The following is a 288,358-nucleotide window of genomic DNA, read 5'->3' on the forward strand; positions in this document are numbered from 1 at the left end:
GAAAGATTGTGATAATTGAGAAACTGGGTTTGACTACTTGTCAAACGTAATATCTGGATTTGACGTCTCTGTCACATTTGTGTGGTTTTTGTTTAAATTTATCTTTGAGAGTTAATAGATGGAATCAATTTACAACCACAGTGATGGAGGAGAAGAAGAAAATGATGACACGCTACGATTATGATTTTTTTTTTTTTTTTTTTTTTTTTGGAAGGAAGGAAGGAAAAGATGCACCATGTGCCATCTTGTTGAACAAACCATCAGCAATCCCTCGTGCTGCTTCTTATTTTGATGCAGGCAAAGCAAATGAAACACTCACTAAAAAAAGGATTAAATGGAATTTTCACAGGGATTAATTTTCCTCAAAACAAGCCACAAATTTCATCCAATTGTCATAAAAGAGCAGATTTCAGGAAGGATTTTTTTTTTTTTTTTTTTTTTTTACCAATTTTGGCCACAATACTGAGCAGACTTAAAGACTCTACAGTGCACGTGCATTTTGTCGATGTGGTTTTCTGGGTTTTGACTTCAACCTGTTGCACACCGTCGTTTTTCTGCACAGAGCAGTAAAAGCCCATGAGGTAAAACCAAGACAGATGAGGGCAGTGGAGTGGTTTCTCTGTGCATTAGGAATCCCTGCGTTTGTGCTGCAAGCAGCGGGTGCGGCCTCCATCACCAGCTCCCAACCCCACCCACCTGTCTGGGGAATTGCCCGGCTGCTGTTGCCTAGCAACCCTCTGCCGTCTCCACGCCGACCCCTCACAATTCAGCCACAAACCTGTTTTGCCCAGCTGGTGATGGCACACTGTGCAAGCAAGCGAGCGCTGACGTTAAGAACACCACACAGGGGAGCAACACAAAAGCGGAATTAGAAAAGCAGATAAAACTCACTTTGCAGACGAGACCTTTTATAGCTGTTTCAGTTTCAGAACTTTTCATGTGATGCCACGATATTTGGGTCTGTTCAAATTTTAACTGCTTGATTGTTGACCAAGGTTCAATAACTCGTTTCCGTACATATGCAAACTGAGGGAAAAACAAACCCAGAATTTTGCAGTTGACTTCATCCTAAATGGTTTAGAGAGAAGGTTAGGGCTAGGGTTAGGGTTTGGGTTTTGGTGGTAGCAATCCCTAGATTATCTCATGATGGATTCCTGGACAGGATGGTGGATGTGTTGAAAATCTGCATCCAGGGTTGATCTCGAGACGCCTGTGCGTAGGCTTGTTTAAGGTGGGAATGTCATCACAAGGTCCTCGACAGATCCGTAGCCTGGTCTGATGACTTGGAAATCCCAGAAGATCAGGGTCCGAGAAGCCTTCATCCACCTTCACAGCAACTGGGTTACAAGCCATCACCTCCTCTGCCTGATCCACCGTTGAGGACCAGTGTTGCCACAGTTACTTTGTAAAAGTAACTTAGTTACTTTACTGATTACTCAATTATAAAAGTAACTAAGTTAGATTACTAGTTACTTTTTTAGTTACTTTTCCCAGCTGCCGACAACAACCCTCTGCCACCTCAACATGACAATGATACCTGTTTTGCCAAAACTCACTTTATAGTCACCCTTTCTTGACTTCAATGAAAATAAATACTTGTTTTATAAAAAGTAAAATAAAGACGTCTTTCTTGACCTCATATTTAACTGTTGACAGCACTGTAACAGTAAAACTTGCAATTTCGAGCCTACATTGTTTATAAAGGTAACTATTAAATTCTAACATTTTTCTAACATTTAAATTCTCTCTAAACATTTTACTTGTCGAAATTATTATTATTTTAAGCAATATTAGTTGTAGTAAAAAACGGCTTCAAAATTGCACCTTTAATCTAGGGGTGTTGTGAGGGGGGCACATCCTTGCCCCACGCCCCCATTCCATGTGGATTCGCCCCTGCTTTGGCGTTCGAGCAGAAAGAATGGATAACATTTATTTATGCAGAAAACAGGACCAGATTTACAGGTAAGAAAGTTTTATTGTGTTTTCACATCATGTGGTCCTCAGAAAGAGAGTTTAGGTGCATTTGAGCGCCTTGGGGCAACTGTTTGTTGTGATTTGGCGCTATACAAGAAAAAAGTTGATTGATTGATTGATTTGAGTGGAAAATAGTGTTAATTGTTGACGCGTCGCGGAGGATCAGCTGTTTTTAACGAGACGATACAGAGTGGCTCAGCTCAGAATTCTACATAAAGGAGGAAAAAAAGTATAAAAAAGTCTTTGTAAAGCTCAGTGCAGGTGTGCTGATCACCGTGCTTTAAGAGACGACAAGTCGAGCAGCTGCAAAAAACCGCGGATTAAAAGCTCACAGCTCGCTTAAAGTGGGCAGTTCAGTCGAACCCCGACCTCCTGCCCACGGACCAAGTTTAATGCTGCTATCGACCCACAATGAAAAATAATAGTAACGCACAGTGACATGGAGAAGTAACTTTAATCTGATTACTGATTTGGAAAGATTAACGCGTTAGATTACTCGTTACTAAAAAAAAAGTGGTCAGATTACCGGCATCACTGTTGAGGACTTATTGTGTCACCAGAGCTCCGTTAGCTGTCTCATGCTCAAGGTTCCTGTTGGGTCTTCTTGGTTACCATGGTGTCCACGGGGATCACAAGGTCCCCACCGTATTTCACCCCAACAGTCCTCTAGTTTAACCATTATCATAACGTGGAGGATGGATTGGATGTTGACCCCCAGTTAGGGTCTAACGATTTACTAAAATTCATACAAACTCTGGAAATTTGAACAACACTCCCGTTTCCAGATTGCAAGTCACCGGACTTATGCAAATCTTGTGTAGTTGCAGAATTCCAGCATGGTCCAAGGTTCAGTTCTGGAATGTTTCCAAGTTACACCCTTAAGTTTAAGCTTTAAAGGTCATTCAAGGTCAAGCTTCTAAAGTTAAGAACCTAAGTATATAACACTAAAGGATACAATGAAAATATAATTTAACAACAACAAAATAAGATTCACAGGTGCGGTGCTTCTGGACAACAAACTACATGTTAAAAAACTGGGTTGTGGAAAACTGAACACTAAACAAGAGTCCTTGATGAGTTCATTGAAAACAGGTGGGGAGTGAGGAGGGAGTGATGTGTTCAGGAACAGTGTGAAAGATCAAGCTTCAACGGGGAGTCCTGACAAAGGTTGAGATTAGTAGAATAATTGATTAGTTTAGTAAAATGATCCAGCGCCCGACTTATTTTTTTAATCTGTTTGTGAAGCCACCAGACCATTAATTCAATGTGGATTATTTGTTTTGTTAAAAACAGGTAGATGATACTTCTTTTGGATTCAGCACATCGCCATTATCAAAAGCAAAAAAGACAAAAAGACATTTCTCATTGGGTGACCATCCTTTAAAATTACTCTCAAACTCAACTGGACGCTGACTAAAGGTGCGCAATATTGTTATTGATTGAATTTTGTTATTGATCTGATACCAAGTCAATACAGGCCCAGTATCGCCGATATCGATACCGATACTTTTTCATATTTAAGCTTCATAGATCCAAAGGATCCAAAAGACTTAGGATAAAAGTTCGCCAAACATTGTACGTGACAACAAAATACTTTATCACAATCAACATTTTTGTTTAAAAAATATCACTCAACACAACTTAAAATCTCCTGACGTAGAGGGCTGACAAACCACAGTACAAGGGTGCCCTGCTCCGTGTTGTGTGACACAGCGCAGCACTGCTCTTACAGACAGAGAGTAGACTTTGATGAATCTGCGTGTGCAGCAGTCAGTGTGTGCAGGAGAGAAAAAAAGCTTGAGTATTGATCTTTTTACACGAGGATCGTTCAATATCAATACCAGCGTTGGTATCGATATTATCGATATTAGGATCGATCAGCCCACCTCTAACGCTGACCCAGCAAATCACGAGGACCGGGCTACATACAGTATGTCATTATTGTGAGAATTTGGTGAATAAAAGGATATTGAGCATAATTTTAGTCCAGGGGCCCTAGAACGAGAAATAAAGCAGCACAAAATTACAACGTTAATGTTCTAAAAAATATATGTGATGCAAAGTAATTATTCTTAAAATCAAATGAGATGGCTTCCATATTTGAAATGCAGACTTTGAGCATTATTTTGACTAAAAGTAATGCATGTTTAACTTTTTACTAATTTTACCTTCCTTGCAGCAAGAGTTGCATTTCAAATGAGCCTTTATATTCAAAGAAAATGTTATATTTGAAAAAAATTTTAAAGCTTGGATCTATGTTAGGGCCAACAAGGACATTGGATAAGATGGAAGACTGGTAGAAACAGAGAGCAGTGAAAAGAAACACAAAGAGAATAATGGTCAAATGCACAGAGATCACAACAGGACTAACTGCAGGCGAAGACAAATCAGGAGACAGGTGTGTGATTACAAATTGAATGCAGGTGTGCAAATAGAGCAGAGAAGAAAGTGCAACTCTGAAGGGAGGCTGAAATAAGAGCAATCAGATTAACCACACCCTGCCACAACCAAAACAAACAAACAAACAAAAAACAAACAAAAAAACACACACTAAAACAATAAGTACTAAAAACTGATACAGACATGGGGTGTGTTAAAAATGTATCATTTGTACACTTCCGATTACCATATTCTCCAGAGTATAATTTTCACATGTTAAAAAAATATCTCTTGAAGAAAAACTCATATATAAGTTGTACTGCAATATGTTGCACCTTTTTTTTCTGTATTATCAGCTCATTAATTTTGAATTTTGAACTTTTGTGTATTGTTGAAGTGTACTTCTTTATGTATTCTTTTACCATTGAAGTTTATTTTGTTGAGTGCTTTGATTTCCATGAAAGTCCAACATAAATAGTTTCTATAATTATTATTATGAATAACCAACGGAATTTCTCAGTATGTAAGTTGTACCGGAGTATAAGTCGCAGGGCCTTCCAAACTAGTAATAAATAAATAAATAAAATGTGACTTTATGCTTCGGAAAATACCGGAAGTGATCTTGCTACGACGGCGTTTTAGGGCCACATTGAATTTTTTTATTTTTTAGACTTCGAGAATAAAGTCGTAATTTTAAGACTTTGAGAATAAAGTCGTAATTGTATGAGAATAAAGTCGTAATTGTACAAGAATAAAGTCATAATTTTATGAGAATAAATTTGTAATTTTACCAGGATAAAGTCATAATATAATATTTCGACTTTTTTCTCGTAATATTATGACTTTTTTCTTGTAATATTACGACTTTATTCTCAAAGTCCAAAAAAAAAAAAAAAAAGAAATTCAATGTGGCCCTAAAACTCTGTCGTAATTCGCAATTATCTTGGGGCTACTAGGCTAAACATTAAAAATTACATTACATCGACCCAAAGAAAGCATGTCAGAAATGGCGCTTAACCTTTTCACATACAGTTTTGAGTTAAAGGGGTCAAAATTACACCATTTACTTTAACCACTATAAGTCCTCAGGTGTCTTAAAATCATAAATTAATGCTTGTAGCAAAAAAGTTTTTCATGGCCTCTATGAAATAATTCATTATTGTGCCAAGTCCCCTCACCAGTCAGAGAAGAGCCATCTGACACAGAATGGGTGGATCACAGAGTAACCAGGAGTCTAAAGATGGACACCTGTGACATATGTCACAGAATTCAAAATGAAGCACAATTTGGAGTGGCTGTTTCCAGCAACTGTTTGGAAATAGACCGACTATAGTGACTATTAAAAATTAATGTGAAGTCATACATCACCTTTCCATCTGTCACATGATCTTGGACATTGGATGACCCTGAAAGGTCAAACTCAAGGTGATAACTTTAAGTCAAAGAGTTTGGATGCTATATTGATTACTGTTATGTTTTTAAATTAATGTGTATACTTATTCTCATTTGTCAAGATCGAGTGGAACCACTTTCAGTTCTGAGATGAGACAGAGTAAGTGAAAAGGTCACTGCACTCGAGTACTACAACACTAAACCACGTCAACCAAACAGGCAGGCAGACATGACCTTGGCCCTGATGGTTGACCTTCGGTAAATTTGACCTTGCTGGGTAATTCTGGAAGTCACCTTCATGTGTGTGCCAAGCTTGGTGCAAATCTGAGTGAAAACTTAAATTTGGCGCTATGACCCCAGTGACCTTTGCCAAAACAAACCCTTTAAGGGCAGTTCTGGGACTGATATGCCAGAATTGATTGAAACATTTGCCCAATTTCTGGATATCATCTCTTGCCATTGTTCACATTAAATTATGCTTTCAGACAGAATGTGTAAATGTTGGTTATTGTCGTCATGTTTTCTGGCTTGTGGAGAAAATGCATCATAAGCATGGCCCGTAAAGATAAACACAAAAGCCAATGTCGCATCCTTTTACATCTTATAAGGCAAACAAAGTGATGTGACACTGCTGATCCGTTACCAACGGCAGAAAATTCAACAAGGCGTGTTCACGCAAAAACAAACAAACAAACAAACAAACAAACAAAAAAAAACCTGCATTCCATTCCCTCAACAGACTACAAAGAACAATTCATTTATTATTTCTTCCGGGCGAGTGCGTTACCCTGGAAACAAATTGTTTCCAAGTTTAAAGTTTGATCATCATCTCTCCCACACAGTCGTTTTCTTCTTCTTCTTCTTCTTCTTGGCAAAGTCAGCGGGACGTGCGTTTCATTGCCTCCCAAACTGACACTGATGCATTCTTCAGTGTCACATCCGGCTGTTACGCGGAATAATAGGACACAGAAGATAGAAAATCCATTGTTAAGGCGATCTGATGATGAGGATTTAAGTGGATACAGCTAATCTGAGGTCAGTTCGCCCTCTGATCGTCAACAGTAATGGCGTGCAAGGCTTTTGTAGCCCACCGCAACAACAACAACAAAAAGAAGCCACATGTGTTTTCTTGGCGATGGTCGGCGTGGCTGGGGATTGTTGTCTCTGCGATAGAGAAGTGATTGTGATATGATGTCTCACTTGGGACAGGGACACTCTCCGTCCCCTCTGTGCGCTGACTGATCACATTACGATTAGTGAAAGCTGTTCTGTCAGGAGGAGAACTTGCGGCCTGAGGGTGAAGCGGGCGTGCGGTGACGAGAACTTGGCTTCAGGGTGGGGGCCGAAGAGATTGGACATGATGGATCTTGGCTGTCTTGTTCCATTTCTTTTTGCTTTAGGAAATGTCGCTCTTCTTCATACAGGATGGACTCTGTAACGCTCAACCCGCCACAACTGCAGGGGGACGGTCGCCATGTTTGCTGTCCGCCTGTCCACACACTTACCCAAAACAGTTGTGCTGCTCAGCTCAAAATGTCATTGCGGAATTAGAAAGTCAAAGGTCAAGGTTACTGGAAACATTTTTTTTAAGTGTTTTAAACCAAAAATTATTTGAGGAGGTTATAACCTCTGCTATACCTGGTTGGTACCACATGACAACAGCATACTCGATTAATACAATACTGTACGTTAGGTACCATGTCTCCAACAATTCCATTGACTTTTTGGGTCAGAAGATTAATTGTGAACATACCTGATTATTAACAAACTTGCTGTATATGTTGATTAACCCAACTCCAACAACTGGGTCAATGCAATGTAACAGCAACAACAACAAAATGGTTAGAACTCATACATACGGTACTTCTGCTGTGGATTCCACATTTTATTGTCATGAAAATTTTCTGAAAAAGACTAGAGTTCTGAGTTTGGAGCGAACAACTTTTAAAGCTGGGCATTGTTCTCTGTTAAAGAAAACATGAACCACAGCTGACTATGTGTTAGTGCTATCTGTGGTTAGCATCGATGCTATTAGTTAGTAATATCAACTGTGTGTGGCATCAACTACACTTACAGTTAGTGCAGTGTTTCATTATCTGGTTTATATACTGATTTCCTTCAAACCTGAAATTACTGTAATTTCCATAAGATTTTCATAACTTCTGCTAACAAAGTTGCTATTAATGTTACATAGTTTGAGTGTTGTAACCCTACTGATTTAGTATTCAGAAAGTCAGAGAGAGTTTTTAAATAATTAAAATAGGGCAAACAGCTATTTATGTTGGAGGTTGAAACACTGAAATAGTATGTTTGTTGACGGGCTTCATTAAACAAAACACAAGCTACAGTTGTCTGTAACAGTTAGTGTCATATGTGATTAGCATAGATGCTAATAGCAACCTGATTAGCATCACCCATAGCTAGAATTAAGTGTGTTCTTTCAAATGTGACACTTCAGTCCAGCAATGTCCAACTTAAATACCTATTTGTTCACTTTCTTCAACTGTTAACCTTACTATGAACATTTCGTAGCCTGACTCGCACAGCCATGTTGAGTTAGTGGTCAAAGTTCAAGGTAGCAGAAATGGCTCCGTAAGCATTACCGTCATTTAAAATGGGTCGAGGAGCAGTTTTGAAGAGCTGAAGAAGTCAGCTGGATTCGTGGTAAAACATCTTGAAGACCAAGATGTCCAGTTGCTGTAAAGTTTAAGATGCTGAAACATGGCCTTTGCTTTAAGCACATGAACAATAGTACCAGATGACATCCTCTCGACCTAGATGATTGACCGCTTTATTTATTGACAGGCTGTCTTGCACATTTAATGCATGTTCATGTTCCTGGACTCGGGGTTCATATAATATAATGACTTTGATGTTAGTCATTGCTTAGTGACAGTGCATCCTTTCCTTTGGAGCCAACATCTGGACTTTTCCACTTCGGAGGATAAAGAACACACTTAGCTCAGCAGGAAAGCGCTCTGGCCATTAAATCAAAGTCCAGATGGTTTCTGTGTTCCTGGTCTGTATCAAACAGGTCTCTGTAATTCTATCACATGTGATGGTTTTGCATTACCATTTGAGATCAGTTTTATAATCCTGTTGGATCTAGGTTGACTCAGACCAAGCATGTCCAAATGCAATATTTACAATGTTACTAAAAGTAACATGTTGGCTATGTTCAAACTGCTGTCTGAAGTGATCTGAATCTGTTTTTTTTTTTTCTTTTTTCTTGCTCTCCTGCGAGAAGGATGATGCTACAAAGTCCTTGCATGACTTCTTGAAGAATGACAGCACAGTGCAAAAGCCAAACATCTTAGCATTTCTGTATGAATGTGTTTCTGAAGGTTTTCTTTATTAGCATATCATTACTAGCAACAGTGGCCTTGGTAGCCACTAGACAGAGGCTTTGGAAATTAAAGAAACTGACAAGCAATCTCATTTCAAGCTATATGTTACTTCTAGCACACCTGCTCTTTCCATCATGCACGTGATGACAAGCTTACTCCCTGCAACATGCCGAGGCATGTCCAGCAGGTAGTAGACAGACATTCAATATAGCATATAAGCCAAACAAAGTTGCTTTTTGTGTTGATCTGATGCATCAAGGTTAATCAACATTTAATCAGTTTAATCTCATTATATGCCCTTTTAATGTGAAAATTTATAGCACCATGTCATTTATTGTTTTTGAGTTACTATGCTTTTACAGGATATATGTCTGTCTAAGTTCTACAAAACTACTACAAAGCCTAGGGAGGAAGCAAATTCTAAAATTCCAAATGTCAATTTAGAAAAAAAAAAATCAACTCACAGACCTTTTCAGATTATGTAATGTGTAGCATGCTTTATTTTAAATTATTTGATATTTAGAAGCTTGCCATTATTTTTGCTTCATCTTTATGAACTCTTTTCCCATTTGTCTTTGATTTTGTACAATACTGGACATTTGAAAGTGTATTTCTGTTCATCTTTATGTAATTCTGTCAACCCACAACCAGGGGGATCGCAAGGAAAACAACAGCATGTCGAAAGGAAACAAATGTTTGATTCAGGCCACTTCAGCCAGTAATGCAAACGTAGCCAAAGTACATCATACTTCCAACATAATTGCTTCAAGTGCTGACATCTGCTTTTTGAGGATCAGCTCAGGGTTTTTATTTATTTGTTTTTTGGTGGGTGCACGACCCCCATCTGAACTTGGATAAGAGCATGGATCCGAAGACACCGCATAACGCGGTCTGGACAAAAGTAATTTTGATTAGCCAAGCTTTTCAGTGAGTCACAGCGGTGAGGTGATGGTAGCAGTGTGATATCGAGCCTCAGTCTGACGCAGGGAGCCTGTTTGAAGGAAAACGAGGGGAACAAACGTAGCATTAGTTCTGAGGGCTCTAAAAGAGCTCCCAGAAAGCGAGAGGAGGAGAACAGACGCCACGATTAGGAATATGAAAGAGGCTGCAGGAACAAAAGATAGGATCATGTAGATCAGAGGGAGATTTCCTTTGATGGAACAGTGTGTTTTTCAAAATGATTCACATTAAGTCAAACAAATTACATACAAAAACACTTCAGACACCCACACACAGACCTGCAGAGTAGAACTGGAAGTAAGGATATGATAAGAAGAATGTCATCTCCTAAATAAGAAACTACCATGATCCTTAACTATGCCTCCTCCAGTTGACAAACTCATCAGGTTCATCTAGTTAACGTACTACCAAGGTTTTACACTCTGGTTCTTCTAGGTGAGAAATGTTTAGGTTCTCAAAGAAACTATCAGCACACTTACAGTAGTGTTCAGAATAATAGTAGTGCTATGTGACTAAAAAGATTAATCCAGGTTTTGAGTATATTTCTTATTGTTACATGGGAAACAAGGTACCAGTAGATTCAGTAGATTCTCACAAATCCAACAAGACCAAGCATTCATGATATGCACACTCTTAAGGCTATGAAACTGGGCTATTAGTAAAACAAAAGTAGAAAAGGAGGTGTTCACAATAATAGTAGCATCTGCTGTTGACGCTACAAACTCAAAACTATTATGTTCAAAAAGCTTTTTTAGCAATCCTGTGAATCACTAAACTAGTATTTAGTTGTATAACCACAGTTTTTCATGATTTCTTCACATCTGTGAGGCATTAATTTTGTTGGTTTGGAACCAAGATTTTGTTTGTTTACTAGTGTGCTTGGGGTCATTGTCTTGTTGAAACACCCATTTCAAGGGCATGTCCTCTTCAACATAAGGCAACATGACCTCTTCAAGTATTCTAACATATCCAAACTGATCCATGATACCTGGTATGCGATATATAGGCCCAACACCATAGTAGGAGAAACATGCCCATATCATGATGCTTGCATCACCATGCTTCACTGTCTTCACTGTGAACTGTGGCTTGAATTCAGAGTTTGGGGGTCGTCTCACAAACTGTCTGCAGCCCTTGGACCCAAAAAGAACAATTTTACTCTCATCAGTCCACAAAATATTCCTCCATTTCTCTTTAGGCCAGTTGATGTGTTCTTTGGTAAATTGTAACCTCTTCTGCACGTCTTTTATTTAACAGAGGGACTTTGCGGGGGATTCTTGCAAATAAATTAGCTTCACACAGGCGTCTTCTAACTGTCACAGCACTTACAGGTAACTCCAGACTGTCTTTGATCATCCTGGAGCTGATCAGTGGGTGAGCCTTTGCCATTCTGGTTATTCTTCTATCCATTTTGATGGTTTTCCATTTTCTTCCACGCGTCTGTTTTTCTGTCCATTTTAAAACATTGGAGATCATTGTAGATGAACAGCCTATAATTTTTTGCACCTGCGTATAAGTTTTCCCCTCTCCAATCAACCTTTTAATCAAACTATGCTGTTCTTCTGAACAATATCTTGAACATCCCATTTTCCTCAGGCTTTCAAAGAGAAAAGCATGTTCAACAGGTGCTGGCTTCATCTTTAAATAGGGGACACCTGATTCACACCTGTTTGTTCCACAAAATTGACAAACTCACTGACTGAATGCCACACTATTATTGTGAACACCCCCTTTTCTACTTTTTTTTACTAATAGCCCAATTTCATAGTCTTAAGAGTGTGCATATCATGAATGCTTGGTCTTGTTGGATTTGTAAGAATCTACTGAATCTACTGGTACCTTGTTTCCCATGTAACAATAAGAAATATACTCAAAACCTGGATTAATCTTTTTAGTCACATAGCACTACTATTATTCTGAACACTACTGTAAGTGTGCTGGTAGTTTCTTTGAGAACCTAAACATTTCTCACCTAGAAGAACCAGAGTGTAAAACCTTGGTAGTACGTTAACTAGATGAACCTGAACTATTATTCTGAACACTACTGTATGATAATCTTTATTTATGACAGTAAACTTGGACTCAAAACAAAGTTGGAAGTCGTTATGAGTCTTATTTGACATGGCATCAAAATTGCTGGCAAATGATTCAAATTAAGAAAGCAAAGCAGGGAATGTAAGATATTTTACCATCAAACTGATTAGGCTCTCAAGCCCAGTGTAATGTGAGTCTGAATATTTAAGTATAGCTTGATGTCAAAGTGCTTCAGCAATGTTCTATATTTAAAGTGTTTTAGCTATTTAACAGTGCGGTGGAAATGAGTGGTGCAGCCCGATGGAGATCTCAGTGCCTTTTACGGCGCAGCCAACAGGTGTCTCCAGCTATAATTACAACACATCATCAACAGTGATGAAGAGACTTGGGATTAGTCATCATCAGGTCTCAGAAAACAGATTAGCGTTTGTTGATCATGTTTAAAATCCGACACGCGATGACAACACTTCATACTAACCACGCTGCCGTGGAGATCCTGCGCTGTAACACTCGTCTCAAATGAGGTACCTGTTAACATCAGCACTTTGAGTGAAGCTGCTTATTACTTTTGTAGCATTTACGTCATTTTTCAATATGAAAATATCATATAAAGTTAACACAAAAAGATTAGTAGTGCTTTCATTATAATAAACATTTATGCTATTATCACAATCCTTATAAAGAAATGGAACATTTATGTGAAAATTCAAAGATCCTTCACAAGTAAGAAATGCAAAATAAAACAAACTATTGGCTTTGGAAAACGAATGTTTGGCTCCCTCTACTGGTAGCACTATGCAAATGCTCAGTCTCCTTTCGGCAGACAAGCTGCGGAGGCATTGGTGGACATCAGACCGTTGCAGCAGCCTTACTGGCCATCAGACCTTTGCAGCTGCCTCAGTGGTCATCAGACCGTTGCAGCTTGGTGGCCATCAGACCTGTGCAGCGGCCTTACTGGCCATCAGACTTTTGCAGCGACCTTTCTGGCCATCAGACTTTTGCAGTGACCTTTCTGGCCATCAGACTTTTGCAGTGACCTTTCTGGCCATCAGACTTTTGCAGTGACCTTTCTGGCCATCAGACCTTTGCAGTGGCCTCAGTGGCCATCAGGCCTCTGCAGCGCCCTTACTGGCCATCAGACTTTTGCAGCTACCTCAGTGGTCATCAGACCGTTGCAGCGACCTCTGTGGTCATCAGACCTTTGCAGCGGCCTCTGTGGTCATCAGGCCTCTGCAGCGCCCTTACTGGCCATCAGACTTTTGCAGCTACCTCTGTGGTCATCAGACCGTTGCAGCGACCTCTGTGGTCATCAGACCTTTGCAGCGGCCTTACTGGCCATCAGACTTTTGCAGCTACCTCAGTGGTCATCAGACCGTTGCAGCGACCTCTGTGGTCATCAGACCTTTGCAGCGGCCTCTGTGGTCATCAGGCCTCTGCAGCGCCCTTACTGGCCATCAGACTTTTGCAGCTACCTCTGTGGTCATCAGACCGTTGCAGCGGCCTCTGTGGTCATCAGACCTCTGCAGCAGCCTTACTGGCCATCAGACTTTTGCAGCTGCCTTTCTTGCCATCAGACCTTTGCAGTGGCCTTGGTGGCCATCAGGCCTCTGCAGCGGCCTTACTGGCCATCAGACTTTTGCAGCTGCCTCATTGGTTATCAGACTGTTGCAGTGGCCTCTGTGTTAATCAGACTGTTGCAGCTTGGTGGACATGAGATCTTTGCAGTGGCCTCTGTGGTCATCAGACCGTTGCAGCGGCCTTGGTGGACATCAGACCTTTGCAGCTGTCTTGGTGGCCATCAGATCTTTGTAGTGGCCTCGGTGGACATCAGATCTTTGCAGTGGCCTCAGTGGTCATCAAACCATTGCTGCGGCCTTGCTGGCCATCAGACCTTTGCAGCTGCCTCAGTGGCCATGTGACGTCTGCAGTGGACACAGTGGCACAGCATTCCCCTTCCGCAATTAAAAACATAAACCACTTCTCTTCCTACTGTCATGGTCTGATTCAGCTAAAACATGCACACAATGCTCTACCAGCAGTCTTTTAAAATAGTACTCAGGGTCATGATCAAGGTCAAAGGTTAAACGCTACGACTACGTAATGAATTTCACAAAAATTGCTGCAGTATGTATTATCGTCTAATGCAAATCAAACTTAGTGTTCCCCAGGTGGCGCTACATAAAAGTTGTGCTAAGGTCAAAGGTAAGATTGTACAGTCAAAGGATTTTGTGACATTTGCGGCTGCAGTTATAGGCTGATCTGTAGCTATGAGTTAATCAGGTTTGGTATCTCTCTGCTTTTGATTGGTTACACACACTGGGTCCAGGTAGCTCAACAGGAAACACCGCCATCTGTTGGTTGTTTTGTGTTACTGTGTGAAGCTGACTTGGGGAAACTGCACAGAAAGTAGATCTTTTTTCTCTTATTTTTAAACTCATATTTAATATTTAGACATAGGGCAACAGCCATTTTTACAGCACAATTTGCATAATTTATCAATACCTCCTGTATACAATCACAAAACCATTACAGTAGATTTTTTTCCTGTTTACTTACAAGTGAAAAACCAGACAGGTTTTACAAGCATAATCTTTGTACAGCCAGCATACATCATGAATAATTTTAATAACTTCCCCATCTGCAACATTTGGTTCTATATCTTTCTCTACCACTTATTATTATTTTTTTTTATAATATCTGGACACAAAAATAGTATGAACCACCAACAAAACATGCAACATCCAGTGTGAGCACATTTAGATTCTCCTGCAACTACTTGAGTTGAAACGACAGACTTCGGTGTACTTCAGACCCGCGGTGGTCCTTTAGTGCTGGTTGCAAAGGTTCGGGTCTAACCGCTGCGTACCCAATGAGAAAAAACAATTTCCAGTTACTTCTATGAGCGCACACCTCCTACTGCACCCAAACCCACGCATATATATATATATATATATATATATATATATATATATATATATAAACAAAACAATGTATTTACATGTCTGGAGACAGAGATGACATCAGTGTGTGAGCGCACGTGAGAGCGCACATGTTGACTGTGTGTTAAGAGAGACACTAAAAGGAACCAATGACATGCATTAATTTTTTTAAAGAATATGTTACAGAAAAGTCACATGGATATAACTTAAAGCTACAGTGTGCAGGATTTAGTGACCTCCAGTGGTGAGGCCGCAGATTGCATTATGTCATTGCGAATCATAATTTTGCTTCCATTAAAATCTTCACTTCTTTGGCTACAAGGAGTCATGCTCCTTTGCCCTCTCCTTAGATCAGCAGCATGTATGATGTTGAGTTGCAAAAATGGAAAAGATGGAGTAAGGGTGTCCTTTATGGGTTGCTGTGTCAACAAACGGCGGCCTCCAAAGATTGGGCCCACTCCTGTGTAGATATAAGGGGCTCATTCTAAACTCATAAAAATGCATTAATTTGCTGCTGCATGTAATTATACATGGATGAACCAGAATGTTATGAATGCTAGATTCCATTTTTGACAATGCCCCTAAATCCTACACACAGCTGCTTTAAAGAAAAACCCATTACAGGAATGTAAAAATCCTGTTTCTTGGGGGAGTGCAATCAAATGTGGGAATTTTGTCTTTAATTCCAAGATAATGTAGAATTCTGCTGTAAATTTTTAAAGTTTTGCATTGGTGCACAAGTGCAATAATATTGTTTTGCTGAGTTTCTGGCCCTCTAAACAATGTAAACAAGCACTACGTAGTGCATTAAAAAAAATTTAAACTACATATGTGCACCTTTAAACAAATAAAATGTATGTAGACATCTCAGACAATCAACAAACATTCATATAACAATACAAAATAACAATGAATAAAAAAAAACACACACCCAGAAAGATTTTAAAAAATTGCTAAATAATTAATAAACATACAAAACTGACGTAATGCTCCTTCTTCACATGTTGCAGTAAATCATTTCTGGATGGTTAATATGCAGCTGCCACCTTTAAATATTTTTGCATAGGAAAATCACTGATAATGTCTTTTAGAAATTTTAATGAATGATATAAAGGGGGTGTGGCTTCAGTATATGGATGAAGACAACATGAACCGAACATGAACGCTGTAAAAGCACTGTCATATTTTCTGGAGTTTTTAAATTTAAAGGGGTCATATTTTCGCAATTTTCATCAGGATAATAAAAAGCCTTTACATATTTGAGAAACAGTTATTAAAGTTTGTAACCACAACCAATCAGGTAATGCAGCCTTAAAATTTAAAAAAGAAAAAAAAAAGGGGGGGGGGGGGGCTAGAACAGATAGCAGATAGTGTGTTTTCTTGGACTAGTTGGATTTAAAGCTGCGTTCAGGTGACAGGCTTCAACCACAACAAAATAATGCAGAAGACTCAAAGTGGTTCCGTCGTATTGTGGATGTGGCGACACGCGGTGCCAGTGTGTACTCCCAGATGTTAAATCCAAGTAGATGCCATGAATAATAATACTAATAATACACTATTATTGTCCTTGGAGCAATAACATGCACTGCTATGCTAGGCTAGGCTACGTAACAGTTTTCCCTCTAGCATCAACCATTTTCTGGTACTGGAGTAGCCATAGCACTGCTTCCCAGTGACAATGTAAACGCGAACAGCCACACTGACAATGTTGATGTGCAGCAGCACAGACGTCAAAATCAGAATTTACATCGCAAGCACGACCGCTATCCAAAGTCTGCCACTTTTTGTAAATCTTGGGACTTTGAAGTTGTAAAACAAGTTGACCCCTTTAAACAAAGTACCAGAAACAAAAGTCACATAAAGTGTCTCTTAATGTTGTGTTTCCTATTTTGGATATACACCAACCAGGCTAGCTCATTTTTTTTAGCAGGATTACAACATCAATTTCACATTCAGAGCAGGAAAGTGCAAATTACCACAAACGTGTGCACTGGTGATAACTCTTCTCTTAAATCTCACATTCTCAGATTGATTTTCCAAGAATTACCAATTTTCTGGATGTGGAGCATATATCGCTATTTAAACTAGATGCTGTGACTCAGCACGGCGCGTTTGACTACTGTGTTTAGCATTAGCATATGTTGTCATGCTAATCATAGTTGATAATGTTAAAATATAGTTAGTTTCAACTGCTCATCATTAACTGCGGTGAGCATCAAGTGCTAACCACGAGCTAACCACACACTAACTGCAGTTAGCGGGGGCCACATAAGATAACTGTGGTTAGCATCTTTCTGTTGATATCTGCTGCTATAAACTATATGTCCCACTTCTAGAAATGTGGTAAGTCCTAGAAAACCTTCATCTCCACCATTGTAAGGGGCACCACTGACAAATAAAACTTTATATTTCCATATATGTTTCAATTCATTTCCACTTATGACACTTCTCTATGTACAAAGTGGACTTTAGAGGTGACAGTTGATTGTGAAAAACATGTGACATAACATACCAGACAGACTCATGTGCACAATATATAGTGTCCAATTTGATCTAGTGAGCTCTTATCAAACAATAATCCATTATTTGATCGAACTGGGTTTGCACTTCGGAGATAAAACATGCGCAAACGATGAGGCGTTTGTGTTGATAACCCCCCCACCAAAACGTGCTTAATGAAGGATTTTTGTCAAATATTTTAAACATTAATGTGAAGTAGCATGGTAGAAAATATAATTAGTTTAGATAGATTTCATTTTTAGCACTTAAATAATTGAGAAGACAAATGATAGAACTCTATATGCTAATGTACAAAAATAATTAAAAGTCTGCCATATCTTATTAACAAAATCAAATCAATAAACCTCTGCGGACCAAAACAAAGCAATGAGAAGAGTCCAGTGTGGATAAAACATCTAAATAAATGAATTAATCAGTTTCTACAAGTGCATCTATTGTCTGGATCTATTAAAATTAAATTTTGTCATGTGTGTGTGTTTTAAAATGTAGAATACCTGGTTGATATCATGGTTCCTGTCTGATTTCAGGACCGTCGTTTTTCTTGTCATATGTCATGTAAACATGTCGTTATTTCTTGTAAACGTGTAACTGCCGTCTTCAAAAAAAAAAAACATCATTTATGTTTTCTGCCACAACTTAAAGAGTTTATTTCTCCCTCTGCTTCCAACTCGGTCTTTGCCCCTCACTTGAAGAGTGTATCCTGTTGAACCTAAGCCGCGATGTGCCGCGTCATGCGCTGTCTCCTTTTACGAGTGGATCTGGGCTGTGCTAGCAAGCAGCTTGTGCCAGCTAACCACTCGCTTTCGGAGGTCCACTTTATCCAGCCACACGTAGGCCTCTCCGATCAGCGTCTTCTTCATGAACTTGCCCCCATTGGACACTAGGAACAGCTTTGAAAGGAAAAGACCAGAAACCACAATGTGTCAGAAGTTTGAATTTTTTAAATCCCTCACAGAAAGCATTCTGGGAATTCCCAGATTTCTGGATGTGAAGTGTATCACTGGACAATGCTTTGCTATCAAAGCGTGTATAACTATTGAGGGGCCGTATTCAAGAAAAAGGTAGCTACGACTGGTGTTAGCATATGCAGTCAAGCCTAACAGGTTAGCATTAGCATAAACTGTCACACTAACTAGTAGTTAGCAGCAATGGCTGATGGTGAACAGCTGACTGTTAGTTTGTGTTATCTTTTATGTTAATGCTAACTGCTCACGGCTAACTGCATATGTTAATGCTAGCCATGGTTAGCATTTTCTTCAATATGGTCTGTCAACAATCAAGCACACCATGTTAAAGTAATGTGGCCAGCAGGTGGAGCGTGCAGTGAGTGAACCTCACTCCCTGATACCAAAGTCCGGTCTAGCAAGTGACGCTATAGCGTCACGGTTAGAACACCTGCCTTCCATGCCGCTGACTGTGAGTTTGAGTCCAGTGAGGGACGCAACGCAATGCAGGCTCCAGTAATGTAAGAACATGTGGTGTAAATAGAAATTTCTCCCAAATTACTGAGCAGGTGTTTTCTGGCGTTTCATTTTCTTCATCGGAAATTCCGAGTTCTTATTTCTCTCAAATGCACAACGAGTGTGTGTGTGGGGTTTTTGTTTGTTTGTTTGTTTATTTATTTTTTGCAACCGTGTAGAATCACCTGCAGGGCGTGTCCAGTGGGGTTCATACAGAAGCGGAAGGTTTCATTAAAAGATGGTTCGCGGTCATGACGACACACTCTGGTCTTCTTCTTGATGATCCTTTTCTGGGTGGCGATGTTTACCACGTAGAGCTTCACATATAGGTCTGTAGACACACGTACAGGTTTCCATCAAAGTTTTCCAAGGACCCCCCCCCCCGCCCAATGCAAACACTTTTAAATCACAACAAGCTTTATTTAAAGGAAATTTTAACCAATTTTCTCAAACAACCTTGGAACCTATTCTCCTTTGGTGCCTGTCGAGATTACAGATGTGAACTGCAGATCTTTTATTTATTCATTTTACATATCAAGAACTTAACCAAAGTCATGTCCATGAAAGATGCAGAAGAAAAAGAAAACCCCGATCAAACAGACTTAATGTAGAAATGGTCTGGCCACGTTAGCCACATGAGTCATCGATAAACACTCTGTGCCGTACAGCAGCTACATGCTGACGGGAATGAAGACGCTTTGTGTGCAGATCCCATCTGGATGGAAATGCTAATCAAATAAGTGGCAGGCAGCTCGGGTATTAGGAGGTAAATATGTAGACAGAAGGTGAGTAAGACAACAGGCAGCGTGTTATAAGCACAGCTAAACGTCACATTTCTAAGTGCAGACTTCAGACACTTGTTTAAGCTTTGGGTTCATACAGAATGCATCTAAAATCTGCCATATATCTACATTTTATTAAATATATATCATCACATAATGAGGTAAGTATGAGAGACGGAGGATACGCAAGAAGACCAGAGGTTGTTAGCTGGTCAATGGTGAAGCGTGAGTCACAACTCCAACTTGTGTGCATGACACAAACCTCTATATGCTACGTTCATTTCCGCACGTGTGGCGTGGAAATACAGATGGTGCCTAATGGAGCAACTGATTAAGTAGTCATCGACTTGATCCATTTTCTATTCTTTTTCTTTATTCATGCTTTGATCTTGACGAGTCAAAGCCTTGGATAGGGCACTGGTAGAGTCAAAGCCTTGGCCTTGGGGTGGGGTGGGGAGGTGCATCAAAGCCTTGGCCTTGAGAGGTCAAAGCCTTGGCATGGGCATTGGTGGAGTCAAAACCTTGGTCTGGGCCTTGGCCTTGAGGGTCATGTCTTGACTAAACCATGGTACCTTACCTTCATTAGTCCTAGTGATATAGCACGATCATTAAAAGTGTTGTCTTGCCCTAGGTGAACTGGTAGATGGTCAATTTGGCACTTTGTGTGGATTAAAACCCAAATGGGATTGTTTGTATTTGAGGAACGCCCCAACCTCCATATTATTTTTTTAGGTATATTAATTTCAACTTGAAGGCCAACCTTTTCAACATCTTCAGGGAAGACTGCTTGCACTTTTCCGGATAATCTGGCATAACCTCACTGGCCAAAGCAAAAGTTAATAAATTCAGAACCTGCTGTGCTTCAGTGAGCCGGCATGCCCTGCTCGGTATGCGGAAATGGTTTGTGTGTGTGTATTTGCCGTCATGTTCATACCAGGCAGGTGGTCTGGAGTCTTGAACTTGTAAGTGATGTTGCGACACTGAAGAATCTCAAGGACCAGGTGCTCACCCTCTGTCTTCATGTCCTTCTTCAGCGCTATCTTTATTTCCCCCATCACCTGGGATTTACCTTCACACACAAACCAACAACAAGCTGCATGTGTGAGTGATTGAAATTGACGCCTACTGCTTCCAGTCTTCCGAATGACATGACTGCCCTCTGCTGGGGGTTTAAAAAAATGCATTTTTATCATCTGTGATATCAACAGGATTTATTTGTTTGACAAGGATGGAAAACTGCTACAGAAAGCTCTGCCTGGGCTTCAGTTACCTTGGTAACTGAAAGGAAGTGAGAGTTTTGTCAGATGTGTCTGCACTGACCACCGCGGATGGAACACAAACAAAACAGTGGGCAAGGTGAGAATGAATATGAATGAATTAATTCTCATGTAGATCAACTTTGATGTCGGCGTCTTAACGGCTGTCGCCTTTTGTCAGAGCATCCTGACTCACAGCTTCACAGGCGGAATAAAAGAGTGAAGAAACTCAGCAACGCCATCGTGATGGAAATGACCTCGAAAGTGAAAACAGGTGGACAGAAGATGTGGTGACTCATGCAAACATTTGCACTATTAGATTAGAGAAAGTCAAACACTGTACAGTACGCATATGCTAACAAGACGCTATGACGGCTTCAAAAAGAATAGGAAAGTACACCTACTCAGCCTTGAAGAAGTTCTACTGTGGGCATCTCATACTATGTTAGTAAAAATGGAATTAATCACTTATTTTTTTGTGAATGTCTGCCTGGTGTGTGCAGTAGTTTGAAAGCAGGAGTGACACCATCAGTGCCAACAGCTTTGTGATTTATCCTCAGAATATTAAAGAGACAGAATATGAAAAGATAACAAGAATGTTTTGAGAGTAGGACAACAATTTTGAGCATTAACACCCCGACTTATTACTGCATTTTCCAGATTGTAAGCCACACGTAAAAAAGAAGCCTTTTTAAGAAGAAAAAGCCATATATACAGTGGCTTGCAAAAGTATTCAGCCCCTTGGTATTTCATGCATTTTAATTTGTTTATGGCGTTTCAAATACATAAAGTAAATCAGGCTTCTCAATATAAAAATTTCTAAAATTATCTTCCTTAGACTCAAACTGAAAACAAATCTCTACAACTTGATATAAATTAATTAAAAATCTAAAAGCCAAGATGATGGGTTGCATATGTAATCAGCCCCTTTGGTATACCTGTAAATAATTTAATTGCCAGTTTTCTTCAGACACGTCAGGGGATGGATACATTAACTTTTCAAGTCACTGAATATGTCTTGAACTTTATTTACATCAGTTATGAAGAAATACCCTAACCCTAACATTCAGAGGCTTGCTGATTTTCACAGATCCGGCAACTTGCTTCTGACGGATTGTTTGTTGCTGTGACGCCACTCTGAACTTCACACGGCTGTATACGCTTCTTTTATTTCTGCTTAGCACTCTTCTGGTTATTAATTGTATTTGCTCTGAACGTTATTTAACAACAGTCCTGTTGTGAATCGCTAGCAGTTAGCATTCGCTAGCGGTTAGCTTTCGCTAGCTAGGTCGACCCCTCCCCTCTCCGTTGTTACTTTTTATAGCTGTTTCTTTTCTACCCGTTTAATACTTCTGTTCGTTTTTCAGTTGAACTTCTGTGAATTTTAAGTAATTATTTTACTCCTGTGTAAAATCTTAGGAGCAGCTAGCTTTTTCGCTAGCGGTTAGCTTGCGTTAGCTATTTCGGACCCCCGTCATCATTTTTTCATTTCATTTTTTTACACTCCTGTTAGTTAATTAACTGTTTATTGTATTTTATAGCTGCTGCTTTTTTTTTACCTGTTTAATACTTATGTTAGTTTTTCAGTGTAACTGCTGTGAATTTTAATAAATTTATTTGCATCTGTGTGAGCCTTAGGAGTAGTTAGCTTATCCATTATTAGCGCGTGTTTGCTTGGCTACATTCTTGAATTTCTTAGTGCACAAAGTACACTACTAATTCTACTTTACACTGTCCGTAAATCCTGCGTGATGTTGGAAGATAGGGTGGCTCTCTTAGAGAGTCGTGTCCATAAGTTAGAGCAGCTTCTTAGTGCAGTGGAGTTAGATGTTACGGGCACTCCAGATGAGGTTAGTGTTGGGCCGGCTAGTGAGCCCATTAGCATCAGCTTAGAAACGCTGGCTGTGGAGGACGGCTTTCCGACTGTGGCTAGGCAGAGGAAGCCCTGTAGGGCTTGGTGCCTGGTTGTGGCACCCCGATCACACTTGCCAGTGCGAACTGTGAATCGGTTCTCCCCCTTGGATTTGCCAGATGTGAATTCTCTGAGCCCACAAGTGACTTCCACGCCTGTCTCCAGGCCGAAACACCGGACTTTAGTGATAGGGGATTGTATCACCCGCAAATTCAGGTTACAGACGCCGGCTGACATTAAATGTATTCCTGGGGCCAGAGCTCCCGACACTGCATCTCATCTTAGGGTGCTGACGCTGCAGAAGGGAAGACAGACGAAGGAACATGACATGAGATATAGTCACATAGTCAATGATATCAGGATGAACCACTCAGAGGTCACAAAAATGGACATAGAGAGGATTTGTGACCTTGCCAGAAAGCTGTGTCGGCATCAATTAATAGTCTCTGGTTCCCTCCCCTCCCGGGGTACTGATGAGGTGTTTAGCAGGCTGACATCATTAAATGGGTGGCTGTCGCAGTTTTGTAGACAGCAAGGCTTTAGCTTTATTGATAACTGGCCTTCGTTCTGGGGCCGCCGTGGCTTGCTGATGCCGGACGGCCTCCACCCTACTGGGGAAGGCGCCGCCATCTTGTCTGTGAACATAGATAGAGCTCTACAGGGAGGGTAACATTAGGAATCTACAGCAGGCCACGGAGCAGGTGATTAGAGACCCTGCAAGGCTTATGACAAATGTGGGTGTGGAATCCATTAGCTTAGTGGGGAATTTAGTGCAGAAAATCCGCTATGGTGATAGTGCAGTTTATTTGTCAGGGAGGGAATTTCAACAAGTTGAGGCTGCAGCCTGCTTCCATAGTTGTGTCCATAAAAATCATAGAGGGATATGCTTTCCAAACTTAATACCCATTACTATATTGGATGATGATGAAATTGAGGATGGCCCAGTGGTTGTTCCAGCAATAGCAAAGATTTCGTGTCTGCTACCTACAACATGCGTGGAATGTTTTAAACCTAAACCTACTTCTAGGCATCTTATATATGCTACTCTGGAACCGCCCCTAAACCCATATGGCTAGCATACTGGTGCAGTTTTGTATGCACCAGTATGCGGCCTCAACTTTACCTAAATTCTTGGTCTTTTAGTGAAGTTTAGGGCTAGTGGCCGGCGATCAACTTAGTATTTCTCTTTTTCTTGTTGTTTAATGCTGGCAAATGATACAGTTTTGTCTTTCTGATGCCTGATTCTGTTTTTTCTCTCTTTAAGGGGCAGCTCCATGCAGAGATGGGAGTTGTATTTGTGTTGGCGATCCTCCTGTCCTGTGTGCCAATAGCATTTCTTGTATATTCGTCCGTGAATTGTTCCGTGAATTGTTCTGTAATTTATGTTTGTAGCATGGCCCAAGAAGAGGGTCACCCCTTTGAGTCTGGTCTGCTTGAGGTTTCCTCCTCAGAGGGAGTTTTTCCTTACCACTGTTGCTCTGGGGGTTGGTAAGGTTAGACCTTACCTGTGTGAAGCGCTTTGAGGCAACTCTGTTGTAGATTGGCGCTATATAAATGAAAATAAATTGAAATTGAAAATACAAACAATATGGCACTCTATGGTAAATCTTTGTTGAGTAGACGGTTCTCAAAACTGAGTGACTGTGCAAGAAGGAGAACATTGAGGAAAGGCATCAAGACACCCCGACACCCCAGAAAAAGTTTTAGGCTTCTGTGGCTGTGATTGAAGAAATTGTGTACAGTACAAATTCTGCACTTTGTATCTCCAGTTATACAACTGACAATAAAACTAATTATTTTCAGGTATTATACCAAAGGGGCCCATTACTTATGCAACCCATCATCTTGGCTTTTATCTTTTTAATTAATTTATATCAAGTTATAGAGATTTACTTTCAGTTTGAGTTTAAGGAAGATAATTTTAGAAATTTTTATATTGAGAAGCCTGGTTTACTTGTTGTAATTGAAATGTCATAAACAAATTAAAATGTGTGAAATACCAAGGGGCTGAATACTTTTGCAAGCCACTGTAAGTTGCACCTTTTTTCTGTGGTCTGAACTCTTTAATTTGGCATTTTTGTGCTTTGTTGCAGTGTAATTTTTATTATTGCCATTCATTCCTCTATTATTGAAGTTTATTTTGTTTAGTGCTTTGATTCCTGGGAAAGTTCCATATAAATGGTTATTATATTTACTATTAATAATAAACTTGGCATTGAACAGCACTATTTGATTGTAATACTCTGTATTGACAATACAATGTGACAGAAGCCTCCAGTAAAATGTCAGACCACATGGTCAATAACTAACTAAAAAAAAACAAAAAAAACTAATGTACATACAGATACCGGCATGGTGGCTTAGTGGTTAGCACTGTTGTCTCACAGCGTGTTTGCATGCGTTCCCTCCAGGTACTCCAGCTTCCTCCCACTTCCAAAGACATGCATGTTAGGTGAATTGGTGAATCTAAATTGACCGTAGGTGTAAATTAGTTTGTCTGTCTATATGTGACCCTGCCATAGACTGGGGTTCTGTCCAGGGTGTACCCCACCTTGTGCCCTATGACTGCTAGCTTAGGCTCCACTCCCTGTGACTCTTGATTAGAGTAAGTACAGAAAATGAAAAAAAAATGAATGTACATACAGATGACTACTCACCCTCAGTGTCATTGAGTCCCATTGATGATTTTGTCACATCTGTGCCGTTTGGGATCTTTCCACTGAAAAGACACACCATGTGAGAAATTACCAAAGTGCACAACAGTTTAATGTGATGTGAATCTTCTACTTTGACTTTGGAGATGGTCCTGGATGAAGTTCAGAGCAATGTTTTTACTCCACTCAAACAGGACTGTTCAGTTCAACAAAAGGACATGATTTTAATGTTGCCCTGGAAAGTTCAGGTCAAGTCACCACCAACAAGGTCACTGACAGCACTCCTTAATGTGCCTTGGGATGGGTTGAAAGGAAACCATCTATCCTCTTCACCCAAAATATCCAAAGCACCGCCCCTTCTCATTTGGGGCTAGCTGCTGAGGATTTACACAAGGTATTTCTCCTTCCAAAGAGGTCTAAGCACTTACTGTGTATCTTATTTTGTGATTCTCTGGAGGACACCGGGTTTCTCCAAACGTACCAACAAAATAAGATGGGTACACGTCCAACACAAACATTAAACACTAAGAATAGCAGTGTTATTAATGTTGTCCATTGCAGTGAGGAGGACTTGGCTCCTCAAGGACTTATGGACCCTCTTGGTGGAGAGTTGACCTGAATGGTTCTCCAGGACAACAATAAATCATTATTGAAGTCAACAAGTTTATAAATGGCAAATGGTAAATGGACTGCATTTATATAGCACTTTTCCATCTGCATCAGACGCTCAAAGCCCTTTACAATAATGCCTCACATTCACCTCAATGTCACGGCTGCCATACAAGGCGCTCACTACACACCGGGAGCAACTAGGGGATTAAGGACCTTACCCAAGGGCCCTCAGTGATTTTCTGGTCAGGCTGGGATTTGAACCGAGGATCCTCTGGTCTCAAGCCCAACGCTTAACCACTAGACCATCACCTCCCCCCTATAATTCTGAAGTGAGCCTCCCAAGTAAATTACTTTAGACCACTCAGATGAATGGCAAACATCTCAAACACAAACAAGAGGCTCACTAGCTTTCAAATAACCGTCTAGAAAAATTGTTTTTCGTCAAAGAAATTAAAAGGAAAAAAAAAAACAAGCTGACTCACAATCGGGGCACCTGGAAGATGGCACTGTCCACCTCGTTTGTCTCCCCTTCTTCATCCAATAAGCTGTACGCGCTGCCACTCAACCCGCTGTCCAACGAGGCTGCTGTCACCGGGGCGTCGCTGGATCTGTAGCTCGACCGAGCTACACAGAGAGATGACCGTCCCATCACAACAACCAGACACAAAAAACTGCACCGCCACAAGACCCGAGACGCTACGTCCAAGAAGATTTGGCTTATACAAAAAATCCAATTAAATTAACTGTTGTTATGGTCGAAAGCACAGACAACTGGCTTGGAATGAATAGCACACGAACGCTGCAGCATGTGGACAAACGGTGTTACATTCTATCTCAGACAAAGACTCACATAAAGCACCGACACAAAACAGACAAATTCAGAGAAATATCACATTTACATAAAAGCAAGACCAAACAAGAGGCACGTAGACCTGATTGGCATTGTTAGTCGTGTGTTTGAAAGAATTTCCAGCAATCTACCATCTGTAGTTTATTTTTACTTAAAATTTACTTTCATGTGGGAAAGAATGGGGAAAAAAAATACTCGTGAGGCATATAATTATTTGTTTTTTTTAAAGAAATGTCTTTTTAAGTGCTTGACATTTGTTCAAAAGAAAATGATGCCATTGCTTGAAATTGCTGTTCAGCAATAAAAAGCACTGATAAAAATGGACAAATAAGAAATATTGCATGTATGTTTGTGTAAAAGTAAGATCACAACCTCAGCATGTTGTCCATAACGACAATGTTAGTCATATTTGAAATGATTTCCAGCAATCTACCATTTTTATTTTAGTTTAGTTTATGTTTGATATAGTTTCATTCCTGCATGGGTTTATTACATTTTAAATGTAAAAAAAAAACTAATCATAAACTACAAATTGTTTGATCATTTTACATAAATGCATATTTGTGTTCAAAAGTTAAACATTTCTCAAAAAAAAATTACACCATTGCTTGAAATGACTGATTTAGCAATATTAAGCAGTGGCACAAAACAGATAAATAAATACAGAGAAATATCACTTCATGTATGTTTATGTAAAAGTAGGACTACAAAAGTGGCATGTAGACTTTAATGATGTTGTTTGTCACATTTGAAATGATTTCCATTTGCATTTTAGTTGAGTTTAAATTTAATGTCATTCATGGACAGGTTTGTGCATTTTTAAATACTCAATTTATTCATAGGGCACAAACGCTTTATGTCAATTTTAGGGCAAATTTGTGTTCAAAAGTTTAAAAATTTTTTGAAAAAAATTACGCAATTGCTTGACATTCCTGCTCAGTATGGTTAAAATCCCATATAAAAGTCACACTGGAGTATAAATCGTACCTTTTTTCTATATTAACTCTTTAAAAAAAAATTTTTTGGTGCATTATAGTGTATTTCTTTATTATTGGCATTTATTCTTTTATTATTAGAGTTTATGTTTATTCCTTTGATTCTTTGTTGTTTATTGTTTTGATTCTAATTATTATTAACGAATGTGTGATTTGTCGATACATACGGTGCACTGGAGTATAAGTCGTAGAGCCTCCAAAGCCCGCAAAAAAAAAAAAAAAAGCTGCGGCTTATACTCCAAAAAAAAAAAAAAACGGTATACATTTGTATAAAAGACCAAAAAAATACGGAATGTAGACCCTGATGACATTCTTAGTCATGTGTTTGAAAGTGCATATTTAAAGCCTCTACCCTCTGCATTTTACATTAGTTTAACCAAGGATTAGTTTAAATTTTGCTTAGTTCACGCCAGGAGGGGCTGCTGCGCTTTAAAATGCTAAAATAATTCTATTTATAAGGTGCACAATTTGGATAATCTTGGAAAGAAAGTGTTTGAATGTGGTGCAAAAACAGGATCCATGCCACACCTTTTTTCTCTCGTGCCACTCAATACAACTAAACGATGGCTCACGCTCACGCTCACTAACGCCTGTTTGACCAATCAGTGCCGAAGCGGAAGCTGTACAGTGTTAGCACGGCGGATGATGATCTAGTTTTTCCCGTACGAGTGGCTGGTGTTTGTGGCCGTTCGAGGTGCATGGATCTGTGGTGAATGCAGCTTTCTTTTCCTGTCTTCCTAATGTAGCTGTGTGGGACTCCTCTCACTGTTCCTGCAGGTGTGCGTTAGTAGTACTGCATCCTCTCTTTCTCTCACTCTCTCTTTCTCTCCTTCCTCCATCCGTGCTTCAGTCACACGGCAGAGAGGAGCCTCGTGGGTGAACGCTCACCTCCGGTGGTCTGCGGCTTCTCCTCTGACACAGCTTTCCTGAGGGTCAGGTGTCTGCTGTCTGCTCGGTTCCCTTTGGCCGACGTGAGCGGTGGCAGGGCAGGCAGCCAATCGGACTGGGCCCTCTGAATGGTGAGCACGCCTACTACGCTGTGCCTCTGGTGCCTCAGTGACAGACGGCCTCTGTGGCCTGGAGGCGTGCGTTTTTTGCAGGTTGCAGGTCGGATGTCCGGGCAGGTGGGTGGTTCGGGGAGGGGGGTCAAGTCAGGAAACATGGGGTCGAGGTTCGAGACGGAAGGAGGGAGGGGCACGATGGAGATTCAGAAAGCGGCATATCCTCACCATTGTAACCAGGTTGACAGTCACATGCAGCCACAGTGTGCACGGCACATGTGGCGCTCCTGCATGTCACTAAAAGGGCGGCGTGTGCAGCGTCTTCTGAGGTGCATTATGGGTCCAGTAGTTGTGACAACAAAAAGTGGGATACTGGACGGCATGCACAGCCATCTGAGTGGATGGGCTTCAGAAAGGCTGGTTGTTGTCGATTAACAAAATGGAAATAAAACAAAAAACAGTAAAAAAATAAAAAAGAGAAGGTAACAAAAATTTGGGGAGGGGAGGGAGGGAGAACGACTTTCTTCTGTTTCATGACTTTATTCGATTATTCGGAAATGTTTAGCCGGTGGGACAGAAAACCTTAATCTGAGAAACTCGTATTCTGGCACGACGTTATGAGAGGTGGCGACCTCAGGAAGCGCCGGCAACAATCTGCAGTTGCCTGCAGGTTCATCTTCTCAATTCCTACCAGACGAGCACTCAGAGTGCACACACCTCAGGCCGAGCAATTCTGGAACTTTGGATTCGAATTGCAAAAGCAGTAACATCCAAATCGGACAATACAAAGATTAGAATTCACCTCTCCAGCCGCCTGTGCGTGGTTTCATCTATGTTACGCCATATCTCAGGAGCTTCACGTTGTACAATCTTAATTTTGGTGTCAACTTAATTGCAAAATAGCAGTTGTAGGTTTTGCTAAAAATAAAAAGTTCCCTTCCTGCTCAGACCCCAAATCAATTCACTGTATCCCACTTATCGTTGAGTCTAGAGAGCAGAATCTTTTGGTCTAAATTATTCATGGACCTCATGTTTATCTGTGATCCAATTAAATCCAATGAAGCATTTTTTTCCCCCCTGATAATGGTCAGAAATTACTGTTTTCATCTTTGATGTGATTAAAAGGAAAAAAAACCCTGAACACACCTGGAATCACCTGTTTTTATCCCAATTAAATCACCATCTCCTCCACTGGTGAGCGTATAGTAGAAGGTTTTTATTATTTATTTATTGACTTTGGTACTCCAATTTTCCTGAAAATGGCCAAAAATTCATGTTTGGGCCTCTAACCTCAATCAAATCACTGTATCTCATTAATCACTGAGCGTAGATTGCAGGGTTTTGTTTTTTTTTTTAAATACACTAACATTATTTTTTCATGAAAACAGCCACAAAGTTTGACCTTTGATCCACATTAAATGACTTGCTGCTATATTTCGATAACAGATCAGCATTCTTCTGCTGCTGAAGACATAAAAACAAAAAAAAAAAATAAATCTGTTGAAAACCAGTCTTTTATCTTATGGTGACGCACCAAAGAAAGGAACTGGTTGTTCTCTATTCAGAAGAAATTGACACCAAAATCAAGACGTTGCAACTAAAACAATGTGCTTGTGCAGCTTGATTTATTGTGCAAATAACTTGTTTAACTTGTTTAATGGCCAGAGTTGCATTTATTTTGTTTTAAAGTGGGTGTAGCTTGCCTTTAATTAGAAGTGCAACCATTATACCTCTGAGATCTTTTGACGGCGGGTCAAAGACAATGCGCTACAGTACAGGTGATGCGCCGGCTCTACACATACAGAACAGAAGTAGTGAGGCGTTGGGGAGAAGCCCGGAGGACGTAAGGCTGAGGGGAAAAAATCCAACCACACAAAGGAAATTAAAGGAACAAAAGCAATAACTGAACAGAAGGTTGAAGATGAGTGTGGGGAGGCCATGCTGCGTGGGCTTTATTTGCGTCTTGGTTTACTTGGCTGGAGGCATGGCGGCGGTGGCTGTGGGGCGTCGCCCGTTGCTATGGCAGCGCCTCCGCCACTTGCGGAGCTGCTGTCCTGGTGCTGCTGATGGTGTGACCGTGCGGTGCATTTGCTGGTGCGTGAGGCGCCATGTGAACGTGAGTGTCCATGGCTGTGGCCCTCGGACGAGGAAGGCTCCGCTGTGCCGGGGCTACTGTGAGATTTCTCGATAGTGGACACCTGCGTTTCTAAAACAACCAGATTTACCAAATTACCATAACAAGCTGTCATTGGGTGAACTCAGAGGAAGTCAGTGCTGTGCAAACATGAACAGCCGCCTGGAAAGATACTTCATCCAGCCGGCAAAGCAGTAACTGCTTCGTTACGAACTTTTAGCATAGTTTGACAAATTTCATTTTTAATTCAGGGAACCGTTTAAAGCCTTCCACAGCCATGTTGCCCTCTGTGTTAGGAGAAAGACAGTGGGAGGCTAAAGCTAGGATTTAGCGCTCGGTGGCATCATGGCAACCAAGAAAAACAGAGCATGAGAAAGCAAAAAGCATGAAGCTGAAGCTGCAATGGATATGCAAAAGAGGGCAGATGGAAGATCTTGTAAGCCGGGACTACAGGAAAACAGGTGGACAGAGGGAGACACCGAGATAGTTGCAAAAATAGAAAATTGAAGTAGTGTGAGGAGGAAATAAAAACAAAACAAAAAGACAGGAGAGAAAGAAATGCTCGAAAAGCAGTAGAGCACACGAGGTTGTTAAGGATGCTGGTGGTGAGTCAAGCAGGAGAGGAAATTTCATCGTGTCCTACCCTTGGCCGGATCGGGAAAGATCCCGTGGCTTCGGCTCTTGCTGACGGATGATTTGGGGGATTCTTGATTGTCATGGGAGGTGCCGGAGGTTTTAGGGGAGGAGTGTTGTGAGGAGGGCTTGGAGGAGCTGTGTCGGCCCTGTCCTGAGTGCGAGCGGCGGTGGTGGTCCTCGCTCTGCTCCTTTAGGGGAAGCCATCGTGGGATATTGTCCAGCTGCGTGGTATTGGACAGGTCAATAAGGACCTGGGGACAAAACATGGTATTTTAGCATAAAACCATTCTTTTAAGTGGAAAACCATTAGCTCCATTTAAGGACCTATCTGTAGAACCAATGTGAAGAAAGAAAGAAAAAGAAAGAAAGATAGATAGATTGATTTTATTATCATTGTCATGACAACAACGAGATGTCCGCACACACATTCCACATACAAACAGCAACTGATCTACAATTATTACTTGTTTACCGTAATAATGGCACACATCAGAATTAGGACAACACATATATACGTTTGACATTGTTTATGTGCACTAAACTTGAAACAGTCCGTTTCCCAATTGAGGCGATGTGAGTGTGTTTGTAGCCGCTGCAACTGTCAAGTCGCGCCGCCAGGCCAGCTTGAGAGGACAAGGCCTGCTGCAGGGAGGGAGGGGCAGGAAGAGTGATAAGAGGAGAGGCTGGAGCATGCTTCGGTCCATGTGTAAGTCTGTCAGTTTATTGTCCTTGTGGGTTGAGATAAGAATGGAGCCAAATAATCTGACCAGAGCCTCGATAAATTCCTCTGGAGGAAAAACAGTGGGCAATTGACCTTGATGCCTGTAGTGTTGCAGCCGAGCAGTGAAAATTTTTTACAGTTCCACTCACTCAGCCAAATCCCAATTATGAATTAAGAATATTCCTAATTTTGAACTGAGAATATTCACCGGCCTCCGAAACCTTCAGCTTCAACTGCAAGGCATGCATCAGCTCCAAGGTGTCATCCAATTTGCGTCTGAGTTCAAGAGTCAACGCAGTCTGAGAATGCGTGATGGACAAGGGAGGGCCCGTGGTTCTTGATGCCGCCGTCTTGCCAATTTTCCGGTAGATCAGGGCAGCACATAAGCCAAAAAGTACCAGCCCTGCTACCATAAGACCAAAAATAAATAGGTCCTCGACGTCCTCCACAGAGAAAGGTGCCAAGCATGCCACATGTCAGGAACTCCAGGAGTCGAGGACATAGCCCGCAGGATATGTTCCATCTGGGCAGGCAGGATCCCCCGGTCCTGACCTTCTTGTAGAAAAAATAGTGTCAATAGCATTCAGAGACCAGCTGATCAATTCCATGGTTAATCCAATAGTAGTCCAATAGATCCAGAATCCAATATAGTTTTGAGGAATTCACAAGTCTGGTCAAGTCTAGGGACTTGAAAGTTAAAAGCAGAGAGATAAGGGAGAGTGGAGAAGATGCGACCGATCTCCATAGGTCCAGCTCATCCTTAGGAGGCATCTGTAAAAGACTCCATGTTTTCCTGTATAATATATTATACAAAACATTTAAGAAGCTTGGGACCACACCCACTTTACATAATTAAGGAGGGAGACCCTAATGACCACTCAGGAATTAAACAACTTTTGTCCTAAAGGTCCAACAGAACCTCAGGATCAGACCAAAGGAATTGATGAAGGATTTGGAGGCATTACACAAAGATGTGACATCATCTACGTTGCACTTGCTATTGACCCAAGGGGATGCCATTACTCAAGATTTTACATAAAAACATTTACAGTTGTTTACCAGGACAGTGTCAATTTTGGATTAATGTCTTCTTCTGTAGTCAACTACCTTTTAGGTCTCAGTGATGGAGTGGATAATGTCACATTTCTCTCTGCTACAGTCCCTCCCACTTTTGCATCAATACCTTAGGTATGATCCTGGGATTCTGTTGGACCTTTGGAACAAAAGTCTGTTCATTCAAAGTCTATTAATTTAGGCAACCTTCTGCATCATTCCAAGATTCTTCTGAGTTTATATAACTAGGGCTCTTGATGAAATTCTATTGTACCTGCGTTAACTGTTCACCAGGTGGAGATACAGCTCCATTTTAAGAACCTTGGGGCACAACAAATCTGTTGCTTATAGGATTAGACAGACTGTTACCGCAAATCTTTTTGAGATGGCCGCTAAGGAGGAACTGCACTTCTAGAGATCCAAAATTGTGTTCCAGAAACATTGGTTTAATTCCTTGGATTTTTGTTTTCCTGCTCTTAAACACTATAAGACACTGGTTGTTAAGGTAAGACATTAAATACTTTCACGGGTTCCGTAATAACCTCGTTTTTCCAGATCGTCATTGAGAATATTTTACAAGTAATTTGATTTCTGGAATCTTCCATGAAGTTTGCAGAGGCATTCATCTTGGTTAGGGTAAACCACTAACCCACTGAAAATCTTACTTTTCAATAAAGTTATCTGACAATCAAGTATACAATTTTAACTTACATAGTACACATATTGTTAATTTGAAATATGTACGGGCAGGGAAAGGTGCATGTATATTAATGTCTACAACTACACCAAAGTAAAGCCAGTAAGGAGCTTACCTCTCCTAAGAAGTCATTAGACGAGCACTTGTCATAGTCCCACACGCTGACCTCTAAAGTCTTCTTCCTCAGCTGAAACAAACCAGAAAGAGCTCAAGTATCCTCCTTTGGAAAAATGGTCAATCAACTTCTGACCATTGAGGGAAAGTACACGTTCAGACAGGGATAAAAAACCAAAAAGAAAAACTGCCAAATCCACAAATATGCTGTGACTGATTTGGGCCCAGAGACTCTAAAATAGGATGTAAAATCCTACAAATACGTAAATCCCTATTGCCATCTGTTCTGCTAAACTCAGTGGCCACAGTGTTCATCCTTTAAATATAAAAAAAACAGCATTTATGACTTATGTACCAATTCATTCCAATATGTAAATTCAGGCACAGGGTTTCTCCCTCCATATGCTGACTTTAAGGAGTCAGAACAAATAATGTGAGACTTGTTCTACTTAATTTTGTAAACTTAGTGTGTTGACCATGTTTTTGCAGATGGTATGTGTTATATCCTAACGGCATAGCTTTTAAAACATATTCTTCTATCTTTATGGGTTTTTTTTAAATACATTTTTTTTATTTTAGACAAGTAGTTTTCATTTCCTATAACACATATTGACCCCTCGTAGGTGTATATTACAATAAAGTTAAGTATTTTGTATGAATTGGTGTTAACCCGTTTATGCCCAGATTTTTTTTATAAGTGGAAAAAGTTGCATTAGTACCTTTGAGATTTTTTTATTGTGAGTAGAAAATGACAGTGACACATTTCGGCAACAATTGTTACCAGTGGGTCAAACCGGGTTAAACATAAGATTCGACACCCGCACACGTGTCTGAGTGCGTGGTTGAGCACATACCTGCTCCAGGTGGATGTTCTTATAGATGACAGTCTGGTTCCACTCTGGGTTCAGACTCTTGCCTGCGTGTTTTGACCTCCTCTTGTTTTCAGCGCTGATGGGGAAAATATGACAAAATAAAGCACACAAAGGTCACAGACCTGCAACAGCAACGCAGATCAGCGGACCACGGCAACGTAGCGAGCACAACACCCTCAGCACGGGCACGGTATGACTGAAGAGGGTCGAGTATGATGCAGAATGTGATGGGAACAATGTGTGAGCGCCTGTGCAGAGACCACACGGGACGATGATGGAAGTGTGCTGCAAAAAAGTCCACTTCATCTCCAGCAAGTCTCACAGGATTAACTCTCCTTTTTGTTTTGTTTTATTTTTTCCCCTCAATAAAGTTCTTCATTTTCAGGAAAATGTTAAAATCCGTTTTACATCACATCAGACTTGCTGGACTTCAGTTTGTGAAGATGGACATTTTTTGCAGTGTATGTAAGATCACACTGAGCCAACTGTGAGAATTAGATTGAGTCTTGTATTTGAAAATAAAGGAAATTAAAAAGTTTAGGGATTATGAGGGGCATCGAAGCTACAGTGCAACGCTGGGGCACGATAATAAGGGATTAAACTCACAATAACAGGGTTTAGTCAACGTTAACAACAGCAAAAATTAAAATAAAATAAATTGGAAAATACAACAATTATCTGGGAGAAAAAACATGAATGAATAAATTGGTAAATGTTAATATTCTGGGATTTTTTTTTCTCCAAAATGCAATGTAAGGACACTCGGGCTAAAGGTGTGGAACATCATGAGAATATAGGGAGCAAGGACAATGCACAGTCTATCCAGAGTTAGTGTGGGGGGGGGGGGGGGGGGGGGGGGGGGTCAACCAATCCGTCAATGAACACTGGTTTTGTAAAAGCACAACTAATTTTTAACCAAAGGAGAAAAAAAAAAAAAAGAGAATCAAAGTGTCATAATCAGAGTGGGCAAATCACATACCTGGCGTTCTGGACAACCATGACCTGACTGAGGGGGGTCCAGCATGCATTAAATATAGAGAACATACAGAAAGAATAGTCAGAGGGAGGGAGCGGGGGTTTAAACAGTGTCTGTGAGGAAAAGGGCCGATTATTCCTGCAGGGTGCGAAGTGCTTGTCGCACAAGGGGTGGGCTGGCATCGAGGGTGGAGTGAGTTTTTTGAGGTTTTGCTATTTAGCGTGTCATGAATCGCATGTATGCAATGTGCTAAGAGGGCTTTCAGGCATCCTTTGGCAATCTTAGTGGAGGTCTGTCACTCATGGGTAGTACTGTCAAAATGTATTCATCATAAAGTACTGTGCACATGTTTTGGACACAATTAAAGGTCATATTATGTCTTTAACCACAATGAGATAATATACTTAGATCAACAGGTGCCAAGTGCTATAAAAACACGGAGGTGAGGCATTCTGGGTATTTTTTTCATGCCTGTTGCTTTACATGCAAAAAAGAAACAAAAAAAAAACCTGCTGCTTGCACCCCTTTAGGGAGGGGGCGTGTCTCAGTGCACATGTATCAGGCTTAAAGTTTAGTGCAGCAAATATCTGAAACAATACTTCACATGGTGATACAAGCACCAAATCCAGCACAAATTCTCCTTAGACATTACTCTTTTGAAAAAACCGACGGGCCACTTGAATTTTCAAGAGGCCACATAGGGGTCAATTGAAGAATTACTCAGGGGTTAAAATATAAAAATGCTCCAATCATATTGAAAACTATACCACATTATTTGTCTGATCATAAAGATTCCGAAAAGGTATAGTTTGGACTACATATGACTGAATGTTATGGCGTTATGGGGTAAAAACCTTAAGAATGGTGACAAAGGTCAATTTCAGTTTGTACAGGGGTCAAAAGTTAAAGTTGCTCCAATTTTAGTAAAAGAAAAATGGTGCAAATTGCTGATTGAGCTACTTGGATTAATAAATGAAATAGTTTTGACTTTGTTGAATGTTTGGTCCAAGTAGCTCAATAAACAATTTGCACCATTTTTCTTTTACTAAAATTGGAGCAACTTTAACTTGGAAGTCAAATAATGTTGACGTCCATTGAATTCTATGATATGTGACATATGTTACCCCGTAACGTGATAACTAAGCGTGATACATGGTGCAAACTATTCTTTTTTGAAACCCAATTAACTCAACCAATAATTTGCATCACCTTTGAACAAAATTGGAGCAACTCTAACTTTTGACCCCTGTACAAACTGAAACTGAACTTTGTCACATTCTTGTTGTTTTTACCCCATAACTCTATAAAATTCAGTCATAGACAGTCCAAACTATACCTTGTTGGTATTTTTACATTCAAATACTGTGGTATAATTTTTATATTTTGATCCCTATGTAATTCTTCAACTGACTCCTACGTGGCCACCTATTGAAAATTCAAGTGGCCTGTCGGTTTTTTCAAAAGTTTGTTTTATTTTATTTTTTTCCCCCGATAAAGTTCTTCATTTTCAGAAAAATGTTAAAAAGGTGTACTTTTGCCAAATTTGGTGCTTGTATCACCATTTGAAGGATTCCTCTGTATTCTGTTATCTGCTGCACTAGATAGCTTATATTGGCGATTAACATTCTTCGGGCCACACAATTATAACTCAGGACCACACTATTAATTTATGATTAGGCAACAATAACTCATGGCTATGCATTCATAACCATGTCCATGAAACAACTGGTATCCACACATAACTTGTGGCCACGTGACACTAACTCATGGCCAGCATTCACTGCCATGCATTAATTTTTTTTTTTTTTTTTTTTCCAGAACTGTGCTATCATCCAGTGTCTTTTTATTGTAATGTATCAAAAAGGAAATCAACTTTTTTACTGGTTTGCTTTGAAAATGTGATTTGCAATGTCACAAATGATTTATTTTCTTGAAAAATTTTGAAAGAATGTATATTGGTTTTGCTTTTTGTTGAGATATGAACGGTCTTGGCCAAAATTCTAAAATATCAAATTTTTGTTGCTCTTTATCCACCTGTAGTTACACCAGGTGGGTGAAATATATGCCAAATCAAGATGCTGACATGGCGACCAAAAGAAGAGCCTGCACATTAGTAACTACCAAACTGACAGCATTTGGACTAGTAAATTTGAAAAATTAAAAGGATGAACAGAAAGCAGCTGACTGTGGCACTTTGAACTACAGCTTCCTGCATTAAAACAACCTCAAATTTGGATTTCAAGTTGACTTATCCAGCTTTGCATGTTCTACTTCGACACATGCAGCTTGACAGTACTTGCACTCATTGTATTTGCATTGACCCATTTCCTCACAGGGCCTCCATGTGTTTGCCAGGAGCTTTGCGATGCAGCTGAAAAGCCTCTGTAGGGATTGGAGCTGGTGCTCAGACAGCTGCAAAATCGGCCGTGTATATACACTCAAATAGCATATATACACGAGCATGTGCACACGTGCATATTTCTGTGACCACCTTGACGAGGTTAGCTGCAGTCTGGCATGTTACACCCTTTAACTTTACATAAACCAAGACATTTTGTATCTATGCTGTGCAGCGCCAAAGCCCAGAGTTGTATGTTATTGCCTTTATCTAAAATGATCCCAGAAAAAAAAACAAAAAAATAACAAAAAGGCGCTTTCTCAAGGGACTACATAGAGCAGAAGGTGGGAGACTCAACTGTATTAGAGTGCAATCACAGCGCGAGTGGAGTCCTGGACTTATGAAGGAGTGGTGGATTGTATTACGAGTAAATACAGGGGGTATCGATTTTGACTGCACTCACACTGACAGTACAGCTTCCATCAACAAGACCAGTACACGTACACCTCATCAACCTCAATAACATTTACATAACATATTGCTAAAGAGCTGATGAGTTCATATCAAATGATGCTAGAGTTGTAAAACATAGAGCATTAGATGGACCGGCATTGATGCTATGGACAGCAATGAAGAGCCATGTGGTGCACATTCAGAGACATCATGGGAAGGTAAATCTACTACAAATTGATTTTTATAATGCGTGAACATTAAGATTAAACTTAACAAAGCGTCTGTACTTGGAGCTGAAATGTTAATAAGAATGTCTGATCAGGTGGATCACTCAAATTCAACATCTGATAGGAAGACAGCTACTCTTTCATTGCAAGAACATACACTACTTTCAGTTTTATCACACTGCTTTTTAACTATAATCGCTTCTAAGTCAACAAAATGTATGTTGTAGTCTCAACTTTTTGTTTTCAGTGCAGTTCCTGTGCTGAAGTAGTTGGGCTTCCTTTGGAGTTTCCAAGCCCTTGACTCACCCTCTACCCGGTAAGAGATACACTTTAACAAATGGGTCGGAGTAGCCGTTGTTGTCCAGCGGAGAAAGGTTTCTAGCCTGCAGTACGTGGACGATCAAGTTGCCCAGCTGCTTGTCGTAGTGGATTTGAAGCTGCAGAATGAAACACAGCAAAATACAAAAGAATCATCATTTAGGAGGTTGCTTAAAAATATTCCAAAAATACAGAATTGTATTCAAATGTGTTGGCAAATTACATAATTGATTGTTTATTATGTAAAAAAATATCAGCTATGATCAATCTAAAAGTGATACATTTTTATAACATGATTGAAATTAAAAAAAAAATATATATAAGAATGTAATTGCACACACATACACTTTTAATATGACAGCTACCATATTTTCCAGAGTATAAGTCACAGTTTATTTACGATGGGAGGTCCTGCGACTTCAATTCTGTGTGACTTATATACTGCATTTCTCATTATTTATATAGGACTTTCCTAGGAATCTAAACACAAAATAAAATAAACTCTAATAAGAATAAATGCCAGTAATAAAGTACATGACAATATTGCACAAAAGTCCCAAATGAAAAAGAAAAAAGGTGCGACTTATACTCCAGTGAGTTATATATGGGTTTTTCGTCTTCTAGAGGCATTTTTTAACAGGTGCGACTTATACTCTAGAAATATCGCAAATCCTCACTTTTACAGCCACACTTCTAAGTCAGTGTAGTTCAGTGTTTTTATCTAGAATAGATCATGTTGTACAGATTTTATCTCTCCTTGGAATTTCTTAATTTTGTGTCATAGAAAATAATTTGCATACAACTGTAGATATAATTTGCATACAACTGTAGATAATTCACAGACCTGTATCTCTCCAGAAACTGGGTGGGACTGGGTCTTGGATGCCTCTCCAGTCTGTAAAAGATGAGAATAATCTCTATGCTGGAACTTGTGCCGTACTTATTTACTGCATGAAATCAGTGAAGGTTGATGTGGTTAATGACATAGTTCAAAGTGAGTGAGTTGTTGCCATTTTCTTGTTGGCACTGTAACAATTTTGAAATAATAACTATGTATTTTTATAATAGAAATAAACTATATTGTGATAAACGTGCAAATACACCAAAGAAAGTCAGACAGACACTATAACAGATGCACACAAAGTCTTCCTGTGGAATATGCACCAATATGCACATTGCCTAAATGCAGATAAATCTTCGCTGTTTTATGTTGATTAAACAAATGACCAAATAGAACCTGCCCAAAGTTTTGGCACATTGACATAGCTCTCAGCACTGTGAAAGGTGCACGAGGTTACATCCTGTTAAACCTGAGACGGCCCCTCCACAGCTGAACATGACGGACTCGCCTTGCTGCTGTGGCGTTTCTTGCTGACTGAAGGGGATCCCGGCTGAGCGGGACTTGAGGTCGCAGACGATGTAACGGGTAGGCTGGAAGAAGAGATAGCGGAGGTGGGCGGAGCCTGCTGTTGTGACACCTTCTGCAGCTCAGCCGCCAGCTGTTTGGGGTCAACACCTGGAGACCTTGGAGGTCTGTCTGTTACACGGGTCACATAACACAGCAATAGATACAAGTCAGAGTGGCAGCCTTGATAAGCATCGACACAAAAACTGAATATGTTGAGAAAACTTGAGCCAGATTCAGACTTTTTGATTTAATCCTCACAGTAGTTCAGCACAATGTATACAGGTGATTCCGACCCCAATACAGAAGGGTGCATACTGCTATTCATGATGGACAGCAACTACTGATGGGCCGTGTCAAAGAAAATGCTAACTCTAGCAATTGCATTCTCACAGGTTGTCATCCACAGTTATCTTAACCACCCATGCTTTGTTACAACGGTTAGCATGACAGCATATGCTAATGCTAACATTAACACATGACCACAAATACACAACGTGCTACTACCTCCGGACCCCATAGAGGTGGTGGGTGAGAGGAGGATGTTAGCTAAGATGACACCAATTATGGATAATCCGTGGAAGCCTTAAGCAGCTCCTTCAGTAATAGATTACTGCACCCTTGGTGCAAAACAGAACGCCACAGGTCATTTATTCCAACTCCAGTCCGACTGTATAATACCTCAAAATGTTTTTAGCCCCATAACCACCTGCTGATTTTGCACTATTAACTACGTCTACTGCCACTCTTTTTGTGCTTTGTTACATGCACAACTGTGCAATAAATTTTCACCATATCTATACACTTATACTCACTTATATTCTATTTCTCACATCAACCTTTCACATCAGTATTTATGCACCCTCCAGCAAACAATGCAATATACTTTAGTCACCTTTCTTTAATGTAAATATTTTTATTTTTATTTACTACTGTAGAACTCTTGCAGCTGCAACAAGTGATTTTACCCGCTGTGGGATCAATAAAGTTTATCTTATCTTAACATGTGACTCCCAAAACCATGGTTAGCAGTTTCTTGATTGCCCATCAGTAGTCAAATGCTTTATGTTAACATAACGATGTTCAGTATAAATTGCAGTGCATGCCACATTCTGTTAAAAATATGAGGTCTGTCCATAAAGTATCGTACCTTTTTATTTTTTTTTTTAAACTATATGGATTTGATTCATATGTTTTCACGTCAGACAAGCTTGAACCCTTGTGCGCATGCGTGAGTTTTTCCACGCCTGTCGGAGACGTCATTCGCCTGTGAGCACGCCTTTTGGAAGGAGTGGTCCCGCCCCATCGTCGGATTTTCAATGTCTGGAAATGGCGGAATGATTTGGGGTTTTTTTCCATCAGAATTTTTTCAGAAGCTGTTAGAGACTGGAACCTGGAAACCATTTGAAAAATTTATCTGGCTTTCGGTGAAAATTTTACGGGCTTCACAGAGAATAAGGTCTGTTAGTACAGCTTTATGGACCCCTTTAAGGACGCTCAGCGTGCCGCGCTCTGAGCTGCGACAACACGGCACAAGCCACCGGACCATTTCTGAGCTGATGGCTCTGTGGATACGAGACCATCGTGTGCTCTTTCTCTGGTTATCACAAGAGCTGGACATCAGCCATTTTCCGGCAGATTTCACTTTTAACAAGAGATTTTGTCATGGAAAGCTGCGCGGAGACTTCGCTTGTCACGACCGATTCGCTTTGGAAGCGAGACAAAGGAACACCTCCGTTTCGGCGTGTCAGAGGACAAGTTTGGACATGTCCAGCTCTCCACAGCTCTGAGCATCATTAAAGCCGTCCTTAAAGCTGTACTAACAGACCTTATTCTCTGTGAAGCCCGTAAAATTTTCACCGAAAGCCAGATAAATTTTTCGAATAGTTTCCAGGTGCCAGTCTCTAACAGCTTCTGAAAAAATTCTGATGGAAAAAACCCCCAAATCATTCCGCCATTTCGAGACAATGAAAATCCGATGACGGGGCGGGACCACTCCTTCCACAAGGCATGCTCACAGGCGAATAACGTCACCGACAGGCGTGGAAAAATTCACGCATGCGCACGAGGGCTCAAGCTTGTCTGACGTGAAAACATATGAATCAAATCCATATAGTTTAAAAAAAAATAAAAAGGTACGATACTTTATGGACAGACCTCGTAGATCAATAATTGGCTCAGTGGATTATTGGCTGAGTATTGGCAATGCCAGTTATCGGCATCGGTTGATTATTGGTCTATTCTTAGTTAGAAATAAACTTGTTTAAGTTGTGGAAACTCATCTTTGTAGACAAAAGTAAGAACCAACTCTGTAAATATTATAGGGGACAAAAGTTAAGAATGATAAAACACACGTGAGACAGCAATAAATTAGCGTTCAACAAACAGCTCACCTTTACTATGCTCTTGAAAACCGAGGTGCTGAGAACTGTCAGACTCTACCAGCATGTTAAGATCACTAAAACACAGAAAACAGATTCTTAACTTAATTCTAGAACTTAAAACTGAAATCAAAGTGTATAAAAATGAGAAAAGATGTAAAAACAAACCTGGAGGAATCAGAAAATATATACAGCAAACCAAATAAAAGAAATAATATTCAGCTAAAAGTGCCAAACAGCAAAATTAGCAATTATATTTAAAATAGTCAACATCAAGCAAAGTTTAAAGGGGTTATATTGTGTAAATATAGCTCTTACTGTTAAAAACAGCTGGGGTTTCATGTTTCAAATCCCAATAGTCTCACATTTCTATAACTTTGCATGTAGAAATTCTCCTGCTATAAGCAAGACTTAAGCTTGAAATGGTTCGTTTTCGAGATGTGCGACATATGTAATGGAAGCCTGTGTGGATTTGTGCTTTCTCTGGCAAACTTGCCGAAGGTCTGCCGGAAAGAGACAGAATGACGTCTCTTCTAACGGGGGTGAGGCTACAAGCAAATCCTTTTCATTTCAGGCATAGAAACAGATCATATCTCAAAGACCTGATCTTCCACCACCACCCTTTTTTTAAGGATGAATCACCTCCTTGTCTATTGCCATATTTAAAGGCAAAACTTTAAAACAGATAGTGACCTATATGAGTTTAAAGGAGAGGTGTCTCAGGTCATTCTTTCTGCTGTAAGACTGTACAATCTGCACTACTCCCAGTAAGTGTATGTATATATTTACCCATTTATATTCAAGGTCAACACACAAACTAAATCAGCTTCACTGTATGCACATTGGACTTACTCTATCGACTGTATATATCAATTATATACCGCTTACAATGTATATATTTCCCATTTTTTGTTTGTTTTACTCTGCCTTCTGTTTGCACAACTACTACTATCACTAATGATTTGACATTGCAAAGTTCCCCATGTGGGACTAATAAAGGAAAACCTTAACTTATGCATTGTTTTTGTGTTGAACTAATGGAGTTGATAACTAGAATTTGGGTCACTGTTTAGCACTTGCACAGTGGTCAAAGAATGGCTCTTTAAAGATTCATGTGTGCTGCACCTGAAACTCTACCTTTAGGAAATCATGGCAAAGAGAAAATGAACCTTGGTGACTGAGACTGGAAATGTAAAGGGAGCAAAGACCGGATTAAAAAGTGGAGGGGACGAGTGGAAGAAAAATTCAGATATGCCGAGGATCCACTCACAGTCTGAGACACACGTCTGCCTCGTTACACGGCTGTCCGACGAGCCCTTGTACCTCTTCATAGGTTTTACCCGTCAGAACAACACCATTCCACTCCACGACTTGCATTCCTGCAGATATACAAACATATAAATAACCGCCAATTCATCACTGCTCTAAATTACAGTAACACTGCGTCAGTTGCTCTTTGATGAAAGGACTGCGTTGACCAAGATGAGTCACCAGGTGAGGCTTTCATTACATTTCACACAGAGCAATCATCAAAATGCATTAAACTGCAAAAACTGGTGAGATGCATGCTGCTTCTACCCCAAATAGCAGCTGTGAGGGAAAGTAGATCACTCAGGAGCAGAAATACACGACTCAGAAATAGTTTTGTGTTATAGCAGATATTTGAGAATGATGCATAAAATGCTGGGAGAACATTAAGCGTCAGATATTTTGCTTGCAAAAACAGACCATTTTCCCGACACGTCAAACCCACTGCACTCTCCAAAGCACACCCAGCACCCCGGCAGGACTTACACAGATTGAAACAGCTCATCAGGAGGGTCCTCTGTTTGCGGCGGCAGTCCCGTCCTGTGTGTTTGAATCACAGGAAAGACACCGCAGTTTCACGCTTTTCTTTAATTCGGTCGGATGAGCTCGATGTTTGCATAAACAAGCTTGCATTTAAACAAGGAGACATTCACGGCGCTCTGCTTCTGTACCATCTGTGACAACATTTCCACATACTGAGACGCTGTGTTCCCACCAGTGGAGATGTTCTCCTCAGTGCTGATGTCAGGTTCAAGGGTATCAGCATCACCAGTTTATCAGCTAACACCACAGATGCATTTTGAGACATGGTTAGAAGCAGATCTGGATTATTATAGACTCACACTGGAATGCATAAATAACACTGGTCAATAACAACAAAAATGCATTTTCTTGCATGGACTTTGAGAACTGATTTTGTGTAATTTTGGAGCGTTGAATCCGAATCTGAGCTCAGATTTCCTCTATCACATCACTTTTTTGCAATCTGCACGTTCCTTATTGATAGATTATGCAAAAGTTGCTCATTCACTTATGAGTTTGACGGCACTAATCATACACAAAAGCAGCTTCAAAAGCATAGTTTTAAACCAGGTTCGCAAAATGTGAACAAGAGCTGTAATATCGTTTATGGTGTCGAAGAGGTGTGTGAGACTGCAAGTTTTGCGTCAATGTGTATGAGAAATCTGTTTTCATATCTCAAAAACGTGATGTGATTGATGAAAAACAACACCAGATTCAGATTCAGTGCCCGCAATTTACCCAAAATCCATTGAAAAACTCCATGCAAAAAAACACACAAAAAAACAACAATCGTGCTGACCAGTGTCGTCAAGCGGTCATAAGCTGCTTGTTTCACACAAGTGACCAGCACCTCTAGTTTAAAACTACATTAAAAACTTTAGTGGTCCATTGTGGCTAGCTAAAGGTAGAAAAAGAATTGATGCTAAATATCGAGAAAGGGCTCAGAGAAGTCAAAGAAAGTGAAGTGTGGCTATGTCAAAGAAAGCCATGTAGCAAGCAAAAGCCTGAAAAAGCTCAAATGAGCAACCAAATCTTGATTATGCTGAAGTTGTCTTACTAAAGTCAAAGAAAGCTAACCATTCTTTGGCAATGAAAGCTAATGAAAGTTAGCTAAAGTCAAAGAAAGTGAACTGCAATGAAGCTATGTCAAAGAAAGCTAATGTATGCTAGCTAAAAATAAATGAATGCATCATGCAGCAAGCTAAAGCCTGAAAAAGCTCAAATGAGCAACCAAACTTGATTATGCTAAAGTTGTCTCGCTGAAGTCAAAGAAAGCTAACCATTCTTAGGCAATGAAAGCTAATAAAAGTTAGCTAAAGTCAAAGAAAGTGAACTGCAATGAAGCTATGTCAAAGAAAGCTAACGTTTGCTAGCTAAAAATCAATGAATGCATCATGTAGCAAGCTAAAGCCTGAAATAGCTAAAGTGGGCAACCAAAAGTTGATAACACTAAAGTTGTCTCGCTGAAGTCAAAGAAAGCTAACCATTCTTTGGCAATGAAAGCTAATACAAGTTAGCTAAAGTCAAAGAAAGTGAACTGAAAAGAAGCTATGTCAAAGAAAGCTAAAAAAAAAAAAAAAAAGAAATCAATGAATGCATCATGTAGCAAGCTAAAGCCTGAAAAAGCTAAAATGAGCAACCAAACTTGATTATGCTGAAGTTGTCTTACTAAAGTCAAAGAAAGCTAACCATTCTTTGGCAATGAAAGCTAATACAAGTTAGCTAAAGTCAAAGAAAGTGAACTGAAAAGAAGCTATGTCAAAGAAAGCTAAAAAAAAAAATCAATGAATGCATCATGTAGCAAGCTAAAGCCTGAAAAAGCTAAAATGAGCAACCAAACTTGATTATGCTGAAGTTGTCTTACTAAAGTCAAAGAAAGCTAACCATTCTTTGGCAATGAAAGCTAATACAAGTTAGCTAAAGTCAAAGAAAGTGAACTGAAAAGAAGCTATGTCAAAGAAAGCTAAAAAAAAAAAATCAATGAATGCATCATGTAGCAAGCTAAAGCCTGAAAAAGCTAAAATGAGCAACCAAACTTGATTATGCTGAAGTTGTCTTACTAAAGTCAAAGAAAGCTAACCATTCTTTGGCAATGAAAGCTAATAAAAGTTAGCTAAAGTCAAAGAAAGTGAACTGAAAAGAAGCTATGTCAAAGAAAGCTAAAAAAAAAAAAAAAAATCAATGAATGCATCATGTAGCAAGCTAAAGCCTGAAATAGCTAAAGTGGGCAACCAAAAGTTGACAACACTAAAGTTGTCTCGCTGAAGTCAAAGAAAGCTAACCATTCTTTGGCAATGAAAGCTAATACAAGTTAGCTAAAGTCAAAGAAAGTGAACTGAAAAGAAGCTATGTCAAAGAAAGCTAAAAAAAAAAATCAATGAATGCATCATGTAGCAAGCTAAAGCCTGAAAAAGCTAAAATGAGCAACCAAACTTGATTATGCTAAAGTTGTCTTGCTGAAGTCAAAGAACGCTAACCATACTTTGGCAATGAAAGCTAATAAAAGTTAGCTAAAGTCAAAGAAAGTGAACTGAAATGAAGCTATGTCAAAGAAAGCTAATGTATGCTAGCTAAAAATCAATGAATGCATCATGTAGCAAGCTAAAGCCTGAAACAGCTAAACTGGGCAACCAAAAGTTGATAACACTAAAGTTGTCTCGCTGAAGTCAGAGAAAGCTAACCATTCTTAGGTAATGAAAGCTAAATAAAAGTTAGCTGAAGTCATGGAAAGGAAATAAACATGACCCAAAGTCAGAAAAAGGAAGAAAAGCTAGCTATAGTAATAAAACAACAAAAGGAGCTACAATCAGAAACTCAAGCTGAGAAAGAAAACTAAATGATCATGGGGAAAAAAAGATTTGTCGAGGAGTCATCCGGGAGCATATAGTTTCAGCTTGCCACATCAATGAATGGAACCACACTGCCATCTAGTGGATATCCAGTGTGCGTGTGTATTTGTGAATCAGTCGGCATTTGTTTGTGGAACTGTGTTCGCGAAAAGAATGTCTAAAAATGACGTCACAGAGGAAAGCGATGAATGCGTGTAATTGGTGATCCACAAATGCTGAAACTCAATTCACAAATAAAATTTCCAGTTTTACAAATGTAATTTATTTTTTACAAATTAAGTTTTATATTTGCAAATACAGCATTATTTGCAAAGACCAATTTACACATTACAAATACGAAATTTGCATTTGTGGATATCTGAACACATTTGCAAATCAATGATTATTTGTAGATCACCCTGTGTGCATTTACAAATATTAATGAGACAATTTTAACTCCATAATTCATGATTAATGTAACTGAAGTCCAAGACATATCAGTGACTTGCAAATGTTCATGATCCATTCTGTTTCGTAAAAAGCAAACCGACTTCTAAAAGTGTTCACTTAATCATTGTATTTTGAATTTGACCAGTCTGTCCAGTTGTTTATGGCCTCTGACAATGGAGTGACTGTTCAATGCAACATTTTTGTTAAATCCACTGATTCAAAGTTGAGATTTCATCTCCATTTTGATGGTGTACAGAAACAAATTGTCAAAACTGCGTTACTGTCCAAATACTTATGGTCCTGGCTGTATCTGTGTATCAGTGCATAATGGCAACTTCTTCCTTAAAATACACATCTGTAGCTAATTCAACACTTACCAAACAGCTAATTTTACTACACAATCAAGTGATCACTACAATACACGTTTACTTATACTTTCATCATTAGAACAAGTCATTATTGTAACTAACATATATAGTAGTGTTCAGAATAATAGTAGTGCTATGTGACTAAAAAGATTAATCCAGGTTTTGAGTATATTTCTTAATGTTACATGGGAAACAAGGTACCAGTAGATTCAGTAGATTCTCACAAATCCAACAAGACCAAGCATTCATGATATGCACACTCTTAAGGCTATGAAATTGGTCTATTAGAAAAAAGAAAAGTAGAAAAGGGGGTGTTCACAATAATAGTAGCATCTGCTGTTGACGCTACAAACTCAAAACTATTATGTTCAAACTGCTTTTTTAGCAATCCTGTGAATCACTAAACTAGTATTTAGTTGTATAACCACAGTTTTTCATGATTTCTTCACATCTGTGAGGCATTAATTTTGTTGGTTTGGAACCAAGATTTTGCTTGTTTACTAGTGTGCTTGGGGTCATTGTCTTGTTGAAACACCCATTTCAAGGGCATGTCCTCTTCAACATAAGGCAACATGACCTCTTCAAGTATTCTAACATATCCAAACTGATCCATGATACCTGGTATGCGATATATAGGCCCAACACCATAGTAGGAGAAACATGCCCATATCATGATGCTTGCACCACCATGCTTCACTGTCTTCACTGTGAACTGTGGCTTGAATTCAGAGTTTGGGGGTCGTCTCACAAACTGTCTGCGGCCATTGGACCCAAAAGGAACAATTTTACTCTCATCAGTCCACAAAATATTCCTCCATTTCTCTTTAGGCCAGTTGATGTGTTCTTGGGTAAATTGTAACCTCTTCTGCACATGTCTTTTATTTAACAGAGGGACTTTGCGGGGGATTCTTGCAAATAAATTAGCTTCACACAGGCATCTTCTAACTGTCACAGCACTTACAGGTAACTCCAGACTGTCTTTGATCATCCTGGAGCTGATCAGTGGGTGAGCCTTTGCCATTCTGGTTATTCTTCTATCCATTTTGATGGTTGTTTTCTGTTTTCTTCCATGCATCTCTGTTTTTTTTTTTGCCCATTTTAAAACATTGGAGATCATTGTAGATGAACAGCCTATAATTTTTTGCACCTGCGTATAAGTTTTCCCCTCTCCAATCAACTTTTTAATCAAACTACGCTGTTTTTCTGAACAATGTCTTGAACGTCCCATTTTCCTCAGGCTTTCAAAGAGAAAAGCATGTTCAACAGGTGCTGGCTTCATCCTTAAATAGGGGACACCTGATTCACACCTGTTTGTTCCACAAAATTGACGAACTCACTGACTGAATGCCACACTACTATTATTGTGAACACCCCCTTTTCTACTTTTTTTTTTTTTACTTATAGCCCAATTTCATAGCCGTAAGAGTGTGCATATCATGAATGCTTGGTCTTGTTGGATTTGTGAGAATCTACTGAATCTACTGGTACCTTGTTTCCCATGTAACAATAAGAAATATACTCAAAACCTGGATTAATCTTTTTAGTCACATAGCACTACTATTATTCTGAACACTACTGTAAATGTCTGTCTAAAATGGTCACTTCTGTGGCTAACACAACCCCGTTTTAAGAACTCTCTGCCTGTAATCTTCACTTCTGTTCTCAGTTGTCATGACCATGTGAGAGTCACAGCCTGTTGCCAGGAGGTGATAAAACCTAATGCAAATTAAGAACTATTTTTGTTGAAGCTCTTTCAGCATTACCAAATTCTCTCAGTATGTCAACTGTAAAGGACCCAGCGTGAAGTGGATGAGATGTGACGAAGCCAAAGGGTGCATTGTGGGTTTAAACCCCTCTTGAAATGTTCCACACATGGTGACAGCAAGAAAACTGCTTCATACAATGATTCAATGCTTTGAAGATTCTTGAAACAATAAACAACACAAGTGCTTCTGAAAGTGACTAACCATTTTGAAAATGCTTGAAACACTCAATAAATTAGTTGATTCAATCAATAATTTGTATAAATGAAACAGTTACTTCACAACATTACCAGTAAATTATCTCTAAAAATGATTCACTGCTTCAAAATACTCAAAACACTAAATGAACCATTTGCAAGGGATGCTCAAAGTTTTGCAGTGCTTGGGAGTAAAAAAAAAACTGCTTCACAAAATAATTCACCTTTCAAAACTACAAATACAGTAAATTAAACCATTGCTTAACATCAATTTACTGTTGCAAACAACTTGGAACAATATAAATGCAAGTCTGGGAAAATAATTGTTTGGAAACATCACGTGGAAGAACAGAAAAATGATTCACTCTTTCAAAACACATGAAATACTTAAGACAATTGCTTCAGATAATGAGTTACTGTTTTGGGGAAAAGTGTATTCAGACAACGAACAGTAGTTCAAAACAGAAAAATACAGAACACAATGCTAAAGTACCCTCGGCCGTATGAGCATGTAATCAATGAAGGAGTGTGTAGAAAGAATGTGACCTTTTGACCACTTAAAATAGGTCAAGAATAGCCACCTTTGAACTTGTCCAAGGTCTGTGCCCCAAGAATGTTCCCTGTGAATTTGAAGACCCTGGCAGTAATAGGACTGGAGTTATGCTGAGCACAGAAACACGGACGGACAGATGCAAAGCCTTCGCAATACCTGACGGCCATATTTTGGCCTTGGGTAATAAGACTATTACATCACACAACTACTCTTTTTATCAAAAGCTTTGGTAAAGTAAATAAAAAAACTGCTTCAAATGATTCACTATCAAGCAACACGAAATAAAACAATTGTTTCAGATATTATTTCTCAGCTTTGAAAAGTTCATAATATTAAATAAAACATGAAATTCCTTCAATGTTTCAAAATGCTTGAAGCTCTATGATCGTGACATCTTGTGAACAGGGGATCCCGACCCCAAAACAAATCCTGGCTACACCTTCGGGAAGCATTTATAGGTAGTAAAGTATACAGCAGTTAAAAATCATACTAAAATACAATTTTTTTTTATTTTTTTTTTTATCATTATATAAAATTTCTTGCACACATTTAAAATTAAATTGGGTAGACCAGCTTACCTTCAAGAACCTTTCCTGTTTGTTCTGCAGCTCCACCAGGGAGAACATTGGCGACGTAAGCTCCAATGTCTCCATTACTGCCAGGAACCTCTTTGCCTCCAACCACACGGATACCCAGACCATTTCCTGGTGAGAAATAAAGACATGGAATAAAATCACATCTGTCCGTCATCATCAATCACTCTCGTAATTAGTAATAATATATGAAAATAAACTCTCACACTGATACTAGCATACTGTACGTAGAGTCCACTTTACAGCTTATCCACCAATGATCGCACATGGAATTACTGCCAAATCAATTGATGGGTCGAGTACACGTCACAGAACGAGACAAATTATATTTACTGTATGTATTTGTTGTGTTTCTGATGCCTGATTCAGTTTTTTTTTTCTCTCTGTTTAAGGTGCAGCTCCATTCAGAGATAGGTGTGGTGTCTGTTTTCTGTTTCTGTACCCTCCTGTCCTGCGCACCGGCAACATTTCCTGCATTTTCGTTTTGGGAATTTTTCTGTAAATAAGTTAGCTGATACATTCAGCTAACTATTCAAGAAGTCGTTTTCTGAAATCTTGTAAAAATTGTCAGCTCTATTACCCTACAGTCGCATTTGCTACAAGCGACAGCGGCAAAGCGATGACTTGTCATTCATTTTCAATCAGAGTAGGCAAGGGATAACAGTTGCCCTGCCACCAGCTAGGTGGGGCCAAAATAGACCAGAAGTCTTTTATGCAAATGCTGAGTGATGCGACACGGCCACTGCCAATCTGAGTAAATAGGCAACGTGGCGCCAGCTGGTTGTTTGCTCAAATAAAACAATCCAAGATGGCGGAATATGCTACGAAACCACTGTATTTCTGTAAAAATTGGTTTCTCATATATTTTGTAAAAGCTAGTGAGAAATTATCACTTCTAAATCTAAAAATTGCTGTTCTTTTATAACCAGATAACACCTCTGAAATGATTTAGAAGACGTCTTTCGGAGATGTTAGCGTGCTCGCCCAGGGAACGCCTATCAAGCGACACAGCCAACTACTTGTCGCCATCATTTGTAGTCAATGTGACTGTAGGGTTATGTTTGCATTCACCTCAGTTTCATATTGTTATTACACGCCATTTTCTGCATGCAGAGCGCACGTGTATGGTGAACCCACTTATGTAAGGCGCATCTCAATACTGCACCCTTAAAATATCACAAATGCACAGCTAGGCTTTTAGGTGGTTTACAGTGCGAACATTCTTGGGATGTTTTACTGCAATGCAGCAGCTTTGTTCCTCATTTTTACATGACCACGCAAATACATTTGTTTGTTAAAGAAAATGCAGGCTGGGTGTGAAAATAACAACAGGTTGATACTGACGACACTCAACACACTGTGCATCGTTTTGCACATGAGCGCCCCTAGAGTCTAGTTGGTGTTACAGAGGAAAGTATATTTGATTTTGGTACTTTACCTGAGACACTGTGATCTTTGGCATCCCTCTGCAGTTTGATCCTGAGGTGAGGGAAGGGGTAGTATGGACCTTTTCCCTGTGGCCCATACACAACAGGGAGATGTTACAGACACACAAGTGAAGGAAAAATGAGACAACGTGGACACCCATGTGGCTCCTTGATTACCATGAGTGAACCTGATATCGATGTGAGCGAGTCTGCCTTCTTCTGGTTATTGACCGTTTCTACTGGGTGCAGAATTTTACAGGCAGTGTTTGTGTCTACAAAATGCTTGTGTTTTCACCTGTCGCTTCCCCTGTCCGTTCTCCGACCGTCCATCTCTAGGTTTGTCAAACCAGTCGGTCTCTTCTCGTCTAAGGTGGTAGGCTTCAGGAATTAAAACAAAACAGCTTCAGAAACAGTGGCCGGATGTTTTTTTAATCCTTATAGAGAACAGATTTCATCATGCCATTATGCAAAAATTAACAGGTGAAAAGTCGATATTAAAGCGCATCTTCACTTTTGTACTACCCTCGTCACCATTAGAAATGAAGATTCTGAGTTCTCGACTCACCTTTCAGGATTTCAGTGGACGCAATACAAACTTTCTGAACCTTAAACCTGCATAGAAGAGTTGTTCTTACATTTTATTCTTACCTACAACATATATTGCTGGTGATAAAATGAACTTTCTACTGATACTATTTACCTACCAAAGGTACTCGTACTGTGAATCTATCCTGAAGATTCAAAGTTGAGCTCCTAGAGATCGAAACGTAGTAGTAAAATGGGCACAGCTAGTAACTTTTAGGACTGGTATATTGCTATAAATCGCTCTAAAACAAATAAATAAACAAACAAGCACGAACCAGCCATATTTCTTTTGGAGGTTCTTGTACCACTTTTGTATGACTACAAAACAGACTGCTGTTTGCATTATTGCTTTGATATTTTGAGTGTAGGCTGGACTTTTGTAACTACCTGAATGGCTGCTTTGTTCACTCATTCATTCCTTTGTAAACTCTTTTTTTTTTTTTCAAAATGGAATTTTGCACATACAATGCAATCAATCATCAAAAGATGGGTAGAGCACTCAGAGACTTGATTGGCAACCATGTTTAAATAAGGTTGTACAAAAGTGACATATATTAAAATTCAAGAAAAAGCAACACATTTTAAAATAATCAGACAAAACTGTAAGTGGGAGTGAATAAAATCATTAATAGTATGTGTAGTAGTGTAATCTAAAACTATCAAATGGGGAAATTACACAAATGTAAATGTTGGGTGTGCATGTTTCTCCTATTTCTTGCAAAATAAATGATCACTTTGCCATTTAAAATGCAAAACTATTATTACAGCCAATTAAAAACAGTGCTTGAACATTAAATTCAAGTAGTTTTCTTTGTCATCTAATGCAAGTTGTAAACCTTCCCAACATTTAGCCATCATTTTATGGAAATGTGCATTTGACTTTAGGTGCATGTTAATATGTCGTAATAGAACTGAACTAATACTCTACCAGTGGTTGCATCGTCTCTGTTCAAAGCCATCAGGGAATCACTTAGAGCTGGAACCAAGGCAAATTAATTTACACTGCAAAAATACTGGCATCTATACTGTATAATGCCAAACAGCCAAATTAAAAACACCCCTCACATGGAATCTTTAAAATTTTTAACGAGGAAGAAAATTACACTTTTTAGAGCTGAAAACAACACTTTTTTTTCCTCAATTTAGAACATATTTGAGTTTTAATAAAACAATCTGAGTACTGTGTATTAAAAAAATAACATTCAATCTTCTACGAGTTATCACTGAAAATACTCACTGGCCATTTTATTAGGTACATGTGTTCAATTGCTTGTTAACACAAATAATCAGCCAATCACATGGTAGCAACTCAATACATTTTGGCTTCTAGACATGGTGAAGATGACTTGCTGAAGTTCAAACCGAGCATCAGAATGGGGAAGTGACTTTGAATGTGGAATGGTTGTTGGTGCCAGATGGGCGGGTTTACTTGGATTTTCACAGACAACCACCTCTAGGGTTTACAGAGAGAAAATGCCTTGTTGATGTCAGAGGTCAGAGGAGAATGGACAGACTGGTTGAATGGGCAAGTGCATGATTCCATCATGTCAATATGGAGAAACATCTCTGAGGAATGTTTCCAACACCTTGTTGAATCTATGCTACAAAGAATTAAGGCGGTTCTGAAGACAAAAGGGGGTCCAACCGGGTACTAGCAAGGTGTACCTAATAAAGAGGCCAGTGAGTGTAGGTTTTATGATTTCAGAGCATCATGCTGCTTATCAAACCATCCTAAAAATGAAACTACTATATAAATATAAATACACAGAAACAGAGGAGAAAAAAACAGGTCATACGAATGGAGGATTTATTTATTTTTTTTAGAAGTAATGGGAACATGAAGAAACAATGAGACAGAAATGTGTATCACATGCAGCACAAGGCATTATGAATATATTAAAACACAGTACTGTGCAAAAGTTTTACACACATTTAAAGAAAACTGCTATCAAACATCTAATATTCCTAAATACGTATAAACAAGTCAAATGCGTGACCACTTTTCACCTTTAAATATACATTATTTTAGGCAGTTGCTTGAAACTTGGAAGAAAATAGACAAATGCTCTCATTTGCAGGACACCAATATTTTTTTTTTTTACTTTAAAATAACGATGTAACTTGTTAATTGATGGAAGAGCAAAGTTTTGTTAATCCAACACTGCACTGGGTGTGGAACTACATTTTTATTTTTATCAAAAAGTACTTAAAACTTTTTACACAGTACCAGACACAAAGTACGAGGTCTCTTAGATAATAAAGCGACCCTTTTATTTTTTTTTTTAACTATATGGATTTGAATGACGTGCGATTACACCAATCATGCTTGAACCCTCGTGCGCATGCGTGAGTTTTTCGCGTGTCGGTGACGTCATTTCCCTGTGGGCAGGCCTTGAGTGAGATGTGGTCCAGCCCTCTCGGCTGAATTCCTTTGTTTCACACGCTGCTCGAGACGGCGCGCGTTGCTTTATCAAAATTTTTTCTGGACCTGTGAGGAATATCTGAGTGGATTAAGCTGGTTTTCGGTGAAAAGTTTAACGGCTGATGAGAGATTATGGGGTGTTTCTGTCGCTGTAAGGACTTCCCACGGAGCGGGACGTCGTGCAGCGCTTCCAGGCGCCGTCGTCGGCCTGTTTCGAGCTGAGAACATCCTAATTTAAGGCTTAATTCACCCAGGACGTTGTGAGAGAACAGAGAAGATTCAGAAGAAGCCGGCATGAGGACTTTATGCGGACATTCCACTGTTTAAGGACATTTTTTAATGAAAGACGTGCGCGCAAATTCGCCGAGTCGTTTCCGTGATGACTCGGCAAATCTGTGTGCGTCGCGACAGGAAAAACACCTCCGTGTTGAAAACCATTTGTAAAATTCAGGCGGCTTTTGATGGCTTTCAACAAGTGAGTAACTGAGAAATTGTTTAACAGCTGGGCATGTTCCAACTTGCCCGTTAAGGTTTCCAACGGAGGTGTTTTTCCTGTCGCGACCCCCCACGGTCGGGTCCGGCCCGACATGCGACTCTGCCCGCACGTTCTTTCATTACAAAATGTCCGTTAACAATGGAATGTCCGAATAAACTCCTCATGCCGACTTCTTCTGAAAGTTCTCTGTTCTCTGACAACTTACTGGGTCAACAGAGCCTGAAATGTGGAAGTTTTCAACTTGAAACGGCGAGACGCTGCCGCCTCGAAGTGCAGATCGCCATCAGGCACCGTGGGCCGTCCTTACGGCGACACTACCAGACCAAAATCTCTCATCAGCCGTTAAAATTTTTACCGAAAACCAGCTGAATTTATCGAATGGTGTCCACTCAGTTGTGCCTTACAGTTTTGAAAAAATTTTGATCAAACAAAGCAGCAGTCTCTGAGCCATTCCTAAACAATGAAAAAATCGACGAGAGGGTGGGCGACTCCTCACTCAAAGACTGCCCACAGGTGAATGACGTAACCGACAGGCATGAAAAAACTGTCGCATGCCCACGAGGGTTCAAGCATGTCTGATGTAATCACACGTGATTCAAATCCATATGGTTTTTGAAAAAAATAATAAGGTCGGATACTTTTCTAATAGACCTCGTACATGCAAGTATTCTTACCAAGACATGCAACTTTAGATTTGTATTTATGAAACGTATTAGTGTTGTTATCAAAAATCATGCATTTCATTGGACTGAATCCTACTTTATTCTCACCAAACTGCATTAATAGTGAATTGATACAACGTCAGTAACACAAAAAAACCCATTTATTTTAGCCCTACTAATATAATCAACAATCTAAAAAAAATTAAAAGATAAAAATTATACAATTCACTTATAATGCCCAATATCCAAATCTCAGATCATTTTCTACAGAAGCCTAAAATATATTGCAAGTATTACAGGCTAAAAAATTACGATATTCAGTGCATCCAGAAAGTATTCACAGCACTTCACTTTTTCCACATTTTGTTATTTTACAGCCTTATTCCAAAATGGGTGAAATTTATTTTTTTTCTTCAAAATTCTACACACACAATACCCCATAATGACTGTGAAATTTTTTTTTTATTTTTTTTCTAAGTTATTAAAAATACACTAAGAAATCACATGTACATAAGTATTCACAGCCTTTGCCATGAAGGTCAAAATTTAGCTCAGGTGCATCCTGTTTCTATTGATCATCCTTGAGATGTTTCTACAGCTTAATTGGAGTCCACCTGGGATAAATTCAGGTGACTGGATATGATTTGGAAAGACACACCTGTTTACATATAAGGTCTCACAGTTGACAGTCAAAGCACAAACCAAACATGAAGTCAAAGGAACTGTCTGTAGACCTCCGAGACAGGATTGTCCCGAGGCACAAATGTGGGGAAGGGTACAGAAACATTTCTGCTGCTTTAAAGGTCCCAATGAGCACAGTGACCTCCATCATCCATAAATGGAAGAAGCTCGGATCCACCAGGACTCTTCCTAGAGCTGGCCACCCGTCGAAACTGAGTGATTAGGGGAGAAGGCCCTTTGTCAGGGAAGTGACCAAGAAGCCGATGGTCACTCTGTCAGAGCTCCAGCATTCCTCTGTGGAGAGAGGGACAACCATCTCTGCAGCATTCCACCAATTAGGCCTGTATGGTAGAGTGGCCAGACGGAAGCCACTCCTTCGTAAAAGGCACATGGCAACCCACCTGGAGTTTACCAAAAGACACCTGAAGGACTCTCAGACCATGAGAAACAAAATTCTCTGGTCTAATGAGATAAAGACTGAACTCTTTGGTGTGAATGCCAGGTGTCATGTTTGGAGGAAACCAGGCACCATCCCTACACTGAAGCATGGTGGTGGCAGCATCATGCTGTGGAGATGTTTTTCAGTGACATGAACTGGGAGACTAGTCAGGAGTGAGGGAAAGATGAATGCAGCAATGTACAGAGACATCCTGGATGAAAACCTGCTCCAGAGCGCTCTTGACCTCAGACTGGGGAAAGAGCTCATCTTTCAGCAGGACAGTGACCCTAAACGCACAGCCAAGATATTAAAGGAGTGGCTTCAGGACAACTCTGTGAATGTCCTTGAGTGGCCCAGCCAGAGCCCAGATCTGAATCCAATTGAACATCTCTGGAGAGATCTGAAAATGGCTGTGCACCAATGCTCCCCATCCAACCTGATGGAGTTTGAGAGGTGCTGCAAAGAGGAATGGGCAAAACTGCCCAGATAGATGCACCAAGCTTGTGGCATCATTCAAGAAGAATGAGGCTGTAATTACTGCCAAAGCTATATCAACAAAGTATTGAGCAAAGGGTGTGAATACTTATGTACATGCGATTTCTTAGTTTTTATTTTCAATAGGTTTGCCAAAAAAAAAAAAAAGCACCAACATTTTTCATGTTGTCATTATGGGGTATTGTGTGTAGAATTTTGAGGGGAAAAATGAATTTACTCCATTTTGGAATAAGGCTGTGACATAAAATGTAGAAAAAGTGAAGCGCTGTGAGTACTTTCTGGATGCACAGTAGTGTCATTCTCTGGTTTATCTACAACAGTACCAGTTATGTAAATGTTAGAAGTGGAGGAGGAACTTCTTTGAACCATTATTTATGAGAAAGACATCTTTTCCAAATCTGACCTGAATTTTTAAATGAATATTTTGCTAATGTGGCTCTGGTCTCACGTGCTTAAAAAGCAATACTGGAAAAGACATGAAAATCTCTTCCGATTTAAAACACAAACATTAACATGACAGAACAGCTAAGAGTGACAAAATACTCTAAGAAAAATGTAAGCTGAGGAATTATTGTGTGAGGCAGGAAACCTCCCACACAATGTTGCTTTAACTCAGAGTTATAATATCATGCAGTGAAGTCATGCGAAAATGTTACACAATATTTGGAACACACATAGAAAGACTGCATCATGCACATAAATACACTCAACCACACCGAAAACAGAAAGATGTAGGCAATGCATGCACACCAGATACAAACAAAGTGACCAAATGCACTGACTGAGTAAACTATAAAAAGATTCATTCACAAAACTTAAGGGTGCATTAATATATGAAACATGAACACAAGTACATGCACATTTTTAATAAATATGCAACACATATATATTACAAAGATTAGTAATGGATACATGCAAGTTGTTCCAATGCCAAACACTCTCAAGGACAAAACATTAACTAGGAAGAACGTGACAATGTGCCAAGTCTGTTTTTTACCTTCGCTGTCCGACATGGTACCCTGAAGATCATCCAGTAGTGTATAACCCCTACCCCTGGTTGGCTCTTCCCTGATGTGTTGCTGTTGCTGGGAGTCTTGCAAGGACAAGCACGAGCCAAACTGGTCCCTAGAATCAGCTGAGATCGGTGGCAGAGGTCCGGCTGATGCCCTGGCCATGCCCATAGGTTGTCCGACAGGACTCAGTGGACTCTCTTCTTCTGAATTCTGGGCAACAATTGGGATCCGGCCACGCCCGCTTTGCACAATAGGCAGACTGGTAGGTTTGGTGCGGCCAGAAGGAGTTTGATAACTTGACCCTTCTCCAGATGCTTCACCGTCTCCCTTAAGTCTTAATGAAGAACTGGAAGGGTCTCTTTTGATAGACAGGTCCAGACCATAGCATGATGTAGGCCTGGATGATGGTCTTGAGCGACTACCACTAGGATAGGCAGAGTCCAAACCCAGGGTCTGGCCCAAATTTAGTGACCCGGCCAAATTGGCACCCAATGTAGATCCTAGGTATTTTTGTTGCTCTGCAATATTCTTACGAAGGCCAAATGTAATTTCATCCTGCATGAGTCTGCTAGATCTTGGGGACCCGCTGGTAGACCCCAGATAGCTTGTATACTCTGCCTCCAAACCCCTGCTATCTGCAACAGATGAATACTTGGAAGAGAGCTTAGGATCCAATAGCGGAGTCTTGTGTTTTTGGTACAACATGGGCGCTGGGAGTTGTTTCGCTGCCTGCTTCTCCAGAGTAAGCCGACTAATGCTGTACTTTTCTGATTTTGGATATTGTCTTTGGGAGTAGCTAGACATGCCAGAGTTAGGGCTATAGTAGTGCTGAGAGAGTCCTGCAAGTTGTTCTAGGTTGTCTGTCCCAGCCGCACTTCTCCTAAACTCTTGCTTGAGCTGCTGCTTCAATAGTTTTAGTTCATATGGCTCTTCCATTGAGTCCTCTTCATCGGGAGTCTTTCCAAAAGTATGTAGTCTGGAGGTGGATCCCAGATAATCAGACGACCCCAGATCTGCAGCACTCCGGCGCAGCAGCTTCTCTGCTTTGGCCAACTCCCTCTCAGCCAAACTATAAGACGAAGAAAGCCCAGTGGAACCTTTGGCTAATTCTGCAGCATCTTCTAGCAGCATGTAACTCCGAGGTGTGTGGTGATCTATATCTGTGTAATAAGAATCAGAAACTGCTGACATAGGGCTACCTGCTATACTTCCCACTTCCAAGGCCCTGAGGTCAAGGTGATTGCCATATTTGTCATATTTGACTCCCAAGTATGCTGCTGACGTGGGATCAGGTTGGCGGCTAATGACATCATATTTCGTTGCATCCAGTTCGGAAAGGAGAGCTGCTTGTCGAGCTGCTTTCTGCTGCAACAGGAGCATCTGGTGATAGCTTTGTTGCTGAGCGCTAGTGAGTGCAGGAACAGAAGAATATATGGAATGAGACTGGTAGGACTGGGGAGTCTGGTAGAGTGACTGCTGGTATTGGGTTTGAGGGTACTGGTACTGAGAGTACTTTCCATATTCCTGCTTGGTTTGAGGGGGTACAAATTCATCCAGTTCTGACTGAGGAGCAGTTCTGGGACGTTCAAGACCATGACTTTCAAGCTCTTCGTCTTCACCTCCTCCACAACTGCCTCTTGTCTCTCGGATGTTACTAACTTCACTGTCTGACATGTAGTCTCGGTCTTCAGCCACACTTTGTAAATAAGCCCTTTCTCTTTTCTCCCTCTCCTTCAGCAGGGCATCTTTCCTACGATTAATGCCCATCTCCAAGTACCTAAGTTTGGCATCAATCTCTTTCTCCTCTTCATCTAGCTCTGCCTGCCTTTTACGAAGCTTGGAGGACTCTCGTTCCACTAGATCTAGCTCTCGATCGATGTCTTGCAGGATCTTGGCACGTGCCATGTTAGAATTCCGGCACATTCTCCGGCGGGCAGAACCGGTGCTATATGCAGTCTGGCAACTGGCAGTTGTCTCTTCCTCTGAAGGTGGATTTGGAAGAGTCCTCTTCACCTTCTTCTGACTGCCAGTAGGAGTACCACCGGAGCCTTTCCCCTATGGGAAAATAAACACTAAGTGATTGGAACTGATAATGACAGCTTTTTGTAAATCCACACAATAAAGTTTTTGGCTTACATCATCTGCATGAAGTCATGACTGAAAATAATGACTAAGACGTGATTATGCTTATGGGAGGGGGGACAATTCTACCATCTACATTAAAGGTGTATTCTCCCTATTAATCTTACCCAATGCTCACGAATTTGCATTCTTCAAAACTGTTGATTCAGAAGAAGTAATTTATTCACATTAAACCTCTACGGGTCTGCGACAGCTCAAATTTTCCTGCATTCTCAGCTTATTTTCCATCCTTTTTACACATGTATGAGATTCTAAAGCATGAACCGTTCAGGCATAAAACTGACTTCAATACGTCATGATGGCCAGAAGCAAAATAGGAAGCCTAATTTGGTAGGAATAACCTCATCTGTTGTTTTATCTTCAAGTGTATCACCTGCATTAGAGCGTAAAATGAAAGCATCATTCTTCCCCTATTAGATACAATGTAATTTATATTATAGAACTTGGTTTGCAGATTGAAGCCTTTTCTACAGAAAATGAGATGTTTTGTCAGATCCTTCTATCTGAGGTCACACTGACATGGAGTTTCTCAGTGAAATAATTGAAAAAGATAAAAAAAAAAAGTAATAAAAGCTTGAGATAACAAAGCTGAAGCTTCCAGTCCAAGCATTACATTAACTAGCCAATGCTCATATTTGTGTGTAATCATCCATGCTAACTATTTAGGAAGAGCAGATATGGTAAATGGACTGCATTTATATAACACTTTTCCATCTGCATCAGACACGCAAAGCGCTTTACAATAATGCCTCACATTCACTCCAATGTCAGGGTGCTGCCATACAAGGCGCTCACTACACACCAGGAGCAACTAGGGGCAACTAGGGGATTAAGGACCTTGCCCAAGGGCCTTTAGGGATTTTCTGGTCAGGTTGGGATTTGAACCAAAGATCATCTGGTCTCAAGCCCAACGCTTAACCACTCAACCATCACCGCCCCCAGCCACAAGGCCATACCCATGGAATAAATCTTAAAATGCATTAGTCCAGGGCAATATTCTCTTAAAAAAGGTACACCCTACATACAAACCTAAGACTAATTTCTTTGTCATACTTAAAAAAGAGAGAGAAATTTTAAATATTTAAAATTTTAAATATACAAATGAAAGTAACAGGAAACAATAAGTCTACGTTATGCTTAACTTAGCTGGTTCAATGGTCTACAGTGCAGTTTATATGTGGAGGATGTTATTTCCACTCATCAAATGTCTATCAGTTTTGCTAGATTCTAATCACTGTACACGTTTTACACGTGAAGCCATCGAGTTCTAAAGGTCTTAATAGATCACATTTATTCTGATGACAAGTTAAACAAATACAATGTAAAACTACTGTAACGCCACCCTCATTGGAGATTGTATCAAGAAATGTGTTCAAGATGAAACAGTTTACCTTTGCCAAGGGTTTTTTTTGGTTTTGTGTTTTTTTTGTTTTTTTACTGTGACACACATTAAAATAACAGTACTCACTGTGTAACCATCACCACACTGAGTGCTGGATGTTTCCGTTTCTTCACCTGTTGGACTCATGGGCTTAGGGTCAGACATGGATCTTTGTATGGGTTTTGGGCCTCGAGGACTTCCAGGAGACCCTTTGGATTGTTCGGTGCTTCCTTTTAACGTTTGAGGGCTGGTATCACCCAATGATTTCTCATAAGATACAAACTCGAGGGATTTGCTGGGAGATATGCAAGGGGATATGGGGGAATAGAGCACTTTGGGAGATTTAGGATGGGCTTGAAGCGTGGAGGACTCAGTTTTGAGGTTAGAAGGCTGCCCTATTTCTAAGGGAGTGGGTCGTTTCTTTGGCGAGGTCCTTTCAGAATCAGAAAGTTCCATTCTAGTGTCCATCCTTATATTCCCCTCTGTGTCCGTTTGTATCGAGATCTCAGTGTGGGCTTGAAAAGAGATCTCTGACTGTCCACTCCTGTCTCCCCTGGAGGTGCGTGGTCGGCTTTGGCGGCTTCTGTTCTGAGATTCCCACTCATCTTGATCCTCGTCATCAGTCTGCACACAACTGTCAACACTCTTTTTCGTGCTTCTCCTTTTTCTCCCTGCTGTATAAGCATTGCTGACTGCTTCATCCTCTTCATCTGTTTGGCAACCACTATCTGTGATCTTTCGGGAAAGTACTGTCCCATCAGGACCTATGACAACTGCCTCTTGCAGGCCGTGGCCTGGCACATCTCCGCCTGGGTACATCTGTCGAAGTTTTTGCTCCTCCAATTGCAAGCGAAGCTGCTCTTGGAGTCTCTGGATCTGCTCAAGCTGCTGCTGTTGCTGAGCATAGGTTTCTTTTTGCATCATGAGGTGAGCCTGTCTTTCCTCTTCTTGTTGGGTCAAGATCTGCTGCTTCATTGCCTGCAGCTCTTCCAGTTCCTTTTGTACAAGGAGCTGCTCTTGCTCACGGAAACGTTGAATCTCCTGGCGCTCCCACTCTAATTCCTCAGCCAGGCGTTGTTGTTTGAGCTTCTCCATCTCCAGCCTCTCACGTTCAGCTTGATATTGGCCATTGACAGGAACCATGGGTGAGGACAGAGCCTCCAGTGAGGCAGCAATCGCCTCCAAGGATGCATCAGTGTAGCTGTCAAGGGACAGAGAAGTGGTTGCAGTGGTAGCAGCATCAGTAATCGCTGTACCTCCTCTACTCATCTCCAGATTGAGTGGTGCATCGCCTTGTTCTTCTGTGGCAGGAGTGGAGATAGTAGAGAGGAAACTATGGGACCGAGTAAGTGGCAAGTTCTGGAGGTTGGACAGGGATGGCATAGTGTCACTGGTATGCATACCTGAGGGTGTATTGTATGCGGTGCTGAAGATGGACCCAGGCTGGGTGGTAATAGCATATGTTGAAGGGATTGGTGCTGCAACCGAGGAATATACTACCCCATTTGAGGACCTTAAGACACTGCTTGTACCAAAGAGTGCATCACCAGTACTTGTGGTTCTGGCTTGGTTATATGGTGGAATTGTCATCCCAGCATATGTCGTTTTCTTGGAGAAGTCAACAGCTTCACCTGTCAAAAGTCAAGAAAGTATCAGTTGAGCCCATGTAATGCAGATGAAGTTAATGCTGAAGCAAGCCATGCCTCACACTTATGACAATGATGGCACAGTGGAGGAAAAAAACAAAAACAACAAATTCAACGTGGAGACGTCCAACAAGCCCACACAACATACACAGTAACAGCATGCAGGCACAACCATCATTACTGACGAACAAAGGAAAATAAATGCCCATGCAGCACAAAAAGTTTAAAAAATGCCATATTATCCATGAATAAGTGCAGGGTGTGGCAAGTAGCATTTAAGTGACAGGTCAGCAACGTCACTGAACTGACCTGCATCAGAAATCTTTGCAGAGGTTAGATCAACTGCACCATCAGTGGTGCCATTAAACATGTAGCTGTTCTTGCTCTTGTAAAAGAACAGGCCAGCCTCTGCAAGATTAGTGTCCGACATGGATGGTTTAATTCCTCCAAAGCCCCTCATACCATAAGGTGAGCGGTCAAACTGATAATGGTCATCGCGATATCCAAAACGGTCTTCGGGTAGAGGTGTGGCGGGCTGTTGAGTCGTGCAGCTTCCTGCAAATGGTAACTTGTATATAACATCACAACACACGGCTCGTTTTCCTGCGGTCAGATCCACTGGCTTGCCATCATCATCTGTGATTACCGCTGTAATAACATCTACAGAACCAGCATCCAATGAGGCCACTGTGTTGAATGGTTTTGTTGTGGTAAGGTCAACAGCTCCAGCCACTATATCAGTGCCTGTAGTTAGTCCATTAGCAACACAACCTGCAACAGCGGTAGGTCCAATAATAGCAGGACTGGGCTGGAAAGGTCCTACACCTGTACTTGATCCAACTGTAAGATTAATGGGGATTTCCGTGCTAGCGTTAGTAGAGGGCTGAGAGTCAAGAGGTCTATATATAATTTGGGAAATGGGCTCAAATGATTTGTTTTTTGTTAGCTGAAGTGGTGCTGAAGACGCTTGTAAGGTGTTTACACTGTCATATCGCTGGATAGTAGCAGCACAGGTCACAATGGTAATGCTGTCAGTCACTATGGAAACAGTGGAAGATTCTGCACTCAGGTTGACTACAGGTGACTGCACTGCACTGTTGTGGCGACTGATATCTCCTGTAAAGGTCTGACATCTTGAGTCTGGACCAGAAGACAGATCCATACCATTCTTCTCTGATTCTGGGTTTTCCTTCACTGTCCTAAGGTCTACCACCTCGCACAATTGGAAGGTCTGTCCATTCTGTATTGGCAGTTGGTGCTTAGATTTCGCCATTGAGATTGGGACACCATTTGCTCTCGGAGCTGGAACTGGGGGTGGTGTCCTTTCGTGGACAACAGAGACAGTGGTTCTTTGGACTTCTGTAGTGACCAGTTGAGAAATGAGGTTAGGTGTAACCACGGGTGGTTGTGCTGAAGCAGATACAGCCTCGATTATATGACAAGAACTAGACACATGTTTTTCAGGGCCACATATCTCTTGGCTTTCAATGGATTCTCTAAATCGAGTGTATGCGAGAGGCACCCTGGTTGTCTGTGGAGAGGATGGTTGTGGATGCTGCTGTGAAGAGACCTGAGATTGAGATTGTGGCTGGTGGTAACTTTGCAGCTGATGGTGCCATGAAGGTGATGCTGACCCAGGGCTAGAAGGAGCCTGGGATGAGATCATCTCAATTGGGGAACTGGGCTGAGATGGTAGGGTGATGACTACATAGGTGTCACGAAGATTACTGGCATATCTTGGGGAGAGAGGAGACTTTGGAGAGGGTTGAAATTGCTTGGTCTCACAAGATGGACTCAGATTTAGAGCTATGTCAGTGGGACATGTGGCAAGTATAGTAGGTCTTGAATGATGAGGGGTATGGGCAGGAGAAGATGGTTGAGAAGTGGGTTTTGGTGCAATTGGTGGTTTGGCACCATATCCTGTTCTGGGGGTATCTCCCATCATTGCAGGAATAGATGGTTTTGGAGGGATAGGAGGAGGAACATGAGGTTTGTATGTTGGTGTAACTGTTTGTTTGGTAGATCCACCTTGGGTTGTAGTCGTAATTGTCATTTCTGGCCTTGCTGGAGTTGCCTGAGGTGGAAGAGGAACTGGGGCTTTTCTGGGAAAAATCGTTGGTTTTGGTGGGGTTGGGGGAGGCAGAGGAGGTGCAACAGGTATTTCTGCTTTTTCCTGAGAATTAGTCCTACGCAGGATGCTTGGCTTTGGAGCCACAGGTGGGGCTGTCGACACTATGCTGGGTATACTGGGTGTGTATTGCGGAACTGTGGGCAAGGGTGACACACTTGACATCACAGTGGCTGACGTTCTTGGAAGTGGACTGGATAAATCTACAACATCAGACTGTGATGGTGCCATGGCACTATGAAGTGGCTGGTCTAATTTAGATGGTGGCTGAGCATCAGAATATAGTGTCGCAGGCTCAGTTTCAACAGATGATATTTCTACTTTTGTGTCTTCTTCAGGTGTTTTGTAATCTTCCTTTTTAATCGCACTCATCTCATCATCAGAAGACAACTCTCCCGAAGAGCACTGCGTCACCTTTAAGTCTGGAATTGAATGCAGTGTCCTTCGAGTTGCAGTCGTTTCCAATTCTGGCTCCTGCTGCGTTGGACTTGTTCCAGGAGTGAGCACTCGTTTCATTAGCTCTTCATATGCTGATTCGGCATCCAGCAATGGTTTTCCATCTTTGCCTAATGTTTCTGCACCACCTTTCGGGAAGGCGTTCTTAGCAGGCTGCAGAATAATTTCTGGAATAGGGCTTTCTTTTTTTGGCTGCATATTTTGATATTCCTGCTCCAGCTGCATGAATTCCTTCCTCTTCTTTATCATGTCTTCATATACTTCATCTGGTGATCTCAACTTTTTAGGTTGAGCAGGAACAAGGATTTTCTCAGGCTCCTCCAGATCGACTGTTGAGTTATCGATAAGAGTCTCATAAGCGTAGTCCTCAATGAGCATACCTCCATAAAGGGACTCTTTCACTGACCGAATCTCCGTTTTGTCAAGTGTTGGAGATTTAGCTCTCAACATTATCTCCTCGTAGGCCTCATCAGCAGATTTGAGAGGTTTGTTCTGTGTTTTGTTGGTCTTGTCATCAGTTGGTGAGTGAAGCGATACCGACGTAGGCAGTTGGTATGTTTTCTGCACCGCTGCAATCCTTGTGGCATGGCTCTCAAATCCCTCAGGATCTGATTCAATGCTGGGGGAGAAATCAGAGCAGGATGATCTTCTGATCTCCTCCATCTCAGCTTCTTGTCTCAATTCTTCAGTCGGCGAGGCATCTTCAATTGGAGAGAGGTTGCTCGGTGGTGTTTTTGCATGCTCCCGTCTCCTCTGGGATCTCACATCTTCTTTGTCTTTCTTGGATTTTTTCCCAGAGCCTTTCTGTTTCTCTTGCTCCCTGAGCAGCTCCTCTTCTTCTCGTAACTCTTCTTCCTCAGAAGAGTCTTCAATAGTTGGCAGCATTTGGCCAGGTTGCCTGTGTTTTGCTTTCCGGTGCTGTTTGCCCTCACCAGAGCGGATGTGGCTGGGACTGCTGTCACTGTCTTCATCCATTGAGGAAAGAGATGTTGGCGATGTCCCAGGAGTGAAACTGGAGGCATGTAAACTAGATGAACCCTCACCTTTAGACCGATCATCTGGTGAGTCTGTCAGGCTCTCAGGCTCTCCATCATCATTAGGCACACACATCGGGCTGCTTGTTGTGTTCAGCTCAATAGTTTGGAACTTTCGAACAGCAATGCCACTCTGAGGTGCCTCTTCTTGTTCCTTTTTCTTCTCTATATCACCTTCTTCCAAGGGCTGGACCAGGTTCTTATCTTCATCATCTGGGCTGATGGTGCTTTTCTTCATAAGTCGTCTGGTTTTTCCTGCTGTGCTCCTCTCTACAGCTTCTGTCCTCTTCTGCTTCTTCTCCTCCTGTGTGAGTTTTGGCCGAGTTAGCTTTTCTTCATCAGATGGAGAAGCATTTTCATTCTCACTCATTTCTATGATCTGTTTTTGAATAAAATCTTCATCGCCTGACACAGGACTTTCTTTTTCAAAGCTTTCACTGCTGTCATCCAACGAGTCTCCCTTAATGTCAGTGGGCACAAGGAGCTTTTTCATTTTGGTTCCTGTGGCATTGTCCTCGCAAGTATGTCTGTCCTCTTCTGAACTTGGTGAATCAGGTGAGAGAGGGAGCACCTCTAATTTACGCCTGGTTTTTAGCGTATCAGTGGGTTTCTCCTCATCATCCTTTGGTTGCGTGGTTGCCTGAGCCTCAAGAATAGGAAGGACTGTGTTTTCCAGCTTTGCCAAGTCTGAAGGGCTGGTGGGACTGGCCTCCTTGGCATCCGCTGGCTTCTCCCCAGGTTCTTTCAAGGTCTCCGTCATTTTTACCTATTGGGTTGAAATAAGACAGTAAGACATGTGACTTCTAGTGCTGTGATTGATCAATTAAACACATTCATTTGGATGTTTTAAGCAAGTTACATTTGCTTTCTGGAATTAAGAACTTTTAAAAACATGAGCGTGATTGTCGACAAAATATTCTAGATTACATAAGGAACGTTTCCACTGGCGGAACTTGACCTAGTTCACAGATGCAGCGAATGTTTACAGGAACGGCCGCGTAATTGGCTTTCTCGCCCGTTCTGTTGAAAACCTACCAGCCTCATGCACATTTTGCAGTCGTCTCCCCCATGATGAGTAACCGACCAGCCAGCATCAACCTCCGCCTAACAGTTTTTCACAACCACTCTGAAGTATCCATTAAGGAACAGGGACTTATCTTGCTCCCCAAAAAAAGCCCTGACAAATTATATTTCAAAAGGGTGGTTCCAGCTGTAGAAACAGGATTTTAGTAATTAGAATAATAATGGTTATAATGAATATTGTATCAGCCACTTACCGCTCTGGTGGCAGTTTAACAGATTTTAACAAGTTCAAGTCTAAAACAAACACCTATGACTTGATTTTTCACGTTTCCCAGCCCTTGGAAATATTTTTTTTTAAACAATGCAGCTCCAAACTACTTTTTGTGAGCACTCTTTTGCATATGAACACTTAAGTGTCCCTTAAATTCAGCAGTGATATAGTGCAGGATATAAGAAACTATATGGAATATCATCCACTCTTTGTGCTAAAAGTCACCTTAGCGTCTGCATCTTCTTCAACGCGCGTTCTCGAAGTCTGAACTTTGGTTTCTCTTTTCTCTTCAGTGAGAGTTTTCTTCTTCGGACCTTTGTCCTGCTCACTACCTACAGGGAACGGGCTGTCAGGTTCTCCTACAAGGACTGAAGCTACAGATTCAGACGTAACCTCGCTGTCAAAAGCAGGCTTTGATACATCACGCTTTGTTGAGACTACCTCGTCTCCTACATCAAACGCCGCGCCGCCTTCCTCCTCACAGTCTCCACTTGCTTCCGATACTGAAATAAGTTCCCAGTTGTTGCCACCAACAAGTTGTGACTCAACTTTTTTCCCTTTTCTGTCGAGCTTTGCTTCCTCCTCTGTGGTTGACACTTTTTGCTGAACAGCGTGCGCGAGCGGCGTCTCATTACTGCCTGTCAGAACGCTCACTCTCTTCGCATCTTGTTGATTTTCGGCAGCGCTGTTTGTCTTTTCTGATGCCGTTTCTGTCTCGTCCCGATTGAGTTTCTCGTCACGGGTTTCATCTCGCCCGTGTGTCTCATTAATTACAGATGAGGACGACAGCAGCTCCATGCTTTGCTCCTTGGCTTTGACATTTCCGTGCTCATTACTATGAGGAGCTGGAAGGAGAGAAGTAGCTTCACCTTTCTGAGACACATCATTTAATGTCAGTTCTGCTTCAACAGTTGCACCTACAGATGTCCTCCCTTCCTCTGGATGTACTACATTTTCAGCTGTGGCTTCAGTGTCAGACTTCTCTGGCAGTGAAGAGGTGCTAACCCAGCTGTGCTGAGCTGGGAACAATACGTGTTTTGTTTCTGCTACAACTTCATGCATCACCATCTCTTCTTTAGGGATTTCTACAGGGACAGTAAGCTCTAACTCCGGTGCCTGAGGCAGTGACCACAACCTTCCTGCTTCTCCTTCAATTTTATTTATTATAGCAAAAACATTTTTAGTTTCTGCAAAGGACATTGCTGAACTTCTTTTATCTTCTTCCTCGTTAAATTCATGGTCAGGATATTTCAACTTTACTGATTTCATGTCATCTACAGTTTCATCTAATCCTTCTTCACTAATGTTACTCATACAAAGTTTATTCTTCCCAGGTGGGTCAACATGCACTATATTTTCTACAGCCTCTACTATCATCAAATCTTGTTTAAGCTTTACAAATAAAGCAACATCATTCTTGACATCAACCGCCATGATTTTGGTCTGCAGTTCTGGAGTTCGTTCACGATGGTACTCATGAGAAGCTGTGTCTGATGTAATTGTTGGAGGAGCACCTTGAGGTTCAATAACTTGAGGTGTCTCAACTACCTTGCTTCCCTTTTCCTCAATCGCTGTTGTGTCATCTTCATTTATAATGGATGCTAATGGATCTGGCTCAGAATCAGGTTGAACGGTCATGTCCAATGTGACTGTCTTGGAGACTACGGCGAGCTTTGATTCACTTGAGTTTGTTGTCAAAGTTGGGTCTACTTTTCCACAACCTTGGAGAATTGAAGCCTCATTCCGAGAAACCTCTTTGTCTGACTCAACCTCTAACCCAACAAGGCCTGCTGTCTTACCTAAACCGAATTTCAGCAAAGGTTCTTGCATTTCACATTTCACAGCTGGGGGGTGTTCCTGTCTTGCGTTTTGTGTGTTACTCTGCAGTTGATCAATTACTGTGGTTTTACTCCCAGATGCCTCTGACACAACTTGAGAGGCCTTTGGGTGAAAATCATCTGCTGCTAAAACTCTCTCAATTGCGCCGTCTGAATTTGTAGCTTCTTTTTCAAAATGTTCAACATCTTTATCTCCTTTTGAGTGAGTCATTTCCTCAGAGGTATTAGCAGTCGGAGAGGTGCTATCAGAAGGAGGGGAGCCGTAATCAGGTGAAAATGGCACACTACCAGGTGCTAAAGAAGTTGTGAGCACTACCTTGGTCTCGGGAGGTGGTGGGGGTTGGTCTTCTGTCTCTACTACAGGTTTGCTATCTACAACAGCAGGTGTAGGGGTGGAGGAGGGAGCACGAGGTTGCTTTTTGGGGGAATCCATGGTTGGAGGTGGCACATCTCCCAGCTGGCCTGACATAGCTCTTTGGGTCTGGCAGTTGAGGCAAAGCCATTCTTTCTGTAAGGCAAAGGCAGGAGCAAAAACATTAGAACGGTAACTGTACTATATATTCAGAATATATTATTCTACTTTATTGTAAAAGCCATTAAAATGTAACCAATAGACTAACATCTATTTTAAGACACACTTTTACATTTATGGAAGTCAAGAATACAGATCATGCATAATATATGGTAATGGGACAAGCTTTACCCAGGCATGTCAGAAAGGGTTTCAGTGAGCAAACTAAACAGTCCAAGTTTGGCTGCATATGCATACTGTTAAAGCATAAATTGTTGTGTGTTTAAATGGATCTGACGTTTTGCACATATTCCAACCATTTAAGACCAAAACATCCTTTTGGACCACACAGTTGCAAGTAGTGAAGCAAAACTGTTTACAGTGTGATGCTCTACTGTTGGCGTAAAAACCACTTTAGCACCATTTTAAATTAATCTCCAATGTAAACAAACAGTGTTGTAGAACATCAACAAACAAAGTGGTAAAGGCTGTGGTAGGCCCAGGATTTTTGCTAATTTTGTCCTGTCATGGCTGCTGCTTATTAGTATTATTACTGTAGTAATGGTGGATTTTTGCAGGCTTGCAAATCCCGCGGAGTGGACACGAGTAGTATCATCCATTAGGCATCGCTAACGAAGCGACAACAATGACGATATATTGCAAGGGGCTCAATTAAACCAGTAGGTCCAGAGTAATGAAATTACTTTGAAGATTGAATCAAAAGACGTGTGTTTTAGAGGAAACAGAGACCAAAACAGCAACTGTTGCCCAGTTTCTCCATCACACTTAGATGAGTCAGGTCAAATCAACCAAGGCTATGAAGAAACAATAGCAACGTTCATAGTTGTATTCACTGAGTACTCATGGAGCTGGGACTTGGTCAGTGGTTGACCTCTTGGACATTAAACCAGAATGCTGTTGTTGCTCAGCAACAAACAGCTCAGAGTGAGTTGTATTGAGAATAAGAGTGTAATAACCCTGTAGTTGTTCCAAATCAGGTCATCACACTTTCATTTCCAAAAAGAGATTAAAGATTCAAGATTCAACAATTTTAATGATCCCTAAAAGGGCAATTCATATCACACCCAGTTACCTCAGACAAAAAAATACAGCAATTGATCCACAATTATTACTAACTGAAAGTAATAATGGCACACATCAGAATTACGAGTAAAACAGTCGCACATATATATTTGATTGTTTATGTACGCTAAACTTTGAAACAGTCCGTCATCCGAATTGAGGCAATGAGAGTATGGGCTGCAGCAGCTTCCTGCACAGCCAGGGATAGCAAGTCTTTCCTTGCAGTCTCATGGGATGATAACTATCTCCAAAATGGAAGCACAGATCCCACCTGAAGAAGTTCAGCCCTGATAGCATAGACAGTCCACGAGCCAGTCAACAATTTTGACCTAAGTACCACTTAAGGTGACGAAACGTCACTTAGAATCCAGCCTCAGTGTACCATGGCCGACATAAAAATGTATAGCAATCCCAGGGTGGCAACTGTAGTCAGGTAGTGGTCAATAAAGGATTACACAGGGATCAAAATTTAAAAATTCTCCAATTATGTTGAAAACTGCACTACTGTATTTGACTGATCATAAAGATTCCAAAAAGGTATAGTTTGGAGTATGTAATGGCCCAGTCACACGGCACTTAACAAAGGGTGCCGAAGCCCTGACGAAGGAAAAAAAAAATTCATCAGAAAATGCTGACAAATGAGCCGCCGAATTCCAATCACCGAATATCCAACGAATCATGAGCGCAAAACGAACGAAGGATAAACGAGACAAAATGTTAACGTTGACGCTTTGAACGACAGCTGAAACCGAAGCTTCGACGCTTTGAACGACAGCTAAAAACAGCGATCACTCACCAGCCCGGTAGGTGGCGGTAAATGGTACCGTCCGCCATTGAATACGAATGAAGAAGAAAAAGACCATCAGCAGCATCTATAAAAGCCACTGGCAGCCAATTTCTCATGCTGATCATTAATTCATCCTCGTATATTTTGGCCTGAAGAACAGCCATCTCGTACTCGTCCACAAGGCGGCCTGGCTCTTCTCCACGCTGGGGATCATCACCATCCATGGTGCTGGTCATGACGAACTGACTGTGTCTGGTCATGGGGAACTGTTCGTGTCCAACGAAGGCCATGCTCACACAAAGGCAAAACATTTGAAACGTCCGTACATAGTTGATGAAACGTTCTTAACGGTATATTTACTGTATGAAAACGTTTAGGTCGTCGAGGCGTCGTTACGTATTCGTTAATTACTCGTTCAGCTGTCGTCATGTTCGTTCAACCGAGGTGAACGAAGAGTGAACGAAAGGCTAACGTTACAAAAACTAACCAAATGATAACAAACCTGTTGTATGGCTGGGGGGCCTGGCTGCCTTTTTGTTTCTGTCTTTTGTTTTTCCTTCCAGGTGGCTTGCATTTGGGACTGAGTGGCTGTGTTGCTGAGGTTATCAGGACCTCACCCTGATCACCTGAGGCTGATCACCTGCGGCTCATCAGGACTCACAGCTGTGGTGCATCTGCATGGATTGGAACATGGTGGCATTTAAGACTGGAGTGCACAGTGTGTATTTGCCAGAGACTCGACCAGACGGGTGAGATCGTCGTCTCGGGAGCCATCTCATCATCAGTGGATGCAGAGAACGTCCAGGGTTTGATGCACGGTCTGTGAAAGAGGAGGGGGTGAGGTCTCACACTCGTCAGCACACTTCCTGAGGTACGTTAGATTTTGTGACTAACATTTATACAGTCAGTAAATGTGGTGTCCCTCACACCTTTTTATATTGAGCTGTATGTTAGTCATGTATCGGCTTCCACTGCAGTGGAGTTTTGTGAACTGGAAGTTCCATGCCTGCAGGTTGGGAAGCTGATTATTAATTAAGCCAGGAAGTGTTTGCTGTTTGTACACCTTTAAGTGTTCTCTCTGTGTGTAGAGTGTGGACTCACATAATGGTTCCTTCTTTCACAGACTCGGTTTGTTGCGGCCACCTGGGGGGTGTCGGCGGGGTCCTTGGGTCCGAACAGCTTCTGGCTCCGGACCGTTAGCGCTGCTGGGAGCGCACCACGCCAGACCGCACTTTCTTTTGTTGTTTTTTGTATCACTGTTATGTATTAAATTCAGTTAGCCTTTGTACCGTGCTCTGCTTATTTCATACTGGGTCCTTCAAACGCTGGTCGGTTCTCCGAGCTGCGTCCGACACATAACAAAACCGTCACAAACAATGGCGAAACAAAATACGGACGAATTGAGGTTTTCGGTGGTGTTCGTTGAAGATTTTCGACAGTTTAAAAATCCTGATGAAGTGACCGCTGCCATAACAAAGCTGACGAGGGTTAAACGATGCCAATGAAAGTCCAGATTTCTTGTTTCGTCAGGGCTTCGTCAGCCTCCATTCTGAAGCAAACGCCTCTTTTCTCATTCTCTGCAACTGCCGACGCCTTTGCTTGGCTCAACAGACGGGTTGATTTATGCAAATTCAGGCATCGGAGAAGCTCCCAGCCTGCATGTTAAGCCACGCAACACACAGGCCAATGCGCTTCTTGTGCTGAGACAGAATGTAGGAGACAGGAGGAGGATGGAAGAAAGAAGCAGTTGAGAGCAAGAGCAGGGCAGCCTGGAGAAATGTCGCAGCAGCAAACCCAGGGTAAATAAGGTATGAGCTGCAGCACCGTGCCACACCTAAGCCGCGCAAAACCGACACCATTTGAAGACAGACGCACGCATCTCGTCGGCAGAAAGTATTTGAACATGACAGGTGTTTTGGTGCCAGTGAAGGTGCAATATTGCATTTCCTGAAGAGCAATATGAGACTGCGACCTGCCAGCCGACCAATCAGTTCCCCACCTTCTGCCTCACACTACCTGATGGAAATACTGTGTTCTGTGTACTTCTCGGGTATAACTATTGAAGGACATCATTACTTTTGCAGTCAGTTTTGCCTGCGTTTATTTGATTTATTTATTCTTTTCTACCTTTTAGGGCCAACAGTTTGTGACAGCCTTAAAATAGCAAATACTTTGCGGTTTATCACCAGCTTTTGTGTATTTCCAAATCTCAGCAACAGGCCTGTGACCGCTGCAACTTCACTGAGATTTGGACGGTTACCTGCGTCAAGCAATTTTCAATTATTTGCAATTTATATACCCCAAGCTGTGAAAAGGCTCTTAAGGACAAATGCACAGAGGAGTGTTGGCAGATTAGAAAAGCAAGTACAGCTGGATCGGCCCGGACCCAAATTCGGACAAAACGAAAAATCCAACCTGTTTTACACACACAAATTAGGTTGTTTAGTGCAGCAGCTAAGAGAATATTTAGAGAAAAATCCTGCAAATGGTGATACAAGCATCAAATTCGGCACAAATACTCTGACTAGCCACTTGAAATTTCAATAGGCGGCCAGGTAGGGGTCAACTGAAGAATTACACAGGGGTCAAAATTAAAAATACTCCAATCAAACTGAAAACTACACTACATTATTTGTCTGATGATAACGATTCCAAAAAGGTATAGTTTGGACTATCTGTGGCTGAATGTTCAGGAGTTATGGGGTAAAAACAGCAAAAAATGGTGACAAAGGTCAGTTTCAGTTTGTTCAGGGGTCAAAAGTTAAAGTTGCTCCAATTTTGGTAAAAAATAGCTGAGTTAACAGAGTTTTAAAAAGGAATAGTTTGGACCATGTGTCATGTTTAGTTATCATGCTACGGGGTAACATATGTCACATGTCATAGAATCCAATGAACGTTGACCTTGTTTGACCTTTACTTTGGAGACCAAACATTCAACACAGTCAAAACTATTCCATTTATTAATCCTATTAGCTCAACCAAGAATTTGCATCACTTTTTACCAATATTGAAGGAACTTTAACTTTTGACCCCTGTACAAACTGAAACTGACCTTTGTCACCATTTTTGCTGTTTTGACCCCATAACTCCTGATCATTCAGTCATAGATAGTCCAAACTATACCTATATCATTATGATCAGACAAATAATGTAGTGTAGTTTCAATGTGATTGGAGCATTTTTAATTTTGACCCTTGTGTAATTCTTCAAATGACCCCTGGCCTCCTATTGAAAATTCAAATGGCTAGTTGGTTTTTGCAAAAGAGTAATGTCAAACCAAAAGTTTGATGTAACTCTGTATTGTTACAAATGTTTTTTATTAGTATGGCCTAAGCAGTGGGTCACCCCTTTGAGTCTGGATTGCTTGAGGTTTCTTCCTCAGAGGGAGTTTTTCCTTACCGCTGTCACCTGTGTGCTTACTGTGGGGGTTGGTAAGGTTAGAGCTTACTTGTGTGAAGCGCCTTAAGGCATCTTTGCTGTGATTTGGTGCTATAAAAATTAAATAAATGAGTTTAGATTAAATGTGGAAAAAAAAATTCGATAGTCGCCACAGCATGCTCTAAAAGGCTCAGTGCAAGAGAACAAACGAGGTCATACTACTGGAGCCCAAAGGAAACTACAGCGTGCAAAGAGGCCGGGACTCCTGTGTCAAAGTTCTGCTGATGTCAGTGGGTTACATTTCAAACTTGAGAGAAATCCAGTTAATCCGGGCTCGCAGTGATGGACACAGTACAGCTGTGGGTGTGCATGTGTGTATGTGTGTGTGTGAGATTCCCCCCCCATTGATGCCGGCTGGGAGGATTCAGGTTTCTCCAGCTTGACGGATCTATCAGTTGAACCAGAAAGCAGGCTGTGAAAGATGACCGCTGATAGGACACGTTGAAAACTCACTCAGACAGCCGGCGGCCACTTATCCCAGAGCCAGTTATCAACACATCACAGCAGGCGCACCTGCAGTCTTTACTGCCTTCTCACATACACGTGGCCAGATTGCCTGTAGAGTAACTTCTCAGCGCGGCTCTCGAGTTATTTTACAGACAGTCAAAGCTGCTGCAGACTAAACAATAATGTCACATGATCGATGTCTCCATGAAACAATCAGACACAAGGATGAACTCAGGGTGGATGCAAATTTAATTAAAGTATCTCCTAGTTTGTGAGAACTGGATGAAAGTCTCCAGCAGCAATTAACGCACAAACATTATACCATCTTTGCTCAGACCACAAAGATAGCAGTGAAATTAAAGTATATTTCGAAATCTATAAAATGTGATAAATATATCAGACTCTTCAGAGAGTGAATTGGAGTGAAAGTACACAATTAGTAGATTTAGACTGCATTTAAAAAGGTATTATGAATTATTATTATTATTATTTTTCACACCAGTGCCACTTTAAAGATGTGACCAAAGCTTCCCTCCTTAGTTACTCCATGTCAACAATCATATCTTAACTGTTCACTGATCCATTTTAGTACATTTCTGTACAGAAACGGTCTCTCTTGCTGGCAACCACATCTGCTCCCAATCCAGTAACCATCCAGCAGGTGGCAGACATGCCTAAAGGATAATACACAGGCAAATCAAAGTAGTTTTTGGCTTGATCTGTTCCATCCCAAGTCACCAAATTTTAAGGAGTTTGTCTTCATTATGTTTAGTTTTAATGAGCTGAATTATAAAAAGAAGGCACTTATTGTCTTTAAGTTCTATCTAGTTATCCACCCATCCACTCAGTGTATTATACAGGGTACAAAAATGGTATTGTTGTACTCTTGGATCGCGATCTAGCGTAAAAATGAATTATGATGTCCTCTGACGTACCCTCCTTGTGGAAGCATGGACATTAAAGTTGAACTATCTCTGGTGCCTTGCAGCAACAGGCCAAATAGCCATCATCAAGTCATGAAGTATCCATTTATATTTCAATAAGCTATATAAAGAAACTTTAGGACTCCTTGCAAAGTTCATAACAATCCTTAGAGTCTAAAAGGGGTTCTAATCATCTTCTCTTGGAGTTTTGTCTTTCAATTGGTACATTATTACATAAACATATCCTATTGCAGTTATAGAATATAAGCACCTGTGCCATTATTTCAGCAAACAGAAGCACAGATGATTCCTAAAAGTGGGAGAATCACTCACTGGCACGACCTCCGTACAGGAAGATTTCCGAGCAGCACATGCTGAAGAGAGCATGCTTACACCAACCAGTCCCAGCAGAAGACTGCCCCTCCCTGAGCCTGGTTCTGCTGGAGGTTTCTTCCTGTTAAAAGGGAGTTTTTCCTTCCCACTGTAGCCAAGTGCTTGCTCACAGGGGGTCGTTTTGACCGTTGGGGTTTTACGTAATTATTGTATGGCCTTGCCTTATAATATAAAGCGCCTTGGGGTAACTGTTGTGATTTGGCGCTATATAAATAAAATTGATTGATTGATTTACAGTGGGCCTCATGTATCAACGTTGCGTACGGCGATATTTGAGCGTATATGGGGTGTACACCAAAACGGCTGCTCTACTTGGCATTTATCAATGTGGTCGTTGGCGTACGCTGTGCTGAAAATATACACCAGGTCGAGAGGTGGCGTAAATTATACACCAAAATGAACCAGCGCTGGAATCCACATAAAAATGAAGATGATCAACATGATAAACAGTGCCATTATACAAATCAGTGCATATGTTAAATAAAAAACACTTTCCTGATTATACTACATAATAATCAATACAAATCCCGCTGTTACGGGATTGTTATGGAGCATGATCCGTGGCTACAGCGCTGCTCGCCTTTTTCTCCAGACTTCGAGCCTGGAGCCAGAGCAGCGCTGAGCTTAACTTTATGTGGTGTGATCGTTGTAGACTATGAAATTGATAATAACAACTGTAGTTTCGTCATTCCCTTAATTTGCCCGTGCTGCAACCAGGTTTCGTCGTCTCCATTCGGTTGTCACAATAAAATAAATACAGAAATACATTTAACAAATAAAGAAATCTGACAGATTAGGCGTGTCTTATTAATTGAGCGAGCAAATATCCACATGTCAAGAATTATTGACATGTGAAAAGAGAATACAGTGTTCCCTCGCTATAACGCCGTTCACCTGTCGTGGCCTCGGAGTCTCGTGGAGTTTTTAGTCCAATTTTGCATGCCTTTTTTTTTTTTTTTTGAGTGTTCTGTGTTCTGCGTATCTGTTTATACATGAGGCCCAATGAGCTTGTGATGATGACACATAACTTGGGTAAATGTCATGAAACACCTCCGAAGGAAACGGCAAATGATCGTACAGAAACCAGTCTCTCACAAACACCAACGTACCTGACTGAAAAACGCTGGATTCATTATGCCTTCCCAAATTTACAGCTTCTTCAAAACAAGACACACTGAAAATTATGGAGGGTAACTAAATATTGAGAGATTGGCTGTGGGTATATTTGGTTACAGTTCCCACATGGGTTGGTGCAGCTCTCGGATTAAGAACGGAGATCCCATGAAGGTTTTAAAAAATATGCCCAAAGAGACCGAAGGAAGACAAGAAGCGAAAGTAAAAAGAGCTTGATGGTGATTAGAGGTGACCCAACACCAGCTAATGCCAACAAGCATATCACCCTGTAAATCTGAAAATCAATTACTGGAAAAGGTTGAGACCAAGCCAAAATTCAAGATGTCTATCAAGAGTGACCTTCAGAGTTTAATTTAAAACAGCAATGAAAATTTATAGCATCACTTGTCCATGGCATGAGAAAGACAATCTGGTGTTTTTTCTGATCCATGTTGAAGCTTACTGTCAGTTGTACAGAATTTAGAAACAAGGATTAGGCTGTATAGGTGTAATGGCAAGGTTTCCATTCTCACTTCTGGATTTATTCTGATAGCACCCTTCCCTTGTCAGTTTTTCAGTTTCTTTTCTTCTGCTTTAGCACACACCAGTTTGTTATTTCCATGGTTAGTTCCCAAGCAAAAAAAAAACCCTCTCTCGTGTCCCTCTGTGCCAGTATATTTTACACCGTTTGCTAAGCCAACTTGAGTTCAGTTTCCTAGTAATCTGTCGTTGTCAGCCAGTGCTTTGTACCGGTGTTTCTTCATCGTCCTCGCCTAATCAGGTTGATTGGCCTTTCGTACGTTAAACTCTGCTGCCTGATGGATTATTCTACCGCCTAATCCTTCAAGGACACCTTTGCCTCACTGACGGATCTCCTGTGCTTTCTGAACCTTGGCTTGTTTAAACAACAGAACTCTAGAGTTGCCTCAGATTGTACGAGGGCTGTCAATAAAGTAACGGTCCTTTTTATTTTTTTCAAAAACTATATGGATTTCATTCATATGTTTTTATGTCAGACATGCTTGAACCCTCGTGCGCATGCGTGAGTTTTTCCACGCCTGTCGGTGACGTCATTCGCCTGTGAGCACTCCTTGTGGGAGGAGTCGTCCAGCCCCTCGTCGGAATTCCTTTGTCTGAGAAGTTGCTGAGAGACTGGCGCTTTGTTTGATCAAAATTTTTTCTAAACCTGTGAGACACATCGAAGTGGACACGGTTCGACAAAATTAAGCTGGTTTTCAGTGAAAATTTTAACGGCTGATGAGAGATTTTGAGGTGATTCTGTCGCTTTAAGGACTTCCCACGGTGCGAGACGTCGCTCAGCGCTCTCAGCCGCCGTCGTCATCCTGTTCAAGCTGAAAACCTCCACATTTCAGGTTCTATTGATCCAGGACGTCGTGAGAGAACAGAGAAGTTTCAGAAGAAGTCGGTTTCAGCATTTTATCCGGATATTCCACTGTTAAAGGAGATTTTTTTAATGAAAGACGTGCGGACGGGTCCGCGCGTCGGGACGCAGCCGCCGCGACGCTCCGCCACAGGAAAAACACCTCTGTTTGAAGCCTTAAGGACAAGTTGGAACATGTCCTGCCTGTTAAACAATTTCTCATATACTCACTCCACTGAAAGCCATCAAAAGCCGCCTGGATTTTACAAATGGTTATCAACACGGAGGTGTTTTTCCTGTGCCGCGCTGAAGAGGAGGTACTGCTGGCCCACCACCACCAGAGGGCGCCCTGCTTGGAGTGCGGGCTCCAAGCACGAGAGGGCGCCAGACCCAGAAGAAGTGACAGCTGTCACTCATCCTCTGCACCAGCTGTCACTCGTTCATCATCACCACCATAAAAGCCGGACTGCAACTCCACCTCCCCGCCGAGAAATCGACTACCATTACTAAGGTAATTTCTCTGTGAACTTAAGACTGTGTATCTGACTAAACTCTTCTTTGCAGCCGTTTTCCTGTCGGTGAGACTCGTCTGTGGAGGTGGCGTTTGAGGTGTTCAGCGACGGCTTCGCAACACCTCCCACCCAGATAAGTGCTCAAACAGGAGCTGCACGAGTGTGTGATTGGAGGTGGAGGTGCTTCCTCCCTCTCTGACTGTGGATTTACTGAGTGTGCGGACTCACACTCACTCATCATATTTCTGCTTTCTGCCAGCAGTACCAGGGTCGACAGCCGAAGACAGAGGCCACCTGGGGACTCGGGACTTGGCGGCTCCGGTGTTCTTCAGACCGTTGGTGGTGGAAGCCGTGTGGGACGCGGCTTCTCTCTCGTCGGGGGTCTTCTATCTTCGAGCCTGCCCACACGTCACCTGGTGTTAAATTGACTGTGCAGATTACAGTATGTTTCGTTGTGTATTATCACAACATTAAATTGTTACCTTTTTGGCTTATTCATTGTCCGTTCATTTGCGCCCCCTGTTGTGGGTCCGTGCTACGACACCTTCCCAACAGGTTTTGGGTTTTAATAGCACATATCAGCGGCAAAACACTGAGTGTGAATCATCAAATTCTGATGTCATAAAACCTTGTGCCACTACAAGATCGCGGTTGTACTGGTCAGATCATATATAGAGTTTGTGTTACTCAAAATCAGACAAAGTCTTGTGAACAAACATCCCTGAATAAACAAAAGGTTGAACATAAATTAATTTTGATATTCTTCACACAGAATGTTTACCAGGCGACAAACACAAGTCTGAGCATTTCGCTTCTTTCTTGCAATGTGTTTTTTTGTGTGTGTTGCTCTCTTGCATAATGGTGTTCCCCTCCTATGTGAAACAAGGAGGGCAATGGGTTTGTTTGTCTGTGTGTGTGTTGTGAAGTGAATCTGACACAATGGAAAAGGTGAGAACTAGTGTCTATATTTACTCGGACCCCTGGGAAAAAGACGGGAGAAGTGTTTGTTCCATGATATTATCTATTTTGATCTGCGCATCCACAACTCACTTTATAAAGTGTCTGCATGAGTCCACTTCCTATTTGAAAAGAAAATAACATTTGGCAAGTTTGCATTCAACACTATAAAACGGTACAACATTCACATTTGACTACTTTAGTCACTATTTGCTTGAAGAAAAACAAAGTTAGGCGGCATTGTTCAATGCTTGCGTTAGTAGACTGGGTGTTGCGTTGGGGAGATTCGAGGATGAGGGGCTTTTGTCACTGAGACATTTTCCGACCTCAAATTCACAGATAATGCTGTGATCTTTGTCGAATCAATGGATACCCTGATACTACTTGAGAAACCGAGTGAGGAGTCGGTGTCTGGATTTGTGATTGTCTTAGATCAAGACTAAGTTCTAGGGTTTCAATGCCTTCCTGGACGTGTGTGTATATGTGCACTGAGGAACGTGTTGAAACATTCGCTCATCTCGGCAGTGATATTCATGTCTGTGGGCTCTTGGCCTTGGAGACTGAGAAGAGCTTATGGACTCGCGGGATTCCTGCACAGGGGTGTTTGCAGATGCTGATACCTTTCCAGGAAGATGGAGTCCCACGTCTTTAGGGTGCTAGTGCTGACTGCCTTAAAGTATGGTTGTTTGATGGATGCCGCCAAGTGACCGAAGGCGACGAGATGACTGAATGTGTTTGCTACGTGGTCTCTGCAGAAGATCCCTGGATACCATTGGAATTAATGAATGTTTCCATAAAAAGCCTCAAACAAGGAGTACTACCTGTATTGTGAGGGAACATCAGTTAGGACATTCAGCCACATGGGGCATTTCTCTTGGCATGAGAGACAGACAGACTACTGTTTCATGAGAAAAATCTTGACAAACTAAGTTGGCTCATGTTTTACAGAAACGTGAATTAATTGCACAACACAAAACATAGAACAAAAACTACCCTAAACAGGCTCCTGGTGACATCAGTGAGAAAACTATTACTTTTATTATGAACGTCACCAGCGGGGGCGCTGTAGATGGCATTGCTGCAGTGATATGTTGTGGTTGCGTATTACTAAGATGTGGCCATAATTTGCTTATTATTTTCCAGCACATTATTGAAGCCACAACTTCATTATTGCATGGAAACTCATTATTAATTTGCAGTGAGTGGCCACACAATAATAACTCATAACCACATATTACTCATACTAATGTGTAGCCTAACGTCACTCCGTTGCGTTTGAAGTGAATTCGAGTACTTACTGCCTCCTCAGAAAGCTAATTTTGACAGTAACTTCTGCCCAAAGGTGTTTTTAATATGACTCACAGATGTGAGTCATGATCATGAACCCTCAACAGATCACAGTCAGTCAGGTTGTCATTGGCTGCTTAGCTCGGGGCGGGGTGAGCTTGCACTCTTATCCTCCTCCTCTCATCTCTGCTGTTGGCTCCCTCTTTCCGTCACCATCACGCCTCTCGTCTATTCTCTCCTCTGTTTGGGGCTCGTCCTCCTCCACAGTCACATGTGGCGACCGCGTCTGTTTTTCCAGATTCAATTCACAGCTAAACTCTGTTTTACGCCTTTTACTTGCATCATTTTAGGTTCATGTGCATCAGTCAGACAGGATTAAATGTGTGTGCATGTTGTCTTGATACGTTATGACTGCACAATCCAATTATGGGTCTGACTAAAGTGAAGAACAAAACGGTGTAGGTAGTGCACAGATCCACCTGTCCGTCCATGCTCTTGTGGACGTTATGCCATAATCACTGGCTGTCCTGTAGGCCTGGGCGATATATCGATTTTATCAATGAATTTGAGTTTTTGGTTGCGGACGATTTAAAAAATAAAAAAATTTAGTTTTTTCTCCTCTTGCAACAGCGCACCTTTTTGTCCCCAGGACCTTCTGTAGATCCCACCTCCCCGTCCTGTTTCTTTCACACAACAACAAAAACAACAGCATGGCTTACCGCTATCGGAGAGTGAGTTTCATCAGTGGTTTGGGATTGCTGCGACAGACGTGGAATAAGTGACCGCATGCTGCAAAGTTTGTCTAAAGCCCATTGCAACAAAACGCAGACGTACAACAAACTTATTCCAGCATCTAAAACAGAGAAATGGGAAAAATGCCACACTTTACGAGGGTAACAAGAGCGCAAACCCCCGCTAAAAAGCAGCTTACTCTGTTTGAATCATCTACCCAAGTGTATTTTTTAAATCAAAAGAACAGTTGGAACTTCAATTCCAGGAGGTAAGTAGGGGTTACTTTTGTTAAGTTTTTAATCAAATAAAAGCAAAACTTGTTTTGAGTTATCTCATTTTCTTTAAAAAAAATTGAAAGTCACATTTTTTCTGAAATCTGAGATTTTATTTTTAGGCCAAATCACCCAGGCCTACTGTCGTGTCTTCATTGTGTTTGGGCTGTAATGGAACACTATTAGAACATCATCGTAACTCTGAACAGCGTCACCAGAGCAGAGAACAACAAATCTGACCCACTACGCTGAGCTCTTTAACCACGATGGATAGACAGCAGATCCTGAAATTACACAGTGACCCCACGTTTCTATTCAATCAATCAATCAATCATTTATTTCTATAGTCCTTTAAAGCAGTGAGATGGTGTCCAAAGTACAAGAATTCACAAAAATCAAACATACAATAGAGTGCGAGATGTCACAGCACCACTAAGTATTAAACACCAGTTTAAATAAATAAGTCTTGAGCTTTGATTTGTACACAACACGTAAAGGATAAATAAGAACTATGTAAAAAAAAAAAAAAAGTTTTAACGTTCTATACCAGTAGATTGAAAATGCTGTTAAATCAGCATTAAAACAGCTTAAAGTCGCGAGTCGTTGCATTGTCATTATATAAAACTAAACTCTTCATAGATTTATCAAACTTTTTAATGTTTTCGTATCATTTTCTACTATTTTATAAAATAACTACTACTAATAATAGTCTACATATTTATTGAAACTAATTTGCTCTGTTTGTTACGGGTTTTGTGGCACTTTTTAAAGTGTTGTGTTTTTAACTCACATCACACACTGGCCTATCGCTGTACTAAGGGCTCGAGATAAGAAAGACACAACAGACTGTGCTAACGAGATGAGGCTGCTGCCAAAATCTGGGTCGTTTCAAGTGTCTGCATGTCCTTGATGCGCGCTCTCTCTCAGCACTGGCAGACATGATGTCTTGGCTGTTGTCCCCCTTTGTGGCACCAAAGGCCCAGTGAATAAAATTTGGCCCTCACTAAGTGGGCTGCATAAGTATAATACAGAGGACATCATAAACATCACGACAGAAGAGCTGTGTTGAGTGGCGTTATATAAAAAAGGACAAGAGGAGGCAGTCAGTGGTGGTCAACGACGATTAAGCTATAATCACTATATCATAGGATACCGTCGGCGTTGGGGGACGCTACCAAGGAGTGTGACAAAATGGACTAATTTGACTCCTTAAGGGTGAGATCAAGATGTCATTTACACATTCACGTTTCTGGTACTCTGCCTACAAGTTTGAAAGATGTTTGAGAAGACCTTATGGTGTCATGAGGGCACTTGACAGAGGTGTATGACGATGTCGACAGAGCAGAACAAATGTCCAAGTCTTGAGAGTAGTAATAGTTCTAGGCTACTATGCCATCTTTGGCATACTAGTTTGACATTGTGCATTTTCCTGAACATGATCCAGCAAAGATTTTAAAGGTAATAGTCCATGAGCACAGTCATCAATTTTGACCTAATCGGTAGCACTCAAAGGGAAGAAACGACACTTAGAATCCAGCCTCAGTGTATCATGGCCTACACAAAAGTGTATGATAGCCATCCCAGGGTGGTAGCTGTACCCAGGTAGGGGTCAATGAAGATTTACACAGAGGTCAAACTTTAAATATGCTCCAATCATGTTGAAAACTATATCACATTACTTGTCTGATCATAACAATTCTAAAAAGGTATAGTTTAGACTATCTATGATGGAATGTTCTGGAGTTACGGGGTCAAAACAGGAAAAATGGTCACAAAGATCAGTTTCAGTTTGTACAGGGGTCAAAAGTTAAAGTTGTGCCAATTTCAGTAAAAAAAAGATGCAAATTATTGGGTGAAATAAAAGGATTAATAAATGGAATAGTTTTGACTGTGTTGAATGTTTGGTTGCCAAAGTAAAGGTCAAACAAGGTTAACATCCATTGGATTCTATGACATATGTTACCCTGTAACATGATAACTAAGCATGACAGATGGTGCAAACTATTCCTTATTAGAACCCTATTAACCCAAATAATAATTTGCATAGTTTTTTTTACTGAAATTGGAGCAACTTTAAATTTTGACCCCTGTACAAACTGAAATTGACCTTTGTCACCATTTTTGCTGTTTTTACCCCATAACTCCAGAACATTCCGTCATAGATAGTCCAAACTATACCTTTTTGGAATCATTATGATCAGACAAGTAATGTGATATAGTTTTCAACATGATTGGAGCATTTTTAAAGTTTGACCTCTGTATAATTCTTCATTGACCCCTACCTGGCTACAGCTACCACCCCGGGATGGCTATCATACATTTTTGTGTAGGCCATGGTACACTGAGGCTGGATTCTAAGTGTCGTTTCCGCCCCTTAAGTGGTACTGAAAACCTGCTTGGCCCATGGACTATAAGGACTCCAGCAACTGGGCAAGGTCAAGGGGATACCCACATATCATCTGGCTGGGGAAGCTAGATGGTTCGCTTTGGGAGGTAGGACAGACAAATGGTGAGTTTGGGTGACCCAAGGTGGATATGTCAATGCTCAGTACTGTACAGTATACCTGGTCACATCTGGCTGGCGCCTGACCTACATTATGTCAGTATTCAACATTATGGGCATGCGACTCCAACCTCCATCCTTATTTCTCATCCTTTTTGGGTTTGAGTGTCCTTCTGTTGGAGGATGAGACATGTCGCCAATCAAAAAGCATTGAAGAGCACCAGAAAACAGTGACACTTTCGCCCCTCATGCAAAAACCCAACGCTGATTGACGAAGCATCACCAAAGAGATGGAGGCCAAATTGTAAAAAATGGAACAAGTGAACATTCGCAATTCTCCCGTCCTGTCCACGAATTGCCCCAAATCCCGTTTTCCAAGACACACTTAGTAACTAAGATACTGCTTCTTTTGACTGTGTGTGTGTGTGTGTGTGTGTGTGTGTGTGTGTGTGTGTGTGTGTGTGTGTGTGTGTGTGTGTGTGGGTGGGGGGGGGGGGGGGGGCGGCGGCACTGAAGGTAATAGCAGAAAGATCTTTTTATGAGAAAGAAATATGGGGAAAACAAACAAAACATACAGACTGGAGGGGGGAGACAGATGCCACGCAGAAGCTCCTGTTCTCCCATTTGTGGCTCTTTTGCTGCTGCTGCTATTTTTACTCACTTCAGCCTCCTGGGTAAGTGACGGAAGAGCTGCAAGGCAAAGTGTATGAGGCGGATCCAGAATAACCTGACTTATCCAAAAAATACGGGCTAAACTGCAGGCAACAACAGTGGGTTTTATTTTAAGGATGTCACAGATCGAGCTGCAGCAGGCCGGCCTTCTGTTCAGCGTGTAACAGTCAGATGATACCAAAAAAAACAAAAGACGCTGTGCCGTGGAGCAAGGCTTTATCTATCTGCCAGTGCAGACTCAGCAGGGTTCTGACTGTGGAGGGCAGGAAACAGGAAACGTCAGACGCTGAACATGTGTGCAGGTTAAGTCACGCCCACAGTGCAGGATGGAGGTGTGACAAACCTGAAAGCTTTGATGAACAAAGAGATTTAAAATCAGAATCCTGTTCTACAAAAATTCAAGGCTTGTACTGGCAACGCATGTACAGGATCATTAAAATTTGGTTAAATAAATGGTCAAACTTCATAATGTTTTATGGAGGAGTAACAGGAAGACAGGGGATGGGAAGGAGAGGAGCAGGTGTAGCCAGTAAGCCAGTAGCAAGCAGTATTTCTGGTATTTATATTTACATTTTGCAAATTGTTTTTCACTTGTACTTTGGATACTCTGTGTGCTTCTTACCCTGTGTGCTGCTATACAATGCTGCTAGAATCTCAATTTCCCTGAGGGAATCTTCTAAAGGGATTAATAAAGTTCTATCTAGTCTAAGATACATAATGTATCTCTAATTTCAGGCAACCTTTATTTCAGTTTGTTCCGAATTCAGCCATCTCTGAATTCAGATGAAATTTTTCTGTTCCTTTAGCTTTAAACCTATGTTGATTTTTTATGTCTATTTAGCTGTCAGCTATGTTTATATTCTGTTGGCTTTACATTCAGTAAGATGAGTTAGCTTTATATTAATTTTATTGCAATGATCCGTTAGCTTTATCCCCTGTTAGCTTTGTCAGTTTGTTAGCTCATGCTAGCAGGGCCTTGGACCCTAGCTAGCATAAGCTACGTGCCACTCAACGCAAGCATGCCGCTAATTATTCATACGTTTATGGCTTATAATAGCTTAAACTGATGAGTTATATAAATATTCAGTTGTCATGAATGGAGAAACTAGCGAGAGCGACCCAATTTTTTATTTATTTTTTTTTTCCAGGCTGTAAACATGTTTATTTCTGCGGTAAGGTTGGGTGCCATGGATGTCAATGGAGATTGACTTGCTTTTTAGAGCCAGCCTCAAGCGGTCATTCAAAGAACTGAATGCCCTGCCACTTCCGTATTGGCACCATTTTTCAGTGCCGGAGAGTTGGCCTTGGCTATTTCAAATGCAAAACAAAGACCGATTTTCTGCATCAAGGTTCATCTTTGTTATGTGACCTATTGTTTCTTGCCGTCACCTACACAAAAGCACGTGTCCACATTTTTGCCGTCCTACATTGGGAACAATAAAATAAAAGAATGCTTTGCTGACTTTTGCAATAAAGCATACAAATGGGATCATTTTGGAGTTGTATCAGCTGTGTCCTTCCGTGAAGCTTGGCTGGCATTTTAACCTGCTTCCAGTCTTTGAGGCTCGACATGCCCTTGACCTTATATGTGCACTGGACCATCAATAATAAAAGAGCTCCAGCAGCCTTCACAAACTGTCGGACTCTTCACTGAAACCATCCAAAAGCGTAACTGTTAGACTGAGTCACTTCATCATCTTAAAGATGCAGATTGTTGTGTTTGCCTTAGCGCGGCTGATGAAGGATGCCGCTCGCTCGTGGCCTTCCCTCTGAGACTGGATCCTTTGATTCAGGCTTGTTAGCAAAGTGCTGCCTCTCCCATTTTAAGTAACACTTCTCCATAACAGCAACACGACATGGAGGCCGCGCTGCAGTGAGAGCAGCAAGAGGCAAAGACGGTTACAGACGTCCCCTACATCAAAGGCAGCGACTGTGAGAAACGCAGAGGGAGAGCCTGGTGTCTGAAAGGAGGAGAACCACAGACAAAAATAAAATAAAATATAACAGACATCAAGTGAAGATAGCAAAAGATTACAGGATACAGAGAACAAGACGAGCGATCCAACATGCTGAGATCTGAAAATGTGAGGGGGTGAAGGGGGCAGCGGTGGACGCAAAGAAAGAAATCCATTAGAGGGAGTACTTTTCCTTCAGGGGGTTCCTCTTCCACTCATATTGACGGGGATTACACACACACACACACACACACACACACACAGACAGACACCTGACTCTGGGATCAAGCCTCAGTAGAAACGACAAGCTTCCTGCTGCCCTTTAAATCCTTTTAGGAAACAAATTACGCTGACACGTGCACACACCATGACATATACCGCGTGGGCGCACATGCCTGACTTTCCCACTTGTCGCTGAACAAGACAGCAAAAAAAACAAAAACAAACACACACCCCTCATGGGAAAACCCACAGCTGCACATCTCAACCCAGATTCACAGGCAGCTCTACAGCGAGACTTGATGGGGCTGCAGCCCCCCACCCAAAGGAATTTCAGTGGCCCCTTCAGAAGCATAGTTGACATTTGTCATTCAAATATCAACCTCACTTTCTCACATTCTGTGGCCTTGCAGCCAGTCCACAACTATGCATGTTTGTTGCATTGCTGCATTTTGTGCAGATTTTTTTTCTTGCTTTGTAAGATGCAGTGAGTGAAATAAAAAGACCTCCCCACCCCCCAAAAGAGTTTAGAACTAACCAAATTGAAAGTGCATATAATGAGGTTTAAGGCCCAAAAGCTTATATCCTGCAGACCTGTGTGTAACCTATTGAACGCTGCCACCTGCTGGATGGTTGGTGGACACTGGATGGATGATTGAAATTGGGAGCATGTGTGGTTCAAATTACACGTATCTTCTCTGCCACCTGGTGGACATGTCGGGTCTTGTTGCAGGGAATACAGTGGTCCCTCACTATATCGCGGTTCACCTTTTGCGGTCTCGCTGTTTCGCGGATTTTTTTAAGTGCAATTTTGCATGCTTCTTTTTTTTAACTGTCTTCTGTGCTTAGTTGCAGCCAAAATCTGGCAACAGGTCCAGAGACTACACTCGCTGTTTTGATGCAGAGCGCTCCAGCAGCGAAGAAAAAGCACGTGCATTGTGTTCTGCGTGTGTCTGTTTATAAGAATCTTCTCTCTCAGAAGAAAAAAAGAGCACCAACAACTACCCATATCACTCGGAAAAAGACACCTGCCCCGAGGTGGAAAAACACGCTGCGGAGCGGCGCCACGACAAAGGCGCGGTTAGAGGAATACTAGTCAGTTACTATTAATTTCTTATGTGTCCAACCTCATAGGTTGATCGTTAAAATTAAATTTGTTAGTTCTAAAAGCCATCATAATTATTTATAGGAAAACGTTCTATTTTTATTTCTCAAACAAATGTTTGGGCCTGAAAACAGGTTTTGATCTTTGGTTTCATTCTATAATACTGGACTTATTTTTCTACTAAGGTTTGAACTTTGAGAGTGTTTACACAGGAGAGAAAAGTGAGAAAATGTGTGTAGTGAGGGGTTTTACAGCCTTAAAACATCTATAATAATTGTAAAAAAAATAATGCTGCTTCTTCGCGGAATTCACCTATCGCGGGCTATTTTTAGAACGTAACTCCCGCGATAAACGAGGGACCACTGTAATCGTATCATCCCATGCATGATGGAAATTATAAGCAGGTGTGGTTGACGTTACATGTAGCTTGAAATTAGCTTGTTTGTCAGTTCCTTTCATTTACAAAGCCTCAGTTTGATGACTAATAATTGCACTGGATGCAATTCTCCACTAGGTGCAGTATAATCCCATATGCCTGCGTGAAAAGGTGGCAGCCTGTGGTAAAAAAATAATGCATCAATATCTCATGACTGCATACGACTAGATGCACCAAACTGCAGACAGTTTATTTTCATATTAACATTTCCCATCATGCAAAACTGCAAGTCAATATGTACACTCATTTGTGAGTTACCACATTATCAATCTCATACCTCAACCCCCACCAAGAATACATTATAGCAGTAATAAAACACTGGGGCTCAACATCAGTTCAAACCAGCAAAATAACCTTGAAAGCAAATAAAATAACTTTAAAAAATGTGCAAGACCTCTGACCACACACATGCACTAACCGACACACAAGCATCAGCAAAGTGAACCCTCGCCGACATAATGACAGCTTGTGACACAGAACTGAGGCACAGATGACTCAACTGAGGGTTTGAGTCTTCTACAGCTATAATCTGTAAATTAGTGCCATTTCAAGATTCAAATTGCTTTTACCTTCAAATAATCCCACTTTTCACAGATTATTCTCATGTGTTCCTGTGTCATGTACTAGTTAAGCCCCCCCCCAATCCTTTTGATTTTTTTTTTTTATTTTTTTTTTGCACACGTCCTTCAGAGAAAAGATTGCACTGGCATCTGTGACAATGTTGAAAATGCTAATTAATATCCATTTCACACAACAGTGTTTTAAGATGCTGAGCTCACCAGTGTAATTACAGTGTTTTCTTCCCGCTTGGCCTCAATTAAGCGATTGCACAGCTCAGGTCCTCATTATTCCAGCAAGCGAGTGCAATTAAGAGCTGTGGAAAAGTAATGAGTCCAAAAAACTGAAAGAACATTAATAGTACTACCATTACGGTAAACAAATGCTGACTATTCTGTTTGTTTATTTTTGAGGATCGCAATGGTGCCAAGTTCAGTGCGTAGCGGCCTTGGTGGCCACCAGACTGCAAGATCATTCCAACCACACCTGCTCCTATTTTCCATCATGCATGTGATGGTAAAGATTATTCCTTGCAACAAGCCCAGAGATATCCAGCAGGTGGCACTGTTCAGCTGGAGGCAGACAGGTGGGCAATTCTACAGTAACAGCTGACCATTAAAAATTAACTCTGATTGTAATTTTGTTATTGCAGAGTTACCCAGATCTATGATTTACTCACCAAATTTTAATCAGTTTATTCTCATTATGTGGGCTTTTAATTTGAAGGCTTACAAGATGAGAGGTGTTTTTTTTTTTTTTTTAGGGACAGACAGATGATAATCTTCAAACACATTTTGCAATGTAGGTGTCGAGTTATAATTAATAAACAACAAGTACTTTTAACAATCAAAAGCTGAGATAAAAATTACTGAGATAAAAATTCCAGATTCAAAGACAAGTGCAAAAAACATGCCATTTTAGATGGAGAGAGTCCACTAGGCCTAGGGTGCACTGGTCCTAGGCTCCACTAGGCCAGACCTCTTGATATTACTTGATGGTGTATATTACAACCCCAAACTAATTTTAAAGTTCACAAATAAATGCAATACTTTCAAATAGCTAACAAACCAGATCCAGTTTTGGTCAATTTACAAAAATAAAACATGTGATTCTGTTGACATACACCATTAATCACCATTAATTGTACTGTTGTCTATAAATCTGTTGAATTAAAAATCAACAAATAATGGTAATTCACCATAAATAAATTGTTTGTTTGTTTTTCAAAATTGTCACACTTTTGCAACATTATTTAACCTACTTTAGTGCAACATATAGCCTACCATAAATGTAAAAACACCTTCAACGTGCTCTCCTTAATACTAGGACTAGTGGGAAGTTCCCATTTTAGACCTCCAAAATGAACCGTCTCTAAACACACCCTTATTTTTTCAAGAACATCCAATTTCCCTTTAGAGATTAGCTAATCAACATACACGTGTTGGGGTGGAGGATGTTCTCAGATCGCTTCTTCTTCTTCTTCTTCTGCACCTCTTCAGAGAGCCAGAAATACACTGCAGATTACTTTAAAACCACCGGCTAACATAGTTACCACGTGAGGTGAAGATACAGCGAACATCTGAGCGCGTCCTGCACGTCCAGGCCAAGACTTTAAAATCCAAACATTTCAAATGTACGACGGCTTTACCTCCTTTGTCTTCCCAACTGTGTCGTTGATGAATGTTACAGAAACAGTAACTTGGATTATTTCTCGTGGCGTGCTAAGTGTGAATGTATTTCGCCTGCATGCTGTGAAACCATTCAACCAAAAGCACCTTTTGGCCTCCATTCCCACAATCTGCTCAACCTACAGCACAGAGCGCCATCTGTTCTGTGGAACTCAGCGCGCATGGCGCTGTGATAGCGCTTCCACATGAGACAACAAGCCATGGTGACACCAGCGAACCAGTTCCCACGCATCACACCACAGCGGACCAAAAGTGTTTGGTTTCCATGTCAAAAGTGGCCCATGTGATTTGACATAACACAACGACAAGTAACTGTCTGCATGCTCATGTGCATATTCTAATACCAATATGTACCCAAATACAATAGACAGTATATAAGCACATGTATCTCTCCAGCTCACAAAGTGTATTGTTACTATATATATTTATGCATATTTATTGAACAAAAGGTTGACAGGAAGAGTCTCATTTGTACACACTGGAGGCAAAATTCAGACTCGCTCATTAGCAGCTGGTATGACACATATCAGGGTAAATCAGTCCCTCCAGGATTTCACTTTTTTTTTTTTGCAATCAAAATAACTGACTTTCTGGGGGTGTTTTCTAAAAATATCTGAGGTATTTTGCAATTTTTCCCCCTTCATTAAAACCAATCTAAACAATATTACTTGTCGGAGAACCCAAAAGAAATGAGTTTAAATCATAATATTCTAGTATTGTGCTTTTTTGACCAGTAGATGTCAAGATGGCAATGAGCTGCTGTGGTGAGCCCTAAACGGAGCATCCAGAAGAATACGTGCCATGTTCATGACCTGCCAAAAAGTTGGAAATTACAACCTCCAACTTGGAATTTTTTTATTTCTATATTTTTTTTTTGCGCTTGGAAACTCCACCATAAAGTGTTCCGATTTATCCCGCTTGATGTCATAAAAACTACCATCATGGTATCCTCCGTCAGTAATAGTGCAAATGCCATTTAATTAGTAAACAACTTAATTCTGTCTGTGATATGTCTGTATTTACATGGGAGTGTTGATTATTGCAAACACATCTGTAATAACTAACACTGTCACTGAGTCCAGGCTACAAATACTAATACACAGATAAGACGCATTTTCCATCGTGCTCATCCACAACAAGCAGTTGCAACATCTCCCCTATGAAGACAACAATAAAGCTCAGATATGCTACTGCATGCATCATACTGTTTTCAAGGTTCCTCAATTAAAGTCACGTTTTTCCAGACATCAGATGTTTACAACTCCAGTTTCCAGAGTCATCCTGAATGCAGCATTCATATGAAGCTTTTAGCAATGCCTGGAAGTCACGACTTCAACACCAAATGGCACTTAAACCAGACGTTTTCCCTTTGGCGAGCCTTCGTTCATACTCCCAGCGGTAACAATGCACCGCGGTTGGCTATCCCTGACTCCACTCTATGTGCACTCTATGTTTAGTTCTGCTGTTTCTTCCTCTTCTTCAAACGCTCCATCGTGTGCTGATGTTTAATTCCTTCGGTAAGTCCAAAATCATTTACCCCCACACTCCTTGTTGCTGGACATTATAAACATGTGCAACAGCACAGGATTAGTGCAGGTTTGAAGAAAAATGTTGTTAATTTTTTGCATCCTTTTCTGCGACTGTGGAAACCAGAACTGAAGGGGCTGGTAAATATGCAATTTATCTCTCAGAAGTAAGGGGATGTGCTACAAATAATGAGACAGGTCCCATGTTTTGGTATCGGTATCAGTATCATTTGATTTCTTGTGTAAAGGTTCCACCTTAGGTGATGTTAAATACAAGTTCAAGTAGTCCAGCACACTGCCGAGCTGCCTCCATGTACTATAAGAGACTGACAGCATTTACATTTTAGTAATAAACAGACATTAAAAAGCTTCTATAGCCTTTTACATAACCTAACCAGAGGTCCATCACTGGTGGTCCAGTTTCCTGCACCAGAAGCTCCTCAAGCCTTGGCTCAGCATGCAAAGCTGCTGACTTAAGATGTTCTTGTGAGTCAAACATGCTCAGTTTTCACTCCAAATCAGGGCGACTTCACTAAATTAGGGACGGCTAAGAAATTACTGCAAGTCAGTTTGTAGGCACCAAGGGCCCAATTTCAGGTCGCAGAAAGCTCCAGTTAAGTTTAAGTTTAATCACTCGTGTCTTAGCTTAATGTCTGCCATCGTAAAGTGTCTCTACATCAGCATATTCGGTTTCAGAGTCAAGCATTTTGAAGTGCTCTCTGATTATGGAAAATCTATTAAACAGTCAAACTTCACGTCACTGATAAAGATGACTTTATCATAATCACACTGGTGTTTAAATACTGACAATTTGAGGCCACGTCCTCATTCGGTGTAAAAACATAAAAACTGCAGATGTCTTTGCGGAGTTTAATCAGATTTTCAACCTACTGTAACTTTATTCTTTTGGTAAATGCAAACGACCAAAATGCACAGCTGAGATATGATCATGTGTTTGGGTTTCTTACCTCTCCTAAATGTGGTGTCGGGTTGAAACCACACTGGTTACACACCGTCTTCTTACACTCGGTGCACAGGCTGTAGTCCGGTGGGTCTGTTGATCCAACGTTCAGTTCCACATTACACAGGGGGCAGCGTTCTTTGGCGGTCAAAGCTGAAGTGGAGGTATCTGGAGTTTGTTCTACTACTTTCTTTTCTTGTTCCAAGTACACAGACACCTTGGATATGGGGGTATCGGGAGCAGATTCCGAATCAGGGGGAGACCCGGGAGGAGAGAAGGGGGAATCAGGAGGGGAACCTGGTCCAGTGTGGGCAGAGTCATCTGGGGCTTGTCCAGATGAAATATCTGCTGTTTTCACTTCCTCTCCAGTGACAAGATTGGTGGCCGTACTCAAGAGGGATGATCCAAAGTTCAACATTTGTGAAGTAGCCGTGGGAGGTTTCACTCCTTCTGCCAGTCCTCCAAAACCTCCAAACAGCTTCCCAGCCACCGACTCCTCCTGCTTTGGCGCCGCCTGCCCTTGAGACTTGGACGTTTCCATCAACCCACCAAACCCCCCAAACAGTTTCCCTGTAACAGACTCAGCAGCTTGTGATGGTTTAGCTGCATCTGTAAGGCGTCCCAGAGTGATACCCCCCAACCCCCCAAAGAAATTAGACTCCTGTTTGGCTTTAGCTGGAGACGGCTGAGGACTGGATTTATTCTGAATGGAGCGACCAGTTTTGGAGTCGATTTTTGGAGATCCTGCCGCTGCAGAGCCCGGGGACAGAGGTCCTGGAGACGTCGCACCTGGGGATTTCGTCTTCGGAGTGGTTGGAGGAGTTAAACCAGTGTCAGCCGCACTCTGCTCCTTAATCTGCAGCTTGCCTGGCTTGCTCGGTGCCTGTCTCTGGGGCGAGGGTGGCGCCGAGCCTTGTTTGGGCTGTGTCATGGCGGGAGGATCCATACCTCCCATCGCTCGCTGCATCTGGCAGTTCAGACACAGCCACTCTTTACTCTGTGCACAAAAGAAAAGATGATTTAACCACAGCGGGCACAAATATTCACCCTGTGCTAATAACGGTAGTTCCACATACAAAATCACTCAAATAACCACTGAGCTTTTGTTCAAAATATTCATACACTCAATAAAAACACATCTACCACTCAGACGGTTTCAACTGCTTCATATATTATAGCAAATATCTGATTTGTAACATTATTACTCATATTTATGCTAATCTGAGTTCTGAAAATTTCTATTCAAGCAATAGTGCCATTTTTTTATTTTCTGTTATCTTTCACTTGAAATGAGCAACAACTGTCATTGAAAGGGAAAGTCAAAGATGATATTTCAGACATGTGGCACCTTTCTCTGGATGATGATCCAGCTTGCAGGTGCCTCACAGATGAGGACCCCAGAAACTGGAAAAAACATATGTTGGGAACACACGCCCAACATATCAATCACCTGGCCACGACAGATGGAAGGCTAGTTTTGGAAGGTGGGGATGCAGCCATTGTTTCTTTGGATGGTTGCCATCCAAGACTCAAAGTGGTTTTGTAGCTCCCAGACTTGAGCTAACTTTGCATCACCCTCCCACGCAATCAGCGGGAAAGAAATCGTAACAACCCTCAAACTGTTACTTAAAGACCTGAAAACGGAGTATTTTTTGGATGCATCATCTCAGTGTCAACAATCTTTATTTTTAAATGTGACCTATATTAGCCTCCTGCAGTCGTACATAACATGATCCTTTGACGCAGTGATACGATAACAACATATATAACATATCTCAGCACAAACAAGTGTTTAAAAAAAGCAAATACTGACATTTGATCGTTATCTCTAATGGTGTATTTTTGATTTCCAATATCAGTTACCAGCATGAAAATCAAAGAGCTTCTTTTTTTGGCTTTGTGAAGGAATTAAGCAATACTCAAAATATCAGAAGGCCAGACAGAAAGCGTCAGTCATTCTGCGGTGTTATAATCAGTGCCCACCAGCGTTTACGGCATCCATGTGTGACTGAGTGTCCTCACTGGCTGGCACGGTATCTTCCTGTGGCCATGACATGAGTCACCTTGATCAACGCTCCGTGTCCATATGGTCGCTCTGTTCCTCAGAATGTGCGCCGCTTTTATCAGACGCACTCCCTTTTCCGAGCTCGGAAACATTGCAATCCGATGCATTTAAAAAAAATAAAAATAAAAACTAGTCCATCTGTAACCTTTTTAAAACTGATCAAATGAGTTAATTTTGAATAATCTGAAATTAGGGTGCAGGCGACATATTTAACATCATTGACAGCTGCGTTTTTGTCATTCTTGAGAGGAAAAATCTAAATGCTAAATCCACAGAAGGTGCCTATCAATCAAGTTATTATAATCCTGATCTTACCGTTGAGTCTGGGGGACTAAACCCGCAGAGGCTGCAGACCTGCTTCATACACTCTGTGCAGTTGCTGTAGTTTGGGGGTTCCTTAGAGCCAGTGTTCAATTTGGTTGTCTTACAAAGTGGACATAGTCCACCTCCAGGCTTTCCAGAGTCCTGCTGACCAGGGCGATCTACACTCTTAGGTGGCTGTCCTGGATGTGGTCCAGGTGGTCCTTGCTGTTGGGTTCCAGGCTTCCCAGGTCCTTGTGGTGGGCCACCTTTTTGTAGTGGATCACCTCCCTGTTTGGTACTTTGGCCTGGTTGTCCTTGTCCTGGTTTGGGTGCCTGTTGCCTTGAGGGTGTATGGCCTGGTGGTCCCTGAGCTTGCCTGGGGGCCTGCACAGGAGGTTCTTGGCCAGGAGGACCCTGGCCTGATTTGGACCCCTGGACTGGTGGACCCTGACCTTGTCTGGGTCCCTGCCCAGAAGGTGCTTGCCCTGGCTTTGATCCATGTTTCTGTGGTCCTCCCTGTTGTGGTCCCTTTTGCCCTGGTCCTTGATGAGGACCCTTGGCTGGTACTTTCCCTCCCTGCTTGCTTTCAGGTGCACCTCCCTCCTCATTGTCCCCAAAAAGTCCAAACTTAGGGATGTTGACAGCATCACCCATGGATGATATGGAAGAGGTCATGGTACTGAGGGGGTTGGTACTGAGGAAGCTGGAGCCAAACATGCCGGTTGACTTGGTCTCAGGGTCTTTTGGCTCCTGCCGAAATCTGGATTCAAATAGGCTGAGGGATGACAGGCTGCGGCCCGGTGTGGGCTTTCCAGCTGGACCCTGGTTGAAGGCGTCAACAGTACAGCTTTTACTTAAGCCAGTTGGGCCTCTGGAGGCCCCGGCTACTATCTGCTGTGAACGTTGCTGGGCAGTGGCTTCTGAAGGTCTGGAAAACACACACAAACAAATGCAATAAAAACAGTTGTTAGCTTTTTGTTATCCTGTGTTCATTTTAGTAATGTAAATAAAATCTTTCAGTCAAGTCAACACAAAGCCTCAGTTGACTCAGTGATGAAATAAAAGGTATCGAACCAACTATGGACAGAAACGTCTGGGAAGTTCTGAATTCTACGTTATGCTGCAAAGTCTTGGTTATTCTAAATGTAAAGAAAAACAATGTAAGATTTATTCCAAATTATAGGGGGGAAAAGGCCCATAAAATAATTTGGGGAAAATTAAAACTTTTTGCCCATTTTCAATACATTTTCCGATTAAAATCCAAAACAGCAATGCCAAACTCCATTCCTTACATTACTGTCCAAGCATCACTGCACTAATAATCAGGAAAAGTTAAGACGGCAGCACTATTTCACAGCGATCTTTAAACACGTTGTGTAGCCTGCAGCCTTGGGGTAAAGCTGTCAGGAAAGCGGATCCTGCTGAATGACACTGAGAATAGATCACCCAGACAGAAGAGGAACAGTACCATAGACGTAAGCTGAGACGTCTTTGCTAACATTGGCTGAGAACCAATATGGACAAAGTGCACACTTTACCAGGGTGAATGAGAACTTGAGAGAATTGATCAATGACATTGTGGACTGACTGGATATAGTGTTACTATTCGATGATGTCTATATGCAACATCACTGTTGTTGTCTGAAAGCGCCACATGTTTACCGTCTGCACCAAAGACATATATAAAGCTATCTTTAGCAGACAAGTGGTTGGGCCAAGTTAGAGCTCAGATCCTAAGGAAATAAAAAGGTGTAGCTGGAAAACTGTATTTTCTGGGGAAATACAGGATACGGAAAAGCTCATGTGCAACATGGAAAGTCTGAGCTTTTCACAGCTACCAAAAATATGTACAGACTAAGTAAAAAATACAACACAGATCACTATAGAAAACTGCTACATGTATCGGAGCTTCATAGGCAGACCTTCAAAATAAAAATTAAAGTGATTCAGCTTTTCAAAAATCAGATTTTGTTAAGGTGGTGTCTTAGAGGGTGGTACAGCTGCATGCAAATGTTTACAGACCCCTGGGAAAATGATCAAATTTACTTTTTATGACATTCAATCAAAATACAGAACTCATGGAAACTACATCTCTGTTGGTAAAAAGTAAGATAAGAAAAGAAAAAGTCAAAACAAGATTGTTAAAGTACTCAGTTTAATTAAAACAATCATTACAAAATGGAAAGCCTATGACACAGCATTGTTATTTCATTTAGGTCATGATGTAGAGATTTTACTTCACTTTGAGATGAAAGAGAGCTTCTTTAATGTGCAAGGAAGCCTGATTTTATAATGATTGTTATTTTGGTTTGATGTAAAAAAAAAAAAAGGAGGATGTAACCTCATGAACAGGAAAGTAGTCATCTTGTAGTTTAAAGCAAAATGATTAGAATTTCAACAATCTATGCACTTAACCCTGAGAGAGAGAGAGAGAGAAACTGATTGACTTATCTCTACTTATATGGAAATATTTTGTACATTCCAGCATATTTTCTTATCAAAAATGTAATTTCACAGGATTTAACATTAGTTTTCAAAGATACTGACTGAAAGTTCATTCAAGTCTAAAACACTAATATTTTAAAAGATCTGTAATAAATGGAGTTAAGTTTTTTTAACCTTGTTGTTATGCCTTTTTTTTTGTTGTTCCACAGTTTGAACAAAAAATGCCACAGTGTTCACAGACATTTACACACATCTGCTGAACCAAAACTGTCTTTGGTCATCAATTTTTTTCCACAAAGTTTCAAGAAAGGGGAAGTGATTAGTATAACTAATAGGAAAAAAAATGTTTTATTTCTCATGAATTAAAGTGATTTTGTGGTTGTAATATTTTAACACCAGCCCAATAAAGGCAAAGAAGTCTCTTTTTTCAGCACTGATGATGCGCAGCAGGGATTTCAGCACCACGGACAGCGACTGGTCTCCAAGAAAAGCTGCTGCATCAACACATAATAAATAAATAAATAATAAAAACTGAGTGTAATGATGATGACACCAACGATGGCTGGTCTATTTATAGACGACCCCCCCACCCACCCCACAACACACAGACACACACACACACACTCACTATCTAACTCAAACATAAATAAGACGTGCTGCAGATATCTACAATAAATGGCAGGATTACACTAATTAAAAACCCAAATATGAACCATAATGCATTTTGCGCTTTATTATTTTTTCATTTTCCTATTACTAATTCACAAATAAACGACTGTAATCCAATTATGCAGAGAGCAATTGTCGGAATTAGGATTTTTTTTTTTTTTTTTGAAGCAGTCCTTAATTTGAAAGAACAAAAACAACAGCTTAAATGTATTTATTATTTATTATTACCCAGCAGGCATTTCGCGTGTTTCTGGGGGTGTGTCCCTTACGATGTAAGCTCTCACAGAGACGCAAACTGCAGAGCTGACACAACGTCACTTAAATATGTGATTTATGGCTATCTGTAAAAATAAAAAAAAGCGCATTTTAGTAAACGCATAAGTTTTCAAAATAAGAGCTGGATTTTTTTTTTTTCCATTGCGGAATCGTTTGTTGATGTGTGCCATAATACAAAAATAGAAACGAAAAAAAAATGGGAGAGTTTTTCCTAAATGTAATTATCAGTTTGAAACCTTTTTTCTTTAATTATAAGTAAATAAAAAAAAATCTCCTGCCTTCGTGCAGCCGCGGCGCCTCCTCCCGGCGCCCTTGTCTCCTCCGCGGTGAGCCTCCTCCGCTCCTCCTCGCTGAGTTGGTTCGGGTCCACCGGAGTCCCGCCGGGGACAAGGACGAAGCCGCCCTGCACGTCCGGTCCCAGCCCCTCCGGCGGCCCTTCGCCTCCTTCCAGGCTCGCTTCGTTCCCCATCTTCGACCCCTCCCGTCCCGGATATTCGGATCAACGCGCGACCCGAACTCGCTCCTCTTCGTTTGTAATTAAATGTATTTCTCTTTTATGTTCTCAGTCGGTCTTTCGCTGTTCGTCGGAGCATCTCAGAGGATTTTAGCAACGGTGGTTACTTTGCGTGCCGCTCGTTTCTCCTTTTTTTGTTGTTTTTTTTTTTGTTTTGTTTTTTTCTGTGTCGCGCATCTCTGCAGCTGTCAAGCAGTTAGCAGTTTACCGTCATCATATTTTTATCACGGCGCATTCACACAAGCTGGTTTCCGGTAGTCCCTACAAAATAAAACCCTCCTTTTTGGTTTGTAATGGGGGGGAAGTATGCATGAAAGGAAACGGTTTTTAGTAACGAGGAACACTAAAAACAGATCAGTAAAAGACAAACGTACAACAAACCTGACTGCTTGTCTGACTTTTTTTTTTTGTCGTATTCAACCTTGTGATGACCTGCCACTCCTGAATAACAAATAAGATAATCTAATGTTACACTCAATTTGGGTGACTAAAGTCCGGGTTTCTCCCTACTTTCCAGGCTACACTCTAACTCACCGTTTTAAAAAAAAAATTATGGTGTGCAATTATTTCTCTGAAAATGTAATTTTTACTATATGCTTTTATATTGAAGGCCAAGTTGTCACACTTTCCTTCTTTCTCAGCCTAATATTTGTTAACTTAACGCAGAGTGTCCAGCAGCGTCTCTGCACTCGTCCTTACGGCGCATGTTCCTCCTCTGACAGGTGATCAGAAGACATGCACGAAGAAAATGTGTCTTTAAAGGAGACTAACTCAGCTGAATGTCTGCCGTGCAGGAATGATGCTTTAGACTTATATTCTGGGAGACACAAAAGGAGGTGGATTCAGGTTTAAACCCCCTCCTGCGTCAGAAATGAATCACTGTTTCAAAGCGTTTGAAGCACTCAGCGAATCACTTGCTTTAGAGGACAGTTTACTGTTTCAAATTGCATGGATCCTTTAATGAAGTGATTGTTTACAGTTTCAAATAATGTAAAATCGTAAATTAATCAACTGTTTTATAAATGGTTCATTTTCTAAAGTGCTTGAAACACTCAATGAGCCAAGTGTGTCATAAAATATTTTACTGTTGCAAACCACTTCAAAGAGTAAATGAAGTAGTTGCTTTAGAAATGTTTCATGGTTTCAAAACACTCAATGGGGCAAGATGGTTTATTGTTTCAAATTGCTTGAAGCACTTAATGAACCACTTGTTTCTGAAAATAATTTACTGTTTCAAAGCACTTAGAAGAGAAAATGAAGCAATTGATTTAGAAATGATTCAGTAGTTAAAAACTGTAAATGGGACACTTGGTTTAAAAGATGGCTTAGTGTTTCAAATTGAAGCACTTAATGATCTGACTGCATTAGAAAATGATTTACTGCTTTAAATCACATAAAATTACAAATGAACCCATCTGCTTAATGAATGGTTCACTTTTCTAAACTGATTTAAACACTTAATGAACCATTTGTTTAAGAAAATAATTTAATGTTTCAAAGTACTTAAACGAGTAAATGAAGCAATTGCTTTAGAAGTGATGCAGTATTTCAAAACATTCAATGAGCCAATTGCTTTAGGAGACAAATTATTGCTTCGAATGATTTAAAGCACTTAATAAACCAACTGCAATAGAAAATTATGTACTGTTTCAAATCACTTGAAATAGTATATGAAAAAAAAATGCTTCAGAAATGATTTAATGTTTCAAACAGAGGAGGGAATTGTGGCTATTCTCCCCACCAGGCCTTTTTGATGTCAAAAGGTCTGAAGGCTAAGGAAAGCCATCAAATGTAAGTTTTTCTTACAATGTCAAAGAAAACCGACAAAAGAAAATATTTCGAGGCAGATCCAGAACAACAATAAATTGTTGTCAGCTTGCCCCTGACACATGAACCATCTCACCATAAAGATTCGTCGAAAGCCGCCCCCGCTGATCTGTTCTTTGACCCGGATGATCCAGAAAGAAGAGCAGTGACAACAGACCTGCAGACACAGGGATGTGATTACAAAGAAGCGAAGGATAAACATGATTGTGCAACATCGGTGTGACACTCTGCCCACTTGAATCACAATTAATAGCTTTGTGTACTGAATGTGACCCAAATGTAATGTGAAAAGCTTCGTAATGAAATTCAAAGACAACACAAAGGGCTTTAGTGTGTCACTTCTTGAAAACATAACCGCATCTCTCGTGCACACAAAATGATGCAGGACAATTGCATTACACGTGGACCCACGTGCTGAGAGCAGCAGTAAAACAGACCCATGGCAGATTTAACACCACTGTACGGAGAATGTGCACGGGCAGACGCCACATGCAGGAAGCAGGATATTAAAATCTGTCGTCTCTGCTCTGCATCAAGCAGATGTGTTGCAATTTGACAGTGAGTGCTCATTTTGTGTGTTTTGTTGGGGCCCACGGTGGCCTACGGTGGCCTACATGTCCTTAGATCAAAGCCTTTGGTAGCCGAGTGGTCCGAGTATCAGTATCACAGGTTCCAATAACCACGAGTGCCTTTTTATGGATTTTACGAAACAGGAAAGGGTCAAAATAAAGGTATTTTAGATATGAGGAAAATTGGCATAAATGTTGCTGTCAAATTTATCCAAAAGACAGGATGACCTCCTCCAACGGAACAGAATAGATTTTAATTAAATTTGAAGGGAGATATGATCAAATTTTAGGCAGATGTGGAACTAAAGTTATTTTAAATTCATATTCTTGCACAGGACGTCCTTGATTCCCATGTTTCTTGAGAAAACAGCACCAACATTTGCACTCTGTAGTACTTGCACCATTTCGAAACATTGAATTTCCACTGCAATTGTTTCATTTGCTGTTTTGAAACAATGTGGCTGACGTATGTGCTTCAGACAGTGTTTCAAATGTTTTGAAATGGTGAATCATGTTCTGCAAGTTTGTTTCATGTTCCATTTGCATGTTTCAAAACATGAATTATGTGTTAAATTTCAAGTCATTCCAAATAAGGAATAATTGTCTGAAGCAGCTATTTAACACAGTGACTCTTTTTTCCTGAAACAATTATTTTATTTTCTGTTCTAAATGTTTTTGTAACGTTACATTTTTTAATGGATTGCTTCATTGACTGCATGTTGTGAAATGTGAATTGTTGTGCGAAGAAATTGTTTAAGTTAGTGTGAAGCATTTCAAAGCATTGAATCACTGAAGCAACTGGTCAATTTAGGGCCAAGTATTTTGAATCATTTTTTTTAAATATTGTTTCACTTACCATTTTAAGTGCTTGAAAGATTAATCATTTTGAGAAGCAAAAAGATGTTATTTTGAAGCAGTTAGAAACAACATAAATCATAATGAAGTATTTTTAAATGTTTCAGTACAATGAATCATTGTCTGAAAAAAATGACTTAGTAAGTTATTTGTGCATTTCACATTGTCTAAAAAAAACAAAAACAAGACCGCCTCAAGAAAATGTTTCATTTAGTGTGTCCAGTGTTTTGAAATGGTGAATCATGTTCAGATTTATTAACATTCTATTTACGAGTTGGAAAAATGAATTGTGATGCGAAGCAAACGGCTAATTTAGTTTCATACATTTCAAACCAGTGAATGTTATTTATTGCAAATAGTTCATAGCATTTAGAAACGATGAAACATTTTGTGAAACAGCTGATTCATATGTTTTAAAGGTTCAAAAAGCTTAATTTCAGGAGGAATTCAAACCTAAAATCAAGAGGGAACATGCAGGGACTGATCGGCCTTGGCTGGAGTATGTGCTCTCTGTGAGTGCTTTCCTAGATGATGATGCATCTGTGTGAATTGTTCTGTTTGCGTTTGTCTCCTACTTGCATTTACAGATGTGTGTCTGTGTGTTTTTGCGTTACACGGCTGAATGCTTTTCTGTGTGTGGGGGGGCTGGGGAGTACAGAGGATGTACAGTGTGAGCTGCTTCTGCCTCACAGCGTGCACACAATCCCACCACGCTTCAGTTATCAGTGGGAAGAAGCAGCACGACCGCTTCACCGCGGTCATTTATCACCGAAGACAGAAACCCGCCTCTGCATACATGCACACGTGCACCTTGAGGACTGCAGAAGGACATGAAATGAAAGATGAAGCTTTATTTTTTAAACATATCTTAACCTTGTCTCAGGCATGCAACAGCTAGAAGGGCACTCAGAGAGCAAATACCTCAGCCAAGGCCCAACCGTCCTGTATTCATCTGTAGTTAATCGCCTTGGAGCCGAGATGGTGGCGCTGTTTCCCCAAAGTACACAGAACATAGAAATCAGAGGGACACATACTAAAACTGTTCATTAAATACAAGCAGCGATGGGCTTTCAAATGAAAAGAAATTGGAAAACAAGCTCATTTCTTGTACCTGCGTGTAACGTCAACCTGAGATATGTTGAGAGACAGCTGGGAATGAAGAAGTGTCTGCTTCAACTACATTCAGACAGAATCATTTCCGCAGAGTTATGTGGACATGTGGCTGTTATTAGAGTTTTTAGAATGTCAACATTGTTGAACAAACAGAAGATTGTTATGTGGGCCGCTGAAGAGGAGGTACTGCTGGCCCACCACCACCAGAGGGCGCCCTGCTTGGAGTGCGGGCTCCAAGCACGAGAGGGCGCCAGACCCAGAAGAAGTGACAGCTGTCACTCATCCTCAGCACCAGCTGTCACTCATTCATCATCATCACCACCACCATAAAGGCCGGACTGCAACTCCACCTCCCCGCCGAGAACTCAACTACCGAAGAGGTAACTTTCTCTGCTGACTCAAATCGCTGAGTGATAATCTGAACTTCTTTTGCAGCCGTTATCCTGTTGTGTCTGCCTTATCTGTGGGATTGGCTTTTGGTGTGATCAGAGACGGCTTCGCCTCACACCCCAAACCAGATAAGTGGTTAAGCAGGAGCTGCACGAGTGTGTGATTGGAGGTGGAGGTGCTCCCTCCTAACTGAGTGCAGACTGTGGATTACTGAGTGTGCGAATTCACACTCATCCTGTCTTTGTTTTCTGCCAGCAGTACCAGGGTCGACAGCCGAAGACAGAGGCCACCTGGGGATTCGGGACTTGGCGGCTCCGGTGTTCTTCAGACCGTTGGTGGTGGAAGCCGTGTGGGACGCGCCTCATCTCTCGTCGGGGGTCTTCTATCTTCGAGCCTGCCCACATGTCACCTGGTGTTAATTGACTTTACAGATTTTGTGTGTTTAGTTGTGTGTTGTCACAACATTAAATTGTTACTATTTGGCTTATTCATTGTCCATTCCTTTGCGCCCCCTGTTGTGGGTCCGTGCTACGACACCTTCCCAACAGGATTTCTCGGCCATTCGTCATGGATTCCGAGGGGCGTCAACCCGAGCTTGAACGGCCAATGGAAGAGCCAGGAGCGCAGGCGTCAGCGGGAGGCGTGTTGAGTGAGCTGCAGAAAGATCTTAACCGCCTTCACGGCTCGGCTGGATTTAGTGACCGAGCAGAATGTTCTCCTTAACCGGAGGGTGGAGGCTCTCACCGCCAGGGTGGAAGCGCGCGATCAGGGCGCTGCTGCAGCCACTCCTCTTGCTGGTCCTGGGCCCGTAACAGACGTTCCACTGGTCGTTCAACGACCCCCCCCACCGTCCCCTGAAGCATACATAAGCCCTCCGGAACCGTACGGAGGCTGTGTTGAGATGTGCACAGACTTCCTCATGCAGTGTTCGCTCGTCTTTTCACAGCGTCCTGTCATGTACGAGTCAGACACCAGCCGGGTGGCTTATGTTATTAATCTGCTTCGAGGAGAGGCACGCGCCTGGGCTACGGCGCTTTGGGAGCAGAATTCACGGCTCCTAACGTCTTATGCTGGGTTTGTACGGGAGTTCAAACAAGTTTTTGACCATCCCAACAGAGGCGAGACCACTTCGAGCGTGCTGCTGTCAATGAGACAGGGGCGTCGCAGCGCAGCCGAGTATGCAGTCGACTTCCGCATCGCAGCAGCGAGGTCCGGCTGGAATAACGTTGCGCTCCGCGCCGCCTTCGTAAATGGACTGTCTCCGGTCCTGAAGGAGCACCTGCTGGCTAAGGAGCAACCATGGGATTTTGACGGGCTTGTCGATTTGGTTATACGCTTAGACAACCGTTTGAATGAGCATCGTCGGGAGCAGGCCGGGGGGCGTGACCGGGCACGAGCCGTCCCTCCCCCTTCCGGTTCCGAAAGGGTGACGTCGTCCCCACGCTTCACTGCCAGAGAGCTCCGTGTGGCTACAGCTCCCCCTGCTGAGGAGGCTATGGACACGAGCAGGGCCAAAGTAAAGACAAACGTCATACAAAGGAGGCTGGCCCACGGGGAGTGTTTTGTCTGCGGCTCTTGTGAGCATATGCAGAAGGACTGCCCCAAAACGCTCAAACTACAACGCCCGTCCTTAGAAACTGGGCTAAGGGTGGGCCATAACACGCACGCGGGGAAATCCCGCAAATCTGCACAAATCCCAGTAACGATCCTTTGTGGGGATCTAACCCTTCACGCCCCAGCACTGGTAGACACGGGGTCGGAAGGGAATCTGCTGGATAGCAGATGGGCAAAGGAAGTAGGGCTCCCCCTAGTGGCTCTGCCGGCACCATTGCAGGTGCGAGCACTAGATGGCACCCTGCTTCCATTAATCACACATCAGACACAGCCAGTGACCTTGTTAGTGTCTGGAAATCACAGGGAGGAGATAGTGTTCCATGTAACACCTTCTACCTCCCGAGTGATTTTGGGATTTCCATGGATGGTGAAGCACAATCCCCGGATAGATTGGCCGTCCGGGGTTGTGACGCAGTGGAGCGAAACCTGCCACCGGGAGTGTTTAGGATCCTCGGTTCCTCCCGGCGTGATGGCTAATGAGGAGGTTAAAGTCCCCCCCCAATCTATCGGCGGTGCCAAAGGAGTACCACGATCTTGCTGACGTCTTCAGCAAAGATCTGGCGCTCACTCTTCCCCCGCACCGACCGTACGATTGTGCCATCGATTTGGTCCCGGGCGCTGAGTACCCGTCCAGTAGGTTGTACAACCTCTCATGTCCGGAACGCGAATCAATGGAGACCTACATCCGGGACTCTTTAGCTGCCGGGCTGATCCGGAACTCCACCTCCCCGATGGGTGCTGGTTTCTTTTTTGTGGGCAAAAAGGACGGCGGACTCCGTCCATGCATTGATTACAGAGGGCTGAACGAGATCACGGTTCGCAACCGATACCCGTTACCTCTGTTGGATTCAGTGTTCACGCCCCTGCATGGAGCCCAAATTTTCACAAAATTGGATCTTAGAAACGCGTACCACCTGGTTCGGATCCAGAAGGGAGACGAATGGAAGACGGCATTTAACACCCCGTTAGGTCACTTTGAGTACCTGGTCATGCCGTTCGGCCTCACTAACGCCCCCGCGACGTTCCAAGCTTTGGTAAATGACGTCTTGCGGGACTTCCTGCATCGGTTCGTCTTCGTATATCTGGATGATATACTCATCTTCTCCCCGGACCCTGAGACCCATGTCCAGCATGTACGTCAGGTCCTACAGCGGTTGTTGGAGAACCGGCTGTTTGTGAAGGGCGAGAAGTGCGAGTTCCACCGCACTTCTTTGTCCTTCTTGGGGTTCATCATCTCCTCCAACTCCGTCGCCCCTGATCCGGCCAAGGTTGCGGTGGTGAGAGATTGGCCCCAACCAACAAACCGCAGGAAACTGCAGCAGTTCCTTGGCTTTGCAAATTTCTACAGGAGGTTCATTAAAGGCTACAGTCAGGTAGTTAGCCCCCTGACTGCCCTGACCTCCACCAAGGTCCCCTTCACCTGGTCGGATCGGTGCGAAGCCGCGTTCAAGGAGTTGAAACGCCGGTTCTCGACTGCACCAGTTCTGGTGCAGCCTGATCCTGATTGCCAGTACATAGTGGAAGTGGATGCCTCTGACTCAGGGATAGGAGCCGTGCTGTCCCAGAGCGTGGAGGCTGATAAGGTTCTCCATCCTTGTGCCTATTTTTCCCGCAGGTTGACCCCAGCTGAACGGAACTATGACGTCGGCAATCGGGAGCTCCTCGCGGTGAAGGAGGCTCTTGAAGAATGGAGACACCTGCTGGAGGGGGCGTCGTTGCCTTTCACGGTTTTCACGGACCATCGGAACCTGAAGTACATCCGGACCGCCAAGCGGCTGAACCCCAGGCAAGCCCGCTGGTCTCTGTTCTTCGGGCGCTTTGACTTCCGGATCACGTACCGCCCCGGGACCAAAACCAAAAATTGGATGCGCTGTCCCGGGTGCGCGAAGAAGAAGCCAAGGCGGGGCTGTCGAACCCCACCGAGACCATCATCCCCGAGTCTACTGTCGTGGCCTCCCTCACCTGGGACGTGGAGAAGACCGTCCGGGAGGCCCTGGCAAGGAGCCCGGACCTGGGGACCGGCCCCAAGAACAGACTGTACGTCCCACCAGAGGCCAGAGCTGCCGTATTGGACTTCTGTCACGGATCCAAGCTCTCCTGTCATCCCGGAGTGCGTAGGACCGTGGCAGTGGTCCAGCAGCGCTTCTGGTGGGCGTCCCTGATAACTGATGTTCGGGACTACATCCAGGCCTGTACCATCTGCACCAGGGGCAAGGCAGACCATCGGAGGACCTCAGGACTCCTCCAACCCCTGCCGGTGCCTCACCGCCCCTGGTCTCACATCGGCCTGGACTTCATCACGGGCCACCCGCCGTCCCAGGGCAACACCATCATTCTCACGATAGTGGACTGGTTCTCCAAGGCGGCCCACTTCATGGCCCTCCCGAAGCTCCCGACGGCCCAGGAGACGGCAGACCTCCTGGTCCACCACGTCATGCGGCTGCATGGGATACCATCAGACATCGTTTCAGATCGTGGTCCCCAGTTCTCTTTGCAGGTTTGGAGGAGTTTCTGTAAGGAGCTGGGGACCACCATGAGTCTCTCGTCCGGGTACCACCCCCAGACAAACGGCCAGGCAAAGCGGGCTAACCAGGAGTTGGAGCAGGCCCTTCGCTGCGTCACCTCCGCGCACCCGGCGGCCTGGAGTCACCATCTGGCCTGGATCGAGTATGCCCATAACAGCCAAGTCTCGTCTGCTACCGGCCTCTCCCCTTTTGAGGCATGTTTGGGGTACCAGCCCCCATTGTTCCCCCTGGTGGAGGGAGAGGTCGGTGTGCCCTCGGTCCAGGCCCACCTCAGGAGGTGCCGCCCGCTCTGCCCTGTTAAAGGCCCGGACGAGGGCCAAGACCCATGCGGACCGCCGGCGTTCCCCGGCCCCTACATACCAGCCTGGGCAGGAGGTGTGGCTCTCAACAAAGGACATCCCTCTCTGTGTGGACTCCCCAAAATTGAAGGACAGATTCATAGGACCCTTCCGAATCCTCAAAATCATCAACCCGGCCGCAGTGAAGCTCCAACTCCCAGCTTCACTGCGGATCCACCCTGTGTTCCACGTGTCCCGCCTCAAGCCTCACCACACCTCGCCCCTCTGTGCTCCGGGACCTACGCCGCCTCCTGCCCGGCTCATTGACGGGGGGCCTGCTTGGACAGTCCGCAGGCTCCTGGATGTCCGTCGTAAGGGCCGGGGGTTCCAATATCTGGTTGACTGGGAGGGGTATGGACCTGAAGAACGCTCCTGGGTGAAGAGGAGCTTCATCCTGGACCCGGCCCTCCTGGCCGATTTCTACAAGAGACACCCGGACAAGCCTGGTCGGATGCCAGGAGGCGCCCGTTGAGGGGGGGGGTCCTGTTATGTGGGCCGCTGAAGAGGAGGTACTGCTGGCCCACCACCACCAGAGGGCGCCCTGCTTGGAGTGCGGGCTCCAAGCACGAGAGGTCGCCAGACCCAGAAGAAGTGACAGCTGTCACTCATCCTCAGCACCAGCTGTCACTCATTCATCATCATCACCACCACCATAAAGGCCGGACTGCAACTCCACCTCCCCGCCGAGAAATCAACTACCGAAGAGGTAACTTTCTCTGCTGACTCAAATCGTTGAGTGATAATCTGAACTTCTTTTGCAGCCGTTATCCTGTTGTGTCTGCCTTATCTGTGGGATTGGCGTTTGGTGTGATCAGCGACGGCTTTGCCTCACACCCCAAACCAGATAAGTGGTTAAGCAGGAGCTGCACGAGTGTGTGATTGGAGGTGGAGGTGCTCCCTCCTAACTGAGTGCAGACTGTGGATTACTGAGTGTGCGAATTCACACTCATCCTGTCTTTGTTTTCTGCCAGCAGTACCAGGGTCGACAGCCGAAGACAGAGGCCACCTGGGGACTCGGGACTTGGCGGCTCCGGTGTTCTTCAGACCGTTGGTGGTGGAAGCCGTGTGGGACACGGCTCATCTCTCGTCGGGGGTCTTCTATCTTTGAGCCTGCCCACACATCACCTGGTGTTAATTGACTTTACAGATTTTGTGTGTTTAGTTGTGTGTTGTCACAACATTAAATTGTTACTATTTGGCTTATTCATTGTCCATTCCTTTGCGCCCCCTGTTGTGGGTCCGTGCTACGACACCTTCCCAACAGAAGATGATGGTTTATTTCTGTGGTTTACGTTCAAAAATTTGAAGCATTGACTTTAATTGAATTTATTCTGTCAACAGGTTGCACAAAGTTGTATTAGGTTACTTAAAAATGAAAATAATGCATGTTTGTCTAACTAAATGAACTTGTATTATTAGAAAAAAGTTTTAACTTCAAGAGATTTAAGTGCATATTTCCTGGATTACAAGTCAAAGTATTTACTAGTTTGGAAGGTCCAGCAATTTATATTCTGAAGCTACTTTATATGAAAAATTACTGCATTATTATTTATGGCCACAAGATGGCACTGTCTATTCTGAAGCTACTTTATATGAAAAATTACTGCATTATTATTTATGGCCACAAGATGGCACTGTCTACACAAGTGAAAATCTGTATATCTATGTATCTATCTATCTATCTATCTATCTATCTATCTATCTATCTATCTATCTATCTATCTTAGCTCAGCCTCATGCTCTTTTTGTGGCCCCATCATAAAAACTGCCCCATTTTCGTGACATGGCTTTTTTATATTACTATTTATAATCCTCCCTCTTCTCCTAACTCTAACTATATCCATAAAGTAAGTAAAGTAAGTGTCTTCCTTCCCCAACTATAACCTCCTCCCCCCCTCCCGACTCCCCCTCCTGGTCACCCCACATTTCGTGCCCCTGTCACGAAGTGAATTTGTGGCCCTGTCACAAAAAGTGCCCCATTTTTATGACTTGTTTTTTTAATTGTACTATTTATAATCCTCCCTGTTCTCCTAACTCTAACCATAACTTAAGTGTCTCCTTTCCACTAACCCTACACCCCCCCCCCCCCCCATGGTCACCCCGCATTTCGTGCTCCCGTTACAAAATGAATTTGTGCCCCATCACGAAAACCATCCCATTTTCATGATGGGATCATGAACCATAGATTAATTTACTTCTTGTAATGCCATGAAAAACTGTTGTGAGATTGGGTTGATCTATCTAAATAAATACATTTACAGTGAATGAAGTACTGTGATTAACCCTTAGGGGCTGAAGGTGGGAGTAATGTGCCATTAAGCTAGATGCCAAGTGCAGAAGAAGAAGAAGAAAGAAAGAAAATAAGGAGAGACATTTTGCATCTTACACCTTGAGTAACTTTAAGAAATCATGCTCTCAAACTGAAAGTCAAACCTGGTGCATGAAAGTACACCATATATTCCTCATGTTGTCCTCATATGCTCTTTTAATTTGGAAAATTACAGCATGGTAGCATTTATTGTTTTTGAGTTTGACTGGAGATGAAGGACGCATTCATTTATCTATTTATATATTCATTACATTTTAAAGGGTACATTCCTAATCTTTACAAACCCTAATGACTAAACCCATCCAAGGCCCAAGGTCAAGTTCATAAAGCTCGGTATCCTAGATTTTGACAAATTAATTAAAGTATTTACAAAAACAAACAGATTTTGCAGAGTGGTGAACCTGTTCAAGGTGAAATACTGTAAAAAAAAAAAAAAAAAAGACAATTATTTAAGGAACATCAAATGGAAAAGACATAATCATAATAATGATTGCCAAATTGGGGTGGGGGGAGTGCACAACAAGCGACAGTGGAGTGTTTAACAAGTGGAAGCAGGTGTGACTCAGTTGAGTTCACATGGTTGCCGGGGAAACTGAGGAGGAAGTGATGTGAGAAGTTCACGGAATGTGGGACACAAGACGCAGTAGATCACACCAGATGTGCCGCGTGAAAAAAAAGAGCCACAACACCAACATTTGCTTCTTTCACGCAGATCGGCTGAAAGGTTTTTAGGGAAATAACCCACATGTTGAATAACGCAACAAATCCACATCCGGCTCTCCAGCGATACAAACATTTAAAGGAGTCACATGGTGCTACATGGCTTTTTAACTGCCTTCCAAATAGGTTTGATTTTGGACACCTGAAGATTTAAGTTTGGCGATACCCAGTCTCTGAAAGAAACTAATTTCCAACTTTTGCCATGTGTCACTTTTTTGGCTACAGATGTAAATGTGCTTTTTTAAAAAGGTGCATAATTTGACCTCTTTGTTCACTCGATCTATCCAATAGGGTTTATGGGGATCAGCAAAGACGTGTTCCTGCAAACAACCACAATTCTACCAACATTTGTCTAACTGGGTATTTTCTTTTAGCACAATTTAAAAATGAATATTTTCCATTTTGTGCGAGGCTGCGTTTGCCCCGTGGTGTAACTTGATAAGAGAAGAAGTAACCAGATAAGAGAAGCCGCACCGGCTTCATTAAAATTGAATAGTCGTCAGAGACGCTAACAAAGACGGATCGAGACCTGTTAAACAAACTGCCTTTAAACTGTCCCAACAGCAATATCGCTATGAACCAAACCTGCATCGATTGACCTGTGACCTCTCCGAATGTTCCCCAGCTCCTGCCACACAAACTAGAACCTTCCCCTTGATGGATTTAAGTCCATAATCCTCTTCCTCTTGCAGAAACAAGTGGTTGTCTGAGTGAAAGAGCAGCAAAGCCATGTTACCTACCTTGTTTTTAATGGGTTGTCTGTGATGATGTCCTTGATGGCAGAATGTGAGGCGTTCAGGTGGCTCTCTTGTTGCTTGGAAGTGAGGATTCATTTCTGAGACATTGGCACTGAGCTTTTGTGATCCCTATTAGGAGCCTGTTGCACACCCAGTCCCAACCTCAGTGTCAATTCCTCCTGACCGGCGCAACACCACAGACTACAAACAGCTTTAAAGTCACAGTGGCGCTTTTCAGCTTCCTCTCCAGACATGTGCACGCGCACACGCATGTGTGTAGGTGTGCATGGGTGCACCTGCAGGTAGGAACAAACACACATGCAAACATAAGAGTTGCATTCCCACTAATCCTCTTTTCTTCTGCAAGAGCGGCCAATCAGGTGCTGCTCTGCACAGTAAGCTGTTTTTTTTTTTTGTGCACCGTGCTGTAAGGGTCAAATAAACCGAAATGCAAGGCACAGTCTAACGCCATATCAAAATATCCCACACAAAACAAGGGTTTTTAAACACAGCACTGAAATTACTTCACAAATGATTCACTTTCAAAATGCCTAAAGCTTTAAAATAATTAATTGTTTACTACAATGATTCCATTATTTTTAAATGTTTGACAGCAAATGAGCCATTTGCTTAACAAGAAGATTAATTTCTCAAACTGGTAAATAAAACAGTTACTCCAGAAAATGTTTCATTGTTTCACAACACTTGAAACATTAAATGCAGGTTATTGTTTTTCAAAACAGTAAATAAAAATCTTAAAAAAAAAAAAAGATTGTTTCAAAAGGTGTAAATCTAAAAAAAAAAAAAGAAAAAAGAAAATTGCTTCAGGAAACAACAAACTGTTTCCAAAGGCTTGAAACACTAAATGACACATTATCTTCAGATAAATTGTTTTAGGCCATAATTTCCTGTTTTAAAAAAATTTAAAACACTAAATAGGGCAATCACTTCAAATCAAATCAATTTTATTTATATAGCGCCAAATCACAACAAACAGTTGCCCCAAGGCGCTTTATATTATAAGGCAAGGCCATACAATAATTACGGAAAAACCCCAACGGTCAAAACGACCCCCTGTGAGCAAGCACTTGGCGACAGTGGGAAGTAAAAACTCCCTTTTAACAGGAAGAAACCTCCAGCAGAACCAGGATCAGGGAGGGGCAGTCTTCTGCTGGGACTGGTTGGGGCTGAGGGAGAGAACCAGGAAAAAGACATGCTGTGGAGGGGAGCAGAGATCGATCACTAATGATTAAATGCAGAGTGGTGCATACAGAGCAAAAGAGAAAGAAACACTCAGTGCATCATGGGAACCCCCCAGCAGTCTAAGTCTATAGCAGCATAACTAAGGGATGGTTCAGGGTCACCTGATCCAGCCCTAACTATAAGCTTTAGCAAAAAGGAAAGTTTTAAGCCTAATCTTAAAAGTAGAGAGGGTGTCTGTCTCCCTGAGACAGAAAACAATTCTATTTCAAAAGGTGTAAATCATCAAAAAAAAAAAAACAACAACAACAACAACAAAAACCAGTTGCTTTAGAAAATGATAAACTGTTTCAAAATGCTTGAAACACAAAATGAAACTTTTTCCAGACAATTGTTTCAGTTGATTTGTTGTTTTAAAGTGCTTAAACACTGAATTAACTGTTTTGGAGAATGATGCATTGTGTTGAAACTCTTTACATGAAATAATTGTTTCACAAAGAAAAGTGCTGAATGAAACAATTACATGATTAAAAAAAGATTGGATTTACAAAGCGTTTGTGGCACGGTGCTGAGGGAGGAGTCATGGTATTGTATGAAGTCAGAAGTGGCAGAGAAGTACGTAAGGGTGGTGTAGTAGGATATGTATGAGGATATTTATGATGAGGTGTGCTGTAGGAATGACGTATGGGTTCAAAGTAGAAATGAGAACACCAAGGATTGGTGCTAGGCCCTTTCTTGTTTGTGATGTGTTGGACATGTTGGACAACTTCAGATAAGGATATGTCAACAAATGCCTCTTGAAGTGGAAAAAAACAATATACACATTATACCTTTTTCTGTATTATCAGCTCTTTAATTTGTGATTTTTCTTAATTGTTGTAGTGTATGTTTTTATTAAAACGTAAGTCCCTTCGGCTGCTCCCTTGTTTGCACTCAGAGTCGCCACAGCAAATCCAAGGTGGATCTGTATGTTGAATTGACACAGGTTTTACGCCGGATGCCCTTCCTGAAGCAACTCCACATTACATGGAGAAATGTGGCAGGGGACCCGGAACCTTCTGCACTGAAACCAAGCGCATTAACCACTTGGCCATTGGCATTTATTCTCTTATTACTGGAGTTTATGTTGTTTAGTGCTTTGATTCCTGGGAAAATCCAATATATAGTTGCTGTTATTATTAATAACAAAAATCACAGGACCTTTCTAACTAGCAAAAAAACATGACCTTTCCCTTGGAAATACAGCAATTAGTTATGATTTGAGGAGGAAGAGTAATAAAATATGCAGGGCAGTTACCCTCCAGGAGCTAGGAGCCCCCTGAAATAGACTATCATGCTCAATGATGACGTTGTGACCTGTAGTGGAAGTAGGGAGCAGGTTGAGGTGAGCCTGGAGAGGTGGAGGTATGCAGCGGAGAGAATGAGAATGAAAGTCAGTCTGAGCAAGTTGGAGTAAGTGTGTGAATGAAAGGGAGCACAGCGGAATGGTGTCACTGCAACATGCAGCGGTGGTGAAAGTAGACAAGTTGAAATATTTGGCGTCAGTAAATTCACTGTTTCAAGACTTAAACACACATTTCAGAAAATAATCGCTTTGAAACACTGAATGAAACAGTTGCTGAAGAAAATGAAGCACTAAATATAACACTTTAGCAAAAGAGTTATTGTTTCAAAATGCTTGAAACAATAAATGAAACAATTCACACAAACACTCGAAGCACTAAATGAAAAAAACTACTTGAGAGATTCATTCATTGCTGCAAAACAATAGAGCCACGACGACGGCAACATTCAGTGAACAGTGAGCTCCCCATTCCAAAGTAAATGTACTCAGTGAATATGCTTTTTTTTTTTTTATTCTCTCACAAAACCTACAGAGCTGTGTTTAGGAATGAAAATGTCACCATCTGTTGAATCCAGCAAGACACAATTGAGAAAATGGAGAAATCAAAGGTATGTCTTCCTCACAGCATGTGTGCAGACAGCTTCTTTCCAAATTCTCTGTGAATAACGTTCCTCAGTCCCTGAAGACATGAAAGATGCCTGATTCAGAGACAGAACAGTGTTAGAGTATATAAGAGCCTTTGTTTTGTTTAAAAAAAAAATGCAGAAAAGCTGCAAAGCTACAAACTTGAGCATTTGGATACCATATAGTCTGTGCTTCACAGTTAACATAACATGATTGTGTTTTATCTTCTAATTCAGCTATTTATCTAATTTCATTTATTTAAAATATTTGTATCAATTTATTTTTTATTTATGTTTAATTCAATTCATTTTTATCCCCCACAGGCCGAAGACTCAAAGGGGGATTATGTTGTGGTGATTTCCGTCCGTCTGTCTGTCTGTCCGTCCGTCCCAAAAAGGGTATAAGCATTCTCAAATCAACTCCTTTTCCAGAGGAATTTAGTGATACTTATAAATTGTCCTTGTTATACTGTAGGTTGGTAATACACAGATTATCATATCGTCCATTTTTCCAGAGTTATGGGCCTTGATTAACACATCTAGACTCCATCAGTTTCATTACTGGGTGCCAACATTCTGAAATCAAGTCCTCTCATATTTTAAGGAGGAATTTTGTGATACTTGGTACAAATCTTTGTTACAGGTTGGCAATACGCATATTATCATATTGTTCAAGTTGGGCCCATTTTTCCAGAGTTATGGCCCTTGATTAACAAATCTACACTCTGTCAGCTTCAAGACTGGGCGCCTACATTCTGAAATCAACTCCTCTCACATTTTTAGGAGGAATGTCATGAAATGTGGTACATGCCCTTGTTATAGATTGGTAATACACATATCATGCCATTCGAATTGGGCCCATTTGGCCGGAGTTATGACACTTGATTAACAAATCTAGACTCTCCAGTTTCATGAGTTGGTGTCTGTATTCTGAAATCAACTAACACATATCTTGAAATGTTATCAGAATGTGGCAAGTACTTGTACCAAAGCAATATTTGCCAACGGGGGATACTGTGGTTTCGGAGCACTCTTGTTCATTTGTGTTTTAGATGAGGACTCTTAGTGCAAAACAAATCAAACCTACCCATAAATAAAGGAACCTCAGTCTGAGATTTTCATTTGTTTGTCTAACTCCTTATCAGCACCTACCTGTCATCACTGAAGTGGATTTAAAAAGGTTGAATCAATGATGGGTGTTCAGGGGTTAGCCTAACTGATTTTTGGGGAAAGTTTCCCCACTCGTGTTATGCATTTTGAAGCAGTGAATACATCTGAATCTACTGTTTCATCCAGTATTATAAGTTTCTAAAACAATGAGTCAATTCCTGAGACTTTTTTTCATTGTTTCACGCATTTTCTAAAGTGTGCCATTTTTGAAAGCAATCGTTTTTGATCATTTACACTGAATCGTTTGTAAAGCAACTGTTTCCTTTAATGTTTCAAATCACTGACCAGTTTTCTGAAGCAGTTAATTCATTTTCCAAAGTAATTCTTTTAGTGTGTTTGTGTTTCAAGTCTTTTGAAACTGTATCAATTTGGGGAAGAATTGTTTCACTTAGTATTTTGAGACTGCGGCAACAACTTGCTCGTGACCTGGAGGGGACAATCCATCATGCTAACAATAGAACTCAGGCGTCGGGAGAACTAGGATTAGGTGTCCGGTTAGTCCCAGTTTATACCTGCGGTCGAGTTCACAGCGGGCTGAAGTTATACCACTGCTTCAGGTTTAGAGGTGCTGATGAGTGCTGTAGGTCATGTTCTAAAAAAGATACAGTACAATCCCCGACCTTCATTACAAACATTACAAACAAGACACTACAAACACCTCAGCCACACCTTGAGAATCTGTTGATAGATTACGAAATTGACTCACTTAAACTTAGCTGATATTCAGTTGGTATTGCTTTGGGGCAGTTTCAGCTTAGGTGGTAGAGGGTGTTGTCCACTCGATGAAGGGTTGGTGGGATTGAAGCAGCATGGTGGCTTTATGGTTAGCACTGTTGTTTCACAGCAAGAACATACTAGGTTCTAATCGGGCATGGTCCTTTCTGTGTGGAGACTGCATCCTGTCCTGGTGTTTATGTAGGTTCCCTCCAGGAGCTCTGGGTTCCTCCTCTTTGAAGAACATGCAATTTAGATGACTTAGAATCTTTGAAATCGAGTGTGTGGTTGAGTGTGTCATCCCTGGTTGGATCCCTCCGATGACTATTGGGATAGGCACCAACCCCCTTGACCTTTACCTGGTCGAAGTGGCTTCTGAATGGTAGAATTGATACCTAATGATGCCTGAGTGTTGGTGGTGTTGGGTATGAGTCTGAATCCCAAACCGCTCTATTTCTTGGCATATTGATCAAGGTGGGATGAAGATGTCGAGGAAAGGAGAACCAGCTACCTGCTGTGAAAAATCATCTCTCTTTTGAAAAGCACCTATTGTGGAACAACGAAGGCTTTGGTTAAAAGCCTCAAAAAAGCTAGACTCTGCACCTCCCACTCTCAGTCTACAATCCTTTTCACTTTTCTCAAGTGAACCGACAGCAGCTGACACTTCAACTAATGCATCACCGGGAGCTAATGGGCTGATTCATCAGTAGTGGAAGAGCAGTCCAGGAGGAATCCTTGAGAAAAAAAGAACTCGATTCTGAAAGAGACGGCAAGAGAGGGGGTTGAAAGATAACGTCTAAGTAATGTGGGCTTGAATATCAAGTGAAGTCAGGCAAACCCCTGCGGATTGAGAGTGCTAACAGCACGCACCTGTTGTCAAGGTAGTGCGTCACTGTTGGTGACGTCATGCTACAACAGGGGATGTGTCCCTCATGGTTTTCTAGACTAAACACGGATTAATCACAGTGGGGATCCAGGAATTCAAATGTGTGCACATGCAGAGCTCGTACATGGGGGGCGGGCTGCTTTCACGACAGTTTTCTAAATGCTGCTACAGCTTTTCTTTTTGTTTAGATGCTACAAAGGTGCCTAAAAGCCAATGATATACTGAGATCTTGCAACTGACAGTTCACTGCACAAAGAGATCAGCTTATCAATCTCAAGGAATCAGTGAACATCGGAGGTCAACCTGGTACAAGTTGGCATTTGTACAAGTGTATTGGTCCTACTGCAGAGGTGAGATCACAGAGATAAGATCATGGCGAAATTACACCCAAATATCAGTGCAGAGACAAACCCCACAAAATCCACACAAAAATGTCAACTTATACCCGTAAAGTCCACCAGGTAGCACAGCAGATAGAAGGTAACCAAACTCACCATGGATTGTCTCCCTTCAACCTTGACACAAGTTTGTGTTTGAGATGATGTAGTTCTAGTTTACACATTAATTAGTCCACTAGTGGTAAGTGTTAGCATCTACGCAAAGGGAGTTTGTCCTCGCTACTTTCACCAGAGTGCTTGTTCATGGGTTGGGCAAGGTCTAGGGTCTAGACTTTCCTAGATCTAGACTTATCCTGTGACTTGACTTTTTTGGTGATGGTTCCTCAGTTTCTCTGGCAGCACATAATCTTGTGATAACTCCGCCCTATATCTTGTTTTTATACAAGTATATACACTGTTAAAGTCCATAATTAGTAGCATCAACTGCGGTTAGTGTGATGGAATATTCTTCAACAGAGCCAGCGGATCTATGGCATAAGAGTTGGATTGCCACAATGTAACGTGCGGTTTGAAGTTCTTGGACACAACACTTCATCTATGTGGACTAGGGACCAGTTTTGGCTGGGGAAGTAACCTGCAATGGCATCCTATCCAGGGGAAGATGCTTAACAGCTTCACACTACAATATCTGGGCATAAGCACCAGCCTGATGGGGTTCAGGCTCAGGAAATAGCTTACTTCTCTTTCACTAGTCAAACCCGACATGTCAATGAACCCATGACCAGAATGAAGTCCGACAAAATTTAGAAATCCAGCACACCTCGGAAAACTGTCTTCTCTGGTATAGTTGCCGCTAGTCTAGGAGACCTCCATCACAGGAATGAGACACAACAGGCTTGTGACACACATACCTTGCAACTCTGTGGCTCCTAGCAAGCCAGACCCAGGTACGAGAGAGTTTATAACAATTACAGCAGGCACTGGAGTCATTTTTATTTTAAAATGTAGAGTATTTGATGTTGAACTCTTGCTTTTTCTACAGTCAAAATCTCCAATTCAAGTAGGTGCCCAATGTTCAAGTTGAGACATCAACAGCTTGGTCACCACCTCCTGACGTTCGATAAACGTAGACCCGGACTCTTATCCTAACTGTAATGCCAATGCTAATCCATTTAAGACAAAGTAAACTGTAAGGTTGCTAGGTAGCTGAAGCATCAGATAGAGAAAGGCATTGTGGTGGCCATTGTAAGAAGCATAAAACCTTCCAATCATATGATGATGAGTCATAAAAAGAAGCACTCACTGAGGCCGCACAGTGGTGAGGAGAGGAAGGACAGGCTATCAGAACTGTCAGTAATGTACAAGAGTAACAAACCAGAATTTGCAGAAAGCGCAGTAGTTAAACAGGAGCTAAGGAAAGAAAATGACAAGCAGAGGAAATGGTGGTGCTCAGCAGGGTTCAGTCTAGGTGGAAAATGTCATTGATCGTCACTACTCGATTCCTCTGAAGTTGCCTCCCTTGTTGCCAAGGTTTCTCAGACAGCTGTCACTCACCTGCAGGGTTACTAATTATGAACTGTTGCTGCCCGTACAGTACAATTAGCTTGACAGAGCAAGGTACGTGTGCATGACAACGTGTTTTCATAAGCTTCGAATGAAGGCTTCAAATCTACATGAGAGCGGGCCCGCTCGTGGAGGCCACCATGTTGCACCACCATGTTGATACAGTAGCTCGGAAGGGACTATGTCTTTTGTATTTTGCAACGCAACCAGAAGACTGAATAAGAAGAGAAATAGTAAAGAGAAGTAGTAAACCTCTCATCTATGTCGTGACAACGGATCAAGTAGGAGATCGCCTCTTGGGGTGAAATACGATGAGTACCTTGTGTGCTCTTTGGCCACTACCGTAGCCAAGAAGGCCCAACAGCAACCCTTTACATTAGATGGCTAATGGTGCTCTGGTGGAATAAGATGTCCTCAGCGGCGAATCAGGTAGAGGAGGCGATGGCTGGGAACCCGACGGCTGTTAAGGAAGGTGAAGGCTGCAGCAGATCCTCAGACCCCGACTGTCTGGGATGTCCCAGCCATCGGACCAAGCTAAGGATCTGTTAAGGACCGTGGATTTATTGGCATACAACAACATTCTCAAGATGCCCAAGCATCTCTAGATCAACCGTGGCTGTTGATATCCCATCTGGGAATCGGACAAGAGACTATGTTCCTCTCCACCAAGGGACTGCCACGACAACAAAACACTGTCTGCTGGTTGCTAGTTGCCCACTCATTTTTGTGAAACAGAGGCTCATGCATATTATTACAAAGGCAGGCAAGTGTGCACAAATTCCCATTGCCAAGAAGCAAAAATGTGAAAGGCAATAATGCCATGTAGAAATGCAATCTGCAACCTCACCACTAGAGAACACTAAAGCCTAAACAATGGAGCCATAAGTGACCTCCATCACAAATTTCAGGCACATCACCATGACACCACCATTCAAATGTTTTCACATCATAGTCTTATCATGCATCCAGTTTCCATGGCACCCACAAGATAGTGTTTATTGTTGTTTAGGTTTACGCCAATCACATAACAACAAAATGTAGGGTTTTTGTTATCTCTTTCATTATTACACCCGTTGCCCAGCGTTAGCACAGGTAAGGGTGTTTGTTGTCTTTGGTCGTCTGCGTCTGTCAAAAGTTCTACCAAAGTTGGATTAATTTTAATAGGGACTAACTTTAAGAGAAATTGTGTTGCCCTGCCATTAAAAACAACAACAAAAAACTGGACATAATAAACAGCAAAAATCAAAGCCTTGGTGTCGTACTCAGTAAAACGCTGCAAGCTGGTTTTTGTAACAGAGGTTTTTATTTTTTAGACAACTGAATGCATGCCAGAAAGAAACTGTGTTACAGCAGCAGTAACTCTCAGCTCTCTCTTGTTCTTACATCTGAGGGAAAGACCAGAATGAGGGCCACACCCAATGTGTTGAGTTTGGGTACAAAACACAATCTGCTCTAATTTATTGCATTGACACGTTACTCGTCGGGTATTCGGGGGGCACGGGAGGAGACACGGGGAACGTTTAAGATCTCAGCTTTGGCCAAAATATCATCAGCTGTTAATGTCACTGTTTTTGGCAAAAAAAAATAAAAATAAAAATAATAATTCACACCTTGGTTTAGGAAGCTTTACCCCTCACACAAAACACGAAAAGAGACGCTTAAAAAGATGCATTTACTGTAGGTAGCATTCACATGCAGTCTCAGACTAGATTTAACTTCTTTTTTTTTTCTCCACTATTTCTTACAGAGATTCACAGCTAATGTTTGTCTGTTTGGTGGATTATTTTATACATTGTGACAAGTGGAAGAATGAAAATGTAGAACTGATTTGGGGAGACTGAGTACTATTTGTTATGAAATGCAAAAAAAACAAAACAAAACAACAACAACAAAAAACAGAAAATTGTGCTTATCGTTGATGGTGTTACTGTAAAAATTTTTTAACAGCAACACACACACACACACAACAACAAAAAACAAAAAAGACCCTTGTAGTACAGCAGTAACCCATTTTTTTTTCAAATGGTGGTCCAAGCACCAAATTTGGAAAAAAAAAAAAAAAAAAAAAAACTCTGTTGGCATTACTCTTTTGAAAAAGCCATATGGACTGTGCTAATTTTACAGATTAAAAAACAAAACAAACAAAAAACGCTGCCATTATGGGAGATTGAATTGCACAGAATCCCATTATGTGGAAATTTGGACGACCTTAGCATCAAAGGTAGGTTTTGACTATGAAATTGTAAGTCCCATATAGGCCCAGAGGCCCAGCCGCCAGTGCTTATCCACCAATACTCTAGCATGTGTCGAGCTGGTTGGGCTACAGTGGCACAGATAAAGTGTCTTGTCCAAGGATACAGACAGGTAGCGTGACCAGGAATCAAACCCAAGTCTACATATGGTTGCCAAAGGCATTTTCATGAAGCTACATGCTTCATCAGAAAATAAATTCTCAATCGTTTTATATGGAATTCCAAGGTATGATTCCAGGTTAGGCTCATCAGTATTGGGCAAGTTTGTGCATATTTTATCACAGAGAAAAGAATTCCATCCCAAGCATTGGCAGCCATCTTGGAAGATGTCTGCCATTTACAACATCTGTGTCACGGGGCTACATTTTCCAAAAGTAATGGAATTTTTTTGTGTGCCATTTTTGTACCACCATTTGAAAGATTCCCCTGAAATAATTCTGTTTCTGCTACACTACTGTGTGCATGCTGCAAAACCTAATTCATTTTCATTACTTATATCCCCAAAAAGAGATTCCGTGACACAAATTCATCCAGTTGGTCCATTTAGTCGCCATCGTCTCTCCGCAAGTGATGAGCCAAAAATACCATAATATCAAAAATAAATGCAACCCTTTCACATAACAATGAACAATAAATAAAAATCAAGTGGTGTTCTTGTACTGTATATGTATATACACAGAGTTAAAATTGTTGTATATAGTACACACAAAGTGGCAGTCCCGTCTCACAACAACAGGAAGTCAGGTTCTGTAAATCCCACAAAAACAAACAAAATCAAACATATGCATAATGAATATCACACCATGAGACCAATGTTTTGTATTTTTTGTCCCAAAACACTTGTTTGGAAGTGGACATAAAACAAAATTCTAACATTTTTAGGTATTTAAAAAAAAAGCTGTTGAATCCCGTAAAATAAGTAGCTTATTAAAAGACTGACTGACGATAACATGCACGATGATTTCCAGCCTTGACTGGAGAGGATGGTTATTAAGTAGCAGTTTATCTGCATCAAGTTATGCGTCATTTTAAAACAACCTCGGGCCGTTGAGGCGAGTTGAGTGCGCTAGCACCACGAGCAGCGTTCCCCTTCTTTCCTTAAAAGGTGCTTGTGTCATCGCCCGAATGACTTGAAAGTTAAACTGTTGCCTATGTCCGTTTAGGTCAAACGTCCATATTTCCCTAAAGCTCCTGAGGTCCATCGGCTTTGAGAAAGTGTCTCAAGGAACACTGACCTCAAGGGTTTCGCTGGTCTTCGATTGGCAGCTTATATACAGGAGGTTGACGTGTTCGTCAGGTGGTATCTCAAGGCAACCAGCCGCTATCCTCAACATTTACAAGATGCATTCCAGTTTTCAGACCTCGTATCCTTGCAGGTTTCTGTGCATTTGTGTCTTGAACAACAGAAGAAGGTTGAATGTGCTTTTGCCGTTGCGTTGAGGTCCCTGTATCATACATTGGTTACACGATCCATAGCGTGTTTTGCGTGTATATGTGTGGATGCATTGGTTTGTGCTTATGCGTTTTCATCAGCTCACATCTTTGTGTGTTTCTTCAAACACTACGTGGGGTCTTTGAAGTTCGTGGGTCCTCCGTTGCGTCCTTTCTTATTTCCTGCATCCGCCTCCACTTGGCTGCATGCTGGCCGTTCAACTCGTGACCCCCCCACAACCTGAGAACCTGCATCTTTTGGCTAGTCTGCATCTTCTGGTTGGCCTTAGCTGCCTGGCTGCTCAACATACCAAGGTTTGGTTGACCTTGCTGGTATTCTGGCTTTGTAGTTGGTTCATCCACCGGTTGAAGCTCCGGCTCTGAGCCACGCCCTATTCTGTGGTGGACTGGCTTGCTGCTTCTGAGCACTGGGAGTTTTTGGCCTTAATGCAAAGTTGGTACCACCGGGGCTGTCAGGTTTACTCTGACTGTTGCCGTTTGGGGTCTTCGTCTTCTTCGGTTTACGATCTTTCTTCCATACGCGATCGCAAAACTCCTCCACGCTGTTGAGGTCTGGATGGTCCAAGAGTGAGAGGAAGTCTCTGTACCACAGCCTATGTTTGGCAGAGTGACCTACACCTCCACCTGGACCAGCAAGTCCAGGTAAGATGTCACTCAGTTTTTGGGTTGGGATAACCTGGAGGTTTAGGTGCAGCAGAGGTTGGATGAAGCCGTGCTCCACAGCCTGGCAGTGGTAGATGCCTGTGTCAGAAAGGGTCAGGCTGCGTATCAGGAGGCCCTGCTCCGTACGAAGCATGCGGTCATCAAGCTTGATCTGAAAGAACAGAAAGGGAGAATGAAATTTGCTCAACCTTAGGTAGATCAAAGCTGAGGCATCCTGCATTGGACATCCTCAAAACTGACCTTGATGTAATTAATTAATACAAAATCCAATTATAAGATGTAGACAACACTGGACCTTCTATGGACATTCTAGATCTAGCTCATCTATGGTTCAGTGCACTGATCAAAAAAAGAACAAAAAAGGCATCTTGAAGAGGATAAAACAATTTTTACAGTATAAATCATGTTTTTACTGTATGTAGAACTCACTTTTTCCACATAGGATTTCTAAGGGAGAGTTTCACCTGAATGTTGCCCAAGTGCACACCACAGCATGTGCTGATACTTAACATAAGATGGCCAAATAAACATGCACTGGTCAACTTATTGGATAATATTTGATGCCATTTAGATAACAGAAAACATCAAATGGACATGACCCCCAGCTTTGGAAACAGTACAATAAAAATGTGATTCCATTAGATTTTCTTTTTTAATAAGCTCTTTAATTTGGGATTTTTATGCATTGTTGTAGTGTAGTGTTAATGCTGGAATTTATTTTCTTTAGTGCTTCGATTCCTTGGAAAACCCGATATAGTCATTATTTGTATCGTAGTAGTAATAATGAACATGTGATTTTTCAGTAGAGCCCAACCGATATGGATTTTTTGAAGCCGATGCCGATGATCATACACTCAACAAAAATATAAACGCAACACTTTTGGTTTTGCTCCCATTTTGTATGAGATGAACTCAAAGATCTAAAACTTTTTCCACATATACAATATCACCATTTCTCTCAAATACTGTTCACAAACCAGTCTAAATCTGTGATAGTGAGCACTTCTCCTTTGCTGAGATAATCCATCCCACCTCACAGGTGTGCCATATGAAGATGCTGATTAGACACCATGATTAGTGCACAGGTGTGCCTTAGACTGCCCACAATAAAAGGCCACTCTGAAAGGTGCAGTTTTATCACACAGCACAATGCCACAGATGTCGCAAGATTTGAGGGAGCGTGCAATTGGCATGCTGACAGCAGGAATGTCAACCAGAACTGTTGCTCGTGTATTGAATGTTCATTTCTCTACCATAAGCCGTCTCCAAAGGCGTTTCAGAGAATTTGGCAGTACATCCAACCAGCCTCACAACCGCAGACCACGTGTAACCACACCAGCCCAGGACCTCCACATCCAGCATGTTCACCTCCAAGATCGTCTGAGACCAGCCACTCGGACAGCTGCTGGAACAATCGGTTTGCATAACCAAAGAATTTCTGCACAAACTGTCAGAAACTGTCTCAGGGAAGCTCATCTGCATGCTCGTCGTCCTCATCGGGGTCTCGACCTGACTCCAGTTCGTCGTCGTAACCGATCTGAGTGGGCAAATGCTCACATTCGCTGCTGTTTGGCACTTTGGAGAGGTGTTCTCTTCACGGATGATGCGAAGGAGATGTGTTGCACTGCATGAGGCAAATGGTGGTCACACCAGATACTGACTGGTATCCCCCCCCAATAAAACAAAACTGCACCTTTCAGAGTGGCCTTTTATTGTGGGCAGTCTAAGGCACACCTGTGCACTAATCATGGTGTCTAATCAGCATCTTGATATGGCACACCTGTGAGGTGGGATGGATTATCTCAGCAAAGGAGAAGTGCTCACTATCACAGATTTTGACTGGTTTGTGCACAGTATTTGAGGGAAATGGTGATATTGTGTATGTGGAAAAAGTTTTAGATCGTTGAGTTAATCTCATACAAAATGGGCGCAAAACCAAAAGTGTTGCGTTTATATTTTTGCTGAGTATATTTGGATGAAAAAATGCCAATAATCGATAAATCGGCTGATTTGCCAATAGCCAATAATCATCCGACTTTTTTTTTTAATGAATAAAATGTTCTTTTTTGGACCCTTAACAAAAAAGGTATGAGCTAAAAGCTGAAGCTTTGTCCTCATATTAATTAACTTTATAACAGAGAAGAATTTTCAAGTTCAAAAAATGCAATCAAGAATTAAACCTTTGCGAAATTAGCAAATATATATCCTTAAAAAGAGTTGTGAAATACATCTAATCTTGTACCTCTTGTTGCTGCAACTTAGATATAGGTTCAGCATAAGGATGTAGATCCATATAAACTTACTTGTATGCTTTTGTCAGCCGATCAGTGCAGTGTGACGGCGAACTACGGGGGCCGGTGATGAACACATTTAAGCAGAGGTGTAAGCAGCTCTCAGATGAATGGAGTCAGAGCTCCATCTACTGGGCAAACGGTGCAAGGACATTTTACACTGCTGACACAAACATTATTTCAGTAACTGTTCTGTTTATGAGAAATTATTGGCGTTCTATCGGCAAAATTGCGGCTGATAGTGAGTACTTTGGAAAGGGCTTATATCGGCCGATATATCGGTCGGGCTCTATTTTTCAGTCTGTAATTCGCACTGGCACATATACAAAAACACTAACGTAGTATGGATAATATGGTAATTTAGTCATTTCTGATACTAACAGATTGGACCCAATGTGCATGTTTTTGATGGTGGAAAAAAATGTATGCATATACTCAAAGGACATGCAAATTCAACATAGAAAGAAATTGAGATCCTAGCATGTTGCTCTTGCGACCGAATCAAACTCTCGTCTTATTTTCAGAGCACTGTCCATGTGCACCTCGTGCTTGCGATCGTCGTCAAGCCTCTGCAGCTGCCAGTAGACCAACGCTCTCAGAGACTTGGGGCTGCACTCCAGGAACATGGTGCTGTTCTCCACACCGTACACCGTCCTGTCCTCCGCGCCGCCTCCTAATCCGTCTGTGTCATCTGCACAAACCCAAAGGCAGAGTCAGAGAGGTGTGTTGGTAAAAACGGTTCGTTGCGCATCTGTGCCAGCTCACCGTGATGCTGCAGGTCCGAGCACTGGGACAGTGGATCTCCATTTCTGATGTCCTGTCTTCTGGTTCGCCTGTGCAGGAAAAGAAGTTTAATGGCATTTAGTCTGTGCTCAAGGAACCTGCTGCACTATTCTTTGTGCTGCTCATTTGTAACCACTAGGGGGCAATGTTACCCACAGTGCTCCACATTAAACATCAGTTTTAAGGAAAATAGAACATTTGATGCATGAAAGCTTGGCAGAATGTGAAATGGTGATATTCTGAAACACATGCCTTTTGTTTCTAAGAAAAAAAAAGTCCATTGTTTCATTTCGCTTTTTATTCCATGCAGTTTTCACTGTGGGGAAAAACAAGAGAAGTCTCCCCTGCTTCTTGTTGTCATGGTCACATTTAAAATCTTTGAGGTGCATCATAAAAATCAAATGACAGAATACAAATGTGCACAAAAACGACTTCAGAACTAGAAAAGAAAGAGGTGGACCAACGGTGGAGGAAAGTTGGAATATTTGTGTGAGCTCTGAAATTCTGTTTTGCAAAGGATCTTCCATCACTTTCTTCTTTTGACGTCTGTGTCATACACATTTGGACACTTTTCTTGTCTCGTGCTCACTTTCCCCTGTCGATGTTTCCTGGACTAACATTCCTGGCTCTTTGGGCTGTCCGTGCACGTGCTGGGCAGACTGTCTGGTTCTCATTCTGGGAGAGCGCAGGAGGAAAAATAAGTGGAGGGCTGAGTTGAAGCACTCCTGGTCTTAACCACGGGGTGTGCCACCTCGTCGGTCACCCTGCTGAGCTCCGGTACACCCAGCGGCTTATTTCAGCCAGTGTGAGAAGTTGTAGGATCAGCGGTTGGCCTGATCCTGCTGCATACAGCGGAGGCTAATTTGAGGGTGTGGATGTTCATACCTCCTGGCTGCAGGGTGAAGCGGTCAGACAGCTTCTGTTAGCTATAATTTTCTGTGTGTGTGGACGTGTGCGAATACTTCAATCCAACAAGGAGGTCATGCTTTCATCCGTGTCAGGTGGTTTGTCATCGGAATTACTGAAAAACATACACTGGAGACGCGTGGGCCAAAGAGGAATCCAATGTGTGCATTGTCAAATGGATTGTCAATGCGTTCTTGTTGATTTTCCTCTTTTCTAACATCCAGACTGTATATCCTGATTGCTCAACTTTGATCCTGATAATTAGGCCTGATCTTTGATCCTATTCACTCATCTTTCATCTTTGAGCCTGGCCTTTGATCTTCAGTGGCGAATTTAGAACCTGATCCCTGATGTTTGACTCTGATCACTCATCTTTGATCCTGGTCTTTGGGCTTGAGCTTTGATCCTGACTGGTAAACATAGGTCACAATAAATTACCTTTCACCATGAGGGCTTGTCTTTGATCCTATGCTTTGGGTCTGAGCTTTGATCTTGAGTGGTTAAATGTGGTCCTATTCACAACATCAAACCTGCTCTGGGAACCTTTATTGCTGAACTTTGATCAAAGGAATCAGACACAGGATTAGGATCAAAGACATTATTATCAAAGATCAAAGTCAGGATCCACCCTGTGATCTTGATTCTTACCAAAATTTAACTAAGATCAGTTTAAGTGGAAATTCCGTTATATCTAAATATTTTGTCATTAAGGAGGCAGAATTATAAATTGTTTTCTAACAAGGGATAAAATGGCTTAAAGATAATACTTTTTTAAAACTACACAACATAAAAGTGTATGTAGGAATGATACAAATTGTATTTCTGAATCACTGCCTGAGCACTGCTTTTCCACGTGCATTAGTGGAGTTAAATGCAAATTTCCCTCAGGGACACAGGTTCACCTAATCTAATAGTCGGTTGAACTGGAAAATTAGAATCATCAAGGCTGACAGTAATTTGTTTAATTACCACGGCCACTGAAAATCTTAAAAATGAACGTTAAACCTCTAAGGCTTTGTTGGAATAAATCTCAGTTCCTCTGAATTAAATGATGAAGTGAATAATGAAGCCATGATTGTCAGTTTTATTTAGCAGTGATGAAGGTTTTCAGGAATTTCTTGGAGTAGAGTTGTTACGCTGACATGAAGCGTTTGACTGCTGATGACCCATGTTAAAGAAAACACAAACTGTTGGGAATGTTAGCATATGAAAACACAGTAACAACAGTTCATGCTAACCATTAATATTAACCATGGTAAAAAAGTTACTGCCCAAATTAACGATAATGCTAATACAAAGGTTGACAGTAACCATTAACATTAACCAAGGTAGCAGTGACTGAATATGCTAACCACAATTAGCCACGATTAACGCTAATGTTAATATAATAACAATGGTTGATGGTAACATTAGCACTAACAATGGTTACTGTGACTGCATATGCTAGCCCACTATTAATGCTACTGTTAATACAATAACAATGGTTGATGTTAAACATTAATATTAATCATGGTTACAGTGACTGCATATGCTAGCCACCATTAATGCTAATATTAATACAATAACAATGGTTGATGGTAAGCATTAACATTAGCCATGTTCACAGTGACTGCATATGCTAGCCACAATTAACGTAATGCTTCGGCACTAACGTTTGCGTTAACCATGCTTCCAGTGATGCATATCCTTCCGCTGCCATGAAGCAGGTGTGTTACTGAATGACAAAAAGTTTTTTTGTTCTGATTACAACAGTCATGCTGAAATTAGCACACAGCTCTAGTTAAAAAGCATTAAAAGCCGGTTTATCTGAACCTGGTGTAAGTGACAGAACACCGGCCCCATAATTGGCAGCAACAAAAAGAAGACTGACATCCAAAGAAAATTGTAACCCTGAGGTGTCGTATTTTACTCCTTAGAACAGGAATCCAGACTCACTTAGTCTGTTGTAGGTGTGCATGTTTCTGTACGTGTGCATGTTTAATTACTGTATTTTGTGCCTGTATAATAGATGCACTCGAGATTACTTCCATGTTTAAATGTTTTTTTGCCATGTGCTGGGCATCCGTGTACATTTCCGCAGGTCTAGAGGTCAGAGCTGTATATCGTGATGCCCTTGAGCAAAGCATTTAAATCCAATTGCTGCATTGAAGCTGCTCAGCAGCCAACAGCCATACGCAGGTGCGCTAGATGACTCCCAGGTGTGCCTGCATGACCATAAAGTAGCAACCAAGCTCCGATAACCCTCTGTGGTAAAACAAACGTTATTCTGTTTGGTGAGTGTGCGTTCCCACCTCTTGGCTGTAGGAAAGTATCTCGAGCACTCGGTGCCATCCCAGGCACAGTACGGATCCCGGGCTAGGCAGCACTCTGCACAAGCCTTCCGTAGACCTCGCAGCGGTGTAAAGACATCTGCGACACACCCAGAGCTGAGCCGAGGTACAACTGTTGCTGTGGGAGCGAAAACAGGGAAAAAACCCTGAAGATGTAAAAGCCAAACCCCACTGTAGGTTTGTTTTTGACTGGGCAAGTTCTACATATTTTAGGTTTCAGTTGGTTTAAAGGCCCAGAAGTTGTCAGGTTTTTATTCACCTTGGACGTGTGAGTATTTGGTGTGAAAACGAGTCCGTACCTGCTTGGTGGAGAGCTCCATCGCAGTGATGGGAGTGGGTTCCTGTGTAAAACAAACACAACCCATTTATCATCAGATCCTTTGATGTGCCGACTATTTTTACACTCTAGATGTCAGTTCAGTACAAACTATTAGTTGTCATCAGGCGGCGGTGTTACAGTTTGTTATTAACGCTCAGTTCTTCTGACGCACCCGAAATACAGTCATCTCTTCCAGCACCACTTCTTCCAAGTCATGCCAGCTCTCTCTGGGAATCGTCACCACCTTCAGCACTGTGCCCATATCTTAAAAAAAACAAACCAACACAGATGAGGTGTATTTAAAGATTGAGTGTTTTTAGCACAATTCAAGAACCTGCCTCCTTTTTTTTTTTTTTAAAAAAAAGGGAGCCCAACTGGCACAAATCCAATGTTTTTATTTCTGCCTTAAAGGGGGAGTTGACATTTTTAAATCTAGGCTCTGTTTTCAGGAAGTTTTGGGGTTTAATCGTTTCACTTGGAACAAAAACTAATTTAATAGGTGCAGGAGTGATTAGAACACAAACACTGTAACGGGCTAACCGACTTATTAAGGTTATTGGATGGGGCAAGCCAAAACCATTCTCAGTAAACTGCTTTTTGTCGCCGTTAAACAGATGACAACACTTGGTGGCACAGAGAGGTTGCCTATGTGCATATGTTACCCAACAAGTGTAAATAACCTTTTTTTACAATGACTGATTATACAGTTAGTGGCTTACCTTAGCATCCGAGCTGTCTGGTGGTGATCCACTGAGCCATTACAAGTCGATTACCGCAGAGGGGCTCGTTCAGTCAAGCCAAGCTGCTCAGCGGCAATCAGGCAGTAGCTAATGTATAATCACTCATCTTATAAAATTTACATTTAGTAAGGTAAACATGGGCATGTTTACCTCTAGAGGGAACCTCTCCATGCTACCAGGCACTTCTAAAGGCATTTTTGCTTCTTCAGTGAGTTAGTTTGGCCGATCCAATAACATCAATTAGCCAGTTAGCCTGTAATGTTATTTACGTTCAAAATCAACAGTGCCCCATATTTGTTTTTGTCCAGTGAAACGATTAACTACAAAACATCTAAAAATACTCAGTGGTTCGGCGCCAATTCAAACCAAAGCTAACATTGAGAGTTGAAAACTGGCACTGATGGTGGGGGCGCCATTTCTGAGTGGAAAATTATAAGGAGTACCCCTTTATCAAAGTAACGACAAAACAGTCAATCATTTGTAATAGCAGAGTGTGCACAACTGGATTGCAAACAATTTGCAATCCAACATCACAAAGTGGAAATTGTCCAGTTTGTGATGCGTTTTGCCATGCTTCACTTTTATTAGTGGCGGGGCATGGCACAGTGTTAATTGCAAGTACATCCAACAAGGCTATATTTCAGCTTATGGGGGGGACTGTTTTGGAGACATTAACACTGCATGACCTGCAAAAATGTGGCCTAAAAAGGTTGATCAAATAACAACAAAAAGGCAAAGCAAAAGCCCAAGAAGATGACTGTTGGGATGTTGCATACCAGTGCCAATGAACATGACATCGTACTGTCCGTCCTCTGCTTCCACCCTGTCCACTACCAGCTGTGAGAACTGGTAATCCACATCTGTCCGCACCATGATCGGACGCCCTCCGATGGGATGCACCGGGTTGTACATGGCTGGGTGGACCCTGGCAAAGGTGATGACATCATCGGGGAGGTCCTTTGTGGAGTCAAACCCTCCAAACGTCTTGCTAGGGCACTGAGAATGCGACGGAAACAGGAAGCTTCAGAATTTTATTGCTGATGAGATTAATCATATGTGGATTGACAGACCAGACTTCAGGCCTTTTAGATTACTGAAAAAATATGCTTTTCTGAAATATTTGATGATGTTCCTTGTTTTGAAGAATTATTTCAGGTATTTTGCATTTCCAGAGACTTACAGTGCCAGGGCGAGGGTAGGGCACCCGCCCTTGAAAGGGCACCCACTGGTAATTCGGTCCGTCTCTGTGCGCGTAGGGTCCCAGGAAGACCCTCCTGATGTCCGCCATGTTGTACATGCACACTGCTGAGCCCTTAAAAATATTGCTGTGGAAGAAGAGCAGGGGAGGAAATAAAACAAAGGTGGCAAACAAAAAGACGAGAGAACGAGGGAGCAAGAGGGCAGTGAAATGAAAAGTGAATACAAATGATGGAAAGCCGCAGAAGGAATTCTTAAATGATCAGTCACAAGTTGGGGATTGGGCACTTCTGAATTGCCAAAGAGAGACAACTAAATGACCGTCATCACACAAAGACAGCAAGGGAGCAAGGTTGTCATTACCCCAAGTACGGACTGACAGATCGGAACTTCTCCCTGATTGCTTCCAGCCTCATGTGAACAGACAGGAATTTGGGCACAGCACCAACAAATAAAAAAAAAAAGACCTGGACGGGAGCAGATTTAAAATCCCCTCTGATGTTGCAGTGAGTGTTTGCTTGAGCCAGATGGGTGGGTTGTGTGTTTGCTATTCCAGAAAACCAGACAAGGTCAATCGCTCATGGAAAAAAATTGGGGAATGTTGATTTTTGTTCAATACTTGCTTCGTCCCAGGTCATCCAAAAGACAGCGACTTGAGCTGTGATTCATCTGAGTGGAGAAACTGGGAGTTCCCTGAGAATATTCCAAAATATACTGTGCTGTAAATTTCACTAGAGTTATTAAATTATCTGTGCAGGGACCATAACAAAGCGTTCATCACGTACAGCTGAGATATGCGCATCCATTCATTTGCAGGTGTCACATCTTACAGACGACAGATTTTTAAATTTGTGCTGCAAATCTCTTACAAGCAAATGAGACTCGGGATACTCTTTGTCTCACTGACTGCGAAGGGATGTTGTATTGGACTAATTACAGATGTGTTTCGCGTACGCACCAATGACTGCACTCACCAAAGCAGAGAAGACAAATGGATTAGCATTTGAAAATGTTAATTACGGCAAAATTTAATTAACTCCAGGGGCAGTAAAAAAAAAAAAAAAAAAAGGCACAGCTTGAGGCAGGAAAAAAAGGGCAAACGGGTGTTTGTGCAGATATGTTCGCTTAGAGAGCACACGAAAGAGAACCCCACACAAATAGGGGCCACAATCAAACATTGATCTGTCTGCGGCGGATTCTGCGCGCCTCATTAGGCGGTGATATTAAAAGCCAGTTTCTCTGACTCGCTGCTCTATTCATCTCTGAAAACCGGCCACTTAGAAAACCAATTAAACCACTCTAATCCCTCAATGCCGTAATTGAATTTATAAGCGTGTGTGACTACGGGCACACGTGGGGGCATGAGCGTACACCCACCGGCGCTACCGCATGCTGACCTCTTGCTTTGAATGCATCCTGTAAACCAATACAGGCCTGGCGAAGGAAGGCGGCTGTTAGCAAGCGTTAGCCATCGCCGCTGTTTTATTCAACTTGTCTTATCATCAGCGGTGATTGATGGTGAAGTGTTTGTACTCCTTTCAAAGCGGAGACACTGCTCGACAAATACGCTCCCTCCTCCTTCCCAAATGCAAATTCATCATCATCACGATAAGTGCCACCATCTGTGCAGTTTCAGCTTACTTATCTGCCCCCCCCGTGCCTTCACCTCACTCCATGCTTCAACAGAACCGCGCTTTTCTTCTCAAAAACCGATTCAAGGCCAGGACGGCGACCAAGGGAGAGACGTGCGATCCCATTGAGTGAATATCACATTCGCTCGCGCCCCTCCTGTTCTATAATCTCATTTCCCTCAGAGTCTCCGCCAAGGTTTCACGAATGAAAAAGGCAAGCGGGTAGCGGGGATGGAAAATCGGCTAAAAGCAATCACCAATCTGGAGAGCAAGACGTACGGCGGGGCGCCATGTGAGGGGGTGCAACCACAAGACACCTGTAAGTGGATTAAGGGATAGGGAGGGTTGTCTGGGAATTCGACAGGGCATGCTCCACTGTCATTTTAAATGACATTATAGAAAAATGGGTAGAAGGATGAGAAAAAAGAATTCCTTCGAGGACTGAGTGCTTTTCAAAAATAAAGGATTAAGATGAATATCAATGCAGTACATGTGATACAACCTGCATGTATCACAGTCAACATTCTGTATGGTGTTTGACAGTTTACCTACCTTGATGTTGTGAACACAGCATAGATGACCGGATTCTTTGGGTCCTTGGAGCTCATGAGGAAAACATCCTCTGCAAATATAAAATAGAAGGTAGTAAATTAATTATCTGGTTCTTTTTCTAGCACGATGTCTTAAAAAAAGACAGAGATGCCAATGAAAGTCAAGGGACAGGTGAGCAATGGAGTAAGGAACACAGCAACAATCCCAGATCTAACCCCAAGCCTTACCCTCAAGTAACCTCATCCTGAGCTCCAAGTCCAACCCAAGCTCAAAAAAAGGAATCCTAACCAGAGCTCCAACCCAAACTCAAACCCAAAGCTAACTGCAACCCCATCCTTAAGTCCAACTCAAGACGGTACTCAATGAAGATGTAGCTTTTAGTCTTTATTAATGTCTCCAACTACTTACGTAGTTCATCAAAGTGTGTATCAATGCCATTTGCTCCTGGCACTGAGCATATTAGGCGAGCCTTCAGGAATGTGGTCCATTTGTTCACAAGACTTCTGTGACCCCCCATGTCATTCTGCATCACAAGTGGAAAAAAACCCATAAATTCATGTACATCAATGCTGTTATTTCTGTGATAAAATGCAGATGTGCTGATGTACAACGGATCACCACATGTTCAGTCTTTCAGTTGATTATGAGTAAACTCTACACAGTGATATGGATTTTACTGCATGTGATGTTACCTTACACAGTTGTCCTATCCTGGTGATGGTAGCTTTGCCAGTGTGCTCTCCATCCATGGCATTCTCTTTGAAAAACAGGAAGATCTTATCGTCTTCAGGGTTGTCACTCTCTGGGATAAGGTGCACCCCTATGAACCTGGGATCTGGAGAACACAAGTATGTAGTGGTGAAGTCAGGTAACATGCCTGATGCCCTGTGGTAACACATCCATCATGCTACGGAACCACCTTGGGTGCTAAACGGCAAGCAACCAAGCAGACAACCAGTCTACCCTCACTTCTTGAAAGGTCCCATCTATCTATGATCTTTCCATCCCCTTGGTCTTCACCAATCCCTGGGATCCTCAATACCTGCATGCTGGCTCATGCACAGAGAAAAGCACCAGACGGCCAAAACTTAGCTGATGTTCCCTCATAATGCAAGTGACACTCCTCATCGAAGGAACTGTTCATTTGAAACAATGTTACTCCAGTGATACCCAATGACAACTTAAATAAACAACTTAAATATCACAGAGATTCAATGGGAAGACCACTGCAGGTCACAACAAACTCATTTGTGCCTAAACTAAATTCATTCATGAGTTTAAGATTCAAGATGGCGTCCAAAATGGCCACCAATAGACCCTTATCATTAAATACATAGTAGGAAGTTGTTTATATGTTGTTTAAAGGTGTTTTAGTGAAAAACCCTATTTTGGCGACCATCTTGAACAACATCCTGGATAACTGGCTTGAGGCCAGTTTTTATTTTTGGGAACATCCTGATTGTGTTTTGGTGTCATCTAAGAAACCTAAAAAAGTTGGTTTGGCTTAGTCCGGGGAGGGGGGGCAAAGATAGTGGTCATAGCTCCCCCAATAAAAAGACCTAGTACCAAAGATGAGGCAGATTTATTGCAGCAAGTATGTACAAGTTAAAAAAAAATTACTGAAAGATTACAGATTACAGTTTTTAAAACTAATATCTGTAATATTTTCAAGTACAAATCTTAACTGGAATGAGCAGGTTTAGAAATTTATGCATGCATAGATGGATAGATGGATGGATGGATGGACGGATAGATGTTTTGTGCTGTGGGCTCTGAGATGGTTCATTAGGTCTCTGTTTTATCTGTAGGACCTTCCACATCCAAGGCAAGCAAGGCCTGTATCCAAATCTTCAATAACTGGTTCATTTAATACATACTTTGGACCAAATGTTTAATGTACAACCCTGCAGAATCATGATCACAAAGGCTACATATCATACTAAATAGTCAGGCATGCCGCAGTCCATAATCTCCCCATGTGTGGACCACATCTGGCCCTCGGGGCACCAGTTTGACATCAACTCTGCATGGAAAGTTACATAACTGTGGAACTGTGGATTTTTAACATAAAACCCCAACCAAATACAAGTGTAAAATCTGTATAAAACAGTTTTTGTGCAGTAATTCCTCCTTTGGCACTTAAGCAGACACATTTTCTTTGCACACCTCTTCAAAAACCAAAATGTACAACATAACCTCTGTTCCAAAGAGAATCCTCCTTACACCTCACACAGCAGTCTGCCTCGATATTCTCCAGTCTGAGCCCAGTAATAACAGCCTTTCACTTTACACCCGTGTTACAGTATCTGACCTTACCCCATATAAGCGCTCCAAGTCCAAATCCCACATAAACCCAGTCTCCAGACCACATCCTCACAAGCACACATGGCTCTCATTGTCCCAGGGAACACTTGAATAATTTATCTCAGGCGAGCTGAAGCCTTCGGCTTGGATGTCTTAAAATTGAGGGGGCATCAGGACTGAAAAGGTGCAGTCGCCGGGGGTGCCGTCGCATGTAAGACGAACCCGTGCCTAAAGCCGAGGGTTTATCCAGACAGAAACAAGCAGGGCCGTGTTACGCCTCTACGGGCGTTTAAGATATAGAGTAGCTGTGAAAAGGGAGAATGTGGCCAAAGTGGGATGCAGATTTATAAGCACTGTGTGAGTGAAAGCCCTCTGGTATGAATCACGTGCCCCCGCCCCACCCCAAACACACGCACACACACACTACCACCACCACACTTCATCTTCCTCATGTATAGGTGCCATTTAATCTACACATTCATAAACTCAGCTGTGCACAAACTCGTTGGCCACATAATTCAACGAATTCCCCGCAGAAGGCCACTTTATTCAACGACGTTTTAATCCGGCCTTAAAGTTGGCGAAGAACTGTTAAAAGGTGAATAAACTGGCTGGATGGATGGAGTCATCCGGAGCCAAAGCTACCGTTTAGCCCTCAATCCTCCACATTTTGTAATCAACAGCTATTAAGGATTCATCCCCCAAGTTACTCTCTTGTTACATCTGAGTACCATGTAACCTTGTTGATAAAGGCTCAACAGAATATCCCATCCCAGTAATCCGTGCAATTACAATCCCCTTTTTGTGGAGAAGGAGTTGGGTTTTACTGGGGCCAGCAGATACAATCCCTGGCCTATTTGTTTGAACAAGGTGAAAGATCGATGGGGATTAAGATGGCAACAATGGCTTCTCCATTTTAAACCGCCCTTTATTAATATGTCATCAGCGCTGCACAGACTGGTTATTTGTGGGTGTTTTGATGGTGCAATGGGGGGGCTTTGAGGAATTTGACTCCACGACAGGAAAACAGCTGAGAGCGGATTAGTTCTGTGGGAAAGAGGCAGAAAAAGGATGGCACAGCTTGAGGGAAAGGTTCAAACTGACCTTTTGTGGCTGCCTAAGTCCTCCGTGGGGCCGAATGATCGCCAGAAAGAACCAAGAGTCAATAACCCGAGCTAATCTTACAAACACAGACAAATCCAGACTTTGTGAACGGGCTCTAATATCTGATGGCGACACATGAAGGGGAACAATCGGCGAATTGAGGCTCGTGAAAAAATTTAATGATTCAAAATCGGACAAACAGATGAATGGTTTTCATTATTCAACAAGAACCAACTATGACTGAAGTTAATGTTTACATAAACCGCACGGCAATAATACTGAGTGAGCAATTACTATTTTACTCGACTTATAAAACTTGGGTTTCAAGTTTGTTAGACCATTTAAAAATCTGCAGTACTGCACTACAGCCTTAGAAATGTGGGATTTGACTTTTTTTTGCCATGCATTTGGCAGTAAAAGACCAAATTTGAAATGTTCTACTGTCAGAAGTTCCCTTTTAGAAATCTCCAAATGAAAAGGGGAAATAATGAGGACAAACGCTCTCAAATTTGACATATGTAATACCTCAGACGTATCTGCCTCCTGCTGGATTGATGGTGGATTAGGAGCAGGTGTGATTGTCAGTAAGAAAAATATCACATTTTCCTATTTTACATTAACCCCTGACCTTCATAATTAACCAATTCTAACCAAAATTGACACACTACTTTCGATGAATAGTCTCAGTTTACCTGCTAAATTTGTTCAAATTTGGATTAGTCGTTCTGAAGTTATCTTGCTGCAATACATAAACATAGCTGCATAGAGACTAGGGTGATCCCAACAGTGCACGCCTCCAGCAGCGTCGCTAATTAAATTAAACTGGCAATTACAGCACATGCACGAGTATCAACAGTTGTTTTACCATTCAGCCATCTTGAATCATGCTGCTCTGTTCTGATTGGATGATGGTCTCCCAGGGTTCGGAAGATGGCAAAGTCCCTCCCCATGAAATCAGCAGATGTGCCAGAGTACAGCTCGCCATCTGCCAGACGCCAAACATCCTTAGAAACAAGCCAAACGTGCACTTCAAAGAACGAATGGAGGCAGCGATCAAACTCACCGATCAGGAAGGAAGCTGACAGCATTTTGGGGTCGTAGGGGCTTTTCCCGCGGCCATTCTCGAAATGTGAGGCCAGTCGGAAGATGTTGTCCTGCGGCGGGAAGAGCCAAAGGTCAAAGTGAGGCCATTTAATTCAAGCTGAATGTACATTTATAGCCAGTGTTTCAAATTACACCACATTCTGCTTTTAGCATCATGCTGCCGGGATGGGATGTGCGACAGCATTGGTAACACTGACCGAGGCGCGCACGCGGTAACCGTGGAAAAAGTGTGACCATGCATTAATGCACAGCTCATCTGCAGAGTCTGAATACATTCAACAAAACACCATTGCAGAGACGCCCAACGAACGACTTAAAGTCTCGTGATCACATTCAGTCTTCTGTGCTGAACGTGTGCACAGTGCGTGCGCGCTTTATTGTGGAATGGCAGAAGCCACGCTGGTAAATTAATTAACCTGTAAACTTTTATCCAGATAACCAATTACACTTTGCTGTTAGGGGCAGGGCGTTTAGAACGGGCGAGTGGTGTTGAACACCTGCACTAATTTAGTTTTCACTTTGGACAAAAGAAAACACTGAAGATAATCGAGAACGGAACAAATTGTGCTGCTGCGCTTGAGGAAATCTTTTGTTTGTCCACGTTTCTGTTTAAGAAAGTGCATAAATTGAATGGAAAGTTTTACATTCAAGCAAGTTTTATCGAACTTTCTTGGCCACTATTTTATGTAAAGTGTGGATGCAGCAGATTCTCTCTATTTGTGTTCAAGTCACATTTTAATTAAGAGTCAAGTGTTGAAATCTAGAAAGTGACGTACTCAAATACTTCATGAAGACAGTTGGCATAACCATCTTGTAGTTTACCATTTTAAAAATAATAGAACACAAAGAGTTCAAATTAAAATTAAAGGTGGACAAAGACATCGGTGTAATAAATATATATTAACAAGGGGTGCATCAGGTTACAAAACTCATGATTCAGATAGAATCGTGGTTTTTAAATCATGCATCAGATCATTCTGGGGATCAGCACAAAAAAAAAAAAAAAAGCAAAAGTCTGGATTATTTAATTTAATTTATTTATTTTTTAGTAGCCTCCCGGCTGCGGCGACTCTGCCCGCACTCATCTTAGCGAGGTCAGGATGGTGCAGTTAAAATGCAGCGCGCGCTCAGTTCTCAGCTTGATATTTCACAGTGATTCATTTCATGTTTGGATCCTGAGGTACGCCGAGCCGCGCGCAAAGCGGCGGAGGCTGTCTACTTTTAACATGCTCCGTTTGCGTGAACGCAAAACTGCTTTAAGTTCACTGCAACTCTGCATCAAGATATCCGCAATTATTGCTTTAACAATTCACTGAGAGAATAAATTTCACACTATCACATAATGGACAATGGAGACAATTGGTGCAGGTGAGCAACAGTAATAGAACGTGAACTCTGAGTAATTATGGACCAGCTTGCTGCAAAACTAATGTGAGAGAGCGGTTTGAGGACGCTGAGGTAAATGACGTGTAGATAAAACAACTTAAACATTCTACAAACTAAGTGATACAATCCCAAAACAATCTTACAAAGCATACGTTACCTCCGCCCTCTTGCCCATTTCCAGGTAGGTGCAGATGGGGTGGAAGGCCCCCGTTCCACAGATGTACAGGTGGGTCTGGTTGTACGGTTGGAGAACCCGGATGAAATTAGAACACTCTTTCTGAAAAAGACATTGGAGAAAGAATTTCAAAAACCTCCTAACGGTGGCTAATTTTATATAGCAAAAACCTACAGCTGGCAAAGAGATTTGAATATATTTTGTGTACGCGACATCTGTCTGTTTATGAAGTAATCCGAACAGTATACTATTGCAGTATTGTATATCAGCTTGTGAGTGCTTTAGGATGTCAAAAGTGTTCATTACATTGTACAAATTGTGAAGTTCTAATTAGGTTTTATCCTTTCGGAAAGCAACGCTAACATTTTTACTGCTGAAAAGCTTTGACTTATTCACTTTAAACTAATAGGGGGCAGAGAATTATAGAAAATAATGGGGAGAAAAAATTGCCTTCAAGGGAATTCCACCTGTAAGTCAAATCAGGCGAAGTCACCCCATATTTTTAATGACCCATGTGTTTGAATTTACTCAGGGTGCTTGAATTGGCGCCCGAGCACATGGTGATCATCCCGCTAGTGTGAGACTGTTTATTAGCATGCTAATCAGATGGATTGGTTAATGCGGGACTGTTATTACCAGCTTCCACGAGTTGATTTGGGCACATGTGTTTAAGAGATTAAGCTGAGGTTTGCCTAATTATAATACATGCTGAATAATATCTGCCTAACAAGTAAGTAGACGTTCACTTGGGGGTTTGGAAATGCACACTCATAACATGCACACAGTGCAATTTACTGCTTCCTCTCTCCAAGGCTGGCTTTGACGCCATTGTTCAATTCAGCTGGGAGTGATGCCACTTTCTAATGGAATGCAACAGGAAAGATCCCACGGTGTATAAACTCTTCAAAAAACACGTTTCCTGCAGTTAATAAGTGTAGAAGCTTGTGTTTGATTACATTCTCCAAGGATGTTAGGTTAAGGTGTATACCCATGTTGTTGTAAGTTTTATTAATATTCAACAAGCAACTTGTGTTTTGGGGTCAACTGAGATGTGGATTCTGGCTCATATTCAAAAACATTTTGAGATAGCAACATCAGGTATTTTCTGATCAAGTTTTTAAAAAATATTTTGACACGTTCCACAGAATGGAATGAAATAATCGAATACATTAAGAGGAAGAACCCATTAAAATGTATTGTTGATCATACTTTGGTTGTAGATTCTGGTTAATTCTCTGACACATTTTCTGACTTTCATCAATTTCTCAAAAAAAAAAAAGATGAAATCTGCTGGTCATACTTATACAAATACAGACAGGTATTTTGTCATTAACACTTCTGAGGTGTTAATGAAGCTGCTGTAAGTAATTGAGGCACAAACATGCAATGGTGTTCTTAAAAAGGTAAAGATTTCCTAACCTCAGACATTGAAAGACGTTCAACTGTGACTCTCTGCAGTCTGGTCAGTCTATACCTTATATATATATATATATATATATATATATATATATATATATATGCGCTATATCTCATCTGCATAAACTGAGACATCATGTTAAAGATCAAAACAGGAATTTCTGCTTATTTTCAGGGAAAAAAATTGTCATTTTTGGGGTGGTGGTGGGGGTCTTGGGGTCGTTGGGCAATTTAAGGCCAAGATGTTCTCTTGTCTCAATGGTTCCTACAATACTGCAAGCACCCACCATTTCATTGGCGTCAAAAGTTGAGTGGAACTGTTGGATATTTTCATCAAATATGTTCAATTGGACCAAATTGAAACTTGAGGTTTTTTGAGTAATTTAAGCCCCAAATTTTCTCTTTAACCGCAGTAGCTCCCGAGATACGAGAAGAACCCATTTAATTGAAGTCAAAGTTGAAACTCTTCTGGAAAAATGATCCATTGGATCAATAGAAACCTGGGGGGGGGGGGGGGGGGGGGGGGTCTGCTCTGTTGAGTGACTCTTTCCGTTCAACACCCCATCCAGAAACCGATCAAGAGACAAGCTTCCTCGTCACTGAGCGATTGCCACGACCATGACGATGTTTACGCTTCATTTTCCACAAAGCATTTTATTTGAGCCCATTGAAACTTGTTTGATGCCATCAATCACATGACCATCACGTGACCAGTGGCTTCCAACTATTTCTACTCCTTGAATTGGACTTGACTGTATTCACTCTCAATCTCAGTTGTGTTGTTGTGCAGCATCATGTTCTGCTCATAGTTAACCAACAGGATGGTAAACCTTTGACTGTCCACATTATCATTAACCCACTTATGAGCCAACCACACACGTAGGCCACATGCAGGAGTACGCAGAAAACCAAAGTCGTGCAGGCATGATACCTCTGCCTCTGTGTGAATATCATTTAATGACTTTACCCAATGACTTTCCTCCCGTTCATTCAGAGCTTATACGTGCATCACCCCACAAACTTTTCAGGGCCGTATTTTATGGTCAATCCCACTAAAGCATCTGTTCTGTTTCAGCTTTAGCATGGCGGCTGTCTGTAAGTTGGACTTATTAACGACGTGGTAGGTTGGTTGTCCATAAACATTGACAGAGGTTTTTAAGTGAGTCACTCAAACGTAACACTCAACATTAAAAATACCTTCCCCGACCACAGACGGTGTCATTATGTGAAAGCAATGACAGCCGTAGATTAGAAATGATTCATTACCGGATCAAATATTAATGACTCTTTGGAAACAAACTCTAATCTCAACTACTTTGCAAGGTAGAAATGGACAAAGAGATTTGAATGTGAGTTTGAATATATTTGAGTTGGCCGAAAGATTTCTGAATTCTGAAGTCTGTGGAAAAATGTGCTGGTAACTCTGGCTTGTCATTACCTCCAGGAGGTTACATTTTCACCAGCATGTGCACACTTGCATGTTGCAAGGATTTCAGGATTATGCAAAAATGAATGTATGGATTAAATACAATTTAGTGGAAAATTGAGGAATAAGTCAAAGAAGAACTCATTAACTCACTGGATGTACATTGACAATAAAGGTGATTCTTGTTCTTGTTCTTCTCCCCATTATTATTATTATTATTATTATCATCAAGGGCTGAATGAAATTACAGCAATCATGATCAAAGTTTAGCAACAGGAACAAAGCTTGGCAATCGGGATCAAAAAATGTTCAGAATCAATGGTCAGTTATCTGTATAAAAGGTCAAGAACCTGATCAATGATGTGTGACCTGGATCAAAAATTAAGATCAAAGTTCAGCCATCAGAACCTAAATTTACAAATGCCAAATACCTGTCAGGAACATGATCAAAGATTTAATAATCAGTATCAAATATGAGTAACCAAGAACAAAGGTCACAGTGAAAAATGTGTAATCAAGATCAAAGATCAGGATCATATTCATGTTCAAAGGTTACTGATCAGGATAAAGTCAGCAACATAAATGCAAGGAACATAATCAAAGATGAGTTATCATCAAAAATTAGAATCAGATTTCAGCAGCACAGAAATCTGGATTAGTGGTCAGGAACATGACCAAAGCGCTGCACTCAAGATCAAAGATGAGTCATGTGGAAGAAAGATCAGGATCAAGACGACCAATCAAGAATAAATATCTGGGTCAGGATTGGGTTCAAAGATCATGTTCAGGTTCAAAAGATAGTGATGAGGATCAAAGTTCAGCAATCAAGGATAGTGATGAGGATCAAAGTTCAGCAATCAAGATGAAAGGTCAGCAACATGATCAAAGGTGAGTTATCAACATCAAAAATTATGATCAGACTGCAGCAATACAGAAATCTGGATTAGTGGTCAGGAACATGACCAGAGAGCTGCACTAAAGATCAAAGATTAATGACATGAAAGAAAGATCAGGATCAAAGATGACCAATGAAGAGCAAAATTTCTGGGCCAGGATTAGGTTTGAAGATCATGTTCAGGTACAAAGGTGAGTATTGAGGATCAAAATTCAGCAATTAAGGTGAAAGGTCAGGGATAAGATGAAAGAAGAGCTATCGGCATCAAAATTAAGCAATCAAGACAAAGACAGAAATCTGGATTAGTGGTCAGGATCATGACCAAACATTTGTGACAAAGATTAGAATCAAAGATGAGTGATCAGGAGGAATGAATATCAGGATCATAGATCAAGAATCAGAAACAAAAAGTAGCAAATTAGTGTCGAGGTCACAATCAGGATCAGATGTTCATGATCCACTTTGTTTATGATCCAACTATCGTCTATCCAAGAACATTAAATTTTACAGTGTAAAACAGACTGCAGAGTGAGGACATTTGGTCTCATCCCAATTAGTGATAAATCAACTCAATCATAGTGTGAAATCAAGCTGATCTACCATAACAGAGCTCATTTACATTATGGCAGAGTTGATTTAAGACTGTTTTGGAGTGGGGACCAAATGCAAAATTTACAATGGGGGTGAAATTCTGTCCAGTGCTGGTGGGTAAAAATGTAGCGTGGACTGAGGATTGGAAACTACTTGAAGTTTAACAGCCAATAATATCAGGGCATAATCTGCTGCACATCTCAGCATCTGAACACCTTCCATCAACCTGAGCGATTTCTAACACTCATCTTACTGAGGAGCCGGCCGAAAGGCGTTATGCAGGTTTGTGTTGTGGTTTTGGAGAACTTCATCACTTTGGGAACTTCGAATGTTTTGAGTAAAATCCAATCAAGGCCTCATTGTGCTGACACTCAGCCCCTCGTTTTCTAAAGTAAACATTTTCATGGCACGCAAAAATTCTATTTTGTGCGAATAAAGGCTGCCAGAATGCCTCGTGTGAGGGAGCGAGGTGTGGATGTGAGTGTGTGCCGAAAGAGAGGAGAGAAAAAATAAGTAAGCAAATAACTCTGACAGTGAGTAAGACCTCGGTGGAACCTCCGTGATTTAGTACGAAGAATTTGTAATTCTGGATAATCTGAAACTCTGCACTTGCTGCACTGCCGACGCACTCAGCCGTGAAATTAAGATCAGATAGAACACAGAGAGGGTCGCGGTAACGCTGCTGTGCACACACAAAGCTGATGCGAGCTCAGCAAACCTGCGCACGCGAGCCAACGCTGTGCGTCTGATAAGGGCAACACAAACAACTCGCTCACGACCAAAAACAGAAAAACGAATTCAGACAAACGTGTCTGTGCTGTCATGATGCTGCCACACTGAAAAGAGGACTCATTCAGGATATGCTGTAAAGAAGGCTTCAGGTGATGATGTCATCATGTGGGCAGACTTACTCCAAGGTCTTTCCCTGCCCATTTGCATTCGTCCCTCTTGGAGGGGGTGGCAGGCCACGCAATCTGTGCACACGAGAGACAAAGTCACACACTCTGCTGGAGGTAGAGAGGAGATAAAGTCATGTTCGATCAAAGGCAATGAGTCAATACACTGAATCACAGCAAAGCAACATTTGAGAAATTCCAACATAATGACTGGATCATGACAAGGCACACTCGCTATTTGACTTCAAGCATCTTGGTGATACCACACATCGAGGCATTTATGACAGCTCCACTCGGTTCCTTGTACTAAAGACCCAACCTGCCATCTCGGTCAGGTTTGTATTTTACTCAGTGATGTGTAATCGGCATTGAAGAAAAAAATATTGTTCTTAGAGGCCAAATGGAGAGAATGGAAAATGTGACATACAGGGACAAAAATGGTTTTTAAAGGTACTCGATCACTTCCTACAGTGTGTGTGTGTTCTTAGATATTAGTTCATTTTGGCTTAGTGAAACTGTTAGGTCTGTGTATTAGCAAGCACAACCTACATGTGTCTCTTTTACAATAAAAATGCACATGCGTGAAAACATTCAATCAAGAAGCAAAGTATAAACACAAATTGGAATATTAATTAAAAAAAATACATTCAATTCTGAGATCAAGTGTTAAAAACCAACATTTGATTCCAAGTGAGGTAAACCTAGAGTTTCACCAAGTCCACCAAGGGGAGCTCTTGCTCCATTTTAAGAACCTTGGAACATGACAATGACAGCCTGTTGCTTATACAACCCCTGGCAAAAATTATGGAATCACGGCCTCGGAGGATGTTCATTCAGTTGTTTAATTTTGTAGAAAAAAAGCAGATCACAGACATGACACAAAACCTAAAGTCATTCAAATGGCAACTTTCTGGCTTTAAGAAACACTATAAGACATCAGGAAAAATAATTGTGGCAGTCAGTAATGGTTCCTTTTTTAGACCAAGCAGAGGGAAAAAAATATGGACTCACTCAATTCTGAGGAATAAATTATGGAATCACCCTGTAAATTTTCATCCCCAAAACTAACACCTGCATCAAATCAGATCTGCTTGTTAGTCTGCATCTAAAAAGGAGTGATCACACCTTGGAGATCTGTTGCACCAAGTGGACTGACATGAATCATGGCTCCAACACAAGAGATGTCAACTGAAAAAAGGAGAGGATTATCAAACTCTTAAAAGAGGGTAAATCATCACGCAATGTTGCAAAAGATGTTGGTTGTTCACAGTCAGCTGTGTCTAAACTCTGGACCAAATACAAACAACATGGGAAGGTTGTTAAAGGCAAACATATTGGTAGACCAAGGAAGACATCAAAGCGTCAAGACAGAAAACTTAAAGCCATATGTCTCAAAAATCGAAAAATGCACAACAAAACAAATGAGGAACGAATGGGAGGAACTGACGTCAACGTCTGTGACCGAACTGTAAGAAACCGCCTAAAGGAAATGGGATTTACATACAGAAAGCTAAACAAAAGCCATCATTAACACCTAAACAGAAAAAAACAAGGTTACAATGGGCTAAAGAAAAAGCAATCGTGGACTGTGGATGACTGATGAAGTCATATTCAGTGATGAATCTCGAATCTGCATTGGGCAAGGTGATGATGCTGGTGCGGTTCCAATGAGATTTATAAAGATGACTGCCTGAAGAGAACATGTAAATTTCCACAGTCATTGATGATATGGGGCTGCATGTCAGGTAAAGGCACTGGGGAGATGGCTGTCATTACATCATCAATAAATGCACAAGTTTACGTTGATATTTTGGACACTTTTCTTATCCCATCAATTGAAAGGATGTTTGGGGATGATGAAATCATTTTTCAAGATGATAATGCATCTTGCCAGAGAGCAAAAACTGTGAAAACATTCCTTGCAAAAAGACACATAGGGTCAATGTCATGGCCTGCAAATAGTCCGGATCTTAATCCAATTGAAAATCTTTGGTGGAAGTTGAAGAAAATGGTCCATGAGACAAGGCTCCAACCTGCAAAGCTGATCTGGCAACAGCAATCAGAGAAAGTTGGAGCCAGATTGATGAAGAGTACTGTTTGTCACTCATTAAGTCCATGCCTCAGAGACTGCAAGCTGTTATAAAAGCCAGAGGTGGTGCAACAAAATACTAGTGATGTGTTGGAGCGTTCTTTTGTTTTTTCATGATTCCATAATTTTTTCCTCAGAATTGAGTGATTCCATATTTTTTTCCCTCTGCTTGGTCTAAAAAAGTAAACTGTTACTGACTGCCACAGTTATTTTTTCCTGATTTCTTATAGTGTTTCTTAAAGCCAGAACGTTGCCATTTGAAATGACTTTAGTTTGGTGTCATGTCTGTGATCTGCTTTTTTTCTACAAAATTAAACAACTGAATGAACATCCTCCGAGGCCGGTGATTCCATCATTTTTGCAGGGGTTGTAGTAGCAGATAATGCATTTTCAAATCAAATTGCATGGCATGAATGACAAATAAATCTTTAAATTTGACCAAACTCACTAGTTTATTTCTGGAGTACTGCCACCAGAAGGAGAGCTATGTTTACATTACATACATGATCATGCTCATTTGAAATTTAAAATACTGGTGTGCAGGACTTATGAAACGGTTTCAGAATGGAATGTTGGCAGATAGTACTGTATTAACAGGCAAATGTATATGTATACCTGATATACCTAGAAAATGAATGATTGGGCCCCTTTAAGGAATAACTTTTCCACCTTAATCTCATCCACCAAGAAGGTTATGTATGGTTTCCCAGCATCTGTTTGGCTTTACACAGTATTATGCAGTATTATGGGGGGGGGGGATGAAGGGGGGGACCCAAGTTTTTTAATTTTAAATTTTAATTTTGTTTCATTTTGTAGACATGGTGAGACAATTATTTACTCCAAAAATAAGTAGCAATCTCCATCTAGCGATTGTGTGATTTAGTCAGATCTGATAATGATCCACACCCGCTAGAGAAAAAAAAAAAAATCAGACAGTGGTGGCTGAAGGATTGGAATTTGGTTTGGGGCTTGACTTTCATTAAAGGGCCCTCAGTGGAAGTACTTTTTTTTTTTAGCAAAACCCACTGGTGTTGCAGAAAGTCACCGTTCAAACTCAAAAACACACATTTGTGCTTTTCACATTAAACATTATGGAAAATTGTGCTTCTGACTTCCATGTTTTGAATCAGATATGAACCATTATCATAGAAACAATGGCTGCACACTGTTGTTAAGATCCATCAGTCTCTGCCCCCACCCCGTGTCATATGCATGATAAAACCACATGTGTGTGCATGTGCATGCTGTATAATAATAGAGGTAATTGTAAACCGAACAAAAAAAAAAAAAGGGGAGGGGGGGGTGTTGATTAAGCTTGCATTCTGCTGCTTCAGACATTAGGTGCATACATATGTATGTGCACGTTTCAGGTCCTGCAAATACCTCTATGTGCCCATGAAGACCTCGTGCACATGCATGCGTGCACACAAGCACTGCTCATTCTCTCTGCAGACTTACCTCCATTGCACATTTTAGTTTTGTTAATACGTGTATTTTTTTAAATATATACATTTTCTTTCTTTCATCTTCTAACGGTGCAAAGATCAGAACAAAAAAAGCATCAGAAACGAGAACAAAAACATTCCGAGCTTCACGCGCTCTTTCTGCACTGACGTGGTTTTTCAGCACCTTCCCTCCCTGCAGTGTGAAGGCGAGTCTGTGTCAGTCTTGCGTGTCTATGATAGCAGCCTGAATCTGATTAAAAGACTGCTAACCGAGGCCAGGTGGAGTAATGGAATTGTGAAGGGCCCTGTCTGGATGAAAAGAGACGGTAGGAGGGATGTATGCAGGGCGAAAAACAGTAATGGACTACGAGGGAGAGAAAAAAGCAAAAGGAACATGCCGAAACCCAAGTCTGGACCACAAGAACCCGAGTGGAGTCAGAAAAGGTGTTGTTTTACACTGTGAATACCATTTCCACTTCAACTGTAACCAATAAAATGTAACCAAACTGTGATTTAAACCTGCATCTGACCTGCTTGTAGTCTCTGTTGATGTTGACGAGGTCGAATGAGAAGACGTGGTCCTCAGCTCCGACCAGTAGTCTCCCCCGTTCCTCGTCCAATAGGAAGGTGTCGTAACTGGAGCTGTTGGCCAACCCGTCAAATGTGATGAGGTTACTGGACTCTACATCTCTGTGGGACATGAAGGAGACAACTGTTATGGAAACGATGGTACGATAATTTAAACAATTGGACGAGTCAGGTCAGGATGGCAATCGCTCAGGCAGACAACTGTTCCAAACCAACCTCTTGAATTAAACCATTTTCCTGCTGGAACCAGATGAAACGTCAGAATGTCATAGCAGACATTCCCTCGCAATTCAAGTGATGCTCCTCATGTGAGTGTCCCTATCCAACCGTTCATTTGACACACAGTTATTCCAACAGTACTCAAGGATCCTCTGAGAAGACCTCATACTTAAGACATCCAGTCATCACCTTAAGTCACTGGTTAACATCCAAGTTTACCAACCACACAGCAACATAGGAAGCACCAGGACCCTAAAGACTTAGACCTTCTTATGCAAAGGTAAGGTAGACTTATCGATGCAAATATTTTCTACAGGGAAATATATAGCAGATAGCAAAATACACTGTAGCTGACAGATCTGAAAGAACCAAAAAAAAAATGGAGTAACATCATGCCAGGCCCACAATAGCAGGAAATGACTTGCACTTGTGATTGCATCAACTTGTTGACAATCATGCCTCAATAACAGTGTTTATGTTGGCTCCAAAGAAAAACAAAGTGTCTCAAATCAAGATAAATTCAAGTATCACTAAATCAGAGCTGCTTCTTGTAAATTTTTTTTACATTTTTTATTCCTTGCCGATGTATTTATAGACACTGGAAGCTGCTGCCTGACACATTCAAAGTTGAACGCACGTATCGCAATCAGGGACACGATTCAGACTGCTCAGCGTGTGATTGGCTGAATAATTCATATGGAGTTATTGCAGGGGAAACAGTGTTTTTAGGGTCAGCATGTGAAAGAGGCGTGTGTAACGTATGCCCATATTTCTGTCAATTCATATTTAATCACGACAGGTGAGATCGAAAAACGGCACATGCTCATTAACCCCAAGTTCATGTGACCACTAATGATTTAAAGCATCCATTGTGCTCCAGTAGAAGCGCAACTAATTACGGCAGCTTATTGGTGTTTAGTTTAGACCGCATTTCAGCATCGACATTGTGAGGGTTCAATCCAAGTCTGGATTTTATGGAGTAAAATTTAATTAAACCATCCACCCTCCCAAGGCCTCGCAATGAAGGCACACAGGAGGGACCCAATTGGCAGCAACAAAAAGAAGACTGACATCCAAAGAAAATTGTAACCCTGAGGTGTCGTATTTTACTCCTTAGAACAGGAATCCAGACTCCACTTAGTCTGTTGTATGTGTGCATGTTTCTGTACGTGTGCATGTTTAATTACTGTATTTTGTGCCTGTATAATAGATGCACTCGAGATTACTTCCATGTTTAAATGTTTTTGCCATGTGCTGGGCATCCGTGTACATTTCCGCAGGTCTAGAGGTCAGAGCTGTATATCGTGATGCCCTTGAGCAAAGCATTTAAATCCAATTGCTGCATTGAAGCTGCTCAGCAGCCAACAGCCATACGCAGGTGCGCTAGATGACTCCCAGGTGTGCCTGCATGACCATAAAGTAGCAACCAGCTCCGATAACCCTCTGTGGTAAAACAAACGTTATTCTGTTTGGTGAGTGTGCGTTCCCACCTCTTGGCTGTAGGAAAGTATCTCGAGCACTCGGTGCCATCCCAGGCACAGTACGGATCCCGGGCTAGGCAGCACTCTGCACAAGCCTTCCCGTAGACCTCGCAGCGGTGTAAAGACATCTGCGACACACCCAGAGCTGAGCCGAGGTACAACTGTTGCTGTGGGAGCGAAAACAGGGAAAAAACCCTGAAGATGTAAAAGCCAAACACCACTGTAGGTTTGTTTTTGACTGGGCAAGTTCTACATATTTTAGGTTTCAGTTGGTTTAAAGGCCCAGAAGTTGTCAGGTTTTTATTCACCTTGGACGTGTGAGTATTTGGTGTGAAAACGAGTCCGTACCTGCTTGGTGGAGAGCTCCATCGCAGTGATGGGAGTGGGTTCCTGTGTAAAACAAACACAACCCATTTATCATCAGATCCTTTGATGTGCCGACTATTTTTACACTCTAGATGTCAGTTCAGTACAAACTATTAGTTGTCATCAGGCGGCGGTGTTACAGTTTGTTATTAACGCTCAGTTCTTCTGACGCACCCGAAATACAGTCATCTCTTCCAGCACCACTTCTTCCAAGTCATGCCAGCTCTCTCTGGGAATCGTCACCACCTTCAGCACTGTGCCCATATCTTAAAAAAAACAAACCAACACAGATGAGGTGTATTTAAAGATTGAGTGTTTTTAGCACAATTCAAGAACCTGCCTCCTTTTTTTTTTTTTAAAAAAAAGGGAGCCCAACTGGCACAAATCCAATGTTTTTATTTCTGCCTTAAAGGGGGAGTTTGACATTTTTAAATCTAGGCTCTGTTTTCAGAAGTTTTGGGGTTTAATCGTTTCACTTGGAACAAAAACTAATTTAATAGGTGCAGGAGTGATTTAGAACACAAACACTGTAACGGGCTAACCGACTTATTAAGGTTATTGGATGGGGCAAGCCAAAACCATTCTCAGTAAACTGCTTTTTGTCGCCGTTAAACAGATGACAACACTTGGTGGCACAGAGAGGTTGCCTATGTGCATATGTTTACCCAACAAAGTGTAAATAACCTTTTTTACAATGACTGATTATACAGTTAGTGGCTTACCTTAGCATCCGAGCTGTCTGGTGGTGATCCACTGAGCCATTACAAGTCGATTACCGCAGAGGGGCTCGTTCAGTCAAGCCAAGCTGCTCAGCGGCAATCAGGCAAGTAGCTAATTGTATAATCACTCATCTTATAAAATTTACATTTAGTAAGGTAAACATGGGCATGTTTACCTCTAGAGGGAACCTCTCCATGCTACCAGGCACTTCTAAAGGCATTTTTGCTTCTTCAGTGAGTTTAGTTTGGCCGATCCAATAACATCAATTAGCCAGTTAGCCTGTAATGTTATTTACGTTCAAAATCAACAGTGCCCCATATTTGTTTTTGTCCAGTGAAACGATTAACTACAAAACATCTAAAAATACTCAGTGGTTCGGCGCCAATTCAAAACCAAAGCTAACATTGAGAGTGAAAACTGGCACTGATGGTGGGGGCGCCATTTCTGAGTGGAAAATTATAAAGGAGTACCCCTTTATCAAAGTAACGACAAAACAGTCAATCATTTGTAATAGCAGAGTGTGCACAACTGGATTGCAAACAATTTGCAATCCAACATCACAAAGTGGAAATTGTCCAGTTTGTGATGCGTTTTGCCATGCTTCACTTTTTATTAGTGGCGGGGGCATGGCACAGTGTTAATTGCAAGTACATCCAACAAGGCTATATTTCAGCTTATGGGGGGGACTGTTTTGGAGACATTAACACTGCATGACCTGCAAAAATGTGGCCTAAAAAGGTTGATCAAATAACAACAAAAAGGCAAAGCAAAAGCCCAAGAAGATGACTGTTGGGATGTTGCATACCAGTGCCAATGAACATGACATCGTACTGTCCGTCCTCTGCTTCCACCCTGTCCACTACCAGCTGTGAGAACTGGTAATCCACATCTGTCCGCACCATGATCGGACGCCCTCCGATGGGATGCACCGGGTTGTACATGGCTGGGTGGACCCTGGCAAAGGTGATGACATCATCGGGGAGGTCCTTTGTGGAGTCAAACCCTCCAAACGTCTTGCTAGGGCACTGAGAATGCGACGGAAACAGGAAGCTTCAGATTTTATTGCTGATGAGATTAATCATATGTGGATTGACAGACCAGACTTCAGGCCTTTTAGATTACTGAAAAAAATATGCTTTTCTGAAATATTTGATGATGTTCCTTGTTTTGAAGAATTATTTCAGGTATTTTGCATTTCCAGAGACTTACAGTGCCAGGGCGAGGGTAGGGCACCCGCCCTTGAAAGGGCACCCACTGGTAATTCGGTCCGTCTCTGTGCGCGTAGGGTCCCAGGAAGACCCTCCTGATGTCGCCATGTTGTACATGCACACTGCTGAGCCCTTAAAAATATTGCTGTGGAAGAAGAGCAGGGGAGGAAATAAAACAAAGGTGGCAAACAAAAAGACGAGAGAACGAGGGAGCAAGAGGGCAGTGAAATGAAAAGTGAATACAAATGATGGAAAGCCGCAGAAGGAATTCTTAAATGATCAGTCACAAGTTGGGGATTGGGCACTTCTGAATTGCCAAAGAGAGACAACTAAATGACCCGTCATCACACAAAGACAGCAAGGGAGCAAGGTTGTCATTACCCCAAGTACGGACTGACAGATCGGAACTTCTCCCTGATTGCTTCCAGCCTCATGTGAACAGACAGGAATTTGGGCACAGCACCAACAAATAAAAAAAAAAAGACCTGGACGGGAGCAGATTTAAAATCCCCTCTGATGTTGCAGTGAGTGTTTGCTTGAGCCAGATGGGTGGGTTGTGTGTTTGCTATTCCAGAAAACCAGACAAGGTCAATCGCTCATGGAAAAAAATTGGGGAATGTTGATTTTGTTCAATACTTGCTTCGTCCCAGGTCATCCAAAAGACAGCGACTTGAGCTGTGATTCATCTGAGTGGAGAAACTGGGAGTTCCCTGAGAATATTCCAAAATATACTGTGCTGTAAATTTCACTAGAGTTATTAAATTATCTGTGCAGGGACCATAACAAAGCGTTCATCACGTACAGCTGAGATATGCGCATCCATTCATTTTGCAGGTGTCACATCTTACAGACGACAGATTTTTAAATTTGTGCTGCAAATCTCTTACAAGCAAATGAGACTCGGGATACTCTTTGTCTCACTGACTGCGAAGGGATGTTGTATTGGACTAATTACAGATGTGTTTCGCGTACGCACCAATGACTGCACTCACCAAAGCAGAGAAGACAAATGGATTAGCATTTGAAAATGTTAATTACGGCAAAATTTAATTAACTCCAGGGGCAGTAAAAAAAAAAAAAAAAAAAAGGCACAGCTTGAGGCAGGAAAAAAAAGGGCAAACGGGTGTTTGTGCAGATATGTTCGCTTAGAGAGCACACGAAAGAGAACCCCACACAAATAGGGGCCACAATCAAACATTGATCTGTCTGCGGCGGATTCTGCGCGCCTCATTAGGCGGTGATATTAAAAGCCAGTTTCTCTGACTCGCTGCTCTATTCATCTCTGAAAACCGGCCACTTAGAAAACCAAAAACCACTCTAATCCCTCAATGCCGTAATTGAATTTATAAGCGTGTGTGACTACGGGCACACGTGGGGGCATGAGCGTACACCCACCGGCGCTACCGCATGCTGACCTCTTCTTTGAATGCTCCTGTAAACCAATACAGGCCTGGCGAAGGAAGGCGGCTGTTAGCAAGCGTTAGCCATCGCCGCTGTTTTATTCAACTTGTCTTATCATCAGCGGTGATTGATGGTGAAGTGTTTGTACTCCTTTCAAAGCGGAGACACTGCTCGACAAATACGCTCCCTCCTCCTTCCCAAATGCAAATTCATCATCATCACGATAAGTGCCACCATCTGTGCAGTTTCAGCTTACTTATCTGCCCCCCCCGTGCCTTCACCTCACTCCATGCTTCAACAGAACCGCGCTTTTCTTCTCAAAAACCGATTCAAGGCCAGGACGGCGACCAAGGGAGAGACGTGCGATCCCATTGAGTGAATATCACATTTCGCTCGCGCCCCTCCTGTTCTATAATCTCATTTCCCTCAGAGTCTCCGCCAAGGTTTCACGAATGAAAAAGGCAAGCGGGTAGCGGGGATGGAAAATCGGCTAAAAGCAATCACCAATCTGGAGAGCAAGACGTACGGCGGGGCGCCATGTGAGGGGGTGCAACCACAAGACACCTGTAAGTGGATTAAGGGATAGGGAGGGTTGTCTGGGAATTCGACAGGGCATGCTCCACTGTCATTTTAAATGACATTATAGAAAAATGGGTAGAAGGATGAGAAAAAAGAATTCCTTCGAGGACTGAGTGCTTTTCAAAAAATAAAGGATTAAGATGAATATCAATGCAGTACATGTGATACAACCTGCATGTATCACAGTCAACATTCTGTATGGGTTTGACAGTTTACCTACCTTGATGTTGTGAACACAGCATAGATGACCGGATTCTTTGGGTCCTTGGAGCTCATGAGGAAAACATCCTCTGCAAATATAAAATAGAAGGTAGTAAATTAATTATCTGGTTCTTTTTCTAGCACGATGTCTTAAAAAAAGACAGAGATGCCAATGAAAGTCAAGGGACAGGTGAGCAATGGAGTAAGGAACACAGCAACAATCCCAGATCTAACCCCAAGCCTTACCCTCAAGTAACCTCATCCTGAGCTCCAAGTCCAACCCAAGCTCAAAAAAAGGAATCCTAACCAGAGCTCCAACCCAAACTCAAACCCAAAGCTAACTGCAACCCCATCCTTAAGTCCAACTCAAGACGGTACTCAATGAAGATGTAGCTTTTAGTCTTTATTAATGTCTCCAACTACTTACGTAGTTCATCAAAGTGTGTATCAATGCCATTTGCTCCTGGCACTGAGCATATTAGGCGAGCCTTCAGGAATGTGGTCCATTTGTTCACAAGACTTCTGTGACCCCCCATGTCATTCTGCATCACAAGTGGAAAAAAACCCATAAATTCATGTACATCAATGCTGTTATTTCTGTGATAAAATGCAGATGTGCTGATGTACAACGGATCACCACATGTTCAGTCTTTCAGTTGATTATGAGTAAACTCTACACAGTGATATGGATTTTACTGCATGTGATGTTACCTTACACAGTTGTCCTATCCTGGTGATGGTAGCTTTGCCAGTGTGCTCTCCATCCATGGCATTCTCTTTGAAAAACAGGAAGATCTTATCGTCTTCAGGGTTGTCACTCTCTGGGATAAGGTGCACCCCTATGAACCTGGGATCTGGAGAACACAAGTATGTAGTGGTGAAGTCAGGTAACATGCCTGATGCCCTGTGGTAACACATCCATCATGCTACGGAACCACCTTGGGTGCTAAACGGCAAGCAACCAAGCAGACAACCAGTCTACCCTCACTTCTTGAAAGGTCCCATCTATCTATGATCTTTCCATCCCCTTGGTCTTCACCAATCCCTGGGATCCTCAATACCTGCATGCTGGCTCATGCACAGAGAAAAGCACCAGACGGCCAAAACTTAGCTGATGTTCCCTCATAATGCAAGTGACACTCCTCATCGAAGGAACTGTTCATTTGAAACAATGTTACTCCAGTGATACCCAATGACAACTTAAATAAACAACTTAAATATCACAGAGATTCAATGGGAAGACCACTGCAGGTCACAACAAACTCATTTGTGCCTAAACTAAATTCATTCATGAGTTTAAGATTCAAGATGGCGTCCAAAATGGCCACCAATAGACCCTTATCATTAAAATACATAGTAGGAAGTTGTTTATATGTTGTTTAAAGGTGTTTTAGTGAAAAACCCTATTTTGGCGACCATCTTGAACAACATCCTGGATAACTGGCTTGAGGCCAGTTTTATTTTTGGGAACATCCTGATTGTGTTTTGGTGTCATCTAAGAAACCTAAAAAAGTTGGTTTGGCTTAGTCCGGGGAGGGGGGGCAAAGATAGTGGTCATAGCTCCCCCAATAAAAAGACCTAGTACCAAAGATGAGGCAGATTTATTGCAGCAAGTATGTACAAGTTAAAAAAAAATTACTGAAAGATTACAGATTACAGTTTTAAAACTAATATCTGTAATATTTTCAAGTACAAATCTTAACTGGAATGAGCAGGTTTAGAAATTTATGCATGCATAGATGGATAGATGGATGGATGGATGGACGGATAGATGTTTTGTGCTGTGGGCTCTGAGATGGTTCATTAGGTCTCTGTTTTATCTGTAGGACCTTCCACATCCAAGGCAAGCAAGGCCTGTATCCAAATCTTCAATAACTGGTTCATTTAATACATACTTTGGACCAAATGTTTAATGTACAACCCTGCAGAATCATGATCACAAAGGCTACATATCATACTAAATAGTCAGGCATGCCGCAGTCCATAATCTCCCCATGTGTGGACCACATCTGGCCCTCGGGGCACCAGTTTGACATCAACTCTGCATGGAAAGTTACATAACTGTGGAACTGTGGATTTTTAACATAAAACCCCAACCAAATACAAGTGTAAAATCTGTATAAAACAGTTTTTGTGCAGTAATTCCTCCTTTGGCACTTAAGCAGACACATTTTCTTTGCACACCTCTTCAAAAACCAAAATGTACAACATAACCTCTGTTCCAAAGAGAATCCTCCTTACACCTCACACAGCAGTCTGCCTCGATATTCTCCAGTCTGAGCCCAGTAATAACAGCCTTTCACTTTACACCCGTGTTACAGTATCTGACCTTACCCCATATAAGCGCTCCAAGTCCAAATCCCACATAAACCCAGTCTCCAGACCACATCCTCACAAACACACATGGCTCTCATTGTCCCAGGGAACACTTGAATAAATTTATCTCAGGCGAGCTGAAGCCTTCGGCTTGGATGTCTTAAAATTGAGGGGGCATCAGGACTGAAAAGGTGCAGTCGCCGGGGGTGCCGTCGCATGTAAGACGAACCCGTGCCTAAAAGCCGAGGGTTTATCCAGACAGAAACAAGCAGGGCCGTGTTACGCCTCTACGGGCGTTTAAGATATAGAGTAGCTGTGAAAAGGGAGAATGTGGCCAAAGTGGGATGCAGATTTATAAGCACTGTGTGAGTGAAAGCCCTCTGGTATGAATCACGTGCCCCCGCCCCACCCCAAACACACGCACACACACACTACCACCACCACACTTCATCTTCCTCATGTATAGGTGCCATTTAATCTACACATTCATAAACTCAGCTGTGCACAAACTCGTTGGCCACATAATTCAACGAATTCCCCGCAGAAGGCCACTTTATTCAACGACGTTTTAATCCGGCCTTAAAGTTGGCGAAGAACTGTTAAAAGGTGAATAAACTGGCTGGATGGATGGAGTCATCCGGAGCCAAAGCTACCGTTTAGCCCTCAATCCTCCACATTTTGTAATCAACAGCTATTAAGGATTCATCCCCCAAGTTACTCTCTTGTTACATCTGAGTACCATGTAACCTTGTTGATAAAGGCTCAACAGAATATCCCATCCCAGTAATCCGTGCAATTACAATCCCCTTTTTGTGGAGAAGGAGTTGGGTTTTACTGGGGCCAGCAGATACAATCCCTGGCCTATTTGTTTGAACAAGGTGAAAGATCGATGGGGATTAAGATGGCAACAATGGCTTCTCCATTTTAAACCGCCCTTTATTAATATGTCATCAGCGCTGCACAGACTGGTTATTTGTGGGTGTTTTGATGGTGCAATGGGGGGGCTTTGAGGAATTTGACTCCACGACAGGAAAACAGCTGAGAGCGGATTAGTTCTGTGGGAAAGAGGCAGAAAAAGGATGGCACAGCTTGAGGGAAAGGTTCAAACTGACCTTTTGTGGCTGCCTAAGTCCTCCGTGGGGCCGAATGATCGCCAGAAAGAACCAAGAGTCAATAACCCGAGCTAATCTTACAAACACAGACAAATCCAGACTTTGTGAACGGGCTCTAATATCTGATGGCGACACATGAAGGGGAACAATCGGCGAATTGAGGCTCGTGAAAAAATTTAATGATTCAAAATCGGACAAACAGATGAATGGTTTTCATTATTCAACAAGAACCAACTATGACTGAAGTTAATGTTTACATAAACCGCACGGCAATAATACTGAGTGAGCAATTACTATTTTACTCGACTTATAAAACTTGGGTTTCAAGTTTGTTAGACCATTTAAAAATCTGCAGTACTGCACTACAGCCTTAGAAATGTGGGATTTGACTTTTTTTTGCCATGCATTTGGCAGTAAAAGACCAAATTTGAAATGTTCTACTGTCAGAAGTTCCCTTTTAGAAATCTCCAAATGAAAAGGGGAAATAATGAGGACAAACGCTCTCAAATTTGACATATGTAATACCTCAGACGTATCTGCCTCCTGCTGGATTGATGGTGGATTAGGAGCAGGTGTGATTGTCAGTAAGAAAAATATCACATTTTCCTATTTTACATTAACCCCGGACCTTCATAATTAACCAATTCTAACCAAATTGACACCACTACTTTCGATGAATAGTCTCAGTTTACCTGCTAAATTTGTTCAAATTTGGATTTAGTCGTTCTGAAGTTATCTTGCTGCAATACATAAACATAGCTGCATAAGAGACTAGGGTGATCCCAACAGTGCACGCCTCCAGCAGCGTCGCTAATTAATTAAACTGGCAATTACAGCACATGCACGAGTATCAACAGTGTTTTACCATTCAGCCATCTTGAATCATGCTGCTCTGTTCTGATTGGATGATGGTCTCCCAGGGTTTCGGAAGTGGCAAAGTCCCTCCCCATGAAATCAGCAGATGTGCCAGAGTACAGCTCGCCATCTGCCAGACGCCAAACATCCTTAGAAACAAGCCAAACGTGCACTTCAAGAACGAATGGAGGCAGCGATCAAACTCACCGATCAGGAAGGAAGCTGACAGCATTTTGGGGTCGTAGGGGCTTTTCCCGCCGGCCATTCTCGTAATGTGAGGCCAGTCGGAAGATGTTGTCCTGCGGCGGGAAGAGCCAAAGGTCAAAGTGAGGCCATTTAATTCAAGCTGAATTGTACATTTATAGCCAGTGTTTCAAATTACACCACATTCTGCTTTTTAGCATCATGCTGCCGGGATGGGATGTGCGACAGCATTGGTAACACTGACCGAGGCGCGCACGCGGTAACCGTGGAAAAAGTGTGACCATGCATTAATGCACAGCTCATCTGCAGAGTCTGAATACATTCAACAAAACACCATTGCAGAGACGCCCAACGAACGACTTAAAGTCTCGTGATCACATTCAGTCTTCTGTGCTGAACGTGTGCACAGTGCGTGCGCGCTTTATTGTGGAATGGCAGAAGCCACGCTGGTAAATTATTAACCTGTAAACTTTTATCCAGATAACCAATTACACTTTGCTGTTAGTGGGCAGGGCGTTTTAGAACGGGCGAGTGGTGTTGAACACCTGCACTAATTTAGTTTTCACTTTGGACAAAAGAAAACAATGAAGATAATCGAGAACGGAACAAATTGTGCTGCTGCGCTTGAGGAAATCTTTGTTTTGTCCACGTTTCTGTTTAAGAAAGTGCATAAATTGAATGGAAAGTTTACATTCAAGCAAGTTTTTATCGAACTTTCTTGGCCACTATTTTATGTAAAGTGTGGATTGCAGCAGATTCTCTCTATTTGTGTTCAAGTCACATTTTAATTAAGAGTCAAGTGTTGAAATCTAGAAAGTGACGTACTCAAATACTTCATGAAGACAGTTGGCATAACCATCTTGTAGTTTACCATTTTAAAAATAATAGAACACAAAGAGTTCAAATTAAAATTAAAGGTGGACAAAGACATCGGTGTAATAAATATATATTACAAGGGGTGCATCAGGTTACAAAACTCATGATTCAGATAGAATCGTGGTTTTTAAATCATGCATCAGATCATTCTGGGGATCAGCACAAAAAAAAAAAAAAAAGCAAAAGTCTGGATTATTTAATTTAATTTATTTATTTTTTAGTAGCCTCCCGGCTGGCGGCGACTCTGCCCGCACTCATCTTAGCGAGGTCAGGATGGTGCAGTTAAAATGCAGCGCGCGCTCAGTTCTCAGCTTGATATTTCACAGTGATTCATTTCATGTTTGGATCCTGAGGTACGCCGAGCCGCGCGCAAAGCGGCGGAGGCTGTCTACTTTAACATGCTCCGTTTGCCGTGAACGCAAAACTGCTTTAAGTTCACTGCAACTCTGCATCAAGATATCCGCAATTATTGCTTTAACAATTCACTGAGAGAATAAATTTCACACTATCACATAATGGACAATGGAGACAATTGGTGCAGGTGAGCAACAGTAATAGAACGTGAACTCTGAGTAATTATGGACCAGCTTGCTGCAAAACTAATGTGAGAGAGGCGGTTTGGGACGCTGAGGTAAATGACGTGTAGATAAAACAACCTTAAACATTCTACAAACTAAGTGATACAATCCCAAAACAATCTTACAAAGCATACGTTACCTCCGCCCTCTTGCCCATTTCCAGGTAGGTGCAGATGGGGTGGAAGGCCCCCGTTCCACAGATGTACAGGTGGGTCTGGTTGTACGGTTGGAGAACCCGATGATGAAATTAGAACACTCTTTCTGAAAAAGCATTGGAGAAAGAATTTCAAAAACCTCCTAACGGTGGCTAATTTTATATAGCAAAAACCTACAGCTGGCAAAGAGATTTGAATATATTTTGTGTACGCGACATCTGTCTGTTTATGAAGTAATCCGAACAGTATACTATGCAGTATTGTATATCAGCTTGTGAGTGCTTTAGGATGTCAAAAGTGTTCATTACATTGTACAAATTGTGAAGTTCTAATTAGGTTTTATCCTTTCGGAAAGCAACGCTACATTTTTACTGCTGAAAAGCTTTGACCTTATTCACTTTAAACTAATAGGGGGCAAGAAGAATTATAGAAAATAATGGGGGAGAAAAACTTGCCTTCAAGGGAATTCCACCTGTAAGTCAAATCAGGCGAAGTCACCCATATTTTTAATGACCCATGTGTTTGAATTTACCAGGGTGCTTGAATTGGCGCCCGAGCACATGGTGATCATCCCGCTAGTGTGAGACTGTTTATTAGCATGCTAATCAGATGGATTGGTTAATGCGGGACTGTTATTAACCAGCTTCCACGAGTTGATTTGGGCACATGTGTTTAAGAGATTAAGCTGAGGTTTGCCTAATTATAATACATGCTGAATAATATCTGCCTAACAGTAAGTAGACGTCACTTGGGGGTTTGGAAATGCACACTCATAACATGCACACAGTGCAATTTACTGCTTCCTCTCTCCAAGGCTGGCTTTGACGCCATTGTTCAATTCAGCTGGGAGTGATGCCACTTTCTAATGGAATGCAACAGGAAAGATCCCACGGTGTATAAACTCTTCAAAAACACGTTTCCTGCAGTTAATAAGTGTAGAAGCTTGTGTTTGATTACATTCTCCAGGATGTTAGGTTAAGGTGTATACCCATGTTGTTGTAAGTTTTATTAATATTCAACAAGCAACTTGTGTTTTGGGGTCAACTGAGATGTGGATTCTGGCTCATATTCAAAAACATTTGAGATAGCAACATCAGGTATTTTCTGATCAAGTTTTTAAAAAATATTTTGACACGTTCCACAGAATGGAATGAATAATCGAATACATTAAGAGGAAGAACCATTAAAATGTATTGTTGATCATACTTTGGGTTGTAGATTCTGGTTAATTCTCTGACACATTTTCTGACTTTCATCAATTTCTCAAAAAAAAAAAGATGAAATCTGCTGGTCATACTTATACAATACAGACAGGTATTTGTCATTAACACTTCTGAGGTGTTAATGAAGCTGCTGTAAGTAATTGAGGCACAAACATGCAATGGTGTTCTTTAAAAAGTAAAGATTTCCTAACCTCAGACATAGAAAGACGTTCAACTGTGACTCTCTGCAGTCTGGTCAGTCTATACCTTATATATATATATATATATATATATATATATATATATATATATATGCGCTATATCTCATCTGCATAAACTGAGACATCATGTTAAAGATCAACAACAGGAATTTCTGCTTATTTTCAGGGAAAAAAAAATTGTCATTTTTGGGGTGGTGGTGGGGGTCTTGGGGTCGTTGGGCAATTTAAGGCCAAGATGTTCTCTTGTCTCAATGGTTCCTACAATACTGCAAGCACCCACCATTTCATTGGCGTCAAAAGTTGAGTGGAACTGTTGGATATTTCATCAAATATGTTCAATTGGACCAAATTGAAACTTGAGGTTTTTTGAGTAATTTAAGCCCCAAATTTTCTCTTTAACCGCAGTAGCTCCCGAGATACGAGAAGAACCCATTTAATTGAAGTCAAAGTTGAAACTCTTCTGGAAAAATGATCCATTGGATCAATAGAAACCTGGGGGGGGGGGGGGGGGGGGGTCTGCTCTGTTGAGTGACTCTTTCCGTTCAACACCCCATCCAGAAACCGATCAAGAGACAAGCTTCCTCGTCACTGAGCGATTGCCACGACCATGACGATGTTTACGCTTCATTTTCCACAAAGCATTTTATTTGAGCCCATTGAAACTTGTTTGATGCCATCAATCACATGACCATCACGTGACCAGTGGCTTCCAACTATTTCTACTCCTTGAATTGGACTTGACTGTATTCACTCTCAATCTCAGTTGTGTTGTTGTGCAGCATCATGTTCTGCTCATAGTTAACCAACAGGATGGTAAACCTTTGACTGTCCACATTATCATTAACCCACTTATGAGCCAACCACACACGTAGGCCACATGCAGGAGTACGCAGAAAACCAAAGTCGTGCAGGCATGATACCTCTGCCTCTGTGTGAATATCATTTAATGACTTTACCCAATGACTTTCCTCCCGTTCATTCAGAGCTTATACGTGCATCACCCCACAAACTTTTCAGGGCCGTATTTTATGGTCAATCCCACTAAAGCATCTGTTCTGTTTCAGCTTTAGCATGGCGGCTGTCTGTAAGTTGGACTTATTAACGACGTGGTAGGTTGGTTGTCCATAAACATTGACAGAGGTTTTTAAGTGAGTCACTCAAACGTAACACTCAACATTAAAAATACCTTCCCCGACCACAGACGGTGTCATTATGTGAAAGCAATGACAGCCGTAGATTAGAAATGATTCATTACCGGATCAAATATTAATGACTCTTTGGAAACAAACTCTAATCTCAACTACTTTGCAAGGTAGAAATGGACAAAGAGATTTGAATGTGAGTTTGAATATATTTGAGTTGGCCGAAAGATTTCTGAATTCTGAAGTCTGTGGAAAAATGTGCTGGTAACTCTGGCTTGTCATTACCTCCAGGAGGTTACATTTTCACCAGCATGTGCACACTTGCATGTTTGCAAGGATTTCAGGATTATGCAAAAATGAATGTATGGATTAAATACAATTTAGTGGAAAATTGAGGAATAAGTCAAAGAAGAACTCATTAACTCACTGGATGTACATTGACCAATAAAGGTGATTCTTGTTCTTGTTCTTCTCCCCATTATTATTATTATTATTATTATCATCAAGGGCTGAATGAAATTACAGCAATCATGATCAAAGTTTAGCAACAGGAACAAAGCTTGGCAATCGGGATCAAAAAATGTTCAGAATCAATGGTCAGTTATCTGTATAAAAGGTCAAGAACCTGATCAATGATGTGTGACCTGGATCAAAAATTAAGATCAAAGTTCAGCCATCAGAACCTAAATTTACAAATGCCAAATACCTGTCAGGAACATGATCAAAGATTTAATAATCAGTATCAAATATGAGTAACCAAGAACAAAGGTCACAGTGAAAAATGTGTAATCAAGATCAAAGATCAGGATCATATTCATGTTCAAAGGTTACTGATCAGGATAAAGTTCAGCAACATAAATGCAAGGAACATAATCAAAGATGAGTTATCATCAAAAATTAGAATCAGATTTCAGCAGCACAGAAATCTGGATTAGTGGTCAGGAACATGACCAAAGCGCTGCACTCAAGATCAAAGATGAGTCATGTGGAAGAAAGATCAGGATCAAGACGACCAATCAAGAATAAATATCTGGGTCAGGATTGGGTTCAAAGATCATGTTCAGGTTCAAAAGATAGTGATGAGGATCAAAGTTCAGCAATCAAGGATAGTGATGAGGATCAAAGTTCAGCAATCAAGATGAAAGGTCAGCAACATGATCAAGGTGAGTTATCAACATCAAAATTATGATCAGACTGCAGCAATACAGAAATCTGGATTAGTGGTCAGGAACATGACCAGAGAGCTGCACTAAAGATCAAAGATTAATGACATGAAAGAAAGATCAGGATCAAAGATGACCAATGAAGAGCAAAATTTCTGGGCCAGGATTAGGTTTGAAGATCATGTTCAGGTACAAAGGTGAGTATTGAGGATCAAAATTCAGCAATTAAGGTGAAAGGTCAGGGATAAGATGAAAGAAGAGCTATCGGCATCAAAATTAAGCAATCAAGACAAAGACAGAAATCTGGATTAGTGGTCAGGATCATGACCAAACATTTGTGACAAAGATTAGAATCAAAGATGAGTGATCAGGAGGAATGAATATCAGGATCATAGATCAAGAATCAGAAACAAAAAGTAGCAAATTAGTGTCGAGGTCACAATCAGGATCAGATGTTCATGATCCACTTTGTTTATGATCCAACTATCGTCTATCCAAGAACATTAAATTTTACAGTGTAAAACAGACTGCAGAGTGAGGACATTTGGTCTCATCCCAATTAGTGATAAATCAACTCAATCATAGTGTGAAATCAAGCTGATCTACCATAACAGAGCTCATTTACATTATGGCAGAGTTGATTTAAGACTGTTTGGAGTGGGGACCAAATGCAAAATTTACAATGGGGGTGAAATTCTGTCCAGTGCTGGTGGGTAAAAATGTAGCGTGGACTGAGGATTGGAAACTACTTGAAGTTTAACAGCCAATAATATCAGGGCATAATCTGCTGCACATCTCAGCATCTGAACACCTTCCATCAACCTGAGCGATTTCTAACACTCATCTTACTGAGGAGCCGGCCGAAAGGCGTTATGCAGGTTTGTGTTGTGGTTTTGGAGAACTTCATCACTTTGGGAACTTCGAATGTTTTGAGTAAAATTCCAATCAAGGCCTCATTGTGCTGACACTCAGCCCCTCGTTTTCTAAAGTAAACATTTTCATGGCACGCAAAAATTCTATTTTGTGCGAATAAAGGCTGCCAGAATGCCTCGTGTGAGGGAGCGAGGTGTGGATGTGAGTGTGTGCCGAAAGAGAGGAGAGAAAAAATTAAGTAAGCAAATAACTCTGACAGTGAGTAAGACCTCGGTGGAACCTCCGTGATTTAGTACGAAGAATTTGTAATTCTGGATAATCTGAAACTCTGCACTTGCTGCACTGCCGACGCACTCAGCCGTGAAATTAAGATCAGATAGAACACAGAGAGGGTCGCGGTAACGCTGCTGTGCACACACAAAGCTGATGCGAGCTCAGCAAACCTGCGCACGCGAGCCAACGCTGTGCGTCTGATAAGGGCAACACAAACAACTCGCTCACGACCAAAAACAGAAAAACGAATTCAGACAAACGTGTCTGTGCTGTCATGATGCTGCCACACTGAAAGAGGACTCATTCAGGATATGCTGTAAAGAAGGCTTTCAGGTGATGATGTCATCATGTGGGCAGACTTACTCCAAGGTCTTCCCTGCCATTTGCATTCGTCCCTCTTGGAGGGGGTGGCAGGCCACGCAATCTGTGCACACGAGAGACAAAGTCACACACTCTGCTGGAGGTAGAGAGGAGATAAAGTCATGTTCGATCAAAGGCAATGAGTCAATACACTGAATCACAGCAAAGCAACATTTGAGAAATTCCAACATAATGACTGGATCATGACAAGGCACACTCGCTATTTGACTTCAAGCATCTTGGTGATACCACACATCGAGGCATTTATGACAGCTCCACTCGGTTCCTTGTACTAAAGACCCAACTGCCATCTCGGTCAGGTTTGTATTTTACTCAGTGATGTGTAATCGGCATTGAAGAAAAAAATATTGTTCTTAGAGGCCAAATGGAGAGAATGGAAAATGTGACATACAGGGACAAAAATGGTTTTTAAAGGTACTCGATCACTTCCTACAGTGTGTGTGTGTTCTTAAGATATTAGTTCATTTTGGCTTAGTGAAACTGTTAGGTCTGTGTATTAGCAAGCACAACCTACATGTGTCTCTTTTACAATAAAAATGCACATGCGTGAAAACATTCAATCAAGAAGCAAAGTATAAACACAAATTGGAATATTAATTAAAAAAAATACATTCAATTCTGAGATCAAGTGTTAAAAACCAACATTTGATTCCAAGTGAGGTAAACCTAGAGTTTCACCAAGTCCACCAAGGGGAGCTCTTGCTCCATTTTAAGAACCTTGGAACATGACAATGACCAGCCTGTTGCTTATACAACCCCTGGCAAAAATTATGGAATCACCGGCCTCGGAGGATGTTCATTCAGTTGTTTAATTTTGTAGAAAAAAAGCAGATCACAGACATGACACAAAACTAAAGTCATTTCAAATGGCAACTTTCTGGCTTTAAGAAACACTATAAGACATCAGGAAAAATAATTGTGGCAGTCAGTAATGGTTACTTTTTTAGACCAAGCAGAGGGAAAAAAATATGGACTCACTCAATTCTGAGGAATAAATTATGGAATCACCCTGTAAATTTCATCCCCAAAACTAACACCTGCATCAAATCAGATCTGCTTGTTAGTCTGCATCTAAAAAGGAGTGATCACACCTTGGAGATCTGTTGCACCAAGTGGACTGACATGAATCATGGCTCCAACACAAGAGATGTCAACTGAAAAAAGGAGAGGATTATCAAACTCTTAAAAGAGGGTAAATCATCACGCAATGTTGCAAAGATGTTGGTTGTTCACAGTCAGCTGTGTCTAAACTCTGGACCAAATACAAACAACATGGGAAGGTTGTTAAAGGCAAACATATTGGTAGACCAAGGAAGACATCAAAGCGTCAAGACAGAAAACTTAAAGCAATATGTCTCAAAAATCGAAAATGCACAACAAAACAAATGAGGAACGAATGGGAGGAAACTGAAGTCAACGTCTGTGACCGAACTGTAAGAAACCGCCTAAAGGAAATGGGATTTACATACAGAAAAGCTAAACAAAAGCCATCATTAACACCTAAACAGAAAAAAACAAGGTTACAATGGGCTAAAGAAAAGCAATCGTGGACTGTGGATGACTGGATGAAAGTCATATTCAGTGATGAATCTCGAATCTGCATTGGGCAAGGTGATGATGCTGGTGCGGTTCCAATGAGATTTATAAAGATGACTGCCTGAAGAGAACATGTAAATTTCCACAGTCATTGATGATATGGGGCTGCATGTCAGGTAAAGGCACTGGGAGATGGCTGTCATTACATCATCAATAATGCACAAGTTTACGTTGATATTTTGGACACTTTTCTTATCCCATCAATTGAAAGGATGTTTGGGATGATGAAATCATTTTTCAAGATGATAATGCATCTTGCCAGAGAGCAAAAACTGTGAAAACATTCCTTGCAAAAAAGACACATAGGGTCAATGTCATGGCCTGCAAATAGTCCGGATCTTAATCCAATGAAAATCTTTGGTGGAAGTTGAAGAAAATGGTCCATGAGACAAGGCTCCAACCTGCAAAGCTGATCTGGCAACAGCAATCAGAGAAAGTTGGAGCCAGATTGATGAAGAGTACTGTTTGTCACTCATTAAGTCCATGCCTCAGAGACTGCAAGCTGTTATAAAGCCAGAGGTGGTGCAACAAATACTAGTGATGTGTTGGAGCGTTCTTTTGTTTTTCATGATTCCATAATTTTTTCCTCAGAATTGAGTGATTCCATATTTTTTTCCCTCTGCTTGGTCTAAAAAAGTAACTGTTACTGACTGCCACAGTTATTTTTTCCTGATTTCTTATAGTGTTTCTTAAAGCCAGAAAGTTGCCATTTGAAATGACTTTAGTTTTGTGTCATGTCTGTGATCTGCTTTTTTTTCTACAAAATTAAACAACTGAATGAACATCCTCCGAGGCCGGTGATTCCATCATTTTTGCCAGGGGTTGTAGTAGCAGATAATGCATTTTCAAATCAAATTGCATGGCATGAATGACAAATAAATCTTTAAATTTGACCAAACTCACTAGTTTATTTCTGGAGTACTGCCACCAGAAGGAGAGCTATGTTTACATTACATACACTGATCATGCTCATTTGAAATTTAAACATACTGGTGTGCAGGACTTATGAAACGGTTTCAGAATGGAATGTTGGCAGATAGTACTGTATTAACAGGCAAATGTATATGTATACCTGATATACCTAGAAAATGAATGATTGGGCCCCTTTAAGGAATAACTTTTCCACCTTAATCTCATCCACCAAGAAGGTTATGTATGGTTTCCCAGCATCTGTTTGGCTTTACACAGTATTATGCAGTATTATGGGGGGGGGGGATGAAGGGGTGGACCCAAGTTTTTTAATTTTAAATTTTAATTTTGTTTCATTTTGTAGACATGGTGAGACAATTATTTACTCCAAAAATAATGTAGCAATCTCCATCTAGCGATTGTGTGATTTAGTCCAGATCCTGATAATGATCCACACCCGCTAGAGAAAAAAAAAAATCAGACAGTGGTGGCTGAAGGATTGGAATTTGGTTTGGGGCTTGACTTTCATTAAAGGGCCCTCAGTGGAAGTACTTTTTTTTTTTAGCAAAACCCACTGGTGTTGCAGAAAGTCACCGTTCAAACTCAAAAACACACATTTGTGCTTTTCACATTAAACATTATGGAAATTGTGCTTCTGACTTCCATGTTTGAATCAGATATGAACCATTATCATAGAAACAATGGCTGCACACTGTTGTTAAGATCCATCAGTCTCTGCCCCCACCCCGTGTCATATGCATGATAAAACCACATGTGTGTGCATGTGCATGCTGTATAATAATAGAGGTAATTGTAAACCGAACAAAAAAAAAAAAAAGGGGAGGGGGGGTGTGATTAAGCTTGCATTCTGCTGCTTTCAGACATTAGGTGCATACATATGTATGTGCACGTTTCAGGTCTGCAAAATACCTCTATGTGCCCATGAAGACCTCGTGCACATGCATGCGTGCACACAAGCACTGCTCATTCTCTCTGCAGACTTTACCTCCATTGCACATTTTAGTTTTGTTTAATACGTGGTATTTTTTTAAATATATACATTTTCTTTCTTTCATCTTCTAACGGTGCAAAGATCAGAACAAAAAAAGCATCAGAAACGAGAACAAAAACATTCCGAGCTTCACGCGCTCTTTCTGCACTGACGTGGTTTTTCAGCACCTTCCCTCCCTGCAGTGTGAAGGCGAGTCTGTGTCAGTCTTGCGTGTCTATGATAGCAGCCTGAATCTGATTAAAAGACTGCTAACCGAGGCCAGGTGGAGTAATGGAATTGTGAAGGGCCCTGTCTGGATGAAAAGAGACGGTAGGAGGGATGTATGCAGGGCGAAAAACAGTAATGGACTCCGAGGGGAGAGAAAAAAGCAAAAGGAACATGCCGAAACCCAAGTCTGGACCACAAGAACCCGAGTGGAGTCAGAAAAGGTGTTGTTTTACACTGTGAATACCATTTCCACTTCAACTGTAACCAATAAAATGTAACCAAACTGTGATTTAAACCTGCATCTGACCTGCTTGTAGTCTCTGTTGATGTTGACGAGGTCGAATGAGAAGACGTGGTCCTCAGCTCCGACCAGTAGTCTCCCCCGTTCCTCGTCCAATAGGAAGGTGTCGTAACTGGAGCTGTTGGCCAACCCGTCAAATGTGATGAGGTTACTGGACTCTAACATCTCTGTGGGACATGAAGGAGACAACTGTTATGGAAACGATGGTACGATAATTTAAACAATTGGACGAGTCAGGTCAGGATGGCAATCGCTCAGGCAGACAACTGTTCCAAACCAACCTCTTGAATTAAACCATTTTCCTGCTGGAACCAGATGAAACGTCAGAATGTCATAGCAGACATTCCCTCGCAATTCAAGTGATGCTCCTCATGTGAGTGTCCCTATCCAACCGTTCATTTGACACACAGTTATTCCAACAGTACTCAAGGATCCTCTGAGAAGACCTCATACTTAAGACATCCAGTCATCACCTTAAGTCACTGGTTAACATCCAAGTTTACCAACCACACAGCAACATAGGAAGCACCAGGACCCTAAAGACTTAGACCTTCTTATGCAAAAGGTAAGGTAGACTTATCGATGCAAATATTTTCTACAGGGAAATATATAGCAGATAGCAAAATACACTGTAGCTGACAGATCTGAAAGAACCAAAAAAAAATGGAGTAACATCATGCCAGGCCCACAATAGCAGGAAATGACTTGCACTTGTGATTGCATCAACTTGTTGACAATCATGCCTCAATAACAGTGTTTATGTTGGCTCCAAAGAAAAACAAAGTGTCTCAAATCAAGATAATTCAAGTATCACTAAATCAGAGCTGCTTCTTGTAAATTTTTTTTACATTTTTTATTCCTTGCCGATGTATTTATAGACACTGGAAGCTGCTGCCTGACACATTCAAAGTTGAACGCACGTATCGCAATCAGGGACACGATTCAGACTGCTCAGCCGTGTGATTGGCTGAATAATTCATATGGAGTTATTGCAGGGGAAACAGTGTTTTTAGGGTCAGCATGTGAAAGAGGCGTGTGTAACGTATGCCCATATTTCTGTCAATTCATATTTAATCACGACAGGTGAGATCGAAAAACGGCACATGCTCATTAACCCCAAGTTCATGTGACCACTAATGATTTAAAGCATCCATTGTGCTCCAGTAGAAGCGCAACTAATTACGGCAGCTTATTGGTGTTTAGTTTAGACCGCATTTCAGCATCGACGCATTGTGAGGGTTCAATCCAAGTCTGGATTTTTATGGAGTAAAATTTAATTAAACCATCCACCCTCCCAAGGCCTCGCAATGAAGGCACACAGGAGGGACCCAGGCCCACCCCATCATCTGGGCCACCCAGTGGGACACAAGTACACCCACTGCAGGGACTGATCCAGCAGCGAAGAAACCCACATCTCAGCCCAGCATCCACCCAGAGTGTGGTGCACAGTCAGGAAATGACACCACAGATCCCAGTGGCACCCCCCCCCCACACACCCCAACCCCTTTGACTTTAATGTACGACTGACATTTAGCAGTTTTTTTCCTAAAAAAAAAAAAAAATCAATCACTTTGTCCGTGCCTGACTCTCAATCATTCCACCATGTTTGGTTCAGATCAGATCAATAACCCCACGTGTTTACATCTGCGAGCTTTAAAACATGAATTAGTAATGTGACATCCAGTTCATTGGTTTGTTGTTGCATGAGGGTAGCTTTCTTGGCAGTGGTTACAGTTTTGTGTCTTGAGGCGTATAAGGTAAGCGCTGTTTCTGTTATCGGTACGGTGATACTTTAGCGCCCGCCGCCCTCTTCGTACCTCCACCAACAAAGTAGGGTGGAGTTCATGTTTTCACTCTTGTTTGTGAACAGCCTGTAACCCACAATTCTTCATATATCGTTATGAAATTTTTTACAGAGGATTCAAACGTCAAAGTCAAGAAAAATCTTGGAAAATTGGAAAAATCCCTATCCTTTAACATTAAAGAAATTTCCAAAATTCATAACTCTGCCAAAAAAGATAGAATCTCTTTCATATTTGACAGTGTGAAGTAGGATGGTATTCTTTATCAACTGTCAAAGTTTGATCCAGATCCAATCCTGATTACAGATTTCGTGGCGATTTACATTTAACATTGAAAACCCCATTTAATGTATATTTTACATTATATCTTAAACCAACATGCCCCAATCACTCTCATATTTGAAAGTGTGGTGCAGACTGGCACTCACTATCACCTGTCAAAGTTTGATCCAGATCTGATCCGGATTGTGGATTTTGTGGATTTTTTGAATTTAATATTGAAAAGCCCATTTGGTGAACATTTTGCATTATATCTCAATCAAAAGTGCCTCAGTCACTCTCATTTTTCTGTTATGGATGAAGGTTCCAATTTTCCGCCTGTTTGTTTATCTTCCAGTTACCAGTTGGAAACCAAAATGTGCCAAAAAGCAATGACAAATTGTGCATAGCAGAGAACCAAACTGTGAAAATTATCTGAAAAGAATTCAGAAACCAAAAAAGTTTGACAACACAACAAAACTTCGATTCAAGTGCATGAACTAAATACATACTGACATTTGATCACATCTAATTTAGCTCATAAAAAGCCAGGACTTTGACCTTGAATTTTTTTTTTTCAAGGAAACTAGTGTTGGCGGAGGTTTGCGCACTACGAGGGCAGTGCTCTAGTTTAAGAGCTGGGTTTGTGGTTTTGCAGCGGCTGGAGTGCTGCCACCGACCCCATGGGAAGATAATTTCTGCAAGCTGCAGACCACCTGCAGACGCAGATGCAGATTAACATCACACCCACAGCGGAACAATTTAAGCTTCAGTAATGTGCGAAACACTTTGACACACAGATGGACGCAACCAGGATTTGATCCTCTAACCAATGAACTAATGTCTGCCCCAAAGCAGGACAAGGACACATTTTAGTCACTGTATGCACATGTTTGTATGATAAAAAACAGACAGACAGAGTTGGGTCCATAAGTATTTGGACAGTGACCCTTTTTAGTAATGTTGCCTCTGCACACCACCACAGTGGAGTTCAATGGAAATAACACGCCTCTGTAGTGTGGACGTCCAGCTTTAGCTCAATTAGACACACTACTTATGAGAGTTAATGTTCATACAAATGATCACTTTCACAGCCAGATTTCCTTAGAACTCAGGGGATGGACAAAAGAAGAAGTCCCAGGAAAGGAATATATCTTGGACTTCATTTACATCAATCATTCTTCAGAAATACAAACAGTATCATTCTGTATATAAACCTGTCTGGAGTTGGCAGTTCTCAAAATCTCAGTGACCGTGCATGGAAGAGACTAGTGAGGGAAGCCGTGACTGGAGAAACTGTCCATCATGCAACTTTTGTCTCTTGCACCGCAAGTCACAGCTTTGTGGTGGAGTGGAACAGAGAAGGTCCTTCATCAGGTAACAGATGAAATCTATGCTTTCTGAAAACCTGTAGCTGAAATTTTGGGAAAATTCACTTGAAAATCTATTTATGAATGAGAACATTCAGAGAGCGCATTGCTCTGCCAAGATCCATATTTTTTTAATTTGATCTCTTCTTGTACTTATCATAATCCTGATTGTTCACTCTTGTTTCTGACTGCTGATTTATGATGCTGATCCTAATCTTTTTTCCTTGTCATTCAAGTTTTACTCTTGCTCTTTAATTGTACTGTTTGATCTTGATTACCGATGTTCGATATTTGAACATTGCCAAGGAAGTTATGGTTATGTTGCCATGTGATGGTCTTGCTTTGATCCTGTAATAAGGACCATTGGAATCAAGATTTAAGATCAACATCAAAGACGTACACCTTTATCCAGATCTGCACCAAAATTTAATCAAACTTTTCCTTGACCCAAAGCCCAAATTGCCACCAAATTTCATAGAAATCCATTCATGTACTCCTACTGATAAACAGACAAAAAAATTACACCCTATTTGATGGAGGTAATGTGATATTAATCTGGCCAATGTAGTGTTTGAACACTCAACAAATAAAGGAAATGTGTTCTGAAATACTGCAATCATCTTCACATCTCTTCCAATTAATACCAAAAAGGCTTCAAGTTCAAGTACTAGGGGTGTGCTTATCTCCCTTGTAGAATAATACCATACATAAAGATATCTAAATGGGTTATGATACAATTCAGAAACAATACTTTTATTGTGGAAAAAATCCATTACAAAGCAATGTGATATAATTCTGTTTAATGTAGACATTCAATTTCCATGATGAATTAAAATAAGCCATAAATGGCATAACCTTCAAACACATGTATCATGAAAAATCACAGACCTTCATTAGTTTTTACTCGCGTGTGTAAAACACTGGAGCTGCCTCTGCTCGCCTTTTCTTGACTACTGGGGGCAGCACCGCATGTAGTAGCAGAAAATTCAGCAGAGAATTTTCAAGACGTATCGGTTAATTGTTACACTATCACCTGCCAGATGTAGCCAGGAATAACTGACCTGGTGATCTGGACCGTTATAACTGGTCCAGATCACCATTTCCTGACAATTTTATTAATTTTAATATATAACATGATACCACACAAGTGTTGTATTAAAGAATGATGACAAAAGTCGGGTTCCTGGATAGAAAGTATGAACCATCTGCCTGTGGTTTGCACAGGTACACTCTTCAGCCTCGCCGTCACACATCATCTATCATCATCAGTGTCGCATGCATGACCACATGGAGATACAAATAAATACGTGCACAGAAAAAATGCACAGAGTCAGGTGGGCTGTGATCTTTCAGCTCTCCCACCACAAAGCTCTGATTGACGGGCTGCTATAAGAGCCATCTGCACCCGCTCGCAGCGTGCAAGATTTCAGACATCTGTGTCGACATAAAAAAGAAGGGACCGACAGAAGGGGAGACGCAGGAAGTTCCATGTCAACTGTTTCTCTGAGTTAGGGTTGACCGGCGTGGATGCAGACAGTCAAAGGGGAGAGGCCATCACCTAATAAAGACCATCACAGCTCATCTGCGTCAGTCGGATTTGGGTTTGGGCTACATTTGAGGCCAAAGAAATGGAGTGTGTGGCAGAGGGCATGACTGGACGTCTATGGTGTTTCTTCACGTGCATTTATCACAACTTATAGAGTACCACAGATGAGTGGAGAGTGTGTGTGTGTGGGTCCAAGTGTGTTTCTATTTTGTGGACATCAACATCCCGATATGGGATCCCCGGTCACACAGCACTAACGAAGGACAGCGAAGCCAAAACGAAACAAGAAATCTGAACTTACGTTGACTTTCGGCGACATCGTTTAACCATCATCCAGCTTCGTTCCTGTAGCTGGCGCTTTGTCAGAATTTTCAAACTGTTGAAAAATATAAACGAATCCTGACGACAACCTCAGTTTGTCCGTATTCCGTTTTGCTTTCTGTCTTGACAGTTCCTCATAGTTTGCATTGTTCCCGTACTGTCAGCGTTCTGTTTGATTGGCGTTCAACTTCATCCAGCCTCCCAAGTCCAATGTCTTGCACAAACATTGACGATATCTGAATGGATCGATAAGATCCGACAAGCTGAACGTGACTCGTCCATGTGTTAGACGAAAAGCAACGTTTTCGTACAGAAACAACCGTGGCAAGAACGTTCAATCAACTACTTTAATTATTTACGCATGTTTGCATGCCGTCTCTGGCTCCAATGTGCATGTGCGCGCACACGTTCAAACCTGTTGTCAAGACAACGCAGTTGCAGGTGACTGTGGAGAACATAGACTCGCTGCAGAAATGTCACAGCATCAAGGTCGCTGTTTGCTTCATTTTTCTTTTTGTTAGCTTCGGTTTTGTTTTGGTCTTTTATGCGCTTTGCACTCACAGGCTTTTCAGTGACGGGAGCCGTGCTGGCTCATTCGTCCACTTTTTCTCGATGATTTGTGGCTTTTTGACTTTTTTCCTTCGTTCAGCAAACACCGTGAGACTGGGCTATTATGCTTTCTGTATTTGTGTCCCTTTTATGAAAACTTACAAATATGGATGGAACGGAGCAATAGCTCTGTTGACAGTGTAGCCAAAGTTCAAGCAACACATGACTTTAAAGCACCAATTCAATGTTTTTTCCTAAAAAATAACCAGTAATCCTTTGGCCCCAATGAAATGTCCCCTTGCTATAACTCAGAAATCAGAGGAGAGTTTGCCTTTACATGACTCAGAGAACCTCGAGTTTTACTTGTTCCCACTGATCATTCTTCATGAAAATGGTTGAAAATACCTGTCTGTCCTTAATTAATTACGCCTCACTGAAATACTGCTACATAACTGAAGAGATAAAGGTAACAGGATGTAAAGAATCACAGTTCAACTTCTGTTTTAAGGATAGAATAAGACGGGCATGGCTTTCTATGTCAGAAAAAAGATTAAAATCAAAAGACTTCAAACAATGACAGGTGAGTACATTGTTTGAGCTTACATTCAACAGAGTTTGAAGGGGCTGTATGTTACCGGCATTGACGAAAAACAAAGAGAAAGTCACAGCGGATGCCGTAGTACATTTGCTTGGCTGACATATGTTATAAATCTTTGGATATCTAGAGCCAAGTTTGGAAACTTTGCTCTGAAACCTTCAAACCCTGTTATTGCTCATGTGAATATGATAGCAACAAGTTGTCGTGGAAGTAGAGAATGAACGCAAAGAAGTCGATTCCAACGGTGATACAACTAGCCAAGTGATTTGTTTAATCCTATGGGGAAAGATCAAAAATAGGAAACAAAAAAACGCAAGGAAAGCCCAAAGAACATGAATCACTGAGACACAGAAGACAGCAGTTTGTTCTGGGAGTTCAACTTCTTCTTAATCAGACATGACAACTGAAATTCAGGAAATAACTTGGAAAGAAAGTGAGGAAATGTGATTTCCAGTTGACAGAACACAAGAGGAGGTCTTCTCACGTTTCAACTATGAAGGTAAAGAAGCAGAAATGAAGTGGGGGGAAAACGCCAAGATCGGAATGAAATTGGTCAAAAATGCAACAGAGACTAATTTTCTTATATATATATATATATATATATATATATATATATATATATATATATATATATATATAGAAAAATCACTGTAGATGTTAAGAAAAGGGAACAATGCTAGAACAGAGATGATAACAATGAATAGGATGTGAACCATAAGACATCACAAAACTAAAGTCATTTCAAATGGCAACTTTCTGGCTTTAAGAAACACTATAAGAAATCAAGAAAAAAATATTATGGCAGTCAGTAACGGTTACTTTTTTAGACCAAGCAGAGGAAAAAAATATGGAATCACTCAATTCTGAGGAACAAATTATGGAATCACCCTGTAAATTTTCATCCTCAAAACTAACAACTGCATCAAATCAGATCTGTTCGTTGACATTGACCCTATGCCATGACATTGACCCTACGTGTCTTCTTGCAAGGAATGTTTTCACAGTTTTTGCTCTATGGCAAGATGCATTATCATCTTGAAAAATGATTTCATCATCCCCAAACATCCTTTCAATTTTCCATATTTTGGACAACGTATTATCAACGTAAACTTGTGCATTTATTGATGATGTAATGACAGCCATCTCCCCAGTGCCTTTACCTGACATGCAGCCCCATATCATCAATGACTGTGGAAATTTACATGTTCTCTTCAGGCAGTCATCTTTATAAATCTCATTGGAACGGCACCAAACAAAAGTTCCAGCATCATCACCTTGCCCAATGCAGATTCAAGATTCATCACTGAATATGACTTTCATCCAGTCATCCACAGTCCACGATTGGTTTTCCTTAGCCCATTGTAACCTTGTTTTTTTTCCTGTTTAGGTGTTAATGATGGCTTTCGTTTAGCTTTTCTGTATGTAAATCCCATTTCCATTAGGTGGTTTCTTACAGTTCGGTCACAGACGTTGACTCCAGTTTCCTCCCATTCGTTCCTCATTTGTTTTGTTGTGCATTTTTCGATTTTTGAGACACATTGCTTTAAGTTTTCTGTCTTGACGTTTTGATGTCTTCCTTGGTCTACCAGTATGTTTGCCTTTAACAACCTTCTCATGTTGTTTGTATTTGGTCCAGAGTTTAGACACAGCTGACTGTGAACAACCAACATCTTTTGCAGCATTGCATGATGATTTACTCTCTTTTAAGAGTTTGATAATCCTCTCCTTTGTTTCAATTGACATATCTCGTGTTGGAGCCATGATTCATGTCAGTCCACTTGGTGCAACAGCTCTCCAAGGTGTGTTCACTCCTTTTTAGATGCAGACTAACGAGCAGATCTGATATGATGCAGGTGTTAGTTTTGGGGATGAAAATTTACAGGGTGATTCCATAATTTTTTCCTCAGAATTGAGTGATTCCATATTTTTTTCCTCTGCTTGGTCTAAAAAAGTAACCGTTACTGACTGCCACAATCTTTTTTTCTTGATTTCTTATAGTGTTTCTTAAAGCCAGAAAGTGTTGGGAAAGTGTAGTGACACGGACCCACAACAGGGGGCGCAAATGAATGGTCAATAGATGAGCCAAAATATAACAATTTAATTTTGTGAATGTGCACAACGAACATACAGACAATCTCAGAATATCACAACAGTCAATACACAAAGGTGACGTGTGGGCAGGCTCGAGGATAGAAGACGTCTGTCCTGAGGAGAGCCGGAACCACACGATTTCCGCCGCCCCAGAACCTGGTGAATACTGGAGCCGCCAAGTCCCGAATTCCCAGGTGATCACTGTCCCCGACTGTCGGATCTGGTACTGCTGGCGAAGAACAAGACAGTCAAGTGTGGGTGTGTGTACACCCAGTAACAATAACGGTGGGAATGCCACCTCCACCTCACACTCAGCGCGTTGCAGCGGTCTCAGCTGAAAAGGAGCGCCGTCTTGCACAGCCTCCTCAAAAACGACCGGTTCTCCTGCAAACACTCACAATAAACAGATTTACAAAAGGCTGAGGATATTACCTCCAATGAAGTATGATATCTCGGCAACGAGGTGGAGATGACGTCTGGTCTTTATGGAGTGAGATGATGTTGAGTAGATGGGTGACAGCTGTCAAGAGGTAATGAGCGACAGCTGTCACCCCCGGCTGTGTCCATGGCGGCAGCGCCCTCTCGTGCCTGAAGCCCGCACTTCAGGCAGAGCGCCCACTGGTGGTGGGCCAGCAGTACCTCCTCTTCTGGCGGCCCACACACAACAGAAAGTTGCCATTTGAAATTACTTTAGTTTTGTGTCATGTCTGTGATCTGCTTTTTTTCTACAAAATTAAACAACTGAATGAACATCCTCCGAGGCCGGTGATTCCATAATTTTGCCAGGGGTTGTATAGTAAGCTTTGTGTGACGGTTATGGTCAATATTTGGTACCCCCAATATATTTGGCCCCTTAGTTGTAAATCAGTCACCTTTATCCCAAATTACTGCATCATACCAACAACAAACCTGTCAGAACTCAGTAAAATGGGGTTATGTAGCATTTATGTGCACTGTATACACATTTCTCCGTTAGCTTAGTGAAATATATCATGGTGGTCTAAGAGTCTTTTAGGGTCCCATTATTCCCTGCGGAACATGGCATCACTGCTTGTCACGCACAAGGAAAAAAAACTGCACACCAGCATGAAAACTGATCATGAAAGCATTCAAACCAAGTTAATGTTGGTATAGATTTTTACTTTATTTTATTTATTTAGTTATTTAAATCAAATTCCACAACGAATCACACACAGATTACGTGTCATCAATATTCCTGTTTTCCTTATTTACCGATAACTAAGAGGAAACAAAGGATCTCTATATGACGCCATGTTACTGTGGGACCGGGACCAGAACCTGCCCATGCACAAAGGATCTGAGTCATGTCGTCAAATTGTTTTTTGTCTTCAAATGAAGTTAGCTACCTGAAGATGAAGTCAATCAGATGAGTGAGGAAACATCTAAATAAGAAGTCCAGTTCCTTTCATGTAAGGCTGTAGTTATTTAATTCCTGGATTGCCTGAGTAAATCCTCGACAAATGAGCTAATAAAGGAAGCACTAATTTTAGCTTAATTCAAGCACCAAATTACTCAACAGATTGATAAAGATCGAGTTGCAGATAAATTACAAACTGTGTCCTGGACCTGCGACGTTTAGGTTCTGTTATTATTTCAGCTTCACCATTTTGGCGCCACCACAGCAAATCATTGGTGTCTTCTCCATCTTTTTATGTCACACCAATTACCTGCACGTCCTCCCTCACCACATCCATACACCTCAACTTTGGACTTCCGCTTCTCCAGCTGCTTAGTGGCTCCATCCTCAGCATCCTTCTCTAGATATACCCCACATCCCTCATCTGCAAATGCCTGAGCCATCTCAATCACGCCTCTCTCACTTCGTCTCCAAACCGTCCTACATGCGCGTCCCTCTCATATGCCCAATCGCCATCCTGTCTATCCTCATTATTCCCAAGGAAAACCATAGAATCTTCAGCTCTGTTACTGCCAGCTTCGCCTCTAAATCATACAACATAGCTGGTCTCACTGGCATCATGGAAACTTTCTTTCACTCTCACAGACTTTCAATCACAAACATATCTGCAGCATTTTGTTTATTACTTCAAAAGGCCTGGGGACATGCGACATCCTACTTAGAAAACCGACAGCCAGTTTCCCAGAAGCCCCTTCCTCTTTATTCCCCTCAGGCAACAGCGCCATCTCTGGTGGTTATGATGACATGTTTCACATATCTACAGAAGGGAAGTTCATTTGCGACACTTTGGGACATTTGAGTTTTTTTGAGAGCGCCGGTGTAACTGTACACGCTTAACGGAGTACAGACGAGCGCCCGCCCCGCCCTTAACATGACATGCATGTATTAATATTGACCTAAAGGTTTTCACTGCACCAATTCTTCCTGGACACACAAACACACCTGTAATCCAATCACAACTTCTGCTTATGCAGCAGGAACTTGTAGAAGAGCGAGCGCACTCAGCAGCTTCCACCTCGTGCACTCTGTGGCCCCGTAACCGCTAAAAACACACGCACATACACACGGCAAGCGCCTGCTTGCCAAACAGTCTGCTTCCACCAGCCACCAACACATACACACGTACATTCTGCTCACGTCGTGCAAACACACACACACACACACACACACACACACACACACACACACACACACACACACACACACACACACACACACACACACACACACACACACACACACACACACACACACACAGTCTGTCTGTCCTCTTCCATCCTACTTTCTCTTATTACATCCTCTGTCTGCTCTCTCTCACTCACACGTTCTCATATACTGTCACACACGCACACATTCAGACGTTCTGGTCTTTGCAAACGCACGGACACTTTACATGCAAACACGTGCATTCACCTGTGTGCACAAAGACTGCGAGCACCCGTGTTATTGTTGGATGATAATCAGGATTTTTTATTTTTAAATAAATGGACTTTGCGTGTTCACTAACAGCACAGAACAAGGAAACACACATGAAGATAGATGACCAGAAACTCAAAGGCGTGTGTGAGATGAGGGGAATTATGGTGAAGTGAGGTCATAAAGGTCAAATGGTTCGCTAACAAGCAGGTGAGCGATGCCCGGTGCCAGTCGTTCTCCTCCCAGCTTCTAATTACACACTAAAACTTAAATCTTATTACTTAAATCCACATCTAAGAGGGGAGGTTCAGGTTCAAACTCCATCTGAAACGTTCCACGCAGAGTGATTGAAGAGACAAGCTTTTCTGTTAACTAAAAGCAAACGAACCAATTGTTTCAGAAAACAGTTCAACGTTTTGAAATGTTGAAAGCAGTGAAAGAAACACATCTGAAACACCGATTCACTGTTCTGAAACAGGATAAATTAGTCTGTGACTTTAGAAAATGAGTCAGGGTTTCAAAGTGATCAAAACACTTGATGAATCACTTGTTTCAGGTAATGATTCACTGTTTTGCTTCTTTGAGCGCAAAGAAGCAAATGAAACAAATATTTTTAAAAAAGTTTTACTCTGGGAAATGACTTCAAAATGCTCAAACATATGAGGGACACTGGGGAAGCTGTCAGTTCCAAAACTGATTCTCCCTGTGTTTTTTTTTGTTTCAGAAAAATCATTCAGTGTTTTGAAAAGCCCAAAGCAGTAAATGATAGAAATGATTCACTGAACTGAAACACTCAAAACAGCCTATGAAAAAATTACTCCAGAAAATGACTACATGTTTCAAAATCCTCAAAGCACTAACTGAACCAAAAGTTTCAGATGGTCTTGAAAATGTACAACACAATGAACCAGTTTCCTCAGAAAATGATTTACATTTTGAAACCAATAAAAGTAAATGAAACAACTGCCTCAAAGTAATTCTCAGTTAGTTTTAAAATACTTAAAATACCGTGAAACAATTGCTTCAAAAAATGATTCACTATTTCCAAAATGCCAAAACACTACAATGGTGACATCTAATGTACAAGATTATTTTTCAAACAACAGTTCACTTTGTCAACTCACAAACACTAAAATGAGCATCTGCCTCTGAAAGGTCATTCCCTATTTTGAAATGCTTGAAAAACTAAATTGTTTCAAAGTAATTCACAGTTTCAAAACGCTATGAAATAATTGAATGAAATCATTCAGTGTCCCAAAATGCTCAAAACACTAAAAAGGTAACATCTCATGCATAAAGTGAAAATTCCTCAGATCAAAGCAAGATTAATTGTTTCAAAATGATAACAAAAAAAGAAGAACTCTATATGAACCAAAGGAAACAATGAAAAAGATTCACTCTGGAAAAGGATTCACTACTTTGAAACGTTGAAAATGTACGAAGGCTACATTTTATAAGGCAATAGTCAATCCTGGTTGTCATTTTTCCTTTCATTTTCTACAGGTTATGTGGGTCAGAGTCAAGATGGCAGCAGATCAAGCAGCTCATCCCACACTTCCCGATCCTCAGCCAAGTCCTGTAATTCTTCCTACCTGAAAAGGTCAGTTACTTTTTTCATATATTTACTTCAATAAAATACAACAGATTTCATGTAACATTTGCAATTTTTTTCCAACTAACATTACAAAGAACTATTACTATACTGAATATGCAATTAGAATAACTGCCTTCTCTTTTCGGTGTTCATAATTTCTTCCACGCAGACAGTGTCTATTCATAATTGTTCATTAAAATTGGCAAATTAAGGTAAGTCGTTCAAATGAATTATTGTTCTTGTCTCACACATTCACGCACATGCACATACACACATGCAACAAAAGAGCTACATGCAAAATCCAAGTGCGATTGTGTGTGGAGGGCCCCTCTGAAAACAGGCAGGCATTTAAACGCCTACATGCTACGCGATATCACAGAATAATGAAAGTGCATGAAAGAAAAGCGACAGGCCATTAAATTATGTTTATCTAAATGTGCACGTGAGTGCATTTGAGCGACATGGACAATAAAACGTGTTGCACTTGAGTGGCATCCAGCAGCCGTGTAATGTTCTGTAAAAAAAATAAATAATGCAACGCCTTTTCAGGTATTTCTCTACAACAAGCAAAAAAAAAAAAAAGGTGAGTTTTTCAGCATGAATTTGAAACTGAATTTCTTTCACCGGTTTACTGTTGGTTGACACAGCTGTCGTTTTCTTCTGCGGCTGGAAGAAAGTGTTCGACTCACAAACCTGAAAGGTTTGTCAGAATGTGCTTCTGCTTTCTTACAAAAGAGCTGCTCTGGGTGGAAACCCACGTTGACAAACAGGAGAAAATGGCAGTGCCAAAAGAACTGGCGCTGAGAATCGCACATGTTTATCTTTCGTGTACAAGGCCAGCTCGAGAAAAGCAACACGGTGCAATAATATCTCCAGCGGTTTGGTTTGGCCCTCCGCTCTCAGCTCTCAATGCTTTCCTGCTGTTCTCTGTGTGGCGCTGCGTGCGCGTCGCCGTGCTCATGACAGCCTCAGCCACAAAATACAGGTGCCAGGAATTTAAAAACAAAAAAAGCTGAGATGGTCCTTCTGTGGAAATGTGCTGAGAGCTTTGCTTAACAAAGTATTCAAATATTAGCCTAAGCTCAAGGATATCCACACATGCCTCAAAAGTTTGCCTCCTTTCTTCCTCCCTCCCTCCCCTTTGGCGTTCTCGCTCTCAGCACAGAAGCAGGTGTGGGTTGGTTGCCATGGTGACTGTATAACACAACCTGGGCCGATGGATTTCTCCATTCAGGTGTGGTTCAGTGGCAGTGCTGACAGGAAATGCGTGACCTTAAGGGCCACCCACACAGCTGGAGCTCCACCATCCTGGAAGATCATCGGGTGTCAAACGGCACGACGGGAAATTGTAAAATCTTACTCTTAACCTCGCTGGTCAAACGCTACGACACGTCAGACACTGCTCTGCAGTGCGCCTGAACCGTGACTCCTTATGGAATTGCCCAGAACTTATGCATCGAAATGTCAACACAGAACTGACAATTCCCCTATTGTGCATTGGCCAGGAAGGCATTATTGCACCATTATTTTGTCATCAAATTTTGACCTCTTTGGGCAGGCTCTATGACAGTTGTATGGCAGCTGAACAATTTCTGTCATGCCAAAGAGAGTTTGCCATGTCTGCATGGGCGGGCGCACCGCCATGGCTTCACCCGCTTACAGTTATCACTGTGGACTACAAAGGATCTGAGTCTTCCTACATAGTCAGGTTCACAATGTTCATGTACTAGCTTGCGTTGGAATTTTGCAGAGATCAAAAAAACTACATTTTTGGAAAGTGCACATGACAGTGAATCAGAAAATGGATGTATTATTCTATTTTCCTGGAAGCCATCCCAGCAGCCATCTTGGATTTGTAAAAATAGGAGACCGCAGTCTTGTTTGAACCCTCCGTGATATTGTGGGATTTCACCACTTACGGGGACCTCCATTTAATATATACACAGCATAACTTCACATGGATAAATGGTGTACAGTTTTGTTTTCAGCTGCAATCACCGAAGCAGTTGCTAAAAGTTTTTTTTTTTCGGTTCCCGGTGAAGGAGAAAAGGCGAGGAGGTGGGAGACGTCATGTCAGTAAGTGTTAGCCTACACAGCTAACCAGAGCAGCTCCATTCTCTTGCCTGCAAAACTGCCTTGACCTGTTTGTGCGCCGGATCATAAACAAACCGCGACACATGTCCACTTTCCCACCGCAGTGTCACATTTTTTTTGCATTTTCACTTTGTTTGCATGTAATTTGCCCAAACCCCCATTAAAAATGCCGTAGTTTGTACCCCAGAAATAGAGATTATGTCATATACGTCGTATTTTACCCTTTTAGCGCCCGGCCTCAAACAAGACTGCACTGCCCTATTGTGGCTTAAAATATGTAATTTTTTCAATAACTCTACTTCTAAATGGTCTAGCATCATCTAGTATTTCCAGTGGTGAAATACACATTTTCAGGGCAAAGGAATCCAATGTACTTATTAAAAATCCAAGATAGCCACCAATAAATGTGATCCCCCCCCCCGGCCCCAACATATACATTTTTGTAATTCGCACCATTGGATTCTTTGGCCCAAAAAATGTGTATTTAGCCATTGGAATGAAGCTCATCAAGTCCACTTAGAAGCAGGGATGTTTTAAGCCAAGATTTTTATAAATCCAAGATGGTCACCATGGTGGCTTCGGGAAATTGGAATCACCCATTTTCCCATTATAGCATGCACTTTCCAAAAATGTATACTTTTATGAATGTCAACAAAATTCCAGTGAAATTACACAATGAATGTGACTCACAGAAATAACAGTGTACAAACCAGCCTTCACGGCCATGGACCTAATTATATCAACTCAAGACATTTAATCTGGGATTCTAAAAAGAAATAGGCGTATCATATTGATTTTGTTTTTCCACAGGCAAAGAATGTCATTTTAAACTGGACTGCTCATATTTCTGGACAATAATTTCCAGGATCTTTTATGTCAGCTGTGCAATAGGACAATGCAGAGAGCTACATGCACGTTTATCCCACAGCCTGCCACAGCTACAGGGGTATACTGTCACCAGGGTCTCCTTCTGTCTGTCGCTTGCTTTCTGCACAATGGTAACAAACAGCTATTTTCCAGAGTATAAGTCATAGGACTTCTTAAGCTAGTAACAAAAAATGTAACTTGTACTCCAGAAAAATAAAAATCAAAAAGTCAACAGGTGTTGGGCAGCCAACACCTGTTGACTTTCTGATCCAAGAATAAAGGTCAAGGTCACTGGAAGAAATTTTCACCTGAAAATATTGCTGCTGTTATTTACCTGATTGTTCCTGAATTTGGAAAGTAATTCAGATCCATATTAATTTGTGAGTGTGTTATCTTCTGCTGTCTTGATTGTTACCAAACCTGTCATGTATGCTACGTACCTCACCTCCAAGAACCATGATAGTTTTGGGGTTATAAGATCAAAAACTAAAGTCACAGTGAGAGAATCTTGTACTAAAAGGTGCAGAACTTCATTGACCTACTAGCTTGAATTCAACCCGAATGACTTCAGGCTCGAAAGGCTACAGATTAAAATCACAGGAAGCTTTTAAAAAAAAAAATAAATAAAATTGCAGTGTGCTTACTTTTAAATTGTATTTTTACACATTGGTATCAGTTTTTGCTCAGCACGGTAATAGTCGATGCATTGAGTTTAACTACTGAAATTCATTTTAGGAGGAACAACGTTGGCTCGGCACTTTGTTACCACTACATCATTTCGAGGAATCACAAAGAATTACTTCATATGACTTGGTGTCAAATGTAAGGTGCGGGTGTTGCCCGTCATGTGCAAAGGCTACCACACTTAAAGCTACAGTGTGTAGGATTTAATGCCATCTAGTGGCTACGATGCAAATTGTACTTCTTCATCCTCACACCTCAAACAGTTGCGTTGCTTCCTTTCACGTTTGCGCTTCTGTGGTTACAGTGATTCATGCTCTTACTTTCTCTTGTGATGAGATTTCACAAAAATGAGGGTTCTCAAACTTGTTAGCCAGCTCTAAGAAACCAGCAGACACTGGAAAGGAAAGCAACTAATCTTCTCATCTTTTGTATTTAGTCTTCAGGCCACAAAATGTGAAAGACACAATAAATATGTCCCTTTGGGGCTCCTGTATCACAGTTATGAAGTGAAGTGGCTGAGGCTGTCTGACATAGCAGAGTCTCAAAAATCTCTCGCGCTAGGGGGAAAATTTGCTATCGTCAACGTTTGACAATCATCCTTTGACTTACTATTGGACAGCTGGACAAGTTGGACAAGTCCAACTTTCGCCATTGGAGGGTGGGTGCATTGGCAGCACACTCTGCAGAGCGGTAGCAGAGCTAATTGTCAATGCAACGGTTGAAACGTCATGTGACGTAACGTATATAAACTCAATGTAACGCTGCGATTGCGTCACTTGCTACTGGTGCGTCATCGAGACAGGTTCTACACATTTCTTTGTGCCAAAGGGATCCAGAGGAGGAGGTGCATCCAGTCAAGCCTCCAATGTTGGCCAGTGGAGGCCGGCGTACTAGCGGAGGTGACGTATCAGTGGCGGAGCTCAACTCTTGCTACCATTTTAGCATGAATGTCGCATATTTAAGATGTTTTCAGGACCACGACGAACATCGACTTTGCCCTTAGCTCTTGCGGAGTCTGGTGGACCTCAGGGCTGGTCAACAGGAAGCAACCTTCCATCAGCAAATGCCAGGAGGGGTCCAATCCCACGTAGACATTTATTTTTATTTTAATCTACTAAAGGTGACTCATAGCTACAAGTAAAAGCCAAACACTGTTCGTCATGAGATGTTTTAATCCACTGTGTAACAGCGCGTTTAACTATAGGATACAAGTCAGAGGGAGTCAGAGTTAAAAAAAAAAAAAAAAGACGCAACCACATCCCAAACCACACGGCGTCCACGGCACATGAGCAGCCTAAGTATGTGTTGAATTCCACCACACAGCTTCATTCATCTCTCTCAAGCCAAACGCAAGACGACTTCATCACCGCACGACATTCCTCTTCTCCCCCGAGACGGAAAGAGTCAGAAAGGACGGATACAAGAGGAGGAGACACAAAAAACAACAACAACAGCAAAAGCAGAAATTAAAGATGATGGCAGCAAGAAACATGAATGTGGGAGAAAACAAATGAGGCTGGAACTGTTTCGTTAGTGTGTGTGTGTGTCCTCCAGTCTGTGGACGGCTGCACCACAGTGTAAGTGGCTTCCCAACAAGTCGTGGTCACGCCTGCAGAAAGCCCACTCACGCTGGTCTCTGCTTCTTATCACTTATTTACTTTTGCATACAAATCGACACCATCAACCCGCAGAGCCGTGTTTCAGTTCGAAAAAGAAAAAAATCCCAGCGTCCCGTCTTTAAAGCGGTGCAGCGGGAGCACGAGGGCGGCTGATGGATGGACTCGGCTGTGGTTAGAGCGGTCGTGTCTGGAGCCGCTGCCTGTTAGTGCGGCCTGTCAGCTGCACTGTGTAGCTGAATGTCAGCGCTGCCATTTCCTAACAAATTAATGAGGCGGGGCCTGCAGATCTGAAGCAATTAATGCCACAGCCGCACATTAAGGCAAATATGTTGCTTGGATGGACATTATTTCAGGACCCTGTCAAGCAAACTGGGGTTTAACTATCAAATATTCCTCCTGTTTTGCTTTTCATGTCGCTACACTGTCGCTGAAATCACAAATACACAGTTTATTTAATTATTTGCCACTTTTATTATCATTATTATTTGCACGTCAGTTCCTCCCACAGTAAAACACAAGAAGAGAGCAAGATCAGAAGTGCTCAGAGTGTCCAGGACACGCGTTCTTCAAACTATCACCACTACAGAGAAAATAATACATGAGCGCGTGATCGATTTTCAACTGCAAAATGTTCAAATTCACCAATAAATAAAATATCTGAGTGCGGCCATAAAATTTGCTATTTTTTTTCTGTATATTAGCATGGGGATGGAAATTTGACCTTGACCCCTGACCTTGACAGTTGACCAAACCTAACCAAAATCACATCACTTCTTTTAGTGCACCTCAAATGTGACAGAAATCCGATTTGACCTTCCAAAGACGACATACATGGAAACATAAGCGATCACATGAGCGTACGCCACCAATGACATTGCTAAGAACACACAAGTTGTGACTCAAAACACTCAAATGATCAAATTAAACAGCTCGCCATAAAAAACAATGACGCATTTTCCGGAGGATAAGTCACACCTGTTAAAAGATGCCTCTTGAAGAGGAAAATCTCATAAATATGAGTCATACTGGAGTAAAAGTTGCACCTTTTTTCTATACTATCAGTTTTTTTTTTCATTTGGGATTTTTGTGCAATGTAGAAGTGTACTTTTTATTATTGGGATTTATTCTTTTATTATTACAGTTTATTTTGTTTGGTGTTTGATTCCTAGGAAAGCCCTATATAAATAGTCGTCATCCTTACAGCTTTTATTATTTCAATTTATTTTCATTTATATAGCGCCAAATCACAACAAGGCCCTTCACACAAGTAAGGTCTAACCTTACCAACCCCCAGAGTAACAGTGGTAAAGAAAAACTCCCTCTGAGGAAGAAACCTCAAGCAGACCAGACTCAAAGGGGTGACCCTCTACTTGGGCCATGCTACAGACACAAATTACAAAACAATTCACAAAATGAACATACAGGAAATGTTGCTGCTGCACAGGACAGTTTCTGGAACAGATACCACATCCATCTCTGGATGGAGCGGCACCTCAAAAGAGAGAGAAAAGAAAAAAAGCGGAAGCAAGCATCAGAAATTAAACAATTATTAATAATGATTGTGTGATTTTTTTTTTTTTTTTTTGGTATAGGTTGTACCGGAGTATAAGTTGCAGGGCTTCCCAAACTAGTAAAAAACAACAACAACAACCAAACACAACTTGTGCTCCAGAAAATACGGTATGAATGTCTCATTAACATTTAATAATTCTTTAAAGCCTTCAAAGAGGAATCATTTTCTTATAATATGTTAATTAAAACAGATTATTGCCCAGAAGAATAGGCCTATATTGAATACTGCTGGGTGAGGGTTAATAAAAAAATAGAAAAAAAGGATTTCTGGTCAACACGCTTTATTAAAAATAACCATAATAATAATAATAATAAAACAATTACAAATGTTATAATAGGACTTATAACTGGTTTATGTTTTATTATCATTTTCATGGTTGGAGGAAATTCAAAATACCATAAATGGAAACAAATATTTTAATTAAGTCTCAAATTGGTAAAGGCTAAATGGTATTTATCCTTGTTATTTACTATTATGTATCATTTACTATTTAAAGATTTAAATAGTCTTTAATCATTAATAATCTCCTAAGAGAACTGTAGATTGTGTGTAAAAACTCTCTATACTTCTTTAATATTTGCGTCTGTCATCTCACGATCTGTCGTTCTGTGGAGGTGTCCCACAATGCAGTTGGGTTTGAACGGTGCGCTCTCTCCGGCTGATGAGACTTAGCAGGTGGCAGGACGTCTGCACCGCACTGTAACCTAAGCCTACGTCCCAAACACAGATGTGAGAAGACACGGGATAGTTTTCCAGCACGCATGTCCTCGTAAATACAGTAAATGTGTACTCGCTCACACACAACGACACAATCACACGAAGATTATACATTCATCTTTTGAAAATGAAGGCTCCATGTGTTCTTGTTTTACAGTCGATGACTGTGCAGGCAGAATGCTGTTTTCGGCCGTGTTGGATTTTTTTTTTTTTCTCAAAAGCTAACAAACAGGATTTCATATGGTGAATATGGTGAAACACTTGGGTCCAATCGGGAATAGAAACTATTCCATTTAGGGAATGACTTGCAAAAATGATGAGATCAGGCATTGATGCCAAACGTTCATTAGGATTTACTGGATTTTCAGATTTTAAGAGTACACTGCAACATCTGCATGGTGTGTTTCACGACTGACAAGCTGTATTAACAAAAATTAGCACACGTAGTTATGCTAACAGCGTACATGCCAACTGTTAGCATTAAGTGTTGGTATACGCAAGCACTCCAACTGCAGATGTCAGTGCAACAAAGCTCAGCAGAAATTTGGCATTTCTACATAAACAAAATTGGGATTGGGAATGTCATTAAAAATGATTTTCCATTAAGTTTCATGCACTGTCCTGGAAAACAAAAACCATAATATTTGGGGATGGGCTACAGATAAAGAGACAGAGGAGCACATTTACAATTTTCTGAAATTGCAACAGGGAGCATTTTAAGTTAAGATTGTTTAGTTTCATCCATGGGTAAAAAAGTGGAATTTGAAATGTCCAAACATCTCTTTCAACAAGAATTATAAAATCATTAGACTACAATTAAGTTCACTGTTAAAGAGGAACTATGCAACATTTTTACTTTGATTTTACAGTTTGGAAGTAACTACAAGTGCTAATAGGCTTGTTTTCAGCAGAATAGGGGCTCTCTCCCCCCAATCAACAAGTGGCTTGTAGCAGAAAACCACCTTTGGGGTCACACATGGGTCAGCCTCAATCGGATTTTCTTTGAACAGCAAGAGCTGAAAGATAAAGAAGTGTGCAAAGTGGATGCAGACCCAGCATTCTTGCTGCTGCACTTGCAAACTGTAAAAAACAAACAAACAAAAAAACAATGAAACGGTGAAAAACTGACCAGAGTTGCACAGTTCCTCTTTAAATAAAAAGAAAATCAGTTGCAAATAGTCATTCAATAATAAAATTCTAGAACCCTGTTAAATAAAGAAACAAAATTTCTAGGAGTCATGATTGATGAAGATCTTACATGGAAGTCACACATAAATTACACAAAAGGAAAAATAGCGAAAGCCATTGCTGTTTTGATAAAGTAAAATTTTCGTTGAATAGTTATGGTTTATTAACATTGTACAATTCATTGATTGTCCCATATTTAACTTATTGTGTAGAAATCTGGGGATCAACATGTAAAACTTATACACAACCATTATTTATTCTGCAGAAAAGAGCTTTAAAAATGATTAGCAATAGTCGTTTTAGAGATCCATCTAATCCATTATTCATTAAGTATAGGGTACTTAAATTTCATGATTTAGTTGATTTGAAAATATTACAAACAATGCACCAAGCTAATAAAAATACCTTACCAATAAACATTCAAAATATGTTTGAAAAAAGAGTAAGTAGTTATAATTTGAAAGGAATAGAAGTCTTTAAAAAACCAAGATTCAGAACCAAAGTAAAGGAACGGAGTATTGCAGTGAATGGTGTAAAATTATGGAACAACCTCACCAAAGAAATCAAAGAATCAAGGTCGCTTAAATTATTTAAAAAACGTATTAAACTAGATGTATTAAGTAAGTATGAAACTATGAAATAAGTCAGTGGGTTGTGACAAAGTCTAATCTGTTAATAATGTCTAAAATGTTTTAAGTCTAAAATGTAACCTGTTAAAAATGTAATCTTTTAAATAATGCCTAAAATTATGAAATACGTCAGTGGTATGTGACAAAGTCAAAAAATATAATCTGTTAAATAATGCTGAATAATGATGCTTAAAATTGAAAGACTGTATTGTACAAAGGTGCAGAAAATATAAGACTTGTTCTTCCGTCTGCTCATTTTCATTCAATGTCTTGTAATATATTCATTTCTGATTTTCTGTTTTTCTTTTAAATGAATGAAAGAAATATTGGGGAAAAAAAAAAAAAATATATATATATATATATATATATATATATATATATATATATATATATATATATATAAAACCCAGTTTCCTTTCAGGAGAACACCTAAAATAAATTATGTATTTTTGAAGGTGAAAAGTGGTCATACATTTTACTCATTTACATTTATCAAGATCATATTTCGATTCAACAACATTTCCTGAGGTTTAAACATCTCTAGGAGTTTAAAATTAACCTTGCTTAAACTGGCAGAGACATTGGCTAGCTAACAAAGATCAGCAAGCTTACTAGCTAGCGAGCTAGCTATAAAGATGATAGATAGATAGATAGATAGATAGATAGATAGATAGATAGATAGATAGATAGATAGATAGATAGATAGATAGATAGATAGATAGATAGATAGATAGATAGATAGATAGATAGATAGATAGATAGATAGATAGATAGATAGATAGATAGATAGATAGATAGATAGATAGATAGATAGATAGATAGATAGATAGATAGATAGATAGATAGATAGATAGATAGATAGATAGATAGATAGATAGATAGATAGATAAAAGAGGTGTTTTAGGCTTTGTTCGAGGAATGCACTGTCATTCTCTTTTAGCTGATAGAATACTGTTTCATCACAAACTGTTGTCACTTCCACAGACAATTTAAAGTCTATTTTTTATTTGATTTACAAAGTGTGTTAATAAGACATTCTAATTACTTCTGCAGTCTAATTATTAATTGCCTTGCTTAAACTGGCAGAGATACTGGCTAGCTAACTCAGATACGCTAATTACGCTTGCAATTAGCTTAAACCTTAACACAAGAAAGACATGAAACAGTATTTAACAGCACGAAATCCAGAGTTGGAAAACAAAAATCACACTGTCCCAGAATTAGTGTGCAAAATTAAAGCTGCAGTTAGATAAATCATGTTAGGGTACACACTTTGTATTAGTATAACTCAATTTGTGTTTGAGAACGGTGGGAATTTGCAAAAACATGGCGCTCGGGAACATCAGCACAACAACATGCAAGAAATTCCGAACAACAGTTGAAAAAATATGGTCCATGCAAAACTCTGGCTTACAGTATTGGAATGCAGCCATGTGTGTGTGTGTGTGTGTGTGTGTGTGTGTGTGTGTGTGTGTGTGTGTGTGTGTGTGTGTCCAATGAGTCTGGGTTGAAAATGAGGATAGCCAAAAGATATGTATGCAGTGAGCCGCAATCAAAGAGACGGAGACAAGCAAAGATAAAAATAAATAAATTAATTAAATACAAAATACAAATGCACACCCACAGCCCTGCTTGAAGACTGTATTTAAGGTCTGCGGCGTTGTGGTGAACTGAGAAGAAACCGAGCCGCAGGAGGGGGGAAAAAAACGAACGATGAGAAAGAGGGAGGCCGAGGCAGACGTCTCCAAAGTTGAGAGAACACCTTATAATTATCTACATCCGCTGTGGCAGCCCGCAGGATGAACAGATAGAGAGAGAGAGATTTCATTAGGCGCTCACTCTCATGTAGAGTAATGCATTAACAAAGCAGCAGACACGCACAAACATTCAGTAAGTGTATTCGCAGCTAGACACGCCCACACAGGGCCAGGGTCCAGGCTGCGTTCGCTGCGGTTGCACACCAACTGTCGGTTAGGGAGGCTGACAAGCCAAACCCAGACTCCCTGTTTCATTCTTGCTTTTCGATTTCTCCTCATTTCAACCCATCGAGTCAACGTGGGGGGTAGTGAGGAGGTCACATGGCGCGCACAGTGATCAGCCAGATGGTGGTGTTTTAAGGTTCTCACTTGCACTGATCCATGTATATCCAGAGGAGGCTTTTAGGCTCAAAACGAGACTTTTTGAAACTTTGATCCAAATATACTAAGTGTTTCAGAAAATGATCACTGTTTCAGAATGTAAGAAAGAACAAATCAACGAACGGCTTCAGCCAAATGATTGCTATTTAAAATACTCAAAATATTAAACGCCAAAATAGCTACAGAAAAATGATACCATTTCAAAATGATTGCAATGCATGAAATAAAACAATTGCTTAAGCAAATGATTTACTCTTTTGACATGCACTGCCTAAATAAACCAATAGTTTCAGAAAGATTCACCATTTCACAATGTTCCAAAAACCAAATGAACCACCAGCTTCAGTAAATTAGTCAACATTTCACAATTTTTCACAAACCAGATGAATGAACGGCTTTAGAAAATGATTCACCATTTCACAAGGCTTCAAAAACAAAAGGAAGCAGTGGCTTCAGAAAATTATTCAACATTTCATCATGCTCCAAATTCAAATGAGCCAGTGACATGCAGTGACAGTCATATGCCGCAAATACCAAATCAATTAAAAATTTCAGATCATAGTTAACTATTTGGAAAGGATTCAAAATCTAAATGAACCAACTGCATCAGAAAATGATTCACTCTTCCAAAACAACAAATGGATTTAGCAATTATTACTGTTTAAAAATGGCAAATGCCACAACAGTTTTAGACAGTTTGTTGCTGCTTCAAAATGCTTGAAATACTGCAACAACTGGTTTAGTTCATAGTTCATTTTTTTGAGCGGCCCGAAACACTAAATGAATCAATTGCTTCAGAAAATGATCTGCTGCTTTGATATGGTAAAAAAAAAAACAACCAACCAACGACTTCTGAAAATAATTCACTGTTTCACAAAGCTCTAAAAATTCAATGAGCCAGTGTTTCAGAAAATAATATCATTTCAAAATACCAAATAAATTAACTGTTTCAGGGCATAGTTAACAATTTTGAAAGGAAAAGGTATGAGACATGAGCCAACTGTTTCAGAAAATGTTTCATTGTTCCAAAATGTTACTGGAAAAAAAAAAAAAAGAAACTTTGGCTTCAGAAAATGATTGCTGTTTCAAAATTCTGAACTCGATGAATGAATCAGCTGCTTGAAAAAAATTATGTGCTTTTCCAAAAATGCTAGAAATACCAAACAAAGCAATGACCTGAGAAAATGACTGGCATTTAAAATCACTAAAAATATAACAACTGGTTCAAAAATGGTACTGTTTCAAAATGCTCAAAGTCATTAAATAAATTGTTTTCGCTAACACTTCAAAATACTTGAAACATGAAAGGAACCAATGGCTGTATGAAATAATTCACAGTTTCAAAACAGCAAATGAAACATTTACTTCAGAAAATGACTCAAAATGTTGTAAAACGATAAAGTATGTGCATCAATTGACCTTTAGGGGTCAGTGTTTCTCCTGATGGCTCTTGGTCTTACACAGTGAGATTGTGTTCAGTAATGTGCTCTGTGCTCATATGCGTCGATCCAAAGGAGTGAGTTATCTTGTGTCATCACGTGTTTTTTGTACCGCTGCAGCTCGACACGGATTACATAATGATTTTTAAAAAAAAACTGTGTTTCCAAAATGTAAATCAAAAAATATCTGGATATATTTATGAAACACCTATTTTAACTTGGCCTCGAGTTTCACAATTTGCCTTTCTCTCTTCTTGAATAAAACAAGGACAGGAAGAGCTATTTTAGTCTGAAGGAAAAGAGAAAAATCATTAACTCTTGTGATCAGCGTTCTGTGCTCATGAAGCCAGATCTTTTGCTCTGAATGTCTAACTGACCTCACGGGGAAATCATTTACTCTGCACTCGGTGCACTATGCATCCCACGAGGGGTCATTTTATCTACCTGCCTCCATTCATCAGCCCATCCACCTCTCTTTGCTCTGCACCCACTCCAATGTCCCTTCCAGAAGACGACGCGTGTCCCTGGAGGTGCGTCGTCAGTGCTCATTAAGAATGATTCTGTAGGAGCCTGGAGCCTGCTCATGTGTTTGATGTTTAGGGGCCCCAAATCACAAGGTGTTTGTCACGTATCGTTCACGGCTGAATGAATCTCAAAGAACTAACGAAAGCTTCAGAGTTTTCACTGTCAAAGATTCAGCTGTACAGCTCCATTTATTTACACAGCGTTTCAACCAGTAAACTAACTCAGAGCCTTCAACTTCCTGTCCAATCACTGAGTCACTGACATACTAAGTGAAGACAGCTTTTTAAAGATACAAGCCAGAACAGTGCATGAATGACCCTGCTTCCCAAAGCAAGAAGTTGCAATGAAGAAGATTGAAATTAACTGCTCTTTGAAGCAGGAAGTAGCAATGAACAATAAATGGTCCAAAAACCAGGAAAATGCATTGACAAATGAATGAATGAACTACTCTTTGATGGAAGAATTTCCACTGAACAATGAATGGAATAAACTGATCCAAGGATCAGGAAGTTGCATTGAACCAGGAATGGTATAAACTGCTGAGGGAAGCAGGAAGTCACAGTGTATGATGAATTCAATGAAATAACCCAAGGAACTGGAAGTTACACTGAATGAGGAATGGAATATACTGCTCTGAGGACTAAGGAGTCACAATGAATAATGAACAGCATGAACTGCTCTGAAGAGCTTGAAGCTACACTGGGTGATGCAATAAGTGATGATTGGTATGAAATTCTCATGGAAGAAGGAAGTTGCAGTGAAAGATTAATTCAAAGAAATGCTCCAAGGAACAGGAAGTTCTAATAAAAGACAAATTAAATTAACTGCATGAACTGCTCCGAAGACCTGGAAGTTGCAAAAAACAATGTTGAATGGTATGAATTGTGAACAGAGGAGGAAGTAGCATGAACAGAATAAAGTGCATGCTCCATGAGCAGGAAGTAGTGATGAATAACAAATGGAATAAAGTCCTCCAAGGAGCAGGAACTGTGACAGAATGATTAAGGGAATGAACTGTACATCATAACAGGAACTAGCAAGAACATAAACTTTAAGAGCAGGAAGCAGCAGTGAATGATGAACAGAATTCAGCAGTGAATGATGACCGAATTCACTGCTCCTCAGAGCTGGAAGTTGCATGAAATGGAATAAACTGCTCCAAGAACAGGAAGTAGAAATGAATGCTCAACAGAATACACAGTTTTTCAGAACAGGAAGTAGCATGAACAGAATAAACTGCTGTAAAGAGTAGGGGGTAGCAATGGGTGATGAAAAAAATGAATTCATCCAAGGAGCAGTAAGTTGGTTTGAATGATGAACAAAAAGAACTGCACCTCAGAGCAGGAAGTAGCATGAATTGAATAAACTGCTCTTCAGAGCAGGAAGCAGCATGAACCATAATAAACAGCTCCAAGAGCAGGATAGCTATGAACTCAGAATGAATGATAAACAGAATGCAATGCACCTCAGAGCAGGAAGTACCATGAATGGAATAAACTGCTGTAATGAGCAATGAGTGATGAACGGAATGTGCAGCTCCTCTAAGCAGGAACTAGCATGAATTGCATAAACTGTTCCAAGAGCAGGAAGTAGCAATGAATGATAAACAGGAGGAGCAGGAGCGTGGCATGAGTGATGAACAGAATGCACTGCACCTCAGAACAGGAAGTAGCACAAAAGGAATGAGCTGCTCCACAGAACAGGAAGTGGCAATGAATGATGAATGGAAAAACTGAATGATGAAGTGAGTAAAATCCTCCACGAAGCAGGAAACTGCATTGAACCATCTACAGAATAAACCGCTTACTGGAACAGGAAGTGGCAAATGAACAAAACAAAATTAACATCAGCTGATTGAGCCAAAAACTCCGCTGTACCTTCAGGAAATGGCAGCGAAGAGTTTGACTTGTGAGCCGGCGCCAGAGTATATAAATACTTTGGAAAAGTGAATGAATGAAAAATATGTTAAGGAGCAACTGTTAGCATGTTCCAATTAAGCTCTCGCTCTTTAGTTTGTGCTCGTGGGATGGTCGCACTCGATAGCCCCGCCCACTCTTTTGCTCAGCACTTGTCTGACTGTCCTTCTCAGGAGGATTGCTCCTTGTCTTTTATGTGACTTAATTACTATGCTGGGAAGAAGAGACGGGTGACACTTAATCAGCCTGCGTTCCATCTGTGTCATCTGCGGTGCGTCTGCCAGCTCTGCCTTCATTAAAGTGGATCTGTCACTCCCCACTACCCGTCCCTCCCGTCTTCCCTGTGAGTGGCTGTCAACAGAGAACCGTCCCCTGACAGGCATCAACACAGCCACCTGTGGGCCCCTTTAGAGCCGAGACACAAATGCAGACGTTGCACAAAACCCCGACATGCACAATATGCTACAACATGATCATTCACACCATAGAAAAGTCTACGAAAAGTCAATGTGCACAAACAGAAAAGTGCCATTTATTCAACGCATGGACATTTGAAAGATCTTGAAATCATAATTCAGAATAACTGGATTTATTATTTCTGAAAGTAATTTCCAGGTTTTTTTTAAAAGAAATGTCGCTAATCTTTATATGAACAACAGCAGCAGTTTGTGATCATAATTATATAACACATTTACATAATTATAAACATGCTTCTTCAAATATTTCCTGCAGAGAACTCCTGGATGCACACAACAACATGCCAGCTCACGCGGACGTGCGCAAATGCACGCACGAACCCAGGTGTCTAATTATATGGGTGCACGAAAGAGTTGACACATTTGCTTGAGAAGGGGAAAAAAAGCGCGCACACACACATACTCACACTGACACGCCGTGGCACCACTTACAGTTTAAAGAAAGGAAATCACAAGAGAGGGTGTTGAGTCCTCGTAACAAGACGTGGCAAGAACATTCACACGTGCGCACATAAACGAGGAGACTTTGATACACGTTTCAGAACGGGGGAAAAATGACTGCACGTCGGCAGGAGTGCATACGAGTATATCACAACACGCTGCTCGTGGCAAGACAAACTGCCTCGATTGGGCCACTTTGTAGGATACACATCCGTCACTCATGCACACGATGGCGGCTTTGACGGTCGTTGACATTTTACTTGTCTGGCACTGTTGTCAGTGACACGCTGTCATATCAGACTGAAGAGTGAAGTCCTTCACAAAACGGGACAGGAGACAATTACATTTGCATTCTGAAATATACACAGATGACTGTCTAAAGTTAGGAAGGCATTTCCCATCATGCCCGGAGGCTAGACTTTTTTTGTGACTAAACATGATGGAGCTCATGGAATAAACACAGTGATTTGTCACAGCTAAGTTCAAGTCAGGTTTTCTGTAGCACTGCAACAACTTTTTGATAAAGTCAATTCCACACAATTGCTGGTTGCACATTTTAAACGAGAAAGCATTTGAGACCCAGTAGCCACTGCTAACATTGGGGAGGATCCACGAGTCCTAGGGTCCACTGGTTCTAGGGTACACTAGTCCTAGGGTCCTCTGGTCCAAGGGTCCACTACTCCTAGGGTCCTCTGGTCCTAGGGTCTACTAGTCCTAGGGTCTTCTGGTCCAAAGGTCCACTAGTCCTGGGGTCCTCTGGTCCTAGGGTCCACTAGTCCTAGGGTCTTCTGGTCCAAGGGTCCACTACTTCTAGGGTCCTCTGGTCCTAGGGTCCACTAGTCCTAGGGTCTTCTGGTCCAAGGGTCCACTACTCCTAGGGTCCTCTGGTCCTAGGGTCTTCTGGTCCAAGGGTCCACTAGTCCTGGGGTCCTCTGGTCCTAGGGTCCACTAGTCCTAGGGTTCTCTGGCCCTAGGGTCCACTGGTCCAAGGGTCCACTAGTCCTAGGGTCCTCTGGTCCTTGGGTCCACTGGTCCTAGGGTCCACTAGTCCTAGGGTCCTCTGGTCCTAGGGTCCACTAGTCCTAGGGTCCTCTGGTCCTAGGGTCCACTAGTCCTAGGGTCCACTGGTCCTAACCTCGTTATATTATTTGATGGTGTATATTACAACCCCAAACTGATTTTAAAGCTTACAAACGCAATACTTTCAAATAGCTTATTAACCAGATCCAGTTTTGTTTAAAACATGAGTCTGTTGACATACACTATTATTCACCTTTAATTGTGCTATTGTCTATAAATCTGTAGAATTGAAAATCAACAAATAATGGTAATTCACCATAATTACATTTTTTTTAATTAATTGTCACACTTTAGCATATAGCCTACCATAAATGTAAAAACAACTTCAACGTGCTCTCCTTAATACTAGGACTAGTGCACCCTAGGATTAGAAAGAAGTTCCCCTGACATCAGCCAAGCTATCGCTCACTGAGACACATCTAGAATGATTGGGCTGTTTTCCGTAACTGAAATGCACGATTTGTTGACCCGAGAGAGACAGACAAGACGTTAGCATGTAGCTGTATGCTAACCATGAATCTGCTAGCTTACACTACCATCCGATTTTTTTGTTTTGTTATTAAAAATAAATAAATAAATTGCATAAATGAGTACACTACAACATTGTTTGTCTTTCACTAAAACATCTTTGTTTTGGTGTCACAATAGTGGATACAATTTGGGAGATGATGGTAAAGCAGTTAAGCATTAGGCTTGAGACCACAGGATCCCCGGTTCAAACCGCCAGACCAGACAATCAGTAAGCGCCCTTGGGCAAGGTCCTTAATCCCTGCCTGAGTTGCTCCCGGTGTGTAGGGAGCACCTTATTTGGCAGCACCCTGACATCAGTGTGTGTATGAATGAGTGAATGTGAGGCATCATTGTAAAGCACTCTGAGCGTCTGATTCAGATAAAAATGCGCAATATAAATGCAGACCATTTAACGTTCACAATATCGCAAAAAACATCATTCTTGTGATGTATTCACACTCTGAGAACAAACCTGTAATATTTAGGAGACAAATTCACACGCTTTCGAAAAATAATTCCACAAACAACAACACCAAGTTTGCCATGGGGCAAATTTAGCAATTAACAAAAAATATACGCAATTTAAATATTAAACACAATATACACTTAATAGTTTTTCTGCCAATATTGACAAACTGTCAAAATTTATTTCAAATATAATTTTCTTATTATATAGAATTAACCAATGTACATGAGAATATTTGCTCCTGGAATATCCCCCCCCCCCCATTATTTGATAAACAAGATTCCATAGAAGAGTCATAAAGGAAAATGTACAATACCAAAATCACAACGTTCACTCCATCAACAGAATCGACAACATAAGTTGTACAAAACGTCTCGGCCAAAGACAGTAATTGCATCGGTCGGACAGAAATTGAATTCAAAAATCAACTGAAATGATCGTTGCCATCAAAGCTTTGGGTGACAGCTAATGGGGGGAGGACTGTTTTTAACTGCAGAGTAACAGCAAATCAAGCCGTTCATAAATTTTCAGAGGGCATGTTTTACGGCAAATAAATAAAGAATTGCAGGACCACAATCTGAATCCTATGTTTTTTGGTCATGTTTTAGGACAAAGAACCAGAATCGTCTCTTTTATGGAAAAGGGGGGACAAAAAGGCGAAAAAAAAAAAAGCTTCCAAAAATATGCCAAAAATGTTGCCAGTTATTTCTAGCCTGAGATGAAAAGTCTGCTATTACAAAGAGCCTGATTTAGTGTAGGGTGTGAGAGAGGAGGAGAAGTCGGGAAAGAAAGGCTGCAGGTCATCCAACACCCCAATGTTTTAAGGACTTCTTTCTTTTTTGCTGGGGGTGGAAGGGCCCCTACAGTACGGGCACAAGGGGAAAATTGGTACAGGGGCCAATGTATACATTTAACTTCAAGCAGGAGCCTTTCCACTGCATATGGAACCAATCTACTTATGAGCCGAATTCAATGAAAGAGAAAAAAGCAGCAGGAGGAACCACAGTGGTCAGATATGTCCTGGAGGTTTGCGCCGCAGTGAGTGTAGGACAGAGCGCTGGCTTACCCTTGTAGGACAGCTTTAGCCTGGGTACGTTGTATTTGGGCTCAACTCCTTTCGTGGGCTGTGCCACCCCGCACAGCACCACTACAATCCCAAACAGGTAATCCATGGCGCTGGAGCACTGCCGACTGGCCTCCAGACCAGGGGGCACTCGCACCCCGAGCAGTGCTTCTCCCGCCGGGGTGCGCTGAGCCTGGGGTGCCCCTGCCTGCACGCAGGGATCCACTCAAACCTAGAAACCGGAGGCTCCAGATTGTGAGGAGGATATGTGTCGTGTGAAGTGGGTAGCAGGGGATGGGGGGGCGCCGCTCACATGGCTCCCCGAGGTGAGGTCCAGGCTACACAGTCCTTTGGCCAATCTGTCCAGGTGAGGCTCAGCTGTGGGGTGCCGCCTCGGCGTGCATGAGATGAGAGATAGAGCCTGTGCAGGGAAACTCAAATGACCTCACTCATCCACAACAGCAAGACTACGTTTTCTAAAAACTGGTATTTCTTTTTTTTGTTTAAAGAAAAAGAAATCCCTCTTTCCTCCTTCTTCTCTTTCGGTCTTTGAGCAGACACTCACAGCAACCCTCTAATCCTTGTGTGCGGCTCCACCAGACTGTGAGAGAGAGAGAGAGAGAGAGAGAGAGAGAAAGGGAGAGGAGCTCAACCATCCACGGAAAGAGGGGAGGAAGAGCAGCTGAGAAGGGGAGTGCTAGAGAGAGAGAGGGGGGGGGGGGGGGGGTGACTTGAACGATGAAGCCGGTATGGGATGGGAAATATTCCACATGGAGGACTTTGCTTGTCTTTTCCACCTCTGTGTCAATTATTGTTATGTCATTTTCTCTTTTTTTTCTTTCATGCTCTCGCTACTCTCAGGGATGAAAGCAAAAAAAAGAAAAAAAAAAAGAAAGAAATCTGACTGAATTTTTTTTTCCACAGCCAAATCAGAAGCTGTTCATCATCTCCCTTTTTATAAAAACGCTTTTGTGTGATGGCGTCCTTGGATTTAAAGTAAAACAAGGTGGAGACACAGAAGAAACCAGCAAATTGTTCTGGTCTGTCCTGCTGAATAAGGTGATATTTCACTCACTAACTAAAGCTGCTCTTTTCTAAAGCAGCATCATATTATAGAAAGACGTTAACCTGCATATTATTTAAATACTTCAGGATAAACACATTTTAAGGAAACGGCTTTTCTACAGCTTTTACTTCATTCAACACTAATTAAAATCTCAGGCCTGTAGCTAGCAGCAGAGGGTCTGTGGGCCACTCAAGGCCACCAGAAAATTTTGGGGTTTTGATGTCCAGATATGCATTCTGGAGGGTTTTTTTTATGATAAGACTGCATTTACATAGCTATTTTCCATTTCTATCAGAAGCTCAAAGCACTTTATAATTACGCCTCACATTCACCCATTCACACAAAATGTTTACTACACACCAGGAGCAAGTAGAGGATTGAGGACCTTGCCAGGAGCCCATAGTGATATTCCGGTCTGGTTGGGTTCGGAACCGATTATCCTCTGGTTTGTAGCCCAACACTTAACCACTAGACCTTCACCTCATCAGTCATCAACTGATGACTATTTTTCTCACCTGATCCCCCTCAGTTTCGTTGTACTGCTTAATGTGTGTTATATTTGTATTTTCTTTGGCACATTTTCACCTTTTCTTTGCCTTTAACCTGAATTGATATCACAGCCGACATGTTTGATGAGATTACGTAAAAGTTTCAATCATGCAGTCATGCTGTTTCGAGTGTTTCAAAACAATGAATCATTTTTAATAAAACGGTTTCATTTATGGTTTTGAGTATTTCGAAATGACAACTTATTTTCTCAACAAGTGAATCTCTGATGTTGCCATGGCCGTGTTTTGAGTGTTTAAAAATAGTGAATCAATTTCTACAAAATTGTTTCACTCACAAGTTTGAGAGTTTAAAGATTCTGATCTGAGAAAAACCTTTCCAAGCAATATGAATTAAGTAATCATTTTTTGTCAGCAAGTGGTCAGTTTAATGTTTTGGGCATTTGAAACAGTGAATAGTTTTCTCAATCATCTGTTTCATTTACTGTTTTGGTGTTTCAAAAGCGTAAACCTTTTTTGAACCAAGAACAACTGGGTGTCGACTAGGTGTCTCCATCAGTTTTTTGGGGTGTGATTCAACACTGAATCATTTTATGGAGCAAATAGGTTAACCTTTCAAATGTTTTGAAGCATTTTCTAATTGGTCAATTTAATGTTTTAAGAGTTTCAAAACTGTGAATGATTTTCTGATGAATTTTCTTCAATTAGTTCAGCATTTTGAAAAGGTTTTGCTTCTGCACCGTCACTATCTACAGACTGCATTTAAAAGCCAAAATCCACTCCCTAGCCTGGCCTACGTTGCAGTGGTTAACACTGTAATTTAGTTTAGGAAACACCTTCATGAAAAGCAATTAGAGGTCGACAACACATCATTACTGAATGAGAGCGAGTTTACACGGTGTCATAGGGATAGCAGCAAAAACGTGAAATTAAGCTTTACCAGCGGATACGATTTGAGAAGAATTTATATGTCACAGCTCCGTAACGATCTGACGTACATTTTATAGGCTGCAGCTGTTTCACCGTGGGGTCCGGATATGTGTGATTAATGGCTCAAAAAGACAAATTATAAATGAATAAAATACAACTTATAGATGAACACAAATAAAAGCCAAACAATACAGATAAAGAGTCAAACATCATATAAAAATGAAAAAGTGCTGTATTTCATCATTATATTCGACTATACCTCAGTTGGTAGAATGGGTTGTCCATTAACTGAAGGGTCAGTGGGTGTGATCCCTAACTGCTCCTGAGAGAGAAAGTATCCCCAAGCGGGACTTACTGAACCTTACTGAACCTTGAGGAACACTGAACCCAAACAAAAGTGGGGAAAAAAATGACATTTCCTGTTCTTCAGGTTTCTGCAGCATGTGATCATAGAAATTAACATTTGGGACTGAAGGCATTGATAAATGATCAATATAAGGCATGGCACAATAATAAATTCATACATTACCACTGGAAGAGCCATTTTTACCTAAGGCCATCAAATATGGCCATCGGGTATATGGCCACTGTTTGAATTTTAGAGCATAACTCTGTTAAACCATCAGAAAGCAACTGCTCACTTTTCTGACACTGAAAATTTATCTGTATAAGCAATCTATCTTACAATCCAATCCAACTTTATTCATAGAGCACTTTAAAAGAATGACAAAGTGACAAAGTGCTTTCCAAATAAGACATTAATAAAATACAACACAGATAAGTGGTTAAGGTGTTGAGCTTGAGTCCAGAAGATCATGGGTTCAAATCCCCACCTGACTGGAAAATCACTAAGGGCCCTTGGGCAAGGCCTTTAATCCCCTATTGCTCCCGGTGTGTAGTGAGCGCCTTGTATGGCAGCACCCTGACATTGGGGTGAATGTGAGGAATAACTGTAAAGCGCTTTGAGCGTCTGATACAGATGGAAAAGCGCTATATAAATGCAGTCCATTTAGATAAAACAAACAAAAAAATAGTAAAAAAAAAAAAAAAGAGACCAGCATGACAAACACTGACTAGAACATAAACAATTTTGAAATCTATCTCTCTATCTTACACCTGCTCCTAATTTTCATCATCCACTAACCATCCAGCAGGTGGCAGACACGTTTGAGATACTACATAGGAGAAACAAAGCTGGTTTTTGTTGTTGTTGTTTGCTTGATGTGATGCATTACATTTCCCCAGATTTGAATGAGTTCATCCACATTACGTGCTTTAAAAAATGTGGTAAATTACATATAATTACGTTTATTGTTTTTATGCTAAACTTGCCTGCTTGGTCTTCTACTACTACTGGTTGCACATACTTAGACTTAGTCTAGAAAAAAAAATTAGGATATTGACAGTGATAATATTTATAAATGTTTAGAATTTAGTGTCGATACAAATAAAAGTTTGGATCCAGTGGAAAAAAAATACGATTCCTAGAGGAAACATATCTTAAATCACTGCACAACAAACAGAGCTGGAAAAGCCCATCATAGAAGAGGGTTCCGTTGACGTCGGTGGAGGTTTACGCTCTCCGAGTACCCACAGAGAGTGTAGCGTTGGACTTATCCAGATGAAGGAAAAACACATGCTGGTTGTTAACCTGTTAGTCTGGAAAGGATCCTGCCTCTGGTAAAGTCATTCACATCAGCGAGGCAGGTCAACAACATCCTCCCCGCCACAGCCGCAACGTCTCTTCGTCTCCTGAAGGTGTGTGCGTGTGAGTCTGAGTGTGAACCTCCCGCTTCCTCTCAGGGGGTCATATAACCGTGCCGAGGTGATAAAAGCTCTGATAAACAGGAGTGTTGATGTGGTAACTCGCACACCTAGAGATACTTAAAGAAAACAACTCGAGAGGTGAGTGCGTGCACGTGATATCAGGGTACCCTCATCTAAGATGAATCCCAGAGGGGCTTTGAAACTCATGTTGCCATGTTGGGAGGCACTCCTGATCTGGCATCTTGTGTGCTTATGTTATAAAACAGATTTTTTTTTTTTTAAATAACTGAATTCACCGACAACCAGGCCATGTGGCAGACATGAGGTTTGGCTTCCTAAATCATTTATACGGGTGGAAAAATGTGGAGAAAAAAAAAAAAGAAAAAAACTCCAGCGCAGCAACTGGATCTGATCATTTAATTTTATTGAGCCAAAACATTCTGGAATTCTATGTTCTCCCAGCACACCATCCATGAGTAATGTTGATCCGCGGTGATAAAAATGTATTGATTAGTAATATAAATTTTAATAACAAAACACAGCACTGTGCTTGCAGTTAAACAGATGTGCCAACAAGGGTTGGAGCTGCCAACCAATCAACTGGAGCTGGTTGTGATGATCTGAATCGGTCACGAGTGATATCACATAATTCCGAGTAGTAATCGCATGCATAGGTGTGCTGCCTACATTTGTTTTAGTATTTCTTCTCTACATCGAGTGCTGTGGAAATTTATATCGTAAGAACAACCAGACACAAGAACAGCTTCTTTCCACAGGCTGTCACCCTGAGGAACTCCTAATCACTGTAAATAATACAAAGTGCATATCACTCAGTGACTATTTATTCTTCTTTAACACCTATTGCACAAACATGCAGACCAGCTGACCTACACAAAGACACTTTGAACACACACCTCATACATCATTGGTGTATATTAATATATATACTATAAATATTGTTTTTTTTGCACAACATCCATCACGTGTTGCTAAACTGGAGTCAAATCCCCTGTTTACGCATACCCACACTTGGCCAATAAAACTGATCCTGGCTGTAATCTGTGTCACCTGGGGTGGGAGTTTGCCAGAGGCAGCACAAAGAAGACATGTCTGCTATGGAACAATAACGAAATGAAAATGGCAGACAGTTTTGAAGGGAAACTAACAGTTGGATTGTCATGCAACTGAGAGAGAGAGAGATTCCCTTACTGATCTATAGCATTTCGAGGTGGACCTAATCACCACCTGGTTCATTTCACATTAATGCACGGTAAAGTCAGACGGGATCTCTAACAGGCTAAAGGCATTTCATTCTCAGTCTCTCATTCTTTAATTCGGTACATCTAACAAGTTTTTCAAGCCATAACAGAATGAACAGAATATGCTGTTAGGAAATAAACTCATATAAAACTGTCAAATCCCCACCTTTTGCTAATAAAAAGTGTTTTCTGTAAATGTAATCGGTTCCATGTGGAAACTAATTGGAAATGTTCATGCTAGACTTTTTTTTTTGGGCTCTGTTCTACTTCTTTTGAAGAACGCCAGTGTGTTTGCTCTAGTCTAAACATTCTTTCTATGTGTTTACCCCAAACAAAAGGATGTGCAGATAGACACGTGAAAGTACCCTATTCTCAGCCTCACTCGATCGACCTTTGCTTCTCGCCTCCGCCCTGATCAGCCACCTTCCAGAATCAGAATCAGAATCAGAATTTCTTTATTGTCCCGTAAAGGGAAATTAATGTTGCAGCAGGAGCACACAAAGGACAAGGTACACAAAGATCCTATTTGTCCGCATTAAGCAGCCTAATAGTGGCACGGATACCTGCATCGATCCCCGCCGGCGGAGTGAGATGTGCTGCAACATGCCTTTATGGGTTGCCCTTTAGTGAGTGCAGCAACGGCGCAACCTGTCCTCGCTGGTCTATTTGCAACGCCCCCTGGAACCCCTGCAGCTGGAGTGGCCCTGAGTAATGACGACTTAATAAATGGTGACACGCCGTTGGCAGCGGAATGAGATGCCCATTGACAAGGAGCTTCCAGAGGCTTTCATCGCCTGCTGGTAAAAATAGATGAGGACACAGGACTCCTAGCTTGTGAGGACACAGCGGACCGGCATCAGACAGGTCACAAATGTCAGTGTGACGTTACCACTAAGATATTATATCTTCATCCAGCAGTTTGAAGAGCGTTGCTAATGTTTTGCGTATTTTGGCGAGTTAGTAAAAACAATTATAGTAACATGATCTCAGATGTCTGTATTATAGACCATGAAGGAAATGTCCCGCTCTGTTCAGCGGATATAGTGACCTTTGAGCTTTACCCTTGTTTTAGACACACCTGCATCCCATCCTTGGAGTACCCTTGAGGTTCAAGGTATAAACTGCCTTTACATTCTTTAAGCTACAGGAGTTTCCCTTCCTTTTCCCAAATGCCACCTCCCATTTCATGTGATAGGAGGTCACAGTTTGGCCACTTAATCAGCAAAGAACACATCCAGGAAACATAAATGAGGAAAGGGTGGAACGCTGTAGAGGAGGAGCAAGTTTTTAATGATGCTGTACTGAAAGATCAGCATCATTCATTTCCTTTTTGTGTGAACTGCTAAGACCTAAAAGCTGATGATGTGGCAGTTTTGTGCATCTCTGTGAGAGCTGCTCTACCAAAATCCAACTGCTCATCCACGTTGTGACACCAAGGTAACGGATCAAGTAGGGGATTGCCTGTTGGGATGAAATACGGTGGGGGCCTTGTGTGCCTAGTGGCCACTATGGTAACCATGATGGCCCAACAGGAACCTTGAACATGAGACGGCTAATTGGGCTCTGGCGAAAGAAGACATCCTCAACGGCGGCTCAGGCGGATGAGGTGATGGCTTCTAGTCCAACGGCTGTGAAGGAGGATGAAGACTGCTGCAGGTCCTGAGGTCCCAATCATCTGGGATTTCCCAGCTATCAGACCAGGCTAAAGATCGGTCAAGGACCTCGTGTTTAACGGAGTGCAACAACGTTTCCACATTAAATGAACCCATGCACAGGTATCTCTAGATCAATTCACAAGATGATCTTCCTCTCCACCAATGGGGGACTGTCATGACCACGACTCTAGCATACACGATACTGTCGTGATTCCATACATGATACATTCTTCTTCAAATGCATTATGGATAAATTTAAGCAGTGGTGGAGATTTAACATGAAATAAAAATTATTCTGATGTGATATTGTAAGCTTTACATATTTCTTCAAAATTTCTTTCTTCCATGGAGTAGTTGACTTTTAAGGGCATTGTGATACTTATTTTTTAAAAAACAAAACAATATGATTCAATACAGGCTCCAGAATGGAAGGTGATGGTCTAATGGTTAAGTGTTGGGCTTGAGACCAGAGGATCCTTGGTTCAAACCCTGTTGGGGCCCTTAGAGGTCTTCAATCCCCAAGTTGCTCCCGGTGTGTAGTGAGTTCTTTGCATGGAAGCACCTTGAAATCGGTGTGTGAATAGGTGAATGCAAGGCATCAGTGTAAAGTGCTTTGAGCCACTGATTCAGATGGAGAAGTGCAGTACAGCTGCAGTCCATTTACAAAGTGATTATCACAATACGCAATGTAAACACCCTAATATACTCCAAAATACTCCAGGTATATAAATGTTAGCTTGGTCTTTTTTATCCTTTTTTATCAGCCACCACGTTGCCCTAAATTCAATTTAAAACAAAATGTTATTTTGTATTTTTCATCAAAGAAGGTAGTATATTAAAGAAAATAATGTTTACAGTCCATTCCGTGATTCCAGAAACAGGGTATCTAGAGCACAGACCTCCATCATCTGATTTGCAAGACTGCAGACATTTGCAGAAGTCATCGAAAAGAAAGTCTCATAACCATCCTCTGTTCAGTCAAGTGTCAACACTTGCCTCTGGTTTTGCAGGATGCTAGTGGTTGCGTCCCTCTTCTCGTTAAAAACCCATTGGAGAGTTCATTAACAATGTTTGCACCAGAAGAGCTGCCAAACTCCGGCGGAAGGAAACGGGAGACTTCCCTCCATTTCATCCCATGTCAAAAGGTCAGAGATCAGACCCTAGTTTTTACAATGGGGTTGTGCAACCTCAACATGAGCACGTCGGATCTTGGTAAGCTCGTTTGGTGAGGCCACCTACGCATACGAGCGCGTCCGTTCTCCACATCCACTCAAGACAAGTGGAGGATAAATAAATAAAACTGGAACAACAGTGCAGCATGGGAGGGAAAAAAAAGACACTACCGGGCTGGAACATCTGCTGCAGGGAGGTTGTCGATGTGTGTTTTCATTGGTGACACATTGCCATCCATCTCTGATGACAGACGTCTCCTGTGGAGCTTTGACTCGCACGGATGTATCAGCTCTGCTTGCGTAATGACGGTGGGAGTAGGTGAGCCATTTACAGGAAAGAAAGAAGTTTGAAATCTAACACTGATTCACATAATGTGCTCACTTCCCGATGAGACCGGTTGCTGACCCTCAGTGTGAAGGAGGCGGCTAGAAGAGTTTGGATGACTGCACTTGTTGAGCAACAATATGACTGTGTTCAGAGTAGAGATGTGAGCTCTGATTCTGAAAAACAGCTATTTTAAATCAGTGCTGTTGAACAAGGAGGACGCAACATACGAAAGACTGATTGGCTTTCAACTCCGGATAAGACTCCCAAGTCATTTGAGTCCAAAGAAAGCTCATCATGAAGCACCAGTGAGGCGGAAAAAGCAAAAGGAACCCTGAAGTGAGAGAAGATTGGACTAATCCAAGATTTGAAGGGTGACCTCAAATTGTATGCTTGTAAATGCAAAACACACCATTAAGGATGGGGTATTAGTTGGGGGCATATGGGGATTCTTGGATTTTTGGTTGGGCTGAGACAGAAGAGCTCATTATTCTTAAATTTCTATGTAGCCAAACCAGACATCATATAGCTCTAAAGAATGCCCTAAGATGATGGGAAATCTTAGCATTATATACGAGGTCTGTGAGAAAAGTAACGGACCTTATTATTTTTTTCAAAAACTATATGGATTTGAATCACGTGTGATTACATCAGACATGCTTGAACCCTCGTGGACATGCGAGAGTTTTTTCACGCCTGTCAGTTACATCATTCGCCTGTGGGCAGTCTGAGTGAGGAGTGGCCCACCCTCTCGTCGATTTTTTCATTGTTTAGGAATGGCTCAGAGACTGCTGCTTTGTTTGATAAAATTTTTTTCAAAAACTGTAAGGCACAACTGAGTGGACATCATTCGATAAATTCAGCTGGTTTTCAGTGAACATTTTAACGGCTGATGAGAGATTTTGGAGTTTTACTGTCGCCGTAAGGACGGACCACGGCGCCTGACGGCGAACTGCGCTCCGAGGCGGCGTCGTCTCACTGTTTCAAGCTGAAAACTTCCTAATTTCAGGCTCTGTGGACCCAAGACGTCGTGATATAACAGAGAACTTTCAGAAGAATTCGGGATCAGGAGTTTATCCAGACATTCCACTGTTAAAGGAGATTTTGTAATGAAAGAACGTGCGGGCAGATTCGCATTTCGGGCCGGACCCGACTGCGGGGGGGTCGCCACAGGAAAAACACCTCCGTTGGAAACCTTAACGGACAAGTTGGAACATGCCCAGCTGTTAAACAATTTCTCAGATACTCACTTGTTGAAAGCCATCAAAAGCCGCCTGAATTTTACAAATGGTTTTCAACACGGAGGTGTTTTTCCTGTGGCGGCGCGAACGGATTTGGGGCGTCGTCACGGACCCGACTCGGCAAATTCGTCCGCACGTTCTTTTATTACAAAATCTTAACAGTGGAACGTCCGCATAAACTCCTCATGCCGGCCTCTTCTGAAACTTCTCTGTTCTCTGACGACGTCCTGGGTGAACAGAGCTTTAAATTAGGATGTTTTCAGCTCGAAACAGCCAGACGGACGCCACCTCTGACAGCACCGCGCCGATCCGCTTTGTGGGCTGTCCTTAAAGCGAAAGAAACTCCACAATCTCTCATCAGCCGTTAAACTTTACACCGAAAACCAGCTGAATTTCTCGAATAGTGTCCACACGGATATCCCTCACCGGTCCTGAAAAAATTTGATAAAGCAACGCGCGCCGTCTCCCTGCAGCGTCTCAGATAAAGAGATTCCGACGGGAGGGGGAGTCCACACCTCACTCAAAGCCTGCCCACAGGCGAATGACGTCACCGACAGGCATGACAAAACTCACGCATGCACACGAGGGTTCAAGCTTGTCTGAAGTAAAAACATATGAATCAAATCCATTTATTTTTAGAAAAAATAAAAAGGACCGCTTTTTTTAATCACAGACTTCGTATTGTCTAGAAGTTCAATTTCCTATTTTTGTGATGATTTCTAGTTCTGTCTCCATCTTTGAGTCCACATAATGTCTTTTTTTCCCCTATAGGCACATTTCTTTGTGTCAAAATGTTTGTCTCACACCAGATCCTGTAAGCAGTGTTGAGGTACCATGTACGTATCAGTAGGTCTGAGTGAAGCAGGACAGTACCTTTACATACATTTCAATTTAGTATCTTGTGCCAGGCAGGCAGTGCTGTAGATTGAGAGGCTTGTTGAGGATTGTCCTCAATGTTTGTCCTCAGGTGTGTGTTGAATTGAGTTTATGTCAGCCACAGACTTATCAACCTTATCCCCCATCTCCTCCAAGAGTCATGGTCTTTGTTCAGTCATGGGACAACCAATGTGGAATGTCTTTCTGGTAGAGAAAGGGAGTGTTCATTTGAGATTGTACATTTGATAAAAGTTGTATTCTGCATTTAAATCAACTTAATTATAGATACACAATTTAAGCATTGGGGCAGCCACAGTCCGGTACCCGGAGACAAACACCAGTTCTAGAGACAATGGAATGAACGAAAACCTAAAATATTGAGATGGTGGAAGGAAACATTATGTCCAAAATCTCTACATAGTAAGGAACAGAGTTTTAGTGGAACCAAACCCACAGTTTTCTTGCTGTGAATCAAGAGTACTAACCGCCATATAAATGTGCACTTGTTTGTCACTCAGTGTTTGGAATGGACACCATCTGTCAGAGAAACAATCTGCCTTTTCTCTCATAGTTAGTGCCTTTAGTCTTTGTTTCTCCTATGAATATAAATGATCATCACTATCCAGCATTAGAAGTTTCCATCTCAAGGCTGGACAGAAGTCCATATCTTGGTGATTGCTTGCTTCTTGAGATACTACCACTGTACCCACACAAGACAAATGTTTTGGGACCCAAGATTCATCAACAGTATGATAAGTTCTCCATACAGTCAAAGAATAGTGTTTGACATGAAACCTCAAACTCAGTTACCTTTGAAATACATGAAAAAATATATATATGACACAATACAACCCCAGATTCTGGTCAGTCCTCCTTCAGTTTGGTGGCAAATGGGAAATAATCACTGCTTGGTAATGACAGTGGCAGATGAAGTAACACTAAAAAAAAAAAAAAAAAAAAAAAAAACAATCTGCAGAACACCTGGGATATTTATTTGCATCAAAATTGGTCATTAACACATTTAGCAGTCTTTAGTGTTTTTGCTACCAGTCCAGGTACAACTGTAGGTTGATTTTTTTTCCCTAGACGGTGCTACAAACCATTGCAAGCATTTCAAGTATTCAGCAGAATTCCTTGGGGTCTTGTTCACGAGTGAGGGGACAGTGGAGCGTGAGATTGGACGGAGAATCGGTGTAGCAGGGGCGGTATTGCGTTCGCTCTACCGTACTGTTGTGACGAAAAGGGAACTCAGCCAAAAGGCGATTCTCGATCTACTGGTCAATCTTCATTCCTACTCTCACCTATGGTCATGACGGTTAGGTCATGACCAAAAGAACTAGATTGCGGGTACAAGCAACTGAAATGGGCTTCCTCCTGAGGGTGGCTGGTGTCTCCCTTAGAGATAGGGTGAGAAGTTCGGTCATCCGTGAGGAACTCGGAATAGAGTTGCTGCTCCTTCACATTGAAAGGAGCCAGCTGAGGTGATTCGGGCATCTGGTAAGGATGCCTCCTGGGCACCTCCCTAGGGAGGTGTTCCAGACACAATCATCTGGGTGGAGACCCCGGCGAAGACCCAGGAACAGGTGGAGAGATTATATCTCCACACTAGTCTGGGAAGGCCTCGGGATCCCCCAGTCAGAGATGGTCAATGTGGCACAGGAAAGGGAAGTCTGGGGTCCTCTGCTGGAGCTGTTGGCCCCATAACCCAAACCCGGAAAAGCGGTTGAAGATGAGTGATGAGAGTAATGAAAGCAAAAAAAGTGGGAACATTGTAATAAACATTATGAACTAATAATACATATCTACTGTTGTACTGTTTTTGCAGAGCAGTTGGCTCAGTGGAATAAGAGTTGGGGTACCAATATGGGTTTTGTTCCTGGTCATGCTACCTGTCTCTGGCCTTGGACAAGACACTTCATCTGCACTGTCTCAGTACACCCAACTGTAAATAGGTATTAGCCATGGCTGGGGAAATAAACCTGTGTTGGACTGGCATTCCATCCCATCACACTATGGATTCCAGGTATAACCACCAGCACCTATGGATATTGGGGCCTATATAGGACTTACTTCCTACTTTTTAGTTAATATGGCAGAATCATTACAGGCGTTGCTAATAGGAGCCGAAATGTCAAATCAAATCAATTTTATTTATATAGCGCCAAATCACAAACAGTTGCCCCAAGGCGCCTTATATTGTAAGGCAAGGCCATACAATAATTACAGAAAAACCCCAACGGTCAAAACGACCCCCTGTGAGCAAGCACTTGGCAACAGTGGGAAGGAAAAACTCCCTTTTAACAGGATGAAACCTCCAGCAGAACCAGGCTCAGGGAGGGGCAGTCTTCTGCTGGGACTGGTTGGGGCTGAGGGAGAGAACCATGAAAAAGACATGCTGTGGAGGGGAGCAGAGATCAATCACTAATGATTAAATGCAGAGTGGTGCATACAGAGCAAAAAGAGAAAGAAACACTCAATGCATCATGGGAACCCCCCAGCAGTCTAAGTCTATAGCAGCATAACTAAGGGATGGTTCAGGGTCACCTGATCCAGCCCTAACTATAAGCTTTAGCAAAAAGGAAAGTTTTAAGCCTAATCTTAAAAGTAGAGAGGGTGTCTGTCTCCCTGATCTGAATTGGGAGCTGGTCCACAGGAGAGGAGCCTGAAAGCTGAAGGCTCTGCCTCCCATTCTACTCTTACAAACCCTAGGAACTACAAGTAAGCCTGCAGTCTGAGAGCGAAGCGCTCTATTGGGGTGATATGGTACTATGAGGTCCCTAAGATAAGATGGGCCCTGATTATTCAAAACCTTATAAGTAAGAAGAAGAATTTTAAATTCTATTCTAGAATTAACAGGAAGCCAATGAAGAGAAGCCAATATGGGTGAGATATGCTCTCTCCTTCTAGTCCCTTTTAGCACTCTAGCTGCAGCATTTTGAATTAACTGAAGGCTTTTCAGGGAACTTTTAGGACAACCTGATAATAATGAATTACAATAGTCCAGCCTAGAGGAAATAAATGCATGAATTAGTTTTTCAGCATCACTCTGAGACAAGACCTTTCTAATTTTAGAGATATTGCGCAAATGCAAAAAAGCAGTCCTACATATTTGTTTAATATGCACACTGAATGACATATCCTGATCAAAAATGACTCCAAGATTTCTCACAGTATTACTAGAGGTCAGGGTAATGCCATCCAGAGTAAGGATCTGGTTAGATACCATGTTTCTAAGATTTGTGGGGCCAAGTACAATAACTTCAGTTTTATCTGAGTTTAAAAGCAGGAAATTAGAGGTCATCCATGTCTTTATGTCTGTAAGACAATCCTGCAGTTTAGCTAATTGGTGTGTGTCCTCTGGCTTCATGGATAGATAAAGCTGGGTATCATCTGCGTAACAATGAAAATTTAAGCAATGCCGTCTAATAATACTGCCTAAGGGAAACATGTATAAAGTGAATAAAATTGGTCCTAGCACAGAACCTTGTGGAACTCCATAATTAACCTTAGTCTGTGAAGAAGATTCCCCATTTACATGAACAAATTGTAATCTATTAGACAAATATGATTCAAACCACCGCAGCGCAGTGCCTTTAATACCTATGGCATGCTCTAATCTCTGTAATAAAATTTTATGGTCAACAGTATCAAAAGCAGCACTGAGGTCTAACAGAACAAACACAGAGATGAGTCCACTGTCTGAGGCCATAAGAAGATCATTTGTAACCTTCACTAATGCTGTTTCTGTACTATGATGAATTCTAAAACCTGACTGAAACTCTTCAAATAGACCATTCCTCTGCAGATGATCAGTTAGCTGTTTTACAACTACCCTTTCAAGAATTTTTGAGAGAAAAGGAAGGTTGGAGATTGGCCTATAATTAGCTAAGATAGCTGGGTCAAGTGATGGCTTTTTAAGTAATGGTTTAATTACTGCCACCTTAAAAGCCTGTGGTACATAGCCAACTAATAAAGATAGATTGATCATATTTAAGATCGAAGCATTAATTAATGGTAGGGCTTCCTTGAGCAGCCTCGTAGGAATGGGGTCTAATAGACATGTTGATGGTTTGGAGGAAGTAACTAATGAAAATAACTCTGACAGAACAATCGGAGAGAAAGAGTCTAACCAAATACCGGCATCACTGAAAGCAGCCAAAGATAACGATACGTCTTTGGGATGGTTATGAGTAATTTTTTCTCTAATAGTTAAAATTTTATTAGCAAAGAAAGTCATGAAGTCATTACTAGTTAAAGTTAAAGGAATACTCGGCTCAATAGAGCTCTGACTCTTTGTCAGCCTGGCTACAGTGCTGAAAAGAAACCTGGGGTTGTTCTAATTTTCTTCAATTAGTGATGAGTAGTAAGATGTCCTAGCTTTACGGAGGGCTTTTTTATAGAGCAACAGACTCTTTTTCCAGGCTAAGTGAAGATCTTCTAAATTAGTGAGACGCCATTTCCTCTCCAACTTACGGGTTATCTGCTTTAAGCTGCGAGTTTGTGAATTATACCACGGAGTCAGGCACTTCTGATTTAAAGCTCTCTTTTTCAGAGAAGCTACAGCATCCAAAGTTGTCTTCAATGAGGATGTAAAACTATTGATGAGATACTCTATCTCACTTACAGAGTTTAGGTAGCTACTCTGCACTGTGTTGGTATATGGCATTAGAGAACATAAAGAAGGAATCATATCCTTAAACCTAGTTACAGCGCTTTCTGAAAGACTTCTAGTGTAATGAAACTTATTCCCCACTGCTGGGTAGTCCATCAGAGTAAATGTAAATGTTATTAAGAAATGATCAGACAGAAGGGAGTTTTCAGAGAATACTGTTAAGTCTTCAATTTCCATACCATAAGTCAGAACAAGATCTAAGATATGATTAAAGTGGTGGGTGGACTCATTTACATTTTGAGCAAAGCCAATTGAGTCTAATAATAGATTAAATGCAGTGTTGAGGCTGTCATTCTCAGCATCTGTGTGGATGTTAAAATCGCCCACTATAATTATCTTATCTGAGCTAAGCACTAAGTCAGACAAAAGGTCTGAAAATTCACAGAGAAACTCACAGTAACGACCAAGTGGACAATAGATAATAACAAATAAAACTGTTTTTTGGGACTTCCAATTTGGATGGACAAGACTAAGAGTCAAGCTTTCAAATGAATTAAAGCTCTGTCTGGGTTTTTGATTAATTAATAAGCTGGAATGGAAGATTGCTGCTAATCCTCCGCCTCGGCCCATGCTACGAGCGTTCTGGCAGTTAGTGTGACTCGGGGGTGTTGACGCAATTAAACTAACATATTCATCCTGCTGTAACCAGGTTTCTGTAACGCAGAATAAATCAATATGTTGATCAATTATTATATAATTTACTAACAGGGACTTAGAAGAGAGAGACCTAATGTTTAATAGACCACATTTAACTGTTTTAGTCTGTGGTGCAGTTGAAGGTGCTATATAATTTTTTCTTTTTGAATTTTTATGCTTAAATAGATTTTTACTGGTTATTGGTGGTCTGGGAGCAGGCACCGTCTCTACGGGGATGGGGTAATGAGGGGATGGCAGGGGGAGAGAAGCTGCAGAGAGGTGTGTAAAACTACAACTCTGCTTCCTGGTCCCAACCCTGGATAATCCCTGGAGGATTTAAGAAAATGGCCTGGCTAGCTGTAGAATTTTCCACGGTGTGGAGCCGAGTCTGGAGCCCAGCCTGGCCTCCAAAGCTACGAATAAGCTACACTTATTACAAGTACCATTACTGCTAAAGGAGGCCGAGGAATAACTAAACATTTCACACCCAGAGCAGAAAAGTGCAGGAGAGACAGGAGAAGCCACCATGCTAAATCGGCTAAGAGCTAGTAGCTGCTCTAAGCTAGCGGATTCCTAAAAACACACAAAGTGAATAATGTGTAAATAATTTAGAGGTGATTCAGTAGAGGGAGTGCTTTGGTTAAGGCACGTGAAGATTACACTGTGAAACAAATCGTTATCTAGTTAACTAGATCAATCTAACTGCGCAGATTAAACAGCTAACAGATACAGAAAAACACCGCTGTGCTCCGGAACAGGAAGTGATACAATACCGCAGTGAGAGCCAACCACCAGCAAAGGCAAGCAAGAAATGTATGCAAAGTCTCTGAATTTCAATAACATACACAAATACTCCTGCCAGTCCATGAAGACATACATATGCAATAAGAAAACAGAGTGAGGAATACTGTGATTCATCATCATGTTTCATGTAGATCACGTTGGGCATTGACATCTATACCAACGAGCATCATCTGCAACCACAAACAGCTTGTATATCACTATCCGTGTCATATGACCCAACTAAGGAGCGGACTGTGACACTAACTAATGGGAAAAGGAAACCCAGTTAGTCTCGTATATGAAACTACTTGCCACTCCATAAATTCCTTCTGTCAAGGAGACATTTTCACAGCATTTGCGTCTCTATGGCTGACAAGGCAGTAACAGTGACACAGCACTCACCGTCTTCTATTAAATATTTACACGCTTGTGAAACATATAAAACTAACCGCTGGCACTCGCATTACTGCTCGGCACAGGAGCCACATTTAATATGGCTCACATTCGTTTCTAAGAATATGAGCATTAAATAATAAGAGGTACTGGAGAGAAATGGAGTAAACTAAATTTAACCTGCTTTGGGGGGTTTGAATGGTCAACTGGGAGTTTTGCTGTTTTTCAGTCAAAGAGACACTTAAAGTCCCTCATGAGAAAGTTGAATTTGTAATCTGGCAGTAACACATCTCCAGCAATCTTACTTTATCAGAACAGTTATAGGCAGAGACGTTAGCCGCGGATTGTAGCTCTCACAGCGTTTGTTATCATCCTGAGTGCCTCTTTGGTAATTTTAAACAGACCTATAAAACACGATGTAATGGTGTGCCTCAGTCATGCTGTTGTTTACACTTGCACAAGTTGGGAGACAGATTATTTAATAATCACATTACTTCACCAAGGGGGATGTAGCATGACAAAGCAAAAAACATACTTGTTTCCTCATTGAAATTTACAAATTTGTCACATTTCCATTAAGCTACAGAAATGTAGTTTGATTTACCAAAACATATAATTACAACCTTGAGTTCATCATTACACTGTTTTAGTGAAGAATGCTTTCTACAAACAGGAAATGATGCAGAGGATGCTAACCGTTAGCCTCAATACCATTACATCCTCCAGTTAATCACCACAGTAGTTTAGTGATGAAAGTATGAGAGAAATTACAGGGAAATGGCACAGCTGAGACTAACCATGGCTGATACAAACTGCACACATTGCCCACAGTTAGCATCGACTATGCTTAACGTAACTGCCTATGCTAAACACTGTAAACAGCAGATTGTCCCAAATCTAGAAATATGGTAATTACCTCAAAATTTTCATTACTGCAAGTTGTGTTCCCTAACATACTGCAAATTCACAAGTGTATTGTTTTATGAAATGACATTTTATAAGAAAGCTATTGACCAGTTTCTAATAGAATGTTCAGCTCATCATGCAAAATTATGTTTCAAGTGCATATCTAAGCATAAACTAAAGTTTTATGGGAATTCATGTTCTGGATGTGGGCTGTGTGTCTTTATACCAAGACATGGTGTGCTATATTAAATAAACTGCTGAAGTTTGCAGTTAGCATTAGCAAAGGCAGTATCAGTGTCAACTGCACTTCGCCTAAACCACTGTTTGTTAGCGTTAATTGTAGGTACCTTGACCAAACGCATGTAAAAATAAATAACTAAATAAATTGAGGAAAATTATGTAGATCACAATTACAAAAGCAACAAAATTCTAGTTCAGTCTACAATAAGTAGATATGCAAGAAATATATCAATGAAATTGGCAAACAGAAAGATGTTCTGTATTAGATTCTGGGTGTTTGTGGCTCAGTGGATTTCACGTTTGTTTTTGTTATTCGTTTTGTTTTGGGTTTTTTTAAGACCTGACTGTTTGAACTTGACTTGGCTGGCTGTGGCGTTTGTATGTGGTGTCTGCATGTTCTCCCAAGTTTCTTCCGGGTCACCTGGTAATTTGCTGACTAAATTGTCCCTGGCACCACCGCCGCCCCGCAGCTCTCCGAAAATGTAACTGCACTGAGTGCAACGTAAGGTCAACAGAGCGGTGACGGGACCATTTGGGAAGCTGCATATTTTCTCTTATAGAAGTCTTAAATTGTTTTGGACTGATTTCAGTGGATGGCTATCCAGTGTTTCATTACTTGTGAGTCATCAACGCAGAGGTGTGAATGATAACAGCAGCATAAGCTTCGATGATATGCGAGCACAGCATAATCTGTTCTTACAAAACAATTCTCGGCAGCCAAGACATGATGGATTCATGGATAATGTGGGGTCACTGCTCTAAATGGAAATATCAGAAAGTATGCAGTAATAACAACAGTAACGTGACAGATGCCGTAAACAGTTCTGCCCAGCTCTGTTGCTGCAGGTAGTAAAATTAAATGTGTAAAGGTACTGATAAATGTGCTTTTACGATAAACAAATTTAAGTGTACAATCAGCTGCACAGCTGATTTTTTTGGTTTGCACATGCTTGGACGCTATCACTACTTAACTGATGTTAGCTAAAGTTTCATAAATAACACTTTGGACTCTATATTACACTTAATGCAAGAGCCACTGCTGGTTTTCAACTGTTGGTACACAGCTATCATGAGGCAGCAGAAAGTGATTGCACCATAGACCACCAAAAACCTTGTCAACAGATCAGCACAGCAGTTTCTGGTTTTAAATGGTGCCATATTTAGATAGGCCTTATATACAGTTGGCATGTTCACAACACACAAGTTATCCGCTTGTACGCACAGGGATGCAAATGAACACATCAAACTACAAAAAACTGAATTGGAAACAAAATTTAAAAAGGAAAACAGTAAAAACCTATTTCAGCTCACTGCTTCACCTCAGGGAGCTTTGGTGGCTGATCCCATAAATGATAGACTTGTATCCTTTGACACTTTGCATGAAAATCCATTTAATCTCCAGAAAACCTCTCATTTGAATCCACCATCTTAATAGCAAAGTAACACATTCTAGCGCATACCACTGTTAAAGGGAATGACAGATCGTCATCTGATTGGTGCAATTCATGTTACGACCAAAACAAACACATGATCAATTAAGTGGCTAAATACAACTCCTATATGCTATGCACCTTACTTTCCACTTAGAGTATACGCAGTGTGAATACCCAAATGGAGTTCAACATACCCCAAGTACACGTGCTATGTGCTATAGATCAAGATAGGGCCCTTAAATATTTAAACACCACATTATGCAGGATGGAGAGTAGAGTAGGCAACTCAGTGGAGCTGGCCTGTCAAAATGTAGACCTGGGTTTGAAGCCCGCTTATGCTATTCCTGCTGTGTGCATGGAAAAGACACTTAATCTGCATTGTCTTTGTCCACCCTGCTGTAAATGGGTACCAGCCCCTTGGTTGGGGAGGGAAGCTGCGTCAGACTGGTGTCCCATCCAGGGGGAGTCAAAGAATCTCAAAGGACATGATGAAAAAGTTAAATGCAGCAACCGATGGAACAACAAAAAAAGAATTGCAAAAGGAATTGTTCTCTGTGTGCAGAAAGTTAAACTTCTTCAGTACAGTCAGTGAAAATTTAAATGGAAACTTGAAAATTGTAGCATCACGGGTTTTGTGTGGTTACTCAGTACTTCAATGTCTTTAATATTGTCAACACTCTGTGTAGTTCTGTCTGAATCCCTTAAAATAATATACCGCATGTCCACTTTTATTTTAATATAATTTCTAAGCGCTTGTGGGCGTTGCCACCGGGTCAGTCGGGGGGAACACTGTTCTGAGGCACGTGGGCAATCCAACATATCACATTGTTGTGATTTTCTCCAGCTGTGTGAATGACGTGTTTGCATTTCTGTCTTTTATCAAGAAAACTTATCGCCGCCTTGCCCGAGTGGCACTCCTCGCTACTTAACCTCCTTTTATCTCCACATTCAAAAAGATCTTCCTCTTATGTTCATAAGCTGTGCGATTACCTTCTTTTATTTATTATCCCAGCACTCTCGTGGCACCATTAGCACAATATTATCAGCTCAAATTGATGAGGGGGTCATAATGCGCCCTTGGGGAGTTTCCGACAACCTTTGTGACCTGCTGTGTTTGGTGAAGTGGTGCGTGTCTGTCACCTTTAACTTTTTATGACACCACGTGCTACATAACCCCGAAAACAAAGTAGTCACGAATTCTCTATTCAGTGCTCTGTGCAGACAAAGTCCTCGTATTGTGCGAGTTTTACAGCGTTCATACAGGACTGTGTATGAATACAAACCATCTGTGCAAACACAGAGTTCTGACAGGCGCTGAGCGATGAGCCCCACCTGTACTAAAAACACCAGGATGAGCACAATACTTTGGGAAAAGCCTCCTGGGGTTCTGATGTGGTTGCATGCCTTTTCATACCAGTCGTGCACCCTCATGCAGATTCTCACCATAAACCCGGGAGAGGTCACTCCTGATCAGCATGATGCCTAAAATGACTCACTCGATTCCACGGAGGATAACTGAAGGACATCCTGCCAACTTAATGAATGATATCTCCTGCCGGCTACTCTCTTAGTGCAATCACCCCCTCGCAAATTGATGCTTCACATTCGCCATCCTTTTGACGCAGTGTAAATCAACTGTAATTGACAGACAGAAGTGATGAAATGCAAAGCAGTGCAACTAAATGACTCCATCAAAGCAGCTCCATTAAAAGCTCCTAGGTGAGCAATTATCTTTCACATTAGCTTGGCAAATAAAGGCTAACTCTTCTCGCCCGCACGCTCTACTCTTAAATGTAGATATAAAAGAGCCGTTCTGGAAAGTGCAGGTAATTCCACAGCTTGCAGCGTTCACAACATTTTTTCCTCCCTTTATCTGCCCTTCATCCATGCAGCACTATGTGATGTCAAAATTAAACAGCCCTCTGGAAAGTAGCTGTAGATTCGATTGAAAATATAGTTCAAAAGATGACACAAAGATTTCTACTGGACGGAGACATTTATTGGGGTTATTTATATCAAAAAGAATGCATAACTGGGGGCCATGTGCACAAATATGGTCTCTGATTCTGTCATTTTTCATTTAAAAGGCTGAGTAAGTTGTTAATGGAAAATAAGCGAAACCCAACAATACAACCTTGTGGAACACCGTATTCAGAAAACCTAAGCCCTATACAGGTCCCGAGTCCCATCTAAAGGTCTACATATTGGCAGCCCAACTCCTATCCCACAGTACCACCTACTATATATATTAAGAGGCGATAGACTATTTCAGAATGAAAATGTCAACATAAAATGGCTTTATAGATGACAGACTTTTCAAGTAAATAATGGCTTCTTTAGTTACAGCCAAGTTCTGTAAAATTCTTCAAATTAGGGCCACATATCATTTTCACAGCTTATCGGTTTTCCTCAACTAGACAGTACGATGTGAGGTCAAAATGAAACTGTAGATGTAGATGGCAGTTACAGTCCCCTGACTTGCTCCATTTCCACCTGACAAAATCTTCTGCCCTGGTTTTCTCAAGTATTCTGCAACATCTGTCAGAATCCTTCTTTTCCCATGGGAAAAATAAAGTTGGACCTTTGACAATTCGTGTCATCCTCCACACCCTTCAACTGGATACGAACTTTCTTTTTTAAGGCTCTTCTATGAACTCCTTTCACCGACAACCTGCAGACCAAATCTGTTTCACTGCTCATCTTCGACTATTAAACCAGTGGACACAGATTCAGAGCACGGTCCACAGGGTGATTAGGTTTCATTACGCCAAATGAAACACCCTATTACCCTTTACTGACTTCTAATAAATGTCTTTAAAGAATGTCTCCATAAGCTTGCCAGAAAAAAGCTGTCAAGAGACAGCAGGACAGCTGTGATGCTGACTTTTCAGGAATCTACTTTTGACAAGAGAAAACCAGTCAAAGAAGGGATTGGTCTTAATATAAATGTCAACACTTTCATTGTTGATACTGCACATCTTGTTAAAATAAATATTTGACCAAGAGATCAAAAGAAGAAGAAGAAAAAAATTTAAAAGGGGTCTTAAGTTTAAGCGTGATGATCCAGATTCTTCAATGTATCATCTGGCAAATTCGTCAAAAAGGCAGAAACACATTGAAGTACTGAGCTGCAGTTTATTCTAACGCGTAAGCTCACAAATGGAGACTCTGTTCATCTTGTCAAAACGCTGACAATGCAGCGGGTAAGCAATACTGATCTAATTGAGCAGTCTAGATTTGCACCGTGTCCAAAAACAGAACACCCATCACACCACATGACAAGCTGTTTGGACAGTTCCCCGGAAATTCTCAAATCGTGCATGTTCAGAAATGAAAGCGAGGAGGACAAACTGTTGGTGGTTGGTCGAGGGTTTTACAAGGAGCAGCGAAAAAAATTGAGTGCACGGCGGCCCCCGACTGAGGCTGTCTGGCAACGGATCAGTCTCACTCCTCTTCAGTCGGAGGCTCCTTTTCTCTGACCCGTCAGATTTGACGTTTCGGAGAACTGACGCAAGACACACAGCTTTAAAAACAGCCACTGGTCCTGCTGGTGAGAACGGGTCCTGTGAGGCCCACTACGCGCGCGCAATCGCATCGAGCAGTGGTATGCAGACTTGCGCTGTCCAGCTGGGACAGCCAACAGGATACCGTACGTATAAAAGGGGGGCGAGAGTGTTGTGGGGCTGTTGATGCTGATAAAAAAAGATAAATATGATCCTCGTGTTTAAAATTTCAAACAGCTGTACTGCTTGTGTTCTGGCACTGACTCGTGCCTTGGAGGCGGGACATTTGTACTTATTGTACAGTAAGATGTAAAGTCCTGCAGGCGTAACAGACCACATCTGTCACCTATGCAATGAATCCTGCACAACGATAAAGCACTTTTTAAAAAAAAATTACATCAAAAACCACTTTACAAGTGCAGTCAAAGTGACCTCAAACAGTTCTTTGCCTCCTTGATCAGTTGCCGGAGGTCAATCCCGACTCAACTTGGGGGTTTACTGAAGAGGTGCCAAAGGACCTCAGGGTGCATTCAGGCTCAAGTGACCCAAGCAAAATATTCAGATAGTAGACCTTTACAAGAAGGTTGAGCCTAAGGCCTGAGAAGTGATAATTAAAATTCTAAACTCAAACCCTGAACTGAACGAGGTGGCAGTGAAGAGCTGCTAAAATGAGTGTACTGTGCATTCCTGTGAGGGATTGGGATAGGACCACAGCCTTTCCATCAGAGCCGTCTCATTGACCCTGCGGTCAGGCCACAAAGCCCCTCCAAGTGCCCAAATAACTTACACGTTTCAACTTGAGAAAAATGACATTTTTGACACTGTGCAGGGTCGATTGAAGCAGGATTGGTCTATTGATGTGTGGAAGTTAAGACTGGTTTCAAGGATGATACAGAGTTCGAGCAGACAGAGATGTTCACTGAGAGGAAACACGGATGAGGCTTAGACATCGGACTGACTAATAGTGTTGATTACTGATTTATCAAGGATCAGTCCAAAAGAATTTGGTGCCTTCCAATTTGCAACACTTATTACACAGCGAAGTTGACCAAGTGTATCTTATTTTCACGAAAGGTTAACTTCTCAAATGAATAAACAGTCAAGACCTTACTGCACATTTGAGCAGCTTTTGTCACCATCTAGTGGGCGATGTGAGCATTTCAGGGCTTCTAGTACATTTCCTACTTGAAACCCAAACTTCAATAAAAAAAAGGCATTTATAAACTCCAGAAATGCATAATTTTATTTATTTATTTATTTTTGGTACACAGAGCTTTGATCTCCCAGTATCAATGTATAAAAATTTCAATTTTGATTCAAGTTCCTGAGTTTTAAGACCTTGCTGCACATCTGAGCAACGTTTGTCACCATCTAGTGGGTGATATGTGCATTTCAGGGCTTCCAGTACATTTCCTACTTATAACCCAACTTTCAATAAAAAAGGCATTTATAGACTTCAGAAATGCATAATTGTATTTATTGATTTATTTGGTACGCAGAGCTTTGACCTCCCAGTAGTAATGTATAAAAATTTTCAATTTTGATTCAAGTTCTTGAGTTTTAAGACCTTGCTGCACATTTGAGCAGCTTTTGTCACCATCTAGCCAGCAATGTGAGCATTTCAGGGCTTCTAGTACATTTTCTACTTGAAACCCAAATTTCAGTTAAAAAATGCATGATTTTTATATTTATTTATTTGGCATGCAGAGCTTTGACCTCCCAGTATTAATGTATAAAAATGTCAAATTTTTTTTTCAAGTTCTTGAGTTTTAAGATATGAAAAAGTTGACAAGCCTGACAAGTATAACTTACAGTTGCAAGAATTCAGAAGGTAGTTTAATTGACTGGTACAATTACCGTTTAAAAAATCTATAACAGAGCATCATCTGCATAGAAGTGGAAGCTGTTTCTATTTTTTGGCAATGGTCCAAAGTAGAAGCTTGTAAGTGGAAAAGGGACAGCGAGTTAGAGAGAAAACCTTATAGAAGATATTTTAAAGTTGCAAAGGATGATTTGAGATTACAAATTTTAACGATGGTGCGCTGCGTTTCTTCAGCTGCACTCAATTTTCATAAAATGCACACTAAAAATATGAATGTGCTCAGTCGCCGTTTGCTCCAATAACATCCCAGGTTTCCAGGCTTGTGAGACAGACATTCCCCAAGCACCTCGGGCAGAACAACTCATCACATTCTGTTGGACAATAGCAGCGCATCTCTTCCTTGTGTTTTTCTTTGGGGTGGAGTTTCACTGGATGGTAGACGAAGCAGTGTCCTCCTGTTTCCCTCTGATGTTTGGGCTCTGGATTATCCCTCAGCTCAGCTGTTTCTGGTGGATTCTGCTCTAATCTCACATGCTGCTGTCACACTGGGATGAAAGACAGCCTGTTGGTATTGACTCAATGCTGAAGCTGACTCAAAAGCACAGGTGCACCACGAGAGCGGAAAGGTCACAACGCGAGCTCAGCTCCACAGCACATTTTCATCTTTAAGTATGCTCAACGGGAGCGCAAACACAAATGTTTACCCAGGAAATATTCACTAATACATTGAGCGCATTATCTGTCTAATAGGGATTTCCACGAAGAAAGACTTCATTCATCCTAAAGCAGTAAATGTACACTGGTTTCAACTTGTAAAACCTGATTTTGAAGTGATTTACTCGCAGTACCTCACAATTTTAATGTCTCAGCACTAACCCGCCCCTTACTGTATACTAATCCTTTAAAATACTGTAGGTGGAGTTTTTCTTAACTGCTCACTCTGCTCTTTGTTGCAGGATTTTGCTAACTTGACAAGTTTAGCCTCCACAAGTATTTGTGATTAACATGTCTTCATCTTCAATATACGTGCAGGATTACCTTAAAAAAGCAATTGTCAAGGGGGAAAAATGCAGGTAAAACCAACAACACAAAACAGGATGTGTCCCACAACAAAATGCCTGTCTTCTGAATCACCGCACTAGCACACCACAGTATACAACCGAAGACAGAGACGTCCACTAAGAATATAAAACAGGTGTGTTTGTTTGTGCTTGAATCTTAGTCATCATCCTTTCCTCTGTTCTTAAATACTTTGAATTAATGAGCATCATTTAGTTAATACACTGGACAACATTACCCTGCCATAATACAGGCATGGCAGCTTGTCAGGTCAAAGCTGGAGGTTTTGGAAACAGAGTTGTCGTCTCTTGTCTCCCCGCCCCCGACCACCACCACCACTGAGTAGCTTGTCAAGTCAAATGTGGGGACTTTGAGATATTGAGGAATATATAGGATGGGGCTTCTCCTATCTGTCCCTAGCCCACAGAGCCACCTGCTCTGAAAGAGGACGAGTCAGATTATTTATCTACACACACACACACACACACATATATATATATATATATATATATATATATATATATATATATATATACACAAATATACAGTGCATACAGAAACCATTCACAGCGCTTCACTTTCCCCCATTTCATGTTACAGCCTTATTCCAAAATGGATGAAATTCAATTTTTCCTCAAAATTCTACACACAATACCCCATAATGACAATGTGAAAAAAGTGTGTGTGTGTGGGGGGGATTTTTGCAAATTTATTAAAAGCAAAAAACAAAAAACAATCTAAGAAATCACATGTACATAAGTATTCACAGCCTTTGCCATGAAGCTCAAAATTGAGCTCAGGTGCATCCAGTTTCCATTGATCATCCTTGAAATGTTTCTGCAGCTTAATTGGAGTCCACCTGGGGTAAATTCAGTTGACTGGACATGATTTGGATAAAACAAACAAACCTGTCTACATATGAGGTCCCACAGTTGACAGTACATGTCAGAGCACAAACCAAGCATGAAGTCTGTAGACCTGACAGGATTGTCTCAAGCCACAAATCTGCAGAAGGGCACAGAAACATTTCTGCTGCTTTGAAGGTCCCAATGAGCGCAGTGGCCTCCATCATCTGTAAATGGAAGAAGTTCGTATCCACCAGGACTCTTCTTAGAGCTGGTCACCCGTCTAAACTGAGCGATTGGGTGAGAAGGCCTTCGTCAGGGAGGTGACTAAGAACCCGATGGTCACTCCGTCTGAACTCCAGCAATCCTTGGAGATGAGAACCTTCCAGAAGGCCAACCATCTCTGCAGCAATCCACCAATCAGGCCTGTATGGATGGCTAGATGGAAGCCACTCCTTAGTAAAGGGCACATGGCAGCCCACCTGGAGTTTGCAAAAAGGCACCTGAAGGACTCTCAGACCATGAGAAACAAAATTCTCTGGTCTGATGAGTCAAAGATTGAACTCTTTGGTGTGAATGCCAAGCGTCATGTTTGGAGACCGGGATTCAATTCCTGGTTTGTGCCTCAGATCATGTCTTTGTACTTGGACATCACACTTCATCTGCATTGTCCCAGTCCACCCAGTGTACACGGGGTGCTAGGGATGCAACCTGCAATGGACTGGATTGCCGACTGTCATTCACGACACATCAAGCCTCAAAACCTGTAGAGAACTTACTCCTTTTCTTTTTCTTCCACTGTACAAGTCCAACAGCTTGTCAGGCCAAAGCTGAAGGCTTTAGCAATTTACACTTACAACCTTGAAGAATATCACCTGAACAGGAGAGTTCTGCCATTTCTTTTGTTGCGTCCCTTCTGGAGATTGACCCTGGGGCTAATAAGAGAGACCTAGGGGGAGCACTGTTACAGATTTTAGTAACATTTTGAGGTTAAATGCTAACATACGTGCACAGTTGACGTGTGCATACTGTATGCCCTGCTCTTTTAAATTCTTAAGCCCAAGAGTTGGGTCACTGCATAAATAATCTAGTTATGCTGGTGCAAGAAAAGCCCATTGGACTAGCTAGGCTATCCAACCTGCTGTAACACAGCGTGGTGTGTAATCCCGCTGGGCATTCCATTTAGATTTAGATTCTGTTCCTCGTGTCAGGGAAAAACACATACTTTGATTGCAGCCTTAAACAGAATACACGATAATTTATGTCAGGGCTCAAACAGTTGTTTTGCCTTCTACCTGTTGGAGTTTGGTAATTAAAGAATAACTCTAATGGTGGTTGGTGGTCTACAGCCTTCTGTGATTTACTAGGGATTTGCTCCCCTAGGGAGCAGTCCTCAAGAGGGATTACTTCAATCCTCTCCTGCACCCATACCACCTCGACACTTCAGACTCAAACAAAGACTCACGAACTGCAGGCCTTAGGCTCCTGGCGCGTCGCTAATCCCATTCCAGCTGGACAACTATCCGTCTGGACAGTGGCCCCTGCAGGGCTGTAAGCCCCAGTAAGAGGCTTGGAGGAGAAGTCAGACAGTTCGTCAAGGATGAGGACTTAATTAACCATGCAAAGTCAACCTGGCTAATTGAAAGGTTTTGACCCGAGTGCTGCCACGGGAGCAGATGAGTGGAAGGGAGCATTTTGTGCACTTTTTTCCTTCGTTGTTTAAGGTGTTCTGTTGCCAACCGGAGAAAAATGCCAAGGGTGAGGTACCCCTGTTGCTTGAGTGTTGGCAACATGAAAAGGGGCCTGCTTGTAAGGTTAATTAGGCTGGACACCGTGCCAAGATAAAGTATGGAAGAACATGTCTTGAAGTGTTTTGCTGGATCCTGAGCTTAATCGTTCATGACAGGCTTCATTGGCGAGGTCAAGAGTGTAGTTCTGGGAAAGATTCGACAAGCAGGTATTATTAGATGCCTCATGTTTAAAACACAACAAAGACTGGATATGACTTGATTTGCATTTGCATCCGAAGCAACGTGCACATCTTTGTCGGTCTACGGGTGCAAGTGTGCCCCAATAAAGCCTGAAATGTGGTTTGAGTTGAGACGAATCAATCACTCCGGTAAATTCTCACTGTTTGTGTACTCAGGCTGAGCTGATGTCAAAACTCAGTCAGCACTCAAAGGCCAGACAAAGCACACGCACCTCTTAGAAATAAAACAGAAACTCGCTCAACTTCCCCCCGCCCCCCAGTCGCTCTCCATCAACGCTCTGTTTAAGCATGCCACCGCCGCTCTAGCATAATGTGTTTAGAAATGTTGCACTCCCTCAACCTCTTCGACTCGGTAATGCATTTTGCTGCACGACCCCCATCTCTCTTATCCGTAATGTGTATGAATACGCCGCCTCTCCCCAAACATGGTCTGTTTAAAGAATGCCGCACTCACCCTCTCAAGCTCGTTCACAGTAACGCGTTTAAGAGCACAAGCTACATCGCTCTTTGTATAATTCGATGACGCTGTGATGGTGCTGATATATTTGGGCATTCGCCGAATGGCGCATGCATTCATGCAGGATTTTATGCATTAAGATTCATGTGCATACTGAATGTAATCAATGAATGAGGAGGGAAGTTGTGCTACCATGTGACTTCGTAAGGCTTAAGTCAATAATAATGCTCAGTCGTTGATATACACTCATCGGACAACTGACAGGTGAAGTGAATAACGTTGATCATCTTGTTGCAATGGAATATGAGGCAGTAAATTAATATTTTGCCATTGAAGTTGGTGTGTTGGAAGCAGGAAAAATGGAGATGCATAAAGATTTGAGACTAACACCAAATTTTGATGGCTAGTCTGGGCCAGAATATCTCCAAAACTGCAGCTATTGTTGGATGTTCCCAATCTGTAGTGGTCAGTACCTGCCAAAAGTAGTCCAAGGAGGGAAAATGGTGAATCGGTGGCCATGACTTATTGATGTGAAGGCTGACCTATGTGGTCTGATCCAACAGAATAGCTACTTGAGCTCAAATTGCTGAAGAGGAAAACATTGGTTCTGATAGAAAGGTCTAGTGGAGCTGTTTTGATGATAAAAGGTGGACCTATACAATATTGGGTAGGTGTCCAAAATGTTATCATGCTGATTGGTATATTAAAGTCCTGCAGAAAAATCTCAGAATAAAAATCTTCTAGATATCAAATAATTTAAATTAGAATTCCAAGTCTTAAAGACTAAAACATCTAGAAAGTGAACCCTACAAGAACATCATGCTGGTCAAATCATCATTCACCAATCAATCAACTTTGTCATATTATTATAGCAGATCGCCCACTAATTCCAGCTGCAACTCAGCGTCAAAAATGTCTTTGAGCAAGGCACAGAACCCTCAAAACCTATTCGGCCTTAAGGCGCATTGCTCCCATCAGCTCTGCACAAACATCATGTTAGCTGATGGGGGCAACGCGCCTTAAGGCCAAGTAGTTCAATAAGAACTAGAACAGTTTTATTTATTGTCTTTGAAGAGTAATGTATTGAGTTGGAAAGCTGCAAAGTAATCAGATTTTCTTTAAAGGGGTCCTTTTGTGAAAAATCGGTTCCTGTCTATTGTACCTTTGACAATTCGATACAGCTGGGGCATTCGAATCCCCTCTGATATAAACAAAGGTTACAACTGAAATGGCACGTTGCAGACTTCAGAAGTCCACATCTGGAGTTCTGCTTGGGTGAGACATGCCCATTGTGTTCTGTGACAACCGGTTTAGCAGCAGCATGTCCTTTTAAAGCAACAGGAACAGTATCCATGCATATATTTTTTAAGGGCCCGAAGGCTCATTTATTTATAGACACAAACTTTAAAATGTTTTGTCAGTAGGTCAGGTTATTGATATTAGCTTGCTGTAAAGTTTAATCTGCAAAAATCATATATATATATATATATATATATATATATATATATATATATATATATATATATATATATATATATATAGTACCTTTGTTAATAAATACATAAAATTCATTAACATTTTCATGAACATTAACTTCTAATTTTTTATTTGTTTTTTTCTGATATTCACATAAAAAATAGGGAAAAAAAAAAACAAAGCACATAGAAAAAGACCAGGATCCTTCAGGCTTTTCCACAATACTGCAGATGTAATCAAAGAGCTTTGCAGAAGAAAACTATGCAATGACTAAACTCGTCACAGCGTGTGCAGTGCAACAGGAAAATTGCTGCAGATGTTTTAAGAATGTATTGTTATAGTGAAGATTTGGACTGGAGCAAAGGATTAAAGCTGTTGCTCTGCTCTTCCATGCATTTTGCTTGCCAGTGTGCACGCAGTGCAAACCATAACACAAACTGTTACAACCAGCTTGCGTTATGGTTTGTTCTGCACGATTATTGTTGTGTCCTGCAGGAATTTGCTAAACTGGATCTTCAAGGACGATCAGGTTCAGAAAAATGCTGAAAACATTACCTTTTAAATGTAAAAACGTTAAAAACTGAAAGCACGGTGAAAGGACTGCTTACGTTATGGTGGTGGATTTCTTTCTGTTGCATACTTGGCCTCTGAGCCAAATATAACAGACAGTTACACTCATGCTTCCATTAATCGCTGGACCTGACGTATGCAATATCTGTTTTTCTTTTCCTCCTTTAGCAATGTTCCATTTTGTCAGGTCAATTTTTTTATTATTATTATTATCAGTTTCTATGCCTCCCTCTGTAGTTTCTTCCCGAAGACAAATCCTCAGCATAATCCAAGTCTTCCTTTCTTCAGGGCTCCTAAATCAAAAGTACACCCGGCGCTGACCTGGAGCTGCAGAAACCGAATCACCCACAGCTATGATGCTAATGGCCTTCACGGGGTGACGTTACGCCGCACAATGAGGTCATAAGGGATTAGCGCGGCGCTCCGCACATGGACCGATCACTCATGGGTGAGGACAGCTGAAAGTAATAGTTTCAACAGAAAATGATTTAACAACTTTACTCACATGGTGCATGTGGTCCAACCTGGCTGCTGTAATTTTTCAACAGGAAGAGGGAGACAAAAAAATTTCATCATAAATCATACAAATTCAAGCATATCCCCTCAGCTTGGACAAATAACCCGCCGGTGCCGGGTTTGATACCATCGCAGCATCATCTTGTCTGTTTAATATCAAACGCAACGCTTCTGGAATCAGCTGAAATAACACCGCAGGCGTTTTAAGCAATTAACCTTTTCCAGCGCGTAAATGACCTGAGTGGTGGTGGTGGTGGGGGGGATTGAATGGGACTGAATATCTGCCTGTGCGCCTCATCTGCTCTGGGAGAAAACATGCGGCGATTTAGGGAGGCCCCAGCCACAGTGTGCGGGCTGAAGGCTACAGAAAGTACACGAAAACAAAAAAATCTGAGTGTTCTCAAATGCATCAGTTGTGATTAATGTGCAGTCCCCTCTGAAAATACTGGAACAAAAAAGCCAGATCATTTGTTCTTACTGCAAAATGAAGATGTTTGGGTTTGAAATCAAAAGATGAATGTCCATCTAAATTTGTACAAAGAGTCAGTTTTTCCTCACACGTGTTTCAGAAAAGGAAATGCACTGGTATCAATGGTAGACAGAGTAGCAGAATAGTACTAGAGTTCTAAATCTCAAATTGTATTTTTCAGAACCTTAAAATTTACACTGCATTAGTATTTATGAGCATGCCACACCGCGAAACCGCCAGAATAAGCAGACAACCGATCCATCACCACCTCTTGAAATTAACCAATCATCAGTACACCAGTGGTTTCTTTCTTTTTCTGAACATTCCAAATTCAATTCCTCAATCATTAGCTTCCTTTTCTTGGCCTTCATGTTAGCTTATCCTTTCAAACAAGATTATCAAAGATTAGCCGTCTTCACAGGAGAACCGAAGGCTAAAATCAGTAGATACTCAGGGGTATTTAATGTCCAAACAACACAGTATGTCAAATCAAACACTTGTCAGTGACATGTTCAAATATTTTCCTCATCCAAGAGTTGATGCAACATTCTACGTTGCTTAATCCATTATGATCCAATGAGACGCACGTGTGCTGTGGAGTGAGTGAGGTGTCATAGGTTGCTCATACTAGTGTGCTATTCATGGTTTTAGAGTATCTCAGAATCTTTTGTGCGCTGGGGAGGGAGGCTTGATAATGGCTCAGCTTAATGCTAACTTTAACATTGAAAATGGCATAGACATGCTAGTGCATTAGCATTGGTCCCATTTTTAAGTTATAAAATACATCTATCAATTGTCTCAGAAGACCATAACAGGTCGGTTTAACATAAAAAAGACATATGCTCTTTAGATTTTTAGCAGGGAAAAATTAAGATAAAGCGAAATGAAACAAACAAACAACGAAGCAGCAGATGGAAGACTGAAGCACTGCTTCATTGGTTCAAGATTCAAAACCACGCTGGAGAAACAGCTGCTTATAAAGACATGCTGCAGGGTCTGTAATCAATGGGGAGAAATTATCATTTTCCTGACAAACACCCCCAAAAACAACAGCCACTCTGAAGGACCGATAAGGGAATCGTTAAGCAAAAAGGCTATTGATGTCGATGGATCGAGTCATTTCTTAAGGATACCTGAAAAGAACCGGTTCCCGACATGCAACCCTAACAACAACATGCTTTTTTTTTTTTTTTTAATAAAACTCACATTAAAGACTCACGATTATCTTAGTTAAACACCTAAATACATATTTTGGTTGAACTCACCTCCATAACGATGCAACGTTGCAAACAAGTTGCTTGTTGCTTGTCCACTCCACCATCCGCAAACGCTTCTTTACACTGACAATGAAATCTCGGCCTCCCCAACAAGAACGTGATTACACGCAAGATTTGACACAGTAAAGGCGTCAATATTGTAGGCAAAAACAGTAAATCACAATCAGAAGGGAAACCAAATACCCAGTATGCATTTAGTAGTAGTCGAATGGTACCTGAATGATCAATTGCTTCCATAGTGTGCAAATGGACAACAGTACATTAACCCATCAGCTGGAACCTCACAACCAAAGAAGAAGAACTGCCCATGAAAATTCAAAGAAGCTCTCGGATATATATGAAAATGCTAGCCGTATCAGACGAGCCGTGGCATTGTACAAATATACATCAAGAACCATTAAAAAAATGTCTGTTGTTGCAAAATAGAAAAGTTTTGTGGCATGTTCAGGTACGTGTATATGCGCCATCTGTTAACGTCCAAGTCAAGGGACAGGTAAGATGTCGGTGGTGTATTTACTTAATCATTGCTGTCTGGCTCTAAAGAAAGAAGTACACTTTGCAAGTTGTCTCAAAGGCAGAAGCGCACATATTGCATGTTGCATCCAGTCTTAATGGGTTAAGCTGTCAAGAAATACCGGCTAGTTTTCTCAACTCAGAGTTCTTAATGGGGGAAGGGCAGCGGTATGTTGGCGCTGACGGCATAGCGGAATACAAGGGGGCAAGGTATTAATAAAAAACAAATCATTCAGGCTTGGCATAAATACACCTTTGTTCTGTGACGCGAGTCACTCGTGCACGGAGTTGCTCCAGCGCCCACCTTCACTCCTTGATTGCTTCATGAAGACCATATATACTATACTCACGCTGGCTAACACAAATGCTTTATCCCCGCCACATCCACCCCCCTCCCTAAAAGTCTAATACCCAGAGCTAGATAATAGAGTGCTCTGTCTGATTCGTGTCTGAGGAAGGAGCCATGAAATTACCTTCCTATGTGTCGAGGGCGAGAGCACCAAGCCGCACCTCAATCACCAAGAGAATAAGGCCTATTGTTACAAGTCGGAGCTTTTAAGGAAAGTAAGAGATCCTTCTTAGAAACAGATAAGACTCGATATCCTTGAATAGTAAGACTGTCGCCCTGAGAGAGAGAGCTTTACAAAAATCCAGGTCAAGTCCTCTTTTAGAGCTTAGAAGAAACTTGAAGTGTGATTATATATTAACCCTGAAGTGCAGGAGACGCTCCGTTGTAGGGTAAGTTTTCAGGTGCTTTCACTTGTCTTTATCTTTTTGGAAGTTTTTCGCAGAGCTCAGGCTATGAAACTTGGCAAGAGCAAATTGGAATTAACCTCTGTGCAAGTGATGTAACGCTGTGTTGCATTGAAACTGTGATGCTCAGTGACCCCAAGCACTCCAAGATAAGAAAAAAAATAAAAGGTCATGATTTCCTTTTTGCTTGAAAGGCCTCTAATGGCTCAGAGGTCAGTAAGTCATGTTTGCCCTGCCCGGAGTGAAAAACAAAAGAGCAGAGTGGTGATAGACAGGGACGGGCAGGACGACAGATAAATAGATGGATGAGCAGACGCAGAGCTGAATCTTATCAGCAACAATCGACAGGGAAGCAGACGCGACTGAAACTCAGTGTTCCTGCTTACTGTTGCACAAAACTTTTGTCCTACAGCCACACTGTGCTTAAACAAAGGATGAAGAATCTGGTGCAAAAAAAAAAAAGTAACAGGTGAAGTGTACCTACGATTAAAATTACAGACCTCGCCATTCTTTGTAGGTGGGAAAACTGCAACAGTGATCAAATACTTATTTGCTTCACTGTATATGTATACACACACACACACACACACACACACACACACTAGGCTGCCTTTTATACTTTTTACCCGAGGCTAACATATGGCCATCAGGTATTGCGAAGACCTGGCGTCCGTCCATCCGTGTACACCATAAGTCCAGTTCTATTACTGCGACAGTCTTCAAATTCATAGGGACAATTCTTAGGACACAGACCTTGGACAAGTTCGAAGATGGCTAACCTTGACGTATTTTAAGAGGTATTTTGAGAGGTTAAAAACTCACATTCTATGTGAACCTACTGCATTTTGTTTTTGAGTGGCAGGCGTGACAGCCAATCAGCGTAGAGCTGTACGGTGACATCAGTCGCTGGTCTCTCTAAAACCGCTTCGTTTTGTGTGTTTGTAGACGTGTTTCTCATATATTATGGAAATGGTAGCGAGAAATAAATACTGCTAAAACCGAAAACAGTGTTTTTGGAACCTAATAACACCTCTGAACTTATTTTGCAGATGTTAGCATGGTGACGTCACAGGTTGGTAGCTAGCTGCAAAACTCAGTTTAGTTTGTGTGTGAATATATCCTCTGTCATATATGATGTAAAAGCTAGCGAGAAATAAACACTTCTAAAACTGAAAACGCTGTTTTTTAGAACCTAATACCTCTGAAGTGATTTAAAAGACATTTAGTAGACGTTAGCGTTGTTTAGCTTTTGAGTGGCGAGGGTGACAGCCAATCAGCGTAGAGCTGTACGGTGACATCAGTCGCTGGTCTCTCTAAAACCGCTTCGTTTTGTGTGTTTGTAGACGTGTTTCTCATATATTATGGAAATGGTAGCGAGAAATAAATACTGCTAAAACCGAAAACAGTGTTTTTGGAACCTAATAACACCTCTGAACTTATTTTGCAGATGTTAGCATGGTGACGTCACAGGTTGGTAGCTAGCTGCAAAACTCAGTTTAGTTTGTGTGTGAATATATCCTCTGTCATATATGATGTAAAAGCTAGCGAGAAATAAACACTTCTAAAACTGAAAACGCTGTTTTTTAGAACCTAATACCTCTGAAGTGATTTAAAAGACATTTAGTAGACGTTAGCGTTGTTTAGCTTTTGAGTGGCGAGGGTGACAGCCAATCAGAGTAGAGCTGCACCGTGACATCACAGTCAGGTTGCTAGCTGCAAACTCAGTTTTTGGACCCTAGTAATTACTTTAACAACTGCAAATTCTACACAATGCGCATACGCTGAGGATATTTTAGCACTGCATTATTTTTATAAATTACTGTATGACTTTTACACAGTACTGCACAAAAAAAGGTCACAATTTTCTGCAATTGAACCCAGTGAACTCTCTTGGTCAGCCTGGCTCGTGTTCAAACCGTGAATTATCTCATTTAAAGGAAGACGATAAATGAAATGATAGCAGCAGCTACTCATACAATGGAAGAAAAAGATCCATTTCCAAAAATGTTAACTAGCTCATAACTCATCAAATTAAAACACTGTTTACCAGAATAAGATAAGAGCATCTTAAATTTTGTCCAAACTGAGTTGAACCAAGGGAATTAAAATAGAAACAGCTGGAATCATTTTATTTTTCTTCTATTTTTTGAGTCTTATAAAGGCAAACACTTGGGTCCTTGAAGCGAGTCCAATGAGAACGAGAGGCTAAGACAAATGTTTACTTAATTATTGAAGCAAGAACAATTATTCCATTAATGGCTGCTGTCAGTCAATGACATTAGATGTGTTGATGAGTTCTGTTGTGGAGGTAGAATTGATCAGGCGATTTCATTAACACTGAGTGACAGGAAGCTGTGACCGGTCGATCCTGAACCAGGACTGACATTGACCCAGTTCCCTCCAGCAATGTGTGCCGCGTCTACTAAACTCCATCATCACGCTCGTCAATAGCCAAAGTCACCGGAGGCGTGTGAATTGATTGGGAAGTGAACATTCGGAGTATTACTTGTGGAGGTGCTGGACCTCGTCCAGCGTTCCATCATCCCTCCGTCACTCTATCAATTCTTCATTAGGGCTAAATGAAGCCTCAGCAGATTCAAACATTCTGCCTCATTAATTGTGCGGTTGTTCTTGATTTAAGTGAAAGCAATCCTCGCTTTCGTTGGGCAGGAATAAGTGGAAATTCTGCTCAAAGACTGCGTCCAGGTCTTTCTTTGGCTCCTGGACCTGTGCATATACTCCATTAACAACACAATCTATTTTTCCTGCCAATTCAACCGTCTATCACTCGATTCATACTGTAGTTTACAGAGTAATGCAACAGTCATTTAAGACTTTGTCTCGTCTCCCTCTTTCTCTCAGCAACAGCCCTCGTGCCTCCTCCCAAGGGAGTCACTCCAACAGACAGGAGCAATTTTCTGCTAATTGGGACTCAGGAAATTGCTCCTCATTTTAATTGACTGTTGGACAGCCATGAAGACGTGATCCACCATGGCGTTTCTCCCTCCCTCGCTTTCATTTCTGCAGCAAGTGCAGGTGTGCGGATGAGAGAGGTACGCGACACTGCACCTTTTGCATTTGGAAGCCAGCAGAGAATCAAGCCAAGTTGAGAGGTAATGTCACATGACCATCAAGAAGCATTGAAGACGACATCATCGAGGTTTGTTATCAGTCATGCAGTGGTCAACCATTTCACCTGCTACCCATACTTAACATGATGGACATCTGCAAATACTCTGCCAGAAACCAGTAGATTGTTACCTCTGGGTTGGGGGTAGTTTCCACCTCACATGAAAGCATTCATGTACCTTGGGGTCTTGTTCATGAGTTGGGGAAGGAGGGAGGGGGGTGACTGGAGAATGATAGGCAGATTAGGGCGGTGTCAGCAGCAATTCAAGTGCTGATTCAAAATTTTGCGGCACAAAGAGAGCTGACTCAGAATGCTAAACGTCTCAGTCTATCTTCCAATGCTCAGCAATGGTCTTGAACTGGGTAAAACAATCAGCTATGTATCGAGACACATGGGTGATATACGATTCAGGAAGTTTCCTGGGGTTGACTTTGTTTATATTTTCTAAATATAACAAAACTGAATTGAACTGAACACTACTTTTTATTATGGAACAACTCTATCCAGTGCAATTTGATTCGGTGCAGTATGATGCACTCTGACGCAATTTGTTAATTGTATGATCAAATCTATAATAAATTAGAATAAACCAAACGTGGCATTGTTAGCCTTCAAATACATATTCACTGAAAAAGGTTTTTACTGTTGGGCTTATCCGTTATACCGCCTACCACTAACGGACATGCTGGTTTTGCTTTTACACCGCCAAGTTTACGTTCCTATGACCAGTCTTGCGAGAACCTTCAAACAACCTTTGACATTTTCCAAGATTTTAAAGACGCAGAATTAACAGCATATAACTACTCAACAGATTTATAAAAATAAACTCAAGCTGGTTCGCAATACATTTGTAGATTGATTCAAGGGTCCATGTATTGAAATAGTTGTATCTTTCACTTGAAAACTGATTTCTGATTTGTATTGTTAAATTGTAATACCCCTACTTAGTAGTCCTCAAAGGACAAGAATGCAAACACTAACGGCCAAAAAGAGATTCCAACCATACTTGGAGTGATTTTACTTGTCATTTGGGATTGGTTGAAGAGTTCTGACATCAGTAGGAAGCTTAAAGTTCATGAAGAAGTTAACAATACAGGGAAGCACGCAAACTTGTAACCATGGTACATCTTTTATTTTCTTGGCATTTTCAGCAGTATTCCTTCACTGCTCTCAGGATTTGATGTACTGAAATGCAATGTCGATGAGATCCAACATGCAAGTGATGTCAATACTTAGTTTTTATGTTTCCCAAAGTTGAGGGTGAGGTACAATAATAAATACGGCTATTAAAGTTGGAAATGGGTCAGCTTTGCTTCCCTTAGAGGAATGGAGATAGGCAGGACTCGATATCTACTTTAAAATGGACTGAATATATCATTAGTGGGATAGTTTGTATAACTCTGAGACATTCTTACAAATCAGATTGTAATTTGAGACATCTTAACTATGAATTTTAACTACGGGATCTCTTGGTTTCTATGTGATTCCTGACTAGATTAAAAGATGTCATTCCTTGCAAGTGATACACGCCAAAGACAAATGGCTTCGAAGACAAAACTGACCTTAGTCAAAAAAGTCATTGTGAAATGGATATTGAATACATGGCCCAGCTGGATACGGTGCAGTTTGGCCTTCGGGGGCAAGTCCAGCTATTTCCACAAACACAGACTGTCACAATATCATCCAAACCAGCAGGGCGTGTCGAACACGTTATCCAAACAAAAACAGCATTCACTGGAAAGTGTATCAACCGGCGCTATCGGGTGGGAACAGACTGAACTGTGAGATCACCCGTATCAAATGCCAAAATCTGACAGAGCTTTATTGCCTACAGGTTTGTCCAGATAAGATTAATTGCCAAATTGTGACGAAACCAACATAGTAAATGAAACATTAGTTGCGAGGATTACCCTGTTAGCAATGACTGAACGTTATCAGGTGAAATCTAAACCACACTCAGATTTTTTGAACCTGGATCATTCAGAATGGTTTACACAGGTTTCACCTTATGTCATGGTCATTACAAAGTTATAGAAACCCATTCAAAACACCACAAACAAAAAAATGACAAATGATGGAACAGTACAAAAATAATACTTTATATTTTATAGCTGTAAGAACACACATCTTAAGGATTATAAATCCAACCTTTAGTTGTAGCTACTGTTTTTGCATTTTTGTTCCCCGATATAAGGAAACCCCAAAACACTGGTGTGAAAATGTGAAATATATATATTTTCCAGGCAACTCAGTACATTTGGATATTCACAACAAAAACTCATAATCTTGTTCTTGCAACAACACATATGCATGGGTGCAATTTGGTGGGGGATAGGGGGACATGTCCCCCCCCACCTTTTCAACCAGGGGGGACAGAATATGATATGTCCCCCCCACCTTCTGACATATATGTGTGTACTTGAAACATGCTATGCCAGTCTTATGTGCAAACCATGTCAGAATAGTATCTTTGTTTCTGCAAGTTTGTATTTTTAGCAGCATTGACTTGTTTACAACACCTGTTTCTTGTTTGTCACATTCAGAATTTTCTGGGACTGCATTTGCCCAGATTTGAAACCAAAAATAGTTGCCTCTAGGGACTAGTGTCTACACATAAGTATCAATGGACCATATGCTAATTTACTAAATTCTGAAAGTTAGAAAAGAAAATCAGAAAAGCTATCTGGGACCTCAGAAAGCCCATCTGCAATTATTGCTTGATCTCCAAAATCAGTCTATGCAAGCGAAATTATGTTCAGTATGAGTGTTGTCATTAGTGCCACTTCGAAAATTTAATTCATGATAATTTATCCTAACTTATGATCTGTTGTTTTTTCAAACTTATGCAAAAACAAATATTGAGAAAAAAAATACAGTATGTGATAGTTAATAATTATTAAGAGCCTGTTCTTTCATATTTATGAACACATTTTACCACATTGCAGTTGTTTTTTTAATGAAAACTCAACCTATCATTCTTTTTGAGTTCTACACATGTGGTGATACCTTATTTACACCAGGATGTTAATAAAATCAATGCTGGCTATTCTCAGAATAAAGTACTTATATCTACAGTTTCAAATTGTATAAGTCAAATGGTGTCCACTTTATGGTCTTCTCAAAACATTAAAATTACTGTTCTGGATGCTCAGAATGCATCTGAGCTTATCTAGAAAACGTTGGCCACTTTAGGCCCCCAGACCCCCGGCCTATGGGCTTCGGCCCTGCGGGGAATTTGTCTCTACACATATAGCTGCCTTTAGTTTAAAAATTATATATAGAAATTTAACAAAAGGCAAATATATAGCAGTGTATCATCAGCATAAGTAATTCAAATATACCAGATCTTTACAGAAAGAGCATTGATGATTGAACCAAATTTGCCATGTATAGGTTAGACAATTCAATATTTGTAACTTGCATATAATGGACAGGGTGTCTTGTCTTTGGTGCAGTTAAGAACAGTTCTATAATTTTCATGTCAGACCATTTCGGGGAATTTTCTCAAATCTAATGGATCTCAGCTGATCACTGTGCAGATCTAGAAGTAGTTGTTTTCCTGCTCTTGCAAGCACATTAATGCAAATATGTGCCATATTGGAAGCCTGATGGAATTGTTACGAGGTCAAAGCTTGTACTGATCAAGTTTAGCATTAACAAAAATGCTCAGAAAGCAATTTTTTAAAACTGAGTTGCATGTTAAGTATAATGTATTTACATAAGGAAAAAAACATCCTAAACACACAACAGTGTTTACTCACAATAGCTCACATTAGGAAAGACTAAAGGAATGGATGAATGAATGCTTATGCTTTTATGGCATTACTGGGTTGGGTTATGGTTACAGTTGAGCTCCCTTACTTATACCATTGCTTTTTCCTTGTTACAGTTCACGTTTTTACTTTTGCTCTTACGATCGTTGTAGGTTGAGTTGATACAACCTTGGTTGACATTCACGTTGACGTGCCCACTACGCCTGAGGCCCCAGTCTCATCGTCACACTGGGTTCATCTGCATCAAACGATCAATACACGCACGTTTTCCTTCAATCTCTCTCCATCAATACTGACATGCCATCTGGGCCAAACATCCATCAGTGAGCCTGATATGTTTTTATGCTTTATTCAGTGCTGGTCTTCTATGAATGTAAAAACCAAATGTGAATCAATATGTCATGTTTTCTTCAAGCATTTGCCGGTGTCGGTATGCAAAGCTTGCACTCCAACACTAACAGTGACCTCCATTCAAGGACCTCAAAAACAACCCCAACAAAGACACTCTTCTATAGAATCGTGGCTGTTCTGCTTTTTCATATTGATGCACAGTGAAGTAGGTAGGCCAATGTAATCAAGCAGGAAACGCAGTGTTGTGTGACATGTACAGTATTCATTGATCATGGTTTTGCAGGCACCAGCAAGCTAACAGAGTCTCAGCAAAGCAGTCAAGCCTTATAAATCTGATATGTTTACAATGGGCATCTGTGTGACCCTTTTCTTGTGCAGATCACTTTGGAAGGGTAAAAATAATTTTTGGGTTTGGGTTTTTGCTCAGGTGAGGGTGAGGGTGGAGGGATACATATGACAGCCTATTTTGTCAACAAAAAGGACTAAGAAGTGTCCAATGTCTGACTAACACTGACCCACCTCTTCTTCTTCTGTGGTTTTGAAGCTTCACTGCCAGCAAAGTTCAGCAGAGTCCAGCGGGATGAATAAAATCTACCAATGCATGTATGTAATGATAAAAAAAAACCTAAAAGGATTTTTTGCCAGTCTGGCGTAGGTTAGCGCACAATTGCGGAGGCATGGTGTACAGTAGTGCAGTGTTGCGTAGACTTCCGTAGAGCACTGTGTCCAGTTCTCTATGCCGAATGTCCATGTTTAATTTTTTGCATCTATTTCGTGGACCCCTTTGCGACCTTCAGCGTACTGCCATGTCGGGCTACAATTTTGCATGTGCATTAAATAATGTTCCACAGTGTACTTGGCTCGTGGTTTTTAGAGGTGCATGCATCTGACATTGGCTTGTTTTGAATTTGGTGGGTGGTTCTGTTTGGAGAAAATTTGACATGTCCTTTCAAGTTGACTTATACTCCTTCTGACCAAATCCCAATTTAAAACCTCGTCTCCTTCTCTCCCTATGTGCTCCCGCAGCTTTACCACTTTCTTTTTTCTTTTGTCAACTGTCTAATGGGTGACGATAACCCGCCTGAACTTCCTCACATTGGTCAGAAAGTTCAGCGTCTCTAGAAAAGTGTTTTCCTACTGCAAATGAGACCAGTTTGAGCTTGATTTGATGTTAGTCAAATGTTAGTCCTTCAGTGTGATCCATGGTCTGAGGCAGCTTTCACGCTTCCTAGTTTGGTTTGCACCAAACAGAAGAGTGAAGTTCCAAACCAAACAAGGTGAGTGTTAAAGCACCGTAACAGTTACGGATGTTCAGTAAAGATTCAGGTTCAGGCTAATTCATACGTCCTAATACGGCAGTGCATCTGCATGTTATGATAAACACATCTTACATTCCGTTGTCCGTGCCCTTCCAAAAATATGATTACTTTGCGATGTGCAACAGTCTGAAAATTAAAAAAAAGATGGAATTTTGAAACATAAACCCTGTGAACTTGGTGCATTTACCTCCATTTTCATGATGTCATCGTGCTGCAGCCAAGTTGAACATTTTCCAATCACGTATGTGAACAATGGCGCTCGTGGTGCATGTAGTTTGCATGCACGCCGCGTTGTTAAAGTGACATACGACTCAGCTTTAAGTGCCCACAGAATCAATGCAAGTCAATATGTTGTCCTCCAACATGACAAAAACAAGACTGTGCATCACAAGGTGCAAAAGGTCATCAGGATATATTGAAATTAGAAAGGACATAAAGAATGACCAGGCTTGAACACACACACAAAATCAAAGCCAAACAACTTTTTTCTCTCTCTTTTGAAAGCACCCTGACACATGTATGCACACACCATGAGCTCATTACATCCACCCTGCTGAATGATGTCTACTTGACAACTTAGCACCTTCAGCTTACTTTCACACTTTCCAAACTTCCTAACTGCTTGGCCTCTGCAGACAGTGGAGCTCATTCACTCAAATCCTCAGTAGAGAGAGAGAGAGAGAGAGAGAGAGAGAGAGGGGTAACAAATAACCCTGCAGCAGGCTGCCTCCCACAAACCTACAGTATCGCACGAGCATGAACTCCTGACTTCTCCCTTGTATTTTAACCGTGTGCACACTGGTCAAAAAGTGTTAATAGGTAGATAGGATAGGTATGCATCCCCTGAGGGGGTTCCAGCACTCGCCGGCTGCTGTAATAAAGTGGAGCTCTCAGTCAGGATGAAACACACTTACGGTGTTATCTCTGAAGCTTTTAAATGTTTTACACCAGGTAGAACATCTGCCATATATACGTGTGGTTATTTAACTGGCATTTCCAAGCTCTGAGCACACCTGACTGAACTAATGAGCTGTGGGTGGAGCAGGAAGGGTTGTAAAACGTGCAGGGCAGGTGCTCTAAAATAACCTTCCCACTGTTTCTACTCGCTGTGCAAAAGGCTAACTTTTCTTAAAACACATTTTTAAAAAAGTCTTTTAGGGTGGCTGCCAGCTTTTATGTGTTAATATTTATAAGATGGTCAGACTGTTATTTTTTGGCTGCTTGAGACTTGTTTGATGAATCTGCTGCATTAATCACCATGAGCTTAAAGTCTGCATTCCAACTTCTCAAAACATGATAATTGTTAGATTTGAGGGAAATTACACTGTTCTGAAAGTCAATGCTGAACATGTTAAGAAGGTTAACAATTTCAATGACCTAAGCAACTGGCGACACAGATACAGTGGCTTAGTAGTTATAGCACGGATGCCTCACAGCAAGATGGTTGTGGGATTGCTTCCCACCCTTTCTGTGTGGAGTTCTCCTCGTGTCTGTGTGGATTTCCTCCCACAATCAAAAACATGCTTATTTAAGATCAGCTCCTTTCGCTGCCTCTGACCAAGGCAGCATCTCTACATCTGGAGTTGATCCGCGGGCGCCAGACTGTGACTGCCCACTGCTCCAAGTATATTAGGATGGGTTAAATGCAGAGAACAAATTTCATTGTATGTATGTACAATGACAATAAAGGAAATGATTAGATTGTTATATTATTATTATTATTGTATGGGTGCCATAGAAAGACTTAGGTTGCAGAAAAACCCGAGTCTTCAAAGCCATAAATGACATGTGGAATGCCTGGAAATCAGAATGTTCCAGGCAGACAAGCATGATATTCTTCAAACCCTACATCAAGTTTATACCACTTTAGGGAGCTGAAATGGGGATGGAACTGCTATGAAAAGAATGGACAGGGCATACACATGACTACTTATGAAGGCCACCAACATCACCTACCAATACTGAGCTAAAAATCTACACAGAGACTTACAATCTATGAAATGGTGTTCAAGAGGACACACAAATTAGTGGGCCACTGTCTCTGCCAAACCGAACCCATAACTTCCAACCCTATCCTTTGGCAACCAACAGTACTGACATTACAGAAGCAGTTAACTGAGGACAGTCAGCATCCAGCAGATGGACTGTGATCAGTGGAGACGATTTGCTTGTAGAGTACCAAGCAAATTTCCCTTGTGGGGCTGCTTTCATCTATTATATTCAATTTTATTGGCCATATTGACTAAATGTAGAGATTTTTTAGTACGTCTCCCATCAGAAAATAAAATAAAATAAAAAATCATGCTCAAGCTGCGTTGAGAGTCTGATGTGGCTCAAATGTGTGCCTATGCTTCATGTTATCTTGGCATCTCGATAAATGTAGAGAAGGTAGCATCGTTTGAATTCCAACTTCTTCTTGTTGCCAAATCATGCATCTGCATCTTCTCATTTTGGGAACAATTGTGTGACATCATTTCACATCGCTTTTACAACTGTTTTTGATGTCAGAGCAATTTAGTTGGTGGTGGGGGGGGGGGTGGTAGAACAAATAGACTGTCTACTGCACTGCGGTCAGTGAAGAAAAACTGGAGCTGCAGCAACAATACAAGGGCATTTATGAAGGATGCAGCAGCACTGCAATGACAACTGGGACTGGGTTTTTTTTTTCTCCTTCATTTCGTACTCCAGTCCTCCTCCCCCACCCACCACCACCAGCACCACCACAGCAACAAAACTGTGGTCTCAGCACACCATGAATTGTGAAGTTCAAACTATAGTCTGACAGGTTCCTAAACAATCCCAGGTTTCCGCTCCACAACAACACATCTATCCTTCCAGGATTTTGCAAGCGAGGTCAAGGTTACATCTTGGCAAATTACACAATTCTGTGAATTATCCAACAAACGTGCATCAGCACAGACTCGATTACACTGGAGCTTGTACTCTCGCCCCTGAATGCGGCGGTTGAAGGACCGGTGAGTTTAATGGTGTGTCAGATCATCTGTACTAAATTCAAACACCCTTGGGGCGAAGAGGGTAACGGCTCTCTTTCAAAGGCTGCTGTGTGTGCGTAGCTTTTAATTCCACCTGGGTGGCTCTGGCAGAGCCAGATGAGAGGAATGTTATGGATTTAAGCGTGTCAGGCATTACTTTTGTGCATTATGTCTGTCTTTTCATCATTTGTCGCACCTGTTTGCGCTCTCATTCTATTTCTCTCTTTGAGGCTTAGTCCTCCCTGTTAAAATACATCATAAACTCCCTGTAAAATCACTAAAGGAAGACGGATTACGCCTGCGGACACACGCCAGTAAACCATTATGTCCATTTTCCTTCCCAGACTTCTCCGGTCCAGGCGGTGAAGGTGCTGCAGTTCTCATCACCCTGAAGCGCCTTTTCCTCCGTCATCAACATCAGCTACAACCTCTCAACTACCTCACCTGAAAGCTCACCCCCCCCAACACCTCCATCTTATACCAGTCACCTGTCATTATATGGCCATGGTAATGCACTTAAGATGGTGGCAGAAGCCTTCAGGGTATGCCTCTGTTGTAAGGCACCACCATCAAAACTTGTTAAAATATCACCAGGTTCTCCTGAGGTTGGGTGGACCCTGCAACCTTTGACCTCAACAGGCAGGTGACTAATTAGCTAACAGTTCTACGGAGTTATGGAATGCTCCGTGCTCAAGGCAGGAAAAACAGAAGTGGGATTTTTCAATTCCCTTCACTGGGACAGTAAAACCTCACAGGATGTTTTTGTAAACAGGTGATTTCTGGACGTCAAATCAGGATCTGAGCCCGAGTTTACTGTCAGCTGCATAACGCACAGCCAAGATACATTTTTAATGAGGTGTGTAGGAGATTATCTGATGTCAAATTCTGAATACAACCCCTGGCAAAAATTATGGAATCACCGGCCTCGGAGGATGTTCATTCTGTTGTTTAATTTTGTAGAAAAAAAGCAGATCACAGACATGACACAAAACTAAAGTCATTTCAAATGGCAACTTTCTGGCTTTAAGAAACACTATAAGAAATCAAGAAAAAAAGATTGTGGCAGTCAGTAACGGTTACTTTTTTAGACCAAGCAGAGGAAAAAAATATGGAATCACTCAATTCTGAGGAAAAAATTATGGAATCACCCTGTAAATTTCCATCCCCAAAACTAACACCTGCATCAAATCACATCTGCTCGTTGACATTGACCCTATGTCATGAAATTGACCCTATGTGTCTTTTTGCAAGGAATGTTTTCACAGTTTTTGCTCTATGGCAAGATGCATTATCTTCTTGAAAAATGATTTCATCATCCTTAAACATCAGAAAAGTGTCCAAAATATCAACGTAAACTTGTGCATTTATTGATGATGTAATGACAGCCATCTCCCCAGTGCCTTTACATGACATGCAGCCCCATATCATCAATGACTGTGGAAATTTACATGTTGTCTTCAAGCAGTCATCTTTATAAATCTCACTGGAACGGCACCAAACAAAAGTTCCAGCATCATCATCTTGCCCAATGCAGATTCGAAATTCATCACTGAATATGACTTTCATCCAGTCATCCACAGTCCACGATTGCTTTTCTTTAGCCCATTGTAACCTTGTTTTTTTTTCTGTTTAGGTGTTAATGATGGCTTTCGTTTAGCTTTTCTGTATGTAAATCCCATTTCCTTTAGGCGGTTTCTTATAGTTCGGTCACAGACGTTGACTCCAGTTTCCTCCCATTCGTTCCTCATTTGTTTTGTTGTGCATTTTCGATTTTTGAGACATATTGCTTTAAGTTTTCTGTCTTGACGCTTTGATGTCTTCCTTGGTCTACCAGTATGTTTGCCTTTAACAACCTTCCCATGTTGTTTGTATTTGGTCCAGAGTTTAGACACAGCTGACTGTGAACAACCAACATCTTTTGCAACATTGCGTGATGACTTACCCTCTTTAAGAGTTTGATAATCCTCTCCTTTGTTTCAACTGACATCTCTCGTGTTGGAGCCATGATTCATGTCAGTCCACTTGGTGCAACAGCTCTCCAAGGTGTGATCACTCCTTTTTAGATGCAGACTAACAAGCAGATGTGATTTGATGCAGGTGTTAGTTTTGGGGATGAAAATTTACAGGGTGATTCCATAATTTATTCCTCAGAACTGAGTGAGTCCATATTTTTTTCCTCTGCTTGGTCTAAAAAAGTAACCGTTACTGACTGCCACAATCTTTTTTTCTTGATTTCTTATAGTGTTTCTTAAAGCCAGAAAGTTGCCATTTGAAATGACTTTAGTTTTGTGTCATGTCTGTGATCTGCTTTTTTTCTACAAAATTAAACAACTGAATGCACATCCTCCGAGGCCGGTGATTCCATAATTTTTGCCAGGGGTTGTACTGCAGTTAAAACCCCAAATCTTCACATGAATCCTCACATCATGCGTGCATCTACACACCACAATATGAATGTAGAAGTAAATATACATGCGTCTGTAATGGTGGTGGCTTTTTTTCCTATGTACTGCATGGCTTCATTCTATAAAGTAAAGTCACCCATACCAATCAGTCACAAATATTTTGCTGATCAATATATTCTTTAGATCATCCCTCTAGGGTTCTTGGTTGTTCAGATACACCTCGGACCTTGACCTTTGACCAAACTACTCTAAAATCTAATCACCTCTAGATATCTATCCAAGTAATATTCCCACCAATACTATAAGAAAACCTCACTGCTTGAAATTTTCCATATTTACAGTTATAAGCCTTGTTATATAAAGGAAAACTGCTTGAGAATTTTTGACCATGTTAAAATTTTGTTAGGAATAAAGGTTCTGGCTGATCTACTCATCTTTAGCAGTTGCTTTGGAAATTCATTTTTCTACAGATTGGCAAAAAGAAGAACTCTAAAGTTAAAACCTGTTTTTTTTTTTGTTTTTTTTTACTACCTTAAAAACTGGGTAGTGTCATAATTGTAACATTCTGGTATTTTACAGTTACTTGCAAAATGTGTTGTCCATGATATTAAATTTCAATCAGGGCCATTTACCCACTGGTGGTACTCGTACTGTAAACTTACAATAAAGACTCAACATGTTAGCCGGCATGTTAGCTGGTTTGGCTAACAGTAACCACATATCAATAGACGAAGTAGGTATCTCAACATGTGCAATGAATCATGGGTATGCCCAAAGATCATTTGAGATAAATTTGACCCAGAAGCGATAATCTGCCAGTGTTTTCACAGCGAAGTAGGAAAGGTTGGCGCAAAAAGCAATTGAAAAGCTGATTTAGGACATGATTTTGGACAGGACAGATTAAATTCATGGAAATGGATTATTTTTGGCGATGGACATTGGTGAATTTAAAAGCATTTACGAAGAAATGGGTTTCTGCCAAGCAAGGCACTCACTACACACCAGGAGCAACTAGGGGAGCACCTTGCCCAAGGGCCCTTAGTGATTTTCAAGTCTGGCTGTGTTTTGAACAGAGGATCCTCTGATCTGAAGCCCAACACTTAACCACTAGACCATCACCTCCCCAACAAAATCAACAAAAGCAACTTCAAGAAAACAATTCCAGTAAGCTTCTATAACATATTACCAGTTAATTTCATGGAACAATACATGAAATTTGTTGGAAAACAATGATATAACAGGTGATTTCAATCCTTGTCACAAACATAAACGTCGGCATCTGTCTTTCCCAGAAACAACGATCTCTATGTGCGCTAATATGCTCCACTGTCATTAATTCTACAACTAGTTCACACAAATTTGCTAAGAATGGAAGCACAGACACCCAACCTTTGATATTTTCAAGATGAGATTTTAATATGACAGATTGAAGCCTGTAAAACATCAATATACACATTACACTAGCACCATCCTATACCAGAGTGAACTCTTAAACGGAAGAGCTAGCAGGACCTTTAGCCACACTGCTCATGCTCCTGCTGAGATAGCGCTTTGTCTAGTCTGCATTTACTAATTTACCAAAGAAGCTTGTGATACAGTAGTGTTCAGAATAATAGTAGTGCTATGTGACTAAAAAGATTAATCCAGGTTTTGAGTATATTTCTTATTGTTACATGGGAAACAAGGTACCAGCAGATTCAGAAGATTCTCACAAATCCAACAAGACCAAGCAATCATGATATGTACACTCTTAAGGCTATGAAATTGGGCTAAAAAATAAAAATAGAAACGGGGGTGTTCACAATAATAGTAGCATCTGCTGTTGATGTTACAAACTCAAAACTATTATGTTCAAACTGCTTTTTTAGCAATCCTGTGAATCACTAAACTAGCATTTAGTTGTATAACCACAGTTTTTCTTGATTTCTTCACATCTGCGAGGCATTAATTTTGTTGGTTTGGAACCAAGATTTTGCCCATTTACTAGTGTGCTTGGGGTCATTGTCTTGTTGAAACACCCATATCAAGGCCATGTCCTCTTCAGCATAAGGCAACATGACCTCTTCAAGTATTCTGACATATCCAAACTGATCCATGACACCTGGTATGCGATATATAGTCCCAACACCATAGTAGGAGAAACATGCCCATATCATGATGCTTGCACCACCATGCTTCACTGTCTTCACTGTGAACTGTGGCTTGAATTCAGAGTTTGGGGGTCGTCTCACAAACTGTCTGCGGCCCTTGGACACAAAAAGAACAATTTTACTCTCATCAGTCCACAAAATATTCCTCCATTTCTCTTTAGGCCAGTTGATGTGTTCTTTGGCAAACTGTAACCTCTTCTGCACATGTCTTTTATTTAACAGAGGGACTTTGTGGGGGATTCTTGCAAATAAATTAGCTTCACACAGGCGTCTTCTAACTGTCACGGCACTTACAGGTAACTCCAGACTGTCTTTAATCATCCTGGAGCTGATCAATGGGTGAGCCTTTGCCATTCTGGTTATTCTTCTATCCATTTTGATGGTTGTTTTCTGTTTTCTTCTGCGCGTCTCTGTTTTTTTTTTTTTTGTCCATTTTAAAGCATTGGAGATCATTGTAGATGAGCAGCCTATAATTTTTTGCACCTGCGTATAAGTTTTCCCCTGTCCAATCAACTTTTTAATCAAACTACCCTGTTGTTCTCAACAATGTCTTGAACATCCCATTTTCCTCAGGCTTTCAAAGAGAAAAGCATGTTCAACAGGTGCTGGCTTCATCCTTAAATAGGGGACACCTGATTCACACCTGTTTGTTCCACAAAATTGACGAACTCACTGACTGAATGCCACACTACTATTATTGTGAACACCCCCTTTTCTACTTTTTTTTTACTAATAGCCCAATTTCATAGCCTTAAGAGTGTGCGTATCATGAATACTTTGTCTTGTTGGATTTGTGAGAATCTACTGAATCTACTGGTACCTTGTTTCCCATGTAACAATAAAAAATATACTCAAAACCTGGATTAATCTTTTTAGTCACATAGCACCATTATTATTCTGAACACTACTGTGTTTAGTTCTATTTTATTTTTTTGCTACACAACATGGTCAATAGCATTAACATAAAATAAATGGAAGAACTAAGAACTCTGAGCAACATCCGCCATCAGCAAACTAAAGGTAGCTACCATCTGAAAGATATAGTCGCTAAAGAGCTACAACAGGATTTTGTACTGTTTAGATAAAGAGTGTGAAACAATGTTTTATTGGTCTTTCAAGTGTGTAATGATGGCCACTCATCATGCATTACATTCCAGAAGACCCCCCAACCCCTTCATAAGATCCAGCAGGATCTTTCATCTTCAATGTTCTTGCTCCCAGCCAGAAGACGATCCTATATCTTTATCAAATTCTCTTCCGAAGGCAAAAGAATCAACTCCAGACCACCTTGACAGAATGGACGCTGATTGATGATAACCACCTTTTGTGAAATTCCAAAGCCACAGAACCCTCTTTATTTTTTTCGAGAATATCTAACCTACATGAGGACACGGTACGCACTGAGTAAAATTCATGAAACATTCACTTCTCTGTAGAAAATGTCTTAATTATACTGATGACATGTTGCAATTCATTTGGATGTGGTGGCTGTGGTTGAGCGGTGCTAGATTTAGATGGGATAAAAAGACTATTGTGTGTGTAAGGATGAACTGGGAACATATATAAGGAAAGGCATTTGAAACTGAAACCAGATGTGTGTGCGTGTGTCTGTGTGTGTGTGTACATTTTTCCCTGTGTGGGTGTATATGTGTGATCGTGTGTGTAATAGCAGGGCCGACGGTGCCATTGCTTGACCAGTGATTATTTTAAGCGAGTGTGGCTTTCAAAGAACTATGATTGGTATAATTAAAAGAATAAAATGAGTAACACGGTAGGGTAAGAAACTTGTAAGAACCTGCTTGAGGTTTTCGTGTGATTTGAACCCAGGGAAAGAGACAAAGATCCTATTCTATGAATAGTACATAGCCTCAAATGGTCTTTGCGCAAAATTCCCATGAATCGTATCATCTATCATTTCTAAACTAATCCAAATTTGAATTAATGGTTCAGTTTTTCCCCATTTAGCACCAATGATAGCAGAAAAGGCAGCTTACACGTTTTTGGTCTTATTTCATGATATTTTGGTTGAAAACTGTAGTCTTCAATGCTTACATTTTTCAAGTGTACTTGTTGGGTTTTAAAAATGTATATATATTAAAAAATATACAAGAAAATTGGGTTGTCTTATACTCAGGGTCTATAGTTTTACATGTTAATACATCTAGGTGGCACAACATACCTGTGAAACAAGTCTAACCCAGCACTGAAGTAAACAAATATCTGCCTTTAACTTTTAAGTTTGTTATTTGTGTGTATTGTAAGCTTGTTGCTAGCAGTTCTGTTCATTGTGGTCATAGAAATAAAACAAATACACCCTTTTTGTTTTGGGGGGGCGGGGGGAGCTGCAACATAACCAAGGGACCTGTGCAACTGAGGAGAAGTTATGATACAAAATTTAAGCCCATGGTGATAAATGCAGGAGAGTCATCAAACAACTCTCAAGCATCCACAACAATAACAATGTGGCCGTGTTACAAATACTAACAAAAACATTTGTCGTGGCCCCCAAAATGTGGTCAGTTCTATGACAGATTGACAGCCAAATGTGTCAGTAAGTGATTAAAAAAATGGAGGGCTGCCAATAAGATATGTTTGAATTACCAGTAATAAAAAATAAATAAATCAATAAAAAAAGCTTTATCTTTATTTTAAAAAAATGGACTTCAAGAAATCTTTCCAAAAATGTAACTTCAAAAATGGGTCCATCTTATATCCATCTCATATTTGCAGGGATGGTGGCCAAGCAGTTAGTGTGCTTGTTTCAGCATGGAAGGTTCCCGGTTCAAGACCTACCCCTGCCCATTCTGCGTGTAATGTGAAGCTGCTTCAGGAAGGGCATCCACTGTCAAACTTGTGCCAATTCATCATGCAAATCTACCCCGGATTTGCTGTGGTGACCCTGAGTGAAAAACAAGGGCAAAGCCGAGGGGAGTTACCATCTTATATTCAGGACAAGCACACTTTTTTAAGGACACCATTTTTTTTAAACAATAACATTAACCTTCCTTAATTTTTTTTTTTTTTAATCGTGAAAGATTACAAATGTAATGACAATGTTAAATTCATGTGAACTGAAGTTTCTTCTGTCATTATGGCTAAACGTAAAAAATTGTTAGTTCGAACATGTACGTATTAGTTAAACTATAGAATAAAAGGCCTGAACAAAAAAACCCAAAATATAAAATTACCCCAAAGCAGACAAATAATGCTCACTCAGTTTGAATCTAAATTCTGTTTCAGCAACAACCATACCGAGTAACATAAAATGATTTCTGTTTGGGAAAGTCATAAAATGTGCTCTGGCATCGACTGGGACAATATAAGCCAAGAGACTCAATTTACCGCGGCTCCACAAATGTCCCCTTCCGTTGCTCTTTGAATATTTCCAGCCATGCCAAATAAAATTGTTCCAGGTGCACCAATGAAAAGAATGAACCCGTTTTCTAAAAGTGGGACCAAGGGTTAGTAAATGGAGAGGTGTGAATTCAGCCAGGCTGTGTAATAGCTTGAAGCACTGGCCAGTGGCCCCCGCGAGGGCTGAGTGCCGCTCTCACAATGGCACCTAATGGTGTTTTACTGACAGGTATCAGCTAGCCATTATAGCGCGACGCATTTTGTCCATAATGTATGACAAAAACAAGGACCCACAGCTCGAGGTGGCTCATTATAGATATGATTCCAGTACCGACTGGCTCAATGATGGGATATCTGACCTGGAAAGAAAAATAAAATCACTAGGAGCACAAATGCACGAGCTGCTAAGTATGCAGCTGTGACCTCATCTTTGATGTCACATGTGTCCTGTGTTTGTTTGAAGTGTCCTCTAAATTAATGCACTATGATCATGACAGTGTTGCTCGCAGAGTAGAGCAATGGAGCACAAAGGAAAAGAAATACACTGGACCAACAACAAAACAAAAATGGCAAAAAGTACTACTTTTTTGCATTTGTTCAAACTTGTATCACCAAGCAGCTGTATCGTGACAAATGCATCATAAGTGCTGCTGTGACATCACAAAGGGAGATAGTCTGCTGTCAGCTCAATTTTACGGCTGAACCGGCAATCTGATGGATAAAATGGAATGCAAGTAAAAAAATGTGATTGGCACTTGTGAGATGTGAATCTTTCACTACGTCATGCAATTGAAGTATTTTTTGCACTTAACTGCCCCCATGTAAATGTATTAAATTATGATGTTAATAATCAGACAGTTCATTTAATACTTAAGTGACTGTAAAGCTAGGTTTCTAGGCAAAAAACATACTAGAAGTCGAACTTATTCATGAAGCTTTTCTTTGATGAAAACATTACATTATGATTAGCATATGCAGGCATTAACATGTATTCACACTAATGTCAGTTAGCCTATGCAGTTACCCTACAGTCACATACGCTACAAATCAGTCAGCATCTGTCGACAGTTCGTTACTCGTCATTATAGATTATAAACAATGGAAAAACCTGACGCTGTCACGATGAGTTTTTACTTCATGATTGTCTGCTTAACTGAATCAAAGTTCTCTTGATTTGTTTCAGTCCAACGACTTTCGCAGTAACAATCTTGTCTTGCTAGTTAGCATGCTAAGATCGCCATAAAACGTCTTGTAAATCACTTCAGAGGTGTTTCCCATTTACATAAACACTATTTTTAGATTTAGAAGTGTTTATTTCTCGTTAACCTTTAACCTTAAAAAAAAAAAAAAAAAAAAAGCCAAACATGTTAGATTTATATAGAAATACAACTGTGTCAGAGTGCTTTCTGCCATCTTGGTTTATTTTGTTCAAGCTAGCAGCCAGCTGACTTCCCACTGTTTTTTCACTTTGACAGTCGCCATGTCGCATCGCTCAGCATTTGCATAAAATGGACTTCTTGTTTATTTTGGCCCCACCTAGCTTGCGCGATAGCCATCGTAGTCTCTTGTTGCTGAAAAATGGCCACTATGATTGAAAATCAATGGGAAGTCGTTGATATGCTTGTCGTTGTAGCAAGTGTGACCGTAGGGTTAGCTTAATGCCACATGGTAATACGTAGTTAGCAGTACTAACTACGTTCAGTGTTTTAATAGGCAGCGTATCATCAGTCAAAAGCACCATATCGACCTTCAAAAATATCTCACAAATAGCATTTCGTCAAAATCCTTGAGAAAAGCTGAGGTAGTATTAACAACAACAACAAAATATATGTTGAAACATTTTTAAATTTGAAAATTCTTACACACATATAGATCAACTATAAATCTGAACAGTTTTCTATTCCACCCAAGGTCCACTTTTTCACGACGCTTTCTGATAATTGTTACAGTATTTTTTTTCATAAATCATATCCATAATTAATCAAACATAGGTGAAACCATGAATTGATTGGCACAGGTCATAACAGATGGGAACAACTCGCGGCAGCTCCTTGTATCTTGGATTTCTTTCTGAAGCTCTAATACACCCGAGGTCTGAAGGAGCTAAACTTTCTGTCTGACATTCATCAGTAGCAATAAGCCGAAACCTGAGCAGGGGAAAAAGGGCACCTCTTTGCATGGAAAAGGTTTAGGTGAGCAGTAAACTCCCACATTCAGAACTTATGAGAAACACCTGGGTGTCTAAGCAACAGCGTCAGCTTGACAAATCAAAGCCAGAGGAGATGATTGAGAATGGGGCGGCGTAAATCAAGACCTCTGATCACACGGTCTGGCATACACGGGTGCTGACTTAGTGACGCTGGAATGAAACCTGTAATACATTGACCAAAGCAACACAGACTAAAACTGGACAGAATGGAATTTATCAGATTAATCTAGTACTTAAACATTCAATAAACAACTTGAAGTTTTCATAAATAAAGATCTGAGCACTAATCCACTGAGAATGTCACTCACAAACACACTCAGATATGTGGCGTGATTTGTAAAACAATGCAGGTTCACAATCAACATTCAGTTTTCCCACATGTAGAAGAAACAACAGCAAAAACACTTTTAAAGTTTGCAGCTTTTCATGACATTTACTTTGAAACCTGTAATCTTTAAATATTTAGTCGAATATTCAGCCAAATATTTAGGCTGATATTTTGAGACATCAGCCTAAATATGTAAGTACATGCTCATTAAATATTTTGCAGAATATTTAGTTCATATATATTTAGTTGCACATTAAATAATTAAGTTGACCAATATGTGTAACTACATATTGATTTAAAAGTTGAGCTAAATATTTAGGCAATGTTAACTGAAATACTTAAATAGTTAAGTTACTGTATCTAAACATTTTGCTAAATATTCAAATTCATCAGTCTAAATACTTAGACATATGTGTAACTATAATTTAAATATTTAGATATATGTGTAGCTATAATTATTTAAATATTTAGCTAATGTTAAATGAAAAACTTAAATAGTTAAGTTGCTGTATCTAAACATTTTGCTAACTATTTAAAGTCAGCCTAAATACTTAGATATATGTGTAACTATAATTAAAATATTTAGATATACATGTAACTATAATTCTTTAAATATTTAGCTAATGTTAAATGAAAAAATAGTTAAGTTGCTGTATCTAAACATTTTGCTAGATATTAAAATTCATCAACCTAAATATTAATTAAATATTAATGAATATAAAATAGGGCGCCTCCCTAGGGAGGTGTTCCAGGCACGTCCAGCTGGGAGGAGACCCAGGGGAAGACCGAGGACAAGGTGGAGCAATTATATCTCCACACTGGCCAGGGAGCGCCTCGGTATCCCCCAGTCTGAGGTGGTTAATGTGGCCCAGGAAAGGGAAGTCTGGGGTCCCCTGCTGGAGCTGTTGGCCCCGCGACCCAGTCCCGGATAAACAGTTGAAGATGAGTGAGTGAGTGAACCTAAATATTTAGATATAACTATATAATTTAAATATTTAGCTAAATATTTTGGTAATGCTAAATGAAAAACAAATATTTAAGTTACTATATCCAAACATTTTACTAAATATTTAAATTCATCAACCTAAATATTTAGATATATATGTAACAATAACTATTAAAATATTTAGTTAATGTTAAATGAAATACTTAAATATTTAAGTTGTTCTATCTTAACATTTAACTCAATAATTAAGTACATCAACCTGAATATTTAGACATATGTGTAACTATTATTATTTAAATTATTTGCTACATATTTAGGCAATGTTCAGTGAAATACTTAAATTCTGCCCATCTTAAATTTGCAAAGTGTATTTTAAGATTACATAAGGCTGTTTTTACCGTCATTTTGGCTAAGAGGTGAAAAAGTGAATTATTAAATTTGTATTATTCTGCATAATACTCTCCATGTTCAGAGGCATTAAAAGAGGGTGGATCTTTAAAAAATAAACACATAAAATAGATGCAATCATCATTTCTTCAAGGTGATAGTTTACAAGTGGTGCTCCACACATGTACTTGGTTTTCTGTTGCTTTATTGCATCATAAATAATTAAAAAGGAGAGACACCTGTTTGAAATGATTAAAGTGAGAGCAGAGGAAATGCTAACGGGCTGGGACTGGTCTCGTTTTGGACCAGTGCTTTGTCGACGTGGACAGGAGGGGACCACATGCCCACTCGCAACAATATTTGAAGAGAGGCCTGAGCTTAGTGCGTTTTTCTTTTAAGGTATGACGTCAGCATATGCCGTGTTAATACACTTGTGCGTAGCGTTTGTGTGCTCGTGAGCTGGCGTCAGTACTAATAGGTCTGTCAGATGAGACGCTGCTGAGAGCAGTTGTCACAACCCAATGTCCAAACTGGCAGCATTCACTTTCCACTTCCAGTCCCCAGAGAGAGCTTGACCTGAATGAAGTTACCGCAATGTGCTTTCGCACTGCCCGGCTGGTCATTCAACCCTGCACGTGCACACACGCACTCACAAAACATCATTGTGAGAGGCGCTGCCTAAAACCTTTTCCATTATCCACAGTGACACTATCCTCTGTGGATTTATGAATAAACGTCCAGATACTTGGGAACTGCACATTCTCCATCTGCAATACTCTTGCTGCCAGCTGTTTATCGCCTACATTTTACTGGCGAATTCTAAATACAATAAAAGTTAGCATCTCACACCTTCACGCTTGCTGGGAAAAGCATCAAACCATTATTTGCTGTAGTTACCAGCTGCAGTTTATGCACTGACAATGTATGATGTCTATATTTTCTTCTGCCAGCTGACAGCACTTAGAACTTCACAAAATAAAAAAGTCGCAACATTTTAATGCCTATTTTTAAAAAAAAATCATATTATAGCATTATAATATATAAGCCAAATAGGTCTTCCTTACTTTTTTGTGCAAAATTTGTTAAGCTCACACGCTTATGCACACATAGACCGACACACAGCTCATGAAACACTCCCTCTGTGCCCACAGGTTAGACACAGCACACAATGGAGCTCCTGGGCGCAAACCTCAACCAGGAAAGCAGCATGCCAGCTTGTCAGTGAGCCACTAAGAAAACAGTCCTGTAATATTTCAACTTCAACTGGATTGGCATTTTGTGCGTTCTGCACAGAAACCTGGTTATGCTCTGATTTTACAGTAACTATTGCCGTTGTGCTTTCATTGGAAATCCATGAAAGAAGTGATCTCACTGCATTCAACTGGACCACCCTCTCTGAGAGAATCGGTCCGAGACGTTATAGAAAAACGACACTTTCCATCAGGCGCCTATGGTGAGTTATCCCATGCTCGAGAGCACAGCTGCAGAACATCCCGAGCTGATGTTTATAAGTCGAAATGGAGAGCCAGCACAGGCCTGACATGCTTTTAACAAGCCTCCGCTGAATGCACGGCAAACAAACAACGCACGAGCGTTCTCGGCCCCAATCGCAGAGCCAGAAGTGATGATGCTGCAGGAGCGTTCCAAATGACCTCAGCCTGCAAACACCTTGACATTTTTCTCCTTCGTCTGCATTCACATCCTGTAGCAGCCGGTTCCTCCCTCAAATAAAACTGCACTGAAATCAAAATGGAATTCATCCATCTCTGTCCCAGGCACTTTTATTAATAAATACAGGGGGCGTGCTCGATTTGCACTGAATTATATGCAAAACATAACGCTGCTTTGGGGTTTGTGTAGCAAAGAGGACATGTAGAAGGCACCCAGTTTCTCTGCATGTGCTGTCGCTGGCTCAGCAGGCTTCGAGTCCGCCTCCAATCACCTCCCTAATTGCATCGGACTTCTTTCCACCTCACCATTGATCCTTCCGCCTCAGCCGAGCACTCTTCTGTTTGCATGGCTCCCCTTTCAATACCCGCAAGTAATGCCGTGGTCTTACCTGTATTAGTGCTTTGAGAGGTTCATCCGTGGATCTGGCCTTACGGAGCTCAATGTTACGATTTATAGTAAAGCACTGAACGGCTTCCACAATCCTAAAGAGCAGACGGTGTTAAGCTCAGTTACAGCTTTTTAACATCCCAGAAGGAAAGACTTCAAGGTCACAGGTGGGTTTGAAATAGAGTAGTTTAAGTTGTATCGATATAATGGGTTTCAAAATCCAACCCCTCGTTAGTTTTGTGACACCTGGGCAACGGTTCAAGTAGAGGATTGCCTGTTGGGGTGAAACACAATGGAGCCACTATAGTAACCATGAAGGCCCAATAGGAACCCTGAACATGAGACGGCTAACTGGGCTCTGGTCAAACAAGAAGTTTCAACGGCGGATCAGGTGGAGGCGGTGATGGCTTATAACCCAACGGTTGTGAAGGCGGATGAAGCTTGCAGCAAATCCTCAGACCCCAATAGTCAGGGATTTCCCAGCCATCGGACAAAGCTAAGAATCTGTCAAGGATGTTTGTTTGTCAGCGTGCAACAACATTCCCACGTTAAATTAACCCACGCACAGGCGTCTCTACATCAATGGATGTAGATTTTCTGCACGTTAAGATTGGGTCTGTCCAGTCATCTCCAAGTCCACCAGGAATTGATCAAGAGACTATCTTCCTCGCTACGATATATCCCCAAACACAAGAGCTGCTATGTTTTCAAAGAGAAACAAGCAATTTTACTCTCAAAACCCCCAAATGCAAATAGCTTTTAAAAAATTAACCTGAACAATGTTACTAATTTTTCTTTTGTAGAACACATGAACAAAACGTAGACGTGTAAAATCTATAAGAGAAAATTTAAATATTGAGGTATTATTTGAACATGTTGGGAATGTTTCTGTCAACATTATGTCATTATTAAAAAAACTGTCAATATTAACAAATGGACTTGTATTTATATATCACTTTTCCATCTGATTCAGTTCCTCAAACCACTTTACATTCATATATCACGTTCATACACGCACACACTGATGTCAGGGTGCAACCATGGAAGGTGCTCAGCTGCACACAAAGAGAAGTTTAGGGATTAAGGACACTGCTCAAGGGCACTTTAGTGATTTTCTTCTCATCTGGTCTGGCAATTGAACCATGACCTTGTGGTTAAAAGCTTGTTTTTCTAACCTGTAATCCACCACTTCCCACCAATAAATAAGTTAATCTACTTTAATGCAAAAATATAATGCACTTCTTATTACTTCCCACGAGGAGACAAAGGTTTCAGCCACAGTTGTATGTCTGTTAACCAGAAGAACATCTCAAAAAGACCAACACAATTCACATCAATTTTGTGAAGAGGTACGGTGAACTTTTGGTCAAGAAAAAAAAAAAAAAAAAAAAAAAAAAAAACAGATGTGGATCATGAATAATTTTTAATATATTTTATATTATCTCCTTATTATAATTATTAATTATTAATTAAATAAATAAATAAATGTGGTACAGAATTAGACCTTGGATCAAAGCATAAACAAAGTGCAGAGCCACAATATTTTTGAATTAATTTTTCTAAATAATGTCTCTGATTGATTTTCATGTTATTTGTATCTTATAAAAATACAAAAGGAATTCAATCAAATTTAGTGGGGAGGCTATCAATCAAGAACTGACTAAATTTGGAGCAAGACTCAGATCAGGAATAATTTCTAATAAATATTTTAATAGGTTTCCCATTGAATCTATGTCATTTAGACTGAAATGAAATCGTGCCTCCATATGCTCTGTAACACTAATAAACAGAACTTTTGGAGTCTTGTTTATCTATTTACTCATTTGTCCACTGATGTGTTTTGGGGGAAAGTTACATATTTTATTTTTCTGCACCAACAATCATAATCTCTTTAGTTCCTCTGAGGACCAATAATTTGATGCATTTTGAAAAATGTAAATGCTACGTAACCATAAAACAAGACCAAAGTCGCTTGTAAGAAGCAAACCTGGCAACATCACTAACCATCTACCTGTAGGAGTCCCTGTGGCACTGAATTCACAGACAGTGATCCTGGTCCGAACCCGATATTGGCTTTAAAGCAGAGCTTCACCACGAGCCTACAAAGAGGCCATATTGTATTTGTAATACCTCTTTATGATGCGAGTATGTCTTTGATAAGTATCTGTCCAATGGCACAATGAAAATGCTTCAACACGCTGACGTGACCCGTCTGTGACACGGTGAGACTTGATCCGTCTTCTGCCACCGAGTTTCAGTCTGAGTAACGCTGAGTTAGAAGCGACTTGTCATTCACGCTGAACTCTGACGGCGGTTTAATAATGGACAGAAACATGAAACTGGACGTGGAGGTGGGAATGTTCGCAGACACAAAAATATTAAAATGGATAGAATGCAAGCCGGGCCTTTGAAGATTAGACTGCAGTTTTTACAAAGGCGGCTTTGGAAATTCCTCGTGTACTTTTTCTTTTAGAGGATTTTTGGAGGATCTCTAACAAGCAACAAAGTGGAAGGCGCCAAAAGGCAACAAGGGACAAACGTTAAAAAGGAAGAAGTGAAAAGAAAGAACAAAGCATTGACAAAGCTAACCTGAAGAATACTTCTTAATGAATTTACTCTTGCATTCGATGAGGCGCTTTAATGAGAATCAATAGTGTAATTTTCTACTTAGATAAGCCAATTCCTCGTAGCCGATTCCCTCATTTCCTCCCTGGGCATATTCGATTATTCAATCAGGGAGGTGGGTCAAAAAGCAGCAGTTCAGTCATGCGTCTCTTCCACGAAGTTCACATTGATATCACCCGCCCACTTTTACTATTTGTTGACTAATTTTACCAACCAAGACAGTGTGGTTAGTCAATGCAGATCACCTGCAATGAAGGTCAGTCAATATGATTAAGAGCCTGTAAAAATTGGTGAACTTGCAAAATCCCAATTCACTTGTACCAACTAGGCATCATGGCATCACCAAGGATATCAGAGATAACAAAGCAAAGGGGGATATTGGTATTTTGGAAAACTTAAAAAACAATATATATTCTTATGGACACAACTCAGATCATATTTTCTCTGGAGCCTTTAGTTACATGTAACTGGTTCTTCCAATTCTACCAGAAGATTCAACAGGTTAAAGAAAATGATAATGCAGTGTTATAAATTTGGTTTGGCTTCAGTCTCTGTCCTGCCGATAGGGGCAAAGCCCATCCCTCGCAGAAGAAAAGGACCAACTGGTGGTGGTGGGGCGGTGGAGGGAGCATCAGGCAAGGAACTGAAAACCTGCAAGAGGTTAGTGACATGCTGAAGATTTCAAAGGATGTGCCTGCATCCCATTGGTTTGCGGTGATTGTTAACTTTGGTATGTGTTTGGGATTTTGTACATGGTTGAAGTCAATTAGCTGATTGTGACAGATGCTGAATTGTGAGTCTTCTGGGAGAATTTGTGCTACACATCATGTCTCAAAATAACTACCCTGAAACAATGATCTTTGAATTGACTTGATTTAAATGAGTAAATCGGCCCCACATGATCAGAATGATCAGATTTCAAGATCTACCTCTTGTACACAGATTTACCACAGAGTACCATGCCGCTTGCATTTATTAATAATTTATGTAAATGAAGTCCAAGACATGTTCATTGATTTGGAAATGTTCACGCATCTTCCCTCAACTTGGTCTGGGTTAAAAATACTGTTACATTTCGCAATGGTATAACTAAAAAATAAGGGTGAGACTAGGCTGGGAGAAACCTGGAAATAGCTTCCAGTCTCAACTTTTCCTTTCTGAGATCTGAAGGGCTCAGATGTACTCAAAAGTGCTGCATATCAACAAAATCATAAGTATGAATTTAGCTGTGACTATGAGTATTCATACTTCTAATTAATTAAATGTAATTAAATGGAGTCTTGTCTGAACAGAACCAACCTAGATTGGTGACCAGAGTAGTTCCATTTAAATCCTGTTAACCACCTCGCTATAACACCAAAACTAGAGTGCCAAGGACCCTGCGGGTCGCCGGCTCAATTAAAACCCAAGGCAAAATGGCCGTCTTCTGCGTAAAATGCCTGCCATTTCCAAATTAACAAATCGAAGTAAGTAATTTTAGGATGGGAACAATGTCAACAGTCAATATTGTGCCTTTGTTAAATTAAAAGAAAAATTATCTGACAATTTTTGAGAAAAATGGGTCCAAATACCCAAATTGGCTGTTTTCGGCATAAAAATGGCTGCCATTTCAAAACAAACAGATCTATGACTATAATTTTTTACATAAAGTACTCGTATGTCAACAACCCATATTATGCCCTTGCCAAATCAGAAAAAAAAATTAGACAGTTTTTGAAATATCACAATAAACGAATGACAACAGCAGACGCCGCGCCACGACTTAAGATTCGTGGCCTATTGGCCGGTAAGCCCCAAAAATACTCTCCAGCCATATTATACATAAAACATACCAAAGATGGCTGGTACCAATATCTGGACTTTTGGGTCTGTGCCTACAGACGAATAAATGCTCATCTATTCTGAAGTAGATTGGGGCAGCATTTTTTAAACATGCTACAATCTGTGCTTTCCAAAAAGCAGAAATCAACCTTTATCATGTGCTAGAACTTCATAAATCTGTATATGTACATATAAGAGGGGCCTGCTGCTGATGCTTTGCCAAAAGTGATTCCAAATCTCTTGAGAAGGAATCAGTATCCAGATGCAGTTAGCATGGGGTTTCTGTTTTGGATTTAATCTGTAGTCCGATCTGGGACTGAGGTAAGCGCGAGCTGATCGCTACCAACAGCTGGTATGTCCTCATATCCATTGTCTGGATCATCTTTCTCTTTGCAGAGGCAGAAGCGGGCAGCTTGTATGAAAGATGGACATCCGTCACCGAGACGATGTGAAGATAGGAAGCAAAACAGAAGAGGGGGAATGAACGAGTGAGAGTGTGAGAAAGGAAAACAGGAGACGGAAGATGATGAGGCTTCGACGTTACCTGATCAAAGACATCTGGAGAAGACATGACCCCTTACGTAACTACTCTCCATTTTGATTCATGATGGTCCTGTTATATTTAAAAATACATATATTCTGGCTAATCAAGAATATGCTACATCTGCGGCTCAGTCCTGACATATTTGACATAACTTTTACTCCTATCACTCTCGTGTTCGCTCTTGGCAGCCTTCTCCTGTTTTTATGAAATGGCCCTTTAAGCCTCTCCAACCACAACTGATGCAAACAACATCGGGCGCTGGCGTATACACCAAGCAGTTGCAAAAACACAAACATGTCCTAACATTTGCAGTGTCGACTGAAGTCCGGCCCTGAAACCTGGAGAATCGGAATGTCCATTTTTTCCCACCAAGGGCAAGCGGAGAGCATGTGTGCGAGGCGAACGGTGACCATGTGTGATTCCAGACCTGTTCTGGGCATTTATACATGCCGTGCGGACACATTGCATCTGATATTATTTCCGTGCCATAAAAATAAACCACTTCATCTCTCGGAAAAGATGGATAGTGTTCTGAAGGTGCAGCCCTTACTGAAATTACATACCAGATGCTGAGGACGCCGCTCCTGATACGTGCAGAATGAAAGCCAATAATGTTAATGCATATGCAGCATGACCACGGATTCACACTCCCGCGTATAATCCCTCAGCAGTTAAATCGTCCGTGCTGAGGACAAGAATATGCACAAAATTTATGGTATTTGTGCAACACCCTCGCATTCGAAGGCCGTTTTTTTTTTTTTTTTTTCCATCTGCGCTGCTGCATGTCAGCATGTTCTAATGGTGTTGAGAGGCAGTTATTAGGTTGGTCAGCTTTATGGTTTCATGCTGCCATGAAGAGGAAGTATACCACATGAAGCAGATGAAGCCCTCAAGTGCAAATGGTTTCACCCTGTTAGCATAGCAGGATGTGTTGTCACTCCTATGTCAAGGTCCTCGGATTTTCAGGTCAAGAGACGCCTGGGAAGATCTTTGGGAATCATTGGCACAAATCTTTGGCAATACTGATACCTCTGCAGGAGAAACTAAGTCCAAGTCTGGTTCTTCTTGTCTCACTGTGTAGTTGTGATACTTTGATGGTAACCAGTGACCTAAGGGACAACTGGATATTTTTGGAAGATCAGCACACGTTTGTCAGTGTTGAGGTTTTTCGGTATTTAGAAATGGCCTAAGACACACCCACACATCAGCCGTCTGCTACAGGAGTCTGGGATGGACCTTGTGTGGTGGATCTAGTGATGCATGCTCCAAGACCTGACCTGCCTTTACTCAACGTGACTGCAGTCTAGGCTAAGGTTTAACAAGCCGATGTGGAAAATGCATGTCCTCCCTCTACAGATACTGAAAGAACTCTTCAACGAGCTACCTAGCTACACTAGCCCAGCTGCTGCAGTGGTTCACCAGACAAGCCTGCAGGACAGGACGTCTCCAACTGATACCGTTGAGTTGAAACAAGTCTGTGCTATGCATATCAGTCCTGAGGCCCACTGGTGTCCATGTATATCCTTGGATTCCATAGTGTGACACGTAGGAGTGTCATACTAGACTTCCGCTAGATGGGTTGGACGTAGGTTACGACCCCAGCTAAATCCAGTACCCATTTACAACTGGGTAGACTGAGACAGTAGACAAAGTGTCCAAGGACACAGAAAGGTAATGCGACTGGGTATTTAACACGGATCTCAGCCCACTGAGCTACCTACCCTATGTGTGCCTATGAAAAACAACAATGTATCAGCTATTAGAATTGAAACCGGACACATCACACTGATGTATTCTTACACTCTGGCACAAGTGCAAACACACATACATGTGTACACAAACACATACAAACAAGCCCTTCCTGTCATAACCCTGCGCCTGACCATTAAGTGACTGTGGCAGGTTGTTTTTGCTCAGGCTGCCCTCTCCGCATCTGTTCCCCATAGTGCCTCATTAGTAGAATTCCCACGGGACCTGATGGGCCGGTCGGGAAGAGGGTCCCAGCCCTCTGCTGTCTGTGATTCTGTCAAAGCTGACAATGTAAAAGGTCTGGAGAAGGTGAAAAATGCAGGTTCTGATCCATAACCCATGACCTCCCCGAACCATGATTAAGATGAGGCAGAGGAGGCCTTTGGATCCAGAATCCCAGAATGCACCCTTGGCATCAAATGTTTGCTTCCACATCCTCTGCCATCGCTGTTTTTGCAACATGGAGACAGTAAACGTACAGTACTGGCTGAATCAATAAATTACCAGCTCATTAAAATGACAAAAAATACATTTCACACATGCAGCGAGCGGAGTTTCAGTGCTGATCCTTCTGCTGCCAAATAAGCACAGTGGAAAAAGATGCAATAAAATAAATAAATTCTTTAAATTTCAAAAGCAGTCTTTCCAGAAACAAAATTCTTGTTTTCAATGCATTTAAAAAAACGGGGATACAGAGTTTTCTTTGTAACTACCATCAAGCATTCATCCATTTGCCTCCTCGTTATTATATCGGAATAAAATGAACCTGGATAATCCGGAGGAATTGACTCTTCACCATCATCACCTTCCTTTATCACTTCCTTTCTTCTCACCTGTTTATTTCAACCAAGCTTCTATTTTCTCCCCCCGTCTTCTCTTCCATCAGCGGCTCCACATTCCCTGACAGTGTTCATGTAATCAACGTGAGTCACAGATAAATATCAGTAAACACTGACTGACGTCTCCCAGCTGGTTTTGATTTTCCTGCTGTCTTAGTGGGTCAGTCAGCGTCTTGCACCGGATCATGAAACCTGAACATGATACCCCTCGAATCCCTACAGACCTCTGGGATCTGACCACTGACATCCCAGTATTACACACATGAATGAGTGCAGCCGCACACATTTACATATAAAACTCAGGGGTATCGAGCATGACAGGTGTCTGCAGATATTTTAACCATATTAGGAAGATATTAAGTCACATTAAGTCAATCCATCCACTTGAAGTCATGAAACACATGAATGTATGCTTTGTGAATTCATTATGAATTTAGTTACACTAATTTCAATTCAATTTCAATTTAATCATCTTATAAATTGCCAACTCACAACAAAAGCCGTCTCAAGGCGCCTCACACAGAATAGTTCAACATAAAAAATTTAAATAAATAAAATTTAAAAATTCAAATACATAACAAAAGTAAAAGAATAAAAGAGATTAAAAAATAAAAACTATTCATAAGAAAGAGAATAAAAATAGGTTTTACGTCTTGACTTAAAAATGTCCACGGACTCTGACTGCCTCACGGTTTCAGGAAGACCATTCCACAGAGCGGGTGCACGATAAGAAAAGGCTCTTTGACTTGCTGACTTCTTCTTCACCCTGGGGACACAGAGAAGTCCGACACCCTGCGACCGCAAAGCCGGGGCCGGCACGTAGGGTTCCACCAGATCGGCCAGATAATGCGGCGCCAGTCCATGAACAATTTTATAAGTCAATAATAAAACCTTAAAATCTGCTCTCACAGAGACAGGGAGCCAGTGTAAAGATGCCAAAATGGGTGTGATATGTTCAATTCTTCTGGTTCGTTTCAAAAGTCTGGCAGCAGCGTTCTGTACCAGCTGAAGACCTCTAATGCTGGACTGCGGTAACACTGAAAATAGGACATTACAATTCAATCGACTACAAATACTTTACTGATCAATATGAGCTTTTAATCAGAGATATTATCATAAGCCTGTTTCAGGATTTAATGTTTTGTTTGAGCGTGACCTTAACATTTGACCAATCTGTTCCAAATTTTAATCATCCGGACACACTAATGCAGTAATATTCCCACAGAGTTGTGTGAAAATCTGTTGTGTGGTTTTAAGGTATTCATGTTTTTGGGTGATTTTAGTCTGACCCTGACCATGCCCTTTGACCAATGTGTTCAAAACGTTAATCTTTTGGAGACATGAACTCAAGTAATATTCTCACTAAATTTAGTGAAAATCCATTCAGCCATTTTTTTTTTTTTGTTATTTTGTTCACACACAGCAGTGATTACAATATCCCGTTCACTGTGAACACAAGATAATAAGCAAAAGAGTAATAGTGCTAGTCTCATTTTTATTGGGGGGGGGCCTCATTTAGCAAATTCTTCCATATTTCACTGATTCCCATATTGGAGTCCATGGCCCCCTGGTGAGTCACAAAGGTACTGCAAGTGGAGGTCATTAAAAATATTGTCTTTGATTTTCAATTTTGGACTAAAGCTTAAGAATACGAGAGTTTTTTATTATTATTATTGTTTTTAAAATACAACCAGAAGCAATGAAACAATTTGGATTGTAACAGTATATTATTCCTCATTCATCTTACCTACTTTAACATAATATATATGGAAATATGTAATCTTAGTGTCTTGCTGTGTTGTTCAAAATTGTGATAAAGGTTTGAGCACCGGATGATTTTTCAGTTTCCAAGTGGGCCCTGGAATTCTTACACCTAGGAATGGCTGCTTTATTTTATTTTGCAAATGTAAACGCAGCGTCCTCCGTGTTACTCACGGTAAAGTGCATTACTGGCAACATTATTGGCAGCTGTTCCAAAATCTAGTTGGATTTAATAAAATGTGACTGTGCATTTCGAACAGGCTTCAAAAATGAACCAGTGCTCCCAGGAGTGTACGATAACCCACATAAATATGTCACAATTGTCTAAATCCACAGATTTGACAGCACACAGTACAATTAATTATTGAAGGCTGACAGACATCGTACTATATATATATATATATATATATATATATATATATATATATATATATATATATATATATATATATATATATATATATATATATATATATGTGGATTTTTCAGTATCGATGCATGGGGGAACAGCATCCAGATGTGGCAAAAGTAAGACTCATGGTCAGTTGGGGTTGGCGGAGACAAAAAAATGTGAGCAGGTAAGCAGGATAAGGAGAAGACACGCAGGGTTTTGGCACACTCCAAGTTGCAATAAACATGACTTCACCGTGACCTTACGTACCGCCTTTGCCTTTGAGGGGACTCCTGCAGGTCCATTAGACTTGTTCAGATTCCTCAGGGCTAAGCTGCCTTATTTCAAACTCAATCAGTGTCCCTGAGGTGATTGGTTATATTGCCTTATGGTTCCCGACAATAAAACTACTACACCGCTACAAGGGCCTCTGCTAGGAGAGTGAACCCAAGCACCTACAGGAACGACTGTCAGGCCCCGCTGGAGGAAAACAATTCAAGCACTAAATTGGGTCTTGATTCTTTCTGCTAACAATATCCAGCACACACACACACACACACGCCAGAGACATGGAGTCGCACAGAATAACATGCATGGCTTCTAGAAAGTTATTTTTCATCTGTGCATTGTATGACCGTGTCTAAAATCAGCCTCCGCTTCTCCGTAATGAATTCCTGTGGCTGCACTTGGCCGTCACGCTCAACTTAGTGAGTTGCATCATGAAAACATTTGGGGGAATGAGATTTAAACGCGTGCTTAGCCGACGTTCTCTTGTTCCGTCATGTGTAAAACAAACCAGATACACAGCACCATTTTAGCACAACCTAATCGAAAAATAGCCAATAAGGTTGCCCACAAACACCGCAAACTGTTTGTTATACAAGAGAGGTTTTGAATGACTAATGGTGCATTGTTTCAGCCTTATGTCAGCTATCAATTACCTCCTCTGGAAAACGGAATTGGATATTATCAAAACAGGATGCACAATTGTCTAATTTTCAAATGGCAAACAGAAAAATGTTTCGTGTTCTTGGGCCAAAAGCAGTTAGGCTAATTTCACCCCAAAAACATTTTAATTCATGCAGCGAAGACACAGTGACCTTGATAAAATTTCTCTGTTGTAACTCAAACCCTTCGTCTTCAATAACTGTCTGATGTTTGGCACTGGTTGGACTTGGTTTTGTTTTTTGTTTTAAAAAGATGACTGAATTCCAACAGATACACAGAGTTGAAGGAACCAACAAAGTTCTAACAAGTTTGGCCAACAGCATAAAATGTCAGTGAAGGTTCTTTCTCAGACCTCCAAGTACTCCAAAGCAACTGGACTGAAGACGTCTCTTGGATGAGGGATGAAATGTGTTCAAGACTAAACAAGAAGCTCAAATGCTTTTGAATAAACTCTGCTTCTATAACGCCAATAAAGAACAGGTGTGTGGGTTTCCTGGCTGGGTAGCTGTGCCATTTATATCAAACAGTAGGTATTTGTACCTCTGCCAAGGCACAATGTAAAGCAGGTAGGTGAGTGGATAAGGAGCTGGCCTGCCAATACACAGACCTGCGTTTGAATCCCGATCATCAGAATAAAAATCAAAATCAGATTTATTGCCAAGTAAGTTCTTACATACAAGGAATTTGTTCTGATGTCATTGGTGCATAAACGATAAAAGAAAATACTTCTGTAAGAAGTAATAGGTGCATAAACAACAAGAAAAAGAAGAGGAAGAAAATACTTCTGTAAGAAGTAATAGGTGCATAAACAACAATAAAAAGAAGAGGAAAAATCTTCTGTAAGAAGTAATAGGTGCATAAACAGCAATAAAAAGAAGAGGAAAAAAAATACTTCTGTAAGAAGTAATAGGTGCATAAACAGCAATAAAAAGAAGAGGAAAAAATACTTCTGTAAGAAGTAATAGGTGCATAAACACCAATAAAAAGAAAAAGAAGAAAATACTTCTGTAAGAAGTAATAGGTGCATAAACAACAATAACAAGTAGAGCGCGACCGATATGGATTTTTTGAGGCCGATGCCGATAACGATATTTGGATGAAAAAAAATGCCAATAATCGATAAATCGGCTGATTTGCCGATACCCAATAAATCAGCCGATATTTTTTTTTTTTTTTTAAATGAATAAAATGTTCTTTTTTGGACCCTTAACAAAAAAGGTATGAGCTAAAAGCTGAAGCTTTGTCTTCATATTGATTAACTTTATAACAGAGAATAATTTTCAAGTTCAAAAAATGCAAAAATGCAATTGGAGCAGTTAGGATGCTATTCAAACAGGCCAACTAGTAAGATATCACTCCTGAAAACGATCTTTGCCATGTCACGTGAGGTAAATCTGCCCTACGATTGGATTTTGGAAAACCATGTGACAGAGAACCAATTCTGATTGGACACTCACATTGCACACGTCATCACACATCTTCTATGAGGAGTACCAAGATGACCGACAGTGGATAGAAAGTCCGCAGAGTTAACTTCTCAGCAAAAAAAAAAAAAAAAAAAAAAAAGTAAGTTTCTATCTCATATCATTAAAAAGTTATTTACACTTTAGTAAAGCTTGGTCCTACCCGTCGTAAACAATGGCATCGGCCCCAGAGGGTTAATGGTGAATGGCAGTAATAGCCAGAACCCTTCTGGACAACCAGTGAATCTGAATGTTTCAAACTCTTAGCAGTAAATGAAAGTTTGTCATGCTAGAAATAAGGTCTACACAACGTGGGCTTAATAATGAAGCACAATGAAGCACATTTGACACATTACTACATAAACTGAGTTAATCAAACTGAGTTGAACTGAAACGGGAGAAATGTGGGGTGAATGTAATCGCAAAGTTATTACAAACAACATCCTTATAAATTTAATTGTATGCTTTTGTCATGAACACATTTAAGCAGGGGTGTAAGCAGCTCTCAGTTGAATGGAGTCAGAGCTCCATCTACTGGACAAACGGTGCAAGGACATTTTACATTGTTGACACAAACGTTATTTCAGTAACTGTTCGGTTTATGAGAAATTATCGGCGTTCTATCGGCAAAATTTCGGCCGATAGTGAGTACTTTGAAAAGGGTTTATATCGGCCGATAATATCGGCCGGCCGATATATCGGTCGGGCTCTAATAAAAAGAAGAGGAAAAAATACTTCTGTAAGAAGTAAAGGAGTCAAATAGAGAAATGAGCAAAGCTAAGTTTACTGCCATCTGTCTATGAAATTGGACAAGACAATTTACAATGTCTCCATCCAGCTGTAGATGGGTACAGGCCTCGGCTGGGGAAGTAACTGGATGTCCCGTCCAGTTGGAGTCATAGACTCACATCTGGTTGACCCTATGCAATCCAGAGGTTAACTTCGGGGCCTATATGGGACTTACTTCAAGGGACAACAAACTCCTCAACAATAATAACTTAAACTAATATTACAACCGTTCAACCTCCAAATGTAGTCAGCAGACTTTAACTCATGTTTACTGGATGCACACAATTATCAAGATCTGCATAAAATACATGTATTCTCACCGGCCACTTCATTAGGTACACCTGTTCAATTGCCTGTTAACACAAATAGCTAATCAGCCAATCACACGGCAGCAACTCAATGCATTTAGGCATCTAGGCATGGTGAAGACAACTTGCTGAAGTTCAAACCGAGCATCAGAATGGGAAAGAAAGGGGATTTAAGTGACTTTGAAGGTGGTGTGGTTGTTGGTGTCAGACAGGCTGGTCTGAGTATTTCAGAAACTGCTGATCTACTGGGATTTTCACGCACAACCATCTCTAGGATTTACAGAGAATGATCTGAAAAAGAGAGGATATCCAGTGAGTGGCAAGTTGTGTGGACGAAAATGTTTTGTTGACGTCAGAAGAGAATGGGTTCTTTTTGGGGTTTATTTTTTGGTAGTAGAAGTAGTAGTAGTAGTATTCCAACCAGGAAGTTGTGGTTTTCTAATGATCTACAGTCCAGATCATGATTCACTTCCAATTTAATTTTCTGGTCCCTGCTTGACATGTGGTATGTAACAAACCTAACCAGGCATTAGAATCAGGACTATGGTGCCGCTGATGGCTGATTGCGGTAAAGGATGGCTCCACCCCTTTGTGTGTTACTGTAGCAACATTACAGAACTCCGGTAACCGCCACAGTATTTCTGTTCAATGTGAGTGGAGCCATTTCCATATTAAAGACAGAGAAAGAAAGAAAGAAAAAATAAAACAATGACATGTTGGTTTAAAGATCAAGTATGACACATATCCATATGGGCAATTACGGCTTTTCTTTTTTGTGCACATTGTGTGCCACAGAACAGACATTTCCAGTGCAAATAAAGTGTGATTTTAGCTCAGAGTTCCAGAGTTCCTGTCGCTGGACAGAGGTGTTTGGCAAGGCTGATACTTTTGCAGGAGAATCAAGGTCCAAATCTTGAGGGTCATGGTGCTTCCTGGCTTCCTGTATGGTTTTGAGAGTTGGCTGCTATCTAGAGACCTATGGCGATGACTAGATATGTTTGGTACTAAGTCGCTTCAAAGGATCCTTGGGTACCTCTAGAATTTGTTGAATGAATGATTACTTGGATAGCAAAGTCAGCTACAATTCATTGCCCATGTCGCACGTTTCTCTGGCATGATCCAGCATGCAGGTGCCTCAGTGTTAAGGACCTCAAGAATTGGAAAAGGTCACAGGGTTGCCCATGTCATCATTGCAACAAGGAAGATTGTCTCTTGGTAGAATCCTGGATGGGATGGTGGAATTCTACATTCAAGGTCCATCTAGAAACACGTGTGCATGGGTTTGTTTATTGTGGAAATTCTGTTGAATGCAGACAAACACATGGTCCTTGACAGATCTTTAGCCTGGTCTGATTGCTGGGAAATTTGACACAATCGGGTCTTCATCGATGGCTTGTAATCCGTTGGGTTACAAGGATTACAAGCCATCACTTCCTCCACTTGATACGCACTTTTTGTTTCAGCAGAACCCTTTTTGATGTCTCGTGTTCCAGGTTCCTGTTGGGCCTTCATGGTTACTGTAGCAGCCCTGGGGCATACAAGGTCCTGCTGTATTTTACCCCAACAGGCAGTCCCCTACTTGATCAGTTACCCAGGTGTCACAACATGGACGAGGGGTTGGATTCTGACACCAATATCTGCACCCCCTCACATTTTTGAGAAGTGGGGATGGACCAGTTGTTTACTTGGGTGGCTGCTATCCAGGACATGCAATTTCATAATGAAGTGGATTCAGTATGGGTACATGTTCTCAAACCTGATAGCTGATCTGCTTGCTAAAAGCCAAGAATAAGAAACCCCCAAGGCATGAACTCTAGATTTCCATGTCTAATGTGAAAATTGAAGTCTCCGAATAAAACGTGCAATTAGATTAGATCAAACTTCATTAATCCCTTGGGAAGACTCACTCAGGGAAACTGAGGTTCCTGAAGCATTGTATAGCAGCATACAGGGTAAGAAGCACACAAAGTATCAAAAGTAGAGGTAAAAAAAACAAAAAACAAAAAAAAACAAATTGCAAAAATGTAAATTTTATTTTTTTTATTTAACCAGATTAGTCCCTTTAAGATCAAGACCTATTTAATAAGGGAGACCTGGACAATTATAAAGTTTCCGATTCACCTAACTTGCATGTCTTTAAATGTGGGAGGACACTGGAGCACCTGGAGGAAACCCATGCAAACACGGGAGAACATGTAAACTCCACACAGAAAGGCCACAGGTGGGAATCGAACCCATGACCTTCTTGCTGTGAGGCAACAGTGCTAACCACTAAGCCACTGTGCTAAATACAAAATACCAGGAATACTGCTCGCTTACTGACTACTACTGTTCCTCTCCTTCCCATCCCGTCTTCCTATTACTCATCAAGGGAACGACAAAATGACTTCAAATTAATGACTTCAAATTAATCAGTACGATTATGTCAACAACAGCATTGGTTGCTTTGATTTCAGACTGTGGTAGAATGCAGTACTGTCACATCAGCATCTCTGCAACTTTGTAGCCTACTTTTGTTCCAGACCTCTTGGTTTCTTTGCAGGCATTATCAGCTCATGTTACCACCGATGCTCGCGACACGCGAATCTGCACCGCAGGTACTTACTTCCCCAAGCGGATGAGTAATTATGGGACACTTGCAACTCAATGGCATTCTTTGTGCGCCGTAGTGTAATTATCTATTCATGCATCACGTGTATTCATTCCAGCTGCGACGGCTGTTCTCGCTGCTCAGAGGAACGTTTCCAAGAATGAGTAAAAGCTGACGTGTTTTTAGGGGTTTGATTAACAAAATCATCTACAATTAAACAAGACCAAAACAGCTTCAGGGCTCAGTGATGAATAAAATATTTACAATATTTGTGAATGTTCAGTTTAACGTAACTTTTCATCTTCACAATGTCAAAATAATTTACAAATGAGATTAAAAAGTAACAAGAGGAAACAATTTAAAGTTTTGGCTCTCACGGGTAATGATGTTGCAAAGAAAGAAGTGTTTACTTTTCCCACAGTTCATCGCCGTATGTGATTGGTGCATGAAATCAGCCGCCTTACGTCTTTGCTTCCACATGCCAGATTTCACTCGTGCAGATGCGTTACTCTGCATCCACAACCAGATTATCTGGATTCTTGTCAAGGCTTTAAATTGAAAACTGTAAACATTTAGAGTGCTTACTCGAAAACTCTCGACTAATCAGAGTGAAGTCTTGAAGTAGTTTTGACACATTAATAAAATCTTCATGACAGAATCATTGCATTAGCCAAGTACTAATTCAGTCACTGGTTTCTGGATTTATTGCTATTTTTTTCATTTCACACCATTCTGTGTATAAAATGAATCCTTTCTGCTCATTCCAGATATGTTACTACTTTATATTTATGGGTATATGAACAGAGTGGTAATAAATAAATGTCTTTCCAAAAAAATGTCGACAAATGCTGGGATAAGTGCTGTATTAAAGTCCTGGTTAAAACTTTAATGCAGTCCTGGCTAAGACTTTAAACTGCCTCCGGTAGTGAGACGCTGGTTCAGGAGTTCCAGGGTAGAATGTCACTACTCCTTAGTCGCTACTGTTTGGGGCACGCTTGGACAATGTGTACCGCCCATGAGCCTCCCATGTCAGGGTTACAATACTACTACCACTGTGATATAGATCCTTTTCAGGATCAAGTGGATAGTGGTGGGTACCCAATCAGTACCTAGACTAGAGGATTTCCCCAATGGCACAATCTCACGTCTTTGCCAGTGTCTTGATTACATCTTGCCCTGTATCCAGAAAGCCAAAAATTTGGGTCTTATTTGTGCCCCCGGTATTATTGCACGCACACGCAATTAATGACTAGAAATCCTGCAGCTCAGACATGGGTGAGTTTCTGCTCAATCCATAAGCCACCATAGCGCCATACTAGCCTGCTAGTGGACGACTGGATAAGTTTTTGTCTCGGGCAGCACGGGTATATTCGTTGTATCCAGAGCTATCCAACGACAACAAAAGCTTTCTATTTCTATTAATTTTATTCTACTTTGCAATAACGAGACAACAAGGTGGATTAATGGTTAGCAGTGTTGCCTCACAGCAAGAAGGTCCTGGATTTGCTTTCTGTATGGACTTTGAATGTTCTCCCCCGTGTTCATGTGGGTTCCCTCCTGGTGCTCCGGCTTTCTCCCAATTCCAAAAACATGGTTTGGAGGATAGGAAACTTTAAATTGACCATAGGTGTGATCCTGTTTGTCTATATATGGGCCCTGCGACAGACTGGTGTCTTGTCCAGTGTGCACCCCACCTCTCGCCCAGCAATCGCTGGAATAGACCCTTGATTGGAATAAGCGGGTAAAAAACTGAATGAATGAATCAATAGTTTGCACAAATGCAGTATTCTTTTGCTGTGGGGTTTGTCAGCTTTTTGGTTTAGATTTCACTTGGCTTTACTACCATACGTTTGCGATAACAGTCTTGCAATTACTTTGTAAATAGTTTAGCAGGATTTATCGAACATTTCAAAAACGTGCAAAAAAAGTCTGCAATTATTTTAACTTCTTTGAGATGTTGGTTGTTACCTGCAACGAGGAACTTGCATTTATCAATGGCTCCTCACAGCTGATGGGCATGTTTTGATCTAGACCCTATTTGTAGAGGGCGGCATTTTTAATGATGACTTTTGTTTATGTCCCTGCAATAAGTTTGGTATCTATTTTATCCAAATAGGGCAAAATGGGGAGTCTTTCCATGGATAAGGGACTACAGGTCTTCCTGAGTGGTTATGAGTCAAGACCCAAAGCAGTTCTGTGTCTTGATGGACGCGACAGTTTACAGGGTGAGGTTCCCAAACCTGGCAAACATGAACCTCATTACTGTGCTACATTAACTAATACTGATTATCTACCCCATTAGTCAAAACCACAAACTGAGCAACTACAGACAGTCTTGCCAGTTTTCTGACAGTTCTAACAACTTCAAACCCAGAGAGTAATTCTTCCAAAGAGGAACTACGGCAAACAATCCAGAAGATCAATGTTTTCCTTTGCGGTCTCAAGATAATATGACGCCGTAATGGCAGCAAGTCCAAGTCTTCCAAATAAAGTAAAGTTGGTCTGAACCCAGGAAAACATCATCACTGTTCAAATGATCCCTCTGCGATCCTAACCGCTGACACATCACTGCAAAGCACCGGATATACCGCCACAGCTCTCAGATCAGATTCCTTACATACTTTGGGTTATTGAAACAGCAGAAATGACACAGATGGTCCTTTGTCACGATGCGACTTGGGATGGATTTGCACTCACTTCTTGATGTATTTTCAGCCTGCACGTGTTCTGTTGCTGCCAGCACTTTAACTTCACAGGTCTATCAAACTGCCACAGGCCAAATCCGTAATGTAGGCCTAACAAGCGTTAATACAGAAATCCCTA

General features: G+C 41.2%; 3 protein-coding genes and 2 long non-coding RNA genes across 8 annotated transcripts; all 5 read right to left on the reverse strand.

Moving 5' to 3' along the window:
• Window positions 1-16,917: 16,917 nt before the first annotated feature.
• On the reverse strand, window positions 16,918-116,999 carry pcloa (piccolo presynaptic cytomatrix protein a). Of its 4 annotated transcripts, none has more exons than XM_034163433.1 (25): window positions 116,865-116,999; window positions 99,953-100,868; window positions 97,580-98,569; window positions 72,430-72,621; window positions 65,673-69,747; window positions 63,805-65,348; window positions 60,179-62,249; window positions 54,915-54,962; window positions 53,697-53,779; window positions 53,413-53,488; window positions 51,960-52,085; window positions 44,663-44,771; window positions 43,405-43,469; window positions 40,956-41,143; window positions 40,451-40,501; window positions 39,595-39,725; window positions 36,274-36,300; window positions 35,277-35,370; window positions 34,424-34,495; window positions 31,845-32,088; window positions 26,704-26,845; window positions 25,613-25,674; window positions 20,722-20,856; window positions 19,191-19,336; window positions 16,918-18,435 (listed from the first exon to the last, which is right to left on the reverse strand). In XM_034163433.1, exons 2-25 carry the CDS (start codon window positions 100,655-100,657, stop codon window positions 18,292-18,294), a joined length of 11,520 nt encoding a protein of 3,839 aa, XP_034019324.1. In that variant the 5' UTR covers window positions 100,658-100,868; window positions 116,865-116,999; the 3' UTR covers window positions 16,918-18,291. The 4 variants fall into 4 exon arrangements, with proteins under 4 accessions (XP_034019324.1, XP_034019321.1, XP_034019322.1 ...); XM_034163430.1 differs by lacking the exon at window positions 116,865-116,999 and adding an exon at window positions 103,609-104,066; XM_034163431.1 differs by lacking the exons at window positions 36,274-36,300; window positions 116,865-116,999 and adding an exon at window positions 103,609-104,066.
• On the reverse strand, window positions 73,914-87,687 carry LOC117504071. The gene is made up of 3 exons (XR_004558718.1): window positions 87,629-87,687; window positions 78,702-78,704; window positions 73,914-74,211 (listed from the first exon to the last, which is right to left on the reverse strand). It is a non-coding gene; the product is annotated as an uncharacterized LOC117504071 (long non-coding RNA).
• A 9,081-nt stretch (window positions 117,000-126,080) lies between the features above and the next one.
• LOC117504032 lies at window positions 126,081-126,728 on the reverse strand. The gene is made up of 2 exons (XR_004558707.1): window positions 126,572-126,728; window positions 126,081-126,537 (listed from the first exon to the last, which is right to left on the reverse strand). It is a non-coding gene; the product is annotated as an uncharacterized LOC117504032 (long non-coding RNA).
• A 1,664-nt stretch (window positions 126,729-128,392) lies between these two features.
• LOC117503908 (semaphorin-3aa-like) lies at window positions 128,393-155,348 on the reverse strand. The gene is given in 19 exon segments (XM_034163193.1): window positions 128,393-128,554; window positions 128,556-128,746; window positions 128,748-129,218; window positions 131,901-132,049; window positions 132,124-132,191; window positions 135,339-135,426; window positions 135,429-135,495; window positions 135,677-135,718; window positions 135,869-135,960; window positions 137,213-137,432; window positions 137,617-137,761; window positions 139,817-139,886; window positions 140,225-140,339; window positions 140,509-140,651; window positions 144,090-144,209; window positions 144,288-144,378; window positions 145,872-145,991; window positions 151,129-151,191; window positions 155,178-155,348. Coding segments are annotated over 19 exon segments (2,499 nt in total). The 3' UTR covers window positions 128,393-128,481.
• Window positions 155,349-156,650: 1,302 nt separating this feature from the next.
• On the reverse strand, window positions 156,651-209,772 carry LOC117503909 (semaphorin-3aa-like). The gene is given in 17 exon segments (XM_034163194.1): window positions 156,651-157,102; window positions 157,284-157,325; window positions 157,476-157,567; window positions 158,827-159,046; window positions 159,231-159,334; window positions 159,337-159,374; window positions 161,430-161,499; window positions 161,838-161,952; window positions 162,122-162,264; window positions 165,704-165,823; window positions 165,901-165,949; window positions 165,951-165,992; window positions 167,491-167,589; window positions 167,592-167,606; window positions 172,736-172,804; window positions 176,793-176,953; window positions 209,198-209,772. Coding segments are annotated over 17 exon segments (1,779 nt in total). The 5' UTR covers window positions 209,304-209,772; the 3' UTR covers window positions 156,651-156,808.
• Window positions 209,773-288,358: the final 78,586 nt, after the last annotated feature.

The sequence above is a fragment of the Thalassophryne amazonica genome, chromosome 22 (assembly GCF_902500255.1).
Source record: "Thalassophryne amazonica chromosome 22, fThaAma1.1, whole genome shotgun sequence".
NCBI lineage: Eukaryota > Metazoa > Chordata > Actinopteri > Batrachoidiformes > Batrachoididae > Thalassophryne > Thalassophryne amazonica.

Bases quoted from the DNA above. Each gene is read 5' to 3' on its own strand.
- pcloa (XM_034163430.1), bottom strand. From the start codon at position 103,799: ATGGGGAACGAAGCGAGCCTGGAAGGAGGCGAAGGGCCGCCGGAGGGG. The intron at 98,570-99,952 runs GTAAGATCAGGA...TTTTGTGCACAG, and splicing joins TTAGTCCCCCAGACTCAACG to AGTAAAGAGTGGCTGTGTCT. The intron at 20,857-25,612 runs GTGAGTAGTCAT...TTGTGTGTGAAG, and splicing joins GGGACTCAATGACACTGAGG to GTAAATCCCAGGTGATGGGG.